General features: G+C 41.1%; 2 protein-coding genes across 6 annotated transcripts; one reads left to right on the top strand and one right to left on the bottom strand.

Annotated features, from left to right (window-relative positions):
* Positions 1-13,901: 13,901 nt before the first annotated feature.
* C2CD5 (C2 calcium dependent domain containing 5) lies at positions 13,902-156,967 on the bottom strand. 5 transcript variants are annotated; one of them, XM_084620513.1, is made up of 27 exons: positions 156,887-156,967; positions 156,459-156,561; positions 135,440-135,526; positions 133,454-133,625; positions 130,402-130,497; positions 128,918-129,073; positions 124,125-124,320; positions 121,241-121,392; positions 114,316-114,401; positions 98,029-98,137; positions 73,761-73,875; positions 69,817-70,005; positions 67,779-67,970; positions 56,913-57,099; positions 53,727-53,891; positions 50,968-51,108; positions 49,772-49,835; positions 42,974-43,035; positions 42,223-42,321; positions 41,696-41,785; positions 40,145-40,232; positions 38,762-38,848; positions 22,331-22,381; positions 21,234-21,335; positions 20,142-20,332; positions 16,705-16,851; positions 13,902-16,331 (listed from the first exon to the last, which is right to left on the bottom strand). In XM_084620513.1, the coding sequence occupies exons 2-27, from the start codon at positions 156,546-156,548 to the stop codon at positions 16,200-16,202; spliced, it is 3,246 nt and encodes a 1,081-aa protein (XP_084476639.1). In that variant the 5' UTR covers positions 156,549-156,561; positions 156,887-156,967; the 3' UTR covers positions 13,902-16,199. The 5 variants fall into 5 exon arrangements, with proteins under 5 accessions (XP_084476639.1, XP_084476643.1, XP_084476640.1 ...); XM_084620517.1 differs by lacking the exons at positions 121,241-121,392; positions 156,887-156,967 and adding an exon at positions 122,427-122,551 and having other exon boundaries at positions 69,910-70,005; positions 156,459-156,784; XM_084620514.1 differs by lacking the exon at positions 156,887-156,967 and having other exon boundaries at positions 13,903-16,331; positions 69,910-70,005; positions 156,459-156,782.
* Positions 156,968-192,329: 35,362 nt separating this feature from the next.
* On the top strand, positions 192,330-250,737 carry ETNK1 (ethanolamine kinase 1). The gene is made up of 8 exons (XM_084617204.1): positions 192,330-192,645; positions 223,965-224,224; positions 225,491-225,631; positions 226,201-226,343; positions 234,237-234,320; positions 238,800-238,960; positions 243,777-243,850; positions 244,910-250,737. The coding sequence occupies exons 1-8, from the start codon at positions 192,490-192,492 to the stop codon at positions 244,980-244,982; spliced, it is 1,092 nt and encodes a 363-aa protein (XP_084473330.1). The 5' UTR covers positions 192,330-192,489; the 3' UTR covers positions 244,983-250,737.
* Positions 250,738-288,358: the final 37,621 nt, after the last annotated feature.

The following is a 288,358-nucleotide window of genomic DNA, read 5'->3' on the forward strand; positions in this document are numbered from 1 at the left end:
TCGACCTGCTAACACATGTGAAAACTTAAAACTCTAGTGAAGACAAAGCAGTTTGAACACATGGTAAGAAAGCATCTTTTTCCTTGTGTGGACACATGGTAGGATGTCAAGATGCATTATGTGCTAGCTAGCACATTTCAAAGTCTACTGTACACAAGGCAAGGATATACTTTAACATGTGCTAAACTGGTCAAATAAAACCTAGGCTCCCACTCAGCCAGTTTAGTGCATGTTAAAGTATACCCTAACTTGTCTTCCCCAGACTTTGAAATGTGTCAGGCCTTGTCTAACGAAAGTTTATTATACACTATACCAGTGTGGTCAATTCAATTGTGACAGCCTGTACCCCTATGTTCACCCCCTTTACAAGACTATTTAGTACAAAGTATGCCTTGTGAGGTATCATTTGAAAACTCATAATTTACTAATTATTGTCCTAGTAAAATGTGTGACATTGAGTGTAAAGTTATAGGAGCCTACTGTATATTACTAAAGACATGTTCTGAGTCTGAGGAAGAGTCACAAACAAGTTCCCCAGAGGCAAAAGGTTACCTTACACCTCAGCCAGGTGTCAACAAAATCAAAAGGACTATCACCTGGTTACGTGGCCATTCTTTGGCAAGAAAGAGCAGATCAGCAAAAATCTACATCCTGACAAAGAAACAGCTGGGCATTCCTGTCCATACAGACTGTCTCCTGAACCTCAGCTGGAGATGATTCTCAAAGAAGAGAAAGGACTGTAAAAGGAGAGAGGAGACGCCCCAAATTATTCCTCCTTTCTCTCTACTCACAGCATCCACAACTGGAAAATAAAGGAAACAGCTCTGGACTGAAAAATTCAGCCAGTGAGACTGCTAAAACTTGTGGTGAGAGAGACCTTTGCTTTTAATTCACGCTAGTTTGTTAATTTGGGCATTATTTGCAATTTATTTTTATTCTCTTGTAACCAATTCTGACTTTTATGCCTCATTACTTTAATCACTTAAAACCTATCTTTCTGTAGTTAAAAAAACTTGCATTGTTTTATCTAGACCACTGTGTTTGGAAAGCTCCATTTGGGATGACAGGATTTGTGGATATCATTTTCTACTAAAACAATGGACTTTATAGGAGTTTGTATTGTCCAGGAGAGTTCTGGGCAGTGCGAGATGCACATTTCTGGGAGAAAGTCTGGGACTGGGAATTTGCTGGTGTTGCTCTGCGGTGTAATTCAGGAGGGGCTGGCTATAGCACTCATGCAGTGTAACTGAGAGTGATTTACCTGCTGGAAGTTGTGCGTGAGTGGCCCAGGAGTGGTTGCTCTCACAGCAAAGCTGTGAGAAAGACACTCCAGGTTGGAAAACTGAATGGAGACAGCTGTTCAACAATCCAGATTGTACCTTAGGTAATGTCACACCTGTACAACCACCCTAGGCTCTATGCAGTTGTTCATGTATAAATGCACTTTATACCGGTATAACTATTTCCATACAGAGAGGGGAAATAAGCTATATTGGTATAAGCACCTTTGTGCCAGTCTAACTGTATCCACATGAGGAGTTGTATCTGTATAACTATTTTGGAAAAAAGCCCACACCCCTAAACCAAAATAGTTATAACTGATACAAAAATCTCTATGTAGAGTAGGCCTTCGCTAGCACATAACATTAAATCCTAGCCTAGACAAAGCCTGAGCTGGTCAAATGAACCCAGCTAACACATACTGAAAGACAGCTTGTCTACACTAAGGTTTGAGCAGGTTTAAAACACGTTAGCTGACACTTTTTAATCTAGTGTGCACAGACACCGAGCATGCAGCACCAGCTCTTCCCTGGTGGCCCTATCCGTTTCTGCAGAACTCAAGCTTTCATTTTAAACTCTCATTTCTAGCCCTTAATATCATGAAGAAAACTTTCCACGTGTGATTCAATGCAGAGTCTGGAGAGAGAGTCACTCAGGCCATGCCTACATTACAAAATTATGCGGACCTAACCTATGTCAGCATACAGCCGCCACAGTTATTAAATTGCTTGTGTGCGTGCACACTTGACTGTTTGTGTCAACAGTGGGCATCCTCACCAGAAGCGCTTGTATCAATTGTATTGTCAGTGTGTGGGATTATGCAACAGTTCCTGAAGCCAATAATAGTCGATGTAAGCAAGCAATGCAGTGTCTACACTGACGCTGTGTCGACCTAATTACATCAGTTGTGACTCTACACCACGTGGGGAGGTGGTGTTACTAAATCGGCCTGCAGAGGCACTTACGTCAGCAGGAGCCAAATTTAAGTGAAGACACTTCCACAGCTAGGTTGATGCAAATCAGCTTACATCAATCTAACCCTGTAGCTTAGGCCTCAGCTGGCTAACTATATACCTGGTCTAACTCCATTGACTGGGATCAGTTTGGCCTTACAGCTCTTAGAGGCATGTGAATTGCCCTCATTTGTCTCAGTGGAGTATTAACCTTGAACCAAAGGGGTGACAATTTAAAGGAGAACTGCAAAGTTGCTTTTGTCCTTGACTGCTTCTTCCTTATGTGTAGAGACTGTATTCAAAGTTTTTAAAAGAGGTGGCTTTTTATTTGCTTGTTTATTTTGTTAGAAACATCAGGGGCTCACTTCCCTCTGGAAAACATTGGGAAGTTCTTTAGAGGACTGGAATATTATTTATTTGTATTCTGGTAGCACCTAGGAACCACAGTCATGAATAAACTACAACAGAGAACAAAAAGACAGCCCCTGCCCCTGTATGTTGCTGCAACCGGAGCTAGAGCACTCCTTGCCAACAAACAAGGAAGCTGAGAAAGCTCAACACCTTGCAGGATATTATCAGCACTTAGCAGGGGGGCAAGGTCTGTTTAATTTGCATTTTGGCAGCTCACTATGGAAGTGTTCTTTTTCCATATCTCACGGCCTAAACCATGTTATTTCTTCAGCATCTAGAAATACTGAGATGTGGACAGCTTTAAGCATGCAAAATAACATTATATAATGCTTTTCATCCTGAAATTAATAACTATTGTTACTAAATTAATTGTGATTTATCATGTTTGGATTATTTTAAAATAGCCCTGCTGTGTTAATGTTTGTCGTCCTTTTGTTAGCACATAATAGCATACACTAATTTTAAAGGGAAACTGCAGTAACTGGTCCTAATGCCTTAGGCCTTGTCTTGATGGCAAAAGGCAACATTAGCTGTGACTTGATGGGTCTTGAATCAGTCAAGCTAATACATTTGAAGCTACGGATCCTATCTTGGTTAAAACAAGGCCAGTTAACACAGCTTCAAACCCGGTAGCATATGCAGAAAGTATAACAGGCCGGGGAGGCTAAGCCTCCCCTGTGGTGCAGCCGCCGACCCTCTGCTTTTGAGAGCACGGACACGTGGGCTGTGGTGGTCCCGCCTGTGGTGTGCCCCAAGGCCCCTGCCACTTTCCCCCAGTGGCCCCACCCACGCTCCACCTCTCCCCGAGACCCCCACTGTGTCCCTCCTCTCGTCCCCCAAGCCCTCAACACTTGCTGAATCCCTCCCCTCCTTCACCCTCCCTCCCCCGAGGTACCCGCCACCCAGTATTCACTGAGTCCCTCTGTGGGAGGGTTACCCAAGACCAGACACCAGGCCAGCCTTATGTTCTATGCAGTCAGTGGGTTCGACTTTCCCTCCCTTCCAAGCCGCTGCAGGACTGGATCCCTCAGAGTGCAGCAGGCACCACCATGCTGTCCTCAGGGCCAGGGCCAGCTAAGCTGGGCGGCTGCTGAGCAACACAGACTGCAATGTCCAGGATCCCCCTGCCACCTCCACCTGGCCCAGAACCCTTTGGAGCGTTCCTGGTAAGCAGAAGTGGCAATTAGGGGTACATGGGGGAAGTGAATGCTCCTCCCCTGTTTTTGTACTTGCTCGAGTTCCATGATGGGTGGAGGAAGCACTCAGCTCAGGGGAGGGGAGGAGATCCCAAGCGGCAGGGGCCTCTGGGGTGGGAGGGTGGAGGAGAGGAGGGACTCAGCGAGTGGCTTGGGTCTCTGTAGTGGTGGGGTGGAGTAACTCAGTGAGCAGTGGGTGGAGTAACTCAGTGAGCAGCAGGTGGAGGGCCTTGGGGGAGCGGAGGTGGTGGTGTGGGGCGACTCAGTGAGCAGCAGGGGCCTTGGGTGAAGGGGGTAGAGGGATTCAGCAAGTGGCGGGCGAGGGGGCTTTGGGGGAGGAGGCCGAGTGTGGGCAGAATAGGGGCAAGTCCACAGGGCAGAGCCATGATCTGGGCACCAGGGGAGCTTCCAGCGCTCAGGCCAGCCTCCCCAAATGCCAGAGTCACCTGCTGCCCAGGCCTGGTAGCATGCCTCTAGACAGGGCTTTTAAATCAAGTTGTTCTAACTCAATTGAGCTACCACAACTGAAATATCCACCCACCCCACTGCCGCCTTTTGTTCAGCAAGACAGGGTTTGGTAGCAAAATGTACAGAGTAAATAAAATTAGTTTTAAGATATTTTTTTTAAATATAAATATCTGCCACTCTTTAACTCCTCTCCCTCCCCCCTCTCCCCACTCACTCCCAGCTGTGAATCTCTCAGGGCTCGTCTAGATGAGGATAAGGGATGAATGTTTAAAAACCCACTATAGGTTGGGCACGTTGTATTGTAACACACTTAGCTGGTAAAGTTAGCTAACATTTTAAAAATACATCTTTCATCTTTGTCTAGACCAACCCCGCAGCGAAAGCTGCCATTGTGCAGATACATCCTAGGAGTAGCCCCGTAAGGTCTGATCCTGAGAGATGCTGGGTCTGGCTCCTATAGAAGAGGATTTGGGAAATGCAAAACTCTTTCGAATACTGGACAAAAAAGGAATGTAGCATTTTTTGATGTTAAATTAAATCATTTCTTCCCATTAATCATTGGAGCTTACCTTTGAATAGCTGAAGATGTCATGCATTCACATGGAGTTTGCATTTTCTGCACAACAGCATGATGAGATACAGCTTCCCATGTGATTATTTTTAACCATTATACATACCTCCTAAACAGCCGTTCTAGCTATTTCAAAGAATTTACTTATTTTAAAATAACTTTCTACAGAAAGTTCCTCTCAAGTGCCCAGGCTAAACTATCTTCCATGCAAGCTCAATGGTCCACTCAAAAGGTTCTGATTGTAGGATCAGGACCATGGGCAAAACTTTTATTGGCTTCAATGGGGGAGCTTCCATGTGGGACCAAAGCATAGTTAGGGCGTGATTTTGATGGAATTGGCTTCTGACGATTTTACTGTTCTCTGCTTATAAATGTGGCAATTATACTGTATGCAAAATGAAATAATTTTAATGTGGCCTGTGTACGCTCATTTAATTCCACTCCTTAAAATTGTAGCTTATTCTTCAAACCAAAAGAAAAGGGGCGGGGGGATTCAGAGGTCAGTTTTTTGGCAGTAAACCATAGAACATTTTGACAGAACTAACTACAGAAAAATTAAAGAGACATTCAGGTAGTTATTTTTCACACTCCTGCTGTTTGGTATCAAATAAATCTGCAGCTAAACCACTGAAGCTATTAATTGTTCTACGCATCTTATGTCAGACTTCCTAAATGTCTGAGCAACTTCTTTAAAGGGTCTCAAACAAATTATTTCCTGTCAAAGGAATTTCTCTTAAGTATAAGCCAAGGAACATGAGAAGATTAGCTGTTTATGCTATATACCTTATAATTGTATGAAAAGGTAATGCCTTTACAGTTTGTTACATTAAATGCGACACTACTTGCTTTACGATGGCACTTTGAAATAGATGTAAAATCTTTTGAATATGCCCATTACTGATATCTGAGCACAGCTCTCCTATCTCCACATCCTCAGCTTATTAAAAACTTCTCCAATTGACTTGTAATTAACAGTTCTGAAAAGAACCAAATCTGAGGGCTGGTCTACATGAGAAAGCAGTACCAGTTTAACTTAAACAGTGTGAAAACCGATTATACAGTTGCAAAACCCTGGATAATTTACTGGTGTGAAAACCCTTCGATTTCAGAATGACTTACATTTATTTAGCTTAAGTCAATTCCATTCCATACTCACTTGAGCTAAATCCAAAGAAGCCACTCTTAAACCAAAATACAGCATCTACACAGGGTTTTGCACCAAATTAAATCAGTCTAAAAAGCCCATGCCTTTAGTTAAATCAGAGCAAGTTTGTTTCCAGACAAGGCCTTACACTTTAAAGAGTGCTGTGTTTCTATCCACCTAGAGTAAAATCAGATGTTTCCTGCTGAAAAGCTACAAGTACACCAAGCAGAACAGTTCTGAACAGAGAAATTACTATGTACCACACTTTAGAGAACTTGTCAGAAGCTTAGGCTAGAACTCAATAAGTATTCCGGGAGAAATACCCTCTCTCCGGTTAAAACAATGAGGAGTACTTGCGGCACCTTAGAGACTAACATATTTTTTTGGGCATAAGCTTTTGTGGGCTAAAACCCACTTCATCAGATGGATGGAGTGGAAAATACAGTAGGAAGATATATATACAGAGTACATGAGAAGATGCGTACATATGGTAATTTCAAGTGTACACACACACCTTGGTTGAGTAACGGGGATTGTAGACATTAGTGATGGAAAAGGCCCACTGACTATAGAGTCCACCCCACTCAAAGGACGTACCAGACACAGGTCAACACCCATTAACCAAACTCCAGAATGGCCAAAATTTGGTTATGGCACCTAGCAGGTGAACGGTAGTAGTTCAGGGCCAGGGCAAAGACAGCAAGCAGGGAGGCTGCAGCCCAGAACAGGACGCTGGTGGGTGGAGGAGGGTGCCAGCCAGGCAGGGAGCACAATGGAGTTTGGACAGGGGATGGGAGACAGGGGGAGGAAGAGTTGTGCTGTCTGTGAGCCAACTAAAGCTGCCAGCAGTTGTGCCTCCACTTGGCTTCACCAAGTCTCGAGTGCAGACCAGAGCTCCATTTCTTCAAAGCTTAGAAGTTTTTCAGTCTGACATAAAACTTAAGAGTTCTTCAGAGCAGAAGCTTCCCAGTTATCCAAAAATTTCAGATGTTCCCCAAGATCTCCAGATCAGGTTTTACTTTGATTAAAGTGATCCAACACTCGGTCTTAAAAATAAAACAAACCCACAAACACTGGCTTCCCAACCCAGACTTTAAGGGCATGTTCATATACACAGCAGTGACAACGCTACACATTTCTATTGGCCAAGATAACCATCTCGTGGCGACTGACAGGTTGATAGTAAACATTTACAAATAGACACATGAAAGCAGTTTGCATAATACAGACAAAGAATGTAAAGCCTTGGCTCACACACACTTACATAGCGTTCACTGATTTATGCATTCGACTCGAATCTCAGGTAACCTGTTAGCTTGGACACTAGAAGATCCATTTTTCATGCAGTGTACTAACCAGGAAGCTAGAATGACAGCAGGTACAATATCACAGACCATCCCACGCAGCAGACTTGGTACCATTTTTAGCACAGCCTCCTGTTGTACAGCTGTTTTGTTTTGAAATGTACAGTGCATACGAGGGAACGCATGCCTGGGCATTTCTATTATACCAGACAGAGTCTCTATAGACCTACTAGGTTTGGCAAAGAAGCCAGAATGGATTTGGAATAAAGGATTCAGAGTTTCAGAAATTGGGAAGTTCACATTTTCCTCTTGCAAGAGAGTGCCTGAAACACGACAACTGGTTACCCCTCATGTAAGTTACATGGAAGGAGGGGCTTGTGGTTAAGGCATTGGGATGGGATTCCGTTCCCGACTCTGTCACACACCCTTGTTTGACCCAGGGCCAATCAGAATTCTTGTGCTTCCATTCCCCATCTATAAAATGGAGATGATAATATTTCCTTTCTCCTTGCCTTTGTCTGTCTTATTTATTTACACTATAAGCTTTCTGCGGCAAGGACCGTCTCTTACTGTGTGGCTGTACAGCACCTAGCACAACAGAGCCCTGATCTCAGGCCCCCCACTGAGCGCTACTGTAGTACACTATTATTTGCCAATAAAATCGTTAGTGATTCAGACTAAAAAGCTTCCATGTATCACTGTTTAAGAACTGAAAGGAAACACCCTCTCCGTAGCCAACACAGTCACAGAACCATCACACACTTGGCATTTGCCTTTTTTATATTTGCATGTGTCTACCTTCTCCTTGCACTTGGATCTCTCATTAAGTTGCTAGATCTGCTATTTGTATGGTCCGATGCCCTACAGGCTGGTGAAATCAAGCCAGATCTAGAGAGGCTTAATGTTCTAGCATAGACCAAACAACAAGGGAATACATGCTTGGCCATAGCCAACTTCAACTCTAGAAGAATCAATAGATTACAGAACCACTAACCCAGGAACCTATCCTTGCAACAAAGCCCGTTGCCAACTGTGCCCACATATCTATTTAGGGGACACCATCACAGGGCCTAATAACATCAGCCACACTATCAGAGGCTCGTTCACCTGCACATCCACCAATATGATATATGCCATCATGTGCCTCTGCCATGTACATTGGTCAAACTGGACAGTCTCTACGTAAAAGAATAAATGGACACAAATCAGATGTCAAGAATTATAACATTCATAAACCAGTCGGAGAACACTTCAATCTCTCTGGTCATGCAATTACAGACATGAAAGTTGCTATATTACAACAAAAAAACTTCAAAACCAGACTCCAGCGAGAAACTGTTGAATTGGAATTCATTTGCAAATTGGATACAATTAACTTAGGCTTGAATAGAGACTGGGAGTGGCTAAATCATTGTGCAAGGTAACCTATTTCCCCTTGTTTTTTCCTACCCCCCCCCCCAGACGTTCTTGTTAAACCCTGGATTTGTGCTGGAAATGGCCCACCTTGATTATCATACACATTGTAAGGAGAGTGGTCACTTTAGATAAGCTATTACCAGCAGGAGAGTGGGTTTGTGTGTGGAGGGGGGTGAGAAAACCTGGATTTGTGCTTGAAATGGCCCAACTTGATTATCATACACATTGTAAGGAGAGTGATCACTTTAGATAAGCTATTACCAGCAGGAGAGTGGGGTGGGAGGAGGTATTTTTTCATGCTTTGTGTGTATATAAAAAGATCTGCTGTACTTTCCACAGTATGCATCTGATGAAGTGAGCTGTAGCTCACGAAAGCTTATGCTCAAATAAATTGGTTAGTCTCTAAGGTGCCACAAGTCCTCCTTTTCTTTTTGCGAATGTTTTGCTCTTCCATAGCATCCTTCATCTGTGCACAGTAAAATGTTTTCAAAAGTATAAAACTTCTCAAACACTTGCAGGGTAAGTAGTAAACCCACATGGGTATACTGAGGCAGAAAGGCAAGTTTTGGAGACAAAATCTGGTGGGACATTGTTCCAAGAATTAGAACAAGTTCCTGAAAGCCCAGGAATAGGGCAGGTTGGGACTTTGAGCTGGAGGAGTTTTCTACAGCTTGTCTTCTATCCTGATCATTAGGTTGGAGATGGGCAGTGGATATCATGGGAGCAGATGTCTGTGTAGACCTGCCCCTTGAGTCAACAAAAGCTTCAAGTTCCATTAGCTCCTATGTCCTCACCAGTCCTTAGGTGCGAAGAGTGGAGCAGAGCACGGATGTCAGAGAAGCAGACAGCTGACCTGAAATTCTATTTTAAAGTTGCATACTTCCCAATCCTACTGTGTTCTGCTCAATGTTTAAGCTAAGAGCAGGGGCCACTCTATATAATACTGCTCCCTGATCTGAGGAGCAGCTTTTGTGATTCAGTCACAAGTACAGCTACAATAACAATTTACTTATCAAAGTGTTGTGGGGGGGGGGGAATGGCTAAGTTTTCCTCATTAGTCAGATACCTGAATCCATGCTTGAGCACTTAAACAAGGGACCTGACTTTCAGATAGTCTGAGCTCATTGATGTGTTTGAACTTTCCAAGCTGCTGGTGGAAGTTTCCCTTTGAACATAATCTCTTCTTTATGGATCATTTCTGATACAAACTCAGGAAAGAAGAAGAAGAGAAGGAATATGCACAAATGCAATGAAGTTCTAGCATAAGCGTACTTACAGTTCATTCATTTGTTCCCTCTCTTTTGAGTCACTGCAACTATCCCTGCTTGTGAGTTTCTCCTGTTTTTGATTTGCATCCTTTGCTTTATCAGAAGAGCTCAGAAGGAGACAATACTGGCAGCTTGGCCCTTACCTCAGAGGTAACTCTTGAAATTTTTCCCCCTTCTTCTAGCAAAAAGGAGAACATTTGATTTAGTTAGTCGAGGATCCCCTCAGTTAAGCTAGAGCTGGCTTGCTAAGGGTAAAAGTAATAGCCTTCTTTTCAGGGTGATTCAGAAAGAGGACGAGTGGTAAAGAAAACTGCCAGTTCCTGGTACTGGGCAGAGACAAGCACAGCTGAGATTAACTCAAAGCTGCAAAGGTGGACAATCAGCAGTTATTGAGAAGCTAAAGGGACTGATCAGTATCAAGGCCAGGTTTACTATGCAGCATTTTAGACCTACATAACTTTTATGGTTAAGCTGGTTGCTTCTCTCTCTCTGAACTTTACTCTTTTGTGTCTTTAGCTTCTCCATTTACTCTGCAGCAATGCTTCTTTTACCTAAGCTAAAGATCCCTGTAGCACCCAAAAATACTATGGGGTTTGCTCATCAAGTGGGTTACTACCAGTACAATTGTAGTGTGAAAGCGGGGATAGGGACGTGCTGAAACTGTGGCATATAAGGGTGGCAGCTTGAAAGTGCTGCTTGACCCAGCCCATTGAGTACGGGGACATATAAGGGGGGTCAGCTTGAGAGTGCTGATTGACCCGGTCCACTCAGACTTGCTCTCTGTGTGTGTATTCATCTGATTCTGGGGCTGGAGGAACCCAGCCCTGGGGAACCTAGGTCCTGCAGGATAGCTCCATTGGGAGGGGACTTGCAGAAGGAAGGAGTAGAGCTCCATATGAACACACAAGTGACACAAGCAATAATTAACAGAATTACAGAACCCCTCCGCCCCCGAAGAGTAACTCTAATAAATGAGCATACTCCAAAGTAATAGGCACATCTGGAAACAGGACTTAATGATCCATCCAAGCTGTGGATGTGTTCCTGAGGGACTTTCAAGCCAGCAAACTCACCAATACTGCTAGGAACCTGATATATGGACTTTGAAGTCTTTGTATGTATGTGATTTTTTTTACCATTTAACATCTCTCTTCTTGTTCTTTTTTCTTTATAATAAACATTTAGTTTTAGACACTGAAGGATTAGCTGGTAGCATGGTGTTTTGGGTAAGATCCAAACCTATACTGACCTGGTAACGTGGCTGACCCTTTGGGGTCAGAAGAACATTTTGTACAGATGAGCAGAGATTTTTACATAACTTCTGACTGTACTGGACCTAGGTGCTGATTGGGAGTCAGAGAACTGGAATGCGTGATTTTTTTTTTTTTTTTTTTTTTTGCTTCTTGATAAACAGTGTGGGAGACCAGCAGCACCGTTGGTGACTGGTTAGGGAGTTTTCAGCATTACCTACCAGTATCTGCTCTCCCTTTTGCAGCCTGCCCTGACTTTGGCATTTCCAGTGCGGGCTGCCCCAGGCACACTGGATCACAGACACTATGGTCTCTAACCAATGATCTATATGTAAAAGGCTTCATCTGCCATTGATTAGATAGTCAGGAGATTGGTAATTTTTAACAGAAGTATTTTGTCATATAATAGCTCATTAGGATAGCCATTCTGATTTGGTGGGGCTCCCATGGGGACAGTTGAGATACCATCTTTCCACTTCAATTGAAGAAAATAATTTTCTTCTATTCTAAAATGTTCATACAACGTGAAACAGCTTTCTCTTCTTGAAATGATATAGTTGTTTCTTCTCATCTTGAAGTTTTCAGAGTAACATTTAGAGGATCCTACAACTGTAAAATGACTTTTTTAAACTGGTTGTGGATCAAGATTTAACCTTTTTCCAGTTTGTCTAGTATGATAAACTCATGCCTTGTTAGTTGCATAATTATAACGCTGAATAGCCTTGTTGAGAGCACTGCCTGGGCTATAATAGGGACTGGGATTTGGAAGTGTTTACATCTTCCTTGTGGCATGATTTGACCTCTAGAGTAGCAGCAGCCATACATATTACACCTTATAAAAATATCCAGCTAAATCATATTTCAAAATCTAAATATTCCAATCAATTGTACTCACATGGAGGAGCTAATTGGCATAAGTCAACTTCTGGTTCACTCACAGCCAATCAAGTGAGTAGAGGCCACTTTCATTTTTTTATCCGCTAGTTTTTAAAAACACACGTGGGAGCAGACTACCGAAACTGGCAAAATTCCCAAAGATTCTAATAGGAGTTTTGGCCTTGTAAGTATAACATCAGGCCTGTTTCTGTGATGTTCATAAAGGCAGTGTCTTGTTTTTTTCATTAATATGTTCTCATGCAATTCCTATACACTTGCATGCTGTACATACTAAAATACTGATATAAAAAATTGAATTACTGTGCTCCCTCAATACCACATGCCGTTTACAGCTGCAATAGGTGAGATACAGTATTCCTTCAACCTGGGTTATTATTCACATCAGTTTGGTTATAGGTTCTTTTAAGAAGTGTGGCCAAGACAAGCAGAAAACAGTTGATGGAAAGAGTTGGAAATGTGTTACAGGTCTTTTCTATTTTTTTTTCCTTTGGTTCTCCCATTCTAAGCCTTTATTTTTTTAGATACAAAACAGTTACCTGGGAGTAATATTTTCCCCAATCTGAAACATTTAGGCTGCCTCTCTATTTCTGCAGAGGCAATTCAGGTTTGATCAAGAGGCTCCAGAGCCTGGCCATGCCCATTCTGTCCATACTCTAGATGATTGTTTCCAAAGCTGTATTCAACACTGAAATCTTAACAGTGGATTAAATAGTAACATCTTATTCTACCCTATGGGACCCTAGAGCTTTCCCTGTAGAGATGGATGGACCAAGGAGTTTTGGAAGCTATTGGATTTATTCCTTCAGACTCCCTGATTGTCCAAGTTTGCGGAGTTTCAAGCACTTAAAAGAACTGAACCCCCTTGTAGAGGTGTCTCCTCCAGTGTCTTGGCAGGTCTGGGGCAGAGGCCTCAGGAAGCTTTCCAGATTCAGGGCCCCTTCCCTGGCAGAAAAATGGGGCCACAGGTTGGGAACATTGTGGGAGAGCTCCCCTTCTGTGGCTCCTCAGAGGTCCCTTCACAGATGGAGCACCTCTTGGCTGGAATCAGGGTGGGGTGGGGGAGAGGGACAAAGGAAATACATTTGGTGGGTGGTTCCATTTGTAAACATTATGCAGATGAAACACAGGAGTAAAGACTGCTTGGAGCTGCACCAAGATGGATTTAAAGAGAGGTGTGTGACTAGAAGATATGTAAATTTTATTTTATTTTTAATTCCAAGTTTTATTTAGTTTTTAAAATTACATCAGCTTTTAAAACAATATTTTCCACCACATTTGAAAGTTCCTGCTTGGCCACACATATGAATGGGTTCTACTTTTCAATCTTTTTGTCAGTGCTATATGGCTGTATTCATAACATAGGATAGTTGAGTACACCCAGGCTGTTCCAAATCCAAGATCCTTTGAAGTTAGTAGTTTTGTCATTGACTTCGAGGGCATCAGGATTTGCCCTGAAAAGTAACCAGGTGAGTTCCCTCTGTTGCAGCAGCATACAATGGATTCTCTAGACCAGTGATACTCTGACTGAGGCTTGTGAGCTGCAAGTGTCTCTTTAATGTGTCTCCTGTCACTCTTTGCAGCACATATTAAATCACTGTGAGATTTAATTATTACCCAGTCAGGGTGCTTTTACCATGTTATTAATCAATTGTAGTTGATAAAATAATACTTGGTCAGTCATTTTGCTGTGAAACTAATTTTATATATATATATATTATAAAAATATGAAACAATGAATTCACACTACTGTGGCTCTTTTGGGTAATGTTGATCACTAATTTGGCTCCTGAATCACTGAGGTCTGAGAATCACTGCTCCAGACATTAAGGACATGTCTACACTTGCCATTTAAAGCGGAAGAAGTCCCTTTTTTGTGCAAAAACCATGGGAGAGTCTACATGCCAATGACTTTTTGCAGTGAAACTCAGAAATTTCACTGCAAAAAGAAAACCACATCCACGAGAGGCATACAGCTCTTACTGGTGATGCTTTTGCAGTGATGTGCAAATGAAGACATGTTCTTCCTGTTTACACAGTTTTTAGCCTCCGGAGGATATCCCACAGTGCCTAGGTGACCACTCCAGCCAGAAGCTCTGCTCCTCTATTGCCAGGTAAACAGACATCCACCCGTCCCCCTGCAAAGCCCTGGGAACTTTAAAACTCCCCTTCTTGTTTTCTTAGCAAGAGCTCACTTGTCTGGCCAGGTGACAATGCCTGCTCCAGGGAGCAAGCGATCCCCTGCTTGGAGCAATGCTGAGCTACTGGAGTTTATCAGTGTTTGGGGAGAGGAGGCTGTGCAGGGACCCAGGATACCTCGCAATCGCGCACCCCCCCAAGACCCATCATCAAACTGGAGAGAGCTGCACTGTGGGATAACTGCCCTAGAGCGCTGCTCTCATGGCAATGGAAGTGCTGCTGATGTAAACACACTCTGACGCCTGAGGAATTAAGTGAGTACACAAACCAGTGCTTTATCTTCACGGGTTCCCTATCCCTGATGAAACTTACAGCACAAAAACTCTGCAAGTGTAGACATACCCTAAATAAGAGAAGCTTTATTGATCACTGCCACAGAATTTAACAAAATGTAATTAAGCTTGATGAACCAAATCCCCTTAAGGGCACCCAATTCAAAACCTTGTTAAAGAGATTACTAATCTCTACCCTTCTTTATATTTGAAGATGAGCTTGCCATGCCATTCCAAAAGCTTCAGTATGTAGCTATTATATGCTGACCTACAACGAACAAAAAAAATCCAGTGGTTTAATACAGAAATTTATTGTACAAAGAGGAATATGATTTTCATGCTCATATACAATGGGATATTTGGGTCTGACTACATAGAATATTTACATTCAAGTTTACACATTTATTCAAGTTCCATTTTAGATGTTGTCAACACACATTCCCACAAAATTGTCTTCAAATCTAAAGAGTCAGTCTTTATATTATTCTACCAAAGTCTTCAAAAGATTTGCTGGAAATGGATTGTTTCCTTTTCCTGCAGTACCCATCATCTCCCAATTATAGAATTTGAAAGGAAACCTGACTTGCAGAAGTTAATGTCCTTTAATTGTTCTTTTATCCAAGTTAGCCAGACATTTCCAGATAGCAAAATACAGAGGGCCTGATTCTGCCTCCATATATGCAGGTGACTGTCTCTCGGATTTTGTCTGTATCAATATTGCAAGATCATGCCCTAAAAAACTGGACTTCAGTAGTTTAAGACAATATTTTGCAGACTCTTTCAAAAAAAAAAAAAAAAATGATTGTACAAATGTTAATATGGAAATGAGCTTATAATATCTGAACCAGATATAATAATTTATTTTGTTTTACTATAGTTATGCTCACAATGCAGCAACAATATCGAACATTTAAAATAAAAAAATATGTTGTACAATAAAAATATGCACTTGTTCACAAACAGCTGAAAAACATTTTCGCACGCTGTTAAATTCAGACAGTCCTTTCTGGTGCTTTTTTCCTCTCAAAGTTCCATGAGCTAAAGCTCTTCACAGACTTAATTTCAGATTGATTGCTTATTTGGTAACATTTTTTTAAACCAATTCATGATCTCTTGCTCATTCAAAGGCAGCTGATTCCAGTTTCTTGATTATCTTCCAGTTTGTTTCTCAAATTAACTAAGAGTAAATTAACATGAACAAGCATTATCAGTCTCAGTTACTGTTTGAGTTATTTGTTCTGGCCCTCTCAAACAACTACATAAAGAAAAAACATAGGTAAGTTCCTGTTTTATTTCAGGAGCTCTATGGAATTCCTTTAGATCAATGCCTCATCTTCTGCCTAGATTTCACAGGGGCTAGTAATTTAAAAAAGGGAATTACAGGGTACTTGCCAATAAAATGCTGCCCTGGCTATTATGTAAAGTTGATGGACAAAGGTTAGCGATTGTCTCGGATTTAGCTGATTGTAATATTTTGGAGAATTATTGATTTTTGAAGAGGCAAAGCTATACATTCCCACACTGTGCAGAGATCTTTCTACTTTGGGGAGAGCCATTCCATGTCTTCTGGCTTCATGTCGTGACATCTCCTCCAGCACTGGCAGGTTGAGAGACTGCAGCAGATGGTTGCACTGGTATCATTTCTAATTCAGATTCACGTACAACTATCACTGCATCCCCACTGACATTTATTAGACACTGTGCCTGCAAGGAGAGAGAATTTTTAAATAGTTAAATATATCCTTTATGGAGTATATTTTCAATGAAAATCAATGAAATTCATTCACCTAGGTTCTTGCCATATCATTCTGATACGTTAACTCTAATTCTAAAATAAAAATTAAAAAAAAAACAAATCAAAAACTTCCTATTGGGTCAAATTATGCCCACTAGATCTCTTCCAAGTCCACATAACTATATAAAGAAAAAAAGACAGAGAGAGACAGACTTACTCCTCTTTGTAGTTATGTGGACTGATTAGAATAACCTCATCCTACATCGGTATTTTGCTATAAGATTGGTTACATCAGCGGGTTCTTTAATGGTCAGAGAAATTGTCATTTCAATCACAATTTACCTGATTTTTGTTTGGGTTCTCCATGAAAACACACTGTTTCATTATGTACGAGACAACTGCATTTCCCCCTAAAGCCGCAACGTGAGCCCTCACCATTGCAAACACTTCAGCAATGAAAGCATGGAGAAAGCCACTGACACCACCCTCCTAAAAAGAAAAAACAGACACAAGTGGATTTTATGTTACTGTCACAAAACAGCACTGGATATCTTACTTATGTTTCTCTCCTTTCAAATTATTCCCTTCCAATGAATGCTGATTGGTATATATTTTAGAGGAGCAACATCTTGTCCTGTAAAATTGTACTTCCCTGTAAAATATAAAGACTGAACTTGTTCTGAGAGTTATGCATCACCTGCTTATGGGTGAATGAGCATCTGCTGAAAAACAAATGAAGAAATCCTGCTACATGAGTAAACAAGAAAAGAATAAAGAGGTTATTTACCTGTAACTGCAATTCTTCAAAATCATCACTTGAATATACCCACACACTTAAGACACTCCTGCAGAGCCCACAATTTTGTTGGGACCCCCTAGAAAACTGGTTGTTTGGAATTGTGGGCACACTCTTCAGGGGACTGGATTTTTCAGATCTGAAACAATACGTGGAGCTGCAGGCAAGGCCAGCCTCTCAATTCTTTCCACTAACTCCAATTCCTGAAGAAACAGGAACTAAGAGGAGTCATGTGGATCTGTGTAATCATCTTAAAGAACTCCAGTTACAGCCCAGTTTTTGTCACAGTGGTGCAACGCCCGCTGATGACAGCCTGCTTTTTCCACAGTCTCTCCTGCATGTGGCAGAAGGAAAACCAGACATAGAAGCTGTGCTCTCTGTTCTACACCCTGGCTGAATGAGGTCCCTGAGCCAGAACAGTTGTGACAGAGCTTTCCTTCTGTTGACCCCAACAGGATTTCTCATATGCAGAGCATATTTTGAAAAACTTAAAGGTGGTTGTTTTTTTTTTGCTTGTTTATCTGCTGTGCCATGCCAACTAAACTGGGAGGAGGAGTGGAGAGGACACTGAAGTGTACTGCTCCACATATGGTTCCTGAAGGGAGAAGAGAGTCTCCACTAACAGCCACTTTGAAGGAAGTCAGAAAGGACTGAGGAAAGAAACTGAAGTCCGTAGTGCTTGAGCCAAAATAGCTGCAAAAGCTAGGAATGGAAGATGAAAGGCAGGAACACTGACTTCCCCTGTGTCTGCACCGCTGGCAGGCAGCAAAAGGGGCACAGCTAATCTTAGAAACCTGAATGACAAGTTTTGACCGTCCCAAGTTACTATAGACGAGTAAAGAGGCTAGGAGCCAGAAAACAGGAAATATATATGATGATTAATTGATAAAAGGCCAAAATTATTTTTATTGTTCCACAATATTTCCAGGCATACAGCCTAAAGAAAGTCAACTGCAGTGAGAAACCCAATATATGGACACCAGTTTATCATCTGCATAAGACATATCCTGTCAAAATCTAAATCTACACAGATTACTGCATCAGTGCAAAAAGATCAATAGAATAATGATCCCAGTAAGTAGGCATAATAATCTAACGATACAAAGAGAAAGGAAAAGATTTTGTTTATCTGCATGTAGACTGCAGTATCTAAAACACACAGGATAAGCCAGATGTATGGCACTCTTCACTTTTTGAAAATTTTGCAAACACCTCTGAAAAGGTTAAAGGGCCTTGGACTACTCAATATTTCATAAAGGAACTGCCAAACCATCATAATAAATAATAAACAGAAAATACTATTCATATGCTCAGAATAATTTCCAAGAGTGGATATAATTTGCAACCATTTTTAGATATTATGATTATCTAACTGTATTACATTCCATCCGAGGACAATGTTGTATTAGGCACTGTGCAAACAGAGTAAAAAAAGGATCCTTGTCCTAAAGAATACAGGTGGGGAAACTGAGGCACAGAGAAATTAAGACCCTAGGGTGACAGATTAAGTTACGTCATACATCACTTTGAAAAATAACATGTAGTTTTCAATTAAATTTTAAAGATATGTAAATTACAAGGCCATAATTTGCAAGATTTAAATGTGAAGTTTGGCTGTCCAAAGCTTCTACAGTAGGGGCGAGCAAACTTTTTGGCCTGAGGGCCGCATCGGGTTTCAGAAATTGTATGGAGAGCTGGTTAGAGGAGGCTGTGCCTCCCCAAATAGCCAGGCATGGCCCAGTCCCCGCCAGCCCCCCTGGCACTCCTGCCCCATACAACCCCCCCTGTTCTCTGATGCCCCCCCCGGCCGGGATCCCTGCCCCATCCAACCACCACTTCTCCCTGTACCCTGACTGCCCCCAGAACCCCTGCCCCTGACAGTCCCCCGCCACCCCATCCAACCCCCCCTCCTTCCTCACTGTCCCCCTGGGACCCCTGCTCCCATTCAACCCCCCGTTTCCTGCCCTCTGACCGCCCTGCCCCCTATCCACACCCCCGCCCCCCGACCACCACCCTCCCCTCTATCCACCCCCACCCCCCCTTACTGCACTGCCTGGAGCACCGGTGACTGGCAGCGCTGCAGCCGTGCCGCCCAGCTGGAGCCAGCCACGCAGCACAGAGGACTGGGTCAGGCCGGGCTCTGCAGCTGCGCTGCCCCAGGAGCTCGCAGCCCCGCCACCCAGAGCATTGCATCGGCTGTGCAGTGAGCTGAGGCTGCAGGGGAGGGGGAACAGCGGGGCAGGGGCCTGGCAGGAGGGTCCCGGGGGCCAGATGTGGCCCACAGGCCGTAGTTTCCTCACCTCTGTTCTATAGGATAGCACTAACAGTAAGCTGCTTCCACTGGTTATACACAGCGGCAGGCTTTTCAAACGTTTACGGCATTCCTGAACCAGCTCAGATGTATGTGGCTGGGAAGGCTTGGAATGCTGCTTGTTCAAATGGCCATATGTAATTTGTGAATCCTTGCATAAAAGACTGAATAAGGAACCCCAAAAGCCATACATGCTTTGAAAGCCTACCATTGATCTTTTCCTTTAACTAAAGATCAGTTTTTAGCATTTGAGCAAATCTCGGTTTTAGGGTCCAAAGGAGCTCCAATAGCCATTGAAATGAAAAGACATTTTTCCATTTGCTGGTTTTACTTTGTCTGGATGCTGTGCAGTGATTGGCATACACTAAAATGGCCACCAATGATAATGGACCCACTGACCATGTAATGCTATTTTACTGGCTACATGGGTGAGTAACACTTCTTCCTACCAATTTGAAGAATAAGCAAATGAAGCAGCCCTTTTTATAACGTGAGAGGAACAACAAATAAGTGGATCACCTTTATGTGACTCCCACTCGCTTAGCACACAGTGCCTAAGTTGTGAAAAGTCAGCTCTCTTCCTGTGCCATACAGTTAATTCAGACAGTAAACTCATTTAGCTTTGTTATTATCAATTCACAAAAAAGTGCAAAGTCCTAATATGCAGCTCACCTCACGTAAAGAAGTGGTTTCTCGAATAAAAAACATGTTGATTATCCCAAGATACTTGGTTATTTTTGCCCCAGGGATAAAAGAAAGAGGTGTCATCTTAACAACCGAGACAGTAGAATTGGTGCATGATGGAACAGAACGGTGACGCAAGTGTCCCTCAGCCAGTGGACTTGCTTTGTCAAGAGAAGCAGCTAAAAAAGGTGGAAAAGAAAAGAAAAGAAAGTAACTATTGAGTATGATCAGTGACTTGTTCTTAAAACAAAACAACTCTTCTTTATGGTTTCCAAATAGCTTGGTGATTATATTCAGCTGCCTGTGATGTTCAGCCATGTCATGAAAGAAAGGAAATTATCATGCAATGCATGCAAAAAGACAAAAAGCTGCAATGGAATTTATTTGGAAGAGTGGCATTCCTGCAAAAGAAAATATTGAGGCCAGCAGCTGCACATACAACAATCAGTTATCAGTGAAGGTAAAGGAAAAAAGGTGCCAACATTTTGAAATAAATATCTGCTGGAGGAACAAATTATTATAGGAAGAGTGTGAAAGTTATCATGTTTCCCCAGTGCAGCATTTTCCATTAACATATTCTTCATTGTCAACTTTCAGATAACCTTAATCTTGACTAATTTAAGTAAAACAGACAGATCTTCGACCAAAGAACTACTGAAGAATAACTCACAAATTGCTAATTTAGTGATAATTGGTTTGACTGTCACCTACATGATTGCTACCTGTTTCTCACAAATTTTTTTCCAAGTTTATACATACACCTACACCCACAAAGTGTATGCATATATGATATACAATTAACATGCCTATTTATAGCTATATACTTTATTGGTAACTGTTTTTTAGTAATCAACAACTTGAATAAAAAGATTGCATTCTGCATTTAAACTACTAACTCATAATTCCTAAATTAATTTATTTTGAAACAGTCACTAGAAAGCATCTGTAGTTTTTGCGCTTGGATATTTGTTCTGCTTTTGAATTGCAATGCCACTACTGGGTAGGAAACTCCACCCTCCACCACTGGGAAATCAGAGATATGTCTCAGATTATCATAAAGTGGTAGAAACATCCGCCTACTTGTCTTAATTGATCCACGCCTTATGGTCTGAGCTTTCAGTTTAATGAGCTCTATCCAGCTGTTGCATCTGTCTGCAAAGGAACTGTAATCAACTGACGTTGCTGAAAACACAGACAGAAAAACAAAAGAAAAAACAAAGAAAAAATGGATGACGTCTCTTGCCCACCTCAATGCTCCTTTTGATGAAGCAATTTTCTGTATCTGAGGAAGAATGAATATCCCTTTCACGTCTGTTTAAAGGAAAAGTTAAATGTACAGCCCTATCCTATATTGTCCAAAGCAATGTACTGATTACTGATGATGTCAAAGCTGTAAACCGACTGTGACTTCATCACTGGAAACGTGTAAATAAAATCATCACACCTTTTGCTAGCTTCTTCACCTTAAGTAACTAGTTTTAGTTTCTTAATGTTATTTTAGCTCTATTTAATCTCAATTTGTATTCCTATTCTTTTTTTCACAAGGAGCTGTTGACCATGAATTTAAAGTTCCTGGATGTAACTATCAATCACTTCTGCTGCCTTCAGCCTGAAAACATGGTTTGGGTTAGGGTAAAAGTCATGAGTTGGAACAACCTCTCAATTTTTAATGTGCAAGTATTTTCCTTTTGAAGCATTACTTTTCTCCCAAAAAGGCATTTTTACAATTAAAACCGAAGGGTTGTTTTTCTGCTATGACACTGTCTTGTTTTTAGGTTAGTACCCCTGAAACTGGTCTTGAGAACAGTTTGGCAAGCATCCAAGGACCTTTTAATAACCGATCTTTTGCACATTACTCTGTAAAAACAAAGGAATACAAATTAACATTAAAGTAAGCCAAAACGAATTAAATAACAAAACTTTTCTCTGAGGAACTACTTCTCTGGCAGATATAGTTATATGCAGGAAAGACTCTCTTAATTAGTGCAAATAATCTCAACTATCTCTTGTGATTTTTTTAAAAAACACATTCTGATATCAATAAGCCATAGCAGAGCATGCATTCCTAGGCAACCGGTAAACACTTCCTGGGTGAATGAAGACAAATGCAAAGTGTGGACCAGTGGCCCAGGAATGTCCACCCTGTTCTGGCTTATGGCTAAATTAAGTAAACTCACCTCTCTGTGCAGCTGGTATACCTGTCTGGGAACTTGCATTCTCCAGGACCTCTAGTAAGACAAAACGAATTCCACTCATGTAACATATGAACAACATTAACTGCACAGATATATTGTACAAAGGATCTTTTTTCTTCTATTAAAGATTTTAGAGATTAAACTGGCAGAAAAAAAGCTCTCTCTGGTGGTTTTAGGGTCTCATTACAAACATGAATTCAGTAAGTACTACATCTATGTGGATTTGATGAATGTACTCTTGTAGCATAGTACAATCAATCAATCAACTTCACCATTAAATTTAAAACACACACTATGATATGAAACTATACATACTCCTTGGCACTCAGAAGTACTTGGGTACCATTTAGAGCAACTTGCTAACAAAAAAAAAGACAAAAACGAGAGATTCTGCAGATGGGTAAACAAAATTATAAAAGTATTACAGTGTGATTTATGAAGAAAGATTAAGTGAACCTAATCTGTATAATTTAGATAAAAGATTACAGCGGAGGACTATAACAGACCATATATGCAATGAAGCAGATTAATGGTTAACCCAGTTGATTGGGTGCATAGAAATGCAGAGCATAGAGGATATGCATAAAGCAACTGTTACACAGAGGAGAGAGCAGTAAAAATGCAACACTCTAATCCAAATTAAGATATTTAAATTATATTTGACTGTGCTCCAAACTTTGTTACAATTGTTGACGGGAACCGGCTAAGGTTGTTCCAATACACAAACTATTATTTTAAAGGTTTTTACGTAATAATTATGGAATTTTTCATCTTCAGCTGCCTGAAACTGAGCAAGACTTCCAAGAGTTTTTTATGTTGGCTTTTATTAGAGCGGGCGGTGGGGGAGGATGGCATACCGCACTTCCTTTGGACTCAGTTGTGGCTTTGCTCCAAGCCCCAAGCTACGTGCAGCTCATAACTGCGCTATCCCTGAAGGAGGAGACAGAAATTGATGCTCAGAAACATAATGTGCCTTCCGGTTTCCCCCTGGCTCCTAGGAAATACTCTGAACCAGATCTATACTTGGCCCAGTATACTTTCCACAGAATGATGACAATAACACTCGCTGGTACTTTGGGGCAGAGTGCACTCATCACCCATACAGGTGAACAATACAGGCTGAGGTAAGTAACAGCTCTGTGAAAGCTGCTTCTTCCCATGCTGGTACCCATGATCTGGATAAACAGCTATAGCTACTGAGATGTCAAAATTATGAGTTATTGTTATTTAAGAAATGCCCATCAAGGTTTTTTAAACAAACAAACAAAAAAAACCCCACAAAAAAACAAACAAACAGAATTTCATGGGACAAAAAAAAAGACCCTAGTTTGAGGTTTTTTTTTTTTTTTTTTTGCAAAATTTCAAAGGCCTGCTGTAAACAACAGAGGTGTGAAATCTCCTCATAACAGGTCACAGAATTATTTTATAATGGAAAGTGTTGGAAAACCTAAAAATAAGGGTAATCAGTTCCTCCTAAAATGTTTTAAGTCAAGTTGTAGTTGAGTTATTAGTACATAAAATTCAGATGATTTATTTGGAGACAGTTTTAACTTCCATGAAACTCAAATAACTGAGCAATTTTCTTCATGTTTTGGGGAGGGAAAAAAGAAAAAAAGAAAAAAAAAAAGTCAGGCCAAGACGGATATTCCTTCCACACAAATAAAGCAAGAGGGCCATCTAAGGCCCCAATTTTAAAATTCATTGTATGTGAGCAGACTGCAGTGCCCATATAGAGTTCCACTGAAGTCAATGGGGGTTCACATGGGCACAGCAATACTCCCACACACAATGAACTGTGGAATCAGGGTGATGTAACCAGTGACCTCCAAGAAATTTAGTGCTATAATCAATTTTTACACCAAGCTGAGAGTGCTTTCTCTGCTTAGAAATGGGATCTGTTTGAGGAGGATCCTACCTTCTGTCAAATTATTCAAGCTTGATAAGAAATACTGGATAGGTTAATATTCTGGGCCCAAATCACCACTGTTATTCCCTCTGGGAAAGATCCAGTCATCGATGGCTCCCCAGTAGGTTTTAAAAGCCTTTGCACAACTTATTACTGCTTTATTCCAATCCCGTTTTATTCAATGAGTAATAACAATTATACTCAGAAAAATGGGATACATTCAAGCCATTTACATAGCTCTCAAAATTGTTTGGGGAAGGAATGCAACAAGCATAACCATAGGACTTTCTCTTCCTCTCCATAGGTTCATATACTTGTTCAATGTACTCCATTCTCCCTATCAAGATTATTTCTAGTACTTTCCAACAAATTCCCCAGGGATTTTATAAGGCATTCCTAATCATATACAAGAACAATCGTTAAACATGCCTGAGAAATGAGCAGCCTCAGAATACACTGTGTCTATCCCCAGGATGTGCTTTTTCCACATGGTTCACCTTTGCTGAATTTTCCTATAGACAATGTTGCTCTATGAAATATAGTCATGTCTGCTCTTTGTTTCTCTTTTTTTCCTTCTTATGATAGATGGCCTCTTTCACCTCTGAGATCAGACCATGTTTTCAGTAGCACACTATATAACAAGCTGTTATACACAGAGCCCTTCGTTTTCAGTTTTTATTTTATTTAATTTTTCACAGGAATTTATCGGTGTTTATCACTACAACAACAAAAACAGGTAAAAATCGATGCAAAAAACTATTAATACTTTCTATGGGTAAATGCCGGGGTTTATTTTGGTGGATGGAAGGACAGGGAAAAAGTATTCAGTAGGGAGTTCAATGTGGTTTGCTGCCAAACTAAAACAGAACTCAAAACACAATGCCACTTCTGAGTTTAAGAATATAATATATCTGTAATTCCCAAATAAACTTTTCACTTGAATATACAGTTTACTGTTGTAGACTTAGAACTGTTAGCCTATAAATATTTACATTTCATAATTGGGTCACACCATTTGCAGCGCATAACTCAACTTCATCCTTTTCTCCTGTTTTTTTGTTTTTAAACTTTCAAATACTTCCTTGTGTTCTGAAATGTATTCTGATACTGATTTTTGTTTTCTTCCCATTTTAGTGTTTTGGATCTTTAAACCGTTATCTGCTAGCAGCTTGACATGTGTATGTGGTGAGTGTGAGATTCATCAGTATGTTCAGATGTGTATGCACTTCAGAGTTTGTTTATTGTGTCTTTTGGACTAATACTTAGCCTTGCTTCAACAGGCAGCTTTGCATATACCCACAAACTAATGTATTATCGTAATACATATATCTCATGCAATGTATTGTATTTTCCAAACAAAACAAGTTATTTTTTATATATTTGAATGATATAAAAGTAGGGTGAAAATCAGAAAAAAATGAATACTTATTATAAAACCTGAGATTTTTTCGATAAAAATTGGTTTAAACTGAAAATGAAGGGGCTTAATTATACAGTACAGTAACTCCTCACTTAAAGTTGTCCCAGTTAATGTTGTTTCGTTGCAGATCAATTAGGGAATATGCTCATTTAAAGTTGCACAATGCTCCCTCATAACGTTGTTTGGCAGCCGCCTGCTTTGTCCACTGCTTACAGAAAGAGCAGCCTGTTGCAGCTAGCTGGTGGGGGCTTGGAACCAGGGTGGACCAGCAGCCCCCCATCAACATCCCGTTCCTCTAAGTTCCCTGTGCGAACCTGCCAGCAGTTCAGCTGTCCCTCCTGCCACTGCCATGTCCTGCTCCTGTCCTCTGCCTCGGAGCTGTTCCGGGGAGCCTCCTGGTGTGTGTGTGTGTGTGTGTGTGCGCGCGCTAATATCAGGGTGTCCCGCTCCCCCCTTACCCCATTTCCATAGAGCGGGGGGGGGACAGAACCTGCTGTCTCAACTTCCTGATCTGGGTCAGTGTACTTAAAGGGGCAATGCGTGTGTGTGTGTGTGTCTGTCTCTCTCGCTCTCCCTCACACACACACACACACACAGTGTGTGTGTCTGTCTGCCTGCCATGCTATCTCCCCTCCCTCCCTCCATTCGTGCTGCCTTGTAGAGTGTGAGGCTACATTAACAACATGTTAACCCTTGAGGGCTCAGCGGAGTGCTAGTTCATCATTTAGCAGTAAGGCATTGCCTGGAAAATATCCCACCTTCTGACTCCACCATCTCAACCAAGCTTCACAATCATCACCGCTGTGTACAGTATTAAATTGTTTGTTTAAAACTTATACCATGTGTACATCTATATAATATAGTCTTTTGTCTGGTGAAAAAAATTTCACTGGGAAACCCTCCCCCCCCACCCCTTTATATTAATTCTTATGGGGAAACTGAATTTGCTTAACATCATTTTGCTTAAAGTCGCTTTTTTCAGGAACATAACTACAACGTTAAGTGAGGAGTTACTGTACTTGTTTCTAGCCTAGGGAATTTCCTGCTCAGCCTTGAGGAATAAGAAGACACTACCAATAGAACACAAATATATTTAACTCAATCCTACCTGACTCTGGGGTCAAGCATTAAAGAGCTAGTACTTAATGGGAAAATGGCAGAAATCCAATACCTTCTGAACAGATATCATGTATCTGTCTCACTTTCTTCTACATTCGAGAGCACAAGAAGTATTCTGCTCAAATTATAGAAGACTTCATAAAACATTTTAGAAGAAAGGCTTGCTTAGCTGAACTCATCTACAAATGGCTCAACTTGAGAGACTATACTGAATTCAGCCTCCCACTTTTTGCTGATTTTTACAAGAAACTGTAACTCTCAGATGAGATACTGGAAACAAGTTACAGCCTTTCCCTCCTCCTTATATCTATCATTTACTTAATAAAAGTCTGAACTGTTAGTATTGCCCAACTCCCAAAGTTCAAATATCATGAACTAGGAGCCAAAGAGCCGTAATAGTTTAAAAATCCATGAGTTTTTTTTTGGCAGAGTGAAGCAAGGCCCTTCACTCAACTTGATGGCATTTGTCTGTCTGTCGGTCTATCGGTCTTGTCTGTAAGGCTGATTCCCATTGATATGAGAGGAAAATCAGGGCCACAGCTCAATATGCGGGTCTCTCTCATTGGGCGTACAGCTCAGCCTACCATAAGCAACAGAGTGTGCGACTCTGTACTTAAAAAATAATAAATTTGGGACTCTTTTTCTTTGCTTCCTAAGCTTTCAGGGTGCACTCAGGTCACAATTCCAAACTTTTCTCCACAATCATGAGGTCTAGGAACTTATTTATTTTTAAAAAAAAACCCAGAGATTCTCATGTAATCACAGGATTCCAGGAACTGGGCTTTAAGTAAAACCCATGAGATTCATGATTAAATCGAGAGGGTTGGTAACATGGCTACTATTAAGATGGGTGAAAGGCCCTGGATTAAGTAAATGCTGCAGAGGCTAACGCCCAGATCTTGCAAGGAAAACCATGTGGGCAGACTCTGTCAGCATGTGTGGAGAGTTCTAGTCCACCTATGTTGTCCTTGCACAATCAAGGTGTAGTTATCAAATCTATTGTACTTTCATCTGACAGTCTCGCTACAGTTTTACAGAAGTCATCCAGGTCTCTCCTATGAAAACCTGCATTTCCAGTCTGTTAAAAACCAGTCATAGTTGTAACAGATAGCACTTTTAAAATTTGATCATAGCTAAATGGATTATCACTGGTTCCTGGCTACTCAGAATGGCTAAAGGAAATAGCTAGCACAGCATCACATGGAGCCATGATAGCCTTGTCTACAAAAAAATTACTCACGGCTTGCTAGAGCTGTTAGCAGCGGTGCAGCTTAACTCGCACTGGAACAGAATTTAGTTACAAGTCTAGACCTGGACACATCATGTTTCCTTCTGAAAAGGACTTGAACACAATCTGTCCTTGCCTACGCTTGCAGTTAAACTGTGCTCCAACTTTGATTTAGCTGCACTTGTTACTGACACCCATTGTCAGCAATGGGTAATTTTCATAATGTAGGAAAGTCTTATCAGAACCAATCTGGAGCTAGTACAAAAAGTCAATCTTAAATAAATCAAATTATAAATAATATAATTTCTGGGACTACTAGGTCTGTGGATTATTTTTTTATTTACATTGATCATAACTTCTTTTCGCTCTTTCAAGTATAAGAACAATAACAGTAAAGTAACTTGAATTCATACTAATATACTGTTATATACTTATATAAATTGTGCTGGTTTTAAAACATCTGCTGTACCTTAACAGGACACTCACTCAACTTGACATTTTTTTAAAATTCTCTAATTTTAAGAAATTCACATTTCTGAACTATCACCCTTTAAATACTAGAATATATGTATTTTAAATCTATTTTTAAAGTTGTATAAAGATGCTCCTATTTCCCTGCTGATGTTCTGAAGAGTCTTTACAGCAAGGGAGAGTGGGTGCAACCAAGAGCCCCCTCTTGCCCTTCCATTCACATACCTGTCTGTTGGCCAGCATCTTCAGCAACAGCAACAAAGTACGACCTCCCAACTTCTAAACTACTCCAGGACCTGTACTGGAGACCCAATAAGTCAAGAACCTCTTCTTCCTTTAGTCTCCAAAGATCCGAGTAGAGAAGAGGGCTTCACAACCCCTTCCCTGGCTGCTGTTGCTCCCTAACCTGGTGCAGGGAAGAAAGAGGCTCAGCTGCTCCACTTCCATGCTCCCATTGCTATCAGCCACATTCAGGATTATAGGGGAGGAAGAACAGGGTGCCCAAACTCTGTTAGGGTTCCAGGGACTCCCACTGTCCACAGATTGCTGTTAACCACAGAATAATGTGACGGGTCTCTGGGAAAAGGCCTCACTCACTCTTCTGGACCCAAACTCTGCTGCTGTTGCAAGTAAACATCCTCTTGAAAGGCCTAGGGCATGTGCTCCCTGCCACAGAGCTGCATGAGAGTACTGCCATCAAACTAGTATGTGAGATAGGACGAACAACTGACCAACAAAACAATGAAATCAGCTATACAAAAAATGTCACCAAATGTACAATTTAAAAGTGAAAAAGAGAGAAACATTTTCTTTGCATTAACTTTTCAGTTATACTAATCTTGGGTTTTACTTTACCAATAGTAGACAAAAGTGTGCAGACAGAAATGTGACGTTCAAGTTGACTGTGTGCCCCTTTAATATGCTGTGGTGATGGTGGTAGTAACAACCTACTGAAGCCATAAAGTGTATTATGAAAGCTTTAAAATGAGATAATATATAAAAGTCTGCAGGCTATTATATGAATATGAGTCTTTGTAGACTTCTGTTGCAGGGATGATAAAAAAACTATTTTTTCATTAGTGGTTAATATACCAAAAGATTCTGTGCCAGTATGTTAAAGCTAATGATAATTTTACAGAATAGTAAGTAAAATATGGGGGATTATCATCAGAGTAGATAATTTACTTTTGAGATAATTATATAATTACATTGAGACCCTAGTGCCTATATGTAAACAATCAAAAGAGATTAGATAACTGTCTAGTTAAAAGATTCCAGAACAGTGTACTGTACAATATGACAAAATGTGAAGAACACTGAAAAAGGTTATTTGCTTACATAGGAATAGACTACCCTCTACTGGTCACTGGCTAGTATGCAAATAAAGTGTTCTAGTATTAATAGAGTGAAAAGATACTGAAGACTCACAAATACTATAGTGAGTTAACATTGAAATCCATACTGAAAGAAGGCTAGTTTGTGTAATAAAATAATGGAAACCAAGGAAGTGCCACATCAGGGATGCCATCATGCTTAATTTAATGGAAAATTAAGAGAGTCAGTTACCAAAAAATTGAATGTAATCTTTGGAGAATGGTCTCCTGCTGCCACAAATGACGAATGTTTCACCTCTCCCTTCATTGTGATTACAGTTGGGGAAAGAGGGTTGAAGTGGAAAAAAACAGAGGTCGAAATGGTTATGTCTGGGTTTTCAACCGTTCTTCCTGTATAACTGGCTAAACTGTTAAAACATTGATTCTCAAAGGCATGAGAGATCTATGACACTGACTGATGGACACCAGAATACTCGGAAGACTAAATAATACCCAGTGCCTTAGTAAAACAACAGAAGGTAACTTTGAAATATCCATCTGGAGCTTAAAATAAAGGGAAGCATCTCTGTTTTGCACAGAATTTGTATATGTATACCAGATTGTTCACAGAGTCACAGAAATGTAAGGGAGAAAGGGATCTCAAGAGGTTATTTAGTCCATCCTCCTACACTGAGGCAGGGTTTAGTATATCAGGACCATCCCTGATAGGTATGTGTCTAGCCTGTTCTTAAAAACGTCTATGACAGGAATTCCTCAACTTCTCCAGATAACCTGTTCCAATGCTTATCTATCTATCATGGGGGCTGGCCCTTAAGGGACGGGGGTGGTCAGGCACCCATCTTAACTGTGGACTCCAATAAGGAGAATGAGCAAACACAGATCCACCTGGGGAAGAGATAATTCTTTAACTAGCTGGGTGACAATTAACTAGTTAAAGAACATAGCCTTAGGAAGAGTTATGATGGCTCAGAAAGGAAGTTAGAGCTCAGAGAAATGCTTCTAAGCAGAGGGCTTCCCAGGGTGATGGAGCCTCACTAGGAAACCAGGGAAGAGTGCTACTTGCAGGAAAGGAAAAGGAAGACCTGTGAATGCCAAGCCCTAGCAAAACCTGGTCCCAGTGGCAGGACCTCAACAAGTAACAGTAAGAACTCCAGATCACAAAGGAATTATATGCTGCTCCAGAGAAGGGTTTCTGGGGTTTAAACTCTCCGGGTATCCTGAACTCAGATGAAGAACCATTCCTCAGCTGATAACAAGAGGCCCTGGGTCAAAAGGGCCCCACTTGCAAGAGCCTGGATGGAGGACACAGATGGACTTAAATTGGGTTGATTGACTAAGGCTAACTCTGCCCTTTCCCCCATCACCCTCTACCCCTCTACCCCCAGCTAAGATGCTGAGGTGGAGGCTTATTTGCAGAAACATGTTCCACCTTTCGATTAGATAAACTAGACCTCTGAAAGGGCACCATTCAATATACATATAAGTCTCACTGCATTTACAGAAAGCATGCTAAGGGGAACTGAGGCAGTGACAGAGACACTCCAAGGGTGCGTGCCTGGAAAAATCATGGAGCAGGCCCTCAAGAAATCAATTCTGAAGCACTTAGAGGAGAGGAAAGTGATCAGGAACAGTCAGCATGGATTCACCAAGGCAAGTCAAACCTGACTAGCCTAATTGCCTTCTATGATGAGATAACTGGCTCTGTGGATGAGGGGAAAGCAGTGGACGTGTTATTCCTTGACTTTAGCAAAGCTTTTGATATGGTCTCCCACAGTATTTTTGCCAGCAAGTTAAAGAAGTATGGGCTGGATGAATGGACTATAAGGTGGATAGAAAGCTGGCTAGATCATCGGACTCAATGGGTAGTGATCAATGGCTCCATGTCTAGTTGGCAGCCAGTATCAAGTGGAGTGCCCCAAAGGTCGGTGCTGTGGCTGGTTTTGTTCAATATCTTCATTAATGATCTGGTGGAGGGCGTGGATTGCACCCTCAGCAAGTTTGCAGATGACACTAAACTGGGAGGAGTGGTAGATATACTGGAGGGTAGGAGGGATACAGAGGGACCTAGCTAAATTAGAGGATTGGGCCAAAAGAAATCTGATGAGGTTCAACAAGGACAAGTGTAGAGTCCTGCACTTAGGACAGAAGAATCCCATGCACTGCTACAGACTAGGGACCGAGTGGCTAGGCAGCAGTTCTGCAGAAAAGGACCTATGGGTTACGGTGGATGAGAAGCTGAATATGAGTCAACAGTGTGCCCTTGTTGCCAAGAAGGCTAACGGCATTTTGGGCTGTATAAGTAGGGGTATTGCCAGCAGATCGAGGGACGTGATCATTCCCCTCTATTCGACATTGGTGAGGCCTCATCTGGAGTAGCGTGTCCAGTTTGGGGCCCCACGCTACAAGAAGGATGTGGAAAAATTGGAAAGAGTCCAGCGGAAGGCAACAAAAATGATATGAGCACTGGAGCACATGACTTATGAGGAGAGGCTAAGGGAACTGGGATTATTTCGTCTGCAGAAGAGACGAATGAGGGGGGATTTGATAGCTGCTTTCAACTACCTGAAAGGGGTTTCCAAAGAGAATAAATCTAGACTGTTCTCAGTAGTAGCAGATGACAGAATGAGGAGTAATGGTCTCAAGTTGCAGTGGGGGAGGTTTAGGTTGGATATAAGGAAAAACTTTTTCACTAGGAGGGTGGTGAAATGCGTTACCTAGAGAGGTGGTGGAATTTCCTTTCTTTGAGGTTTTTAAGGTCAGGCTTGACAAAGCCCTGGCTGGGATGATTTAGTTGGAGATTGGTCCTGCTTTGAGCAGGGGGTTGAACTAAATGACCTCCTGAGGTCCCTTCCGACCCTAATATTCTATGAGCACATTTTTCTTATAGTTAGAAATTTTTTCTTTATATCTAACCTGAATTTCTCTTACTGTAAACTTAGCCAATTACTTCTTTTCCTAACCTTGATGGATATGGAGAACAAGTGATCAACATCCTCTTTATATCAATCTTTCACATACTCGAAGACTGATGTCTCCTTCCTACCTTTTATCTTCTCTAGACTAAACATGCCCAGTTTTTCCAACCTTTCTTTTCACAGGCTATAATAAAAAAGTTAAACTGATCATAGCAGAAAAGAACAAAACAAAAAAAAACAAAAACCCACCAGAAGAGGATACTGTTCCAAACTGACTGTATTGACCTCTGGAAAAATCTGAACAATGGTGAAACTTCTTCTTTTATAGCATATGCGACATTATACAACAGGTAGAAGAGGGAGCTCTCTAACCATCCAAAATGAAATGTTCATAATAAACAGTGATCTCCTTCGTTTATTAAACTTATTTCATTCCAAAACAATTTGGGCCAGAATCTCAGCTACTACACATACTGAAGTAAATGGAACTGATTTACAGGAGCTGACAATCTGACCCTTTAATACACTTATACAGGAAACACTTCATCCATTGTTGAAATGCAACTACCTTTGAGGTAGAATGCAATAGCTGTTTAACAATGGAAAGCACCACTAAACAGCAGCATAATAGCCATTTGTCAGGGAACCTTAAGCCCTGGTCTACACTAGGAGTTGAGGTCGAAATTTAGCAGTGTTAAATCGATTTAACCCTGCACCCGTCCACACAATGAAGCCCTTTTTTTGACCTAAAGGGCTCTTAAAATCGATTTCTTTACTCCACCCCCGACAAGGGGATTAGCACTTAAATCGGTCTTGCTGGGTCGAATTTGGGGTACTGTGAACGCAATTAGATGGTATTGGCTCCGGGAGCTATCCCAGAGTGCTCCATTGTGACCGCTCTGGACAGTACTCTCAACTCAGATGCACTGGCCAGGTAGACAGGAAAAGGCCCGCAAACTTTTGAATTTCAATTTCCTGTTTGCATGGTCACCTGCAGCTTGCCACGTTGGCCAGAGCTCATCGGCAGAGGTGACCATGATGGAGTCCCAGAATCGCAAAAGAGCTCCAGCATGGACCGAACGGGAGGTACGGGATCTGATCGCTGTATGGGGAGAGGAATCCGTGCTATCAGAACTCTGTTCCAGTTTTCAAAATGCCAAAACATTTGTCAAAATCTCCCAGGGCATGAAGGACAGAGGCCATAACAGGGACCCGAAGCAGTGCTGCGTGAAACTTAAGGAGCTGAGGCAAGCCTACCAGAAAACTAGAGAAGCAAATGGCCGCTCCGGGTCAGAGCCTCAAACATGCTGCTTCTATGATGAGCTGCATGCCATTTTAGGGGGTTCAGTCACCACTACCATGTTGTTTGACTCCTTCAATGGAGATGGAGGCAACACAGAAGCAGGTTTTGGGGACAAGGAAGATGACGATGGTGAAGTTGTAGATAGCTCACAGCAAGCAAGCGGAGAAACCGGTTTTCCTGACAGCCAGGAACTGTTTCTCACCCTGGACCTGGAGCCAGTACCCCCCGAACCCACCCAAGGCTGCCACCCAGACCCGCCAGGCGGAGAAGGGATCTCTGGTGAGCGTACCTTTTAAAATACTATACATGGTTTAAAAGCAAGCATGTTTAAGGATTAATTTGCCCTGGCATTTTTGGCTCTCCTGGATGTACTCCCAAAGCCTTTGCAAAAGGTTTCTGGGGAGGGCAGCCTTATTCCGTCCACCATGGTAGGACACTTTACCACACCAGGCCAGTAGCACCTACTCAGGAATCACTGTAGAACAAAGCATTGCAGTGCATGTTTGCTGGCATTCAAACAACATCCGTTCTTTATCTCTCTGTGTTATCCTCAGGAGAGTGATATCATTCATGGTCACCTGGTTGAAATAGGGTGCTTTTCTTAAGGGGACATTCAGAGGTGCCTGTTCCTGCTGGGCTGTTTGCCTGTGGCTGAACAGAAATGTTCCCTGCTGTTAGCCACAGGGAGGGGTGAGGGGCTAGCCACGTGGTGGGTGGAGGCAATATGCGACCTTATAACGAAAGCACATGTGCTGTGTATGTAATGTTAACAGCAAGGTTTACCGTGAAAGAGTGTACCATAGTTCCATAAAATGTGTCTTTTTAAATACCACTGTCCCTTTTTTTTTTTTCTCCACCAGCTGCATGTGTTTCAATGATCACAGGATCTTCTCCTTCCCAGAGGCTAGTGAAGATTAGAAGGCGAAAAAACCGCACTCGTGATGAAATATTCTCTGAGCTCATGCTGTCCTCCCACACTGACAGAGCACAGACGAATGCGCAGAGGTACACAATGTCAGACTGCAGGAAAGCACAAAACGACCGGGAGGAGAGGTGGGCTGAGGAGAGTAAGTGGCGGGCTGAAGAAAGGGCTGAAGCTGAAAGGTGGCGGCAGCGTGATGAGAGGAGGCAGCATTCAATGCTGAGGGTGCTGGAGGATCAAACTAATGCGCTCCAGCATATGGCTGAGCTGCAGGAAAGGCAGCAGGAGCACAGCCCGCCGCTACAGCCCTTGTGTAACCAACCACCTTCCTCCCCAAGTTCCATAGCCTCCTCACCCAGACGCTCAAGAATGCGGTGGGGGGGCCTCCGGCCACCCAGCCACTCCACCCGAGAGGACTGCCCAAGCAACAAAAGGCTGGCATTCAATAAGTTTTAAACTTTTAAAGTGCTGTGTCACCTTGTCCTTCCCTCCTCCACCACCCCTCCCAGGCTACCTTGGCAGTTATCCCCCTCCCGGTGCTTCTCTCCTCCACCCCCCTCCCCCCAAGGCTACCTTGGCAGTTATCCCCCTATTTGCGTGATGAATTAATAAAGAATGCATGAATGTGAAGCAAGAATGACTTTATTGCCTCTGCAAGTGTCGATTGAAGGGAGGAGGGGAGGGTGCTTAGCTTACAGGGAAGTAGAGTGAACCAAGGGGCGGGGGGTTTCATCAAGGAGAAACAAACAGAACTTTCACACCGTAGCCTGGCCAGTCATGAAACTGGTCTTCAAAGCTTCTCTGATGCGCACCGCACCCTCCTGTGCTCTTCTAACCACCCTGGTGTCTGGCTGCGCGTAACCAGCAGCCAGGCGATTTGCCTCAACCTCCCACCCCACCATAAACGTCTTCCCCTTACTCTTACAGATATCGTGGAGCGCACAGCAAGCAGTAATAACAGTGGGAATATTGGTTTCGCTGAGATCTAAGCGAGTCAGTAAACTGCGCCAGCGCGCCTTTAAACGTCCAAATGCACATTCTACCACCATTCTGCACTTGCTCAGTCTGTAGTTGAACAGTTCCTGACTACTGTCCAGGCTGCCTGTGTACGGCTTCATGAGCCATGGCATTAAGGGGTAGGTTGGGTCCACAAGGATAACTATAGGCATTTCAACATCCCCAATGGTTATTTTCTGGTCTGAGAATAAAGTCCCTTCCTGCAGCTTTTGAAACAGACCAGAGTTCCTGAAGATGCGAGCGTCATGTACCTTTCCTGGCCATCCCATGTTGATGTTGGTGAAACGTCCCTTGTGATCCACCAGTGCTTGCAGCACCATTGAAAAGTACCCCTTGCGGTTTACATACTCGCCGGCTTGGTGCTCCGGTGCCAAGACAGGGATATGGGTTCCGTCTATGGCCCCACCACAGTTAGGGAATCCCATTGCAGCAAAGCCATCCACTATGACCAGCACATTTCCCAGGGTCACTACCCTTGATATCAGCAGAACTTTGATTGCGTTGGCTACTTGCATCACAGCAGCCCCCACAGTTGGTTTGCCCACTCCAAATTGATTCCCGACTGACCGGTAGCTGTCTGGTGTTGCAAGCTTCCACAGGGCTATTGCCACTCGCTTCTCAGCTGTGAGGGCTGCTCTCATCTTGGTATTCATGCGCTTCAGAGCAGGGGAAAGCAAGACACAAAGTTCCATGATAGTGCCCTTACGCATGCGAAAGTTTCACAGCCACTGGGACTCATCCCAGACCTGCAACACTATGCGGTCCCACTAGTCTATGCTTGTTTCCCGGGCCCAGAATCGGCATTCCACGGCATGAACCTGCTCCATTAGCACCATGATGCCTGCATTGCCAGGGCCCATGCTTTGAGAGAAGTCTGTGTCCATGTCCCCCTCACTCTCGTCACCACGCTGATGTCGCCTACTCGCCCGGTTTCGCTTTGCCAGGTCTGGTGCTGCATACACTGCTGGATAATGCGTGTGGTGTTTAATGTGCTCCTAATTTCCAAAGTGAGCTGAGCGGACTCCATACTTGCCGTGGTGTGGCGTCTGCACAGAAAAAAGGCGCGGAACGATTGTCTGCTGTTGCTCTGATGGAGGGAGGGGCGACTGACGACATGGCTTACAGGGTTGGCTTACAGGGAATTAAAATCAACAAAGGCGGTGGCTTTACATCAAGGAGAAACAAAAACAATTGTCACACAGAATGGCCCCCTCAAGGATTGAACTCAAAACCCTGGGTTTAGCAGGCCAATGCTCAACCCACTAAGCTATCCCTCCCTCTCGTATTTCAGGCAGGACTTCACGGAGGGAGGGAGGGGGGAGCAAATGAATACAAAACAAATCTGGCCTATTGCTTGTTTTGATCCACTCCATCTATCTTTTACATCTTTGGCTGGCAGCAGACGGTGCAGAAGGACTGCAAGCCATCCACATCTCTTGGCTGCTCGGCAGAAGATGGTACAATAGGACTGGTAGCCATCCTCATCTCCTGCCTGCCCGGCAAAAGATGGTACAATAGGACTGCTAGCCATCCATATTTCCTGCTTGCTCACCATAAGATGGTACAGTAGAACTGCCTGCAGGACTAAAGAGAATGACCTGGTCGAGTCACTCCTAATTTAGTCCCTGCACCCATGTCTGCCCAGGCGCTCCTGACCGAAGCGGCCAGGAGCACCTCGGCCATGATGATGATGGCTACCAGTCCTATTGTACCGTCTGCCGCCACAAGGCAATGGGTTGCTGCTGTTGTGTAGCAATGCAGTACCACTTCTGCCAGCACCCAGGAGACATACGGTGACAGTGAGCTGAGCGGGCTCCATGCTTGCCGTGGTATGGTGTCTGCACAGGTAACTCAGGAAAAAAGGCGCGAAATGATTGTCTGCCGTTGCTTTCACAGAGGGAGGGAGGGAAGGAGGGCCTGATGACATGTACCCAGAACCATCCGCGACAATGTTTTTTGCCCCATCAGGCATTGGGATCTCAACCCAGAATTCCAATGGGTAGCGGAGACTGCGGGAACTCTGGGATAGCTACCCACAGTGCAACACTCCGGAAGTCGACGCTAGCCTCGGTACTGTGGAAGCACTCTTCCGAGTTAATGCACTTAGAGCATTTTGTGTGGGGGAGACACACAATCAACTATATAAAAACGATTTCTAAAAACAGACGTCTATAAATTCGACCTAATTTCGTAGTGTAGACATAGCCTTAGTTTCCTTTCACTTACTCCCTCTTAAGTAACGAACACCCTTCCGTTAAAAAATTGTTCAAGGAAAATCGTAATCCATTTTTCTCAGCCCAACAGTCAAAGTTCACATGATAAAACATTCTTTGCCCAGAATAGACTGAGAGATACATTTTATTAACACTATTTGAATTTCTGAGTCTGGTATTGTGGGCAGTCATTTTACATGCGCTACTTGAAGAAACAAGGCAGCACAGGACAGGGCTACAGAAGTCCAATAAACTAAATGCTGCATAGGGACAAAGATTCCACTTATGATGATTTAAATACAATAAATGGAGCAGAAGATGGAAAATTCTTGTTAAGTAACAAGTGAGAGGACAAAGGAAGAGGAGAGAAGTGTGCTTACCAATCCTTCTTATCTAATGCTTGAGAAATCTGACTGAAGGGCAAAGCGTTTCATTATATCTGAGGTAGCACAGAATGTCAAAGCATGGTACATAGCTGCTTTCAAAAGAATACAAACCACCAGCAATGAGGGAGTGAGTGAGTGGAACACCGTACAGGATTATTTTTTCTTTTCATTTAACCAACCTTTAGCTGGTGAGAATGGTTGAGAAACAAGAGGATCAGAGCAAAGTTCCAGTGGAAATTGTAGCTGCTCTTCATTATCTGTAGAGGCTTCAACAAAGAAGAAATACACACATACATAAAACAGATATTTAACCAAAACCCCCAAATCTTGCCAATATAAGTAAGTTTTAATTTAGTAAGGACTGACTAGAACACATTTATTCAACATAAATACACAGTGATGGACTTTTGAGTGCAGATAAGCAATTAGACGTTTGCTAATAAATACAGCTGCAAAACTACTTGGACGGAATCTGAATTCCACTCAATAGGGCTTAACTTAAATAGGAATATTTCAGGAAAACCAACCCAACTGCTTTAGGTCTGCCTTAACTAAGTTAACTGTATCCAACAGTCGGTTTTTCTTATATTTTCCTATTAAATAAAATTCCTATTGATACCTGGTGGTTCTATCTATTTAGTGCTAGTGAAAGAAGCTGGATAGGCCTGGATGCTTAAGTTCACTATCCAAACAAGATAAATAACACAGAGGCAGAAGAAAGCCCCCTCAACCGGCCAGTTAATGACTTGAACGCTTGCAAACTCAGCTTCGAAAGGCCATTTCAAGAAGTGAGAAAAGAATTCAAACCTCCAAGCTCAGTCCATTTTTGCAGAGAGGATATCAATTGTGACCTGAACTCAACACTTCAGTGCCAGGAACCAGACTGAAATTATCAGTTTAATTCACATTGGTTATTGAACAGCCATAAAAAGGTAACTATTTTCAGTTACTGTTGAACTGATCTAGATTTAAACCAGTGAACTCGAGGTTCAGGGCTCTGTAGCCCCTTATCAACTTCCATCATTAATAGTTTAAATAAAGTCTACCTAAATTTCTTTAGAACATGCATTCTTCCTCAGTTTAGCATGGATGCTCTTTTAGCAAGCTCATACATAAATTGCATAAATCTTCTCCACTCCCTTCAGAATGTCTTACACTTCACTGAGTTCCAAAAAGTCAGTTAGCCTAGTTTTCTAAGTATTGTGAATAATGAATTTCCTAAAATCTTATGAAAAGATTCTGCAATTTATAAGAATAAGCACAAGTATTCTATGATAAATACGTCCTTTTTTCCAAAGCACAGTGGCAGCAGGAAAATGCATGTGTAGACCACTTATTCTTTAGAATCCATTAAAAAGTTTGTTTAAAAAACTGGAGCATGGAATAAGGTTAAGAATTTCTTTCATATAGTTTCAGGTCTGTTGACTAGAGAGAGTTCTCCAGTGAAGAAGCGTGTGGTTGAATTGATAAACTAAAATGATATCATCCACTACACATTAAACATCTTTCCTATACAAACAATTATCAAGAATTGATCATTTCACCTCCCTCAAAATTCTTACCCCTTTGCAATGTTTTTTCTGCAGGGACTTTACTGGTTTGTAAAGCCTGATTTTTGTCAAATGTTATTGCAACTGCTGTGACTGTGACCTGCAATCAAAAGATACAGTACATATTGTTACTATAAAATCTCTCTTGTACAATCTTCCAAAAGCTTTGCCAAAATTAACATTCTGCTATGGGGAAAATTTACATCATGCATGTTATTGGGAGTAGAAATAAGTTGTTTGTTTTTTCGCAGCACTTACATTTTTGTTAACTATATTCAAGGTACTGTTTTGTGACAAGAGATACCTATGAAATACCATAACCCATTAATGGCAATGTTCTATATAAATAACGTTTGAGACCCTTAATCGTAGTGTGAAAGTAGAATTAATTATATTGAAATTATAATTCATTAAAGAAATGCTGCTTGAAAGATTTGTTGAAATATAGTTGTCATGAAGAGAAACATTAAGGAGTGTGAGACAATGGGTCCTCAAACTAATTAACTTAGAGCTCCTACTGAGCTAGGAGATCGGTAAACGTTAGTATGCAAATAAGATATGTATGTATATTTGTCAGTTTCTGCTTCCTTTTGTCTCCTATGTTGGATTGGCTTTGGCTTGTCTGTATAAATGGGTTGGCTTGAGCTTTTTGTAGGAGGCTCACATATATCTGGGTGCATTGGCAAAGTGCTTTGCTAATAAACAGAGTTGTCTGACAAATTCAGTGAGTCTTGAATCTGACTTTGACAGTAGTAATTAGAAGCTAACAAAATGGCAGTCATTGCTGGAATGAAGAAACACAGCAGATGTTATATAAAACAACCTTCCATGGCAGAGATGGTCTAAGAGCTGATATTGGCTAGGATCTGTTGTCAAAAGAGCCACCTAACAATATTTGAGCCAAGTGTTTTTTTTTTAAAAAAAAGTGTGTGTGAACAAAACCAAAACATAATTAGGATTTTGTATTTTCATCAATTCTTTGCCTTTCATCAGAGGATTGCAAAGCATCTTATAAATATGAGTTGAGCCTCACGGTACTTTGTGAGGTAGGCAAGGAATATAAAGGAATTTTTCCCCAGCCACAGAAATGAAGCCACACTTTTGTTGCAAACAGAGGAGCTACTTAATAGCTTACGCCAACAAAACACACAATGTATTAAAAGTAAGTGAAGAAATAAACTGCATCCTCTTGAAACTGCAAGAAAAAATTAGGTAGTCAAAACAAAGTTACCAAATTTAGAATTTGTAAAGGATGGTGGATTAAGCAGCCATATTTTTATTGTATGTGCCATGGGGCACCTTTAAAGGCAACTAGTCAGGACCTTCCATTTCATATTTCATTGGAAAGATGGCATTCCATCAGCACAATAACATGCTGTGGTGCTGTTTCATATAATCAGAGGGAGAGCGTGAACAGCTGAATGAACACATCTTGTGGCACACAGTTCTTCCTTAAAGCTCCCTCAGCATACTAGTGACTCAATCTAATCTAGTTTATGTTGCAAGATCTAATGTAATCAGAAAACATGGTGGCATTAACAACAAATGAAAAAAATCAGTTACCTGAATTACTTCATCCTCTGGAAGAGCCACTGTAAAATTTACATGACAAAGGCAGCAGGGAATCATAGATCGTAGCTTAAAATACAGACTCTGTTGAATACAATACATTATTTGTGTTATTCTAAAAAAATGTTAATTCTATATTTGGTTTATTCTGGATTTCTTTTTTGCAGTAAAAATAATTACCCTATTATTTTCTCTTATTTAAGACTCAATTAGTGATTTCATTTGAGGTTTAAAGGTTTATGGTATGTTGTCTGCTCTGTGCAATAGCTTAATATTGTTATTTTTATAACATGCTGCATCAAAGATTTTATTCTGATTTGATGTGTCTCAGGAGCTATTAGCATCATATAGCCAGCATTTTAAATATTTGTAGAGCTGCTCAGGAACTAATTACATATGCAACCTAAAACAAGTCTATAATTTTGAAAGGTAAGCCTAAAAAATGTTGTTTGCAGTGTAACCTAAATTCCATGTTACCTCGAATTAAATAAATGCACACATCTGGAAACTAGAACTCTTACCTTAAGCAGATTCTCACAGAGATCATTAAAGTTCTTGTTAAGTGTTTGATTTGTCAGGTTAATGTTACTTAATCTGGATACTCTTACTGAGGTGAACATCTGAAGCAGAAACATAAAAGTGTATAGTTTTAATCTTCCTCAATTTTAAATCTATATGTTGCAATAGTGGGAACAGAGCAATCGATTAAAGACATTAATCAGCAGTAGTAGTCATGGTTAATAGAGAAAGAGGAAGAAACAGAAGTGAAAGTCTATGATCACACAAAGGGTGACTCTCTCAAAAATACAACTTTTTTTTTTTAAACATAAGCTTAAGTATTCAACCTCATCGGGGGCTTGAAAGCCAGCCCAGGTTCTTACCATGTCACTCTTCAACAGCAAACCAGGTTCTGCGGGCCAAATCATACCCATAGTTACACCCATGCAACCCCTTTACCTTGAAAGGAATTGCACAGGTACAACTAAGTTGATCTTCTAAAAGCTATTCTGTTGACTATGCACAATACAGCTCACACTTTCTTGGCTGAACTGATTCTGCAATGCAACAGGAGTAGAAAGCAATAAAAACTTATTTTTGTCACAACTCAGTTATATCTGTTTAAACAAACAGGAATGGATATGTTGAGTAAGGGGGTGTCATTTTTCATTTTTCAGAGTACAGCTACTCTCAAAAATCTATTGCAATGTCAACAGTATATTTGTATACAAGTTTGGTTTTAAAAGGTCTTTTTGTTTTTAAAAACAACTTTACCTGTATATCAGAAGTCCAGTTATTTATGCCAGGCATAATTTCTGTGTTACAACTGTAGAAGCCTGTTACAGAAAATATTCACAGAGTTATATAATGTGCTGTGCATGAAGTAGTGCAGAGTTTCCCAAAAGCTAAATTAACTTTCCACAGTACTTTTTTCAAATATTGCAATGCATAAACTTAAAAACATACAAGCAGTACTAAAGAAATATACCAGCTTTCTAAAAATAACGTATTTCATAATATAGACCAAAGTTTAAAAACCTACACAGCAGCAAAAATGTGAAGCATTAGTAAATAAATATTCTTAAAAGTATAAAGCTTCATTACCGTAATTTGTATATTAATCTTTTTTCATTTGCCAAAAAATGCCTCACAAAACAAGACAATCTCTGTGGTCACTTGATTTCTGATCTCAAAGTGACTATCCTTCAACAAAAAAAACTTCGAAAACAGACTCCAACGAGAGACTGCTGAATTGGAATTAATTTGCAAATTGGGTACAATTAATTTAGGCTTGAATAGAGACTGGGAGTGGTTGAGTCATTATACTAAGTAAAACTATTTCCCCTTGTTTATTCCTCCCCCCCACTGTTCCTCAGACGTTCTTGTTAACTCTTGGAAATGTGCTGGAAATGGCCCACCTTGATTATCACTTCAACAGGTTTTTTCTCCCCCCACCCCACTCTCCTGCTGGGAACAGTTCATCTTAAGTGATCACTCTCCTTACAATGTGCATTTTTTCGTGGTCTGTGTGTATATAAATCTCCTCACTGTATTTTCCACTTTATGCATCCGATGAAGTGAGCTGTAGCTCACGAAAGCTCATGCTCAAATAAATTGGTTAGTCTCTAAAGTGCCACAAGTACTCCTTTTCTTTAAACACTAGAATCACACTCAGTGCAGCAAAGATGCTCACGCTATGAGAGGCATGTGGGAACTGAGACCGACTGAGGGACCAGCAGATTCATGTCTCCCATCACACGCTCACTCTGGGCCATACGCTCATTGAGTGCAATGGTGGGTGGAATCGCCCGCACTATTTACAGGTATCTTGTTTTTTTTTGTCAAGTGCTTATAGTTGAATTTGTGTAAGTTAAATGCGCGTATGATGCGACTCACCTGTACTTAAAAGAAATTTAGAACAAGCCCTGCAACTGCATGTCAAAGTTCATACATGAGTGGATACTATGGATACCATGAATATAAGCAAGCTGGAAGGCATGATAAAAGACTACTATGTGTCACAACATGAAGATGACATTTCACATCTATGAAGAATAACTGCCATTCTTTTCTACAAAGATATTCTTGAAAGCTAAAAGGTGAGTATGTTGTAACTAGCTGTTTGCTATTAAAATGAAGTTTATAATGGAGCTGCAGCCCCGAATACTGAAGTTCCATGAGGAACAATGTATTTTTGGTTGCTGGATCCTATAGTAAGGAAATTGGTCTTAAAGAATTTTATTTTAAATATACATTTCTGTATTAACTATATTAATACACATGAAGAAAAAAAATTTGAACTAACCGAGATTGAGAGAAGAAGAAAAAAGAAAACCAACCGGAATTTTGGAAAACAAATAAGTGCTGCTTCAAAGAATAAAACGAAAATACAACTTTTTGGAAAAGAGACACTGAAACCAGAAAAAAACCCCAAAAAACCCCAAGCAAAAAAAAAGATAGTTTGCAATTGAGAATCAAAAGGTAGGAATAATTTTTTCCAAAGAAGAAACAATCACAACGTTGTAGTACAGAGGGGGGCAAACTACGACCCGTGGACCACATCCGGCCCGCAGGACCCTTCCCTCTGGCCCCGAGCTCCTGCCAGGGAACAGGGTCAGGACAGGCTTGCGAAGGAGCCAGCCCAATTCCTCAGCAGCGCGGTGAGCAACGCGGAGGCTAGCCCCTGGCCCCTCTCCTTCTGCTCCCCTCCTTTGCAGTTACAGTTCCCCCAGCACCTGGGCAGCATGGCTGCAGCTCTGGCTGGGCGGCATGGCTATAGCGCCACCAGACCTGGGGCTCCAGGGCGTTGCGGTCAGGGAGCAGGGGGAATTGGGGGTAGGAGGCAAGAAGCAGTGGGGCGGTCAAGGGGCCTGGGCCCTGCTGCTGGGGACAGGGGCAGAACAAGCCAGGGCCCCCCTCCACTCCCAGCATGCTTGGCCCCTGTCCCCAGCAGCCAAGCCCAAACAGGGAGCAAGCCCTGCCTGACTGCCAGGGAGAGCAGCAAAATGAGCAGAGGAAACACACAGGGAAAGGAATGAGCCTCCCTTATCCCCACCCCACAGGTAACATGGAGCGTGGAGAGCAAGGAGGGTTGGATAGGGGGGTGGTCAGGGGGTGGGGAGCAGGGGAGGTTGGATAGGGATGGGCGTCCTGGGGGATGGTCAGGGGCAGAGAGCCGGGGTGTTTGGATAGGATGTGGGAGTCCTGGGGGGCAGTCGGGAGGGTTGGATGGGGGTGGGGGACAGACCACGCCTCGCTGTTTGGGGAGGCATAGCCTTCCCCAGCCTTCTCTACCCGGCCCTCCATACAATTTCTGTACCCGATGGGGCCCTAGAACCAAAAAGTTTGCTCACCCCTTTTGTAGTAGGTAGCACATGTTTTAATAATGTATATATTGCACAAACAACGTTGCTAAATAATAGACGTATAGACCACTAACATCTCTCATATGAAGTTCTAGCATCAATTCTGCTGTTGTTGGCATCCTTTCGTCTGCGAGAGACAGTGGGAATTGCAGACTATGATTTAAGTCAGTCTCCAACCTTTTCACATACAAGATCATTTTTTGAATTTAAGTGCAACCCAGGATCTATCCCGCCCCTTCCCCAAAGCCCTGCCCACTCCATTCCCCGCCCTCACCCCCGCTCACTCTCTCCCACCCTCACTCACTTTCACCGGGCTGGGGCAGGGGGTTGGGGCCGATGGGTTCAGAGCGTGGAGGGGGCTTTGGGCTGAGCCTGGGGCAGGGGTGTAGGAGGGGAGAGGAGTACAAGCTCTGGGAGGGAGTTTGGGTGCAGGAGGGGGCTCAGGGCTGGGGCAGAGTGTTGGGGTGCTGGCCCTGGGAGAGAGCTCAGGGCTGGGGCAGGGGCTTGGGGTACAGGAGGGGGTATGGGGTGCTGGATCTGAGAGGGGGCTCAGGGTTGGGATGCGGGCTTCCACCAGGCAGCACTTACCTTGGGCAGTGGCGCAGCGGGGCTAAGGCAGGCTTCCTGCCTGCCCTGGCCCCACGCCGCTCCCGGAGGCGGCCAACATGCCCCTCTGGGAGGGGCACGTGGCTCTGCACGCTGCTCCTGCCTGCAAGTACCGCGCCCGCAGCTCCAATTGGCCACAGTTCCCCATTCCTGGCCAATGGGAGCTGCAGGGGCAGTGCCTGCAGGCAGAAGCAGCGTGCGGAGATCCCCGCCCCACCCCCAGGAGCATGCTGGCCGCTTCCAGCGGCGGCACACAGCCAGGGCAGGCAGGGAGCCTCTGCTTTAGCCCCGATGTGCTTTTAGCGGCCAGGAGATCACGATCAACTGGCAGAGGCTCCAAGATCGACCAGTTGATCGTGATCTACTGGTTGGTGACCACTGATGTAGATGGTTTGCAATGTCTCATGTGACTGAATAGTCCAATCCGAGATTTGCATGAGCTTTAGCAGTTATTGCAAGTGTATGTATCTTGTTTGGGAGCTGCTTGCTTCCTATGGGCTCTTTTCTCTTCAAGCTGTAGGAGCCAGCTCCTGTCATGGACTTTGATATCCTGATGTAGACGATGGCGCCACTTGTTACGATCATTTGTCAAGATTTCCCATTGGTCAGAATCAATTCCAAATTCCTTCATATCTCGCTTGTGTGTATCTTTATAGCGAAGCTTGGGGCGTCCTGTTGTTCTTGTTCCCCCTGATAGCTCCCCGTACAGCATGTCCCTGGGCATGCGTCCATCTTCAACCTACTCAGATGGCCCAGCCAGCGCAGTCGTCTTTGCATGAGCAGGGTTGTGACACTTCGTAAATTTGCCCTCCGAAAAACCTCTGCGTTGGTGACCTTATCCTGCCATTTGGTGTTGAGTATGAGGCGTAAACAACGTACGTGGAAACTATTTAACCTTTTCTCCTGATGAGCATAAGTTGTCCATGTTTCTTCACCATACATGAGAGTGCTGAGGACGCAAGCTTGGTACACGAGCATTTTGGTCTTGATGGTAAGCTTTCAGTTGTTCCATGCTCTTTTAGTTAGTCTGCTAAAGGTGGTGGCAGCCTTTCCAATGCAAACATTTAGTTCTTCATCCAGTGAGAGGCTGGTGGTCACTGCAGAACCTACACAGCTGAACTTTTGGACTACTTCTAGCTTGTTTGCATTTAAGATAATTGAAGGATCTTGTGGAACCCCCTGTCTGAATACAACTGTTTTCTTGTTGTTGATGGTGAAAGCAAGTGCCTGACAGGTACTTGAAAGGCAGTCCATAAGTTCTTGTAGTAGATCTTCATTGTGGGCTATGAGGGCATCAGCAAATAGAAGTTCCCTGATTAGCACCTTTTTGACTTTGGTTTTTGACTTAAGTCGGGACTGGTTGAAAGAATTTCCCATCTGATCTTGTGCGGAGATACGCTCCATCTTTCATGTCCTTAAACACATAGTGAAAGAGTACCGAGAAGCTTTCAAAAAAGAGTCTAGAGGCAAGAACACATCCTTGCTTCACTCTGCTTTTCATCTCAAAGCAGTCTGAAGTGGACCCATGAAACTGGACAGTTGCTCTCATGTTGTCGTGGAATGAACATAGAAGACTTAACAAGTTTGGTGGGCACCCTATCTTTTCTAGTATTGCAAACAGACCTGCTCTGCTGACCGTGTCAAATGTTTTGGTTAGGTCCACAAGGGCAAGGTACAATGTTCGGTTTTGCTCTCTGCACTTTTCTTGGAGTTGACGCAGAGAAAATATCATGTCTTTAGTTGATCTTCTAGCCCTGAATCCACACTGTGACTCAGGGTAGAACTGATTCGCCAGCTCTTGTAGGCACACTAAAATGACTTCTGTGAAAGCTTTTCCTGCTACACTTAGTAGCGAAATACCCCTGTAGTTGTTGCAGTCGCCCTTTTCGCCTTAATTTTTATATAAAGTGAGGATGTTTGCATCATGCATCTCTTGTGGTATCTCACCCTCTTTCCAGCATTTAAGTAGCACCTGATGAAGATATGGTAATAGGCTGTCTTTCCGGCACTTGAGGCCATCTTTTCCAGGAGCCTTGACACTTGACAGTAAATCAGTGGCCTTGCTTCGCTCTTCTACAGTGGGCTCCACATCTAGCTCTAGCAGGTGAGAATTGAAAACCTGCTACCGCTATGACCATAAGCAGTACAACCCGTACTGGTCAATTCCAAGCGCTGGGCAGTGGTTAATTAACTCAGAAACCTCAGGAAGTGCCAATGGCTTCTGGCTGATGAGTGCCTGAGAAGGGTAGTGGGGGAAATGCCTCCCCTTGATGGAGGAAATGCCATCAAAAGGTGGATAAGCAAACGACATCTACACAGGACAGACTGGGCCCTTCAGCTGTGGCCGACAACCAATCTTGAAGCGGAGCCCTGAAAGGCACGAAGATGGAAGATCTCTGCACTGGCAACTCCTTCAGCATAGCTGGTTCCAAAGGACTCCCGGCCTTCCTTTGGTCCAAACCAGTGAAGTCAAGAGGGGGCCGCTGACACACTGCCAAAGCAGCGCCTCCATATCAACTGCCCAGGCTATTGCAGCAACATCATATGAAGAGGACACTTCGTCTTTGCTGGCAACATGGACAAATACGGAAGGTGGCAGTTATGGGTTATAAGCTCTCACTTGATTGGCACAGAGAGGGTGCCACGGGTCACCTTCGACGGTGGGAGGAATCAATTCTGCTACACTGTCAATAATTCATTTTGTAGCATCTATTGATTTCTGAAAATCTAATACTCTTGTTCAGTGCTAAACTCTGATGTTTACAGATTCACAAGGACTTTAGCAAGTATTGAAGAAATTAGTACCCCTCCCACACAAACACACAGTTTGCTATTATTTATTACACTGCTGCTTTCTAGAGAAAATAAGCACAGTGGATTTGGATGAAAAACTTGATGTGGATGAAATAATTAAGAAACCCATGTCTTCTTGAACTGTCTCTCCTCAATAGAAATAAACAGTTTGGAAAGCTCCAGTGGAAGACAGGAGTAGATTTTCATATGGAGACGGGCGTGGAAATGAATGCTGCCACATTGAAAGAAAAAATACATTTGACAACACGTGAGATCCAACAAATAATACTGTTCAGTTTAAACAACATTCCTGGAATAAAAAACAATATCTAGTGGACAGTTCATATTATATGGCTAAAGTCACTGCAGCAATATATTGACTCAATACTTCTACTTTCAGTGAACCCTCTACCTACATTTCAGCCATCCAGAATATAACAATCTGCAGATACTGAATTACTAGTGCAAAAGACACAAGAATTTTGAAACTTTTCACTCTACAAGGAAATGACTACCATGTTGAATTTCCAGTTATGATACAAAAAGATGATCAGCACACAACAGTGTATTGGGAATCAATCTTCCTTGCCTCAGGTTACAATCAGCACATTCTCAAGAGAGACAAAGTATTTTTCCTCTGTGAGATTTGACCCACAATATTGCATTTCAAGGAATTTTTTTTTCCCAATTCTGACCTTGCATGAAATAAAACAATTCTCTATTATCCAGCATATTGTGAAAAAGACTGCCAGAAGTTTATACAACTATTAATTTTAACCACATAGCATGAGAATTTTGTTTACGCTACCTGGAGGTGGTGGAACATCTGTCAGTAAAGAATGTACATCTTCCATTGCATCTGTATCATCAATCTGAAACAAATAAAATACACTGGTACTGTCAAGATGACAAAAATACTACAACAAAGTTATTACTAGATACGAAAGTCGAGTGTTTTTTTTTAAATAGGTGAATTTATTTAGACGCCTAAATAAATGACTAATTTGGGAATTGCTGGGTACTTAGCACTTTTGAAAATCAGTTAACTTATATAGATTCCTAAATAAGGGCTTTAGCCCAAACTTAGACACCCAGTTTTGAAAAACCATACCGATGTTTTTAAATTTCATATTTACTTCTGAAAAAACTAGCTGGATCAATAAAGAGGCAAACTGAACAAAATACAAAACAACTAATCAAGATTTTTTTAAAATAAAAAACAATACTCTATTTCTTCAAGTTTTATTATAATTATCAACTGACCACCACTTTCAAGTTTAAAATTCAATAATTTTTGATTTAGCACTTTCAGGGAAACAAAATTTATTTTTACACTTCTCACAGTACTTCAAAGTATTTAATTCATTTAAATATATGCTCATTAACAAGCAATGTAGCTTCAGAATAAACAAGTACACTTCAAATATTAAGTTATAACATGCACCTCTTCACCTGACAGAGCACTCCAGAGTCCTTCTGTTTTCTGAAGGCCATTTAGTTTAATAAAATTTTAGACTCGAAAAATTCTAGCTCCTCAGACATAAAAAAAGACAATATAATAGGAGCCGCAAAGAATAAATAAATTGTATGAATAATCACAAAAATAATGGAATTTTCGGGATACAAACACTGAATGCTGAGGTGCTAGCATACAAGCTATTTAAGGCTTGGATCAGTGATGATGGCCTGTCTTTTATGTAGCTGAAAAAGAATCTCCCATTTGCTTTTTATTAGCATCTAGGTACTGCTTGACATAGATGACCAAGAGGAGGATATCTTTTAGGATGTGGTTCATAGGCACAGACTAGATGTGCTCAAGAACAACAGGAAAGAAGAACAGAGGGAGCTTCCAATTTCAATTAAGAGTTTCTATTGATACAAAAATTAATGAGCTGCTCTACAATTCAGGATACTTTGGAAATAATGAACAGGTCCTTTATCTATTTTCCACACATTTTTCAGGATGAAAAGTAGGAGCATGAGCATCATAGAAACGGATATTACCTCCAAGACAAAAGCATCCTTTTTCCCATGTGAAAGGTCCAATTCCATAACTTCATCAGAACTTTCTGACTGAGATCTTAGCAGCCTAGAACGCTGTCTTGGTTCTGGAAAGGGAGACCCTATGATTTCCTCAGGTATCTCCTGAAAATAGTATTACAATAAAATTCATATATGTACTCCATTTCTTAAAACTAATTTGAAAATTTAACAACTTGCCATAACATAGTTCTAAGACTCAGAACATTCTGAATATCATTCTACTTAGAAATAATTCTGTCGACAATATAAACCATATTTTCTGCTTTTAATTCCATCCTGTCCCTTTTATTTTAGAATTTTCTTTATCACAACTAGGGATATATGCATACAGGATTTATCTCCCTCATGTCAATCATTCCTGCTACTTATATCACAGACCAGGATTACTGCTTCTGGAAAGGAGTAAGAATTAGCTCCACAACAGCCAATTGTGGTGACTTAAAGAAAGTTGTATATACAAAAATTCTGGTTTTATACAACATCCCTTGGTAATGACAAACAGTGAAATAAACTCATTTTTCATTATACACATAGATAATGCACACAGTGACTGTAAGAAATATGTCAGATCTATTAATAACAATGATAGATGAACCGCTGAAGTCTAACTGTTTAAGACAAAAAACCTGTTCACGATGTACATTTTTTGTTCTTTTAATTTTTTGTCCCAGTCAGTTTCCCCTAAGCTTTAATAACAGATGTTGCATATTCTGCATCAAATTGAGAGAGGGGAATAAAATGTATCGACACTATCCCTATCAGTGATGAGTAATGTTAACCAGATCTGAAAGTAATTGCATCCATTCTACCTCAAGTTTTTGGATACATTAAGGATTATATGAGATGTACCATATCTACTTATTTCTGTATAAGAGGAAAGTTAAGAACAAAAAACTGCTAGGGAATCTTCCTGAAGACTCTCTCAGTTTACTAGGGAAGGTGAAGTGATTCTGGTCTATTGAAAAAAATTATGTAGGTTGTGTAATGCGGAGATCTTCCTGTAACCAAAGAGCCGAAGACTCCATGACACCTATTAGAGACCTCACTATGCCAATCTAATTAACCTAGAGGCCACTCAGGCCTGGTCTACACTGAAAAATTTAACACCCTGAGCACTGTAGTTAGGTCGACCTAGCCACCCGTGTAGATGCCGCAAGGCTGACGGAAGAACTCTTCCGTTGACCTAGTTACTGCCTCTCAGAGTGGCGGATTAACTACCTCTTCTGTAGATGCAGGAAGTGCCCATGCTGCAGTGCAGCAGCGGCACCACTGTAGTGCTTGTAGCATAAACAGCCTCAGTTACTAAGGAGAATGGGGTGCATTAAAAAACCATCAGACAGCGGTAAAGAGAAAACTTTGCATGGAGTATTTCGACCTGGAATAATTTTTTTTAATGGCAGCTACAAATCATAGAAAAATTGGATTTATATTGGAATTGTTGATACAGGCTTAGGGGCCCTATTTGACAGAAAGCAACTTCCATGTTTTCTGCCTCACAGTGGTCAACAACACCTCCAGCTACACAGCTGCAAAGATTATCTATTTCAAAAAAAGATTAATTTTCCTTCTTGGGAGTGGCTACCTACTGCTCATTCATGTGCACAAGAACACCACTCTTGCCAGAGTCTCAGCTTGGCTCTTGGGCAGGATGAGATCCTCTGTAACTGACAGCTAGCCATAGAAACAAGACATGTTAAGCCCCTTCACAGTCCAAAAATCTGGAATCTATTTCTGTATTGGGACCAGTGAATTCCTACGGTTCTAAGAAAGAGGGACAGTTACTGGCCAGCCTATAGGTCACCTTATATAAAAATACTTGGGTGGGGCAGAAGTCTCCCACAGTATTCTTCTCCAATGATGTAAATGGAAGGATCAAAGTGGAAAGAGAGTACGGTAGATGTTCCCAGTTTCCATACAACATTAGGGATATTTTTTCTTTATATGTATATTTTTTAAGTCTGCCAGGACTTGTCCCTTCCCTATTTTAGGGCTAGAGAAGAGCTAATCCTGCAGGAGGGCTGTAGGAATATCCAGGCAGTTACGGAATTGTATAGTGACAGAGATGGAAATCGTATTTATACTATTTTTTCTCCCCTTCAGCTACTCTTCAACTCCTAGCATGTAAGAATAGAGGATTTCAGGAGGCTCTCTGTGCAGACTAACCTCTCTCTCTATTAGGATGGTCTGCAGTGGAGCTAGGTTGTGAAGCATGGAAGGCTATGCATATTTGAGTCTAGACTGGACTCTTACCTATAGAACCATGGTATACCATATTAATTGCTTCCTGGTTATGAGGCTATAACTACAGCTGGAGCTAAAAACTCTAAGCCAAAGGATATGTTATTACCAAGTTAACAAGGAGTACATGCAGACTATTAGAGTGAAAGATGCTTTCTAACCTTCCACAGCTACACTCCAACTGGCTACTGCTCTCAGAAGTCCCTAATCCCTGAAATAATGAATCTGATTTGGGCAAATGAATGGGGAATTCTAAAGACATCAGCCATTCAGATCAGAGAGATTTACATATCTGCAATAAGGTGATTATATAAATCTCTGCTCTGATTGCCTCAGACAGAGTTCGGGGATTTTCATATTGATAAATAACCATGCACTCAAATCAAACCTCTTCAGTTATAGATCAGTAACCATTCTAGTTTAGTATGAACTGGATTTGACATAGAATGCTCCTTTTTGAGAGTTGTATAAACTTTACTTACAGGAGGGTTAATCTCATACAGCTCCTTGTTTTTTGCTATTGTATCATTTATTTTTTTTTGCATGTGAGAAATATGCTGTTCATAGGTGCCATCATTTGGAGTCTTCCCAGCAATCTGAATACCACCAGGGGGAGGTAAAGCTGTCAGATACACACCAGTGGCAGACTTCATTAAAAAAAAAAAAAAAGTCAGCAAGAAAACAAGAAAGATGTTCAAGAACAAAATATGCCCTCTAAAGTTTTATTTTCAATGTTTATTTTACTTCTACTGGTTTAAAATAGTTATAGTTTTCAATACTGCACAGGATTTTAATGTATTCACCAGTACAATTTGTATGTTTATGTCATGGCCTGCTACTGTAATAAATTAATCCATCTTTACTGTTTGTAGATTCAAAACAATACACCTTGCAGCATCTGAGGGAACTCTCCCTTATGGAAAATCTTGTTCCTTGATTCAAGAGCTCATCTTATATATGAACAGAAATCTCTACTCTTTTCTAAAGGTTTCATGTCCAAAAATTTGTGACTGGTAATCAATACAACAAAAAGTGTGCTAAATATTTATTTATTCAGTTTATCCTCAACTTTAATAGGAGTTACATTGATGTAGACCTTAGTATTAACTCATTTTGCATAAACAAGTTAGAAAATCAAAATTTCCCAGTATCAAGGACTTTAATTTGTCTTTACGGTCACAGATCAGTATATAAACTAGTCAGATTACTGAAGCATCTCTTTTGCTCATTATTCAAATGAAAAAACAGAAAATGAAAGGTTTTCTGGCTTATTTCATAAGAATTTCTACAGTGTGAAAGCCAGATAGATATTTACCAGAACCTTACAGGTTTTTTCAACAAACCAACTTAATAAAAAAAAGACTGAAATCACATCAGGACTAAGTTATTTCAACTGTTTTCTTAACAACATTCATATTTCTGACAAAGAACATCTGTCAAGACAGTAGTCTAAAAAAGGAAAACATGTTTCACCATACACATTTTCGCTTCTGAGGACAGGGAAAATGAGGTTCTCGCTTCACTACTATGGAGATTTGGAATGAATCTGAAGAGATAACCCGTAGGATCACCACATACACAGATAAAATCAGTTACTATGATCTTACCATTATCTCTTTCATCCTAAGTACACATTCAATCTGCTGAACATATCTGGGTATTGGATGCATTTGTATAATAAACTAGAATGTACACTGTTGAAGTTGCTGAAGCTGACACATGTGAGATACCCAGGCAAAGACAACTGGGACATGGTATCGCTGCCAATGCCCAAGGCATGCTCACAGAAACAAAGACTCCAGACTCAGAATCATTACAGTGTCATTAGTGCGATGCAGTGCCTACATCTACGTAACAGCTGAAGTAAGACAGAGAAACAAAAACATCAGGGAGTTCAGTAGGTCCTAACATACTCTTGACCCAGTGACGTGACTTATCAATGCCACTATCATCAGACATAGAATTAATGGAAGCTTTACACAGGCCAGGCCAGCAGTCGAAGACAGACAAGGATCAGAGGAGTCAAGGTTGAACCTCAACTCAGGCCTCAATCTGTGCTTCCTGGGAGACCACACAATTCAGTAAACTGCTGCTAACCACAAATGGAATTTTGCACCAACCGCACCAAGAACAGTGATGTCTAACCTTATAAAATGTTCTTCTAATTTCACAAAACCGTTGGTGTAAGTTTTGTATGATGGTAGAATTCTGGACAAATGGAGATATTTAAAAATTATAGTTTTATTAACAAGTGAGATGGTGGAAAGGAAGGAGACTGCCACCTTCTCACTGGCTCCAAACACCTTGATCCAAGATCAGACATGAGACATATCAGGCATCACTGTTCTTGAAAGAGTTGGTGCAAAATTCCATTGGTGCTTAGCAGCAGCTCAGCATATTGTTGGCTGGCCCACAAAGCACAGGTTGAGGCCTGAGTTGAGGTTCAACCTTGAATCCTCTGATCCTTGCCTGTTTTCGACTGCTGGCCTGGATAGCTTTGAGACTTCTATCAGCTGATATGTACTTAAAAAGGCTAGTGTTGGTGACGTCTCTTGGCACCCATTGGAGTTGGCTGACTCACACATTCAAAAACATGGCCTCTGAGGTCATCTGGGCCAACTTCTCATTGGAAGTGTTAATCAGGATGTAGACAGCTTGAGAGCCTCTACTCAGGGCCCATCTGTTCACTGAGATGTCTTGGCAGAGATAGAATAAAGCTTGGCTATCCCAACCCCACACATCACAGGCAGAGCAGAGATGCCAGTGGTGCAACATTTTATAATTAGGCCTGGAACACTTTCAACCTACTGATCATTACTTCTCTGCCATCAGAAAGCCAAAAAAAGGAGAGTATGGAATTAAAAACAAATACTATAAGGTATGTGTGTGCAGGGGATATTTATAAAATGTTAGTGAAAAATAAGAGAGTCTGGACAGCACAGTGGGTCTCCAAAATTCATTCTGGAATGTTTTTTTTTTTGTTTTTTTAAAAATCGTATTTTATTTTAAACTAAACAGAAAGCAGCATCAAATTCACTCTATGAAAAACAGTACATCATAAGTCCAGTTAAAAGGGTTGAGTATCTTGTAGAGTTAAGCTAATGCAACACCACAATGCAGCTCCTTTAGAGTTAATAGTTAGATGGAAAGTAATAGAGGCATTAGAGGCCATCAGTATTACAATCAGAGGCAACAGGCTGGAGTGTTGTGGGTTCCTCTTTTTTACTAGCTGATAACCAAAGACTTACAAATACTCAGTGAGGGCAAATCCCATCTACCATGAACATGGAATGCAGTTTAAGGAGTCAAAACAGATCTTGACAGTAACCATTAAAGGAATTTATGTTTTTTCTACAGCATATGCCAATTGAGACATTTTGGGGGAAGCCTCCTGTACTTATGATACTTTCATCTACTACTTCAGTTTCAAGAGAGTCCAATCTATTTTGTCTGGTATTCAAGGCAAGTCTGTTCTGATCTATCAACAAGAAGGTGGCAGTCTCCTTTCTTTCCATCATCTCACTTGTTATAACTATAATTTTTAAATATCTCCATTTGCCCAGAATTCCATCATCATACAAAACCGGCACAAACAGTTTTGTGAAATTAGAAGAACAGAATATAACAGAATGAAGAATTCTAATTTATGCATTCAAAGTAACACTTACTGCCAAGCCCATCAGCATATTTTCACCCACTGTAATCTGAATCCTCAGACCGAACAGAGCATTCATTCCCTTCAATTTAAGTTTATTCATTAGCTGTGTGTGTACTTCATATTCCATAAATGGCAACAGATTACTGATGGATGTTGCATTTGCTTCAGCTTGAGCTTTCTTTTTTAGGCGACATAACCTGTTGATGGAAATTGTCACATACATAGAATTAGACTGTTTTAAGATTGTAAGCACTTTTAATTTTTAACCACTGATAAACTGTGTAAGTGATCAAAAGGAAATGTGCAGGCTTTTTATATCTGACAAACCATTCAAAGTTATTTTCTGGAATTAATTCTTTAAAAAAAAAATTCCATATTCTTAACCGTCAGTCAGCACATCATCAAATTGACCTTTTTTGGCTTTTAACAAATATTTGCTGTACATCTTTACCCTTAATTTCAGTCATATTTTAATAGGAAAATACCTTTTTAAACTAAAAAATGGAAACCTTGAACAAAAGTAACTTATAAAGCATGCACTTTAAAAAATATTAAGAAATATCCCTTATTAAAACAAATTATAAAAACTGGAAAGCATGGCTTTTGTCAATTCTTTTAATGAAATCATGTTTACTTCTAGTAAGCAAAATATACATAAAAATGTACTCAGAAGGCAAGGAATATGCTTCACCCACTATGCCAGTGTTTTTCAACGCTTTTTTCATTTGCAGACTCCTAAAAAATTTCAAATGGCAGTGTGGACCCCTTTGGAAATCTTAAACAGTCTGTGGACCGCCCTGGGGTTCACAGACCAGGGGCTTAAACCACTGTTCTATGGTAAGGACAACCTTTCCCAGATCCCTTAGACATAGTCCGAAGAACCTGAGGGTTCTGTGGATCACAGAAAACCACTTCATTATACCTTTACAATTATTGGAGAGGTAAGGTCAGTGAAGCAATATCTTTTATAGGACCAACTTCCGCTGGTGAAAGAGACAAGTTTCTTTCTTCAGAGCTGAAGAAGAGCTCTGCATAGCTCAAATGCTTGTCTTTTTCACAATAGAAGTTAGTCCAGTAAAAGATATTACCTCACCCATGTTGTCTCCCTCATATCCTGGGACCAACACAGTTATAACTCCACTTTAAAAATATTGTACTAACACCTAATATAACTACATAACTGGAGAAGTGCTAACATGGTAATTCCAAAATACACTGAGATGAAGTTTGACTACATTATACAAATATTTTATACTGGAAGTTGGTTCTGAATCTGAAAAGCAACCAATTCTGAGACACTTCTTTGTTGAGCTTTGAAATCATAATTAACATTGCTGAGGTAACCAGAGATGCTAATCCAGAGCGGTAAAAGAAATATTATAATTCCCACTAACTGTACAGTCGCACTTGATACAGGTATTCAGGCTCACTTTGTCGCAGCAAATATTGAAGAAGGTGACACCCAGCATTCTTTACTACCTCTGAATGTCCTTTCAAATTGATGAGAACAGTCTTCTCCTTCTTGCGGACTTCCAACATATCAAAGAGTTTCTTTGATTTCTTCCTCACTATGGACAATTCAGTATGCAGGGCTCTGTCAGTGAAGAAATTACTTACCTATAACTGGAAGTTCTTCAAGATGTGTGGTCCCTATCTGTGTTCCACAGAGGATTATATGCATGTGCCATGCATCCAGAGCTAGAGATTTTAAAAGAGGTAGTTTCCGTTAGTCCATGTATGCACCCTGGCTCCACCTCATGGTTTCATCTGAGGTGATAAAGGGTGAGGAGGACTGACTGTCTCGCAGAAGTAATAGCTACTAGAAAGGCAATCTTCATGGAGAGGAGAGAGAGAGCGCATGAGGCTCAAAGGGTGATTTTGTTAACATTGTGAGGACAAGGTTGAGGTCCCATTGGGGAGCGATGGGCTGAACAGGAGGCCCTTCATAGGAAGGCCTTTCCAAAACCTGGTAGTCAAGGGGTGAGTAAAGGAATGTCCTTCAACCAGGGGGGCGGAAGGTACTGACAGCAGCCATGTGCACCCCGATGGAGTTGAGAGCAAGGCCAGATGTCTTTAGGGAGAGGATATAGTCCAAAAGAAGAGGAATGTCCACATCCTCAGGGGCAAGACCCTTCCGCTGGGCCCATGAGGTGAAATACTTCCATTTGGCCCTATAGGATCGCCTTGTGGACTCCTTTCCATTATTTGAGAGGATGCCTTGTACTGCAGATGAACATTCCCACTTTAATGAAGGTGCTCATCCAAAAAACAGGCTCTGAGGTGAAGAGTTTGGGAATCAGGATGCCCAATACATCCACCTTGTTGCATGAGGAGTTCCAGGAAAAGTGGCAGTGGAAGTGGGGAGCACGCTGACATGCTGAGAACCAGGGGAAACCAGAACTGGTAAGGCCAGAATGGGGCAATCAGAATGACCGTTGCTCTCTTCCATCTGATCTTGTGTAGGACTTGTGGCAGGGAGGAAAGGTGTAATTGAGCTATCTGACCAGCAAAGGATTAGTGTGTCACCCTGGGAAAGGGCACCAAGTCCCCCAGAGCAGCACAGGGTGCATCTGCTATTGACATAGGAGGCAAAGAGGTACCTGGCTGGAGTCTTCCAGCAGTCGAAAATGCTAGTGACCAGTGTCGCGGAGCTCCCATTCATGGTCAGTCATGAACTTTCTGCTGAGAGAGTCCACAATTACATTCTGAGTCCCAGGAAGGTATGCTGCTGCTAACAGGATCTTGTGGGTAAAGCCAGTCCCAAAGGTGAACTGCTTCTGCACAAAGCACAGGAAACCTTGTGCCCCATTTTCTGTTGATATAATAAATGGTGGTGGCATTATGAGGACAGGTTCTATCACTCCCCTTTGCAGCAGGGAGTCTACCTCTAGGGTGAAGATATGGTCATGAGAGTGGTCCCTGAAGCAAGGCCCGGGCAAGGGATGAGGATGAGGTTGCGTTTTGAACTCCATCATATAGCCATATCGAACGACATCCAGGATCCACTTGTCCGTTATCACACTTCAAGGTGGTAAAAAGAGTGATAGGTGCTCCCTGAAGGGAGTGAGTCGGGTGCAAGGCATGAGGCAGAGTGGTTGGCAGCTCTCTAATTGCACTCAAATACTGCTTCTGGGAAGACTGGGTATGAGATGCAGAAGGTTGTGCTGATGAACCTGAGGGGTGGGGTCGCTGGGTCTTCTGCTGTTTGCAAGGAAGCTCATAGGGCCACTAGAGGAAGAATTGGGGAACTCTAAATTGCTGCTTTGGAGCCAGGTAGAACTTGCACTTGGGTGCCAGTGTGTAGAAACTTAGTGATCGCACAGTGGCTCTGGAATCCTTGAGGGAATGAAGGGAGCCTTCTGGCTGAAGAGATAAGACTCATCGAAAGGAAGGTCCTCTATGATGGTCTGTACTTCCCTCGGGAAACCTGATGAATGCAGCCATAATTCCCTTTGCAAGATGATCCCTGTAGCCATCATACCCAAAGAAGCGTCCGATGCGTCCACCGCAGCCTGCAGTGTTGTCCTCGCAACCAGGTTCCCTCATCCAAGATAGCTGGGGAAGTTTGTCTGTGAAGTATGCCAATTTGCTATCGGTGAGGAAGATGTAGTTTGCAAATAGAGCCAGGTAATTTGAAATGCAAAACTGGCAGAGAAGAAAACCTTGTGACCCCCAAGGTCCAGGTGTTTGCCCTCTTTATCCACTGGGGTGGAACGTGAGTGTTGCTGATGGGCCCACTCCACTGCTGCCTGAATGACGAGAGAATTGGGTGGGGGGGGGAGGTGAGCGAAGAGAAAATCAGACCCCACTGGAGGCACATACTTCCTTTTCTCTGCCTCTTTGGGTGGGTGTGCAGGTAGCTGGAGTGTGCCAGACAGTCCGGGCTGTTTGAAGAATGGCATAATTGATTGGTAGGGCCACTCTGGCTGGTGCCGAGGCAGTAACATCTCAAGCAATTGGTGCAGCTTGTCTTGCACTTCCTCCAGTGGAATATGGAGGGAATCAACCACCCTACATAACAGTTCTTGGAATTGACGGTAGTCATCTGGGAGTGAGGAGGAAATTGAAGAACCGCTGTGTCCAGGGATAATGAGAGGAAGTGCTCCAGTTCTGGCGGAAGCATCTAAGTCGGACTAAGAGGTGCATACTCCAAAAGTTGTTTGGAATGCCTTCTCAATCAAGGATGGTTGAAGGGGCAAGAGTGGAGACTCCTCACAAGCGGGAACGTGGATACTGCAGCCACAACCCCCCAGTACAGCTATCCCAGTGGATGCTTTGGAGCATAGTACTAGTGACCCCAGTGCTGGGCAAAGAGAGAGTACTGCCACTGAGTTGGTAGGGCTGTGCGGTATTCACATCGGCAGTACGGGAGGGGCAGACCCTGAGCCCTGTCTGAGTTCTCCCACCCTGAGAAATCAGAGCTCAGTTCGAATGGCTGTGCCAGCAAAACCACAGGAGCCTCAGAGGAGTGGGCAGGAACACAGCCCGAAGGAGGCAAGTCTAAGGTTCGGGAGCGCACCCTCCAAAGACGCTACGGCATTTGAACACATGGAGATCTCACCTCAGCCAGCGCAAATAGTTCATGAGGCTCGGGGGCTGATTCGAGTTTCCCCAGTGTGAGCAGTAGGAGTTCCTCAGCTGGAACAGGAGCTCGGGACTGTCTTGGAACCAAAGATTCCCTTGACTTCAGCAGTACCAACCTGGAAGGAGTACGTGGCTCAGTGGATGGAAACGACATTCTGTGCAGCTTTTTATCGTGTTTGTGTGCCTTGGAATGCGTTGCTTCTCCATGATGGGAACTCTTAAAGCAGTATTCTTTTCGGACCTGGAGGAAGAATTACTGCCATATTTATGTACATGCTTCCTTGTCTCACGGCTAGGACCTGACAAGTGGTCCACAGCACTGGTACCAGCAGAACTGAACTGGGAGATGCAGCAGGAAGTGCATTTTTAGATTGCTCAGGCTGACGTACGGGGGGGTTCCCCCCACCTGGATCTGACAGTGGCCTCATGGCAACCTCCATGAGGTGCTTCTTGAGGTGGAGAGCCTGGCCTTCCCAGTTACGGGCTGGGAAAGAGAGGCAAATACTGGACCAAGATGAAATGTGGGCTTCCCCCAAGCAGTAAAGGCAGCGTTAGTGCTCATTGTTGACCGAGATTGAGAGAGGACACGAAGTGCATAATCCAGTACCCATGCATTGGTACTGGGGGCAGGTGGGCAACTGATGAAATGGCATCCCACAGTCCTTACAATCCTAAAACTACTACTACTACACTAAAAGCTACTACAAAAATAATAACTATGTACAGGAATAAAATTATTTTTTCTCAGTTTGTAGAAGTGCATCACAAGAGAGGAGAGAACAGAAGAGGCTTTGACTCAGACCATGCAGTGGTGAAAAGGAGCTAAGGGCACAGACGGTCCACCCTGCTCATTATCACCTTGGACGAAACCATGAGGCGGAGCATGGGCATGTACTCAGACCAACAGACATTACCACTTTCAAAATATCTGGCTCCGGATACATGGCACATACGTATAACCCTCAATGGAATACAACAGGGATCATCACTTGAAAAACCAGAACTTCCAGAACTAGCTACAGTCATCAAAAGGTTGCAATGACATTCCACTGACAAAGCAGAAAAGGACTGGCTTCTGTGCTACCTTGAAGCTTTTGATATTTTCAAATTCTTCTTCTTTTATCAGGATCTGACCAAATCTCTTGAGGGATAATCAGTAGAAGGGAAGTAGGTTTAGGAGGTGATGGTCTCCCCTTACAGATGCAGTATATATTGAAAAAACATCTCAGAGGAAGACACTTATGATGGCTGATGCCACATAGGCCAAACTACATAAAGGCTGAGAGGGGTAAGACTGCAGCGGCATCATAACAGAACTGCCACCAGAGAGAGGAGTCCAAAGTGAAAGACCGCATATTTAGGGTGATCTAGGGAACAAACATCCTAAGTCTTAGGTGAGTGAGAAAAGGATCATTTCATACCTAAGTCTGCATACCCAGGAATCAGAGGTCCACTAAGAAGAACCTAAAGATCCTGTTGTCCAATGCACTACTGGAAGGCACTCAACATTATGGTGATGAAGGTAATATAAGAACCTATACAGAATACGTCACATGAAACTGAGGCAAAGCCTTCCAACCCTTAGATCTGACTTCTGAAATGAAGGCATGAAGAATCAAAAGAGATTGCCTGCTTTGTCTGTTTAGATTGTAAACTCTTTAGGGCAGTGACTGCCACTTATTATGTGTGTCTATATAGCAGTCAGAGAACACTTCAGTCTCTCTGGTCACTCGATTTACAGACCTAAAAGTGGCAATATTACAACAAAAAAACTTCAAAAGCAGACTCTAACGAGAGACTGCTGAACTGGAATTAATTTGCAAACTGGACACCATTAAATTAGGCTTTACTAAAGACTGGGAGTGGATGTGTCATTACACAAAGTAAATCTATTTCCCCATGTTTATTTTTCCCCACTACTGTTCCTCACACGTTCTTGTCAACTGCTGGAAATGGCCCACCTTGATTATCACTACAAAAGGTTTTTTTCCCCCTCTCCTGCTGGTAATAGCTCACCTTACCTGATCACTCTTGTTACAGTGTGTATGGTAACACCCATTGTTTCATGTTCTCTGTGTATATAAAATCCTCCTACTGTATTTTCCACTGCATGCATCCGATGAAGTGAGCTGTAGTTCACAAAAGCTTATGCTCAAATAAATGTTAGTCTCTAAGGTGCCACAAGTACTCCTTTTCTTTTTTGCAACCAGTACAATGGGTCCCCAACCTGGCTTGAAATATCTAAGGACTACTGTAGTATCAATAAATTATTATTATGGTCTGCTTAGGCCAAAACATCCAAATTCTCTCAAAAGAATGTAGTCAGACTCAAGTAGCTCACAGAAGGAAGCTGCTGCAGCAGAGACAAACATGCTATCAATCATTAGAATTTCCACTCAAACTGACAGATTCCTCTACCTTTTATGGTACAATCAGCTCCATCCTACTAGCTTGATGACTGTGCTTAGATTCAAGATGTTTCTTAAAGGTGGAGCAGAAGAGAACCACATACTCCTCATAAGCCTGTCCCACCTGAAATTTCATGCCCTTTAGTTTTTCTCCTAACAGGTATTTTGTGGCTGCTTCAGTTTCAAGGTATGGAAAATTTCAGTGTCCATCAGCAGAACTTACAAGACTTGTTAATTAGTGAGAGTTTACATCTATTCAAGGTAAACTTGAAAGGGTTAATAAAAGGGAAAACTGAGCACCCCTTCAGAAAGTGTTCTTCTCCAAGGCATTGGAAGTCCCTGATGTACTTGTATACTTATGTTTAGAAAGAAATAGGAAAGGAAATCCCACCCCTCTGACCAGACTATTATCTGCCCCACTATCCCTGGCTGAATTTGGCTCCATCACACATGCTACAGCTCAAGAAGCCCTGGAATAATATTAGAGTCACAACCTGTGAAATGAATCCATGCCAGCACAACTATGCTCACTACTGATGGAAATTATCAATGCCTCCTTCAGAAAAGCACACTTAAATTTCTTGAAAAATGCAATAGTTCACACAGTCCTCATGAAGCCAACACTAAACCCTAAAGATCTCTCCACCTTCCTATTCCTGGTCAAAATAATTGAGAAAGTAGTAACCACCAAGCTTAAACCACATCTCATATGTGTCAACATCTTGGATGCTCCCCTGAGGAGGGTTCAGACCATGGTACAGAACAGAATCTGCTCTACTGTCACTAAAAGATGATCTCATAGCCATGGACACAGCTAAGACCTACATGCCCATACTGTTGGATCTCTCTGCCTTTCATTCAGTGGACCACAAAGTACTACTAGCATGTCTACATAACATAGCAGAAGTAGATGGTCCAGCACTACACTTGCTCCAATTGAGCCCACAAGGATCCATACTATCTCCTCTTCTCTTCAATATCTACATGAGACCACTAGAAGAGACAGTGAGATGCCATCATCAGGCTTAGAGTTGCCAACAATACGCTGATGACACTGAACTACGTATCTCATTCTCAATTGATTCTACCACCATTACTAAAAAGTTGTCAGCAAGTGTGTAAGAAATCAATTCTTGGATGAAAAGCAGCTGGTTCAAGCTGAATCCAGGAGAAACTGAAGCGCCGCTGGTCGGAAAGGGGAAATGCTTCCAAAAGCTGGTCCAAACACTGTCTCCAGCTTCCACTGAAGATGTCTAGTCTACGTTTCTCAATGTAGCATAAATACTCAGGGTCCCCTTTCACTCCTTGAAATGCTTGCATGACCAAGTAGTATCAGTTTCCAAAAATGCCAGCTTTCACTTCCAATTTGCCAGGAAGCTTCACCCCTTCCTCCTGAAGGAGGGCCTGACCACAGTAATCCATGCATTTTTCACTTCCAGGCTGGATTACTACAATTCACTATATCTAAAGCTGAATGTGAAGGCAATGTACAGGCTCCAGCTGGTACAGAATGCACCTGCCCATCTTACCCATGGTTCAGGCCACTATGACCTCTTCAAGCTTGTGCTCAAGTCCCTCCGTTGGCTTCCAGTTAGCTTCCGATGTCAGTTTAAGGCCTTATTCCTTATTTTCAAAACAATTACTAGACCAAGTCCCAGCTACATCAAAGACTGAATTTCAATCTATGAACCACCACAACAGCTCTGCTTTTCTGGGACAACACGGATCCCAAAGCCAAGGACGAAGCATGTGAGAGCTGAGGACAAAGTATTCTCTACTGAGCGGATCCAGCTCGGAGATCAGAAAAACCCAGAGTCTGACCATCTTTAGGAAAAAGTTTCAAAGACTTCCCCTTTAAGAAAGCCTTTCCACCACAAGTGATACAATTATAATACAATTCTCACTCCATGAAGTCCACCATGGACTTTTGTTATTGCAATTGATTTTATGTAGAAGGTGCTCAGATACAACAGTGATGGGCAGCCATATAAAAACTTAGATAAAATAGATATATTACCACCACATGATGCAAAATGTTGAATTTGAACTTAAATCAGAATTCCTTCTAGTCTGTCATAAAGATGATTAGCTTTGAACTCAACAGAAGTAGACAGGAATCTGCTTGGAAGCATGTAATAGCACTAATCTAAATTACTACTAGCTAGTGTGTCTCTCTCAAACACCTCCATCTTCCCCCTCACACACTAAAAACCTAAAGAGAAAGAAAAAAGGCAAACGATATCAGTCTTACACAGCAGTCTAAACTGAACAGTAGTTCTAAAACCTGTCTGTGGCAGCAGAAAAGGAACTGAAGGTAGTTGGAATCACAGAGCCTTACGTAGTCGTACACCAAATGCTCAGAGATGTAAAATAAGATATATGTGGTCATTATTTCTATATGGTTCTGAGACTTGCAACACTTAGGCAAACATTCGCCTCAAAAGAAGCATCTTCCATCTGACATTATGAAATTCATATACCCTAATGAATTAAACTTTACAGAAAATCAGAGATAGTAATGTATTTTTGTATTTCAGTTGAGGAAACTGAGGCACAGACAAGGTAAGTGACTTCTTCAAGATCACACAAGTTAAGGGAAGAGCCACCCATGTCATGACTCTCATTCCTGTTCTTTCGTCACATCCTCTACTTCTACTGACAGAAGCACACTAGGAGGAAGGCACAACATTATCAAATTATCACATAAATAAGCTAACCTCACTTTACAGCAACAATTACCTGGAGTAACAGGACTATAGGAGTTCCTCCTGGATCATCCTCACACCAACTCAGTAACTTTCCAGTGGTGCCCCTATTTGATTTATTATGGCTGAAGCTAACCGAATATGTCAAGGAATCTGCATTGGTGTATGTACGGTATATTCAGTAGTTAGAATGGCAAAACAATGAAAATTAAGTACTGTATAACTGAATAGGAAATTACAATATCATAACAAAATTAATATAAATCTAGGGACATTGAATCTGCCCTTCTCTCACATAATTTGTACTGCGCTATTACTGCATATGCGATTGTCTAAACAACACTGCTACATTTCTGGAAAGTAGTTTAGTACATCCGCCTGCGAAAGTTTTTACCAATATTAAGAACACGTGGAATCTTAAGTTTTAGTTACATCTTTTAGTACAATATCATAACCTATTTGCAAAGAACCACCCAAGATAATTAGTAATACTTTTAGGAACCTCTGACAAGAAATAATCATGGTATGATCTTGCATTCTCCAATATAATGGGGCTAAATGAAAAACGCTGTAGCAAAAATGTCTTTTCTGTTGCTATGTTTCACCTCAGTCATCATTTCAAAGGAGAATTTTGTTTTACATCTTAGTATGATTATGGGACCTCCATTCTGACCAAACCACCATAGAACCAGTCATGTGACCCACTCCACTGGGTCACTATTTTGAATTATTTTAACCTGAGCATATGAAGCATGTGCAACCTTAATTCTGCACTTGCAAGTATTTGCTCTCCATAGCCATGTGGGCTGAATACAATAATTTTAGTAGGTATTACAGCATAGCTGTTGGAACTAGGGGTACTGGGGCTGTAGCAACATCCCCTGGCTTGAAGTGGTTTCTATCATACATAGGATTTACAGTTTGGTTCAACAGCTCTCAGTATCCCCACTATACAAATTGTTCCAGCACCCCTGTCCTATACACTAGTGTAAGTAAAAAGCACAAAACTAAAGTTAATGACAGCACAACAGGAAAAAAACAAGTTCTCATTTAGCTGCCAGTTACTACACATAACTGAACATAAAATATAAAATTTGCTCTTTTGTTGAACTACAATAAGAGGAAAATTTCTAATGTTCTCCAGCACAGTAGTAAGAAAATAAATATTTTCACAGATACCTGGCTTGAATAAGACATCCTTTCCCAATAACCATCGCCTCTGCAGGCAGATCTATTGTTGTGAAAAGAACATCAGGAACCTTTTGCTTTCTGCAGTTGTAACAGTATGTGAGATGAGCAGGGAATGGCATGTTCAGTTCATCATATGGTATGTGGCAAAATCCACAACCTGGAGGTGAAGTTTCTTCTATCCTAAAAGTACATTTTGGAAAAGTATATTTAAAACATCTGTGCACTATCTTAACAAGAAATACTATGTTCATGTAGTATAAAACTGGCCTATACCATACAACTACATAAGCCACACATATGGAGTCAAATTCTGTTCTACTACATCTGTGCAACAGGTTAATAGGATTGCATCAATGTAACAGCAGAATTAGGTCACATGCTATTCTCTGAAACGATACATATAGTATCTGTGCAGCTAACAGTTATCCAGGGATCAAAAACCAACAGCATAAAATGGCCAGTGGTTATATTAGCCTAAGATATTATTGCAATAGCTTTAAGATCTAATTCTTGCTAGCTGCGTGTAATCTAGTATATCACACCTTTATAAAAGACTCTGCTGGGTAAATACGTACCAAATCTCTTACATGGACTATGTTTGAATAACGTATACAAAATTAAGCAGCAGAAATTAAATGTGCCAGTCATCCTACTGGAGAACAGTATAATACAGGTAGTCATTAAAAAGAAAGACCCATACAGAACTTCCCAAGCTACAACATTAAGAAAAACTCACTATTCACTTAACTGAAACAAAATATCTAGGCAGAATTGTTGCAAAAACACATGGAAGACTATAAACAATATAGTCTGAACAAATTATGATTTTGTAACATACTATGTAAGAGCCTCATTGTAAAATTTTGTCCTGCACAGTAATTTTTCTTCTCAAAGAACTCTGAGTAAAATTTTCAAAATAATTTAAGTGACTTAGGAACGTAAGTGCCATTGACTTTAAGAGAGATTTGGGCACTAAGGAGCCCAAGTCATTTTTGAAAATGAGACAGACTTTCTGTACATATTTCACATTTGGTTGCTTTAATGTCAGTCAGCTTTTATTATTGAAAATAAATGTGATTCTCCCTTTAAACAACACATTCAACAAGCTTATAAAATATATCATCAAAAACTGAATTTTTATTTTGTTTTAACATTAAAAACTTGACATTTCTTTCGATGTCAGCAGGGGAAGGAGAGGTTGAACAAGTGTATTAAAAGTTCTGTTGGGACAGAAAAAAAGCAAAGGAAGGGGGTTTTTTTTGTTTGTTTAAAGGGGTCAAAACTGCAGTTTCAAAGAACTGATCAACAAGTAGTATTTGCAGGGAAAAGTAATACTCAGTCTCTTCCGAATGAAATGAAAAAAGAAAAAGCTAAATATTGAGATAAAATTGTATCATTTTGCCATGATGCACTGTATCTTTTGGACTGACTAATCCCTAAGGATATATGATTATTATTGCAGTGAAGATACCGAAAAAGTCCTACTGACATGCAACAGTTTGCACATCTTGACTGCCTGCAAAATAATTATTTTGCAAGCCCCCCCAAAAAACACAAAGCTGACAGCCAAAAATTTGTGTTAGTTAGCCAATTCATTTTCTTTTCCATCAACCTTTATGATTTTGTTTATAATCTTCAGTTTAAACACGCATTTTTAAATGCTTGTCTTACTCACTTCTGTTTTACACTCAAAGCTATTTTATTTTCTATACAGTCATTGAACACAACAAAGACAATGGTCCACATACTACAGCCAAATCAAGATTTGGCTTATACAAATTATCATATGACTGTCACTTTTTTGTAGTGTGCTACAAAGGTAAGAAAGATACGTGAAGAGTGGCAAAGGAAAAGACTGAGTTATAATTCTGTGGTTAGTAGTCAAACATGTTACCTTATTCAGACTGTTAGAAATAAAAACAGAAAATCTAATTTGGTGCAGAGTTCCATTACTTCTGTTGTTGTTGTTAGTGAAAATCAGTAAAGTGGTTGGTCCCGCATCCTGCACTGTAACACTGTAACCTACCCTAATAGAGAAGAACTATCTTGGTTCTGAGGAAAAAAATCAACCTCTCCCTTCTCTGACCCTATGGAAAAGAAGCCAGGCTGCCATGACAACCTTTGTTCCAAACAGCCTTCCATGGTGCCATCCTGGAGAAACCTAGGGTTCAGTACAGCTGCTGTGCCAGACGCGGACAAAATACAGACCTCTTCACTATAAAAAGAAAAGAATTACAAAGAAGTGAATTCCTGATCTGGTGTTAAATATCTTTTTTTAAAAGCCATACATTTAAAAAGCTTGTTCAAAAGCCACAGTGAATTAAATATAACTGTTAACCTTAGTGGAATCATGGTACCAGTAATAACAATACCTAGCAAATTAACCAATTAATCCACACAAATAGTCTTTTGATGTATTACACCCATTTTAAATAGAGAGAAATGGATGCAGATAGATTAGAGACATGCCCAAAGCTACAAAGAGAATCAACGTAGGAGGTGGAATTTGAAAACAGGAATTCCTGGTTCCCACTTCTGTTCTCAGCCCACTAGATTACCCAGGAAATATAGATTTAAGAAAGTTTTTGGATTCTACAGATTAGAGTGCCTGGGAATGTTGCAGACAAGGTGTAGCTGTTTACCAAAGTTAAGGGTGGGAGCTGAGAACCCCCATCACCTGATATCATTCATTGTCAAAATGAAGTTACAAAGCAATACTGACAAGTTGCTTCTTGGTAACTCGGGATAAAAGACAGCAAAAAAAAAAAAAAAAAAAAAGTAAAATTTTAAAGTAAGAACAGTGTTAATCTAAGTGATATACTCTATTCTTGGTTTAAAAGTTAAACAGTTAAAGACCACACAACAGTTAATGTGTCTACAATTTTACACATGTTAGACAGTGAACCAAGCCTCTATGGGTAAACACTAAATCAAACCCATTATGCTGAAAAACAAAGAGATACCCTTTGTCCTTTCTTAGAATGAGAAATTTGTCTTATTTACCTGTAATTCTTCCTAATTTATTTTATTTACCTGTAATTCTTCCTCTTAACCCCCACCCCTCCAACACAGATACAGCATGTCTGGCAGGCCAATACTGTAAATACTCAAGTCCTTCCTGTTTAAGGCATGGAAACAGGTTGAAATGAAAATCAGCAGAGGACCCCTATCTAATTCTTCCACCATTAGTGAACAAGTATTATCAACTCAAAGTCCTACCAACGAAGTGTAAAATATACTATTAACTGATTTATGAATTTATGAATTTTATGAATTTATAAATTTATGAATAATATGTATTTATTCATACATTTTATTATGAATTATGTTAAGTATTAACAAAGAAAATATAATGGAACTGAACTACTCATATTATTTATCAGAAGACTAATCAAGATGAACAGATTTCCATTTTCACTACAAGCCCTACTTTACCACAGCATGGAGAATTTTACTCCCAAAGGCTGAATTTGAAGAAAAGGAAAGCTTGTGAAAGTTAAAGACGTTTGTTTCTTCAGCCAGCACACTAGTCCCCTTAGCATACAATGGGGCCACGGACCTGGTGGAAACTACCATGATGCTTTCAGATTGTCCATGTCTGCTCATCTTATATACTGCAGCAATGCTTGCATCCTGTTACCCATCTTGTGAAGGTGCTCTTTGGATGCCTTCTTCCTTTTGCAGCTTACCATTGTCACTGCAAATAGAGACTGATTTTCCATCTGGTTTTGTTCTTTAAGGGCAAAATCTTAAACATTGCTTATTCCTTCCGGCGGCTAGGATGGGATCAAATGGATGGTAGGATTACTTCTTGAGATCTATGCATCATCAGCAGGAAAGTCTAAGGACAGCTTCATCCATATAAATATACAATATAGTTCCTCTGTGGAGGGGATACTTAGTTCCAAGATCATCATAGCCAAGGCAACAGCTATTTGGAAGGTCAACTTAAGAGCCAGAACATAGAAAGATAGTTCAAATAGACCGTTGAGAAGAGTTTGTCAAACAATGCTGCAATGCTGCATCCATTAGACATGGATGAATAGGCAGGTTATAGAAGCACTGAGGCACATCTCAAAACCTACAAAAAGGATGTCAAAACATCACAAATATTTTGAGATTACTGGGGCTTGGGTCAGGCTTTAAAAAAAACAAAAACCAAAAAATACCTAACAGTAGAACTGTGGTGTTGACTTGAGTTGGGGGGAAAAAGAAAAACCCCAGCACAAGTGCTCAGCTAAAAGTGCTCTTTCCTGTGCGACTTTTAATGAAAATGTTCAAACTTAGTCTAGCATTGAAAAATTCTTGTCAACTATCTTTATTCTCTGACCTAGTAATTGAACTGAAGTGAAAATTCTGACCCTGATGTTTTGAGGAGGTGAAAGTTTTAATTCTAGTCAACCCAGGTTCATAATTATCCAATTGAAAACCTCCACTTTGAGACTCTATTCTCCCTTGGTTTCTTTTTAGCTTTGTCACTTAGCTCTTACGTTTAGGATCCCTTTTAAATGTACTTTTATTTAGAGGTTTGGTTCTGCCATACTGAATAGCACTTGAGCCATCTCCACGTGTGTTTTGCTCCTATTCCTTTTCGCCTGCCCAATGATACTGCTTTAACAATGTGTGGAATTACTAATATATTTGTCTTGGACTAGGAAGACCACTTGAAACTGAGCCAGACAAGAGAGTCCTTGGTGCTTGAATGTCTAAGGAACCTAGGTAGACCTCTCAGCCCATCAAGCTCACATGTATCTGGTAATTTTCCCACTGTGGTATTATGAAGGTGATGCCAATCATCAGCTGTTTCTGATTTCCCTTGGGAGAAGGTGGGTCTCTTCTCCTTGATCCTCTGTAACTGATTCCACTTGAATATCCTGGTATTTGGCTGATAGCAGGATTTCTGTTCAGGTTACTTTCTGGAACTGGAGTGGGATGTGACCTTCAGTGGACTAGGGAGGCTGGAAATAGATACAAGGGTTCCATATTGTTCTCCCCAATGTTGTGATAAATCACTTAAATACAGAAGGTAGGTGAGATATTCTTACCCTTCAAAGTGTGGGATAAGTCAGTACAGTTCTGGCTTCTAGCTGAGATGGCTGTATGTTGTTATATTTTCAAATAAATAGGGCTACTCTGTTTCTGTGTCCCTTGAATTCCAGATGGATGGAGACAGCCTAGCAAAGCTATTGGAGCCATAGCAGTTGAACCTAACTTTTCCCTATGGCTCAATCTCTGAGAGGCCCACCTGTCTTTGCCATTTTGGGGAATGTTAGACTTGTGGAATGAAGCCACTACTATGGCCAGATTAATGTCTTTGTCCAGGAAAGTGCTGCTACTGTATCACAGGAGTGGAAAAATGCAATCCCTCAAATTTTGGCCCAAAAGGCTACACACATTATTTTCTCTGTGAGGTACTGGAGGAGAAAAATCATGGTCAGTACATCCCAAAGAGAGATTCAGGACAGGAACACTCAGCCAGCAGTACTCTGGCTCTAGGAGGCAAGATTATCTGGCTCAATTTACAAGCAATGCCTAGAGAAAGACCCCCTGCTTCCATGCCTTAAAAGTGTGTTTTACTTCTGAACTATCAATCATTCCTTGACAATAAAGTATAACTATAAAACATATTTAAGTAAAATGTCCAGGCATTCTAGCAGATAAGATTTAGTGAACTTGAGAATTAGACAAGTTAATGTTAACTGTCAAAAGCAAATACGTAGATTTAAAGTCTAGCAGTAGCATGCTAAGGAATAGTTATGACAATGGCTACAGAATTAATTCTGAAAAACATGTGAAGACACAGCTGTTTATCCCAAGTTTGAAACCTAAGATGAAAGATATTTTAGTAAACTCTTCAAAGCTGGTATGCTACACACTATCGTCTGTCTTGCGCTCTCTATCCCCATTTTAAAGAAGATAGTACAGGATTATTTTCTATGGCATTTAGAAAATCAAATCATCATGATTTACCAAATGCTAGTTGATTCACTGTAGCCCACTACAGCATGACAACCCAATGCCTTGGCATGGGATTTTATCTCTTGTCTGATTTCCGCCCACCACGCATCTCGTGTCTCTGGTTCATCTGAAAGACAAAGTATAAATCAGTTCACTATTCTGCAGCACATCAATTGAAAGTAGTATGTGATTAAACTTTAAACCATCTATTAAGTGCTGTTTTAAAATTCTTAAATTTGTTGTAATAGGAGTTGCAACCTTGAATTTTTCCCCCTACCTATTTTGTCCTTTTCCCAATTAGCAAACAGTATTTCTTCTTCATGTTATTATTATTATTGAGCAATAACAAAACATTGGCCGTGTTCCATTTATTTCCTTGTTTCTCACCAGTGGAAATAGGATTTGTCAGATTAGCTGTCTTCTTGTTGCTGTCCCTGCAGCAGCAGAAACCAAAATGTTGTCGCCTCTGTTCCAAATTTTATTCACTCAAAGGTCACATTACTAACTTGCCAAGAGCCTGAGGGCTGCACAAAATTTGCATAAAGTGATGTAGATTTTACCTAATAAGTACCCTCATCTTTAATACAGAGCTGCAGCTTGTGAAAACAAATTATTGTGTTTTATCTTGCTGCAAGAAGATTTCTCTCTTTTGAACACATCTCCATATTAAAGAGTATGTCACAGGCCAACACAAAGCTTTGCGGTCCACATCTCACCTGCATTTTCAGTACCTCTGTGCTAAGGAAACTGGGTATGTTTTAAACTCTTATTTCTCAAAAACTATTTATTTAGAATCCAGATGTTATTAACCAGATTAATTTTACTAATTTATTCATTTATAATATGGTACGGTCAAAGAATTAAAAAAAAAGACCATCTACACTTCCTGAATACTTCTTATATTAGATAATCAACTGCAGTAATAAGTGTTACCAAAAAGCTTTTGAGTAACATTCATTTACTTTAAATAGCAAAACAATTACTTTTTAAACAAGACTCTAATCCTGCAAACCCTCTACATGTGGATCAATAGGAGTTCTGGTAGAGGTTCTGCAACATTGCTCCCTGTTCTTTCAAGACCTCATTGCTATGTCTGCAGCACCTATAACAAAAAGTCATTTAAATTTTTGATAAACAAAATATGATTAATAAATCACTAAATACACAGATGCTGCATAGGAATCTGCCTCCGTGGACCCTTCTGATTACAGAGTTCCACTGAAGTAAATGGAACTTTGCACAGGCACAAGCACTTGCCTATACAGATCTCTCTGCAGGATTAGGGCCCAAAATACCAGTTCCAAAATCTGTGCCATACTGGGATCTGGCCAGGTAAATGTTTTACTACAAGTGAAGCATGGTGAATATTTGCATATATGGTATGCAATACCCATACATCACATATTAGGCCCATGACTGGACTGAGATTCAACATAAACGCACAAAGTTAAAAAGGCAGCTGCTTGGAAATTTGTGAATTAAATCCAAAATACTATTGTGCAAAATGTATTTCTTTTAAAATACACTTCAGCTTTTGTTTTAGAATCAGACTTCTGCAGATCTAAAATAGAAACTAACAATTATTTCTTCTATAAAAAAAACTTTAAAGGATATTTCTGGGGGGGGGGGGAATACAGTGTATTTTGCTGAGGCTTACATCATGCTCTCCAATTATTCCTGACTTTTAACGCTTGTATCCATCACATTGTAACAACTCTGCAAGCTTCCTCAGAGAAAAGAAAAATGTTAAACAGCAAAAAATTAACTACAGGGAAATCTTATAGTGGAGTGAGTGAGTGTATGTATGTAAAATAAATATATATTATACACACACACACACAAATTTCATTCTTCATAGGAATTCACTACAGTCAGAACTGCAATTTACATGCTGAAGGAATTTGTTACTTTCACTGACAATGATATATCAAGTTTCATTACACCAAGTTTACTATGAGCGGGTTCCATTTTGTTTACTAATAAAAACCCACATACTCTTCTTAGTGTATTTCTCTTAGCAATCATAGAAGTGAATACACTGGTTATACACTTTCAGCGACATCAGTGTAAGCTTTTTATGCTCTCACTAGTGGGAATGTTATGTCATTATTAAAAGCTATTTTGACTGCAAGTTTGAACACAGAAAACCTGGATCGCACTGAGAAATTGCACTCAAACCCTCAATGAGGTCCCATGCTTTTCACCTGTCAGAAGCTGGGAACACTAGAGAGGTAGTCAGAGGTGAAAGTAAGCCGGTCCGGTCCGGTGTGCCGGCAAGAGCTGGTACAGTGCTGACCGTACCCGCTTCCCCAGGCTGGTGATTTAAAGGGCCTGGGGCTCCCAGCTCTCCGCCTGAGCCCTGCTGCCGAAGCCCTGGGGTAGCGTTGCCGGTACGGGACTCCGGCGGTGATTTAAAGGACATGGGGCTCCCAGCCGCCGCTACCACAGCAGAGCCCTGGACCCTTTAAATCGCTGCCCAAGCCCTGGGGCTCCCAGCCGCCTCCGCAGTGGGTAGCTCTGGCAGTGATTTAAAGGGCTCAGGGCTCCCAGATGCCGCTACCGTAGCTGGAACTCCGGACCCTTTAAATCTCTATTTAAACGGCCCAGGAATTTAACCGTCTCACCTCTTCCAGTTGAGGCCCTGTCCCCTTCCGTTTGAGGCCCTGCCCCACTGCTCAGGACTCCGGCGTAGCGGTAAGTCCTTTAAGTTAAGTTTACCCCTGGAGGTAGTTCTTTCAAACTCTAGGGAAAGTGCTACAAATGCCAGCCAAATGGGAGACAGTTAGAAAAGAAAAAGCAACAAACACATCCCTAACTCTCTCTGGCTTGAGGGATATTCCCAGTGATGCAAGTGCCAGAGGTAGTAAAAACCTCAGGCGGGACCCCTCTACCCAAACCCAATCAAGACAAGTAATAGAATTATTAATGTGTATGTCTATTACATAACTAAGTTTACTAATGTTGTAGTTACTTGACTGAGTGTATGTATGTAAAATAAATATATATTACACAAGTCAACAGCCCAGTGCAACCAAAGCACCTACATTAGCTACTCACTATACTTCCTGATCAGTTAGAGTGGGCAACAGGTATTTAGCTAGACTCATTTGATGAAACAGTCCTCCAATATATTATGACTTTGCAAGAGAAACATTTGCAAAAAAGGCGGGGGGGGGGGGGGGCGGGAAGGGGCGCCTAGAATCTCATGATCCTAGTATGTTCCTTTTTTCAGCTGTGCATAAAGAGTTTGATACAAAAGGCTCTACTAGAATGCTGATCAATTTCCCTCTGCAACCTTAAGTATGGAAAGTGTTACATTTTGGCAGCTACTGCTGCTGCTTACTCTCAAACAAAAAAAGAGCAAAAAAAAGGGGGGGTGTGTGGAAACAGAAAGTATTGAACAGTCAGGAGAAAAAAACAAACAGGGAAAGAAAAAGGTGAGAGAAGAAAGAGCAATACAAATGCAACCAGTAAGGTGACACAAACAAGGATGGGGTGGGAGTAAAACCATAAGAGAAGGAAGTGGACAAAGAGAAACAGAAAAAGCAGAAATAATGACGGGTCCCCACATTGGAACCACATATCATTTTCCCCCACGGAGATTTTGGACATGTGGATTACGAAGTTTAGGAGTGAGCTTCCTAAAGGATTACAAGGCAATTTTTCAACTCACTTCACCTTAAAATACTGTATATTATATGGGAGGAGGATGCAGTCCCAGCACCCGAGAAACTCACAGCTATTTTTTTAGCTGTGGGGTGCTCAGACAACATTTTACCCTTATTTTTTCCCCGGATTCTGGTCAACATGTCAGGAATAGTGAGATGTAAAGTAAAAGCACTATAATCCACAGTAATATAATAGGCCTGATCCCACTCCCGCTAAAGTCAAAGCTTTTTTCCCCATTACAGACAACGGGAAACAGGCCCAGGCCCAATACCATTGATAAAAGTCAACCTATTGCCATTGCACAAGATTAAAAAGAATTCCCACAGGAGCCATGTTTGTCAACAAGTGCATATGAATGAAGAGATCTTTTTGTATCATTTAAATGTAGGGCTATTTTTTTTTCAAAATATGGTAAGATAATGTGAACCAAGATAATTTATATATTTGTAAATATATAAAACACTGTGTATTAACATTTAGTATACACAAACTTACCTTTGCATATTAAAATACAAAACGGTTTTATACAATTAAAGTCAGACACCATGACATTGGAATAGTAATTGATACAAAACACTGAATGCAGTGCAATGTGTAGGCATTCATATTTTTTGGACAAATATATTCACCACAAGCAGCCTTTTATTTTGACACATGAGCCACACAATTCCACATGAGGATGCCATTGTAGCATTTACAAGTTTAGTAAAGCTAAGGATTTACATAAACATTAAAGGAGTTAGGGGAAGCAGGATGGCATGTGTCCAGTACACTCCAAAAGGGTGTCTGTTTTGTTTTTGGCTAAAGCAAAAGCTTAAAGAACTAAGGGTTCGCAAAGCAGATTCAGCAGACAGTAGCCAGAAACGGTGGATTTTTTGGCGCATGCTTGGATCAGGTGACAGTACAGACTGAAAACTATGGCAGCTCACTGAAATGGTTACAGAAAGTAATGGCCCTGAATTCTAGGTGAAAGCAAAGGCAAGCATACATAGCACTCCATCACAAGCTTTTCTAGCAAATCTATTAAATAGTTTAGCAAGGGTTTTCTAAAACTTTAATCAAAAGGTTTGCAAAAAATTCTATTGCTCTTAACTGCCCTTTATTGTAAACCAGATATTGTCAATATTTAATTATTAAAGAACACATTTCTATTAATGTTTCAACATCAGCATGATGCCTATATCTACGTGGAAGCACAAGCATATTGTTTCTAGAGCTGAAAGATCTGAAAAAATGATGTAAATGGGAAGGTATTCTTCATAGAGACAGTGCAAACTAAATCCTGCTCCAACTGAAAAGTCTAAAACTTACTGTTTGTTTAACAGTTTTGGAAAGTAAAAACAAATGCATCACAACTGTGTTATAAAGTTATTTTGAGCCCCAAATGTTCTTTCCAATCAGTTCCAACTGCAGTCAATTTAGCTTTTGGTTCTTTACTTTAGAATGCAAGTTTGATCTCTGTTAGTTTGTATACAGACACAGGACAAAATCCTGTCGCCACCTCCCTGGATGGAGAGCCCTAGACAGAGCAGAACTGTATAGTTCTACTGTTCTGGGTGGCAAGGGGGAGTATATTTCCAGAGCCCAGACTCCTGTGGTCTTCCCTCCATGGGACCCGCATTTCTTTCCAGGGGTTAAATTAGACCAGCTCTCAGAGGCTTAGTGAGCCAGTACTATTTTCTGGGAGCTGCCATCTTGCACTGGAGAATTTAAACTTTTTAAAGAAAATTAAGTCTGTAAATCCTTAAATTGCAAACTTAGCCATCAAAATATCAACTGAATGTAAATTGATGCAGAGATGTCTAGGCAGAATCTGCAGACAAGCTTAAATAATAGCTCTATGAAGTATCAACTGCTGCAGTTAATTTCAACTGTGTATTAACACTGAAGTCTAATAATGAAAATTTAGAATGTCAGCATTAAGAAAGGAGAAGAACAATCCTATTATGAAGGATTTTCACAAATCTACTGAGAGTGGCATTTCTTGCTGATGTCTCAAAAGAGTGGAGCTTGGAAGAGTAATTATATCTTTCAAAATCAATCTCTGGATCTTTCATTATGCAGATCCATCACCATATACCTTGTGGGGCAGGGATTCAGTAGCAGTGAGGGCTACTGTAACCTCAAAATTCTAGGGGTGGACAGAGTGGCTCTCTTCTGCACTGTAACTTGAACTCCCTTGCCCCCACCTCTCAGAACTTCTTTCTGCCAAATGCTTCTAATCAGGCTTGAGAGTGAAGAGTAGAGGTGTGGGGGAAGAGATCCTACCTCTAGAGTATGGTGCAGATAAAAGCATGATCACTCCTTTTTCCACTGATGGTAGCAGTTAGCTTATCTGCTGCTCTGGTACAGGAGAAGATTTCCAGTACAATGCAATAGTGTATTTTGCAGTGTGCATTTTTGGGAAACAGACCTCTGTTTTGTTTACAGGAACTCTCCTCTGGTCTCCAGCCCAAGAACAGATCTTAGGATCTTTTCTGACCCTTAGTGACCCTATGCACAACTAAGACTTTCTACTGTGATTCTAAAATCTTTTGATTACTAGACACTCACCATATGTAAAAAGGGCCCAACTCCTCCACATACACACACTCCCAAATTGGCCCTACCCATATACACTGACAGACAGAGGGTACCTTGAACTGAACCTACCGTAGAATGAGAGGAATCTAAACTTTCTAGACAGATTTTCTAATCCATCTCTGGTTTGAAAATCTCAGTCCATCACTAAAATTAAGATGTGGGGATAAAAACATTGCTTCTGATGATAAAATTACTTTATCCGGTTTCTGTAACTGATAAACCCAAACCACCTAGAATACACTAAAATAGCAAAACCAGTGTAAGCATACCAGCAAATGAAAAAGCTAAGAAAACGTAAAATGTTCATTTTCAAAGCTTACACAATAGACAAAATATTCAGCGCTCAACTAATGGTTTTGTGGTAGTGCTCTGCATTGCCATATGAGATCAAGCTGGATTCCCAGCCCTTCACTCCTCAAGCCACAAGTGCTACTAAGGCAAGAAATTCAACTCTCTTTCAGGAGGAATTTTGCAGAACAGCAACCTCTTCAACCAATTAAGAAGCAGCATTAAGAATATCAGATAACAGTCCACTCAAGACATCGTAGGCTAAAATTCGGATGGATGCAACACTTCTCTACAGTAGAGGGTGTGAAAACAATGAAAAAAAGCTAGAGGGGAAGAATATTCAAGGGTCTACACACAGATACAGTAGTCGTCTAAAACAGGAAGGAGCAAACATAGTGCACCACCCCAAACACACACAACACACTGCTGAATTACATTATTACATTCTAGACTTCTTGAATATCCATAACACACTACTTCTCTGTAGGTGCAAATGTCCTACATTTGTAAACTGGTCAGAAGACAAACAGGAATTGTTAAAAATAATTATGGATAAAATGCACCCTAGGCATCTTCTCTGCTGGTTTTGACCTCACAGATCACCATGTTATACCAATGGCCTGCAACAACTGAAGCAAGAGGGAAGAAAGCTACAATACCAATGGTGGAAATCCCATCTTGAATTGGATTGACTGCAACAAACATTTAAAAATTTTATGCTGTGATGGTCACGGAGAAACTATCCTTTGCATACACAAGGTGTTTGAAAAATCCTGTGTTATTGGTGGTAGGCAGTTTAGTTAATGGCCTACAGCTGATTAGAATACCTTCCACAGCAATTAAGTTTCTTCTCATTTTGCCAATGAAATCAGAACTTTCTATATCTACAGCAGAGTACATGCTGGAAGGAACAAACACCAATTTTTCTCCAGCTGAGTTTTCACCCAGGTTTATTCACAGTAATAAACAGGAAGTGTTGGAAACACTTTGGCCATCAAATTGTGCTTGAAGCCCATGTCCTGAACTGGGTCCATTGATAGAATTTGTCAATATTCCATGAGGAGGGTAGGCTGGCTGCTTCCTATACTCAAGAAACTATTGCTTGACACAAAAAAGTTGGCCAACTATTGGCCTGTATCAATGCTGGCATTTTTGGTTGAGAGGTTAAGATTATTCGAAGTCCTGCAGTGAGCCAACTCTCACAGTGCCCAGTTGCCTCACATCTCCTTGACTCTTGTTAATCTGGTTACGGTACAGACACAGTTCTTGCACCACTGGGAGGTGGTGATCTTCTGGTGATGGTTGAACATCAGGTATGTATCATACCTGGAGGTCCTGCAGGGTTCCAACTTGTCACCCATTCTATTTTAACATGTGCCTGAGACTATTGGGAGGTTTAGTGAAGAGGCACTGATCACAGCATCTTCAGTATGATACAGCTTTCTCTCGCCAACTCCAGTGACCTAGCAGGAACAATCAATTGTACTGCTCAGTGTCCAAGGGAGGCTGAAGTGTGAATGAAGGCCAGCTGGCTGAGATTCAATCCACATAAGACTGTGGTGATTTTAATTGGTGAGGAGAAGCAACTAGAAAAGGATGGCAGGGATAATTTCCTTTGATTATGTCTGCCTTCTGTTGAGCAGGTTCACAATATAGGGGTCAGCTTAGAGTCCCAGTTGCTACTTGAAAGTCAGGCAGCTGCTACAGCCAAGTCAACTTTTCTCCTCCTACGGATGATTAAGAGGTTGCATTTGTTTCTTCCAGATGCAGACCTTTCCATCCCTGCCATCTCAAGTTTAGATTACTGCAATAGCTTTATATGGGGCTAAATCATCCAGAAACTGCAGCAGGTCCAGAATTCACTGGCTCACTTACTGGTATTAAACAGGTTGCCTTTTTGTGAACACATTAAACCTGTATTCTGATCTGCACCAGCTGCCTGTTGGTCTCAAGTTTGATGTTAAGATCGTGGTATGAACCCATAAAACCCTAAAGTGGCCTACAACCAGGCCCTGCAATGATTAATGTACATGCTTCGGTTTTTGCTCTGTGAATAGTCCCATTGACTTCAATGGGGATACTCACAGTGTATTACGTTGCGTGAAAGCCTTTAAAGGATGGGGACTAAGATACCACCTCTTGCCCTGCAATGCCCTGCCATAATTGCATCAGGGAAGATGCCTGCGATGAAACTCCACTGGTAGGACAGAGAGGGATGGATGGCAGGGCATTTTCCATTAGGACCCCAAACCTTTCGAACTTGCTTTCCCTGTTGGTCTGTAAAAGCCCAAGCTTGTTAGCCTTTGGGTGTGCTGCAAGGCCTATGTTTTCTCTCACAATTATAAGGAGAGAAGTGATATATAGGTCTGGGCAGCAGCGGTGTGAAAGTCTGATGAAGATTTTGTGAGGAAGTTAATTATTTTTGTTATATTTATGTTGTCGCAAGGTTAATTTATTTGATCTTGAGGTAACTGAAGTATGTGTATTTTTAAAAGACTGCGAAGGACACCCAGAGAACTGTGTGGGTGCTCATTTACAGTAGAATAATACAAATATAAATAAGCCAGTAAGTTAAATTAGCATTCCTTGAAGTTAGAGATGGTGAATTCTTACTTCACCATCCTCCTATTTCTTTTAGGGGCTGCTGAACGAGAAGGAGATCATCTTCTATCCCTTGTCTGTATTACAATCCCTCTCCCTCTGCTATTTTTTACTACTTAACTTTGTAAATTGTTTTGGGATTCATTCTGTAAGAAAGATGATATACAAAATAAAGCTGTGTTGAATTAAATTAAATGGGCATAGATACTACTTACTGAAATAGAATCACATTTCCTTTCAATTATTCATATTTTTTCATCTTACTGATCTCTCAAATGGATAACTGACACTCATAGGAAGTAAGTAATCGTTAGAACCAAAACCAAACTCAGAACAAGGGCTGCACTTGTGAAACTTTGGAACATGCATACAGGAGTAGAGCAAGTATTTTAAGAGTGGTAACCACCTACATGAAGAAGTTGGAGGCTTCAAAACAATAGTTCTGAAATTTAATTGGTATATAGTGATTTAGTCCTAAAAGCTAGAGTATTAGTAACTCTTCCGAAACAAATCGGGAAAATCCTCTATGCTATGCCTTAGGTGAATCAGAGCTAAACCCTTTTCACATAAATCAGACTTCATTTATGAATATCTGATAGACAGCTTGTGTTTAAAATAAAGCACCCAAGCTATTTAACATATTATTCAAAATAATTATCCCCCATCCTCAACTGAAACATTTCAGTCCCTGGGGAGAGAGTACATCACCCACATTTAAATCTTAAATCCTATTCAGTGCCTAGATACCAGAGTAACGGGTTCTTTTACAAATGTGACAGATTAGTTAGATAAAAAAGTGTTTAGATTAGGGGCCTAGTAGTTCTTACTGACAGGACTCTTTAATTCTAATTCCAGTTCTGTTACAGGTTTGCTCTGTGAGTTTCAGCAAATCACTTCTTTGTGCTTCAGTTTGCCCTAAAACAAAATACTACCTTACAAAGATGTTGATGGTCTTACTAAATGTTTGAAATGTGCTTTAAAAACCCTTGAGTGGAAGGAATTATAAAAATTCAAGTAATAGTATAAAGGACAACATTGAACACCTCATTTTTGTTTAGTATGTCCCAAACTATTCAGGCAAACAGAACATCAGAAAGTTCTTTATAACATGTAGTACTGTATTAAAGAGAAACAGTATGCATAACTGAAAGTGCACCTACCTAATATATTTATTCCCAGACAAAAAACATTAACATAGAATTTGTTGAGTGTAAGTAACACTAATCTTTGGGTAAACTACATTCTAGGGATGTTGTAATTATTCCGAAAACCAGCTATTATAAACCTAGAAAATTCAGAATTAAGGTTAAGGGCAATATCATGTTTACAATTATGATCAAGGTATTTTTAGTATTTGTGGCCCCAGATCCGCTAAAAGTGTTTTTTAAAGACACAGATTTTATATATATATATTTACTCTCAGGACATAACTACAGGGCAGTTAATGTTGTTTGAATGACTTAAGTGTGCATTTTTTATCTTAACATGTTCTGATTCCTTTAATTTTAGGTTTCTAATGTTTTGCTTTGGACATATTACAATGTCCCTATAATGTATTTTACCCTTAAATTACTGATACAAGATTTTTGTCAAGAATTTCCTACATTTTTAAAAAAATTATTAAAAATTCCAGTACAAAAATTACACAAGAAACCCAAAGAGAATGCTCTCATGCAATATTTCTAATGTTCTGAAGACAAGTAGTATCACCCTTACATTTTTGTTTGTTTGTTGTTGTTTTAAATTTTAAGGGCAAATTCACTAACACAGTGACTCAACCTTTCCAGACTACTGTTCCCCTTTCAGGAGTCTGATTTGTCGTCCATACCCCAAGTTTCATCTCACTTAAAAACTACTTGTTTATAAAAATCAGACATAAAAATACAGAAGTGTCACAGCTCACTGTTACTGAAAAATTGCTTACTTTCTCATGTTTACCATATAATTATAAAATAAATCAACGGAAATATAAATATTGTACTTACATTTCAGTGTATAGTAGATAGAGCAGTATAAGCAAGTCATTGTCTGTATGAAATTTTAATCTGTACTGACTTCTCTAGTTTTTTTATGTAGCCTGTTGTAAAACTAGGCAAATATTTAGATAAGTTGATGTACCCGTGAAACATCTCTGAGTACACCCAGGGGAACACATACTCCGGGTTGAGAACCACCGCACTAGTACACCAATGCAGTGCAAAGCAGCCAGAACCCACAAGCCATTTAAGATGGGCTTACTTTTGCTTTACATTACCAGAGTAGCACAAAGTAGTCAAACCAGTGGTGAATCTGGTCTTGAAATTCACATACAGGTTTACAGAACTGTGTTAGTGACACTGGTGCTATATGAAGATGGGGCAGGGAAAGCTCAGTTTCTTGAGTCCCATGCTTTACAGGAAGCTTCTGTGCTCTTAGTTCAGTTCCCTCAGCAGTATTGTCTCAAACACAGAGCAACTCCAGCAGCAGTGTCACAGAGAGCTTTTTAAGCAAAATATCCATGTTAATATGCATGGAATCTTCAGAGAACAGTGACAGGTAGGCCAAGTAAATCTATCCATTAAGAACTCCTGACACATGTGGCCAGTATTTCTCATACCACTGAGTCATTACAGCAAATGAATTGCTATAAGCAAATTGGGTGTAGAGGAAGCGTGATAATTAGCTCAGTTACCGCTGATGACACAATGGCCCCAATTAAGTCACCTTAGCTGTTGAACTGACCCTGTCTATATCCTACATAATCATAGTAATTAGATACAACCATCATTAATAACTTAGTTGAATTATAAGCTAATTTCTTCAAATACAATTCATACACAAAAAAGTTTGAGAGTCTGTATTATTCAATTGTTATTCTCATTTAGGACTAACAAAAGACTGACAGGTTTCAGAGTAACAGCCGTGTTAGTCTGTATTCGCAAAAAGAAAAGGAGTATTTGTGGCACCTTAGAGACTAACCAATTTATTTGAGCATGAGCTTTCGTGAGCTACAGCTCACTTCATCGGATGCATACCGTGGAAACTGCAGAAGACATTATATACATACAGAGACCATGAAACAATACCTCCTCCCACCCCACTGTCCTGCTGGTAATAGCTTATCTAAAGTGATCATCAAGTTGGGCCATTTCCAGCACAAATCCAGGTTTTCTCACCCCCCCCCTCACCCCCATACACACACAAACTCACTCTCCTGCTGGTAATAGCTCATCCAAAGTGACCACTCTCCCTAAAATGTGCTTGGTAATCAAGGTGGGCCATTTCCAGCACAAATGCAGGCTCTCTCACCCCCCCACCCCCAGGGAACACACACACACACAAACTCACTCTCCTGCTGGCAATAGCTCATCCAAACTGACCACTCTCCAAGTTTAAATCCAAGTTTAACCAGAACGTCTGGGGGGGGGAACAAGGGGAAATAGGCTACCTTGCATGACGACTTAGCCACTCCCAGTCTCTATTTAAGCCTAAATTAATAGTATCCAATTTGCAAATGAATTCCAATTCAGCAGTTTCTCTCTGGAGTCTGGATTTGAAGTTTTTTTGTTGTAAGATAGCGACCTTCATGTCTGTGATTGCGTGACCAGAGAGATTGAAGTGTTCTCCGACTGGTTTATGAATGTGATAAATCAGATGTCAAGAATTATAACACGAAATTATGGTCACACAATCACAGACATGAAGGTCGCTATCTTACAATAAAAAAACTTCAAATCCAGACTCCAGAGAGAAACTGCTGAATTGGAATTCATTTGCAAATTGGATACTATTAATTTAGGCTTAAATAGAGACTGGGAGTGGCTAAGTCATTATGCAAGGTAGCCTATTTCCCCTTGTTTTTTCCTACCCCCCCCCCCCTGAAGTTCTGGTTAAACTTGGATTTAAACTTGGAGAGTGGTCAGTTTGGATGAGCTATTGCCAGCAGGAGAGTGAGTTTGTGTGTGTGTGTGTGTGTGTTCCCCGGGGGTGGAGGGGTGAGAAAGCCTGGATTTGTGCTGGAAATGGCCCACCTTGATTACCATGCACATTGCAGGGAGAGTGGTCACTTTGGATAAGCTATTACCAGCAGGAGAGTGAGTTTGTGTGTGGGGTTTTTGGAGGGGGGTGAGGAGGTGAGAGAACCTGGATTTGTGCAGGAAATGGCCCACCTTGATTATCATACACATTGTGAAGAGAGTGGTCACTTTGGATGGGCTATTACCAGCAGGAGAGTGAGTTTGTGTGGGGGGGGTGGGGGCGGAGGGTGAGAAAACTGGATTTGTGCTGGAAATGGCCCAACTTGATGATCACTTTAGATAAGCTATTACCAGCAGGACAGTGGGGTGGGAGGAGGTATTGTTTCATGGTCTCTGTATGTATATAATGTCTTCTGCAGTTTCCACGGTATGCATCCGATGAAGTGAGCTGTAGCTCACGAAAGCTCATGCTCAAATAAATTGGTTAGTCTCTAAGGTGCCACAAATACTCCTTTTCTTTTTGAAAAGACTGACAGATGCCTAATTTCTTAAGGACCTAATTTAATCAATTTTAACTCAAACTAATTAATCTATTTACTTGTAAATTCCCAGAAAATTCATTCTGTATTGAAGGAGTAAGTGCTGTATACTTGCGGAGGATACAATATATTTTTCATACAAAACAAAGAAGTTGATTCTCTGTGTTAAGTGTAAACAGGACTCATCTTAAGCGATCAGCATCTCCGTAATTTCTGCACTGTCTAATAGGTATTTGTCTTCTTGTAAACAAGGCTGAGTTTAACAGCAGGCAAGTATGAAATATGGAGCTATAGGTCTATTAAGGGGTTCTAGAACTTATCATGGAGATTGCAAGTACCATAACCTAAAATAAAATTATAACCCTTCAATTCAAAAATGGGCCTCTGGGTTCATCCCTGATTAGGCTGCCTAATGCCTGACTCTCTCTCCAGCCTGAAACTCCAAAATGGTTTCTATTACTGTCTTACCCTAACTCCATATTCTAATAGCTCCCCCTGCACGTGCTCCTTGCATGCCACTTAAGCAGTTTTTGACCAGATGCTTAGATACCTAAGTGATAGACACCTTCTAAATACTTAAAATAGGTGGTGGTTTTCACTGGTCATTGGTGTGACATCACAGCTGTGAACTAACATACATTAACTTTAGAATTCTAAGCAGAATGTTGCAAATACCAAGGGGAAGATGACAGTTTGACTGCTGGCACTGAAAAAAAGACTGCCTCTAAGGTTCAACAGTTCATACATCAGCAACACACTACAAATCACAAAAGATGTTCTACCTTGGCATTATACAACCAGGAATCACCTGGACAGAATGAAGTTTGATTTAGTCTGTTTGGAAGTCATAAGTAATAAAAACAAATTCAAAGGGACAGTTCTCCATCAGCTGGCAACAGTTCAAGTAAATAATCTGTTTACATTGCCAGCTCTAACACAGGCAAGCAGTCTGCTAGTAAAATAATCCTACTTTATCTACATACTGGGGGTCTGACAGTAACCAGCATTAACTAGAATAAGCCAGTTACTGTTATCTATTTTAAAATAATCTAGCCCCCAGTAAACCCAGCAATGCAGACATGAATAGACAGTCTTCTAATTTAGAGTTCAAGGAGACTGCTACAGGGTGTGATTGCAGCAGTACTGAGGATAAAGATCCTCACCAAGATAAACAAGTAACAATTTTAAAAAGAGCATTGAAAGTATGTTTCATATATATATGCACTTTTAAAATTTGACTTTCTGCTGATTAGAATAGCCCTTGCAGTTTTAAGGCAGAAATGTTACAATATTTTATTATTTGTAGCAATGAATGTCAAAAATGGTAATGATAATTGAATGACCAATATGTAATTTTTAAACGTTTACATTTGCAAACTTCAAAAAGCCAAAAAACACTTGTTCTCAGTGGACCAGGTCCAAATTAAGTGCCAGACTGAAATATTAAGCTCTTTTTCATTTTTTCCAGACTTTCAGTTAGTAACTTGAAACTTTTGAAGGCCCCACACCTCTGCATCAAGATCCTCTAGCACAGGGGGGCCCAGATAATCTTCATCCAAGAATATTAAAGGAACTGGCACATGAAACTGCAAGCCCATTAGCAAAAAATTTTAATGAATCTGTGAACTCGGGGTTGTACCGTCTGACTGGAGAATTGCTAACATAGTCCCTATTTTTAAGAAAGGGAAAAAAAAGCGATCCAGGTAACTACAGGCCTGTTAGTTTGACATCTGTAGTATGCAAGGACTTGGAAAAATTTTTGAAGGAGAACATAGTTAAGGACATTGAGATCAATGGTATTTGGGACAAAATACAACATGGTTTTACAAAAGATCATGTCAAACCAACCTGATCTCCTTCTTTGAGAAGGTAACAGGTTTTTTGACAAAGGAAATGCAGTGGATCTAATTTACTTCTATTTCAGCAAGGCATTTGATACGGTTCCACATGGGGAATTATTAGCTAAATTGGAAAAGATGGGGATCAATACGAAAACTGAAAGGTGGATAAGGAACTGGTTAAAGGGGAGACTACAATGGGTCACCCTGAAAGGTGAACTGTCAGGCTGGAAGGAGGTTACTAGTGGAGTTCCTCAGGGATTAGTTTTTAGGACCAATCTTATTTAATCTTTTTATTACTGACCTTGGCACAAAAAGCGGAACTGCGCTAATAAAGTTTGCGGATGACACAAAGCTGGGAGGTATTGCCAATACAGACAAGGACCAGGATATCATACAGAAAGATCTGGATGACCTTGTAAACTGGAGTAATATCAATAGGATGAAATTTAATAGTTAAAAGTGCAAGGTCATGCATTTAGGGATTAATAAGAATTTTTGTTATAAACTGGAGACGCATCACTTGGAAGTAACAGAGGAGGAGAAGGACCTCACAGGATGACTATTAGCCGCCAATGTGATATGGCCATGAAAAAAGCTAATGCGGTCTTGGGATGCATCAGGCAAGGTATTTCCAGTAGAGATAAGGAGGTGTTAGTACCATTATACAAGGCATTGGTGAGACCTCATCTGGAATATTGTGTGCAGTTCTGGTCTCCCATGTTTAAGAAAGATTAATTCAAACTGGAACAGGCACAGAGAAGGGCTATTAGGATGATCCAAGGAATGGAAAACCTGTCTTATGAAAGGAGACTCAAAGAGCTTGCTTGTTGAGCCTAACCAAAAGAAGGCTGAGAGGAGATATATGATTCTCTCTATAAATATATCAGATGGATAAATACCATGGAGGGTGAAGAATTATTTAAGCTCAGTACCAATGTGGACACAGGAACAAATGGATATAAACTCGCCATCAGGAAGTTTAGACTTGAAATTAGATGAGGGTTTCCAACCATCAGAGGAGTGAAGTTCTGGAACAGCCTTCCAAAGGAAGCAGTGGGGGCAAAAGACATATCTGGCTTCAAGAATAAGCTTGATAAGTTTATGGAAGGGATGTGATATGATGGGATAGCCTAATTTTGGCAATTAGCTGATCTTCGACTATTAGCGGTAGCTATGCCCAATGACCTGTGATGGGATAGGATCTGAGTTACTAGAGAGAATTCTTTTCTGGGTGTCTGGCTGGTGAGTCTTGCCCATGTGGCTCAGGGTTTAGCTGATCGCCATATTTGGAGTCAGGAAGGAATTTTCCTCCAGGGCAGATTGGCAGAGGCCATGGGGGGTTTTCGCCTTCCTCTGCAGCGTGGGGCACGGGTCACTTGCTGGAGGATTCTCTGTACTTGAAGTCTTTAAACCACGATTTGAGGATTTCAATAGCTCAGACATAGGTTAGGGGTTTGTTACAGGAGTGGGTTGCTAAGATTCCGTGGCCTGTGTTGTGCAGGATCAGACTAGATGATCATAATGGTCCCTTCTGACCTTAAAGTCTATGAGCACAAATCTCCACAATGAAGTCAGTGGGACTCTAGAGGGGCATAGGAGTAGTGGATCCCGGTATAATATCAGGGACAAAGTTTGCAACTGTTGCTTTGGAGCAAACTAGTTGTTGAAGAAAAATACCTAATTTATCATATACCTATTGCTTTATCATCCAGGCACAATGAATAGTATAATTTAAAAACACCTTCAAATGACAGCATTACCTTAAAATAGAGCTATCTCTGTTAGAAGATAAAGCCCGTCTTCTACTCTCCATATTATTTAAGTGTATTTAGTATATAAACAGTATAGCAAAACCAACTACATACAAGCTCTGTCTAAAAGATTAAACAAACCCAGATAAGTGCACACCTTAAAAATGAACACTGACCAAGTATTTCAATATCTAATAAACCAGAGACCCACAAAAATGTAGGTCTGGAAGGGACCTCAATACGTCCTTTAATCCAGTCCTCTGCAGTGAGGCAGGATTAAATATTATAGATCATCCCCGACAGGCATTTGTTTAACCTATTCTTAAAAACCTCCAATGATGGACATTCCACAACCTCCTAAGGTAATTTGTTCCAGTGCTTAACTATCCTTTCAATTAGGAAGTTTTTCCTAATGTCCAACCTAAATCTTCCACTCTGCAATTTAAGACTATTACTTCTTGTCCTGTCCTCAGTGGATAAGGAGAACAATTTATCACCCTCCTCCTCAAAACTTTTTACATACTTGAAGACTGTTATGTCTACCTTCCATCTTCTCTTCTCCAGATTAAACAAACCCAATTATTTTTTCTATTTTTCATCATAGGTCATTTTTCTACACCTTTTTTCATTTTTGTTATTCTCCTCCGGACTTTCCCCGATTTGTCCACATCTTTCCCAAAGTGTGGTCCTCAGAACTCCAGTTTAGGCCCTATCAGTGCTGAGTAAAGTACAATAATTATTTCTGATGTCTTGCTTCCAATACTCCTGCTAATGCACCCCAGAACAATGTTTGATTTTTTTGCAACAAGATTACATTGTTAATTCATATTTAGTTTGTGATACACTATAACCTTCTGATCTTTTTCTGCAGTACTCCTTCCTAGGCAATCATTTCCCATTTTGTATTTGTGCAGTTGATTATTTCTTCCTAAGTGTAGTCCTATGCATTTGTCCTTATTGAATTTCATCCTATTTATTTCAGACCATTTCTCCAGTTTGTCAAGATCATTTTGAATTGTAATCCTGTCCTCCAAAGAGCCTGCAACACTGTCCGGCTTGGTATCATCTGCAAACTTTATAAGCATACTCTCTATGCTATTATCCAAATCATTTATGAAGATATTGAATACAACTAGTCCCTGGACAGATCCCTGTGGGACCTCACTTGATATATACTCTTTCAGCTTGACTGTGAATCACTGATAACTATTGAGTATGGTTTTCCAACCATAAATTCACCCACCCTATTGTAGGTTTATCTAGGCTATATTTCCTTAGTTTGCTTATAAGGTCACAAGAGACAGGATCAAAAGCCTTACTAAAGTCAAGATATCTCTCGTCTACCCCTTCCCCCCATCAGCAGGCCTTGTTATCGTGTTGGTTTGAAATAACAAATGGCTTTGGGGCAGGAATTAGAAACATGCTATCCTAAAACTATTTTATGAAGACTATGCATAGAATTGCAAACACAAAGGGACTCAACTTCTCCTACTGACACCAATGCAGAATAGGAACTCTAAAAGTCTTATATAGAAAGAATGCTATACACAGTAGTCAGCAAGAAAGAGGCAACTTACAGCAGCACACAGTTACAGAAATAAGATGGATTTGTTCACAAGGATATGTTACCTCTACATTTCCTATGCATGCTTAAGTTCCTGATGCTCTTACACATTATGTTCACAAAGCCTCCAAAATCACAGCTGTTGGTGCCACAGTATGCTCTTGTATAAAAAAGGCAAGGACCCCTACTCTAAACGTCCAAATCTAATGCCCAGTGAAGTTTATGGAAGCATTTCCATTGACTTCAATGGGAGTTGTATCAAGCCCTAAGCGAGTATATATTAACAAGCTTTTGCAGTTCTTTAAAAACACTGAATAAAGTACTACTGCATAAAGTCAGAGTTACATTGTATAGTGGAGTCAACCACAATTCTATTCAACAGAAAAGGAATACAAGCCTGAATAGCTGCAGTATCCCTAGAAAAATTAAGGGTAGGACATAAACATTTTAAGATAAATCTGGAGTGGAATTATAAATTTTTGTTTTAAAAGAAAATACAGATGAAGCAGGAAAACAGCAGATAGAAAAACAAGTGGAAGGAAAATCTGTTATGTTGAATAGATTGGAAAAATTATTCAAGGATTGTTAATGTTTACAGAGTCATTTCTGTAATGCTGCCAAGGTCAATCAGACCTTGGGTTATCTGCCATCTCAGTTCTAGTTGCATAAATAAACCACCTGTGGGTAGTCTTAACTACACATTTAGCTACACTTTCCTGAAAGTTTTCTAAGTTTTATATTCAATGATTTCTGCTGGGCCCATTCTAGTTCTTTTCTAATTGCCCTTTTGAGGCTTGCACATATTTCCACCTTTGCCCCATCATCCTCTATCATCTTAGGTCTGATCCAAAACCCAATGAAGTCAATGAGGGAATTCTCATGGACTTCAGTAGGCTTTGATCAGGGCCCATATTTCCAAACCTAAAGAGTCCGTGTGTATGAATAGTGATGTTATGCAATAATGGGTAAGCAGTGATCTGCCACTTTTCCATTTAATTATGCAAACACAAACTGTGATCTTTGTCATAGTGGTGCAATTACACTGACTTAACAGAGTTTTGTTGGTGTACTGAAAAGAGAATTTGGCTCCCAAAGAATTTATGCAATGCTTTAATTTAAGGAGAGTTTTAAAATTAGTGTACTTAGCTCCTAACAGAATCACTTTAAGCAGAGATTAAAACTAAATAAACTGTCTCTTTTTAAGTCACTGTTTACTGAATTATAAATCTTGAATCTAAACATACAATGAAAAGAAAGAAAGGACTAACATCTGCCAGATAATCTAGCCACTGAGTCAAAAGTATCTGTAAGGAAAGTAATGAAGATTTCCAAAGTAAGAAATAATCTCATTAATTTCAGGGTAAATCTGATGTACAAATAAACATTGAAACAACATTGTCATTAGCCATAAAAATGAAAGGGAGATTCAACCCTCCAAACTATGTCTGTAGAAAATTATCATTTTTATTAAATATTATAAAAAGGTTAAAACCCACAAATTTTACTAACTAATTTTGGAGAGCTGAAGGTCAATTTAGATGTAGAAAGGATTCTTATCACTCACTCCAGTCACATAACCCTCTGACAGCTGCCTTAACTCTGAATAGTCACACCACCACACACAAATGTATCAGCTCAAATCAGAGATTTTAAAGAAAAAGGCTACAAGTGCTCACACTTAAAATCTTGCTGTTTCTACATGTTCTGATGTTTGACAGCTATGAACATGTTATGCCATTTTCTGTTGTACTGAATTTTTCATTGTCATCTTTGAACACCAGATGGCAACATGAAATGCAGTTCATATGTACACTATAATTAAGTTTGATTTCTGTGAAAGAAAACCCTCTGTTTATATGTTTAGTTACTGTATCTATGGGATCAAATCCCAGTCAAGCCAATCCCCCATCACCTCAAATACAAAACTAGACTTATGGAGGATTTTCAAACATCAAAAATAAGTTTATACAGAGGTATTTTGGGGCTAGAAAGATAAGAAAAAAATAGGGGATACCCTAACACTATTTTCTCCTTTGTCTTTCAGGTCACTGGAGTTAAGGAGATTCTGTTGGAGCAGTTCCCTGACGAGGAAGATGAAATGGGTGTTAAAGCGTGTTAACAAACAAATGAAAACAAAACAAAAATGTGAATATTAAAACTATATATAATTTAGTACATGGAAAGTGGTCTCTAATTAACAACTTCCTTTCACTTGATGATGACTCTTCTCTCTTCTCATTCAGTTTGGCCTCAGTACTGCCTTTGACATGATGGATCAACTCAGCCCACTGGATCTACACAAGTGTCTTAGATTCCGTCCTGTCATAGTTCTGCTCCTACAGTACCTAACTGTTTTTCTTCCATTATCTGGTGGTGCTTCCTCTACTGTACCAAGTTCTTCCTCTTCTTCTATGGAGCTCCTCAAAGTGGATTCATTAATTTGGAAATATTACAGGTCCACTGACATCTACAGGCAAGACTGTACTATTTATGCATAGCCCATAATAAGGAATGGACTGCAGCTGCACTGCCCTAAGCATAGCAACAGGAGATAAAATGTTTCCCTCAAGCTCCCAGATGCTCAGAGGCTCCTTGCTCACCACTACATCTTTTTATGTGGCCCATTCTAAAACCACAGCAGCTGGCAAGCTCTGCTGGCCAGTGTGTGAGATTGAAAAGCCATGGCTTTGCCTTCTCCAGGGCATCTTGTACCTCTAGAAGAATAGGAAAGGAGTAGTCCCTACACTTCCCCCAGCACAGGGACTGGTATTCTACCTGGCCCTTATGAAGGCCTCTCTTCCTCCCAATATGCACCCACATATGGACCTGGCAGAATCTGGGCCCACGGTTACAAAAGAATAAGACTTTTGCCTTTGAATTTTTAATAAATCAAAACCAAACAATTACCATCAGGAATGTCAGCTTGACATGTTTACAAAACAAGACTTATGAGCCAACACACACTGGACTGCTCCCCTACCCTTTACTTTCTAAGTAGTAAGTTTGTCCTCAAAGTCTCTTCTTTTAGATCTCTTTTGTGCAAACATATTCATCCAATATCTGAAGTCTTTGGAAGAAGTACTGGAACAGGCTAGAAGTAGTTGTGTAGACAAGAATCCATCCCCTTCCCCAAAAAAACGTTGTTTATGATTTGATTTCAACTGTGACATTAAATTGAAAGCCACTAAAATCAACTGAACAACAACTTTTCAGGTTGATATTAAATAATTCTAGCAGTACTATTTTACAATAAAATATTGTTTTGCATTTTGATAATGTATGGAAAACCTTTTTAAAAGAATATTATGACAATTAGACATTGATTTATTTGGTGGCTAAACAGATTTAAATTTGAAATATTAACCTAATTAATGATCCAAAACATTTCTAAGAACTTCACTGAGCTGCCATAATTTCTGTCAGCATATGTAGTACTGAATGACTAATAAAATACCTGAATTGAAACTATTCCAGTCTAGCAGTTTGTATGATCTTGTGTTACCCATAATTCCGACAAAGGCTGAGTTCAAAACAGCAAATTAGTAGATCAGTTATAGGAGCAGAATAGTGAAAAAAACCACTACCAACAAGAACACAATTGACAACACCACTCCACAGGAACTGGAAAGACACAGACAGCAGAGTTAATAAGAGGTTGAAATAGAAAGGGAAGAAAGTAAGGAGCATGCTACAGCACTCGGCATGATCAAGTGTACAGTATATAGCAATTACCAGATTTTTTTTCCCCAAACAACCGTTTTAAATGTTCTTTCCTTTTCTACATTTTCCTGTTTATTTACTTGGCAGCTTATGTGTTTCCTTTGTGAGGAATTGAGTCAAATTATTATTTGACTCAAAAGCTGGTTAAGATAGTTCCCATACCAGTTATTGGGGTTTCCAAATTGTTTCTCTCTCTCTGGCATAATACTGAATTTGACGGATCGTAAATCCTACATTCACTTGTCAGAAGCAATCAAAGTTCTTCAACAGATGCTGTTAGAGACATTTTCGTGTGCAAACAGAAACTATTTAATCAGCATATGCATCTACCATCAGTTTTGCTCCTGCTTTCAGGCAGTCTGTTATCAAATGTTAGTCAGTAAAAAAGAAATGTGCATAGTGCAAGACGTTATTTCAGAAAATATCAGAATATAGTTGATATCTCTCCCATTCCTTCTAAGAATGCTTTTTGCTCTGATGCAGGCTTATAAGTAACACACACAAGTTTTTATAAAAAGAGAACACTGATACTTTATTACACTGTAAAATAATCAAGGATTTATCAGTATCCCGTTTAAGGTAAGTATGTAAAGCCCCAAGCTAACTGCAAGTCACGGGAGTTGAGGCCATACATAAATAGAGTATATTTATCCTATAATGCATTAAGATATTTCTTTTCATCTTCTAACTATTGCATACATAGGAATAAAACAAAACCTTAGAAGATTACAGGAAGGGAAAAGAAAATGTGTGTATTTAGTCACTTCAAAAAAACCCTCAAAAAATAGTTTTCTTTCATTTAGGTCACTCAAGGATTTTGTTTCACATTCTGTTACATTTTATTGAGTCTTAAACCAATAACTTGAAGTTATCTAGACCCATTTGCAGAAATCATAGATAGTGTGGGAAGTCAAGACAGGGAAAAGATTGAATAAAAAAAGAAAAAAAAGACTGATGCTTGAAAAAGATGCATTTGCAAAAATTTTAAAAGCTAATTACTCCTGGCTAGTGAATGCAAAACCACAGTAGATGTTATTTTTCTTTAATCTGCCTCTGTTTCAGGGGCACTGACCAACTCAAATCTTTTATTTTTAGGCATTTTTCCATTTGATTCAGCGAATAATACCAAGATGAAATACTAACGGTCAAGAGCTACTTAACTCTGACGAAAGAATTAGAGCTTGCAGAATGCATTAGGCGTTGGAGTTTCCAAGGAAAAATTATCTACAGAAAATTACTTTAAGGTTTTTACTTCTTGCAAAATAAAAAGTTGTTTCTATTTATATCACTTAAGAGTCAAAAACACAGGATGAGCTAAACTGTGTGGCCAATCCTTAAAGATTTGAAAAACTGCTGGAAATTAAATAAAGTATAAAGTTAACATGAAGGATTTCATCTGCTTTCATGGCTTCCAAATAAAAAGTTTCATTTCAGAATTGCATCAAAGTTAACACTAAACCTTGGCCAAAAATTAACCCACAGCTTCATAATCCAAAGGCATTAATTCTGGTTCTACATTATTAGGTTCATAGTCCCTTACTGCTTCATTACACCAAAAACATTAAGAAATAATTGCTGAAGAGTTTCTCACTAAAAATCTTTTTCCTGCACAATTAATATTTTTCAAATTCTCATTCTTATCTGGAAAACTACAATGTTGTTTTAGTATATTTTTTTAATAAAAAAAACAATACAAAACAAAAACACCCACAGAAATGCAAGGTCACAATGAGACATGACTGAAAAAAGATTTCTTTAGTTAACATACCAGGATTGTGGATGCGGTCCAAAAGCTTCACAGAGCGTGCACTGACAACACCACCAACATGGACAAGGAAGCCAGGCGGAAAGGCCGTCAAGGTAAAAAAGGGAAATTCCTGTTAGGATTAAAAATATAAACAGCAGGTGACCCTCTGTAAAACACTGCAGTCTGCCAATCAACATGCAGTAATTTATTATGCTCCTTGAAATATAGGCAAAGCATTAACACTAGGCAAAACACTTATTTTAAGCTTATTATGCACTGTATCACTTGTATGACATTCAAGTATCCAGCACAATGTGGTATCAGCAAAAGTATTCTAAGCCTTAAAATTACTTTTCCCCCATAGATTTGCATTCGGATATGGATATTAATTAACAACCCAAATCTTACTAAAATGTTGACTTTACAAAGCCTATATTAGCTTTTTTTCTTTAAAGGTACAGTAAAAGAATGAAATAAAAATGTTATTTATTTTCTGAAGTGATGAGGCTTAATATTTAACTTACTTATGCCTCTGCACTTTTTAATGCTGGCTGCTACAACTGAGGGTAGTTTGGTATCCAAATTTTGAGTGGAACTGATTTTTGCTCCTGCAAGCACGAAGAGCACATTATTAGATAAAGTGCATCTAATATAAATGCCAGCAAAGATTGGTCTGACAGCACCAATGGCTCTAGATAAAACAAAAATTATTCACGTCTTTAGAATAAAAGTGTTAAAGATTTTGAAGTACAGTTATTAGACCATTCTTTATTAGATTAAGAAATGGTCACTATCACCAATCATTCTAAATTCTTTTCCTTAGACCCATTTTTTTTTTTTACTATCTGTAGCAAAAATGAGAAAGCAATACTCCTCTATGTCCAGACCACCTAGTCAAGACAGCCTCTGTGAGAAACAAGGCTGAGGGCTCGACATAGCTTTTCTCAATGTATGTGCAGTAAAATAAATTCCTCACATTCAAATGAGATTGGGCCCAAGATGGACAGATTTAATTTTATAAATTATAGACATACATACATACTGAAATATAGCATACTTATGAGGGAAAGAAGGTGGGTTTCCATCTGCCAATTCTAGGCGCAAAAAGGCAAGAAAATAAATGATTCATGCAACAATGGTTATTTTATATAGTTTGTATGGATTAAGTGTAAAAAAATAATATTATAATTTTATATGAGATTCCCCTTTTCACACATTTTAAAGCGACTGCCTAAATTAAGCATTCCACTCAGATTCTAGTCAACTGACAAAGTGCATCTTAAACAGAGACTATCAAATCTCCTGAGGCAATGAGTGGCATAAAAAAAACACAAAAAAACCCTTTTGTCCAACAGAAGCTAAATGTAAACTTTAAACCCCAATACCCAAGAACTTCTATAATCCTTATTTTATAATGACAGATCCATAGGTTTCAGGGAGTGTAAGGCTTTCCTTTTATTTCAATGGGCTTCCAATCAGTTCCTTTAAAGATTAAGATTCAAACCCTGGAGTCACCCTAGGGTATTGCTGAAGACCAAAAATATTGCATTTCTGTTGTATGGAGGCATTAGAAAGCAGAGAGATTACAAAGAGTGACTCTACAGCTATATACAGCTACTTGTAGACAAATCAGAGGACTGGTCAGGGTACAGACAGTGGGTTTGGAACCTGCCAGGATCCAGTGGATTACAATAGTTTGTGGAGGGAGGAGCCAGGCAGCCACTACTACAACACAGTGTGTGCAGATACTTCAAGGGGGAAGATTCCAGGCCATCAAAATCTTTCTAGTGCCCTCACAAATCTCTTTCACTCTGGCTTTACACAAGGATTGGAATGTGAACCTTTGAGAAGTATATTGATATTTATTTTCTTCCATATAATTCCATATCAATCTATATAATATTATCTCTTCATAACTTTATGTTGATAATTGACAGAGTTTTGCTCAGTTAAACTTTACTGGTTTTAAAATCTAATGATGCTAGATAACTAAACTGGCAGAAGAGTTTTTCTATTGAGGAATGGACATGGCATTTTAAAACATTTCTATTTTATATGCATTTTAAACAGTTTTTTAATTAAATATAGGCCATACTATGTTTAGGTTATATTAATACAGTATACTATAAACACCAAAAGAGATTATTCTTATCCACCACTGAAAAACAAGCAGACCTCAATTATTATGCTTTTATCCATCTGGAAATGTATAAATTACTTCTGTCTTTTTTTACTCCTTTTGATAAAGTTATTTATTAAAGTAATTTTTAGTTTATTTACAGTCTCCTGACATTTCTTCTGCAGGGATAATCCATAACAACATATGATTAAAACAAACTGTAAATCCACTAGTCACTTGTAAATTTAAAAAGAAAAAAACAGGAATATTTTTAGTCAATGTATGTTATTTATGACCCCAGATCATCAGGATACCTAAGCATGTGCTGAAGGGTCTACTCAGGTGCTGCAAATTCTGTATGTGCTTAGGTATCCTGCTGAACTGAGAACTATATCCTGTCAGATTAATTCTAGACACCTAAACAAACCTATGTAACTGTATCCAGGAACCCGCAGTATTCTCAAGTGCTCTTATTTTGCTAAGAGTGATGTTAGATGTTATTTTGCTAAGAGTGATGAACACTGAGGAAGTTTCATCTCATTTGTGAGGTAAACAACTTGGAGTGCCCCTTGCCGATTGTTTTATCCATACCACATACTGTATCATCCCCAACTGTATGTATTAGTTTGTATAATACTGCAAAATTTTGAATGTATATTTTTCACTGTACAACCCGGTCAAATATGGATCTCATAGTAACCACTGTTTTATAATATTTCAGTAGTTCTTTCCTCTTCACACACAGGCTGAGGGTGGTGGAGGTGAGCCGGGGCAAGCAGCGGTTCCCCTGCGCCCCCCCTCCTTCCCCCAGGGTTATCTGCTGCAGCGCAGGCAGCTGTCCTCGCACCCCCCGCCCCAGCTCACTTCCACCTCCCTAGGTCTGAGTGCGAAGCCACCGCCTACTTCTCAACCCGCCCCGGCTTTCCGTGCAAACAGCTGATTCGCGGGAAGCCTGGGGTGGGAGGTGGAGAAGCAGAGAGGGGCGGCGCGTTCAGGGGAGGAAATGGAGTGGAGGTGAGCTAGGGCTGGGGTGGGGCAGGGATCTGCCGGTGAGGGCTCTGCATCCACCAAATTATTCCCTTGAGTGCTCCAGGGCTGGAGCACCTAAGGCGCCACTTTTGGCCAGCTAAATTTAGAAGCCCTTTTAGAACCGGTTGTCCCTCGCGGAACAACCAGTTCTAAAAGGGCTTCTAAATTTAACAACCGGTTCTAGCGAACCAGTGGGAACCAGCTCCAGCTCACCACTGGCTGTGGTAGCACAGGTAGCAGTAAATCTGCCTGAAACCAGCAGGCATGAATTTTGCACAAAACAGCATAGATACTGGACGAATACTGGCACTGGTTGAAAGTAATACCTGCATCTAGACAGTTACTTTAAAACTGCCACTCCTGGTCAATTTGATGAGCTTGCAATAAGCTCTTCATTCATATTTATGTATCATATACTACTTCTACAATGTCTATAAATGTAAGAGTGTGTGTTTCTAATAATTTAAGTGTGTATGTGTAAGTACTGTGACAGACCCAGACCAGTCAGGTGCAGGCGTCTGGTTGAAGGCAAATATACTGGCCACTGGATGAATAGTTTTCTGTTCCCTGAGTGACCAGAGCAGGGGCTGATCTAGAGCAATCAGGAACTTGCTAGAACCAATTAAGACAGGCAAACTAATTAAGACACCTGGAGCCAATGAAGAACCTACTAGAATCAGTTATGGCAGGCAGACTAATCAGGACACTTGGTTCAAAAAGGACCTCCATCAGTTAGTGGGTGGTGCACAAGGAGTGAGAAGGCTTGCTACTGGAGGACTGAGCAGTACAAGTGTTATCAGGCTTCAGGAGGAAGGTCCTGTGGTGAGGATAAAGAAGGTATTGGGGAGGCCATGGGGAAGTAGCCCAGGGAGTTGTAGCTGTCACGCAGCTGATACAGGAGACGTTGTAGACAGCTGCTATCCACAGGGCCCTGGACTGGAACCCGGTGTAGAGTGGGCCCAGGTTCACCCCCACCCCCGCTCCCTATCGGAGACAGGAGGGGAACTCCCTATCTGAGACAGGAGGAGTTGACCTGGTCTGAGAGACACACCAGAGGGGAAGATCTGATTTGGAAAGGGATCTGGCCTGTCTCCGACCCAGTAGGTGGGACAACAGAGATTGTGGAGATTGTTCTCCATTTTCCCCATGCTGGCCAGCGATGATGTTAGCTAAGTGAACGGCAGGTTTGAGCCTCTAGCAAAAGCAGCCAAACTGAGGGCTGCTGTGAACCTCTGAGACGAACAAATCTGCCAGAAAACGCAGGACCCACCAAGGCAGAGGAGGAACTTTGGCACAGTACACAAACAGAAAATACTGAAAATACACTAGGATGACAGTTCTCTAACTGTGCTCCATGGAGACCATCTTATTTGAAAATGAAGCAGTGGTGATAGAGGGTTCAGAGAAGTGATCCACAGAATGAAAAAGTTGCAGAACCATGGCACTGGTCTGAGCTATAATCATTAGGATTGCACAAGTGTAACTGAGAGCAGCATTTAGCTCCCTTTGTTAAAAATGTGGGCTTAATCCTGCACCATTAAAGTCATCTGGAGTTTGTCCACTGAGAAGGATGGCAAGAGGGTCAAGTCTTATATACAAATAGATACAGACACTTGTACAAAAATATGTAAAAAGTATATATATTTGTATATAAATATCTACACAGAGCTGTGTTACAGTTGCAATTACTGTGAATATACATCCTGTCACTAAAAAAAATAAAAATTAATGTGTATATTGAGAGGATAATACAAGACAGCTGTATATTTTCACAGGAGAATTACTATCAAGATTATCCCTAAATCAAATTCTTTGTTGTTTTGAAGTTAAGGTTACTTGAGTAAAAAACCCAACAATATGATCCCTAAAAAACAACTGTCATAAATATAAAGGGAAGGGTAAACCCCTTTAAAATCCCTCCTGGCCAGAGGAAAACTCCTCTCACCTGTAAAGAGTTAAGAAGCTAAAGGTAACCTCGCTGGCACCTGACCAAAATGACCAATGAGGAGACAAGATACTTTCAAAAGCTGGGAGGAGGGAGAGAAAAAAAGGGTCTGTCTTTATGCTGCCTTTGCCGGGGATAGACCAGAAATGGAGACTTAGAACTTTTAGTAAGTAATCTAGCTAGGTATGTGTTAGATTATGATTTCTTTAAATGGCTGAGAAAAGAATTGTGCTGAATAGAATAACTATTTCTGTCTGTGTATCTTTTTGTAACTTAAGATTTTGCCTAGAGGGGTTCTCTATGTTTTGAATCGAATTACCCTGTAAGGTATCCACCATCCTGATTTTACAGAGGGGATTTCTTTAATTCTATTTCTATTAAAAGTATTCTTGTAAGAAAACTGAATGCTTTTTCATTGTTCTCAGATCCAAGGGTTTGGGTCTGTGGTCACCTATGCAAATTGGTGAGGCTTTTTATCCAACATTTCCCAGGAAAGGGGGGGGTGCAAGTGTTGGGAGGATTGTTCAGTGTTCTTAAGATCCAAGGCTCTGGGTCTGTAGTCACCTAGGCAAACTGGTGAGGCTTTTTACCAAACCTTGTCCAGGAAGTGGGGTGCAAGGTTTTGGGAAGTATTTTGGGGGGGGAAAGACGTTTCCAAACAGCTCTTCCCCAGTAACCAGTATTTGTTTGGTGGTGGTAGCGGCCAATCCAAGGACAAAGGGTGGAATATTTTGTACCTTGGGGAAGTTTTTGACCTAAGCTGGTAAAGATAAGCTTAGGAGGTTTTCATGTAGGTCCCCACATCTGTACCCTAGCGTTCAGAGTGGGGGAGGAACCTTGACAAACACAAATTAGGGTTCCCATATATCCGGGTTTTCCCAGACATGACCTCTTTTTTGGCCCGCTGATCTCCATCTGAGCAGATTTTTGAAGTAAGAGGAAATGTCCTGGATTTTTCTTTGCGGACCAAATGTTGCAGCTCAGAAAAAGCAGTCTCTGCACCCCAATTGGTCCTTTCCCTTTATCCGCAGTTGCCAGTTCCTGTTCACCCTGCCAGATAAGCGGAGCCGCAAAGAGCCTCTTGACTGGGCCATACTCAGGGCTGGGGTTACAGGACTAGGCCCCAGCTCCCCATCCTGGGGAAGAGAAGAGGCCCACAGGGAGGCACTGACTGACACGCTGGCACCATGTCCCAGGCCTGAACCAGCCACCATGCCACCGAGATAGGGAGCACAACACTGACCCCCACCTCGAGTGTGAGGCCACAGATACCCACTCTGGATACCCCTTCCCAGTACAAACACCCCTCCAGAACCCCCACAAAATCCCTTCCCAGTACAACCCCCAATACATCTCCAGTACCCCCCAACTGTACCCTTCCTCCAGCAGCGCCTTCTCCCTCTGCCCCCCAGCAGTGTCCTCTATTTGGGAACTTGAAATATGATTACCCTAGTCCAGATAAAGGAACCTTCTTTAAAATACCCTAATACTGAGACAGCATATTAACTAAATTGCACGAAGAGACTCTACTTTTCCACAAGAGACTTTTCTGCACTTCCAACATATAAAGAAACAATGTACGTAGCAAATTTACTGAGACACATTTTTCTAAACGCAATACATTAATGCCATCTTAAGCAACAATCTTATACAAATGTAGGACAATTTATAAGCTCCTGAAATCCTTTCAGCTACAACTTTCCCTCTCTACCTGCCCCTGGTAATTTTTTGATGCTGCAGAAAGATGGGAAATGTGTAGCTAAAGGCATCTCAAACCCAAGGCTCTTGGCAGTAGAATACTATCACAGTTACGATACTCAACTAGTATTCCACATGCTCTGCTCTATCCCTAAAGGTATAACCTTATATAACCCCTTTTTATTAGGACTGTCGATTAATCGCAGTTAACTCACACGATTAACTCAAAAAAATTTATCATGATTAATCGCCGTTTTAGTCTCACTGTTAAACAATAGAATACTGACTGAAATTTATTAAATATTTTGGATGTTTTTCTACATTTTAAAATATGTTGACTTCAACTACAACATAGAATACAATGTATACAGTGCTCACTTATTTTTTATTACAAATATTTGCACTGTAAAAATGATCAAATAAATAGTATTTTTCAATTCACCTCATACAAGTACTGTAGTGCAATCTCTTTATTGTGAAAATGCAACTTACAAATGAAGATTTTTTTTTGGTTACATAACTGCACTCAAAAACAAAACAGTGTAAAACTTTAGTGCCTACAAGTCCACTCAGTCCGCCATTCCAGAGTACATGCTTCCATGCTGATAATGCATTAATTAAATTGGTGACTAAACTCCTTGGGGGAGAATTTTATGCCTCCTGCTCTGTTTTATCCACATTCTGCCATACATTTCACGTTATGGCAGTCTTAGATGATGACCCAGCACATGTTGTTCATTTTAAGAATACTTTCACTGTAGATCTGACAAAACGCAAGAAGGTACCAATGTGAGATTCCTCAGGATAGATATAGCACTTGACCCAAGGTTTAAGAATCTGAAGTGCCGTCCAAAATCTGAGAGGGACAAGAAGTGGAGAATGCTTTCAGATGTCTTAAAAGAGCAACATTCTGATGCAGAAACTACAGAACCCGAACCACCAAAAAAGAAAATCAATCTATGTCCTCTGGAATAGTGGTTGAAGCACGAAGGGACATATGAATCTTTAGCGCATCTGGCACATAAATATATTGTGATGCTGGCCACGACAGTGCCATGCGAATGCCTGTTCTCACTTTCAGATGACACTATAAACAAAAAGCGAGCAGCATTATCTCCTGCAAAGGTAAACAAACTTTTTTGTCTGAGCAATTGGCTGAACAAGAAGTAGGACTGAGTGGACTTGTAGGCTCATTGTTTTGTTTTTGAATCCAGGTTTTTTTGTACATAATTCTACATTTGTAAGTTCAACTTTCATGATAAAGAGATTGTACTACAGTACTTGTAATGGGGGAATTGAAAAATACTATTTTTGTTTTTTTACAGTACAAATATTTGTAATATACAGTGAGCACTGTACATTTTGTATTCTGTGTTGTAATTGAAATCAATATATTTGAAAATGTAGAAAACATCTAAAAATATTTAAATGGTATTCTATTATTGTTTAACAGCATGATTAATAGCGATTCATTTTTTAAATCACTTGACAGCCCTACTTTTTATAACATGATTCTTCTTCTTTAAGTATTATAAAACTATGTTATTAAAACAGTATATATAATCAAATAAACTCTCACACTGAAACGCTACAGGTGCCTGGCATTTTCTTGATATTTTAAAAATCTGTTTTTTCAGACACTTTTTTTATTGAAATGATAGATCTACAGACAAAGAGTATCACAGATGCTAGCACAAACAAGGGCACACAGGGAAAAACTTTAAGTGTTTATTTTCAAACTGAAGCCTTACAAGCAAAAACTATGTACTTGTATTAAAATATAAATGAAAATTGTAAGTGAAATGTACAATCATGCCAAATATTAGTGAAGCAGAAGTATGTTGGTTTGCTAAATGTTCTTGAAATTAAAACAAAAAATATCAAAACCCCACATCAACAAGATCACAAAGAAATCTGGCAAAACCTTGCAAAAAAGAAAACACGATTTTAAAATGATTGTTCAAAATTAGAGAAGTCCTCAATATAAGAAAAAAAGAGCTCGAAAAAGAAGGTCACACAATATTTTGAAACATACCCGCCTTCGACAGAACCTATGAGGAGATCCTTCCTTAGCAATAGACAACAAAATATGAAAAGACAATCATCCACTACTCATATAAGTAGCTATTCATTAAAAAAAGTATATTTCACAACAATTTCTGTTTTTGACTGGATATACATTTGACTTCAAGTATGTAATTCAGCTAAATCAAAGCCCTTATTAAATGAATAGTGGTCTCCATTCTCCATTCCTCATGAGATCTTCTGAATCGTGACCTTGTCTATGTTAGATCTTACTTTTTTTTAATACAACTTACATTGCTCAGGGGTGTGAATAATCCACACCCCTGAGCAACATAAATTATACTGACATAAGCGCCAGTGTAGACAATGTTACAGCTACCATATCTGATGGGAAGTGGAATAATTAAGCTGATGAGAAAGCTCTCTCCCTTTGGCTTAGAGCGTCTTTACCACAGCTGCGCCACTGTAGCGCTTCTAGTGTAGATGTAGCCAGTGTTAAATTATAAAATATGTTTTGAAAATTGCAATATAATACATGGGATAATATAAAATAGATTTATTTATATATAGATAAATAAATCTAACAGTTAAATACACACACCTGGGTTTTTTTACCATGCATTTCTACAATTTTCAGAGTTAAAAAAAACCAACAACATTGACTGACCTTCCGTAACTGTTGTTCTTCAAGATGTGTTGCTCATGTCCATTCCAATGTAGGTGTGTACTTGCCCCGAGCACCGCCACCAGAAAGCTTTTCCCTCAGTGATATCCATCAAGTCAGCTCTGGTGCGCCCTGGACTTGTGCATTCACAGCACTGGTATAAAGGGTCCCACTGAGCTGTAGGTCTCTCAGTTCCTTCTTTCTGGCTAACTCTGACAGAGGGGTAGGTGCAGGAGTTTTGGAATGGACATGAGCAACACATCTCAAAGAGCAATAGTTATGGAAGGTTAGTAATCCCTTTTTCTTCTTTGAGTGCTTGCTCATGTTCATTCCAATATAGGTGACTCCCAAGCAGTTGTGCAAATGAGGGTTCAGAGTTTACTGGCATGCTGATTATAGTACTACTCCGCCAAATGCAGCATCATCTCTAGCCTGTTGGGTGATGGCGTAGTGAGACACAAAAGTGTGAACTGACAACCACGTTACTGCTCTACAAGTGTCATGGATGGGAACTTGTGCCATGAATGCTTCCGATGATGCTTTGACTCTTGTGGAATGTGCCATCTGGGCAGGTATCTTTGCCAGGTCACTGCACGTGCGGATACAGGAAGTGACCTATGATGAAATTCTTTGGGCTGAGACTGGCTTTCATCCTGTCTGCAATGGCCACGAATAGTTGAGTGGATTTCCAACATGATTTAGTCCTTTCTATGAATAAGGCTAATGCACGTCTGATGTCCAGAGAGTGGAGCCTCTGTTCACACGTGGTTTCGGATAGAAGACCAGTAGGAAGATATCCTGGTTACTATGGAATTGTGAAACCACCTTTGGAAAAAAAGCCAGATGTGGATGCAATTGGACCTTGTCCTTGAAGGATACCGTGTAAGGTGGTTCTGAAATGAGGGCTCGAATCCCCGAGACCCTTTTGGCAGAAGTAATGGCTACCAAGAAGGTCACCTTCTAGGAAAGGTAGCGCAGAGAGCACATTGCCAGCAGCTCATATGGGGATCCTGTCAGTCTTGACAATTCCAGGTTGAGACCCCAGGGAGGGACTATTTGCTGTACCCGGGGGTATAATCTCTCCAGGCCCTTAAAAAAAATAGACTACAGATGGAGTTTGAGAACACAGAACAGCCATTCGGCCATGGGTAAAAAGCCAAGATTGCGGCCAAATGGACCCTAGTAGATGACACAGTTAGTCCTCGTTTCAGGTGGAGTAAGTAATCTAGAATAAATGATAGTGCTGATTGCATAGGTGAGACACCCTTCTGCATATACCAGATCGAGAACCTTTTCCACTTTGCCAGGTAAGTAGCTTTAGTGGACGGTTTTCTGTTCCCTAGAAGTACCTCACAAACCGGCCCGAGCATGCTAGCTCTGCGGGGTTCAGCCATGAAGCTTCTAGGCCAAGAGACGGAGGGACTCGAGATTCGGGTGAAGCAGGCAGCCATGGTCCTGGAAGATTAGGGCAGGAAACAGAGGTAAACAGATTGGTGTTTCCACTGAAAGGTCTAGGAGCGTGATAAACCAATGCTGGTGGGGCTAGGCAGGGGCTATCAGGATGACTCCCGCTTTGCCCCTTCTAATCCTCATCAAGGCCTTGTGTATGAGAGGAATGGGAGGAAATGTGTAGAAGAGATGACCCGTCCAAGGGAGGAGGAAGCATCTTTTGAGAGACCTGGAGCTGTGACTCAGTAAGGAGTAGAACTGGACACATTTCCTGTTGTGTTTAGTCACAAACAGCTCTATCTGGGGAGTTCCCCACTTCTGGAAAGCAGCTTTCACAACACCTGGGTGAATGGATCATATGTGGTGGTTGGAGAAGTATCTACTAAGGTGATCTGCTAGCTCATTCTGTGATTCTGGCAGATCAGAGGCCCCAATGGGGATTGAGTGGGCTATGAAGAAGTGTTTCCTGGCACAGGTGAAAGGAGTATGCTCCTCTTTGCCTGTTGATATAAAACATTGCTGTTGTGTTGTCTGTGAGAACTGACACACACTTGCCCGCCACATGGGGCTGGAATGCCTGGCAGGCCAGGCAAACTGCCCTGAGCTCCCTGACATTGATGTGTAGCACGAGCTCTTCCGGAGACTAGAGGCCCGGAGTTCTGAGGGATCCCAAGTGAGCGCCCCAGCCCGATGCTGAACTATTTGTGACGAGAGACACTGATAATTGGGGTCTTGAAAATGGGACTTCTGCACATGCTGCCAGCAGGTCTACCCACCAATGGAGGGAGGCAATCACGAATGAAGGAACTGCAATGACTGTATCTAAATGGTGTCAGCTCAGTGAATATACAGATGACAGCCATGCCTGGAGAGATCTGAGCCAAAGTCTCGCGTGCTGCATCACATAGGTGCATGATGCCATGTGGCCCAGGAGCTTCAAGCAGATTCTGGCTGTGGTGATGGGGAGATTTCTAAGACTCTCTGTAAGCATCCCTATTGCTTACCATCGTGCTTCCGGGAGGAAGGTTCTGGCTTGGACCGACTTGAGAACCGCCCCAATAAACTCTATGCTTTGAACTGGGAGAGAGTAGACTTCTGCACATTTATTAGCAGACCTAAGTCCTGGAATGTTGACTGTATTAACTTTACATTGGGCTCCACTTGGATCTTGGTATGAACCTGTGACCAGCCAGTCATCATGGAAAGGGTAGACCTGGACACCTTGTCTCCTCAGGAAAGCTGCAACAACTGCCATGCACTTGGTGAACACCCAAGGTATGCCTGACAGGCCAAATGGGAGGACCGCAACTGGTAGTGCATGTGATTCTCAATGAACTTGAAGAAACTTCTGTGTCTCTGAAAGACTGAGATATGAAAGTAAGTGTCCTTCAAATCAAGGGTAGTGTACCAGTCCCCTGGATCCAGAGAGGGGATGATGCAAGCCAAAGAGACCCTGTGGAACTTTAGCTTCTTCATGAATATGTTGAGTTTTCACAGGTCCAGAATTGGTCCGAGACTGCCCCTGACATTTAGAATTAGGAAATAAGGGGTCAGGGATTCTACTTCCGTTAACTCTGATGGAACCTCTTCCACGGCTCCCACCCTTAGGAGCAACTGCACCTCCTTGGGCTAGAAGTTGCTTGTGAGAAGGCTCCCTGAAGAGGGACGGGGGGCGGGAGGGAGCACACAACTGAACTGAAGAGTGTATTCCACTGCTATCGTGCGTAGCACCCAGCACTCTGCCCATATGCTCAGGGTTTAGCTGATGGCCATATTTGGGGTTGGGAAGGAATTTTCCTCCAGGGCAGATTGGAAGAGGCCCTGCAGGTTTTTCGCCTTCCTCTGTAGCATGGGGCATGGGTCACTTGTTGGAGGATTCTCTGCTCCTTGAAGTCTTTAAACCACGATTTGAGAACTTCAATAGCTCAGACATAGGCGAGAGGTTTTTTGCAGGAATGGGTGGATGAGATTCTGTGGCCTGCGTTGTGCAGGAGGTCAGACTAGATGATCATAATGGTCTCTTCTGACCTTAATATCTATGAATCTGAGGCAATACAGGCCCATGCCTGACAAAAATGGGATAAACAGTCCACAAAAACTGGGGAAGTTGGATTCAAGTTCTGTCCTGATATGTCTTCCCCGTGCATCCCATCAAAAGGTCTGCTTAGACCCCCCAGACTGTCTGCAGGAGGCAGGCGCAGGACAGGATTGCGGCAGAGGTCTACTCCTAAAGCCCCTGCTTTTCCTCCTATTGTGATCTTGCCAGGCAGGTGGCGGGAAGAATCAACTGGCCAGCTGAGGCTTATAATGTTTCCTTGAGGGTGCCAGTGTATAAAGCCTTCGGGACGTCAGGGTGGACCTTGAGGCCTTTAGGCTGTGCACCTTGGAATCTGTCTGCTCAGAAAAGTGATGTACCCTCAAAAGGAAGGTCCTGCAATGTCTGTTGAGCCCCATAAGGTGGGCCGAAGGATTGAAGCCAAGAGCTTCTATGCACTGCCACTGCTGAGGCCATGGATCGGGCTGCAGAGTCCGCTGCATCCACAGCTGCCTGCAGGGTCATCTTTGCCATAGATTTGCCTTCCTCCACAACAGCTGCAAATTTTCACCTGACAGTAACTACTTAAATTTCAGCATTGAGTCCCAGAAGTTAAAATCATACCTGCTCAGGAGCGCTTGCTTATTTGTGGTCCTGAGCTGGAGGCTACCTGTTGAATAGACCTTTCTGCTGAAGAGATCTAATTTTTTTGGTGTCCTTGGCCTTGGGGGTTGACCCCTGCTGACTGTCATTTCTGCTCACTGGCTGCTGAAACAACCAAAGAGCCCAGTGGTGGGTGTGTATAAAGAAATTCATACCCATTATCCGGGACAAAGTATTTCTTTTAAGTTTTCTTTGCTGCCGGCTGAGGGTGATGAGGGGATGCTGTGGTCCGCCACAATGCCTTGATGGGTCCCTAATAGCATCGTTCAGGGGCAATGCCACTCATGAAGGGCCTATTGGTACTAGAATATCTACCAGGGCATGGGAGGATTCCCTGATCTCCTCTACTTGGATCCTCAGGTTTTGAGCCACTCTTTTGAGGAGCTCCTGATGAGTCTTGTAGTCTACCTGGGAGGGCACTATGTCTTCTCCCACGAGAGCCTCATTTGGAAAGGAGGACGACGTCTGTACAGATAGAGGACACTGTTCTTCACCCTCGGCACCAGATGTGTCTCGCAGTGCTGGGTCTTGATATTCAGCACCTGGATTTTGCTCAAAGTGGAAAAGTACAGGCACTCTTGACTGACGCCACGGTGTATGACCTTCTGGAATGTGACCCTTGCATCAGAGAGAAAGCCAAGGGGGTTCCAGAAAGGACACTGTCCGAGCATCTGCCACTGTCCCCGTGGCAAGCTGTGGGTAGGAATCCTTGACTCGGGTCTATGGCCGGACAATGCCGGCTGTAGTGACAGCCAGCTCCTGAGAGAAACATATGACTCCGCCTCCGAGTCTGTCTCTGAAGATTCCCTTCCCAGAGACCAAGGTGGAATGGTGCCAACCAGGGCCGGGAAGGAGGTGACTGGTGCTGGACCATCATGGCCAGATTCCCTTTTGAAAGCACCTGAGACCTCTGTTCTGCAGAGGTCCTCCCCACTAGTGCCACCATTGACCGTTCCCATATGGCTGGGGATGGCAGTAGCAATAGAGAGAGTAAATCTCTTGCTGCCGCAAATGACTCTGGCGTTGACAATACTGCCAGGGCAGTGGAACTCTGGTGGCTCTCTTGCGGTGGAGAGTCCATCAGTGCAAGACTCAATGGTACCCATTCTAGGGCCGGAGTCAATGGCACCACAAGGATTGCTGGAGCCGCAGAGTGGCCTGATGTGGGTCACACCGTACTAGTATGTCTCTGCCCCACCAACCTCAGGGTTGGGGAACGACCTCTATCAGTCTTTTTCTGCTTCTTTCCTGGCACCGGTGATGGAGAGTAGTGCTGAGGTTCCCCTGACAAACCACTTTTCTTCAGCACTCGGGATGATGGATGGTGCCATGTCTCCCACGAAGAAGAAGGAGTGTCTTTCTTCAGTGCAAGTGATGAGTCTCCTGCAGAGTAGAGGGGGTGCTCTTACTGAGGCTGAAGTACTTGGTGCTGAGTCTGAGTGACCCAGCTCCAAGAGAGGTCGTAGTGCTGCTTTCAGGAGGATAAATCTGAGCCTGATGTCTATCTTTTTTGGTGTGGGGCCTGAAGCCTTTGCAGATCTTACAGCACTCCCATACATGAGCTTTCCCCAGGCACTTAAGGCAGCTGGAATGGGGGTCATTCACAAGTATAGGCTTGTGGCAACAAGCACAAGGCTTAAACCTCAGAGACCGAGGCATGCCCTGGTGCTGGGAAGGGATTAACTCCACTGAGTCGGGTTCTGTTAACCTAATCATTTATCTAAAAACTGAAATTTAACTACTAAGAATAAAGATAACAATTTACAATGAGGTTAGAAAGTCCACTGAAGGAGTACTTCCAGAGTGCAAGGACAAGCCAATTCCAGCAACCATCGCGGGCGGTAAGAAGGAAATGAGGGGACTTCTGGTTGGCGGGACCCTTTATAAAAGCGCTATGAGCATGTGACTCCAGGGGGCACCAGAGCCAACCCGATGGATACCACTGAGGAACAACTTTCCGGAGGCGGCGCTTGGGGAAACCACATACCTACATTGGCATGGACCTGAGCGAACACTCGAAGAAGAAACATAAATTTAATTGAATGCACAGTGCTGCCGAACACTGTAGAAGGTTATTTTTAATCTAATACTCCTTAATAGTGATTTTAATGGCAATGCTTTATAGTTTGGGATTATAAAAGATAACCAAAATATAAAACCCATTCATATAATACAGTATGGGTTAAGTCATGCTACCACTTCCGTTTTTATCTATAAATTCAGTAAGCCTCCTCTTCAGCATCTTTAAATCTGGCCAATATTTCTGAATAAATCAACTTTGTCTTTTGCCAAAATTCAATTAAGTATAAAGCTATTACAGCAATAAAATGACAGCTGCATCAATAATTATGCATTTAAACAAACACTCAATTCTCTTTTATCACTGTGTCTTATAACAATAACTACAGCATTTCATTATTAGGAAGATTAGAATTATTTGTTTCAGTTTTTTCATGTTGTTTCTGTAATATATTTAATATTACAATCACTATAATTTGTCTATAAAAAGGGGCTAGTAAACAATATGTTTAACAGGTTTATTAAGTTTGGCGGGTACAAAATAAGAAAAATATTTACAAAATAATTCTGTCAAAAGGAAATATTTACCTTTATTAAAAGTTAAATTTCCACTAGGATTATATTAGAAATATAAGTATAAAATATGATCATGTATTCCTTACCCTTTGCTCCAGAGCTGTCTGTGTCTGCTGTCTTAATAGAGCTTTAAATGGTCCCCCTTCTTTTCCAGCACTCCCACTGCCCATTCCTAAAGAATATCAGCACATAAATAACATCCAGAGAAAGAAGTTACAGACTGTATTTATTAGTCACACATTTTTTTAAAAACTATATTTCAAAGTATAGTTAGAAGTTTCTGAAAGTTTATTTTTTTACCAGTCAGGTACATTGAAGACTAAGGATCTTACCACATTTATACTATATTTCCCTTTAGTGCCAATGTAAAGGGGCATTAGGGTGAACATAAATTGCACTTTAAGTCCCTTTATACAGTCAGAGTGGTGTACAGGTCCTTAGTGTAAATGAGAATAAGGCCGTAGAGTATTGAACTTGCAGCTTTTAGTTCTACAGTATGGCTTGATCTTTTCCCCATGGATGTAAGGGTATTTTTGCTATCAATTTCAATAGGCACAGTATCAGATCCGTAATCCTTATTTTCACAAGCACTCGGGTTACAGTCAAAGTTTCAATTTACATCAGTGAGTACTGCAGGATCAGTCCTAATTCAAAAGTGCTAAACTAGAAGTAATCCTACTAGTGCAATTTTCCAAGATGTCTGCTATAAAGCCAATTATGGACTCTGTGTCCAGGAATTATTTACAGTAGCAGTTAAAAAAGATTCCATGTCCTAAGGTTCATACAGTTTCAGAGTATCTCAATCATTTTTCCTCATGAGTTGGGGCTCAAAGCTCCAGTTTCCACATGTACACCACTCCCACTGAAGTCACTATAAGATCTGGCCCAAAGAGAAAACTGTAAGGGCAAGCATATAACAAATGTGCATCTTTTAATTTAACTTTTAACTCTGAAAAAAATACTGTAACTTAGAATTGAAGGACAGTCTAATTTAACATTTATGTAGAGTACATTCACTCATCTGAATCATTCAGATCAGCCATGGACTACTGCTGAGCATTCTAAACTGCCAAATTTATCTGTGATTTGCTTGCTAAAAGACATTTGTTGCTTCACAGTTACTAAATCCAGGAAGAAAACATATACCAAGGCTGTGTTTTTCCTAAAATGATCACAATTTTGGTGCATCAGATTTACCTAGTGGCATTTCATACCTAAGAACATACTTCACTGATATTTCTTATAGTCAGATCTGCCTACATGCCTCAGAGCTAAATCGATAGTTATTTGGTTTCAGTGTAACAGCAGTTATACCCTTCAATACTCTCAAAGATATTAGTGAAAACACTAAGAAAAATGAAGGATGAAACTAAAAATAAGCATCAAAAACAAGATGAATGAAGTTATGATTAAAGGGAATATTTTTAAAGTTACCTTAACTGCTATTTTAAAACAGACAATACATTGCTACTTTCCCTGTCCCTTTTCTTCTGCTAAAAAATCCAGTAACAATAAAGAAGGAAAGATATTTTTCCATGTAAATGTGTGAGGGCTTTTTGTTTTAAACAAACTCAGGGACTGTTGCTGTTGGCACTTCGTGTACTCACTCATTTCAAAATTGACAAATGCTATCATAATGCCTAAAATGTTATTTATATACAGGAAATGAAATATTTTTAGCTGTTCTTGGATAAGGAAACAAAGATTAGCATCTGTATAGTCCCATAAACAAAATTAAGTTATTTTATGTTATTTTATGTTATTTTGCAGTAGACCTAAATAGCCTTTTCAAGGGACTATACAATACTAAAAACAGACTGACATGAAATGAAGAATATTTACTGAGATGAAACACATTCTTAAAAAAAAAAACACACAAAATAATCAAAACACTATCTGTAGAAAAGAAACAGTGATTTCTAGTATTTAATTTAACAGGACAATCTAGTGATCTCTGTCAACGAAACATAAAAAGGAGAAAGTACAAATACAAAGTTTATGTACAGTCAGAATGAAACAAAACAATTTAAACAGTACAATAAACTAATATGGTTGCTAGCCACATGATGGTCAGATTTCAACAGAAGAATATGAATGAGTTGGTAAGGAAGATGGAGTGCTTGTTCCATCTAAAATACAGGAACATTATTAGAATGAAGAGAATGAAAAGAATATCAGTATTCAGTAGTTGTCTAATGGTAGCAAGTCCAATTACCAATATTTAGTGGAGACTTTTTTGGAAAAGGAAAGAATATAAAAGTATATATAAAATATTATATATAAAATATATATATATATCTTCAATATAAAAGTAGGCTATTTGTTTTAAATATTGATAAATTTAAGGAAGAGGCTCTACAAATTATTGCAAGCCTCCAGGGGGAAAAAATTATCCTGTAATAGTCATGTAGCCAGCAGTTTTCAGAGACTATTTTAGCAAAAAGTTATAGAAGGCTAGGCATTAAATGCCCCCTAACTGATTAACAACAACATTCCATTTATTTCTTAAAAGGCAATTTAAAAAAGATGATTATAGATTGATCCTACCAGAAGCAGCCAGAAGCAGCTCTTCAGTGAAAGAAACACTTTTCCTCAGAACAAATGGGCTGACATGGCTAGAGTGAAGAGGGTTAAGGCTAGACCCCGGGAGGAGGAGACAGGACTTGTTAAGATGTGGGGAACCACAAGACAGAGTAGGGGAGCTAGGAAACAGGAAAATCCTAGGCCCCTGTGGGGAAGGTGCTGTGGAGGAAAGTAGTAGAGAGAAAAGATGTAGATTCAGAAGATGACTAAAGAAATAGGAGGAGGAAAGCAAAATGAAGCAAAAACAAAACAGACGTTTTTTTCAAATGAACAGATATATACTGCTAACATGAAAAAGCTATTACCAGCATACAAAGAAATGAAATGACAATATAGCAACAGTGTGGAGTAGAAGCACGTTATCAAAAATCTGAGTATTAACTTTGTTTTAAAATGTATTTAGTTTTATTAAAGAGCCAAAGTAATTGAATATTTATTTCAAATTTCAATTAAATTTTACACAAAGATTTAAAGTGAATACTTCTTAATAAAATCTATTCAAAACAGCCTTCCAACATGCCTAAGGAAAACTGATATTGTAACAAGTTCTCTTCTCCAAAAGTGAATTTAAGTTGACCATTATCCAGAAACCTAAACATTTAATTTTTAAAGTCTTAAATCTTATAATGGTGTGTGTGTGTATATACATATTTATTTCCCACATAAAAGAGGAGTGCCCATCTTCTCAATTTCCTCCACATGTATATTAATTCTTCTTTCTCTCCTACCCCAAACTTATTAAAATATATAATACATGTTACATATGTAATATGTAACTACTTTAGCCAGATACTTCTCTTAGTTTACAATTACATGAAAAGTAGCACTACTCACAGCAGGAAGTCTCCAATTCCAAATCAGAATTAACTTTCTCAGTGCATTTTGAAACTCCTCCTCTCACCTTTTACTACAGAGAATTTGACACAGCCCATTCTACTCTGTATCATCACATTCTACTTTATAAAATAAATGGTGGTAATAATCTTTCTTCCAACAGTTCCAACCCAGAAGACTAATAAGCAAATCCAAGTTTCTCTCTCTCTCTTTATATCATGGTATAAATACCTAAAATTGTGGTATATATGTTTCTTATGAAAGTTAAACAAAGTCTTAATTTGAAGTCAACATATTGACATTGCTTCCTCAGTCATACTCTATTCCTCTTCCTTCCTCAGACAGCTTAAAAAAAAAAATCCCAATTTTCCCTTCTTCAGATGGCTTGAGTAGTTTACACCTTGAATTTCAGATCTTTTTATATTTGCCAAACCATGAATCAGATCGTCATATACTAGAATAAAGAGCTTTGACACTATGATACCCTCTACTAAGCAAAACACCCCAAAAAAATCGAGACAAGTCCAAACATAACTTTACTAAAATAATCTGTAAGAACAGTTTTCATTAAATAAAACTAGAGCCATATCATCACAGCCATACTACACTTACTTCACTAAAGAGGGATCAAACTTATTTTATAAGGCAGTAAAAGAAAAACTAAACCAAGTTAGTCTAAGTCTCAATTTGTTTTTTTAAAAAAAAATAGTATCCTTTATAGGGACAAAGCTTTAATCAGAGGTGGTTGAGCCAAGAATCCTGTAACAGTTTGTGTCCTAAGTATGGGTTGTATTGAGTTGTTAATTTAGATTATAGAACCTTGAGAAAATGCTAGTGCCATCCGTGAAAACAGTGCTATCTTTTTTATTTTAAAATACCACAAACATGTTTGGTAAAGTCTGTTTAGAACTGCCACCTGCACGAAGAAAATATTTAACATAATTTATATCATTCAATAGTATTCCCTCTCTGTTGAAGACGAATTCTTATCAAAATTAAGGATATTTAAAGATCTAACTATAAAGTGACTATTATGCTTTCCTCCCAGAACAACTACAGTTGAAGAGTCACAAGTCAAGGTGAAACGTGACTCTTAAACATATTATATATTATGTTGTTAAGTGATTACTTTTTCAAAATTCTATGTGTGCGTATAATTTTTAGACATAACAAGCAAGCCTTCTCATTGAGACACATTTTGGCAACAGAGAGTTGAACATATTGCCAAAAGATAGCAGCTACATGATACTGCAAATAAAAGAATGACTGGGGTCACCAAATTAAATTAATAAGCAGCAGGTTTAAAACAAACAAAAAGAAGTATTTTTTCACGCAACGCACAGTCAGTCTGTGGAACTCTTTGCCAGAGGATGTTATGAAGGCCAACAGTTCTTCAAAAAAGAACTAGATAAGTTCATGGAGGATAGGTCCATCAATGGTTATTAGCCAGGATGGGCAGGGATGGTGTCCCTAGCCTCTGTTTGCCAGAAGCTGGGAATGGGCGACATGGGATGCATCACTTGACGATTACCTATTCTGTTCATTCCCTCTGGGGCACCTGGCATTGGCCACTATTGCCAGACAGGATACTGGGCTAGATGGACCTTTGGTCTGACCCAGTATGGCCATTCTTACGACTGTTATTAGCTTAAATTTAAAAACAAAAAACTGAAGCTGATGAAGATGGCAGAGCTTCCTTAACGTACTAGAAAATTCCTCACCACAAAGGCCCCTATCTCGCAATCTGATCCACACAGATGCACTCTTATGTCCACATAGAGCCCACTGTTTTCAATGGGGCTCTGTGTAGGTGCAAACAGTCCATCCATCCAGATCATGTTGCAGGATCAGAATCTAATGTAGCTACTGCAGAAATGTCTCAATTTCACTGCAGACTACTATCACCCTCCTGTGTCTTTGGCATGTCTACTAAGGCCATGTCTACACTACCCGCCGGATCGGTGGGTCATGATCGATCTATCGGGGATCAATTTATCGCGTCTAGTGTAGACGCGATAAATAGATCCCCAATCGCTCTGCTATCGACTCCGGAACTCCACCAGAGCGAGAGGCGGGAGCGGAGTCGACGGGGGAGCGGCGGCCGTTGATCCCGCGCTGCGAGGATGCGAAGTGATTCTAAGTCGATCTAAGATACATCGACTTCAGCTACGCCATTCTCATAGCTGAAGTTGCGTATCTTAGATCGATCCCCCTCGCAGTGTAGACCAACCCTAAGATGGCCACCTATCCTGGAACTTAATCAGATAACACGTATGTTTTCCAATAATCATCAGGAATTTAATAATACAAATGTATGAATTTGTGGGGTGGTGTCACTTAAAAATAAATATTGGCCTGTTTGTTTTTTAAAAACACTTGCTCTCAGTTTCTTTAAAAACATAAATGCTCAGCATAGGTTGTCCATAAGACATAATCACTATTTTTACATAAAAGATAAAGAAAAGGCCAAAAAGGTAACCCCCTCCCCCCCCCCAAAAAAAAAGAAGAGGGAGAATTACAATTTGATAGTTTATTTTAGGCTTTTGGATTGAGTTTGCAAAATTTACTCTTGAGAATCTACAACCTATTTCCATGTGTAAATTTTGAATCTGAAGTACTCCTGAGACACCGGTCAAGTACAATAACTGAGTCAAAAAATGTAACATACCTTAAAACTGTCATGATTAGGGAGATGGGAACGTTCTCAGATTCAAATACTACTTTTAAACATCATATTTAGAACCAACATTTAAAACAGCAACCACGCTTTTATACATGGGCCGATAGTATTTTTGTTCTGTTGTAGCAGAGCAAAACAATTAAAGGAGAAGAGTTCAAAACTCCCAGGACTGTACTGAAATAACGACTGATACAGAGAAGGAAGTAAACAAGGCAGAGCCACGTTTCTTGTGCTCCATAAGAAATTGAGGGGGTGGAGGGAGGAATCAGCATTCAATTAAATTGTGAAAAGCCAGTTGAGAAAAATATTTAAGCTTTTAAAAATGTGTTCAATAGCCTTTAAAACTATTTTTAAAAAATTACACGACAGCATATACTTGATTTACCACAGCCACTTCCATAACCCTGAAGAAGTTCAGTAGACACCAGCAATTGCATTTCTAGAATCAATTTGCAAACAGACAAGTGGAATCTACACAAAAATATGGATGCATTTTCAGCAGAGAAGACTAGGCTTAGAAAAATCACATATTAGTAAGACTTGATCACTCATTTCCCCCATCATATTATGGTGAAAATGTACCCCCATAATTTACCATCTGAAGTGGAGGAAATTAAAGGAAAAAGACAATTCCTTAGGACTCTCTTTATAACATTTTGAGATGCTTCTAAATGGCTATACTATAAAAGCTACTCTTAAACTGCCTATATGGTATGGTTATAACGCTTTGGAAAACAAAGTACAGTAAATCAGCGCACTACAAAATGTTTTCATTCTTTAATTGCATTATTTGAAATATCCAATTTCCACATCATTTTGATAACTTACATGCCAAAAAGGAAAGAGGGTTTGAATGAAAAGATAAAACAAATACAAATTAACAAAAAAAATAAGAGTGGGTGGAAGCGCCTTACCAGTTTTGGGTGTCAAACTCAAATCTGTGTCAGAAGAAGAGGACTGTCGACTGTAGGACTTGGAAGGTGAAAAGGAATAGGTTTGGTTTTTCAGAGGGGTGGAGGGTCCTGATGAATGAGTATTGGGATTGGGATCTTCATTGAAAGGAATCCTGCCAGAAGAAGGTGGAAACATATTCAGTAATCCTGTGCCAAAGGACCTGGCTGACAGCAGCATGATCCGAACACCAGGATGGGGTTGGGGAAGGGCCAGCAGTTATTCCTTAAGTGTGTTGCTGGGGATGAGGCCAAAGGCAAAGAAATGATGTTTACTCACTCAGCATTCTACAGATAGATGCTGATTATCGGCACTGGAACAGTTAAGCCAAATAAAAGGCATGAAATGTCAGACCAAGAAAAAAAAAAAAAGTATATATGCAAAAGAAAACAAAACTCAAAATACATGGCTTTAAACAAAATTGTTCAACTACACAATGCTTGCTGAGTTAGATTATTAAAAAAAAATGATCTCAAACTATATTTGTGTGTGTGTGTATATACACACACACACGTATATTTATGTATACACACACATATTTTAAGAAAAAAATGTTTCCTTATCCTATAGCATCAGCAGTGTGCCCACAGCTAAAAACAAAGCAAAGAGAAAAACCTTAAGGAATACAACTGTATTGACAAACATGTCAGTTATGTGCAGATTGCCTTACCTGTTCTCCAGTACTGTCTTTTCCACAAAGCGACACAAACCCTTCCTAACGCTTTAAAAATTGAGGTAACATTTGAATTACACTTGAAAGCAATTTGAAGCCCAATCATGGTTTCCTATTATGACTAGTAAGAAAGACTTGTAAACTGTACCTGGTGGATGTTACTAAACTCAGATGTAGGATTTTTGGGGGGTTGTTTTTTTTTTTTAAAGGTAATCTCAAGTTGTTCAAGGAAATGAAAAGTATAGCTCTGTGGAAGAGACTTTGAGGGAACACACACTCTTCCAAGTAACTATTGAGTTTGTTTCAGCAGCTGAACACAGCAGTAATTCTCCACTGACAGCAGAAGGACTCCCAGTGAGAAAAAGAGGGAGAAAAGACGGGTGGTACCTGCCTACACTGCCTGCCTGCCTGCACTTTGCGACCACTGTGCCTGTGGCCTGCCTCTCCCCAGCTCCTGAGTCTGAGTAGTCTCGTACCAGTGTAGATGAGAGTGGGAACAGACAGAGAGAAGTTCTGGGTAAGTCGTGAGCCAGAAGCAGTGTGAATTGGGCTGTTGTGAGTCGAGCGGCATCCATGGCTTGGCGGATGAACCAGCGGAGACCTGAGAGAATTTGCAGCCAAAGTGGAAGAAAAGAAAACAATACATACAACAGATTGCAAAGTTATGTTAAAAATGATTTCAGGGAGTGCTAGTTAGCGGAGATCTCTTATTCTTTAAGCAGACTCTAAGAGTTATAATTCCTAGCATGCAAGAGTCAAAACAAAATCAAAAAGAGCAGGGGAATAGCGAAGTATTAACTTGTTAATATATTATTGAATCTTTGGCATTAAAGGCTAAGGTTAATAAAGATAATAACAAGACGTGAGTAGAACCTGCTGGTCTTGAAACCCACTCACACTTCTGGGCAGGACCACATAGATTGATTAAAACAACCTTATCAAAATACAGCATGCAAGTTGCTAAACAACCTTGCATATACACGGGTTAAGATAATGTTTTTTGTCGTTTGTTCAAGATTGAATGCTACAAATATATGGGTGATGTTTAAATTGCTAGCTACTGCAGCCAGTGTGTAGTTTTTTAATTGCTTGTGGTTTTTATGTTGTTAATATGCCCAGAAGCTCTGTGGTAATGGTTGCATGTTTCACAAGTCAATACAAATTAAATTAATAATTCTAAATAAGACCAATAACTGGACTCCACTGCTGGGGAAGTTGTACAGTGGTATTGCTGCTGCCTTATACAAAGTGCTCTGATTGCATTATGATAATTATAAGACTACAATAATCTTAGTTATTGTATCATTAAAAGAAAATGACCTAATTCAAACAATATATATCTGGACATGTTACACAGAAGTATAGTTTTTTGTACTCTATTTTTCGTCTAGTAATTGTGTAAAATATACACAAGATGCCATAACAAATAAATTGATGTAATCACAGTGGAAACTGAGGACTGTAAATGCTTCCACCCTCAGAATAATATGACACTGGAATTTTCCTAATTTTATTTCATTTGTTCCTATTAAAAATTTGAATTCAAACTGTGTTGTGTTGATTTAGCCAAAGTGAACAACTGGATTTAGCCAAAGTGAACAATAGGCCACACTCCTCATCATGAAACCTTTTTCAGTCAGTGTACAATATAGCCTAATTTCCTTTGCTTACAAAGAAAAACAAAAGACTAAAATGATTAAAAGACTTCAAGGATGTCCTTTTATCTCCTGAGCCACTCAACTATCTGAACTCAAATATACTTCTCTTTTCTTACATGAATGCACAGCAAAGACACTCAAAGTGCTAAAAATAGAAATCCCTTAAGAAATGCATAGTATTGTGAAAGATCCCCATGAACAAAAACTAGGTTATTTGCACGTGCAAACTATTTACCAGCTAGAGGTTGGCGGATCACAACACAGGAATGTGCAATGCTATGACTGCACAAATGCAAGAGTTATGGAATTAATAGAAAAACATCTCTCTTGCCAAGATTTACTGCTGCATCATCTAATGTCTATCTTCTCAAAATTGCACAACATAAACCAAGTTACAGACAAGAAAAAACAGTAAAGGAGAAGTAAATGCTGGGAAAACACACTGGATATGTAAAACTGAATGAATATGAAAAGAAATGAAATTCACTCCATTACAATCTATTAACTCATACTTACTCCTTCATTTCTTTAGATGGGGAATTACATGCAGGTAAGAATGCTGTGTTACTTATTTTATCCAAGGTACAGACTGTTCCTATGGCTCGTACTACTAGTCCAGATTCTCCCTCCAAATCAAAACACTGCAAGTAACCAACAACTGCATTCCCTCTCATTTCAAGTACCTTCAAGCCAATCTTCCTTTGAAGTTCACCTACAAAAAATAAACACAAGTTAACTGACATCTCACTTAGATATAGGGCAAATATGTTAAAGAGGATGTTTCTTATTCTCTTCTGTGGATCTGACCTTCTTCATTTTTGTAATAATTTCAGGATAGGTAAACTGGCTAATAGAGAACATCCCACATGATTATACCTAAACATAGCCACAACGTTCTCCTGCAAATTGAAGACTCTTAGTTCTGTGATCTTATTAGTAGTACATCTGGACCATTTACATTTAGAGCCTTCTAGAAAATGGGCAAGAGTAGAAACTGAAAACAGAGACTGTAAAATTATTTGACATTTCTTTTTTATTTTTTTCCCCCCAGTCAACTCTAGCTGCACTACTACTACCAAAAAGAAAAAAAGAAGAGGCCTGAGGAGGGTTTTTTTTGTTTGGCTGTTTTTTTAAGTGTTCATTAGGACCTTCATTTCTCTTTTGTGGGAAGGGATATGAGCAAGGCATCACAAGAGTTGGGTGTACTGGAGTTACTAGCTGCTCTGTAATACTGCAAATAATCCAGATATAGCTATGAAATGCATTGAGGCCTCAAACTTCCTTGAAATTCAGACAAATAAATGCATGGATAGACATCTTTAATTTCCTTTTTTCTTTTGCAAACTTCCAAAACATATAAAAGCATATATCAACCTAATGTCATGGTTTTTATTCCTTTTCAATTTCTACCTTAATGTACTTATATCATATACATGGACGCCACATTATGCAAAACATATTCTGACTATTTTTCTACTGTTCCTTTGGTATTAAAATGAAAAATCTTTACTGTACACAAGTCAAGAAACGGAGTTGAGTTTGCTGTAGGAACCTGAATTTGGCCATTTTGCAAGATTGCATTACAATAGCATTTCTCAGATGACCACACTATGCTGAAAACTGACATAATTAGCAAATAATATAGAACAATGGAAGAAAATTGTACATTTTTGCTTCCTTCACTAAGGTTGTAAATAAATTGAATTATGCAGTGTCAATATTTTTCCTGCACTTTTCTCTATAACTATAGGCGCACATGTTCTAATTTCTACTACCGCAGACATGGTATCTGATCAAATTGGTTGTAAGTGCATTTACCACTACGAAAAAAATGCAGGGAACATTTATCATCAATTGACTTTTTACATAAATAAAATTGCATCCCTAAGGTAATTTACATATTTATATTTATTAATAGTCTCAATCCAGTTCTTCATATGCAGGAATCAGCCTCACAAAACACACTACTACAATTGCTACCCTTTATTGCTACCTACATAGCAGAGATGCCAGGATCAAATGGGTATGGAGAGTGAATCTTCTAAAGTGATTTATCCCACTAGAAAAAAGAAAAGGAGTACTTGTGGCACCTTAGAGACTAACAAATTTATTAGAGCATAAGCTTTCGTGACTACAGCTCACTTCATCGGATGCATACAGTGGAAAATATAGTGGGGAGATATGTATGCATCCGATGAAGTGAGCTGTAGCTCACAAAAGCTTATGCTCTAATAAATTTGTTAGTCTCTAAGGTGCCACAAGTACTCCTTTTCTTTTTACGCATACAGACTAACACGGCTGCTACTCTGAAACTTGTCCCACTAGGGTCAGGGTTAAGCCATGAAGAAGAAGGCAATTCCTATACTGTAGTTGTTCTGTGGATATACTGACTACTTCAATCTCCAAGACTATCTGCCAAACAAAAAATGAAAGAAAAAATTTAAAGGAAAAAATGTAATCTAGGTATTAGTATTTAGTGGCTAGTATATCATTGTTTTATTTAAATTTCTCTCTCAATATGGTTAAGAGTACAATAAAAGTCTGTTAAATTTGAGATTACATCAGAATTTTAAGTTCATCACACATTTAATGCTTCAGAAAATGTACAAAAAACGTGTCTTTTATAAAACAAGCTACCTGCTATACAGTTAATAACATCTGATACTGATGGCACTACGGAACATTATGCATTACAGAATGCTACTATTATGGGCTGTTTTACACCACAGCCATGGCAAAGACCACCACTAAGCAAACAGTTTCGTCCTATGCTTTCACACCTCATTAGCGACATTTGAGAAGGACTTTCACTTGGTTGGGCAATCCAAAATGACCTTTGAAATTCCAACAATGTTAATAGTAGTTTTATGACGTAAATGGTCATCCCAGAGGAAATGAACTGAAATCATCAAACCAGCTCTAATCAGAAACTGGACATGAGCCATATCCTAACAGGTGAAAGACTGATTTATTCGCATATTCACTCACAACGTAGTTTAAATTTTAAAAAAGCAAATAGGACACATATGCAATTACAATTTGACCAACACTGACTAGATCCCCACTAAGTGCCTTTTCTATTCTAATGCTGCACACACTGCCTCTTTATATGTATCAATCACATCTACAAAAAACACTGCGCAGACATATATTAGTCTTATCGCAATATTATTTTTCTGATAGCTCAAAATGTGCTGTGCCCCTCACAAAACAAGTGAAGACATCACCCCTGTCCTGAAGAGAGTAAAATCTAAATTTAACATGACATAATAAGTGGCAAACAGAAAAATGAGGAGGCAAGACAAGGGTGACAGTAATTTAAAACAGCTATTTACCTAATAATAACAACCGTGGTTCTTAGAGATGTTGTTGTCTGTGATATCCCAGGTTGGAGAAGGCTCTCTCACTGGTGGGTAGGTGTGCAGAAACCCAGTCAGAAGTTCAAAACCGTGGTGTTGGGGGGAAAATGCTGAGCATGACTGTACAAGAGGGTGGTATGCCAAGACTTTTGCAAGGTGAACTTTGATGGTACCGAATGAGAGTCCAGAGTTTATTAAATGCAGAATATAATCCAAGATTGTTGGTGGTTAGGTCTTCAATAGGTGCCCCAACTGCCATCTCATCCATCTGTTATTTTTTTTTGTAGAAGCGAGGTGGTGAAGGACATTCTTAGGGTCTAGCCACTTGTTCAGTGCTGATAAGATGAGAGCTGGGACCACAACTCGCATGCTCATTTGACGTCTTGCAGGGTGAGATACTGACTTCAGCCAGCCTTGTAAGGAATGTCGGTTAAGTCTGACTAGTGCGATCATGTACAAGCAAGTTGATGTGTGGCCCAGAAGTCTGAGGCAATTTCTTACTGTAGTTGGATTTGATTTGATTATGGTGATCATCATCATCTAAAGGAGAGAGAAATCTATCCTTGGGAAAATATGCCTTCCATGAGTTGGCAGCAATTACAGCCTGTATAAAGTCTAAAATCTTTATTTTTCTTGTCTTCAATCCAAACTAAAAATCTCAGTCTGTCTCTCTGATATCTCCTCATAGATGTCTAATCAGCAGCTCAAGCTCAACATAACTGAAACAAAGCTCTTCATCTTCTGCCCCAAACCCTCCCCCCATCTACTTTTTCAACCACCATGGATATCATCACTTTGCCTGTCACTCACATCCATAACCTGGAAGTAGATGCCAAAGGGACTTGAATGACAGGAATGAGGACATCTCCTGGATTTCCCAAAAGGAGATCTCCAATGTTTCCAATGGTCCCAAAGTGGTATATTGGTAAAATTGGCTGACGTTGGATTGACCCGGCTATTGCCATGTTGGAGATGGATGCGCTGGAACTTTAAAATGACTCTGATCAGCAGAGATATCCTGTGTGATGTGAGGGGAAAAAGCTCCTTACCGGATGGAGGAGAAAGGACATGTCCCAGCAACAGAGATGAAGAATGGACATCATTGAGAGGCAGTGCCAACCTTTGAGGTCAGAAATATGCACAAGTGCCAAGCGTGGAGAAGTTGGTGCTGACAGCGGTGCCAGGGATGTGGTTAACTTCTCCAACCTAGAATCAGGAAGTACGCTAGGGATTCCATTGATAGTACCAATGTCAATGTTGTTACCAACATTTGCTGGTTATTGGCATTTTCAGGCATGGGTGTTGAATTTGGCCTATATATGCTGCTTCGGTACCAAACCAGAAAACTAGCAGGCATCACTTTCCCCTGTTTGGTGAGCGGGCTTAGTACTTTGTTCTCCTTATGGGAAGAAAGGAATCGTAAGCCATGATTTTTCCACAATGGTCAAACCCCCCTTGCCAGGAGAAGAAGGTACCAAACTTTGGTGCCATGGTGGTAGCCAATACCAAGATGGTCTTCGATGCTGGGTCTTTGATAGTGTCAAGGATCTTCTGTCAATAACGACCTTGGGAGGTGCGTGCCAGTTGATAGGGCACAGGCTGACACAGGCTCAGCAGAGTCAGATCTTCTAGGAATAGGATCCTCTCTCTTTGGGTCTTCAGTTCCCCTCATGGATTGTTCAAGGAGGTATAGCTTTGAACAGGTGTTCCTGGGACTTCCTTTTCCTCACTGAGAATGACCAACAAACTGAGCAATAGTCTGGCACATGGCTCCCACCAATGCAGAACTGAGAGTGGGCATGGCCATCGGTGACTGTCCCTGATAGAAGTAAATATATTACAACTAAAATAAAAATTAAATATACACATCCTCTCCCTTAATAATTAATAACTATAGACTTTAAAAAATAGCAGCAAATCAATATTATGGTTGAACTTATTTATTAATACCTGACATTAGTGAAATAAGTCTTTGTCTAGCCTCATTTGATGCCCTTGGTGTACGGATTCGGTCTATCCATTGGTATTCAGGGTCTTCATTAACGACCAGCTCTTCCACAAATCCATGAATTACTACAGCTCTATAACACTTTGGAATAGATGTGGCTGTTGAAAAGATACATAAATATGTAATATACAAGTCTAGAAACGAAGTATTTAAAGAGTATTTAAAAAGTTCTTAAAAAAAAAAATATGCCTAGATAGACATCTGAGTGATTCTCTTCACAACAGATTTTAGGGCATACTAAACAGTTTTACTAAGAATCTTACTGGTGCCTGCTGGAATTACTGCCTGAAGTTGTACCCTTGTTTCAACATATACATTCATAAAGCTCTTTCACTAGTACAGATTTTACATAAAATATGCACACAAAGTAACATTACATGCACATATTCACAAACAGGCTTTGCTGCGAATGTAAAGTAACCAGAAAAAAATATCAGATGAATAAATGAATTTGAGATACTTTAAAGCAGTTGCTTAAAAAAAGAAATGGTCTGCTGCAGATGTTCTTATATAACCAAACAATAATGCAATTCAGAATTCAAATTGGACCTTTTGTTTTGCTACTGGCTTTAGTGTGATCTGGACTGGGCCTTGAAGGAGAGTTGAGGAATGGAGAAAGGGAACAGAAACTAGAAGAATAGAAAAGCAGCCTTGAAAAGAATGACACACACCTGTAGCTGCTCAAAACTCTATTTTTCATTAGTTCTAGTATACCACATAGACTTGTACCAAGGACTATCTGGGCCTTAAAATGCGTCTTGGGATTTCACAGGACTATTAGGCCCCAAATCAGTAAAACACTTAAGGCCTGTGCTCAGCTCACATTGGCTTAAGCTTTGCTGAACTGGGGCTTTATACAATAAATCAAATAAGGGCTCTGATCCAAAGATCATTGCAGATAATGAGTCTTCCACGCTCTCTTGATTTCAGCAGGATTTGGATCAAGCCATAAATCAGTTTGTTCATACATAAATGACCTGGAACTGGGCTAGTCAAAATCTGCTATAGTTCATTCTATCAGAAAAGAAACATTTTAACAATTATGAAGATAAGAGGATGATGAAAACTACATCTTTTCACTGCTTCACTGCAAATACAGCATGATTCTTGTCACTACTGTGAATAAACACTTTATTGAAGAAAAACAACATCTTTTTCTGAGTGATGGAAGGAAAACAATGCACTTTGCATTTCCTCTCCTCAAGAAATGTTACCTCCAAAGAAGATACAAATAACAGAGCACAAGTCTCCATTAACAACGATTAATCCATACTATTGTCTTAGTATGGGTAGAAGAGACACTTATTTTAATTTGGGAATCTTTAATTTCTCAGCTGTCCAATATTTTATATTCATAAATTAAAAAATAACTAAAAAAACCATTGCCACACAAGAGAACAATATAATGATTTATTTATTTACTCACTGCAAAAAAACTTGACTCCGCAGGATGACTGCCTAAAACGGTTTAAATCATTGAAGAGGTCTACTTTCACTACCACATTGATCTCCCCACGGATACCTGTCCATAAAAAAGGTGTGGTCGGTGAAATTTATATCAGAAAGAAGATACAGAAAGAATTAAATCTTCTCAACTATTTAATTTTTTTTACATTTTAATTATTTGTGTTAAAGCTAGGTATACTCCATAACGAATATCATCAATATATTTTTTCTTCAAAGAACTTGAAGCTAAATATTTCTGTTACAATATTTTCAGACCCCATATTAGAATTTTCCTCTCAAAAAAGGTCTCAAGACCATAACAGAATTACTCTCCGCAGTCCATTCTCGTTAAGGTATCCAGTATTCATTTCAGATTTATAATACCAACTCACAATGGTGTACTGAAAATTAGTTAATGTTTTTGCAACACTTGAACAAGAGAAGAACTTCATAACCAAGAGGTATTATTTTGGCAATTCGTTTTTCAAACAAAGCTTAATTTTTTAGCCATAATTTAAATTTTTTAATAAAGCTACATTTCTTCAGTGTACAACCATCAGCTTTGATTTCTTTTCTCTTCGTACCTACAGTGCCTACTCCACCATCTTCAGCTGTTCCTCATTCTTATTACTTTTTCTTGACTAACAAAATAATTTTGTGCAATACCACTTCACATCACTATAGCTGTTCATGTGCTGAAGACATCACAGTACAAAAAAAGTGAATAAAAACACTAGATGTAAATGACGGAATGGGACCTTCTTGATATCGGGCGTCCTGACCCAATTCTCTCAGAAGTCACTATGTCTACACTGGTACAGACAGAATGCCCAATTCAGTACAATAGCATCTTCATATATTTTTCTTCACATATTCACAATGACCACAAATCCAGAGATCAATTTGAACTCCATTAAATTTTCACTGTTATAATCTAACTCAGCCTTTGGTTTATTTTCCAAAGTAAAGTCAGTGATATACTGCATATTAGACTTTTACATCAGTAATCTCCAAAACTAGTTCTTTTCATGTAACAAATGTTTGGAGGAGAACAATAATTAGCTGTAAATTGACAATCATGTAAAACTTTTTAATGTAGTAAAAAAAAAACTCTACCGTCTATGCTTACATTCTGTTCCTAGAGTGGAATCCTGAAATCAATGGCAAAATTCCTATTAACTTCAATTTCATCCCAATTCTAAAATATTTTGAACAGATACATGTAGGACTAGAAAGACACTTTTTCTAGGGAAAAGGGAATTTCATCCTGTACTTTCTGTTGAAAATTTGTCACTTCCTCTCCCTTCATCCCAAATAAAGCTTGTCCAAACATACCAGAAGGAACACACAACAGATAGCCTTCTTAAAAATACATGTTTTCAGCAACAGCATGGTAATTGCAAAGGTACTGGTTTTGAGTTTTTTTGTTTGTTTATTTAAAAGATTTAACTACCTTGGTTTGAAAGCATTTAAAGCATTGTCTGTCAATTTTTTCACTTTTCTGAAATTTCATGAAGGACATTCTGCCAGATGCTATCCTCCAATAATAAATTCCTGTGACATAATTTGAGATCTCTCAACTGTACTGTATAATTGTTATTGCAATAAAAAAAAGAAAAGTATCCTACAATGTACCATATATACTCGCTCATAAACCAAATATTTTTGGTAAAAAATGACGTATCAAAGAGCAGGGGTCAGCTTATAAACGGGTCTACACCAAAATTTGATGATTTTAAACTCTATGAAATCATTGAATTGAATATTAATACACTGTCATTTTGTTTACCTGGACCGTCTGCAGGCATGGAGCTCCTCATTCCCTGTGGCTGCGGTTTGCCATTCCCAGCCAATGGGCAGAGACGGCTCTAGGTTTTCTGCCACGCCAAGCAAAGGTTTTGGCTGCCCCCCCCCCTTTTTTTCGCATTCCCCCAGCCCCGCCCCATTCCAACCCCTTCCCCGGCTGGCCTCCTCCCACGGGTGCGCTGCACTTCCCCTCCTACAACTGTTTCACGCGGCAAGCCTGGGAGGGAGTGGGGAGAAGCGGAGTGCTCAGGGGAACAGATGGAGTGGAGGTGAGCTAGCACAGGGAGGGCCGCAGGAAATAACCCTGGGGGGGGGCCCAGAAGAACCACTCCCCACCCCAACTCACCTCCATTCCACCGCCACCTCCTCCCGCGAGCGTGCCGCCGCTCTGCTTCTCCCCCCTACCTCCCAGGCTCGCCACGCGAAACAGCTGTTTCGCAGCAAGCCTCGGAGGGATGGAGGGAAGGAGGTGGGGAGAAGGGAAGCAGTGGCGGCACACTCAAGGGAGCAGGCAGAGGTGAAGCGGAGGTGAGCTAGGGCGGGGGGGCAAAGCGGGGAGTTGCCATTGGGTGCAGAGCACCCACGAAGTCAGTGCCTATAATGGCCGGTGCCGGCATGCCACCCCTGGAAATGTGCTGCCCCAAGCACGTGCTTGCTTTGCTGGTGCCTAGAGCCGGCCCTGCCAATGGGAGCTGCGGGAAGTGGTGCTACTCCTCGCAGCTCCCATTGGCTGGGAACTGCAAACCACGGCCACTGGGAGCTGAGGGGCTCCGTGCCTGCGAACGCTCCAGGTGAACAAAACGTCCCAACCTGCCAGCGGCTTACCCTGATGGGCCAGGAGCTGAAGTTTGCCAACCCCTGAAATATAGGGTCGGCTTACAAAAGGGTCATACAGTTTTAACCATTTTTACTTATCCATCTTGGGGGGAGGAGGGGGGTCGGCTTATAAACAAACAGGCTTTTATATATATATATACACATGGTATATATGATATACTGAGTATATACGGTAATTTTTCATTGGTTTTAAACAACATATTTACTTACCAGACTGTAAAGACTTAATAGGAGCTGTGTTTCAAATTATGTCAAAAGGAGCAGCACTTCAGGCAGCAATGCTAGGGTATTACAAACTTGCTGAAGACATCCTTAAAAAGAATATATTCCACCTTTCAAAGAAACTATGTCTAAAACAATTTTCTTTTTAAAAAGTCAGTAAGGCTTACCATGTATGGTATCATAAATTGGAAACCATCCTGAGATCACTGTAGCTGCCTCACTATAGAGCAAAGGATCAATATCAATGTACACTTTGCCAATGGCGTCATTAGCACTGTAGGTGTCATGATCTAGAACTGTGATCTGCAGGGGCTCATCTTGGAGGTCTTCATCATCTACCTAGAAACACATGTTAACATAAAACTTCAGTATATAATCAATACAAGGAAACTCTGCAGGAAAACGAAAGAATGAGAGTTTAGTTATATACAATAATATGTTTACACATAAAATTTGTAACTATTGTGACTTGTATACAAACAATACACTCATGGATTCTTCTCTCCCCAAAGTGACCATATTACTAAAGGACATCAGAGCCACAGGAAGGCAAGGCATGAATCACACACACTTTTAAAACTACCATTTAATCGTTTTTTATTCATGGTCTCCACACACACTCCCTTTACTCCAAAAAATTATTTTTGACAGGAAGCATCAAAAACATAAATAAGAACTCTCATCCCTTCAACTACAACAGCTGTACTACACACCATGATAAACACGTGTACTGATGTTCTGATTTTACCAAACATTTTTGAACTGGTTAGTGGTAAATAAATAAAGGCTTTCTATGCATCCTACAGAAAAACTCAGTAAGCTGGACATAAAACTTTACTAATGTCTAAAGTAGTTATTGTTATTCGACTATTTGAAATGTGGAATCCTGCTATCATTTTTTCAATGCTGTTCTTTTGCATTTCTCTCCCGAATACACTTTCCCGTGCAAAAAGACAGAATTTAGAAACTTCTGCTATACAGAAAAAGTTTTCATTCCACTAAGCTTAGCCAATTGTTTCACACACCCTCAAAGAGGCAAATCCCCAAAATCAAAGTATAAAAGTGAAAGCTGAATTAAAGAATGTTTCCACTTCACATTACTACATCTTAGCAATCACCATGGAAAGCACTATTTGATCCCACTAATTTATATTTGTCTTAAATATTTATAACATTACCAACTACTCTCTCACTATATGCAAGTACAATACAGAGGCATTTATGTCGTGTTCTCTTCGAATGACATTCCCCAACACTACTTAACACGTAAGTATGTAGCAGGGTAAGCCACCCATTTTTTAAACAGTTAAATAGCATTGGCTATGCCAGTCAAGTGTAATCATATTTTCTCCTTTTATTTTGGCATTACTGAAATAACAAGAATGCAACACAAGTGATTTATTCAGAGCAGAACGTCAAAAGCCAACTATGATGCTGCTGTATTCAGCTTCAAGTAAACTGGTACAGTTCTGCGAGCTGATGAAGACTTACTGAAAAGCACTGAGTGCTCATAGCAACTTTTGAAGATAATGAGAGTTGACGGTGCTTGATAAATAGTAGGGGAAATATAGTGCTTTTTGCAATCAGGCCCCAACATTACGTTTTATAATTTTGTAACTTTTTAAAATGTGATGCCTGATAAAGAAATAATACAGAAGACAGAAAATTGCCTGCTTCTTTCACGATATATAACATTAGTAAATCTAACATATTCCAAAAGCAAACTCACTTTTCATATTCAAATTAAAATCTTCCTGTTTCTTGCATTTTTATTAACTATGTGGGTACTTGAAAGAAGCCTATTTAATTAGCATCTTACAATTTGTTTTCCTATTTCAGCTTCACCCATTTCTAGAACTACCGTATCAACTGCATAATGCTTGGTTCAACTGGTAAAAACCCATGTAGCCAATCCTGCAAAACTGTATTTACACAACAACTCTCAATGAAGTCAGTGGGATAGTTCCTGCAAGTGATACTACCTTTCGAAGTGTTTGCAGGAGAGGTTTCTATATTACCAACTATTTTTACAATACCTTGACTCCCAAATGCACACATTTTATTTTGAGACCAGAATTATTTGACTAAAACTTTCTAAATCAAATATCCATACAAATATATATACACAGATGACATTTTATAAAAATACTTACCTCAAATTTAAACCATTCTGAGTTCCACTGAGGATTGAGGGATTTGGGGTACACATCTGTCTTAAATGTGGTATTTCCAAATTTTACCTAAAAATACAAGCAAACATTCAATGACAAATAAAATAATATAATTTATTAGTACTTAGTCATTTATTTCCGAGTATACTGCTAGTTAGCTACTGTCACAGATCCACAGGATCAAGCTATATCCCAGCTTTTAAACAGTCTCTTGGAGGAATCCCTTTAGTGTGTCAGAGCCCCAAGGCACCTCACTCTTTCTTCACAGTAGGCTATGCAGCCTCACTGCCTCTGATACTGAGCCTTTGGGCTCCTGCGCTACTGCTTCACAGCATGAGCTCTTCCAGATAGTCCAGTTTAGACAGACTCCTGGTTAAAAACCTGAATGCTCTTCAAGGACTAATGCACCTCTGGAAGTATTCACAATGGCACCACACAGCATTTCTAAAAACAGAGGAGGCTTTGTTACTCAACTGGAACACAACACTGGAAGTCCTTATGTTAGCACAGAGAAACAAAGGTTAAAAACATGGTGCATCTTCCCAAGCCAGAGCCATCCACCAGCCAAACTGTAGAGCAGGGGTGGCCAAACCGTGGCTCGCAAGCCACATGTAGCTCTTTTACTATTAAAGTGCAGCTTGCGGAGCTCCCCCTGTAACCCTCCCCCCATTCTCCATCTACCAGACTGGCGGGGGAAACTCAGGATCTCTGCCTTGCAGTGGGGTGGTGGGGTAGCGGCTTCTGCCCAGTGGGGAGGGGGTTCTCGGGGGTTCTGCCCAGCGGGGTGCACCTGCCAGGGTTCGAGGCTTCAGCAGGTGTGGGGCTGAAACTCCGAGCCCTGGAAGGTGTGCCCCAGCTCTCAAACTTCTGAAGATTACCACACGTTGCTCGAAGGGTCAGTAAATTTGGCCACCCCTGCTGTAGAGGATTCCGTCTTAGGCTCTTTTTCTCTCTGACTCTGTAGTTAGTCTCAGGTGACACCAGCCAGGTTCTCCCAGAAGCCAGCCCTTTACCCCCTGCCAAATTCTTTGCTCCTGAGTTGGGGTCTCTGCTCAGCGGAGGGAACCTCTTCCATCCTCTAGGTCATTGGTTGGTAGCTGTGAATGTACTGGTCACTGGAGCTTTCCATTGTCTCTTCTGAATTTTGCATTGATAAGGATCACTTTCAGCAGGTCTCAGCCAATTCCTTAAATCAGTGGTTCTCAACCAGAGTACGTGTGCCCCTGGGGGTATGCAGGAGTCTTCTGGGGGGGTATATTAACTCATCTACATATTTGCCTACTTTTACAACAGGCTACATAAAAAGCACTAGCGAAGTCAGCACAAACGAAAATTTCATATGACTTGTTTATACTGCTCTATATACTATACACTGAACTGTAAGTACAATATTTATATAAAAAGAAAAGGAGTACTTGTGACACCTTAGAGACTAACAAATTTATTTGAGTATAAGCTTTCGTGAGCTACAGCTCACTTCATTGGACTACTGAATGCATCCGATGAAGTGAGCTGTAGCTCACGAAAGCTTATACTCAAATAAATTTGTTAGTCTCTAAGGTGCCACAAGTACTCCTTTTCTTTTTGCGAATACAGACTAACACGGCTGCTACTCTGAAATTTGTCAATATTTATATAGCAATTGATTTTATAATTATATGGTTAAAATTAGAAAGTAAGCAATTTTTCATTAATAGTGTGCTGTGACACTTGAATTTTTATGTCTGATTTTGTAAGCAAGTAGTTTTCAAGTGAGGTGAAACTTGGGGGTACACAAGGCCAATCAGACTCCTGAAAGTGGTACAGTCATCTTGAAAGATTGAGAACCACTGCCTTAAATGACTCCTTCACTGTGGCCCAGAGAGCAAGGCAACACCTACACCTCATTTCCTGTGCTGCCCCACAGCAGAATTAACCCTTCTCCCCACCTCCTCTCCTCCCCCCCACCCCCCTCCGATAGGAATGCAAAGTAAAGAGGGAACTGGGGTACACATAGGTGTCAAAAAAGATTATGAAAAATCCCCACTTCATCACATCTATATTAAATCTAAGCAAAGTGTATGCAATTTGTTTCAGATATATACTTCAGAATCACAGAATCTTTTTCCAGCTTCATGATTCAATTAACATGGATCACTAAGTGACTTGTTTACTTACTCCAATGGTCACACTTCTAATAAATTTCTCTCTGTCTCTACTATAACAGCTGATGTTTCTTTTCTCCTCTCCCACTCTATGTGTTCTCTTCATGATCACTTTATAATTCAATTTAAGCTACCACTCAAACCAGACAGCTGGTCCCTTGAAAGAAATCAGACTCAGAATTCATGTTCCAGTCCATGTGCACCCTATTTTGGTGTAATGAGGGCAGGGCTTCCCCAGGGAGAGATAAATGAGAGACAAAGCCAAGGTAACAGAGAGTTCAGAATCCAGATAATAAAGATATCAGAAGAACAGAGCTGCAAGAAAGAAATGCCCCAGACAGAGGAAGCAGTAAGAGTTCCCTAGTGAGCAGTGGAGCCAGATAAGGCTAGTGAAAGCAGAAGGCAATTAGAGGATCATCTACAAATTCCCCCAAACCACAGAGCCAAGGCTCGAGAGGGCTGAAGGCTATGAGGAACAGAGGGAGATGCCTGCTGACTCTCTGAGCCCGAGAACTGAAGTTGGAGGGGCAGAGAGGACTCAAGTCTGGGGAATGATGGAACTAGGTCCATGGTTTTTAGCTCAAAGCACGTTTGTGTCAACACATCAGCACAGTGCCAGCTGGCTGTATACCTCACAGGGCCTTCACCATCATGGCGGAGGCCACCTTACCCGCCACCTGTGGACTACGCAGGGCCACATGCTGCCACGAGCTGCACAAGCAGCCTGGCACCAGAGGTGGTGGTGGTGGCTGCTGCTGCGCTGCCTCCTTCCCTCCACTTAGGATTGCCACCTTTTCCACAGATCAAAAACCCAGACATCAGCGCTTGTCAAATGGCATCTGGACAGACAAGACGAAACCTGGACTGTCCGGGTGAAAACTGGATGGGTGGCAACCCTTCACTGGCCATAACCAGGGTGGATAAAAATCAAAGATTTTTTTTAAATCAAAAAAATTTGATTTTTTAATTTAAATCAGACTTTTTTGATAAAATGTTTTTGAGGAATTAAACTAAAGATAGGAACTAAAGATAGTTTTAATTAAGATACATTATAGCTCAAAGATATCTTAGGGATTATACATTCTAATTCTCTAGTATGAGACAATATATTCATGTAATGTTTAAGAAAAGTTTTATAAATGAGTTCCAAGAGTTCATGGATTAGGGACACAATTTTATGAGGTTCCAGGGGTTTCTGTATAGATTATTTAGGTTAATCTTTCTATCTACCCAATGGGGCTCAGTCTAGAACAGTGGTTCTCAAATTCGGGGCCAAACCTGCGGTCGCGGCACATAAACAAAAAGGCCCAGCCCGCCAGGGGCTTTCCCTGAACAAGCGACGCCACTAGTTTGAGAACCACTGCTCTAAAAGATACCATCAGAGATACTTAGTTTTGCAGTTCTCAAAGTGTGGATTTGTGTCTCCAAAGTTAATATGCTTGTTAACAGCAAAAATGTTTTAAATAAATAAATACATACATACACAGATGTGAGAAATAACAGACCTTATCACAGAATCATAGAATATCAGGGTTGGAAGGGACCCCAGAAGGTCATCTAGTCCAACCCCCTGCTCAAAGCAGGACCAATTCCCAGTTAAATCATCCCAGCCAGGGCTTTGTCAAGCCTGACCTTAAAAACCTCTAAGGAAGGAGATTCTACCACCTCCCTAGGTAACGCATTCCAGTGTTTCACCACCCTCTTAGTGAAAAAGTTTTTCCTAATATCCAATCTAAACCTCCCCCACTGCAACTTGAGACCATTACTCCTCGTTCTGTCATCTGCTACCATTGAGAACAGTCTAGAGCCATCCTCTTTGGAACCCCCTTTCAGGTAGCTGAAAGCAGCTATCAAATCCCCCCTCATTCTTCTCTTCTGCAGGCTAAACAATCCCAGCTCCCTCAGCCTCTCCTCATAACTCATGTGTTCCAGTCCCCTAATCATTTTTGTTGCCCTTCACTGGACTCTCTCCAATTTATCCACATCCTTCTTGTAGTGTGGGGCCCAAAACTGGACACAGTACTCCAGATGAGGCCTCACCAATGTCGAATAGAGGGGAACGATCACGTCCCTCGATCTGCTCGCTATGCCCCTACTTATACATCCCAAAATGCCATTGGCCTTCTTGGCAACAAGGGCACACTGCTGACTCATATCCAGCTTCTCGTCCACTGTCACCCCTAGGTCCTTTTCCGCAGAACTGCTGCCTAGCCATTCGGTCCCTAGTCTGTAGCTGTGCATTGGGTTCTTCCGTCCTAAGTGCAGGACCCTGCACTTATCCTTATTGAACCTCATCAGATTCCTTTTGGCCCAATCTTCCAATTGGTCTAGGTCCTTCTGTATCCTATCCCTCCCCTCCAGCGTATCTACCACTCCTCCCAGTTTAGTATCATCCGCAAATTTGCTGAGAGTGCAATCCACACCATCCTCCAGATCATTTATGAAGATATTGAATAAAACCGGCCCCAGGACCGACCCTTGGGGCACTCCACTTGATACCGGCTGCCAACTAGACATGGAGCCATTGATCACTACCCGTTGAGCCCGACAATCTAGCCAGCTTTCTACCCACCTTATAGTGCATTCATCCAGCCCATACTTCCTTAACTTGCTGACAAGAATACTGTGGGAGACCGTGTCAAAAGCTTTGCTAAAGTCAAGAAACAATACATCCACTGCTTTCCCTTCATCCACAGAACCAGTAATCTCATCATAAAAGGCGATTAGATTAGTCAGGCATGACCTTCCCTTGGTGAATCCATGCTGGCTGTTCCTGATCACTTTCCTCTCATGCAAGTGCTTCAGGATTGATTCTTTGAGGACCTGCTCCATGATTTTTCCAGGGACTGAGGTGAGGCTGACTGGCCTGTAGTTCCCAGGATCTTCCTTCTTCCCTTTTTTAAAGATTGGCACTACATTAGCCTTTTTCCAGTCATCCGGGACTTCCCCGGTTCGCCACGAGTTTTCAAAGATAATGGCCAGTGGCTCTGCAATCACAGCCGCCAATTCCTTCAGCACTCTCGGATGCAACTCGTCCGGCCCCATGGACTTGTGCACGTCCAGCTTTTCTAAATAGTCCCTAACCGCCTCTATCTCCACAGAGGGCTGGCCATCTCTTCCGCATTTTGTGATGCCCAGCACAGCAGTCTGGGAGCTGACCTTGTTAGTGAAAACAGAGGCAAAAAAAGCATTGAGTACATTAGCTTTTTCCACATCCTCTGTCACTAGGTTGCCTCCCTCATTCAGTAAGGGGCCCACACATTCCTTGGCTTTCTTCTTGTTGCCAACATACCTGAAGAAACCCTTCTTGTTACTCTTGACATCTCTGGCTAGCTGCAGCTCCAGGTGCGATTTGGCCCTCCTGATAACATTCCTACATGCCCGAGCAATATTTTTATACTCTTCCCTGGTCATATGTCCAACCTTCCACTTCCTGTAAGCTTCTTTTTTATGTTTAAGATCCGCTAGGATTTCACCATTAAGCCAAGCTGGTCGCCTGCCATATTTACTATTCTTTCGACTCATCGGGATGGTTTGTCCCTGTAACCTCAACAGGGATTCCTTGAAATACAGCCAGCTCTCCTGGACTCCTTTCCCCTTCAAGTTAGTCCCCCAGGGGATCCTGGCCATCCGTTCCCTGAGGGAGTCGAAGTCTGCTTTCCTGAAGTCCAGGGTCCGTATCCTGCTGCTTACCTTTCTTCCCTGCATCAGGATCCTGAACTCAACCAACTCATGGTCACTGCCTCCCAGATTCCCATCCACTTTTGCTTCCCCCACTAATTCTACCCGGTTTGTGAGCAGCAGGTCAAGAAAAGCGCCCCCCCTAGTTGGCTCCTCTAGCACTTGCGCCAGGAAATTGTCCCCTACGCTTTCCAAAAACTTCCTGGATTGTCTATGCACCGCTGTATTGCTCTCCCAGCAGATATCAGGAAAATTAAAGTCACCCATGAGAATCAGGGCATGCGATCTAGTAGCTTCCGTGAGCTGCCGGAAGAAAGCCTCATCCACCTGGTCCGGTGGTCTTAACCCTATTGTCCCTCTGCAAATTTGTGTACACAAGAGTCAATCCCTTACCTCTCTCTAAAAAGACAGGCATGTGTGCAAAATGCAAACAGTGCAACAAAGAAATGCAAGGCCTGATTGCCCGAATGAAACAACATCATGAGAAGTGTTCCTTCTCAGGAGGAAGCTGCGTTGAAGATGATGAAAGGAATATGTCTGAACATACAGGATCTTCAGGTTAGTAAACTTTTTTATTTCATACTTCTTTCTTACAAACTTCCTGTCTTCCTTCTAAACTATTCTTGAATTCTCATGTTTGAGCAAAAAATACAATTATTACTCTATGGTAATATCATTTTAGATGCAGTTGTGATAAAAAAATAAATAGCTGAAATAGGCAGATCTTCCTTTTACAATTTCACCTTTAAAGCAGTACAGCGTGTCAGTGAATGCAATGAGTAATACTAAATGAGCAGTATGGTAATAATAATTAAATAACTGCATTGATTTATTTTGTTTAGGAGAATCCATCCTCAGAATACAGGATTCTGAAGATTATCCACCTTCAAGATCACCATCATTTTCTATAGTTTCAGAGTTATCTGCCAATGATAGTGTTTCAGTCACATCATGTATGTCACATAGCCACAGTTTATAACCTGGAGCAAAAATAAAAAAAAATCTCCATCATCCAGGAACAACCATAGATAAGTTTGTGATAAGAACCAGCAGATTACACTGGAAAAGAGACACTTGATGAAAAAAATGCCCCGTTTGTTTATGCAACAAACTCTCCTTTCCCTATGATTGAGAACCCACACTTAATTAACATGGCTCGGTCATTAAAACCAGGATACAGTTCACCCAACAGAGCAGATGTCACCGGCAAATTGCTGGATAAAGTGTATGAAAGAGAAATTGAGCTGTGAGCAAAAGGTCTAGAGGGTGAAATTGTTAACCTGAGTCTTGATGAATGGAGCAATGTTCACAAAGATCTTGTTGGATGTGCTTGTGTGACAACAGAAGAGGGGAATGTCTTCCCTACAGAAACAATTGATACATCAGGAAATGCACACACAGCAGAATACTTACAAGAAGTAGCAGTAAAAGCTACAACAGACTGAAAAAAAATTAAAATGGGTCTAGTACGCAGCCAGGTCACAGACAATGCTGCAAATGTATCGAGGATGAGAAAAAATTTAGAAGAGAGTCCCAAACTAACAACTTACGGTTGCAGTGCTCATTTGATGCACCTCCTAGCCAAAGACTTCAGTGTTCCAGAAATATAAGACTAATGTTGTTGAAATTGCAAAATACTTCCGTAACAACCACTTTGCAGCAGCTGCTCTGAAAAAAGTGGGAGCAACCAAGCTAACTCTCCCACAAGACATGCGATGGAACTCAGTAGTGGACTGTTTTGAGCACCGTATCAAGAACTGGCCTAATCTGATGACAGTTTGTGAACAAAATCATGAAAAAATAGATGGCCCTGACCCAGCCAATGTTCTCAACATTGGGCTTCAGAGAAATGTTGAACACATGCCGAGTACCCTGAAGCCTATTTCTGTAGCCCTGAACAAAATGCAGGGAAATAGCTCTTTTATTGCTGACCCTGTTGAAATTTGGAAGGAACTGAGTAAGATCTTAAAAAGAGAAATACGCAATGACAGAGTTAAATTACAAGCATTAAAAAAACGAATGGGACAAGCACTATCTCCAGCTCATTTTCTTGCAAATATTCAATACTCGATACCAGGGTCAAATCTTAACTGCTAAAGAAGAGGAGTTGGCTAGGACATGGACATCCAGCATAATGCCAACTATAATAAACTTCAAAGCTAAGGGTGAACCATTCAAGAAATACATGTTTGCTGATGATGTTTTAAAGAAAGTCACACCAGTGAACTGGTGGAAGTCACTTAAGCACTTGGATTCAGAGATTGTTGAAGTGATAATCTCACTTTTAACAGCAGTAGCTTCTTCTGCTGTTGTAGGGAGAATATTTTCTTCCTTTGGACTAATTCATTCCAAATTGAGAAATCATTTGGGACCTGAAAAAGCAGAAAAGCTTGTTTTTCTTTTCTAGATTATAAACAAACAGGAAAATGAAGGTGAAGACGACTGAGTTAGCTGCAGAAGCCAATATTTTAAGTTTCTCATGTTGACCTGGCTGACATAGTCGATTTAATATTTGTTGTTTTTTTTAAATATTTCATTTAACTCTTTGAGTTAAGAACAATTTTAACAAAAACAAACCTGATTTTAAAAAACTTGAATGTTTAATGAAATTCAAAAATTCTTATGCTTGTTTTGTTAAAATATTATGTTTGCTGTTGAAGAAAAAAATTAAGAATACATAACATTGTTGTTTTAGTTAAATAAAACAATTTAAATGTCTGTCTGGTGATGTTCTCTTCCTAATACAGCATGGCAAGAAAATCCTCCAAATATTAATGATTAACCTGTTGAATTGGAGATATTTATAAAGTCATTGGGAGGTGAACTATCTGCTTCAATTACCTTTGGTAAAAGAAATAACCAAACAATCATTCATTTTCTGATACAGCTGTAAAACTAATCTGAAAAGTTTTCAAAATAAATCACTTTAAAAACGTAGGTTCCATTGGTATAAGGTGCACACTATACATCTATCTCTATACATGAAGAATATGTATTAAGGTTGTAACAACCAACAAGAATGCACTTTTATGTAGAAATGCATGATTAAATCGAGTTTTCCTGACTAGTGATTTAAATCAAATCCACCCTGATGCTGACTGTAAATATACTGTCTCCATAGATCTATGCTCAAAAATAATTAGAAGTGATTACTCTGTAACTGTACTCCAGATATAATTGCAATCCAACACAAAAGTCACAGCAGTAAGAGACATTATAACTCTTTTTTCAGCGGGCATTCACCTGTCCATAATATTAATTATTCCAAAAAGCTGGGACAAAGGGCACTTATGGATACGTGGATGCAATATATTTGTAAAATACCTATCACTGGAATGTAAATTAATATTCTCCATCCTTCTATTGATTATTGGAGTTTCAGTTTACTAACACTGTGGTTTAAAGCTAGAGTGCCAATTTTTTTCAGGAGTTTATAATTCAGCTGTTTTAAGTCACACTGAACTGAAACTTGGAATATTATTTGTCATATTGGTTATTTTGTTATTCCAAACAGCTGTATTTAATTCTGTTAAGTATATTTTGTTATTTTTAAATAATATCTGCTCTTGTGATTTTAGTCACCATTTTTTCCACTGGCAACTGCCATATCTACCTCCCTGCTCATGGCTTCTTCCCATGAGTTCACTCTGACATTTCTTCCTAGATGCCCACCCACTCAAATTAAACATGACAAAGAAAAAATCCAACTCCCGCAAAGCCCTTACCCCACTCCTTTCTCCATTACAGCAGATAATTACGCCATCCTTGCTATATTGAAAAGCAACCACCTCAATGCCATCTTCAACTCCTTTCTCTCCTTCTTTTCAAGGCTATTCCTAATTCTTCATTTCTTCTTTTATGAATTCTCCAAATTCTATCTCTACTGCCAAAACCATCATTCAATGTTTTGGTAATCTCCTATTCCTTAGTTCAGACGTTCTCACACTGCGGTCCGTGGACCACCACTGCTCTGTGAGCTCCATTCAGGTGGTCCGTGGATAGCTCCCTCTAAGGTGCGCACCTGGGTGGCCACACACAAGAGAATGAAGGGCCAACCACATAATTAGTGGAGCCGCGCAGGCATGGCTCCACTAATTAGGTGCCTGGACCCTGGAGAAGACGCACATGTAAGGTGAGGTGGTGGCCTTGGAGGGATTAGGGGGTAGATGGGAGGAGGCAGTGGGGTAAGAAGAGGGGGTGGGGGAAATTTGGGATGTGCGGAGCTGAGGCAGTAAGAGAAAGAGGCAACTTTCCCCAACTCCAGAGCTGCGGCTGCCAGTGAGAGACGGCCCTCCTTCCCAGCCTCAGCTCTGTAGCCTGCTGTGGCGGGGGAGAGACCCCACTCTCTCCTTCACAGCCCTAGCTCAGGGGCTGCTGCGGCGGGGGAGAAAGGGCACATCCATCACATTAGAAAGATAAGACTACGGATATTAAAATATGAGTTGTGTGCTTTTATTTGTAGAACAAAAAAAGTTTATTATTAAGGGTTTTTTTATATAGAGCTTTTATCCAAAGCGCTTTACAATAGTTAGCTAACGGTACAAACGACATTTGGAAAGATCATTAAGTGGTCCACCGGGACCCTCAGAGATTTTCAAGTGGTCCGCAAAAAAAAAGTTTGAGAACCACTACCCTAGTTTACATGACTCTCATTTGACACCTCCCTGTCTATTCAATAGGCCACTGCTAAAATCATCTTCCTCTTCCACTACTCTGTTGTCACTCACAATTCAGTCCTTCAATGGTTTTGCAATGCTGTCTACATCTAATTCAAACTGCTCATCTTCACCATGAAAACTCTAAACAGCTCTTTCTATATCTCTGTGTGAAACATTTGTATGAAAACCAAAAAAAGTGTAGCATATTGCTATTACATTTTCTATATGGCAACTCAAAACAAATTTCGTTTAGTAGTTTAGTACAGTAGATTATAGATAGTACAGTAAATAAATGCAGTATTGCAACATTGGGTTTTGTTCCCACAATCAGCTCTGTAGAGACAAACCCATATGCCTATCAATGGGGCTTCACCAGGCCTGTGGTGCGGGGTTGTGGGGGGTGTACAAGCTCATCTGCTGAAGAAAACATGGCAAACAGCCACAGATAAAAGTCTTTACAAGCTCTGATTGCAAAATCTAAGTAATTTTTAAAGTGAGCACAAAGAATAGCAATGGCTCCAAGTTTTTCGCTTTATTAATTCAAATCCCCAGAGAAATTAAAAGCAAAAGACTACCATCAACTGTACACTGGCATCACAAAACCAAGCACTAAAGCATAACATTATTAAAAAGAAAACTAAAGGCTTTCAGCACCGTTAATAAGTTGGCTAAGTTCAATATATGTAGTATTTTTTATTCCTGCCTTCCTAGTTGAAAACGAAGTTCAATGAAATTATTGTTACTGGGGAATATAATAAAAAAATATAAGCCTCTCCACTAAGTGAAACAGAAACCACAACAACTTTGTTAAAGGAACACTAATGTAAATTTGTCCCAATATTTGGCAAAAACAGGCTTGTATAAAACCAACAATAATGTTTCACAAACTGTTTTTTTAAACTCCAATAGAATAGTTGTTTATAAATTAATCACACTCATGCAGTGTTTGAAACCCAAACATTGCAGCACTAAGAACTAAAAAGTGAAACTGACAAACTATAAAAGTGAAGACAATGTCACCCATCTCAAAGAGTTAAACAATGTAATTGAACAAGTACATAAAGACCATTGTGATAAAGTAAACAAGATTTTATTTTTTTTCCTTCAGTATTAATTTAAAGCCCTTATTCAACAGGATACTAAAGCAAGTGCCTAACTTTAAGCACTTTTTAAGCACCATATTTAATCAGGACTTACGGCCCAAAGATTGTAAAGAGATCCATGAAGATAAACTTCTAAGTCAATGGAGCTCACTTCTGGCACCAGGGTCGTCCCATCTAGATCTTATTCTGAGATCAGGCCTCAATTCCATTAGGTGTTCATGTACTAGCCATGATTTTTATGTTGAAAGTGTCTTTTTAGGCTTTGAAATGTCTGGATTCTGAGTTTTAGGCTTTTGGCATTTAATTATAAAAAATTATTTATCTCAGAAATGTTTAATCATACGAGAGAAGAATCATGTTATTCATACTAAAGAAATTTTTCATTGTTGGAGCATGAAACTAATTTTCCTTGTCTTTATAGGTATCATTTTTCACAAAAAGTAAATACTCGTCACTTACAAAAGAACAATTAAAAAGTGTACAGTTGAAGTTAAGTGTTCTCTTATTTTTTCCCCTCACTAAAAATGAAATTATTTTATATTTCCAAATATATTTCCAGCATTAAAATGCAGTTCTACTCTGAAGTGCCTCTGTAGAATTGGCATGTTCTTACTCCATTAATCTGCTCTGTATGCATATTTGGAGTGACAATGGGTTAAAACATGTTTTTACCACTCCTTTCTCTTGTGTGCATGGTAGAACCAAAATAGGTATTGGATAGTGAATCGGATTCAGTTCTGGCTTATGTATCAACAGAATTGTTCATTAAGTTCCAATCCAGAATCTTTATGATGGAATTGCATAAGTAAGGCTGCAAGTCTGTCACGGAGCTCGCAGAAGTCATGGATTCCGTGACTTTCAGCAACCTTCTTGACTTCCACAGCTGTAGCGGCCAGTGTGGCTGACCCCAGAACCAGCCACTCAGGTGGTCCCAGGAGCGACTCTGGGACCAGCCACTTGGTCAAGCAGCATTCCCAGGGGTGGCTGTCAAGGTTCCTCCCCCACTCTGAACTCTAGGGTACAGATGTGGGGACCTGCATGAAAAGCCTCCTAAGCTTATCTTTACCAGCTTAGGTCAAAACTTCCCCAAGGTACAAAATATTACCCCCGTTATCCTTGGAATGGCCGCTACCACCACCAAACTAATACTGGTTACTGGGGAAGAGCTGTTTGGACGCGTCCTTCCCCCCAAAATACTTCCCAAAACCTTGCACCCCACTTCCTGGACAAGGTTTGGTAAAAAGTCTCACCAATTTGCCTAGGTGACGACAGACCCAGACCCTTGGATCTTAAGCACAATGAACAATCCTCCCAACACTTGCACCCCCCCTTTCCTGGGAAATGTTGGATAAAAAGCCTCACCAATTTGCATAGGTGACCACAAACCCAAACCCTTGGATCTGAGAACAATGAAAAAGCATTCAGTGTTTTACAAGAAGACTTTTAATAAAAAATAGAAGTAAATAGAAATAAAGAAATCCCCCCTGTAAAATCAGGATGGTATATATCTTACAGGGTAATTAGATTCAAAAACATAGAGAACCCCTCTAGGCAAAACCTTAAGTTACAAAAAAGATACACAGACAGAAATAGTTATTCTATTCAGCACAATTCTTTTCTCAGCCATTTAAAGAAATCATAATCTAACACATACCTAGCTAGATTACTTACTAAAAGTTCTAAGACTCCATTCCTGTTCTGTCCCCGGCCAAGACGACTACAGACAGACACACAAACCCTTTGTTTCTCTCCCTCCTCCCAGCTTTTGAAAGTATCTTGTCTCCTCATTGGTCATTTTGGTCAGGTGCCAGCGAGGTTACCTTTAGCTTCTTAACCCTTTACAGGTGAGAGGAGCTTTCCCCTGGCCAGGAGGGATTTCAAAGGGGTTTACCCTTCCCTTTATATTTATGACACGCCCCCCAAATCTCAGCTAGGGTGAAACACTGGCTGGGATTTCTTCCTGGAGCTCTAGGAAAACAGAGTTAATAAGACACATGCATCTCTAAATATACTACCAAGTACATAAAGACTAACAATATTTTCCACATCTCAAGGACGATTTTAACCAGTTGATTCTGGGAAACTTTCACGGGAGAGTGCATCAGCCACTTTGTTAGAAGCTCCTGAGATGTGTTGGATGTCGAAATCAAAATCTTGGAGAGCTAAACTCCACCGAAGAAGTTTTTTGTTAGTTTCTTTGACAGTGTGAAGCCACTTTAGTGCAGCATGGTCGGTTTGCAGGTGGAAACGCCGTCCCCAAACATATGGGCGTAGCTTTTCCAGAGCGTAGACAATGGCATAACATTCTTTTTCAGTGACTGACCAGTTGCTTTCCCTCTCAGACAGTTTTTTGCTGAGAAACACTACAGGGTGGAATTCTTGATCAGGTCCTTTCTGCATTAAAACTGCTCCCACACCACGCTCGGATGCATCTGTGGTTACTAGGAACGGTTTGTCAAAGTCTGGGGCCCTTAGTACAGGGTCAGACATGAGTGTCGCTTTAAGCTTGTTAAAGGCCTTCTGACACTTTCCGGTCCACTGAACAGCATTTGGCTGTTTCTTTTTGGTTAGGTCTGTCAGTGGGGCAGCGATTTGGCTGTAGTGCGGTACAAATCGTCTGTAATAACCGGCCAAGCCTAAGAAGGATTGAACCTGTTTCCTTGACTTTGGGACAGGCCACTTTTGGATAGCATCCACTTTGGCCTGTAGGGGGCTGATAGTTCCTTGACCCACCTGGTGTCCAAGGTAAGTCACTCTGTTTAGGCCTATTTGACACTTCTTAGCCTTAACAGTTAGTCCTGCCTCCCTTATGCGCTCAAGGACTTTTTGTAGATGTTCCAGGTGGTCTGCCCAGGAATCCGAAAATATGGCCACATCGTCAAGGTAGGCGACTGCATATTCTCCTAATCCCGCTAGGAGACCATCTACAAGTCTTTGGAAAGTGGCGGGTGCATTTCGCAGCCCGAAAGGGAGTACATTAAATTCATACAGCCTGAGATGTGTGATGAAGGCTGACCTTTCCTTGGCAGATTCATCTAGCGGTACCTGCCAGTACCCCTTGGTTAAGTCCAAGGTAGAGATGAACTGGGCCCTTCCCAGTTTCTCTAATAGTTCATCTGTGCGTGGCATGGGATAGTTGTCTGGGCGAGTTACAGCATTTAGCTTACGGTAGTCCACGCAAAAACGTATTTCCCCATCTGGTTTGGGAACTAGAACCACTGGAGATGCCCATGCACTTTCAGAGGGGCGGATTACACCCATCTGTAACATATCCTGGATCTCCCGTTCTATAGCAGTTTTAGCTTGAGGAGACACCCGGTAAGGTTGGACCCTAATTGGGTGAGCATTACCTGTGTCAATGGAGTGGTATGCCCGTTCAGTCAGTCCTGGGGTGGCTGAGAACGTTGGCGCGTAGCTAGTGCACAGCTCCTGGATCTGCTGTCGCTGCATACGCCCAAGGGTCATGGAGAGGTTCACCTCTTCCACACCACCAGCACATTTCCCTTCGTAGTAGACACCTTCAGGCCACTCAGCGTCGTCTCCTCCCTGGGCTGTAAACTGACAAACCTTTAATTCTCTGGAATAAAGGGGCTTTAGAGAATTAATATGATACACCTTAGGCTTTCGGTTGGAGGTGGGGAATGCTATGAGATAATTAACAGCTCCCAGGCGCTCCTGGACCACGAATGGCCCTTCCCACGATGCTTCCATTTTATGGGCCTGGAGCGCCTTTAAGACCATGACCTGGTCTCCTACTTTGAAGGAACGCTCTCTGGCATGTTTATCATACCAGGCTTTTTGCTCTTTTTGAGCATCCTGTAAGTTTTCTCTAGCAAGGGCTAAAGAGGTTCGGAGGGTGTTTTGTAGGTTGGTTACAAAGTCCAGAATGTTAGTTCCTGGAGAAGGTGTAAATCCCTCCCATTGCTGCTTCACCAACTGCAATGGCCCCTTAACCTCACGGCCATATACAAGTTCAAATGGGGAAAACCCTAAACTGGGATGTGGTACAGCTCTGTAGGCAAAGAGCAACTGCTGCAATACTAGGTCCCAATCATTGGAGTGCTCATTTACGAATTTACGTATCATGGCCCCCAAAGTTCCATTAAACTTCTCCACCATGCCATTTGTTTGATGATGGTAAGGAGTGGCAACCAAGTGATTTACCCCATGAGCTTCCCAAAGGTTTTTCATAGTTCCTGCCAGGAAATTAGTCCCTGCATCTGTGAGGATGTCGGAGGGCCAACCTACCCTGGCAAAAATGTCTGCTAGTGCCTGGCACACACTTTTAGCCCTGGTGTTGCTTAGAGCTACTGCTTCCGGCCATCGGGTGGCAAAATCCATGAAAGTCAGTATGTACTGCTTTCCTCTGGGTGTCTTTTTCGGAAAAGGACCCAGAATATCCACAGCTACTTGCTGAAATGGAACTTTAATGATGGGGAGTGGCTGGAGAGGAGCTTTGACCTGGTCTTGGGGTTTTCCCACTCTTTGGCACACCTCACAAGACTGGACATAGGTAGAAACATCCTTGCCCATTCCCTCCCAGTGGAATGACCCCCCCAAACGGTCTTTGGTCCTGTTCACCCCAGCATGGCCACTAGGGTGATCATGGGCTAAGCTCAAGAGCTTGGCCCGGTATTTAGTTGGAACTACCAACTGTCTCTGAGGATGCCAGTCTTCCTGGTGTCCCCCAGAAAGAGTTTCCTTGTATAAAAGTCCTCTTTCTACAACAAACCTGGATCGATTAGAAGAGCTGAGAGGCGGTGGGTTGCTCCGTGCCGCCGTCCAAGCTCTCTGGAGGCTTTCATCTGCTTCCTGTTCGGTCTGGAACTGTTCCCTTGATGCTGGAGACATCAGTTCCTCATGGGATTGTGGACCTAGGCTTGGTCCCTCTGGAAGCGATATAGGGGATGGAGCTGTTTCTGTTGACTGTGAACCGCTCTCCGCTGGTGCACTATGTTGGGATTCAGGCTCCGGCTGAGCCTCTTGTGTAGGGTTATCGGCTGCTGCCAGTTCAGGTTCGGTGGGGCCCTCTGGTGTTGAGGTTGCAAGTACTGGATTCAGTTCTGACACGGGGTCTGGTGTTGGTTGTTCGGCTGGTTCCGGTTCTGGGACTGGTTCCGTCTGGGTCTCTGGGACTGGATCCACTACTGCTGTTGCAGACATTGGCCTGGGGTCCAGGTCCATCACCTCTGACTGGGTCCTGATAGAAGTTTCCGGAACAGAGCTAGGCCTCACGGCTTGTTTAGCCTGGTTGCGGGTGACCATTCCCACCCTCTTGGCCTGCTTCACATGATTGGCCAAGTCTTCCCCCAACAGCATGGGGATGGGATAATCATCATAGACTGCAAAAGTCCACATTCCTGACCAGCCCTTGTACTGGACAGGCAACTTGGCTGTAGGCAAATTGAAAGAGTTGGACTTGAAGGGTTGAATCGTCACTTGGATCTCTGGGTTGATTAAATTGGGGTCCACTAAGGAAGCATGGATAGCTGACACTTGTGCTCCGGTGTCCCTCCACGCGGTGACCTTCTTCCCGCCCACACTCACAGTTTCCCTCCGCTCCAAGGGTATCTGGGAGGTATCTGGGCCTGTGGACCTCTGGTGTGATTCCGGTGCAATGAACTGTAACCTGTTGGGGTTCTTGGGGCAGTTGGCCTTTACATGCCCCAGCTCGTTACATTTAAAACATCGTCCAGCTGACGGGTCACCGGGGCGAGGTGGGTTGCTGGAGAACGGGGTGGTGGGACGATAAGGGGTCTGGAGGGTTCTTTGGGAGGTAGGTGGGGCTTTGGGCGGCCCCCGGTAATAGGGTGTGGTCTGGGGTGGTCCCTTCTGGTCTCCGCTCCAACTGCGACCAGTTTTCTTCTTCTCTGCCACCTCCACCCATCTGGCTCCAATCTCTCCTGCCTCAATTACAGTTTTGGGTTTCCCATCTAGGATGTATCTTTCTATTTCCTCAGGAACACCCTCTAAGAATTGTTCCATTTGCATTAGGAAGGGCAAATTTACTGGAGATTCAACACTTGCTCCTGATATCCAGGCATCCCAATGTTTTACAATGTGGTAGGCATGTCGGGTAAATGACATGTCTGGTTTCCACCTTAGGGCTCTGAACCTCCGACGAGACTGCTCGGGTGTTATCCCCATTCTGACTCTCGCCTTGGATTTAAACAGTTCATACTTGTTCATGTGTTCTTTAGGCATTTCAGCTGCCACCTCAGCTAAGGGTCCACTGAGCTGCGGCCTCAGCTCTACCATGTATTGGTCAGTAGAGATGTTGTACCCAAGGCAGGCCCTTTCGAAGTTTTCTAAGAAGGCCTCAGTATCATCACCTGCCTTGTAGGTGGGGAACTTTCTGGGATGGGAAGTGGTACCTGGAGAAGGATTGCTAGGGTTTGTTGGTATATTTTGCTGGGCCTTTATCCTCTCCATCTCCTCCACATGCTTCCTCTCTTTTTCCTTCTCCTCCTCCTTCAGCCGCATGAGTTCTATCTGTCTTTCATGTTCCCTTTGTTTTTCCTCAGCCTGAAATTTGGCTAATTCCAGCTGTAGTCGAGCTGAGGATTTGGCCATTCTAACCTCTCTGTTTTTAACTAACTTTACACCCGAGGTTTAGAAATAAACAAACAAAACTTGGCTGTAAAATTTTGCTGTGCTGGAATAGAATACCTATTCTCTGATAGTGATTGTCAGCCTACAGAAAAAGACAATTCCCTTGTCTCTGCTCTGGGCTCAAATTAAAGCAAAAAACCTCCAACTACTTGGGAAACTGCTTACCCAGCCCAAAGAAAAAAAAAATTTCTTTTCAAACCTGTGCTCCTTGTAAAACAAAAAAAAAAAATCAAAATCCTAAAAAAAAACCCTGCCACTTTTGTCTCCAGGCAAATGGGTAGAGCACACACCCCCTATTTACTTTTAGGAAGAAAAGAAAAAAAAAAAACCTCTGGGTTGGAAGACTGTGAATTTCCCTGCAGGAGTTAAGTACCCTGCCTCCAGGCAAGAAAACCTGCAATTCACAAGATAATCCCCTTTTGTCTCTGCTTGGCCACAAAGCAGAGAGAAACCAAGCTGCTTTCAGTTTCAAAGCTGCCTTCTGGACTTCCTAAAATTTCCTTTTTAAAATCTGTATTTCTAGTTCAAAAAATCTCAACTGGATCTCAAAATGATTTCAGGTTAATCCCACCACTGTGCCACCATGTCAAGGTTCCTCCCCCACTCTGAACTCTAGGGTACAGATGTGGGGACCTGCATGAAAAGCCTCCTAAGCTTATCTTTACCAGCTTAGGTCAAAACTTCCCCAAGGTACAAAATATTACCCCCGTTATCCTTGGAATGGCCGCTACCACCACCAAACTAATACTGGTTACTGGGGAAGAGCTGTTTGGACGCGTCCTTCCCCCCAAAATACTTCCCAAAACCTTGCACCCCACTTCCTGGACAAGGTTTGGTAAAAAGTCTCACCAATTTGCCTAGGTGACGACAGACCCAGACCCTTGGATCTTAAGCACAATGAACAATCCTCCCAACACTTGCACCCCCCCTTTCCTGGGAAATGTTGGATAAAAAGCCTCACCAATTTGCATAGGTGACCACAAACCCAAACCCTTGGATCTGAGAACAATGAAAAAGCATTCAGTGTTTTACAAGAAGACTTTTAATAAAAAATAGAAGTAAATAGAAATAAAGAAATCCCCCCTGTAAAATCAGGATGGTATATATCTTACAGGGTAATTAGATTCAAAAACATAGAGAACCCCTCTAGGCAAAACCTTAAGTTACAAAAAAGATACACAGACAGAAATAGTTATTCTATTCAGCACAATTCTTTTCTCAGCCATTTAAAGAAATCATAATCTAACACATACCTAGCTAGATTACAGAGTAGCAGCCGTGTTAGTCTGTATTTGCAAAAAGAAAAGGAGGACTTGTGGCACCTTAGAGACTAACCAATTTATTAGAGCATAAGCTTTCGTGAGCTACAGCTCACTTCCTCAGATGCATATCGTGGAAACTGCAGCATCTGAGGAAGTGAGCTGTAGCTCACGAAAGCTTATGCTCTAATAAATTGGTTAGTCTCTAAGGTGCCACAAGTCCTCCTTTTCTTCTAGCTAGATTACTTACTAAAAGTTCTAAGACTCCATTCCTGTTCTGTCCCCGGCCAAGACGACTACAGACAGACACACAAACCCTTTGTTTCTCTCCCTCCTCCCAGCTTTTGAAAGTATCTTGTCTCCTCATTGGTCATTTTGGTCAGGTGCCAGCGAGGTTACCTTTAGCTTCTTAACCCTTTACAGGTGAGAGGAGCTTTCCCCTGGCCAGGAGGGATTTCAAAGGGGTTTACCCTTCCCTTTATATTTATGACAGTGGCCAAGCAGCATTCCCAGGGGCGGCCCTGGAGACAGATGGAACAGCAGCAATCCGGGGCGGCCTGAGCAGGGGCTGGTGGGCGGCCCAGGGGGCAGCCACAGACTGTTGGAGAGCGGTCCCCGAGGGATTTGGAGGAGCGGGCAGCTGGAGACAGTCAGCCCCCGCCACCAGAGCAGGGGCCAGCCATCGGTTCCCGGGGCCCCCCCAGAGCAGTGGCAACCTAGGAGCAGCTAAAATTTAGTCAGGCAAATTTATAGTACAAGTCATAGACAGGTCACAAGCCATGAATTTTTGTTTATTGCCCGTGACCTGTCAAGGACTTTTACTAAAAATACCCACAACTAAATCTTAGAGTTGACAAGGCTGACAGTTATAAGAACAAATCCTCTTACTAACCTAGAAACTGCTGAGAAGACAAGTGGCCTAGAACCCTACAAACCCATTTTTACAGCCTCTGTTCAGATCAGTACCACATTAAAGCCAAAATATTAGGCAGAGATGCCAGTCCATTTCCTCTGGTCCAAGGCCATCCTGAATTTATCAGCCACATCCTGCAAGCCGAACTTGCACATTTTTTAAACAGGCAACAAAAAACTTTCAGGACTCACAAAATCATCACATCTTTTGGTGACACGGGGATATCACATCACAACATCCATGTGGGGTGATACACAGACTGCATGACAACAAAACACTATGGCCCACTGGGGCACCAACAGACTGAGCTGGAGCATCACCAGTTGGTGACACACTAAGGCAGCACTGCTGCCACCAGGGTGACACAGCGATGGGCTGGGCGGGGGCTGCAACAGCCACGCTTTAGCAGGGGGGTGCCCCATCCTCAGCGAGGAACACCGAGGTGTGACCATGCTGGGAGGCAGCATGGGGGCAGGCGAAGCCGGCAGCAGGTGCTTGGAGACCTCCAGCTGCACAGGCCACGCGGGAGCACCTGGCAGCTCGGCCCAGGCGCGTGGGCTCGGGGTGGGAGGCACGAGGCACAACCCCCAGAGATCAACAGCAACCCGCCGCCCCTGCCCTTCCCCCACACCTCCACGAAGGCATCAGTCAGGTCACTGGCCCGGTCCATTACTGGCAAATGGCGTCCGGCCACGATCTTGACCTTCAGCTTCCCCGGCATCTTCCTGCCCCAGCTGCAAGGAGAAAACAACAACAGCAGCGTGTTTGTGTCCCAAGGTACGATAAGGGTGCGACGTGCGCATGCGCGAAGCTGAGCAACGGTCCTCACTCCCCTCCACTCGGAGAGCACATGCGCAATAGCCCTTGAAGTGGGGGGACAGTCGCAGTCCCACGCGCATGCGCTAACATTCTATGCAGCCCAATTGGGAGGAAAAGTCGTCTTCCCGGCGCATGCGCCGGCGGTGCTGGGTGATACTAAAAGAGAACCTGCTAATCGTGCACAACGGTTATCGAAGGTTACTTCTTCGCACCGTTGTGTCATGCCGAGGCACCGCTCACCTTCGCCTCCTCCGGGCGTGCTCTACAGAAAGGAATAGCAGGAGGACCGCTCCTCCTCTAAACCAAAATGGCGGCCGCCCTGCGTAGGGACTTATTTAGCCCTGGCTAGAAGACGACGGTGTCGAGTACCGAATCGTCGATAGGCCATGAGCCAGGCTCGGGTAGAAAGGCAATGTGCCTGAACGCCGCATCATCGATTCAACATCGCAGGGCTCTCAGCCTCCCGGCCACTGGCGCGAGCCGGCGCGGAGGGTGGGCTGCGGCAAGGCAAAGTGAAGGGTGGGGCGGGTCCGGAGGGACGTTTCAGTATCTGCTCCCCAGGGCCCCCGCTTGTGCACTCTTCCCAGAGCACCTAGACAGGGAGCGAGGGGCTCCAGCTGCTGGTGTCCCTAAGCCCGCCCCCTCCCCACGGCTCATGACACAGGTAGCAAAAGAGCCTCGCTGCCCACGCGGCCCACAAAGTGCCAGGCCGTGAGAGGTATCTCTGCTCACGGGTGCCACAGAAGTAAACGCCAGAAGATCCAGTCAGTTTTTATCCAGCTGTGATGTTCCCGTGGTGGTATCGGGACCAGTGATCTGCTAGGTCACGCCAATCCTTGAGTCTGGGAGCCAGCCTTACCCTGCTCTTGCTGTGAGAACCCCCCCACTCCTGGGCTGTTCACGCACAGCCTCTGGCATGTAAGCTGCTCCCAGCTACACGGGTGGGCACTTTTGGTCAGCTGCTGCTTGGATTATGCAAGCAAATGACACTAGCCAGTATCTCCGGTCCCAGACACAATCCCAGGAACCTCTGTCTTGCAATGTCCAGTTACGCCAGCTGGACGCTGCTAGCTTATGTGAGTTTATCAATTTAACAAAGAAATTGATATGTACCAGGCTTATTATCCCAAGGGGAGTCTCTGACACGATTCAAACCAAACTCACTGCTTCAGGTAGAATAAACACATATATTAACTACAAAAGATAGATTTTAAGTGATTATAAATCAAAGCACAACAAGTCAGATTTGGTCAAATGAAATAAAAGCAAAACACATTCTAAGCTGATCTTAACACTTTCAGTGTCCTTACAAATGCTTCTCACAGGCTGGCTGGTTGCCCATCAGCCGGCCTCTCCCCTTTGATCAGCGCTTCAGTCGCTTGGTGGTGGTGTCTGTAGATGGAGGTGGAAGAGAGAGACAGTATGGCAAACATCTCTCCCTTTTATCGTGTTCTTTCTTCCCCGTTGGCTTTGCCCCACCCCCTTCACGGTCAGCTGAGCATTACCACAGTCCCAAACTGACCAAGGGAAGGGGGGTGACTCACTGGAGAGTCCAACAGATCCTTTGTTGCTGCCTAGGCCAGTGTCCTTTATTCCTGTGCGGCTGGGCTGGGTTTGTCCCATACATGCCCTGATGAGGTGTGAACTGCCCCTCTGTTCCTGGACAGTTTTGCCTGGGCTTGTTTTAAACCATGAGGACACATTTCCAGCCTCATAACTATATACATGAAATTACAACCTATAACATTACTATAACATTACTACTATATAACAACAATGCTCAGTGCATCATGAGCCTTCCGAAGACACCCAACATGACAAACTTTGCATTGGATACCACACAATCATAAGGATGAACATGGGGGTACAGGGTGTTCCCCTGAGGTACATAATGTCACACACTCCTCCCAGATTCTATGGTGGCATCAGTGGAGAACAATGAAGCTGCTCCTACTTCACCAAAAAAATCCAGAGTATGATGCATGTGGGTGTAGGAGCACAGCAGCAAACACGTCTTGCACCGAGGCTTGAGTTTTCTGGTTGAGTAGGGGCAGCACATGTGCACTCTATTTAGAGGGAACATCTAGAGGCTTGGCTTGGGGCAAAAAAAATGCTGAGGGCCAGCAGGGTCTAGGAACAGCATATGTGTCTGAGGTGCTTTTAAGCAGGGAGGCATCTGGTTCTGTAGTTTGCCGTGGAATTAGAGCAACCTAATGTCTCTCTTTAGCTGGTAGATTCTTTGGGTTTGGGGTTAACAAAAAAAGTATGAGTCAGCTGCCAAAAACATGTTTTTGGGGTGCTGTTACACTGGTTTGCAATGGGGTTTGGACTTTGTGTACTAAGAACTGCTGTATCTTATTCCAGATATAAGTTAAAGGAATGTAGTTAAAATTGGCAAGCTCCATTAGAGTCCAGGTACCAGATGTCAAACGTGAATATTTTTCTAAAACATATTCTCTAGGAATTGCTTTTTTACACTGGAGGTAAACTAGATGATCACAATGGTCCCTTATCACCTTGAAATCTATAAATGTATATGGTTTTCCTGTTCTTGGACCAGGATACATCAGAGTCCATATTTCAATGAAGTAGGAGCAGCTATACTTGTTTTCTATTTAGATTGTACAGTTTGGGGCAAAAAATATTGCAAAGTTCCAAATGCTGGACTGTGTGTTTTGTGATGTTCCTAGAATCACAGGACTGGAAGGGACCTCAAGAGGTCTTCTAGTCCAGCCACTGGACTAAGTATTATCTAGACCATCCCTGTCAGGTGTTTGTCTAACCTGTTCTTAAAAATCTCCAATGACAGAGCTCTCCTGGATTCATTGGGGTTCAAGGTTTAGGTGAGGGGTTATTTCTGTACAATAAGAGCAGCTATACTTGATCTCTATTTTGATGGAATTTATAAAGAGAAACTAAATATGGTGTTATAGGCAGAGTGGCTGTGACCAGAGGGGACATCCTGCAACTGTCTGGGATGAGGCAGGATGAATTGAGTCTGGTCTATAATGATATAGAATGGGCTGGACTTAGTCCAGTACCCCATCCCATTCCACCGAGGCTGAGTCTGGATCTTAAAGGAACAGTGGTAGGAAAGAGCCATGGATATAGGCATGGAAGCATGGCTGTACATTGAAGCACTTGCATCTTAATCTGCCCACTAATAGCACTAGAGTTGACAGCAGAGAAAGTATGACCACAGCACATTCTCTGTTGCCCTTGGGCAGTTTACAGATACAGGCTTTTTTGACCATTAATAATTATGATCCAGTATAGAACCAGAACTCCACCCTCATCTTCCTTGCCCAATAGCCACCTTCAATACAGTCAACCATGCTGTGCTTTTTGAAATTCTGTTTTCCCTTGTGTTCTCTGAGAACACTACCCTTGCCACCATGGATGTCATCTCCCTATATACAAATGTCCCTCACAATGATAGCATTGCTGCCTGCCTCAAATTGCTACTAGACAATGGACAACAGTCAGATATCCACCTCAAACACACCACTAAACTCGTGCCTTTCATCCTCACCTATAACAACTTTACATTTAACAATAAACACTGTATGCAGACCAGGCGAACAGCCATGGTACTGGGATGGCCCACCAATATGCCAACCTCTTCATGAGCCACCTTGAGGAAGAATTTCTGGAAAAGTTCACCACAAAACCAATGATATCTGATGAAAGTATGATTGATGTATTTCCTATGGACAGATGGCCAAAACTCCCTTAGATTTCCACCACAACTTCAACCACCACCGCCCATTCATCAGACTCTGAAGAACACTCCCCCACCAGCATCAACTTCCTAGACAAAACAATCAGCTTTGGCATCTTTATGGACAACTATATTACAAGAAGCCCATGGATCACCACACGTACCTCCACAAATGCAGTAACCATCCCAGACACACCAAGAAATTTGTTATCTACAGCCCAGGCATTCAGATACCACAGTACATGCTCCGAGGAGAAAGTCCATGATATGCACCTTTACACACTTAAAACCGCCTTTACTAAACACAGATGCTCTACCAGAGAAGTAGATTGCACCATGGAATGGGCCACCCAAATTCCCTGAGAGAACCTGCTTTAGTGTAGGGAGAGAGAAATCTCCAACCTAATACCCCTAGTTGTTGCCTACCATCCCACACTAATACCCATATAGGGTATCATTAAACAATTACAACCTATACTCAATGGGGACCACATTCTGAAAGAAATCTTTCCCAAACCCCCTCTTCCAGCCTTTAAACAACCTTGCCAAGCCTATCATCATAAGCAAGCCCTCTACAGATCAGGACAACTTATAGTGGCACCAGACTCCGCCAAAGCAGCAGATGCAAAACCTCAAGACATATGTCCACTGCTATGATGATCAGTATTCTCCACAACACATCTTTCAAGATCCATGGGTCCTAGAAGTTGCCATCACAACATGTGGTGTACCTCATCCAGTGCACTAAATGCCCTAATCACTACTATATGGGCAAAACAAGATAATCAGTATACTGTCAAATGACTTCACATAGAAAAATGATAAAGACAAACACCATATCACCTGCGCGTGGACATTTTTGCACAAAACAATCACTCCATATTGGACCTCTCAGTCCTCATCCTCAAAGGAAACCTGCACAACACCTTAATAAGATGAGCCCGATAACTTTGCTAGACATTAAAAATCACAGACTTTGAAGACACTGGTTTTATGACTCGTTACAACAATCTAACCCCCTAACTTTCCTTTGTCCTATGATGGCAGAGGTATTAACTGCCCACTTCACCTTGAATGACTCTTACAGTTAACTCCTTATGCTAAACAATCTGTTCCACATTGAAAAAAGAAACGGAGGACTTGATGCACCCGATGAAGTGAGCTGTAGCTCATGAAAGCTTATGCTCAAATAAATTTGTTTGTCTCTAAGGTGCCACAAGTCCTTCTTTTTTTTTTGCGGATACAGACTAACACGGCTGCTACTCTGAAACCTGTTCCACCTTGTGAGACTGAGTACCTTTTCCAGACATGAAGAAGAGCTCTGTGTAAGCTCAAAAGCTTGTCTCTTTCACCAACAGAAGTTGGTCCAATACAAGATATTACCTCACCCACCTTGTCGTTCTAAAATTTATTGAGGTTTTTAATCTCATGATTTTTGAACGTTTAGGATTGGCAGTACTGTATGTCTATGGATTTTTTTAAAAAAAGTTATTTATGGGATGCTCCAGATTTCTTAAACAGAACCAAAAGCAATGTAGATCAATAAATAACAGAGCCAGAAATGGGAATTGTTTCTTTTTGTATAAAATTTTCTCTCTCATTTTCAAAATTCAGAGTTTCTTATATCACATAATGCAGTCTTAAATGTACAGAACACTTTTTATCCCAAAAAGATCCCAAAGCACTTTATATATATTGTTGTAAAATACCACTGCTGTGCAACTATGTGGGAAGTGTAAATGCCAGCCTGGGTAGACATACATGTTCTAGCTCCACTCAAGCTACCATGCTAAATATAGTATGGTGGTGGCAGCTTGGGCTAGTCACCTGACTACATCCCCAGGTGGTTGGATGGAATTGCACTTGAGCAGCTAGCATGAGCCACTACCTATGCTGCCACAGCTACGCTGCTATTTTTAGTGCACTAGCTCTGCTTCAGCTAGCGTGTATATGTCTGTGTGTGCTGGAATTTACACCTCCCAGCTGCTGTATAGACATACCCACTGTCTCTGAAGTGTCCGAGGTCACACAGTGAAGAAATGGCAGAGCTAGGAATAGAATCCACATCCCCGAATCCCTAGTCTGGTGTTTCATGCTGCCTAGGCATAGTAACTCTCCTGCATCATCAATTTAAGAATTCTTGTAAACCCTTAAACTCAATCACTGACCATCAGGATATGCTAAACCAAGAAGTTAAGTCATACATACTTATTGTCACAGCATGTATATTTTCTGTATAATTATATGACACAGTTGATTTTTATAATTACTGCCCTTATGCAACATATGACCTATGGTATTTAAAAGAAGTTAAATCAATAAGGTTTGTGGAAATTAAATAGTTTTATAAAAATTATGCTAAAATACCCTAAAATTTAATTTAAAAATTCTGCAGAAAGATATTATTTTTCTATCATCTAGAATTTACTTGAAAGTTATATCCCTGCAAAAAAAATTCTACAGGAAAGCTTAACATTTCTATAGGAAGGCTGATCTCTACTAAATGATAAGACATTTCCCTACGGACTATTGGCCCTGTTGTCAATTCCCTGTCTATTTTGTTTTGTGTTTCTTTCAATAAACGACCAATTCATATTTGGGCAAGCAATTTCTAAACCATTAACCAAACAAGCTCTCAGTGATTTTTATTAGTTTTTTTATAGATCAGGAAATAGCTGGAGAAAGTACCACCCAAAGGAATTAGTTTGCACCATAAGGGTATGTCTTGCCAAACAAAACAAAAAATGTGTTTCAATCATGTTGGCTCCCTTGAGTTAAAATGCCCTCTTAATTCTCTTTAAAATACAAACTGAAGTGTTTTGAAGCTTTATTAACGGGTCATGTTGTAGCCAAGGTTACCCCCAGTCTATAACATGGCTTCAAATGTGTAAAGCTGCATCTGAATAAGTGGTAAGAGGGCTTTTCAGTCATGTCACCTTAAGCTAACAGAAGTGATAAACATTCTTTTCACTCATCAAGAAAAGACCTAAGACTTTCAAAGCAGATATCTTGCCAATATTTGTCTAAAATAAGTTTTTACTCATGGAGGAATTCTGTGCCAAAAAAATTAAAATTCTGCACATAATATTTTAAAATTCTGCATATTTTATTTGTCAAAATAACACAATCACACCAGTTTCAATTATTTTGGTAATTTATTTCAAAATACTCTGTCAGCAACTATGTCTATAACAATACATAAAACAAAAAAGGATTCAGGAAATGTTTTTTGACAGATAGCCTTACTACGCATATTAATACAGAACTCTGAGTAATAGTTCATTTAAACTACAATACAGAAACATATTTCCTGCACCCCTCAGGAACAGTGCAAAGGCTTGGGAGCTGCAGCGGTAACAGAGGAGCTCAGGTAGAGGGAAGTAATTGTTGGGAAGGATCCTGGGAGTGAACCAGGAAGGTTGTTGGCTGCGGGTGGGAGAAGTATCATTCTGACTGATATGTATACTTTCAATATGTGACCTATCCAGAAAATCCTATGTCCACTGGGTCTGTACACACACACATTGTTTCTGTCCTTGTGCCCTCATTCAAGAATTTAGAAGGGGGCACAGCCCTAACCACTACTTAGTGCTCATTCTTTCTCCATCTATTTGATATGATATGTTGTGGAAACACTAAATCATCTTTATTAGATCAGAAAACACGTGGTGAAATCCTGCCTTATTGATACTGGTGGGAGTTTTGCCATTGACTTCAGTGTGGCCAGGATTTCTCCCTTGAGGTTTCTGATCTGTAACAAAGAAGCTCAATTAGCTTCAACAGAAGGTTAAGAGATGGTGTGATCACAGTCTAATACTTACCTGGACAGAAGATTTTTCTTAGAATAGGATTCATTCATATAGCTGACAAAGACATAACAAGTTCCAATGGGTAGAAGTTCAGGCTAGACAAATTCAAAATGGAAATAAGGTACACATTTTTAATAGTGGTTTACCTCTGGAACAAGCTACAGACAGTGTGGTAAATTCTCGTTACTTGCAATATTTAAATCAAGACTGGATTTCTTTCCAAGAAATATGCTGTAATTCAATCACATTATTTTATAGCACTGTATATAGAAAGGTGGTTACCCTTCCCCTTATATTTATGACAGTTCCCAAATCAGAAGCTTTACTTTATTGAAGAATAGAATACATAATGACTTCACAATTTACCTTAAAGTTTCTGGAGATCTCAGAAATCCCCAAAAGTTTAATACTGAACCAATGATACAACAGATAAAGGCAGATCTAGATAGTTGAGCAAATATCCCTATAATACTTATGAGATGAGCTGCTCTAATAAAAATAAATGCTTTTCTTTGGCTTTTAAATCTATAGAAATATTTATTTGGTATACTACATCAATTAAAACTCTCACTGACTTCTTGTGGAAAAATAGAAAACCTTCTGTTTAGGGAAGAAACAAGGAGGCCTCTCACTTTTCCAGATAGACAATTGTATTTCTGGTCATCTCATGTGGAATATTTTACTAAATGGATAACAAATGTGATCAGTTTTTCACCCAAACAGAACAATAGTATACTAAAAATTCTATCTTGACAATTTGTCCTGCATGTAAGTCCTGATCTGTGGTCCACTGAAGTCAATGGGAATCTGCTGACTTCAGCAGGCTTTGAGTCAGGCTCACATGATATTGATGATTATTTCCTGTCCTCGTAGAGCACAATCCATAGCCCATTGAAGTAATGGAAAGACTTCAGTAGGTTTTGGATTAGGCCCACACAACGCAATTTACAAAGATGGAGAGCCATAAAATAAAAATATTATGTTTCGTGGCTATCCACTCTATTTAATTCCAATTTCCCTGTAGGAATGGGGGCCAAAGAATTGTGATTTTAAAAAAAATATTCAGTAACATGGAAATGTATATTCTTAGCTATTGCAAAATATTATATATATACCAACCCACCCACACACCAAATAATTGGACCACAAAAGCTCCACCATTATAAAATAAGCAGATTGCCTTAGTAAATCAATATTTACTTATGGCACAACATACGCTATTTTAGATAACACAGAAACGTTTGAAGATAAGTAGACTTCAGATTTTGAAAAACAAAACATTTGATTTCTATCTTCCCTTTCATATTGAAACTGAATAGGAGTTGAGCTAGTTCTGTAGTCTTATGTCTATGTATGAGGCAAACAACAATATTGTATGTACTTAATATTTTGCTTTTCACTGTATTTACGAATAACTGAATTAGAGCATTGATACAAATAAGAAGGCTGGAGAGAGGATTTATTTTCTCAACAGGGGAGACTAGTTCAGAATTCTCTACATGCACAGGCACGCACAGTTTAACAAGGACATTACGAGCAATACATTAATAATAGCCATTATACAGCGCTTCACATTTCCAAAGCTCTCAGTAATTAACACTTATATTAATAATTATATCATATGTAACTATGTTAATAGTAATTATGTCCAAATACATTCTAATTAGTTGTTTGGTGATCTTTTAACATTGTTGCCCTTGCAACTTCTCAGGACTAATGTCTAGAAATTAACCCTTTTATGGGTATTACAATACATCAAACTAAAACAACTATTCTACATTTCCTAGGTTTTTCTTTACTGTCTTTAGCATTGTTGGTACTTTATGCTTACTTTTTCTGCACTATCGCAATTTCAATCAAAAATTAATGCCTCCTTCTCCCTTCCCCCAAAAAGAGAAAATTGTGCGGGGGAGGGTGGGTGGTATTACTAGCCCTGAAGTTTTACATTTTTAAAGTGTTGTCAGGGTCAAAGATGATGATACCCCAGCTTCAAAACAATGTAGTGCTTGTGGAAAGTGGACAGCCCTTGTTCATCCAGCTCACAGGTATAGCATGGGCAGCAAGAGTGAAAACTTACTCCCCCTCTCCCACGCCAACCACTCCTGTTTTTTTCAGAGGGAGGTTATTTTCAGTAGAGTGGCTGTACATACAGTTTTATCTGTAGAGTAGTCTGCATAATCCTTAACAGGTTATGCAGGTTATTTCTTAGAGTATTAAAGAGATTTAGCTGGCTCATAAGCTAAACAATAAGGCTCTGTATTCTAAAACTTACAATGAATGCTATTCTTAAGATCCATTATATTGGGCTTCTTGTATTCCTCTGGAATAGCCAAGATGAGTCAAACTATTATGTTTTAAAAAGCATTCATCAAGGAAACTCAGTGAGGTTTCACTTTCAGCCATCAGACATTACTCCCTGGTTTGTAATGCCTTGTCTCCAGCCAGTCATAACTTTTCAGGGTATCTCATGTAGGCTTGTGTCTACACTAGAATCTTCAATTGTGTTTGACAGCAGATTATACATGTTCCGCATCCTGCCCCCCCTCAATTAATGTTAAATGTGTGTGTCCTGCTGCTGCAGAAATGATCAACAAAGCTCAACACTTATTTTAACCAAGCATTGTTACATCATACCATGAAAACACCAGTTGGGGAAGATAGCAAGAAGAACTGTGTTTGACACCCCTCTGGAGCAGTGCTTTTAAAAGCCTGCCCCAGAAGCTTTGTTTGGGGGAGCAAGCAAATGAGAAAAATTGGCCACTTCATCACAAATCCCTGGTGGAATAGAGGGAGGGTGATGTCCTCTTGCAGATGCTCCCAGGAAGAAGAAAGGGCAGGGAGGGACGGATGTATGATGCCATTTGTGTCAGGTTGGCTAGAGAGCAACGTAGCTGCTGCTGCTGGACACAGCAGGTTGTGAATCGGAACTCTACACTAGGGAGCTGACCCAGGAGGCATCCTGGGCATGTGAGTGAGGTGCAGCTGGAGCCCAAAGAGGAAGGGATGTCCCTGACCCATGACTGATGCTGGCACTGGGACTCTTAGTTGCTGATCAAGGTGACTCCAGTTGATAAAGCTGATAACAGTATAGTGATTTCTGGGTGAACTCCTGCCTCCTCAAAGGGGATAGGAGACGTCTGTATGCTTAGGCAAGGGGTGGGAGTTTGAAACCCACTACCCAGCAGACCCACTAGCTCTTTTTACTGCAGAAAATTCTAGGGTAGACACAGCTTTAGATATATCACATACATGGTGGAAAAGAGAGGAGGATATGGATGATCTTCATAGAATCATAGATTTTAAAGGTCAGAAGGGACCATTATGATCGTCTAGTCTGACCTCCTGCACAACACAGGCCACAGAATCTCACCCACCAACTCCTGTAACAAACCCCTAACTTATGTCTGAGCTATTGAAGTCCTCAAATCATGGTTTAAAGACTTCAAGGTGCAGAGAATCCTCCAGCAAGTGACCCGTGCCCCACACTGCAGAGGAAGGCGAAAAACTCCCATGGCCTCTGCCAATCTGCCCTGGAGGAAAATTCCTTCCCGACCCCAAATATGGCGATCAGCTAAACCCTGAGCATGTGGGCAAGACTCACCAGCCAGACACCCAGGAAAGAATTCTCTGTAGTAACTCAGATCCCACCCCATCTAACATCCCCATCACAGGTCATTGGGCATATCTACCACTAATAGTCAAAGATCAATTAATTGCCAAAATTAGGCTATCCCATCATATCATCTCCTCCATAAACTTATCAAGCTTAGTCTTGAAGCCAGATATGTCTTTTGCCCCCACTGCTTCCCTTGGAAGGCTATTCCAGAACTTCACTCCTCTGATGGTTAGAAACCTTCGTCTAATTTCTTGTTGGCACAGTTCAGCTATTGTGAATTAATCTAGCCTGCCATCCTGACTACTAGCTACCCAATGCTTCAGACTCTTATTGTAAACACTTCTTGGCATTTATGTAATGCTTACTTAACTGCAAACTATTGTACAGTAGAAACCTTGTTACTGGGCAGATTAAGGCAGAATCCTTGGTCTCACTGTTCCTTCCTGGGGCCTGGATAACATCCATGCTTGTCTGCCCCTGTTTAGTCTTAATTCATCCCTGGAACAGTTATGTTCACTGATACACATGACCCTGATAACAGAAATTTATGGAGCACTTTGAAATACGAGCACAGTGTCCCCCAAGCTGCTTTCAAAATATGAAAAATGCTCATTCATCAGTCCTGATCTTTCCTTCCTTTGCTTTTCTGTACAGGAAAATTATGGGCTTGATCTTGGACTATCTAACCATTTGACAGTGGTGTTGGTAGACACTTACTTTGATTTTATTCGCAAACACAATTAAGTAGGACTGCTTCAAAAACCTAAACAGAAATATAATATTATTATTTCATTTAATACCTCTCTAAGGTGATGACTGAGCATTACTGAAGTGGCCTACAAAAATCATACAAAATATTGAAACCAAAACTAAAGGTGAATAGGCTACCAGCCAGGACCAAAGGATCAAGCAGATGGACAAATCCAGGATGATTACCTGATAGCTTCTACTAACCTGAAAGACAATTCCTAATTAATGCATAAAATACAAAGAAAGATTACCAAGTTAAAAAAAAAAAAAAAGAATGGAAAAAAGGATGGAACCCCAAGGTGGTCAAGGGAAGGACCTTTGTGTGTGCCCTTAAGAGTCAATTTAAAAAACATCCTTCAGTAGAGATATCCCAAAATCTAATGACTGTAGGAGAATGGTAAAGTTTCTACTGGGTTAAAAAAGGAAGTAGTTTGTTTTAGAGTCCGTAACTCATCAATATGAAAGTATCATGGCCAGGGCCGTCCTTACCCATACACAAAGTACACAGCTGCGTAGGGCACCAGGAAATTTGTGGCATCAAATTTCCTGGTGCCCTGCACAGCTGTGTGCTGCTCCAGTCCCTGCCCCACCTCTTCCCTATTACCCCCGCCCCTGCTCCGCCCCAGCTCCGTATCTTCCCAACCCTGCTCTGCCCCAGCCCCGCCCCCACTCTACCCCTTCCCAAAAGCCCCTGCCCTGCTCCACCCTCGCCCTGCCTCTTCCTGCCCCTGAGGACTGCAGCAGGGCCGGGCCTGCACTCACCAGCGGCAGGAAGTAGAGCGACCCAGCCCCAGCCGTGCCGCCGGTGAGTGCTGGGGGGCGGTTTCCCCCTGCCCCACAAGCCAGCCCTCCTCCCCCCCTCCCCCCCCCGTGGAGGCCTGGGGCCAGCCCGCCCCCAAGCGGAGGCCTGGGGCCCCACACACACTCCTATGGGGGCGGGGGCTGCATAGGGCCCCAGAATAACTAGGGATGGCCCTGATCATGGCTATGAAGCTTCAGAAACTGTCTGATTCTCATAGACTTGCATGAGATTGTTTTCTCTCATAACATTTTTTTACATTAAATGTAAAGAATGGAAGCTAAGGTTAAAACACTAAATCTGTCTAAAAGCTAAAGGGCAGGAAACTAAGAGCTAAGGCTGATGTGCCATTCTTAATTCTTTTACTTTGGGACTGAGATTCTCCCAACATGATGTCTGCTGCTAGAAATACATGCAGTTGAGATCAATGGCCACAAAAGCATTAACTCTCTTATTTGTGCCTAGGTGTTGTATCTTCTTTCCAGGTACTTAGATGACCTCCATCACCATGATAACTGGCAACTCCTCAAGTATTTCCTTTGGGAAAGGAAGTATTATTATTACCATACTACAGCTGAGGAATGGAGGCACAGAGAGATTAAGTGACTTGCCTAAGGTAACACAAAAATTCTGTGGCAGAGCCAGGTATTGAATCCTGACTCTCAGTCAAGCACCTGAACCACAGATCATCCTTCATCCTTTGTCTGTCACCTTCCATTTCCAGTGATTTTCCCTTTGAGACCAGGATGATTTCTAAATACCACATGAGCTTCAATGCCTAGCTCAGCAGGGTAAACTAAGAACAGAGTTTCAGCCTTAACTCAGATGTTTCTGTTTTTGTGGATTTGGAACAGAATGTATATTGTTTTACCCTTGATATTTTGTGTGTGTGTGAAAAGGGCATGACAGCATTGATTTACAAGTTTAAAAGGGCATGAATTTTTGCAGATAACATCCTAAACATCTTTCTTGTGGTATCTCCTATGTTAAGGGTCCCAGATAAGGAAAACACAATATTCAGTCAAGGACTTGTTTTGTTTTGTTAAATAAGCCTTTTTGAAATATTATTACAACTTTACTATTTGTGGATTAAAAAGGAGTAGTTATATAGCATGTGATACATTATCATTAATCTGTGGCCACTAACTAATATGAACTTTTTTTGGAACTAATTTGTGGGCTTCACCATTGTCACTATGCACACACAACTTCATACACACATTAGCTATTTCATTATAATATATACTGATGTGTCTTCATCTTTATTGCAGCTGACCCAGAAGCTGTTCCTGACGTCCCAAACCAATATTTGAGAGAGACTGGAGTATGGATGAAAGATAGTTGGCTGAAGCTCAAGCCATATAAAAAAGTGAAGTGATACTAGCAGGTTGGGGGAACCAATGGGAAGGTATGGTGATGACAATTACTTCACCTGTCATGGGGGTGTGTGCCTGCTATTTGTAATTTATTTTCATAATCTGGGATTGGGTTGCATGATCAAAGAACAGCAGTGTCCAGGAATATTTTTTACCATCTGTGCTTGGCAAGAAGATGGCGACTGTTTTGTTAAAATGCAGACCTTGTAATTATAACCTATTCCCTTTGTATCTCAGGACTGACTTGCTGTAATGCACTATACATAGGGCTACATTCTAAATTCATCTGGAAGTTTAAGATGGTGAAATATTCAGGTGTCCCACAATTAACAAATTGGTGCTTTCTGAGTAGAGCATATACCAGCACTGGCTGCCCATTGGTTTCTGGAATGAATTTAACGTATCGATTTTAATCTATAGCGATCTAAGTGATTTGGTGCCTTCCTACTTGAGAGACCACCTCTCTCTTATTCCCTACTGCTACAGTTGCAATTAGCAGGGGCACTAGATTTAAGAGAGAGGAGGCTGGCTAATGTTCTCTGCTTCCCTTGGATTAGAATAGATTTACACGGATGTATTTGAATAACTGCACCATACAGAACATTTTATCCTTAATAGGTATCAAATAAACCTGTGACGGGGTAAGGCAGGGAAGAGGTATCATGTTTCTTGTAATTTAATCATGCCTGCAGACCTTTCGGAAGATGTTATGAGCTGGATAAAACCTTGTAAATTAAGTTAAAATCCCACTGAGATTGATAAATGTGAATTCACCCTTCAATTAACTTACTTAAGCATAAGCCCCTTCCTAAGGCAAAAGGTGGGTGTGAACCTGCCCAGAAGCTTTTGGCTGAGTATTGTTTTGGGTAGGGGGTCAAGCGAGAAGACACAGAAACTGAAGACAGACAAAAACAGAGAAGGAGAGGCAAAGGCACCAAAAAAAAAGTGGGGGGGGGGTAGGGGGGAGAGGGGCAAAAAAGCATCAATAGCCTGTGAGCACAGCGTGACCCGAGAGAGAACTTTTGGGTCTGTTGGCTAAAGAGGCTTGGCAGCTAAACTAAGAAACGGCTTCTTTTGTTCTTGGCTCCTTCTGTAATCAGAGACACAATACTTTGTACATTCTTTGTAAATAAAGCTGCATCAAAGACATACGTGTCACCTATTTCTACTCCCATCTGGAACATCTCCAGAGTCTGTAATTCAAGTACTGTAGCTGCTCAGGTCAAAAAGAGGCAACAATATTGAATACAATTATTCAAATTGTGACTGGATACACTGTTCCAGTCTTCCTTCTACTAGCTGTGCTTTGATGAAAGATTGGGGGTGGGTATGAAGATGTAACTGGTCATGATGAGAGACATTAAAGACAAATATTTGTGACTTTAGCTGTTCAGTCAGGGCGAGGTCAAGCCTTTAAGGTACAGCACATAGGAAGGGGCAATCTGAAGCTGCACACTGCTTCAGAGGAATCAGCTAAAGAGGCATTTGTCTCAAGGAAGCAGCACAGTTCTAGGAGCTCACTAATGTGCTGGAGAAAAGCTATACCCAATATGGGGTGCAACTTAATCCCTACACTTCATTGGTCTTTTTCTTTGGGCCAATGTGAAGAGTGGAGTCATGTCCTTGCTTCCTCCTTGCTCTCTTTGGGGAGCCCTGTACCCATAGGGAAGTAGGGAGGGAGCAGTCCTTATGCTTCCCAGAGAGTAGGAACTGCAATTCTTCCCAACCCTTAAACAGGCTGTGCGAGGGCAATAGAAGGTTCCTTGGGCCCTCGCCATCCAAAGCACACTAGCATAGGGGCCAGAAGGAATCTACCCTCAGTAATTACTAGGGATTAAATTAATATGGATAGACACAGCTACAAAGCATGTCTGGATTAAGCAGGTATAGGCCTATTGCTAAAATATCTGAATTACACTATTGTGCTGAAGAAAATGGTAGATACAGGATGATATGATAACTGAAGTGAATGTTCAAACTGGTAAGACAAAGGGAGACAAGGAGATTTCTAGCTTCAATTCTCAGCTGTGCAACTAAATAGGTAATGACCAAATCTGTTGGCCTTCTCTTTTACGTTGTGTTGTTTTTGTGGATTTCTCCTCTGTGTGTGGTATCTGTGCAAAAAATCAGTTTAATTTATCAAAAATTAAGCTAAATTATAATGTTTGGGAAAAAAGACGACTGCCGCCAGCCTAAATCTTCACCCAAAATTCAACCAAAACCAAACCCTTGAGGTGTCTGACTTATTATTTATTTAAGTGTTTACTTGTCCCCTATACAATTCTCATTTTCAATGAAAGCTGCAAGTGGAAATACTCGCATATTATTAAAGGGTCTTTTTATTATTATTTCATAATAAGCAAGGAGAGGATAGTACTGGTAACCTTGCAAGAAAGAGTGATAAGATATCCAGCCCAGACAAGTTCAGATAAAGTTCAAATGCTTGATTAACTTTTGGATTCCTGTCCAAAACAAATTCTCAGTATATCTGAGGTTTATACATCACTAATCTAAGTGACCAAATGGCTCTCACTTTAAATTCTACGATCAGCCTGCTGTTAGATTAATCCATTTTAGATTTACACAGTATAACCAAACAGCAGAACTTTGCCTTTCATTATATTTTCATTAAGTCAATTGAATTACTCTAGATTTAGAGTGGTGAAAGAGTGGAATCTTTCCCCTTATCAGTATCAAATTCAAATGAAAAATCTGTTACTATACTGAATTTTTCCAATACACATTTCATTCACAGGAAATGAAGAAAGGAACAGATACCACAGAGAGAGACGACCAAAAAAAAAAAAAAGGTGAGGAAATGAGATGCTAGATGTTTCCTCTTTTCAAAATACTATTGTACTTAAGAGCCAAAACTTAAATGTAAACCAAAGGGAGTTTGGGATTAATAAAATTTCCAGGATTGACCCTTTACACAGGATCTTTCATCCAAGGATTCCAAAGTTCTAAAAAATGGATTCTCGTGTTACCCTTGCAAGGAAGTAAGCATTATGCCTCTTTTACAGAGGGAGAAATGGTGGTAGGGGGTGGTTAAGTGATTTGCCCAAGGTCCCCACTGTAAGTGAATGGCAGAATCAGGAAATAATGTCTATAACTCTTGACTGTGCCTCTTGCTCTGACCACAATATTTCAGTACTTCCATTTTCAAGATGTGCTGTATCTTTAAGGCAAGAGGAAAGAATGACTGAATATAATTTCACCTCTTTTGACTCATGTGGTTAATCAATATTCAGGGTGTTGTGGGATGTTTCTGTTAGGAGAAGTTAATCATAGAATATCAGGGTTGGAAGGGACCTCAGGAGGTCATCTAGTCCAACCCCCTGCTCAAAGCAGGACCAATCCCCAATTTTTGCCCCACATCCCTAAATGGCCCCACTCAAGGCTTGAACTCACAACCCTGGGTTTAGCAGGCCAATGCTCAAACCACTGAGCTATCCCTCCCCCAAGATGATTGAGTCAGGTGTTTATTTGATGCAATCCTGTTTATTTACAGAGAATGTACACAAAGTCCTACAGCAGGAGGCAGTTTCTTTACTGATATTTCCAAATTCACAGTTAAAACATACTCCATTTCCTGTAGGGGAAAGAGCAATTAGGGATACAGAATTCCTCAAGGTCACAGTAATACAGCTAGGCACCATCCTAGTGCCCCCTTATGGCTAGAGGTCACTCTACAGCATCCTGTCTATGTTTTCCTCCTCTTCCGGCCCCTTTAAGAACTCACAGCCTATAGGGAGTTCAAACAAATCCCACCTGAGTTCACTCTGGCCCTCTAGGCCTCAACCCCGATTCAGTGTTTTTCTGCTGATCAACCCAAAAACAACATAAACACAAACTCACACACTCTCTCCCCTGCTTGAACAGAGCTCTCCTGCTTCTTCCCTAGTAACTCAGGAGCCTTCTTATTCCCTGCAATTTCTACAGACATCTCCACTATCTCCTGGATTCCCCCCCTTCCCTACACCTTTCTGCTCTTTTATATGAGGATCACCTGATTCAACCCAGGTGTGGTTGATTCAGTAACCAGGGCTGACTTAGCCCCAGCCCCTCAGGCCCACAAGCAAGCCACCCAGTAATCATCACATATAGGGATCACGGTTAAATTTTTTAAGGTATATGTGACTTTTATCCAGACAAAGATATATAACAACTTTAACAATGAAATAGCAAAAGATTATGCAGAAATGTGATTATGAAAAGGAAGCATAGAAAGTGAAAGCTAATATGTACCACATGTAGTATCACCTAAAACAACTGGAATAGAGTACACAATGACACTCAGAACTAAATAACTCCCTGATGATCAGGATTTCCCCAGTGGGCACATGAACGGCTGGCAAGCTCATTAGGGAAGATACTGAAAGTATCAGTCTCAGAAGAACTGTCTCTCTCTGGTCTACAAAAGGGAGATTGGAATCATGTGTTCTGAATACATAATGTGGAAATAGATTCTAATTCTCACACTGCACTATAGAAAAATCAGCTTGCGCTAAAATTATATGCGTGTGTGTGTGTATGTATGTATACATAAATGTTTTAGTAGTTAATTTGAGTATACATAATGCTCTCACAATTACGTCTTTGTGTGCTTCCACTAGAATTCAATCGTTTATACTGATTTACACCAGCATAATTTAGCGAATTTGGCCTTAGACAATTTCAGAATGGTAGTTTTCCTTTAACCGAGCCATTTTCTCTGAGGTTTATTACATATGTTATTTTAGGACAGGTCTACACTTAAAATGCTACAGCAGCACAGCTGTACTGGTGTTAATCCACCTCTGTGAGAGGTGTTAGCTATGTTGATCAGAGAAGCCCTCCCGTCAACATAGTGCTGTCTACACCAGGGGTTAGGCTGGTAGAAATGCTTTGCTCACAGGTGTGGATTTTTCATACCACGAGTGATGTAGTTATATCAACGTAAATTGTAGTGTAGACCTGGCCTTACACATAGTGTTAAAATTCTGCATTAGACTGTTATCCATCCTGTCCTCTTCACTGTTCCATGGTTATGGCCGGGGGAAATTGATTTAAATCACTAGTCAGGAAGACTCGATTTAATCATGCATTTCTACATAAAAGTGCATTCTTCTTGGTTGTTATAACCTTAATACATATTCTTCACAACTCAGAGATGGATGTAGGTTTCATTTTCAGAAGGTACACGCTATAAGTTTTTAAGTGATTTATTTTGAAAACTTTTCAGATTAGTTTTACAGCTATATCAGAAAATGAATGATTGTTTGGTTATTTCTTTTACCAGATCTAATGAAGCAGATATTTATGAAGTCATTGGGAGGTGAACTATCTCCAATTCAACAGGTTAATCATTAATATTTGGAGGATTTTCTTGCCATGCTGTATTAGGAAGAGATCACCAGACAGACATTTAAATTGTTTTATTTAACTAAAACAACAATGTTATGTATTCTTAATTTTTTTCTTCAACAACAAACATATAATATTTTAACAAAACAAGCATAAGAATTTTTGAATTTCATTAAACATTCAAGTTTTTTAAAATCAGGTTTGTTTTTGTTAAAATTGTTCTTAACTCAAAGAGTTAAATGAAATATTTAAAAAAACAACAAATATTAAATCAACTATGTCAGCCAGGTCAACATGAGAAACTTAAAATATTGGCTTCTGCAGCTAACTCAGTCGTCTTCACCTTCATTTTCCTGTTTGTTCATAATCTAGAAAAGAAAAACAAGCTTTCCTGCTTTTTCAGGTCCCAAATGATTTCTCAATTTGGAATGAATTAGTCCAAAGGAAGAAAATATTCTCCCTACAACAGCAGAAGAAGCTACTGCTGTTAAAAGTGAGATTATCACTTCAACGATCTCTGAATCCAAGTGCTTAAGTGACTTCCACCAGTTCACTGGTGTGACTTTCTTTAAAACATCATCAGCAAACATATATTTCTTGAATGGTTCACCCTTACCTTTGAAGTTTATTATAGTTGGCATTATGGAGGGATGGTTGCTGGATGTCCATGTCCTAGCCAACTCCTCTTCTTCAGCAGTTAAGATTTTACTGGTATCGACTATTGAATATTTGCAAGAAAATGAGCTGGAGATAGTGCTTGTCCCATTCGTTTTTTTAATGCTTGTAATTTAACTCTGTCATTGCATATTTCTCTTTTTAAGATCTCACTCAGTTCCTTCCAAATTTCAACAGGGTCAGCAATAAAAGAGCTATTTTCCTGCATTTTGTTCAGGGCTACAGAAATAGGCTTCAGGGTACTCGGCATGTGTTCAACATTTCTCTGAAGCCCAATGTTGAGAACATTGGCTGGGTCAGGGCCATCTATTTTTTCATGATTTTGTTCACAAACTGTCATCAGATTAGGCTAGTTCTTAATATAGTGCTCAAAACAGTCCACTACTGAGTTCCATCGCATGTCTTGTGGGAGAGTTAGCTTGGTTGCTCCCACTTTTTTCAGAACAGCTGCTGCAAAGTGGTTGTTACGGAAGTATTTTGCAATTTCAACAACATTAGTCTTTATTTCTGGAACACTGAAGTCTTTGGCTAGGAGGTGCATCAATTGAGCACTGCAACCGTGAGTTGTTAGTTTGGGACTCTCTTCTAAATTTTTTCTCATCCTCGATACATTTGCTGCATTGTCTGTGACCTGGCTGCGTACTAGACATTTTAATTTTTTTTCACAGTTTGTTGTAGCTTTTACTGCTACTTCTTGTAAATATTCTGCTGTGTGTGCATTTCCTGATGTATCAATTGTTTCTGTAAGGAAGACATTCCCCTCTTCTGTTGTCACACAAGCACATCCAACAGGATCATTGTGGACATTGCTCCACCCATCAAGACTCAAGTTAACAATTTCACCCTCTAGACCTTTTGCACACAGCTCAATTTCTCTTTCATACACTTTATCCAGCAATTTGCCGGTGACATCTGCTCTGTTGGGTGAACTGTATCCTGTTTTTAATGACCGAACCATGTTAATTAAGTGTGGGTTCTCAATCATCCAGAAAGGAGAGTTTGTTGCATAAACAAACCGGGCATTTTTTTTATCAATTACCTCTTTTTGTAATCTGCTGGTTCTTATTACAAACTTATCTATGGTTGTTCTTGGATGATGGAGATTTTTTTTTCTTTTTGCTACAGGTAATAAACTGTGGCTATGTGACATACATGATGTGACTGAAACACTATCATTGGCAGATAACTCTGAAACTATAGAAAATGATGGTGATCTTGAAGGTGGATAGTCTTCAGAATCCTGTATGTTGAGGATGGGTTCTCCTAAACAAAATAAGTCAATGCAGTTATTTAATTATTATTACCACACTGCTCATTTAGTATTACTCATTGCATTCACTGACACGCTGTACTGCTTTAAAGGTAAAATTGTAAAAGGAAGATCTGCCTATTTCAGCTATTTATTTTTTTATCACAACTGCATCTAAAATGATATTACCATAGAGTAACAACTATATTTTTTGCTCAAACATAAGAATTCAAGAATAGTTTAGAAGGAAGACAGGAAGTTTGTAAGAAAGAAGTATGAAATAAAAAAAGTTTACCAACCTGGAGATCTTGCATGTTCAGACATGTTCCTTTCATCATCTTCAACGCAGCTTCCTCCTGAGAAGGAACACTTCTCATGATGTTGTTTCATTCGTGCAACGAGGCCTTGCATTTCTCTGTTGCACTGTTTGCATTTTGCACACATGCCTGTCTTACCCAGCGGTAGAGAAACTTTATTAAAATATTCCCAAACTGGGTCTCTTTTACGGCCTGCTGCCATGATAGGTTTTCCCTTCTAGTGAGAGAATGGTGTGGTAGATCTCAAATCAATGAAGGCTAGACTCAAAAAGACCTCAAGACTTCTCGAATATGCTGCCCAAACAGTTTCAATTTTGTTTCTACTGCCTGTCTCTCCCTTCTCACATTTATCACCAGACTTCTTCTCCTTGTCCTGATCTATTCCACCCCCAACAATCTTCTATTCATTGAACTTTTTGAAAAGTTGCACTTTTAGAGAGAGGTAAGGGATTGACTCTGTGTACACAAATTTGCAGAGGGACAATAGGGTTAAGGTCTGTTATTTCTCACCTCTATGTATTATTTATTTATTTTAAAAGATTTTCGCTGTTAATAAGCATGTTATATCTGGAGACACAAATCCACAGTTTGAGAACTGCAAAACTAAGGATCTCTGATGGTATCTTCTAGACTAGTGGTTCTCAAACTAGGGGCGCTGCTTGTTCAGGGAAAGCCCCTGGCGGGTTGAGCCGGTTTGTTTACCTGCCGTGTCCGCAGGTCTGGCCCCGAGTTTGAGAACCACTGTTCTAGACTGAGCCCCATTGGGTAGATAGAAAGATTAACCTAAATAATCTATACAGAAACCCCTGGAACCTCATAAAATAGGGTCCCTAATCCATGAACTCTTGGGACTCATTTATAAAACTTTTCTTAAACATTACATGAATATATTGTCTCATGCTAGAGAATTAGAATTTATAATCCCTATTCCATGATGAAATATCTTTGAGCTATAATGTATATTAATTAAAACTATCTTTAGATAAAATGCTTTCTGAGGAAAAAACCTACCAAAAATCTAATTTAAAAAAATATTGATTTTTTATCCACCCTGGTTATGGCCGATGAAGGGTTGCCACCCATCCAGTTTTCATCTGGACAGTCCAGGTGCCATTGACAAGCGCTGATGTCTGGGGTTTTTGATCTGTGGAAAAGGTGGCAATCCTAAGTGAAGGGAAGGAGGTAGCACAGCAGCAGCCGCCACCACCACCTCTGGGGCCAGGCTGCTTGTGCAGCTCATGGCGGCACATGGCCCTGCGCAGCCCACAGGTGGCTGGTAAGGTGGCCTCGGCCATGATGGTGAAGACTCTGTGAGGTACACAACCAGCTGGCACTGTGCACTGATGTGTTGACACAAACATGCTTTGAGCTAAAAACCATGGACCTAGTTCATCTCTCATGTATACCAGTGTAAATCAGGGGTAATACCATTAGAGTTACACTAGTTTCCCTGGATTTTTTTTATTTTGTATTTAAATACAGGATCTGTCTTAGTTGTACAGGATCTGTCTTAGTTCCCTACACCTTCAGAATAGGTCTGCATTTGCCTGTAGCCAGGCTGGGGGGTAAGCCTTTTTTGAGCAAGGAGCTTACTTCAGGAAGCCAGAATAAAGTAACATTCCATGACTGACAATATACAAAGATGGATTGGTTGCTGTGAAATTAACAAAAGTTTTGGGGGTCTTCTAAGGTTTCCACTAAGGAGACTAAAATACAAAATCCATCACATTTATTCACTTGTTACCAGCAATGTTCATGACCAGATGCTTCAAAAGAAAGTGAAAAACCTATAATGAACCTAAGCAGATGTGCACTGTTGCACCTAATATATAATTGCGAGAAAAAATTCCCACCTGATTTCTGTGGAGATTAGTTTATGTCCTGAAAGAATGAGATTTAATTATCCTTATCTTGGCAGGTGCTGTGTACAGTAACTGCAGATGTTATTATTAGCCATAAAACTATCCAGCCACAGAATTTAACTAACCACCTGGGGCAGTGTGTTCCCCAGGCCTATGAGAGGTGAAAAATGTTTTCCTTTCATTTATTCTAAGTTTACTGGACATTAGTTTTACTAGAGTGAATTCTTTTTTCTCCCATTAAAAGATCCAAAAGCAGTGATGTCTTGTCAAACTAGCCTTCATGCCCGTCAGACAGAAACAAGGTACAGTTTTTGCATTCTCTCCTCCAAAAAACTAGTGCAATAAATATCAAAAGCTTGGAAAAGTGACAGCATTTCAGCCAAAGAAGCAGCAAGATGCAGTTTGTGAACCCATTGAGAGACAGGGAGGCTACTTCAGTAAAACAATCAACATTAATTCCTATTAAAGGGGTTAATTTAGCTACAAAGAGAAATGAATTAGGCTCTTAAAACCTAATCCAGCAAAGCACTTAGGTAGAAACATCATTGTAAGCAGGTAGGTAGTCCCATTGAAATCAGTGTACTGCAGCTTTTAAAATCCACAAGGTCAAATTCTGCTCTCATTTGCACAGATGCAACTCATTTTGGGGGTATATTTATGTATTTGGGAGCAGAATTTAACCCACTGTGCTCCAAATCCTGCTGACCTTACTCAGGCCAAATTCCCATTGACTTCATGGAGAGTTTTGCCTTAGAGAGGACTGAAGGATGAGATGTGCTATATGACTTTCTGTGGGTATGCCTACATTACAAATGCTATCGTTGCTCAGCTGCAGCGCTATAGCATAGACATTTACTACGGTGATTGAAGTGGTTTTTCCATCACCATAATAAATCCACCTCTTGAAGAGGCGGCAGTTAGGTCAACAGACTAATTCTTGTGTCAACCCAGCTACATCTACAGTGGGGGTTAAGACACCCTAACTGTGTTGTACAGTGCCTGAAATTTTTCTGAGCCCTGAGCGATGCAGTTAGGTCAACTCAAGTTTTAGGTGTAGACCAGGTCTAGGGCTTCAGTTCAGGAAAGCATTTAAAAATATGCTTAAGTCCATCCCTGTTCAGAAGCCCATGTTTAACTTTAAAGATGGACTAAAGTACTTTGCTCAGTAGGGATGCTTTCTTGAACTGGGGACCTAAATGCTTACTGTAGAAAATTCAGAGAGCAATATGCCCTACAAAAAGTACACACCGCTACCCTTTATGATGCAGAATATCTTGACACATATAATGCTAGCTCATTAATATAGTAATCAATTTCTGCATTTTTACAGTGCTTTAAAAAGAAGGATGCATATTATTTTGTAGCTTCAAAATGATAGTTTAAATGAAAAGGCGTTGGCTACATTTAATCCTTTTTTCTGTAGATCTGGTTTTGGAGCTCCTTGTTTTATAACAGAAAAGGTTGCAATGGTGTGTATGTTTCACCCACTTATGATACGGCCTAGTGTTCCCCAACCATGAATGCAGAGACTTAGGGCTTGGCTACACTTGCAAGTTAGAGTGCATTAAATCAGCCCCGGGCGCCCTAACTCCTGAGGTGTCCACCCTGGCAAGGTATTTAGAGCGCCTGGACTCTGCAGCTGGAGTGCTCCTGGTAATCCACCTCCAAGAGAAGCATAAAGCTTGCTGCGCCCCGGCTGAAATGCCTGGGTGTCAGTGTGGACGACGTGTTGCATTACAGCGCTGTGATTGACCTCCGGAAATGTCCCATAATCCCCTGAAGTCAAGTGGCCACTCTTGTCATTGTTTTGAACTCAGCTGCAGATATCCCCTTTCAAAGCTCCGTTTCTGACAGCTGGTTGCTTATCTGCTCCGGGACAAAGCAAACCATTACTGTTGAATGCTGCTGCTGTGAGTGTGTGTGTAAGAGAGAGAGAAGGGGACGAGGGGGGCCTGCTGCTGTCTGAACTTACAAGACAGCATGCTGACGCACTCTCTGCCACCCAAAACACAGTGTCTCTATTCCCACATACACACAACACACTCCCTGTCACACTCCAGCCGCTTGCACACTGGTAAGCTACCACAATGCACTGCTCTTTGTGACATTGCAAGAGCTGTTAATGTGGCCATGCCAGTGCGCTTGTGCAGCTGACAGTGTAAACACACTGTGGTGTTTTCCCTGCTGCCGTCTCCAAAGGCTGGTTTAACTCCCAACACTCTACATCTGCAAGCGTAGCCAAGCCCTTAGGGTGTATCTACACTGCCCAGGGACTCCTGAATGCTTGCAAGTGAGGAAGAAATAGGTGTAAAGGTGACTGGGGCGGTTAAAATTGTAAGTTCCTAAAACCTGGCAGTAGATAAGGTTTGAGATGGAGGCACAAGCTTACCATTTTGTGTATCTTAAAAAGGACCTCTAGACAGCATGGAACCTGGCTTTTACAGCTGCTGCTGATGGCTAGCAGAAGGGTTACACAACTGCTAGACTTAATTAAAGGGACTAATAGAAAAAAATTTAATATTTATTTATTTATCATTACTTTTTCATGTAAGCCATTGCTGTAGTTACCACAGGGATTATTTATGAAGAAGAATGGGAGGAGAAGTGATCCTCAAGACATTCTATTCAAGTGTGGACCACACTAAGAAGTTCTGGGAACCACTCACACAGACTATTTACTGCATCACAATATTTACTTATAACTGGCATTCTAAATATCTACATTATGAACCTGGATACTTTGTTTTCTCTAGCTGTCTTTTCAGCTTTTCCTTATCAAAACCCAAATAAATAGTGTGTTTAGCAGTTAGAACAGACAATTGGGAGTCAAGACTGGACAAAGTTGTTTTTATAAAGCATCCCTCAGGAAAATATCATTGGGTCCAGTGCAGCAAAACAATATACAAAATGAGCAAATAAACAATTAAATTTAGTAGCAAAGAGGTTGTTCTTTACAAGTATGTGAAAGATGGATGTCAACTAGAAATGGGATATAAATGGGGAGAGTAGCAGAAAGCTTGTTCCACAGATGAGGGGATTAAATGCGGGGAGAGGGGGCACAAACCTCTCACAGTCTCAGGGTTGTACTAATCACTGAGTTCCCATCAGATTCAGAACTTAGTGGATGGTTGTGAATATAGGGGAAAATAAGATCTCCCAAACAGGATGGAGCTACTCCCTTAAAGGCCTTAGAAGTTAAAATCAGAATTTCAAAATCAAATCAAAACTTAGAAGGGAATGAGTGTAAGGATTGCAGATTTGAATATGTTGGAACTGTAATGTGCCTGTTAACAGACTTGCTGCTGTGCTCTGGATGAATAGCAGTCTAGACAGACTATAGACGGGCAAACATTTAAAGAAGTGCAAAAAGCCAGTATGTGAGAGGGAATAAATGGCACTGCTCTCTTCTCAATTCTCCTGCTTTCTGGAGACGAGGCAGGAACAAATGTTATTCCCCACCCATATGCTAAATGGTTCAAGACTCAGCATAAACAACTGGATTTTGCAGCTCAACCAGCTTCACCTGTCCATAATGGAAGTGTACTTCAGGTTTCCATATAATGAAACAAGGAGGGATCATGTAAATGCATAGCAGACAACATAATACAGATCCCTGAGGAACCCCACTATGGAAAGAAGCAGGTTCTAAATCATGCAAGCCTAGTGAAACTATTGCCAAGCAATTAGCCAAATAAATTTGGCTAATGCCTGCTCAAGGTCATGCACAAAACTCTAAGTCATTTTTTGTAACGATCAAAAGGTCCTTTCTGTTAAATGCTGAGTGGTCCAGAGACAGCACGAGTCATAATTAAATGGAATCATTAGCCATTAGCTTGTAGTTCTGTACTTTCAACAAGTCTCCATCCTGTGGGCTCTCTGCAAGTCTGACTGAAAATCATCGTAATTAAACAGGGGCAGGAGTTGTATAGTATGTACAGTACCCAGCACAAAGGAGCCCCAGTTGTAGAATATACATTTTTACCATAACATAACAACAACTGGAGAGGCAACATAGTTCAGTGAATAGGGCACTAGCACAGGAGTCAGGAAACGTGGGTTCTATATTTGGCTCTGCCACTAGCCTGCTATGTAACCTTAAGCCAGTCACTTCACCTCTCTGTGCCTCTATTTTCCCTCCTATCTATCGTATGGCTAATTTATACAGATTGTATTAAATAGCCTTTTAGAGCACTTTTTTTTTTAAATAAAAAAAAGCTTAGTACCTTGATGAAGAGGAGATAGATCATTGCTACTAAAGTAGGTTTTATTTACCAAAATGAAAGAAGAAAGTAAAAGTTCTTCTTTGAGTGATTGCACATGTGTATTCCACTCTTGGTGTGCACACGCCTATGCACAGTTGCCAGAATTTTTTTCTGTCAACGGTATCCGTCAGGATGGCTCAAGTACCCTCCGCTGCTGCACGCCGCTAGCATCAATATAAAAGGCCCAGCTGACCCTGAACCCCCTGCCCCTTCTCTGAAAAGCAGGAGAAGTGAGAAGAGAGCAGCCCACCTGTGACAGTCGCTGGAACTGCTCTTCTTGCATTTGCAAGTTCTCTCAGTGGAGTGTGTTCTTTTTTATTGTATATAATTAGTATTTAGTTAGATTTTTTTTTGAAGCCAACTCATGGTTTTGGCTGACTCCCAGTCCTTGGTCACCGGGCTTCAAGCCCTGCATTTCCTTCAGTGAAGTCATGATGACCGTGAGCAATCCATACTCAAGTTGCTTGATGTGCGTCAGGGAAGCTCATATTGGAGAGTTTTACCAAATTTCTAAGGACTTTTAAGCCTTGCATAGAGAGACCGTGAAGCCAGACTAAAGTTTCTACTCATGGAGGCAGGCTTGAGACTTCCATCTGAGCCAGGTCGGTCAAAATCATCACAGAGTGACTCAGCATGGATCAGGAGCACACCTCCTATTGTACCTGAGTTCCGACACAGCTCACCATCTCCAGTGCCTAAAAAGAGGCATAAGAAGCAGACTGCCAAAATGGGGAGATGCCCAGCACTGAACTTTGCTAGGCATAGGGATAAGAGTAGAGTGTGGCCTAAGCCCAAGTACGCCTCTGCTTTGGTGCTGCAGAAGATGGCACCATTGCCCAGATGCCATCAAGTCCAGAGCCAGAAGGAGCTCCCTCCACATTGGAAGCACCACACCATACCAACACCACCTTGGTACCGGTCACACTGGAGATGTTTTCAGGTGCCAGGGACTTCCTGACCCTGTTGGTGCTGGTATCCCCGGCAATGCAAGAGTTGACACTATTGGTACTGGCAGACATTGGAGAACCTGCAAGATCACTACAATGCTTGGTACCAGGCCAGCCTCATGTACCTCTGACAGCTCGCCATTCAGTACCCTCAGAGGGGAAACCTGCAATGTTCGCTTCTCTGTGGGCTTCTCTACCTCCACACCAGTCACTGGTATCATCTGGAACTGCAACTCTGGTCAGCTTATTGAGAGATGTTGTCTTCCAAATCCAAGGTCGGGTCCTACATTTTCCATCCTCAGAGCTGCTCTTGCTACCCCTCCTCCAAATGTTTCCAGCCTTCCATGGATCCTATCACAGGAGTACCATTGAGTGGTTAGCCAAGTGGTCATGAGGTTCAGGGGAGAAGAGCATGCCTGTCCAGTGGCCTTTTTGGAATCCGTGGGGCTTTCCCACAATTTCTAGGTCATATTCCTGGTACTCCTATTCGGTCACCTCAGAAAGGCATGCAAGCACCTACCCACCAGGCAGCACCCTTTCCTGAATCCAGTACCGCGCCTGGTACTGTACTCCAAGAGCCTGCTCAACAGGACTCTGCAGAAAGGAACAGCATCCGCAGGCAGTGCTAGCCTTCTCTTCCTCCTCCCCTGATGATGCAGTCTTGGGGCGGGGGGCATATTGCCTCCTTGGGGCGGGGGGCATATTGCCTCCCCCAGATGACTATACGGTGCACCAGGAATTGTTAAAGAGGGTTGCTTTAAGTCTCAGCATACAGGTGGAGGAAGTAAAAGGATCCTCTTACCGCTTGATCAATATTTTAGCCAGTGCAGGTCCTTCCCGAGTGGCTCTGACTCTAAATGAGGCCATTATGGACCCAGTTAAGGGACTGTGTCAGACACCTGCATCTCTTTTCCCAACTTCAAAGAGGACTGAGTGCAAGATTTATGTACCCTCCCAGGTTATGAGTTTCTTTACTCCCATCCCCTACCCCCAGTGGTAACTGCTGCCAATGAGAGAGAAAGGCAGGACATCAGGTGCAACCCCAAAATCAAAAGACTCAAAAGAAATTAAACTTGTTTGGTAGGAAAGTTTATTCTACTGCGGAAGCAGTTCAGCTGAATACCGGTACGGTACAAAAACTTGACATAAAAAGAGGAATATAAGGCTGGCCAGGACAGAGCATCACAAATGTCTAGCAAAAGTTCCTCACCCTGCTCAGGAAATTGGTGGGCACAAAGCTAACGGGGCAAAGCTTAGAGTTACAAGTATCAGCCCCACAGGTTTTGTTAGATCTGGGCAGCTGAGCAACAAAAATGGGAGTTTGGATATTGAGTGTGTAATAGGATCTGTGAAATGCTTAGGGGAAATTGAGACTGGCTCAATGTAACAGTTATTGGATCAACTATGCTAAAAAGGTTGGGAAATAGGGGATCCAAAACTGAACCATTTAATTGGTCTCAAATCCTATTGGCACTTACTAGGCTACTACAAAACTAAATCATAAAAGTGCAAAGAGTTCAAGGTCTTACTCTGCTGTCATATGTATCTTTTGTAAAATGTACCTGCATGAGTTGTAATCCACAACCTTTGGGCAATTTACACAAGAAAAGGGACTCTGCCATTAAAGAAATGTGATCCTGCAGCATCCATCTTGGAGACATGTATAGCCAGACAAGACGTAATATTTATAAAACAACATATTTTAAGTTAGTATTTAACAAGATCAAAATTTGATCAAAAAGAACAATCAAAGTGATCATAAAGCTATAATATCCCTGTGCATCTAGAATCCCAGCTGGTAAATCAATATGGATGCTAGGATATTAGGCCCTTTAGAAATCAATATAATAAGTGTAGGAGTTGAGTAAGAGAATTAAATGTTAGTACAGAGATGAGAGTTGGCTTGACACAGTCAACAGATGCTGAATAATCAATAAAGATTATATGTTCTTAAAAGAGAGGTTGCCTTGTGGCTAAAGTACTGCACTGGGAGTCAAAGACCACAGTTCTATTCCAGTTGTACCACTGACTTGCTGTGTGACCTACTGACAAGTTAGGGTCAGGGTCACCTTTGTGTGACTCAGTTTCCACAACTGTAAAATTAGGACAATACTTCTCTACCCATAACCGACAGAAATGTTGTGGGGCTTAATTAGTTAGTGTATGTGAAGAATTTTGAGTTCCTCTGATGTGCAAACTATTATTATAATTAATTGGGGCTAGAAAGGTTAAACTCACTTACCATCTACAATCGAATCTTGTGTATTGGGCCATCTTTAAAGCAATTTCTTCCTTATCGGATGCTGGAAAACAGCCAGGAGAACTGAGTCTGGGAGGCTAAAACCAGTTCTGGGCCTGCTTTAAAAACAAAAAGACAAAATAAATTAAAAAAAACCACCCAGATGTTTATTGCTGGGGGTCATGTAACCTAAACGCAGGAAAGGTAAAGAGCAGTGGGAGGGAGCAGAATGCATAAGTGCTTACATAGGTTCTTTCTGAATAGTTGGAGAGGGAGGGAAGGAGAGTGACAAAGTGATGACCAGAAGCCAGTCACGTGGTACCATACATGCCAGTGTCGCTGCTTAGATGGGACAGACTTTATATTTTAGAAAAAATATTAATCTTCTTCTCCCTCTGCCCCTCCAAGAAAAACTCCTCTAAGCTAGTGAAGTTCAGTGGATGCCATTACTTTTTTCCTCAGATGTCTTTATTTATAGATTTCACAGGTTGGAGAGTATAGTAGTGGCCATTGGGATTAGGCTAAAAACCAAAAGAAATTGCCCTTGGAAGCTTTAAGACAGATGCCCCAGTTTTGTGGGAAATGTTTCCTGTAAATTGATGTGGACATGCAGAGAATATATACACACAGCACACAAAAGATGGGTTTTTAAGGGCCAAGCCACAACTTTTGTTTCACGGCTTTAACACTGAGGAGTACCCCAAACACTCCCAAGCAAAAATCAGGTAGTGTAGGAGGACATGGCTTTATGCTTATATATAAACTTCTTAGTTCTTTCATCTATATACAACCTAGAAAACAAGGGATCAGCTAGTAAATATTTAACAAGAGGAAGCTCAATTCCCCTACCTCCCAAACAAATTGAGCCCTCATGCTGTCTTCCACAGTATCCCTTCAGTTTAAAATATCCTCACAATCAGCTTTGGAGAAGTCAGTGAGACTTTGCAAAGTCAATGAGACTACTCATAATCAACAACTGAATTTGGGGCTATTTATGATAGCAAGCACCAGGCCCAGAGTTTGCAGGACCAGACCCCTGATTTAGAATGAACCCTCTTGTTGAAATTAACAACTTGTATAAGCAAGCTGGCGCGTTCAGCCTTTGACATTTGCTCTCTATATGGGAATGTCATGCTGCTCTTGAGCCCCGCAACAACTTTTATTTTGTCACCTTACCAATCTGCTTGAGCAGAGGAAGAGGGTAATGTACTGCATGCATGTGAACAAGTGCTAGGACTTCATGCAACCATCTTTTCCAGATGAGACTTCGTGTGTGTGAATGATGAGATTTTTCAAACATATTTAAAGCTGTTCTGATGTCATTTAGAAGAAAAAGTTTTTCTTAGAGCATAAATTTAAAGCCAGTTTTGAGTTTAGAAAATAGATATAAAGAAAAAGAGGAGAAACTGAAGAGAAATGATGGGGAGGAATAATGGAGAAAATGGGGAAATGAAAAAAACAGAAGAAGAGCAGGAAACATTTTTCAAAAAAATCAAGGCATGAGTGGATGTATTTAGAAGTAACCAAAAGGGCAGGCCAGAAATTGACCGCATTTCTAACAGTAATCAAACTATGACATTTTGATATGGATTATCAGTTACTCAAACTTCGGAAGTGTTAGGATTTAGGATTTTGATTCAGGCCCATGTCTATCTAGTTACTACCACTGCAACCCTGAAAAGATCTCAATGTATGATCAAGACTTTATGGAAAATAAAAGGAGTACTTGTGGCACCTTAGAGACTAACCAATTTATTTGAGCATAAGCTTTCGTGAGCTACAGCTCACTTCATCGGATGCATACTGTGGAAAGTACACAAGATCTTTTTATACACACAAAGCATGAAAAAATGGGTGTTTACCACTACAAAAGGTTTTCTCTCCCCCACCCCACTCTCCTGCTGGTTAGATGAGCTATTACCAGCAGGAGAGTGGGGTGGGGAAGAGAAAACCTTTTGTAGTGGTAAACACCCATTTTTTCATGCTTTGTGTGTATAAAAAGATCTTCTATACTTTCCACAGTATGCATCCGATGAAGTGAGCTGTAGCTCATGAAAGCTTATGCTCAAATAAATTGGTTAGTCTCTAAGGTGCCACAAGTACTCCTTTTCTTTTTGCGAATACAGACTAACACGGCTGTTACTCTGAAACCTGTCATTATGGAAAATAGGCAATTATGCGGAATAAGACGTTTACACAAATAACATTAAATCACACACACTGAGTTTTCCGTTAAAACACAGCAGATGCCCATTTAGTTTATATGATGTTTTATAGAGACAAATATATATTCCTTGCCCTAGAGTGCTTACAATATAAACACAATACAAAACTCTAGAGAAAAGTAAGAACAAAACTTCAGGTGAAGGGAGATTACAAAGTTTATTGATGAGAAGAAAAGAGGCAAGATTTAAGAAGAGGATTTAAAAGAGGACGGAGAAATCACGTATTGGTTGACAAGGAGGCTGTTCCAGGTTTAGGGTCCAGCATAATTAAAAGCATGTACCTTGAGTCTGTCAATGGGGGCTGTACTAGCCTGTGTTTGTATACTGCCTAGCACAACAGGGCCCTATTCTTGTTGACCCTTAGTCACTGCTGTAATAAACATGCTTTATAATGAAATTGTGAACTTTTTCAAGTAGCTTCAGCCAGCCTACAGCAAGGACAGCCTAGGGTGTAATCAAGGAGGCCATGCCTCACCCTAGGGCTGGGTATTTATACAGGATCAGGAAGCTGAGCAAGACAGAAGGGAGTAGAACCTATGTAGGCTGCAGTGGGTGGTGGTTTCTCTTTGGCTTCAGAGTAGCCTAACTAGACTCAGAGACATTGTTTTGTGAATTTTAGGTAATGGGAGGGTCCAGAGGTGAGGACCTTCTGAACTGTGTGTTGTAATTGTTCCTTTCCTGAAATTTTATTAAAATAGGACATGCTATGTTGTTAGTATATGTTGGCTTCTCTTTGCCCTGGCCTGTTAAAGTGAACCTACTGCTACCTCAATTAGGGAAAATTGCCTTGGGCTGCAAGATGGTGCATTGCGATAGTCCATGCCTTTACAATAGTAACAAGAACTGGAAAACTGATCAATTTTTATGTATGTTTCTCTATATCATTAATTTTGATAATGTTTATGCGGACTGCTGTTTATGGTGAACCTTACGGGATAATATCAGAGTCAGCTGGAAAACAGGATTACCGGTTCCAAAAGCATATTTTTTCTAACTTGGGAAAGACTCAAGTTGTGGTAGAGAGTCTGGCTTTGAAAATGTGCACTCCAACCCCTAAAGGCATGGAATGAACTCAAATTGACTTGTAAACCAAGGTTCACATTGCATAACTCCTCCATGTTACTTAAGGAAAGGTAGGGTGATTATTAGGCGGATGTTTAAATCTGGGTAGATTCTCTGGAAGAGGCTTTTAGGGTTGGCTAAGGCCCAGATCCTCAAAAGTATTTATGCTCCTAACTTCCACTGAAACCAATGGAAGCTAGGAGCCTACAAACTGATGAGGATCTAGACCTCAGTCTGTAAATGCTATTGCACATAGTTACAGTTGAAACTACAGAAAGAGGAAAGAGTGAGGGGAGAAAAGTTGGTTAGGAAAATAACAAATGTTCAGGGAAAAATAAAGTTTGAAAAATGGCACACACGTTAGAGGCAAAAATGAACACAATGCAAAAGGACAACAGCTAAGTAAACTAAGGTGTCAGACGTCCTTCCTTTAACCACAAGTTTACCTTTGCTCCACACAGATATGGTGGTCTCATTTCTGTTGTAAATTACCTCACATTAAGCATAGCTGAACTAAGAGGTGAAAGGCAAGGTGACTTATACCTTAGGGTTAATCTTTTGCATTAGATTTTTCCATAAGATAATGAACTGCTTTCATTAATCATTTCCTTGGATGCTTCATATGGATATAGGCAGGTAAAAAGAGGGATGTTACCTAGGTGGTTTATTCATTAAAAAACAACACAAAATTTTTCCCTGGGGGCAGCAGAGAGTAAACCCAGCCAGAAAGTTAAGGGAGAGGGAAAAGAGAAATGCAGCTGGGGAGGGAGGGTACAGAGAAAGAGATGCAGCCAGGGGGGTTGGGGGGTGAGGAGGGAGTGGGGAAGAAAAGATGCAGCCAGGGAGATGGGTAGAGGAGAAGAATGGGGGAGTGGGGAGCGAGAATGGGGGGGGAAGATGCAGTCAGGGAGGAGTGGGGAAGGAAAGATGCAGTCAGGGAGATTTGGGGGAGGGAGGGGGAGAAGGGGAGGGAGAAGATGCAGCCAGGGAGATTGGGGGAGGGGGAGGGAGTGGGGAAGGAAAGAGGCAGCCAGGGAGATGGGGGGAGGGGGAGGGAGTGGGGAAGGGAAGAGGCAGCCAGGGAGATGGGGGGAGGGAGATGGGGAAGGGAAGAGGCAGCCAGGGAGATTGGGGGAGGGGGAGGGAGTGGGGGAGGGAAGAGGCAGCCAGGGAGATGGGGGGAGGGAGATGGGGAAGGGAAGAGGCAGCCAGGGAGATTGGGGGAGGGGGAGGGAGTGGGGGAGGGAAGAGGCAGCCAGGGAGATGGGGGGGGAGCCGCCGGACGCAGCAGCAGCAGCCGGGCGATGGCTCTGGGCGGCAGTGTCAGGCGGGGAGCGCTGCGTGCGGCCCGGGCGGGGCAGGAGGGGGCCGCTGCAGCCCAGGGAGCCGACCCCGCCCACCACTTTCCCAGGCTGCCCCGCGCCGTAGACGGAGCTGGGGGAGGTGGAGCCGCAGCCGCTGTAGCGGGACCAAAGTGGAAATTTCCCCCACCAGCAGCAGCAGCCGCCGCAGCCGCCCCAGGGGCAGGTTTCGCCGCCCAGAGAGTCACGAGACGCCGCCGCCGCCGCCGGACCCAGCGCCGCCCGCCATGGCCAACTACATCCACGTGCCGCCCGGCTCCCCCGAGGTGCCCAAGCTGGACATCGCCCTGAGCGACGTGGATGGGCCCGGCTGCCGCGACGGAGCCCTGCAGCTGCTGCGTCGCCTGCGGCCCCACTGGAGCCCCGAGGATGTGACGCTGCAGGTAGCGGCCGGGGGGCCCGGCCCCAGGCTGGGCGGCCATTGGGGGGCGCGGGGAATCCCCCCCCACCGGGCCTGGGGCTGAGTCCCGTTTGCCAGGGAGCCCGGCCGTGTGGGTGCAGCGCTGACCCCTTCCCGGCCCCTCCCCACCCGTTCCTGGCGCCCCAGCTTCTCCCTCCCCATTAGCCCCCAGCTTCTCCCCCTCAGAATCAGCCCCAGCCCCCCCCCGATCCTCCCCTTAAATTAGCCCCCAGCTCCTCCCCCCACAAACAGTCCGCCCGACCAGCTCCGATCCTCCCCAGCCCCCCCGATCGCCGCCCCCATAGGACCATTTCCTGGCAGAGGGGTTTTTTTTTCCCCCTGCTTTCTCCCCCTTAGACCGTCTTCCGGGCGTCGCGTTTAAAAGGCCCATCCGGTGTGCGTGGCTCGGTCCCTGGTGCGTGCGGGGCTTTAATAAAGGAGGGGCCCTGCGGGGAAAGGCCCCGGCCTGCAACGCTTGTTCTGTGCAAAGCCTCGTATCGTGGGGGCGTGGGTGAGCGAGTGCCGGCTCCGCGGGGCCCCGCAGCGTGGGCAAGGAGGAGGCCGCTTATCAGCCAGGGCCCAAGACCCCCTCCTCCGTCGCTGAGCCGCAGGCAGGATGTAGCGAACGCCACCATTTGCCAACTCTTGTCTCCCTTCACAGGCTTTCAGTTTCAGTACACTTCAGAATAAACTGCAGGTTGGACTGATACTGAAAGGTTTCTGTGTGTTGCCTCAATACTGGTTATCTCACCCTTTTGATAAGTGGATGGGTATGGTCCCTATTTGATGTAATTAAAACTCGGTTACTAATTGAGCCTACTAGCCTCTTTCCTAATTCTGGTTTCAAAAAATTCATTTTTTGCCTGTTGAGTTAGTTAGATGGCCTTTGCTCGTAGGTATGACAAATCATTTGTCTGCGGCCAGCTAATCTTACTGAAGCTTACGCTTCTAGAATATACTTAATCTAGCCTCAGGAGTTTACTGGAAATTTGTTTTAACTCTCTCTGCCTCTGTGGTTGCTAATTGCAGCCTGAATATATTACAGCATTTATAATACACATTTTCAAATCGTAGTTTCCAAATGTTGTTAATGTGTGGAAATTGTCTCCATTTTAGTGACACTCTCCAAGAAAACCAGATGCAAGAATAAATCTCAGTAAAAGCTGACTGCTCTGTAGCAATGGATCTTAATTCAACTGAAATAATTGTAAATTACTCAAGAAGGGAATAAATTTGGTAAACATGCATTATATCAGATAGTATCAATGGTAAATTTAAGATCAATGTATAACAGATATACTTGTTGAAAATAACTATAGTGGAGGTGCAGGCAATATCAAAGTTAGTTTTTGCTTAAAGAACAGTTAGTTAATAGTTACAGTGGTTCTTCTAGGTTATTGCTTCCTGGGATAAATGCACTCACAACAACATGGCATGCTTATTCCAGGAGTGGAGATCCGCATGGGCAATTTTAAAAGATTTAAAAAACCCTTTCCGTTTCATTAAATCCTTGTGCAGTGCAACATGTTTTGGTCAGTTGTGCAAGAAACAACTCTCAGGTTTTTAAGAATGGAAGAGAAAATTGTTACAGTTCCTTATTTTGCTTTCGTTATTTTTGGGTTGAATTTTAAGAAAAATATTCTGTTGAGGATATTTTTGTTCTTGCCAACGATCATCATCGTAGCTTGTTGCTCCAAAACTTCAGCCAAGACATGATGGTATCACTTATTTCAAACACTTATCTTCAGGAGTACAGGATGTTGACGGGGCAGTGCGTCAGGCAATGTTCAAGTGTTTGCCAAGGCTGTCCACGTTCACATTTGGGGCCATTCCTCAGCTTCCAGTTGGTCATATTGTGACCAGTCTTTGCCACCCCAGCTCTCTCTCAGTTTAGAGTACACCAGTATGTTCGTACAATGTCAGTGCCTGGGGGAAGGTGGGGGAGTTCTAAAGGAACCAAGTTCTCCAAGATAATCAATATTCCCCTTCAGTTTGTTACGCTGTAACTTTCCACAGTGGTATTTTGGGGTAAGAGGTTTTCAGAGGCAAAGATCTTTCTGGATTTCAGCCTCTTGGGTGGTAGAATGTGTCCATACAGTGGATGTCTTAGATCATGCACTTGTTTTTGTCTCTCCTTTTTACTGAAGGCATCCCACCTCACTGATGGTGCTGCAGTCCCCTCGAGGCAGCATAGCAACTGTGTGGGAGTCAGTTTCAAAGTCCCTGTGATGATCCTACAGGATCCATTGAGTTCAGTATCAATTTTGTATGTATGGCTGGAGCATGAGCATACTGGGGCACAGTACTCTGCAGTTGAGTAACACAGGGTGAGACTGGTTGCTCAGACTTTTTGGGGGTCAGCTCCTCTTTTTTTTATTAGCTAGTTTTTTGCAGTACACAACTCACTTTCTCCTTTAGCTTCTTGATGCTCTTTGAGTGTCAGCATTCAGTCTGATGTGACCCCAAGGTACACCAGATACTCATAGTGCTCAAGGATTGTTCCATCCCATGATATCTGAAGTTTTTGCATGGCCTGAGGGTTTTTCATGTGAAAGGTGCACACTTGGGGCTTGCTAAGATTGGCATTCAGGAACCATGTGTGATAATATTTTCCAAGTACACTCAGAGAGCCAATTAGAATGCGCTCAGTGTCCTCAAATCTTTCTGATTGCTTGATGATACAGAGATCTGCATAAATGAATCTTCGCATGTTGAGAGAATTCTGTGTAAACATTAAACAGCAAGGCTGATAGAACCATGGGGCAATCCATTCCGGTGAGCAGGCTGTTGACTTTTTTGACCACCCACCTCAACCAAAAAAGTCCATCCTCAAGCAGGGAAGAGATGACCTGGACCATCTTGCTGTTTCTCAGAGTTCTTGCCAATTTCAGTAGTTATGCACCATGGTTCACAGTTTCATCAGCAGCTGACAGATAAACAAGAATCTAAACCATTTTAGATGTATTGAGCTAGGTTTGACAGGTTTCAGAGTAACAGCCGTGTCAGTCTGTATTCACAAAAAGAAATATATAAATTTATAAATTGGTTAGTCTCTAAGGTGCCACAAGTACTCCTTTTCTTTTTGAGCTAGGTTTGCAACTTTGCCATAGCATGAATATCCTAGGGAAAAGCCAGCTTGGGCATCAGTCAGCTACCTTTCCACTATTGGTGCTATTCTACCCATTATAATTCTCTCATATGGCTTGTAGGTTGAGCAATATATGGATGTTGGGTGGTAGCTCTTTGCAGAGTTAAGGTTTTTATGTGATTTAAGTAGTGCAGCCACTTGTCTGCTCCACAGCCTGGGTATCTGCATTGTCTCCATGCAAGAATTAAAGAAGACAAGCAGCCACTTCTATATTCCTGTGCCAAAGTAATAATAATTAGACACACCATCAAGTCCAGTTGCTTTTCCACATTTCAGTTTCATGTATTTGTTTTCTTGCACAGGAGAACAAGTATATGAAACTGAAACCTTATTGCTTAAGGGCTGACCCTTTTTCTTGGTAACATTTTAGTGCTGTTTATAGCAGTGGAACATCGCATTCATAATTCTGGCTCTGTTCCAAGATGTGAGTTCACAAAATGAAACCCCCTGAAGACTGATGCTTGGTTCTTTTGAGGATGGACATACTATAACTAAAATAATAAATATATATTTAGACAACTAGAAAAATTGCTCTAGGAAACTAATGGAAATTATTTTTCAACCAAGTAGAAAAGTCTTGGTCTTAAAAATAGGTATGCAGATTTTGTCATTTTGTTCTTCAGTGCCTTTGAGCAACTGAAGAACTTTATTCATACTGAGATTCCTTCAGTCACCATTTTCTTTTGCTGTCTAGTATATTTTTAAAATGTTGCACACAAGTAACAGTAGAAGCGAGAATGCGCATACAAACTTCCGCTTCAAAGATCAGTGCAGTGGGGTGCTAGAGCAAAACAGATTTTGAGAGAAAAGTCTGCAGTAGCTTTCCTGGGACACAAGAGAGAGAAGGACCCACATCTAGCAAAGAAATAAAAGCTGGAGATATATATTCAGTGGAATAGAGATTTGACTAGTCTGAAATGTAGTAGGGCTGTGACAGAGGAGCCTAGGAACTTGCTGAGGTGTGGACCGAACTAGTCAGTAGTGTGAGTTTCCTCATAATTGAACTCTACATCTAGCCACCTTTGCTCTTTATATTCATACAGTCAGCATAGTGTGTTGGAAGGTTAAAAAGTCCAAAGTTTAACTTAGTAAATTTACTAAATTTTACTTGCAAGAACATAATGTGAAGTGGGCAAAACCATTCCAAGTTACTTAGTGTGTCTTCCAGTTGCCTTGCGTTTTAGAATAGTCTGCTGCTTAAACATTCCATCATTTTAAGATTTGTAATAAGTTGTATTTTTAAATAGTATATTTAAGTGTGTCCATTTAAAATTATTTTTTCTAAATAGAATTGTTAGCTTAACATTTGGGCAAAGGAGGAAAATTCTTTAACCCAGTAGTTCTCAAACTTTTGTACTAGTGACCCCTTTCACACAGCTAGCCTCCGAGTGCAATCCCCCCTTATAAATTAAAAACACTTCAAAAAATATTTAACACTGTTATAAATGCTGGAGGTGAAGTGGGGTTTGGTGTGGAGGCTGACAGCACACAAATCACCCTTCCCCCCTGTAATAACCTCATGACCCCCAATTTGAAAACCACTGCTTAACCATTTGTATGCTTTTACTGTAATGCTTCAGAATGATTGCTTAATTTTATCAGAAAGCCTAGTGATCAGTATTGCATAATACAGAATTGGTTCCGAAATAAGAAATAAGCAATACAGAATGATTATTTCGTGTCCCTATCCACACACAGGGAAGAATTCCAAAGTAAATGATCAAACTGCCTCTTTCTGCCAGCAGTTGTGTGGAAAGACAAAATCCTCTTCTACCTAAAGATTTTTCTTCGTGTAGTTGTTGTTTAAATCTGACAAGAAGAGTGGCACCTGGGAAAAAGCTAGGAGCAGTATAGAACTGTTTCTGTTTTTACCTCCAAATGCTTAAGAATGCTGTTCGTCTTCCTTCATTGGCCTTGGTTACAATAATCCAAAGCAATGTCATTAAAATGTATGCTGCTTGAGCCAAATTCTCTTCTGTTCTACTGGTCTAACAGCAGATTTTGGTCTTCCTTGTTTCATTCAGAAGTTGGCTGCAATCAGTATTAAGAATGAAACTATAGACTGTTTTCTAAAAGCTGATAATTTGATAATGACTTCATAAGGAAACTTTGAAGTTTCACTTGTCTGGTATTAACTTTTCACCTCCTAGACTTTGTGCATTGTGGTCATGTGTGAGTGAGTGAATCTTGCCACTTTCCTTTAAGTTCTTGAACGTCTTCAGCTGTTTGGTCACTCCCTTATTAGTAATGAGAAAACCTTTGTCACTGGTTTTGGTGGCCTATGTAATGATGGTAATCTCATCTGCTTTCCAGGTGTCCCACCACAAGTGGAATCCTTGTTACCAATCTTGACAAGAGACCAAGGATAGAATAGGTACAGGAGACTGATCGACCTCCTTAGCTCAGGATGGATCATGGGTCTATTCCAATATGGAAATTCCACTTGCTCTTCTGACAAATGCCAACTCAAAATCCCCATAATGCACCTTGTCAAAGACCTGTGCCATAAGTATTGGATTGTTTCATAACAGGGATGCCTTAGATGATTTAATTGATTATTTTACCTTTGTTACCACCACTCAGTTTAACATTCTGGGGTAGAGGGTAGCTCCCCCTGTATCTGTCCACCATTTCTCTATTTCAGTGCAGTGTCCCCCATGTCTCCAGCATAGGGTGGAGAGGATGTCAATGAAAGCCTCTTATCTTCTGTATCCTCTAACAGCAAGCATTAATTAATGTAAACCAAAATGATGGATTTATTTACACATTTTTTTTTGTTTAGATTTACATGATACCTGATACACTTATCTAAGGCCCTAAGCACTTGTATCATGAAGTCATCAGCACTTTCCTCTAGATCTTCTTGAAAGCACCTGTCTTAGATCTCTTCCAGATTTTAGGGATCTGCCACTTACTTCGTAGAGCTACCCTTTCCCCCCCTACCCCATGTTTGATTACTTGTATTCATCAGTATCTTGCTTTTTTAAGCTTGACAGTATGCACAAGAATGTAATTCTTGTATTGAAGGTACCAAGTACAACCACCTAAGCCAGGACTGTGCTAGTAAGATTCCTATTTTGTTGTTGAAATAACTTTTTAATTTCTATTTTATACCCCATACCACCTGGACTCCTATTCCTCCTTGTTCTCTTCCCTCGCCCATGGGCTTGATTGTCTTTCTTGATTTGGGCCACTACTTCCTTTCCTTGATTGTCTTCATCTGTGTTCCTTTTCTGTTCTGGAGCTTTCCTGGTGCATGTTATGGTTATTGTCTGGCTTCAGATTTTAAGTGTTTTGCTTGTGGCTAAACTATTTTGAACTTTCTTCTATTAAAGAGGCTTATTCTGAAGTTTAAAAAGTAGAATGGGGACAGCATAGTGTGTGTGTGTGTGTGTGTATATGTATATATTAGGGCTGTCGATTAATCAGTTAACTCACAATTAACTCAAAAATTGGGATTTTTTTAATCACACTGTTAAACAATAGAATACCAATTGAAATTTATTAAATATTTTTGATGTTTTTCTACATTTTCATATATATTTTATTCTGTGTTGTAATTGAAATCGAAGTGTATATTTTTATTACAAATATTTGCACTGTAAAAATGAACAAAAGAAATAGTATTTTTCAATTCACCTCATACAAGTACTGTAGTGCAATATTTGTTGTGAAAGTGCAATTTACAACCGTAGATTTTTGTTTTGTTACATAACTGCATTCCAAAAAACAAATTAATGTAAAACTTCAGCGCCTACAAGTCCACTCAGTCCTACTTCTCGTTCAGCCAGTCACAAAGACAGTTAAGTTTGTTTACATTTACAGGAGATAATGCTGCCCTCTTCTTATTTACAGTGTCGCCAGAAAGTGACAACACGCATTTATATTGTGCGTTTGTAGCCAGCATTGTAAGGTATTTACGTGCCAGATATGCTAAACATTCTTATGCCCATTCATGCTTCGGTCACCATTCCAGAGGACATGCTTCCATGCTGATGACGCCTGTTAAAAAAAATGTGCTAATTAAATTTGTGACTGAACACCTTGGGGGAGAATTGTATATCCCCTGCTTTGTTTTACCCATTTCTGCCATATATTCCATGTTCTAGCAGTCTCGGATGATGACCCAGCACATGTTCATTTTAAGAACACTTTCGCTGAAGTTTTGACAAAACAGAAAGAATATATCAATGTGAGATTTCTAAAGATAGCTACAGCACTCAAGCCAAGATTTAACAATCTGAAGTGCCTTCCAAAATCTGAGGGATGAGGTGTGGAGCATGCTTTCAGAAGTCTTGAAAGAGCAACACTCCAATGTGGAAACTACAGAACCCAAACCACCAAAAAGAAAATCAGCCTTCCGCTGGTGGCATCTTACTCAGATAATGAAAATGAACATGTCGTTCCGCACTGCTTTTGATTGTTATTGAGCAGAACCCATCATCACATGGATGCATGTCCTCTAGAATGGTGGTTGAAGCATGAAGGGACATATGAATAAATAGCATCTGGCACATAAATATCTTGCGATACCAGCTCCAACCGTGCCATGAGAACGCCTGTTCTCACTTTCAGGTGATGTTCTAAACAAGAAGTGGGCTGCATTATCTCCTGCAAAGGTAAACAAACTTGTTTGTCTTAGCAATTGGCTGAACAAGAAGTAGGACTTAATGGACTTGTCGGCACTGAAGTTTTACCTTGTTTTGTTTTTGAGTGCAGTTTTTTGTACATAATTCTGCATCTGTAAGTTCAACTTTCATAATAAAGAGATTGCACTACAGTACTTGTATTAGGTGAATTGAAAAATACTATTTTGTTTTTTACAGTGCAAATACTTGTAATTAATTAAAAAATAAAGTGAGCACTGTACACTTTGTATTCTGTTGTAATTGAAATCAATATATCTGAAAATGTAGAAAACATCTAAAAATATTTAAATAAATGGAATTCTGTGATTGTTTAACAGTGTGATTAATCACGATTAATTTTTTTAATTGTTTGGCAGCCCGTATATAGAGTAAAAAAAAATTAAAGGCTTTTTAATTTTAATTTTTCATTAGTGTATATCAATGAAATACTAAAACGTTTTAAACAGCTTGCAATATGATATTAAGTATGTTTTGTCTTGATTGTTGGTAATATTTTTGGTCTTGTCCCTTGCAGTGCATTTGAAGATCTGCTGATGTCTCCTGGGAAATCTAAACTCTAAATAGCAACATTTCTACTAATGCATCATATTTCCCATTTTATTACTATTAAGAACATTTTTATGAGAACAAATTATTGTAGGCTAAGTGTTCATCAGTGTGTCCATCACCTGAAGTCATAATCAGGGATCCTATTTTTTTGTGATTTAACACACACACACACACCAATTTGTCTTATAAAGCATAAAAATCCATGTTTTTCCACACTTAAAATGAAACGCTGAGTTTCGGTTTCCTTAGTCACAATATATATACTGATATCAGTTGAACACAATGTTTTATTGATATATTTACAATTTTAAGCAAGTTCAAAGTCTGCCAGTGCCATCAATCATTATAATAAAATTAATAGAATGATCCAGACCCAGTACATTGTTTTTTGTTGTTGTCGATGGCCATGCTGTTGTAGCCTCCTTGTTTTCGTTAGTTTTCATTCAGTTTAGTGCTTTCCATGTGTTCTACAGTTGTCTGCCTTCAAACATAGTCTACAGAACAGCATATTACCATCAACATGAAATTTGACCGCACCAAACTCAGTGACATGGTCTTTAGGGGTGATTTTAAAAAAATATTATTCCTTTTATCTTTTTTACAGTGCAAATGTTTGTAATAAAAATAATATAAAGTGAGCACTGTACACGTATTCTGTGTTGTAATTGAAATCAATATATATGAAAACTTAGAAAAACATCAAAATATTTATATAAATTTAAATTATTCTGTTGTTTAATAGTGCAATTAATTGTGACTATTTTTTAATCTAGTTAATTTGTTTTGCGTTGCTCGCATGCATTAACTGAGATTATTGGCAGCCCTAATGTTTTTATTTTTTCACAAAAAATAAAAACCAAAGATTTTCTGTAAAAACACAAATGCCATGTTTTTTCCACGGCAGACTTATTTCTAGAATCCCTAGTCAGAATCCTCTTCTTGGCAGCACAGTTAGTTGCTGTGGAGGAATTTGATATTGCTTAAAGAAGGACTGTGACTTGCTTCAGGAACTTAAATATCACAGTGATGGCTGCCTTCAAATACTTTTGATAAAGATGACTGAAGAAAAATGGAGAAGAAAATAGAAAACATGTCAATCATCTCTAAATAGAATGTTTTTTCATGAAGCACTGGTGACAGAAGGTGTGCTCTAAATGACACACCCATGGTAGCATCTTGTTTATGCAACAAATGATCTCTTTCAGGCTGAGTTGGCATATACGTTCTGATCAGCTGACAATGCTTGAATACCTTAATTAAAAAAACTGCATAATATGACCAGATGGAGCAGCAACTGTACACATGCCCTGTAGTCTCAGTGAAGTAAACAGCCATATCAGGATGTACATTCCTAGACCATTACTGTGTACCTTGGGTGTATTATATTTTACAAGGACTTTGGCCCTGTGCACTGATGGTTCACTCACACATGGCTTAGTATTATAAAAATTACAAAACATGGTTTGTTGCACTGTAGCTTAAATTCACAAGTTTTTTTTTTTTTTTTTACATTACTGTATCAGGAAAAATAAGTTCTAGAAACATTGACACCTTCATATTTTTAGTTTTTTTTTTTTTTTTTTTTTTTGAGCTGTGCTTTAATGTTAATCTATGCCTTATATAAGGAGAGGATCTAGAACGGGGTGGGCAAACTTTTTTGCTCAAGGGCCAGATCTTGGTATGGAAATTGTATGGCTGGCCATGAATACTCATGAAATTGGGGGTGGGGGTGCGGGTGAGGGCTCCGGCTGGGGGTGCAGGCTGTGGAGTGGGGCCAGAAACGAGTTCAGAGTTAGGTGTGGGGTGGGGCTGGGGATGAGGGGTTGGGGATGCTCTGGGCTGGACCAACGGGTTCAGAGGGCAGGAGGGGGATCAGGGCTGAGGCAGGGGGTTCTGGCACGGGAGGGGGTTGGATGCAGGCTCCTGGCAGCGCTTACCTCAAGCAGTTCCCAGAAGCAGCAGCATGTCCCGTCTCCAGCCCCTACCCGGGGGGGAACATGCCTCTGCTTCTGGGAGCTGCACAGAGCCATGGCACACATGAAGCAGGGCAAGTCCCAGATCCCACTCCCTGGCGAGAACTGTTGCCAGGGATAAAGGAAAGAAAAGGAAATAACCGCATGGAATTGAGGAGCATGAAGAGTAGCTAAAAATGATTTTTCACTAATCTGGTTTAGGAAACTGATTCTTCTAAAAGAAGAAGGTTGTTTAAAAGGATCAGAGTTCTTTCATTTCATTGTTGGGTTTGAACGTTTTAGGTTTGGGCTTTGAGCAAGGTGGTATAGTCTGCATCAAAGGACTCTAGCCCATTCCTACCACAGAAATAAAAATAAATGTTATAAAGGGCTAAACTAACTTTTAAACAAATTAAAAGAAAACAGTCTTAAAATTAAGCTTTCGTGAGCTACAGCTCACTTCATCGGATGCATGAAGTGGAGAGCTTCATGCATCCGATGAAGTGAGCTATAGCTCACGAAAGCTTATGCTCAAATAAATTGGTTAGTCTCTCAGGTGCCACAAGTACTCCTTTTCTTTTTGCGAATACAGACTAACATGGCTGCTACTCTGAAACCAGTCTTAAAATTGAAGAAATTTTCCCTGTTGATTAGGTTCCAGCCATACATTCACTGTTCTGACAGCAAAAAGGCCTGAAGAGCCTTTTGAAGTGTGGTTTTGGGTGATACTGGTCAAATGTTATATTCTAATATGAAGTAAATTGGTGGTCTTAATCAAATTTCTATTATGTAAGCATCCACATGGCAAAAACTTCCAGTTGTTATTGGACCTTTGTTTGGCAGCCTGAAGAGGGACAAAGATTGAAATAACTACCCTTTCATCCTTAGGAGTGTGGTCCTTCTAGACAAAGACTGAGCAATTCTTGTGGGGTGAGATTGGGGAAAAGAACAAATAACATGCCCTAGGAACACACTAGATATGGTTCCTAATCCTGGTTCAGTCACTGTTGATGTCTATGATAGCTTTTTTTTTTTAATTAAATAAATCCCCCCTCCACCCTATTTTGGCAAATCCACCTTATAGAAACCTTAGACAACTGAGCTAGTTTTTGCTACAAGCAGAAAACTGTCTAAATTTAATAGAGGAATGTAACAGGGTGCACCTCCACTCCTGGCTTCTTGCAATGCAGAAACTTCACAGACTCCACTTGTTGTACATTCACAGTGCCATTTAGTTGAGTTCCCTCCACCAACACCACTACAAACAGTCTCCATACATCAGACTGTTTCCCATATCTTTTTGTGCATTTAGTCATCTTTTCAGTACCAGAGAGGAGCAGAAGTCTCTCTTCCCTGAATTCTCTGAGACTGGGCTTACCTAGCCCTGTTCCTCTCTCCCCTTGCATTTCCTTCTTGTGTCTCTATCCTTCTGGGCTGATGGGCTAATTGACTCTTTATTTCACCCAGCCTGCCATCCTGATTATCTAATTACTTCAGTCATCTTATTTGTGGGAGAACTAATTGGTGTCCAAGTGATCTGAGTGCAGGCTCACCTGTTCACTCACTGCACGTTGTCACAAGGCAATAGTGGTGGTTTGCAGGTCTGTGCTTTAAAAAAAACCCACAAAAACATGCAGATGTAAGTCAGTTTGGAAGAGGGTTAAGTATTTCAGTTTAAGCAGTGGGATAAACCTATATACAAGACAATTTGTATATGAACTCGTATCAGTTTCTGCCAGAAAAAAAGATAATTACACTGGTGCAACTTTCCATTGTAGACAAAGTATTGATTGCTGCATTATCAAATGTCCTGACCCAAATGAGTGGTGGTAGTTGCAGTGACATGTTAGTGCAGGAAATTTAGTAGGCCTAGAATTTGGGAGTGCTGCAAGAACTGTTTTCAGATAACTAACGTTGAACATTGGAGGTTGTTTGACAGGATCCCATACTTACACTTAAATGGACTACTCCATTTACCCTCTCCTAGCTGCTTCTCTCTTTACCCTTTCTGGAGGATGAGTGGTGGTTTTGCCAGAGGGAGTGAAGGACATGAAGTAGGTATTTCAAAATCAATAGGGCACTAACTTTAAAATTACACTTTTATCTGAAAAAAGAAAAGGAGGACTTGTGGCACCTTAGAGACTAACAAATTTATTTGAGCATAAGCTTTCGTGAGCTACAGCTCACTTCATTGGATGCATTCAGTGGAAAATACATTATCGGAAATGTTCTACGTACTATTATGTATGAATGAGAAATGCTTGTTTAAATTGTGGTTTTGATAACTTTGTGTAGTCATTTTCTTTTCTGTTTGTACAAGTCTTTTCATATAGTAACTGGAGAGAGATCTTTAATAAAAAATTTTAAAAAATTGAAACCAAAAATACTAACAGGAGGACTTTGGGACAAGTCAGTCAATATATCCACTACACATGGTCTCAAACATACCTTCTGTTCTGTGTACAACTTGAATGATTTTTGACCCATATGTTAAAGCTTGTACACTTGAATGCTGGAATTCTGCCTTCTTCATTTTGCTATACTTCAGTACGGGAGGATCTTGTAATAATTTCAGAATAGTAAAAATGTTTCCAATTGATGTTCCGAAAATGGAAAGAATGTGAAAACATGGTTATAGACTTTGTATGTAAAACTGTTATGTTTTATCTCAATACAGAATAATAGTTAATATAATGTATGGTTAGTATCATTAATATGGTTCCCCTGATTAAAAAGGTTAAATTTTAACTGAAGACAATATTGATTTACAAATTAAGCATACCATTTGTTGTTTGGTGCTTTATTCTTAATGAATTACATTGGATGTGAGGGGAGAGGAGGAAGTGGTACTTCAGTCAATCTCTACCCATAATCCCAATGTTTCTGTTCAATTGCTCAGCAGTGCAGCTGTTAAACCTAAAAATTGTTTAAATGTTAAAAGTTAAAGATAGAGGGGAATATTTTCAAAATGGCCTAAGGGTTGGATCCAAAAATAGACTTAAGTACCTAACTGCCACTTTAGGCCTCTAAGTCCAACATTTAGATGCCAGTGAGGTCCACAAACCCATGCTCAACTGCTGCCTTACCCTGGAGGTGCCTAAATTCTCCAGGTGACAAAGCTTCCATTGGTGGGCATGCACAAAACCATTTAAGTCTTGACACTGCCGAACTGCTTAGCATCCTAGCTCAGGTCTAAGATGGGCAAGATCGTCAAACAAAGCATTCCTCTGCATATCTCACTTGTGGGGCCTTCACACAAAGGACAGCTAGGGGTGACGAGATTAGAATTTTCTGTGTGGGTGCGGCTGGGAAGGAGGGGTCTCGTCTCAGCATACTCATCATCCCAGTGGTTAGGGCACTTACTTGGGATGTGGGAGACCTGTTTTCAGATTCCCACTCTGCTTTGGTTTGGAGCATGGACTTGAGTTTGTGTCTCCCATATCCCAGATGAGTGCTCTAACCTCCAGGTTATTGGGTATTCTGATGTTCGTCTCTCTGGCTCTTCTTCTTCCGCTATTCATTGGACCAAAGAGAGGGAGCATGTGTGACTCTATATCCTGGTTGTTAGGTAGTCACCCAGGTTGTAGGAGACTCAAGTTTATATTCTCGCTCCAAATCTGGCATAGTGGGGATTTGAAAACAGGTCTCCTGCATTCCGAGTGAGTGTCTTGACCATTGGGTTAGTGGCTATACTCGGGTGGAGGTCTGTTCTTTTTCTGAGATAGGCACCCGAGCAGAGATAAGTGCCTTACTCCAGCCTGGAATTAGGTGCTTTATGGCTTTTTCAGGGGTGGGGCGTAGGCCCCACCCTTCTCAGAATTTCCTAGTCACTAGCTTACGTGGGTCCTCATTCAGCATGCCGGCTTCCATGAATCCCGTTCTTAGGCACCATACTCTCCCCATGCATTGTATAGGGAACCTGAGCACCTACCCCAGGGCTGAAAATTCCACTGGGTGGCAAGGCATCTGAAAATTAGGCGTTACGATGCTTAGCATTGCACCTAAGCACCTTTGTGGTTCTAACCCTGAGTGGTTTAAGCTCATAAATCCCAACTTTACCCATAGTCAACTTGAAGAGTAGGTCTAGAAGGGTTATGTGATCTGGATTTACCCAAGAGTAAAATAATAAGAAGGGAGTTAAAGTCAAATTAGTGTCTGAATAGAAACATGAAAACAAAAGCTAGAGAAGAACCTTAATCTAAGAGTTTTTCTTCATGCACCACAGAATGTGCAATATAGATAAAGGATGCAGGGATTAATAGGAACTGGTTCAATTTTCTGTATAATCAAGAAGAAATTAGGATTCCTCTAAATGTCTCAAATTTTAATTTATTTATGTTGCTTTGAAATATGCAATATTGGAAATATAAGCTAAAAATCAATTGAATGAAAATGATACACTGTATACTTTTAGTATGCTGAGCGCATGATTCTGCTCCCTCCTGAAGTCAATATGAATGTTATCATTGGGAGCAGGGTGTAGGCGCTATGTTGTTTGCCATTAATTTTATGTAATTTTGTGCAATCGTGTATAGGCCTGGACATTGGTTCACACATATTTTCATCTTTTGGAGTCTGCAGCCAGCCAGTTATTTCCTCCTATGTCACCTACAGTCCTCTAAAGTTGGCATCAGAATATGGCCCAGAAGGGCTGACAATTTTTCCACTGGGGATCTCCCTAGTGCTTCTAAATTCATTTTCTGTGTTTTGGGGTTTACAACCCAGAAGCATGCAAAAACTAGTCCTTTCAGTGACCGCTAAAAACAGACTTCACTGTATATTGAAAGTTAAGATTGTTTTCAGTTAAATAAAATACTGCTGTCAGTGGAGTAGAGTTTGTTTCTATGGCTTGTACTGAAATTCCTTGATTTTGTGCTTGTAAAATCTCAACTTTAATAGTTCAGTAATAGGGTTTCCACATTTAGCACCTTGGAGTGTAGTGTAAGTGCCTGGCAGATTTGATATCAGTTATGACCTGTCAGCTTGTAGAAATATTTGAACTTGACACTTTTTTTTTTTTTTTTTTTGGTTCTGCTTGGTTCATTAAGTTTAGTGCTATATTAATGCTACAGGTAAGGCTGAGGTGACACTTCTAAAACATAATTTTTTGGGTTGCTTATAACTGTTGTGTATAATATCCTCTGGAGGGGGATGATCCAAATTTAAAGTCATCATTTTCATCTGATTTAACTCCTTGTTTGGTCCCCATTACCATAATATCTAAGAGCCTCAAATCTTTTGTATATTTATTCACAAACCACCTTTCTGAATTAGGGAAGTTATCCCCATTTTACAGATAGGGAGCTGAGGCTTAGAGAAACTGACTCACCCAGAAGCAGGGAAATGAGCCAGGTCACCAGAGTCGCACCGTAACCTGGACCATCCTTTCTCTCTTATTTAGGAGAAGATTCTTAAGAATCAAAATCAGACACCATCTTATTTACAGATATCATGATTATGTAGTAAGATTGCTTCTGGCATAAACAAAAGAACCTGCTCATCCATCTGTCTGACCCCTTCATGTTTAGTCAACAGCAGCATTTGCAATTGATTATGTTCTGCTAGCAGCTGAGTTGTGAATGTAATCGTTGATGGACCACGGGAATAGGTGTGGACTGAAACACAGTACTATATTTAAAAAACGTATTGTGAATTAATTCCTTCTGAAAGCTGCTCTGTCAACAAAAGTCTGGAGATTTAAATTTTCTAAAAATATGTTTAGCATGGACAGCAGTAATGCGAGCTTCCCTGCATTACTCTGCCCATATGCTGTAGTCGTGATCTGGAGGGACCAGTTCTAGAACAAGTAGGACATAGATTGAATTAATTGACCAGTTATGTAACAAAAAAAATCTACATTTGTAGGTTGCACTTTCATGATAAAGAGATTGTGCTACAGTACTTGTATGAGGTGAATTGAAAAATACTGTTTTTTATCATTTTTACAATGCAAATATTTGTAATAAAAATAATATAAAGTGAGCACTGTACACTTTGTATTCTGTGTTGTAATTGAAATGAATATATTTGAAAATGTAGGGAAAAAAATCCAAAGTGCAATTAATCACGATTACTTTTTTTGAGTTAATCACGTGAGTTAACTGCAATTAAATCAGCAGCTCTACTTCGAACGCTTTTTCCCACCACATTTCTTGTGTGGTATCTTGAGCCTGCTTGTTACTATTTCCAAAAACAGTCAAAATTTATCTTGGCTTGGCCTTCAGCTGAAATTTTTAATTATTTCTCATATTGAATAAAATACTTTCAGGGATCCAGAATCTTCCTGCCAAACTATCTGCTACAGGCATCAGAATTGCATTTCATCAACTTTGTCATCTACATCAGCTTTCCTATTTCAGAATATACTTCTGGAACTTCCTTCCTGGTATTCAGGACGTTCTGTGAAGTCTTTCAACCTCATCCCACACTAGGCCATGTGTTGTCTTGATCACTCTGCATTGCTATGTAGGCCTCTGTTCCTTACATGTCTCTCCTTAGTCAGAGTCTGGTCTCTTCATTTTTGATGCCCATATCATGCTTTTCTTTGCCATGGAATTCTTTTTCCTCATTGCACCTCATTTTTAAAATGTCTCGTTTGCTTACAAATGACAGTTTTCCTTATACTATATTAGGGACACCATGATTAAAGAAAGAAACTTGTATATAAAATGCATTTTGTCTACATGCACTTTAATTTTTGTGTGTACTAGTTTTGCAGCCTTTAAATTTTGACTTTCATTTCATGATACAAAATAGAAAGTATTATTCAGATGGACAAGAAAATGACCTCTAAAACTGTCAAATGAGCTCATGAGGAATGCTTTTTAAATCTAAAAGATTCCTGGTTGCAAATAATTACTTACAGCAGCATGTTACAAATAGATGCTAATAAGGACCTTGAGTGGAATATCTAAATTATCAGGTCGTAAGATCTAATTTCCTTGATGAACATAGTTTCCATTAACATTAATGAGACTTGCACTGCGGGGCGGGAATACACAGTAGGTATGAAATAATCCATGAGAAAACTATATAGCAGTTCAGAAGATTAAGGAGAGCAATATGAAGACACTGCGGCTCTTCAGCCACCTTTGTGGTTGGTCTGTCTGTCTTAATGTTAACACAGACTGTTTCCTCATGTATTGTAGAACCTTTAGGACATTCATAAACATGCCTTTTTTAATATAGTTAAAATAGCATTATGTAATGTAATTTTTGGAATAAATCAGTAGACTTAGTAGTGTTTCTGCTAATGCATACTTAAAATCTGCTGCCATGTTTTCATTCTAATTTATCCTTAATTTGCTTTTATCGGTAACATAAACAGAATGTATGCTGTTGTGTGTCACAGTTGATATCTAACTACTACAGTGTTTTGTTACCTCTTCTGATGTCCTCATGAGCTTGACCCGTGAACTTAATGCATACTGTGTGAAATGAGAAAAGCCTCATTTAAAGATCACTTTTTATAAAATGTAGAGGTAGCAGAAGTTCCAGTGATTTGGAGAAAGGGTGGCCAACCTATGGCTCCGGAGCCACATGCGGCTCTTCAGAGGTTAATATGAGGCTCCTTGCATAGGCGCAGACTCCGGGGCTGGAGATAGAGATTCCAACTTTCCAATGTGCCGCGGGGTGCTCACTGCTCAACTCCCTGCTCTGCCCCAGGCCCTGCCCCCGCTCCATCCCTTCCGCCAAGGCACCTGCCCCTTCCCCTTCCCCGAGCCTGCCATGCCCTCACTCCTCCCCCACAGAGCCTCCTGCGCATGCGAAACAGCAGTTTGCGGCAGGTGGGAGGCACTGGGGAACCTGAAGGGGGCTGCTGACATATTACTGTGGCTCTTTGGCAATGTACATTGGTAAATTCTGGCTCCTTCTCAAGCTCAGTTTGACCACCCCTGATTTGGAGGATGATCTAGCTGTGTTCTGTGCAAAAATATAATGGGGTTCCTTTTACGGTGCATTGATTTAAATAATCAGTTTTCATCAACTTTTCCATTTATACTTCAGTTAGGATGTAAAGAAAGGTGCATTCTCATTGGTTGATAAAACCATTAAAATATGTTGATTTACAACTAAATAGAGCCTTTACACTGGATTTGTACATCTTTTTGTTACATGGGGAGGTACAACCTTATTATCTATATATATTTAAACAATTGTATAGATTAATATTTTCAGATTATTATTAATTATACCTTTTAGTATGTTAGAAAATTGTGAATGATCTATTGCTCATTTACTGGATAATTAGCAACAGCATATACAACTTAATTTTATTAAACAAAACAAGCCCTTAATGTGATATATGACCAGTTGTGCCATATTAATATAGCTTGACCTCAAAAGTTAAATGTTTTCCTTCTGATTCTTTCTTTATATAGAACACACAAAGTTTTGGATAGAGGCTTGTGGATTCAGCATATTTATTTTTTATATATATGTTTTAAGAGATTATAATAAGTTTAGGCCTTACCATAGTTTGTATTTAAATTCAGATATAATTTTAAACAGGTTTATTTTTTAAAAGAAATTTTTTTTCATTTATTTTATTTTTTATCAACCCTGATCTCTTTTTCTTCCACACACTTTCTGGTACGGGGAGAGAGAGGCTTCAGTAGGGTCTTATCCATCTCAGTGCACCAGAACAGTGTTTCTCTGTCTATTCTTTCTCTGATGTCCATTACCCTGCCAGTGCAGGATTACAGTAGACTTTCAGTGTTCGGTGGTTTTCCAGTCTGGTTGTAAACATCTCATGCTGTGATGGGTTGGATCACAGAAACCCCCTGGGGGGTTGCCACCTGATGTGCCGAGAATACTTCTGCTCCTGCTTTCCTGCCCTGTCAGCTTAGGACTTCAGTGCCCTGCCTGGTTTGAGCCAGACCCGCTAGCCTGCTGCAAATCCAGACCTGGGTCTGAACCACATCCCCTAACAGCTGCAGGCTTAATTGAAAGCAGCTTAGGAAGTGTCCTGCCTTTAGCACTCAGATGCCCCACTCCCAATGGGGTCCAAACCCTAAATAAATCCGTTTTACCCTGTATACGCTTTATAAGCGATTTTATTAAATACAGAAAGTAGGATTTAAGTGGTTCCAAGTAGTAACAGACAGAACAAAAAGAAAAAGAGTACTTGTGGCACCTGAGAGGCTAAAGTGAGCCTGATGAATCGGATCGGATGAAGTGAGCTGTAGCTCACGAAAGCTTATGCTCAAATAAATTTGTTACTCTCTAAGGTGCCACAAGTACTCCTTTTCTTTTTGCGGATACAGACTAATACGGCTGCTACGCTGAAACCAGACAGAACAAAGTGAATTACCAAGCAAAATAAAATAAAACACGCAAGTCTGTGTCTAGTACGGTAATAAAACTGAATACAGATAAAATCCTCACCCCATAAGCATCTTTTTATAGACTCTAATAAATTGGTTAGTCTCTAAGGTGCCACAAGTCCTCCTTTTCTTTTTGCGAATACAGACTAACACGGCTGTTACTCTGAAACCTGTTTTTATAGACTAATCTCCTTCTAGTCTGGGTCCAACAATCACTCAGACCCCCTGTAGTTATTGTCCTTTGTTCCAGTTTCTTTCAGGCAGGGCTTTGGAGCAGAGCCTGCGGAGCAGCTCCAGAGCAGTGGAGCTGCAGGTTTTTGCCTGGAGCTGGAGCAGAGCCTGAGCACAGCTCCAGTGTCCTTTTTTCAGGTATCCTTGTGGGTGGAGAGGCTCCCTCTTTACCCAATTGAAGACAAAATTGAGGGCTCTCCCAGGGGTTTAAATAGACTTTCTCTTGTGGGTGGAGACACCCCCTCTTCTCTCCTATGCAAAGTCCATCTACAAAATGGAGTTTTGGAGTTACCTGGGCAAGTCACATGTCCATGCATGACTGAGTTCCTTACCAGCCAAGCCACATTCCTGGGAAAGCCCAGATGTGGATTGCCCTCTCCAAGTTCATTGTTGGCTTAAGGGCTTCTTGACTGGGCACTTACTGAGGATAAAGAAAAGGAGTACCACCCCCCCCAGATGTTCTGGTTTAACTTGGATTTAAACTTGGAGGGTGGTCAGTTTGGATGAGCTATTACCAGCAGGAGAGTGAGTTTGTGTGTGTATGGGGGTGGGGGGGATGTGAGAGAACCTGGATTTGTGCTGGAAATGGCCCACCTTAATTATGCACATTGTAGGGAGAATGGTCACTTCGGATGAGCTATTACCAGCAGGTTAGTGAGTTTGTGTGTGTGGTTTTTGGGAGGGGGGTGAGGGGGTGAGAGAACCTGGATTTGTGCAGGAAATGGCCCAACTTTATTATCATGCACATTGTGTAAAGAGTTGTCACTTTGGATGGGCTATCACCAGCAGGAGAGTGAATTTGTGTGGGGGGGGTGGAGGGTGAGAGAACCTGGATTTGTGCTGGAAATGGCCCACCTGATGATCACTTTAGATAAGCTATTACCAGCAGGACAGTGGGGTGGGAGGAGGTATTGTTTCATATTCTCTGTGTATAAATAAAGTCTGCTGCAGTTTCCACGGTATGCATCCGATGAAGTGAGCTGTAGCTCACGAAAGCTCATGCTCAAATAAATTGGTTAGTCTCTAAGGTGCCACAAGTACTCCTTTTCTTTTTGCAATTTATTTGAGCATGTTTGAGGATAGATAGTCTTTTCTCAGGAAGCTGACCAACTGCTTCACTAAAAGCTATTCAGAATCAAACATGTATGCAGCCAGTATTCATAACTTTGAATACAAAAATGATACATGCATACAAATAGGATTAATAGATTCAGTAGATCATAACCTTTACAGAGATATTTGTTACATGGCAATGTAGCATAAAACACATTCTAGTTATACATAAGTATATTTCCATAAAGTCTTATGGGGGGCACTGTCACACATGCCATCTAGGTGAGAATCTTGTCAATGATCTAGCATATCTCACTGCCACAGTTTCCCTGATATTCAGCCCAAATGTCACTCTTGTTTCCATCCTGTTCTTAATTTACGCCAAAAAATTAAAAATTATGCGCAGAATATTTTAAAATTCTTCAGATTTTATTTGTCAATACATAAATATGGCTCCAGCATGGCAGTGGGGAGCACAGGCCACTGGCTGCATTGATGTGGGAGATCACCCTGAAGCCCGCACCTCCCCCAGCACAGGGACTTGGTAGTGAGGCTGCACCCGACCCTGACACAGTGCAAGGGCTGGACCTTAGCCAGAAATACCCCAGGACCCCGCCCCTCTTCACCAGGTGTGGGTTGACAGGCTCAGCCCAGCAGGATCCAAGTATGAAGGGGCTTAGTGTGGAAAGATCCAGGTGTGGGGTGAGAGGTTTCTGTGTGTGGCAATCTGGGTGCAGGCAGCTTAGTAGGAGATCGGGATGCACAGGGGCACGTTGTGGGGGTTCTAGATCTGGATCTGAATGCACAGAGCAATGGGACTCTGCAGGGGATCCAGGTGAAGGTGATTGGGACTCAGTGGGGGCGGGGGAGGGGGGTTGGGTGTGGAGAGATGGGGCTTGGCCGGGGGGGTCTGGGTGCTGGAGGAGTGCAGCTTGATGAGGTGGGGGTCCAGGTGGAGCTGGTTGGGGATCAGTGGGTTGGGGGACTCAGCAGAGAAGTCCAGGTGTAGGCGGGTAGGGCTTCTCAGGGTGAGGGTTCGATGGGCCTGCTTAAAAGGGGGGCCCCAGCTGCTACTAAGGGGATGCCGGATGCCAGGCTCCCGCTTCCCCTCCCACAATTCGCCTATCCTCTTTTCTTTCCCATCCCCTTCCCCCCATTTCCACATTCGCCTCCCCCTGCCCTATTCCACGCCTCCTTCTTCCCCTCACTCTCGCATTTCCCCCACCCCCCCTTACCCAGTCCCACCACAGGCATTCACTGTTGCACAGAAAACAGGAAGGCTCCTGGCACACAGAAGGGAAGTACAACTGGCACGAGGAACCAGGAGGTGGTGTTCAGCTGCAGAGTCAGCGGAGTCCTGACGCAGCCTCCTTCAGCTAGGCCGCTCTGCACGTGCCTCACCTCTGTTTGGGGGGGAGCGATCCCCCCAAAAAACTGCACCCATGCTCATCCCTGTCCCACGTTTCTTCCCCCCTCTTCTCCCAGTGCGGCTTCCCTGCCATTTTCTGCAAGGAAGTACAGGGATTCTGCAGAGGGGGGCCGTTTTCTGTGAGCGCATAGTCACAGAAGTTCCCCTGGAGTATTATTTAAACCACCTTAAGTAATTCCTCCTCTTCTGTGTTTATACCCTTCAAATAATTGTAGTTTGTTGTGTCCAGACTTGGACATTACTTAGCCTCACTATATATGAATTTGTATCTTCCTACTTCAGCTTCAGTAAGCCTTTCAGAACTCCTTTTAATTTGTCTAGCCTCATAATAATGAAGTGTTCAGAATTGAATCCTGTATTTCAGATGTGGTCACAACACACTATTGCCTTGCTTGAAGCCAAATATCACATCTATAACTTTCCTCTTTTATTTCTGATTTGTTTTGGGGGGAAACAACTTGTCGGAAGAAGTATTCTCTCTAAATTCATGCTTATTCTCAAGGTTCTATTATGCTTTAAAGATTAAGATTTTCTTTTTAATATTTGCTCCGTTTCTTTACTAGGGATATTTTACTAGTCAGTCAGAAATTCGCAGGATTAGTCTCTTTTTTTTTTTCTTTTTTCTTTTTTTTTAAAGAATGGTCCTCTGTTTTTGCTTTCTTATTGAAAATTAGGAATATTCTGCAGCTCTTCAAAAAACAGTTGTTAAATTACATTCAGGGGTTTGTGGGGTTTGGTTTTTGTTCTTTTTTTAAGTTGAAGATCTTTGAGAAAGTCCATTGTGAAGGAAGGCATGTTGGCTGCCTGTTGTTCTACGTGTCCTTCCAGAGGAATTGTGTTCTCTTTCTTAACAGGAGTGTCTTTAGAATCCCCCAGCCTTATGTCACACTGGATTTAAAAAAAAGTTTTGAATATTAAATATGGTGGAAGCAAGCCAATTGATGGAGTGGAATAATGGTTTTGTGGCAAAGGATTGGACTGGGATTTGGAGATCTGGGTAGTATTCAGAGCTCCCTGGTATAGCCTTTAGTACAGGGGTGGGCAGACTGCAGCCTGCAGGCTGCATCTGGCCTGTCAGGGCTTTGGATCTGGCCTGTGGGATTCCCAGCCCCACGCCGCTCCTGGAAGCGGCTGGCACTGCGGCCCTTGCGAGGGGACAGAGGGCTCCGTGCACTGCCCTCGCGTGCAGGCACTGCCCCCCCCCACAGCGCCCAATGGCCTGGAATGGGGAACTGCGGCCATTGGGCGCTTCGGGGGAGGTACCCACAGGTGAGGGCAGTGCACGGACTGCGGGGACATGGTGTGGGCCGCTTCCCGGCACGGCGCAGGGCCAGGGCAGGCAGGGAGCCTGCCTTAGCCCTGCTGCGTGCCTCTGCTACCCTGGAAACACTCCAGGTATGTGGCGCAGGGCCAGAGCCCGCACCCCTCCTGCACCCCGCACCCAAACTCCCTGCCCTGAGACCCCTGTCGCACCCCTCCTGCACCCCAGCCACCTGCTCTGAGCCCCCTCCTGCACACCAACCCAGTGCCCTGAACTCCCTGCCACACCCCACATCCCTCCTGCATCCCAACCCCCTGCCCTGAGCCCCCTTCTGTACCCTGCACCACCTCCTGCACCCCAACCCCTTGCCCTGAGCCCCTTCCTGCACACCACACTCCCTCCCACACCCTGACCCCCTACCCCACACCTACATTCATGGCCCTGCATACAATTTTCCCACCCAGATGTGGCCCTCAGGCCAAAAAGGTTTTCCACTTCTTGTTTAGTAGATGTTTTAGATATTTTTATACCTACTCGTCATCTGTAAAATTGGATAATACTTCCTTTTTCAGTCTTGTCTGTTGAGATTGGAAGCCCAAGATGAAAATAATGCATATCTGCTCTACCTGAAGAGACTGCCACTAAATCATCAGTCCTACCTGTGACTCTTAACTACAGTTCTGATTTATGCTATTGGATTTGCCAGGGGCAGGAAGAAGAAGAGGGATTGGAGGAAGAAAGACTATTTAGAAGTTGAAAATGGCAAATCCCAAAGGGATGTGGCCTCCTTGCAGATCAAGTGCCACCTGGGTCAATCTCTGGCTACGTCCTTAAGGTGGACAGTCTGGATATTTTCAGTTTGTCCATCACTGGCAATCTTACTGTGCCACCGCATCCTTTGGTGCCCACATTATTGCCAGTAGTGTAGTGCCATTCCTTGGTGTCAACAAATTCTGAAGTATTTATCTTCCATTCTAATATGTCCTTACTAAGAAAGCCGTCAAACCAAACTAATACTGATAGACGCAATTGCTAGGTTTGGCTTTCAGTATCCTTATTTCTGATCTTGTCCTGCCCCATAACATGGAGCAGCTTATGAAGATGGTGAGAGTCAAAAACATCAATCCAGTATTCTTCAGCCTTCCTCAGCACTCATATTTCACTTTTGTACAACAGCACTTGTATACATGTGCATCTATAGATCTGCAGCTTTGTGATAAACTTGCTGTCACAGCATCCCCACAGATGCTACTGAAACATGACTGTGGCTGCTGTTATACAGACAACCACATCTTTAGAGCATCTTCCAGTACTGTCTGCGATACTGCTCTCATTATTCGAAAGTGCTGCCATGTAATTTGGTAGTTACAGTATGTCTGTAGTAATAAGAAAATGAGTTAAAAGAGAACAATCTAGGCTATGGCTCCTCTTTCCCTGTTCCAGCAAACATTGTATCTCACCCTTAATTATACCTTTTATTGTAGGGTGGGAGTTCATCTTCAGTATACGGAACTAAACAGGCTGCATTTTTAAAATTTTTGTTGTGAAACAGCAAACTAATCTGAAGTGGTTTATGTAATATCACTTATAAGAGAGGGAATTAAAAAAAGACAAATTTAATTAACCATCAAGATGTACATTAGAGTAATCATGTGATCTCATTATTGTAACTGTTCTCCTTCCTCTCCCCTTCCTCCATTTTTGTCCGTTTATAACCCTTTTGTTGTGTTCTGAATTTAGATAGTCCCTGACCTGGAAAACACAACAGTCTCTTAACTTTAGAGACAACATATGTTTCTCTGCTTTTTTTAATTTATCTTTTAAAAGGTACAGAGGTCCAGACTTTAAAGGAATCTAGATGTTGCAACACTGAGCATTGCAATGCCTGACTGACTTAGGTGCCTAAGTCACTTTTGAAAATAAAACTTTGTCTCCTACATCTGTTGGGCATTGCAATGCTGAACAGAGCAACTTCTAAGTCCCTTTAAAAATCTGGGTCAGAATTCCCAACTCTGCTAGATCTGTGGTTGCACAAAGGCCTTTGTAATTGGAAAATTTAGATTTGCCCTTCCTATTGATTTTTGTTTCTAGGGCTGTAAAGCGATTAAAAAAATTAATCCTGCGATTAAAAATATTTTGGATGTTTTCTATATTTTCAAATATTGATTTCAGTTACAACACAGAATACAACATGTACAGTGCTCGCGTTATATTTATTTTTTATTACAAGTATTTGCACTGTTAAAAAAACAAAAGAAATAGTATTTTTCAGTTCACCTCGTACAAGCACTGTAGTGCAGTCTCTTTGTCGTGAAAGTACAACTTACAAATGTAGATTTTTTTTTTTGGTCACATAACTGCACTCAAAAACAAAACAATGTAAAACTTCAGAGTCTACAAGTCCACTCAGTTCTACTTCTTGTTCAGCCAATCGCTAAGACAAACAAGTTTGTTTACATTTGCAGGAGATAATGCAGCCCTCTTCTTGTTTACAATGTCACCTGAAAGTGAGAAGAGGCGTTCTCATGGCACTGTTGTAGCCAGCGTCACAAGACATTTATGTGCCAGATGTGCTAAAGATTCATATGTCCCTTCATGCTTCAAGCACCATTCAAGTGGACATGCATCCATGCTGATGACGGGTTCTTCTTGATAACAATCCAAACCAGTGCAGACTGACACATGTTCATTTTCATTATCTGATTCAGATGCCACCAACAGAAGGTTGATTTTCTTTTTGCGTGGTTTAGGTTCTGTAGTTTCTGCATTGAAGTGTTGCTCTTTTACGACTTTTGAAAACATACTCCGCACCACGTCCCTCTCAGATTATAGAAGACACTTCAGATTCTTAAACTTTGGGTTGAGTGCTGTAGGTATCTTTAGAAATCTCACATTGATACCTTTTCGTTTGGTCAGAACTGCAGTGAAAGTGTTCTTAAAATGAACATCATGTGCTGGGTCATCATCCAAGACTGCTATAACATGAAATATATGCAGAATGCGGGTAAAACTGAGCAGGGAACGTACCCCCAAGGAGTTCAGTCACAAATTTAATTAACGCATTATTTTTTTAACAAGCATCATCAGCATGGAAGCATGTCCTCTGGAATGGTGGCCAAAGCGTGAAGGGGCATACGGATGTTTCGCACATCTGGCACATAAATGTCTTGTGACGCTGGCTACAACAGTGCCATGAGAACGCCTGTTCTCACTTTCAGGTGACATTGTAAACAAGAAGCGGGCTGCATTATCTCCTGCAAATGTAAACAAACTTGTTTGTCTTAGTGATTGGCTGAACAAGAAGTAGGACTGAGTGGACTTGTAGACTCTGAAGGTTTACATGGTTTTGTTTTTGAGTGAAGTTATGTGACCAAAAAAAAATCTACATTTGTAAGTTGCACTTTCACGACAAAGAGATTGCAATACAGTACTTGTATGAGGTGAATTGAAAAATACTATTTCTTTTGTTTATCATTTTTACTGTGCAAATATTTATAATAAAAATAATGTACACTTTGATTTCAGTTACAACACAGAATACAATCTATATGAAAATGTAGAAAAACATCAAAAATATTTAATAAATTTCAATTGGTATTCTATTGTTTAACAGTGGATTAATCACAATTTATTTTTTTGAGTTAATCGCATGAGTTAACTGCGATTAATTGACTGCTCTAATTTTTTCCACTTAAAAAATTGTACGAGAATCCAGCCTCTAAGGCATATTGCTATAGCATACAAGGGGTGGGTCTGCCTTTAGTTATTCTGAAACGATGCTCAGAATTAAGTAAAGCTGTTCATTTTGAAAGCTGTAAAGTCTTCAACTAACACTTTATTGTAGTGTTCTGGAGATACTGTATCAACGTTTGAGAGGACCCTTGCATTATAAAGTGTTATTTCTCCAAGCACTTGGAACATCTTGAGAAAATTACTCATTGGGCTGAAACTTTCGTGCTTGGCAGGGCTCCAAGTGTACATACCAACATGCACATGTGGCGCACCACAGGTGTGCAAGAAAGCAGTATGAAGACAGAGGAATGCAGCTGCATTCCTCTGTGTGAATGTGGGAGCCAATATGAGTCTCACCACTAAAACGAAAAGGAGTACTTGTGGCACCTTAGAGACTAACCAATTTATTTGAGCATAAGCTTTCGTGAGCTACAGCTCACTTCATCGGCTTTTTTTAGTGGAAAATTGTAAGAAGACTGTCAATTACTGTTTTAAAATTAATGTCAGCTGTTACTGGTAACACCTAAACTCTTAGTTTTGATTAGCGTACGTCACTTGTGCTGGCTCTTTATTCTTCTTTGCACTTTGCTCATCTTAGAAAATGAAATAGCTTAGTAGTCGGTTTCCTCGTAACTTACGCATTTGCACAATGGTGTAAAAGGTGGCTTGCAAAAACTACAGGGGAATTCAGACAAATGTGTTTTCAGTTTAAAAATTCATGAAAACCTTTCTATCAATGCTTATTGTAGCAAGTTTAACTAAGGTAAAATGGACTTTTTTAGGGGGTGGGGGTAACTGAAGACATAAATGTAATGGCATAAACAGCAATACAAAATTCTCTATACATACATATTATGGCTTCTGTGGGCCCATGGCTTCAAATTTCTTGCCTCTCTTTTTCATTTAAAATTGCAGTGACCTTGCACTAAGTTGTTCTGTATTCTTGATAACATCTTGTTTCCAATCGCTTCTCCATTTGTTGTGCAGATTTTTTCCTAAAACTAGGCCTGTCACCTGAGAATTTAAGTTTTACTTTTCAAACACAGTTCTTACATTTCCCTGAGAAGTTGGATCTAATGAATTGAACCTTACTTATAAAGTTAGTCGTTACAAATTTCAACAAAACATCTTGCCAGAATTTGCTGATTTGTCAGACAAAGCATTCCATGTAACCCTGTTGATTTTGGTGAAAGTCCACTGGAAATCTGTCTGCCTGGTTTTCAGCCAGCTCGCCCACCCAACTTCCACCGGGTGCACTACTTCAGAGCCAGGGCAGCTTGCTGAGCAGACTACCCTGGCAATGGGGCTCCCAATAGACCTGAACAGAAAACTGTAATTCTTTTTTCATGGAGAATTCTGAAAATTTTTGGTGGTTCTTAAAGTGCTTATCAATGTATATTCCACTGTTGGTACACATTTACCCCAAGCACTTGTTTATTGTTTGTCATCCATGTCAGTTGAGGTCGCACCTATGTCTTGAGTGTCCTCATCCATCCCATTTTGACCCTCTAGTTGCATATTCTCTATTCTGTCTATTGATCAAAACAGCCTTTAGTAGCAATAATATCTGCTAGGAGGGTGTCAAGTTCCTCCCCCACTCTGAACTCTAGGGTACAGATGTGGGGACCTGCATGAAAACCTCCTAAGCTTACTTTCACTAGCTTAGGTTAAAACTTCTCCAAGGTACAAATTAATTTTATCCTTTGTCCCTGGATCTCCACTGCCACCACCAAACTCTAACTGGGTTTACTGGGAAAAGTAGTTTGGACATGTCTTTCCCCCCAAAATCCTCCCAACCCTTGCACCCCACTTCCTGGGAAAGGTTTGGTAAAAATCCTCACCAATTTGCATAGGTGACCACAGACCCAAACCCTTGGATCTGAGAACAATGAAAAAACATTCAGTTTTCTTACAAGAAGACTTTTAATAGAAATAGAAGTAAAGGAATCACCTCTGTAAAATCAGGATGGTAGATACCTTACAGGGTAATTCGATTCAAAACATAGAGAATCCCTCTAGGCAAAACCTTAAGTTACAAAAAAGACACACAGACAGAAATAGTCATTCTATTCCACACAGTTCTTTTCTCAGCCATTTAAAGAAATCATAATCTAACACATACCTAGCTAGATTACTTACTAAAAGTTCTAAGACTCCATTCCTGGTCTATCCCCGGCAAAAGCAGCATACTGACAGACACAGACCCTTTGTTTCTCTCCCTTCTCCCAGCTTTTGAAAGTATCTTGTCTCCTCATTGGTCATTTTGGTCAGGTGCCAGCGAGGTTACCTTTAGCTTCTTAACCCTTTACAGGTGAGAGGATTTTTCCTCTGGCCAGGAGGGATTTTAAAGGGGTTTACCCTTCCCTTTATATTTATGACAGAGGGTGAGGAAGATACAAGCACTCTCGGTAGGACCTCCACGCACAGAATTTCATAAAGACAGGATGACCTTGATATCTCACCCAAAGTTCTTGCTAGATGTAGCCCCTGACCTCTGTCACAGTCAGGTAATACTTATGCCTGTTTTCTTTCCCAAGCCACATTCCAGCAAAAGGGAGCTAAGCATCACATTTTCTATGTACTTTGGGCACCTGCCTTCTACTTTGACAGGACCTGAGCCATTTTTGATTTCCTCTAGATAGGATAAAAAATCAGGCACAAAGACTTTATTAGATTTCTACCTACATTAAATATGGCCATGATTTAACCAACAAAGACCCTCCGTTGAGTGTTACTGCGCATTCAACAGGAGTTCAAGCAGCTTCTGAAGCTCTTTGATGGGTGTTCCAGTACTGGAGATGTAGGACAGGTACTTGCGATTCAGTATGTATGTTCACCGAACATCACTGCATAATAGCAGCATTGAGCTCTGATGCTCACTCCTGCATGGCTGTCTCTCGGTCATTGTTCAGGTCGACTCCTATCACCCACCACTTGTGATCTAGGTTGCTGCTTGAGTTAACAGCAGCGGAATATAATGTGGACAAGCACTTGAATGAATGGTTGTCCCTATGTATTTTGTGACCTGCCCTCCTTCCCTGCTAATCAAATCCTAAAACACAAGCATTCTGCATTGGTTGGGGCCATCCCTCAGGTAGGAGGCTTAAGGACACTGAAGGCACAGGTCGGACCCAACAGAGACATTGCTGACCAAAACAATCTGAACTGGGGTACATGCACACCAAATGTGGAATGTATACGGACAACCCCTTACAGTAACTGCGGTCCTTTTAGATGTAAAAAGAAAAGGAGTACTTGTGGCACCTTAGAGACTAACCAATTTATCATGCTCAGATAAATTGGTTAGTCTCTAAGGTGCCACAAGTACTCCTTTTCTTTTTGCGAATACAGACTAACACGGCTGTTACTCTGAAACCTTTTAGATGTACGTAACAGGGCTTTTTTGTCCTGACATAGAACAAAACCAAATTTTGAAATCTTAAAATCCTCCTCAAAATGGAATTACTGTTCTCTGCCTAGCTCTGTTTATTTGTTTGTTTGAAAAACTCCAATAAAATGTCTGAAATCCTGTTTTGTTGAGGGGGAGGATCGTGTTGCTGAACAGATCTCAAAGCAGTTGCCTATCTGAAAACTCATATTACAGACCTACTTTGATGTATGTAGCATTTCTTAGTTCTAGTGTCTTTCTCCTCTCTCTCTCCTTATGGCTTGTTAGTCAGAAAATATCTTGAAATGCCCTTTTAAAACGAAATATGCATCTTTCCAGAGTACTTAGTTTTCCACATCTGTGTTTTTTAAAGATTGTTTAAAATGTACAGACTAGCAAATATCTTTGTTATAACAGTTGTTTCTGTTCAACCTGAGTCAATAATTCATTTAAAAAATCCACAGGGATTAAGGGTGATCCATTAAGTAGAAAAACTTCCACCCGTCTTTCCCATTTTTCTGAAGCACATACAAATGGGCAAATATAGAATCATTGATTGGTTACGTATTATTTTTATATTACAGCTGTTCACAGATGGAATCACCAACAAGCTTATTGGTTGCTATGTGGGTGATGCAATGGATGATGTGGTTTTAGTTAGAATCTATGGAAACAAGACCGAGTTGTTAGTAGATCGAGATGAGGAAGTGAAAAGTTTCCGGGTGTTGCAGGCCCATGGCTGTGCGCCACAACTCTACTGTACTTTCAGTAATGGTCTGTGCTACGAGTTCATGCAGGGAGAAGCACTGGATCCAGAGCACGTCTGCAACCCAGATATATTCAGGTAAACATCTTCAAAACTATTTAAAACTCTAGAGTGCATTTTGGGAAACAAATGTCTAGCGCCGTACCACATTCATGGCCATGAAAAACGTGTCACGAACGGTGAAATCTGGTCTCCCACCATGAAATCTGGTCTTGTGTGCTTTTACCCTATGCTATACAGATTTCACGGGGGAGACCAGCATTTCTCAAATTGGGGGTCCTGACCCAAAAGGGAGTTGTAGGGGGGGCCACAAGGTTATTTTAGAGAGGTCACGGTATTGCCACCCTTACTTCTGCACTGCCTTCAGAGCTGGGTGCCCGGAGAGCGGTGGCTGTTGGTCTGGGCACCCAGCTCTGAAGATAGCGCCCTGCCAACAGCAGTGCAGAAATAAGGATGGCAATACCATACCATGCCACCTTTACTTCTGCATTGCACTGGTGATGGCGGCTCTGCCTTCAGAGCTGGGCTCCTGGCCAGCAGTTGCCGCTTTCCAGCTGCTCAGCTCTGAAAGCCGAACCGCCACCAACAGTAGCACAGAAGTAAGGGTAGCAGTACCGCAACCCCCCTCACCCCCTTACAATAACCTTGTGACCCTCCCACAATTCCTTTTTGGGTCAGGATCCCTACAATTACAACACCATGCAATTTCAGATTTAAATAGCTGAAATCCATTACATTTATGATTTTTAAAATCCTGTGACCGTGAATTTGGTCGGGCCCTACCTATGCATAGGAAAGTTGTCAATGTGGAGCATGCTGTTGGTAACCATACACAGAAGAACTTACGGAGGTGACTTACTGTGTACACATTTTATTATCCAAATTCTCTTCTGTGCAACAAGCTAGTGTTCTCCCTCCATGTAGCCATGATAGCTCACTGTTTCCCCTCCAGTTTGGAAGGATCAGACTTGGGTCTTGTAGGTAGTCTGCTCCCTCCTCCCCCAGCAGGGCACCATTTTAGGAGTAAGGAAGTGCAGATGAGCTTTTTCTGCCAGTGCTTAACTCTTTCTAGCCATCTCCCTTGTCTCCCACATGCCCTTGCTCCTCTCAGTTATAAAGCATATATGTTTTGGGGAAACAAACTTTTTGAAGGAAATTGTGTGACCTGTATACTCCCTGATGAAATTTTAAATTTCAAGTAAAAGGTCACCAATAAGACAAATATAAAAAATGGGATTTAAATGTCAAAAAGCAATAATTAACTACCAAATGCTTTTTGGCAATCTGCTTGTAACCAGTTCAAAAGAAAGAATGTAGTAGTACAGTAACCTTTATGTCTTACAGACTCATAGCCAGGCAGCTTGCTAAAATCCATGCTATTCATGCACACAATGGATGGATCCCCAAATCTAACTTGTGGCTGAAGATGGGGAAATATTTCTCACTCATACCTACAGAATTTACAGATGAGGAAGTAAATAAACGGTAAGTGTTTACTTCTTTAATAACTTATTTAATTGTCTCAGTTTTCGTCACATACCTTATATTAACCAGCTGGGAGGAAAACATAACCGGCGTTTTTTTAGACACCCCATTCCCCCAACTCCATATCAATTTCCTTGTAAATGCTACTAAGAAGCAGAATAAAGTGATGGGTTTGCCCATCCTTTCTAATTTTTTGGCCACATTCTTCCTCCAAATCTGCTCTTTCTTTTCCACTTGAAAAGTGTATGCATTACTAGTCTTGTGTTCTCCTCCCACAACTAGGACTATAGTATCGTATTGTCAGAGAGTCAGGTTGTTCTTAAAGCAGTCACCTTTGGAAAAGTAATAGGAATTCTTGCCTTCCTTCGATCTTTTGTTGCCGTGACTTCACTACAAGAGTGAGCAGTGAAATCTGCACTAAGATGGCTCACTCAATTATCTGTTGAAATAATGGGAATACAGCAAATAACCGATCAAGTGCACTAATGTATAAATTTCTATATATAATGCCTTTATTATTAACACTATGCTCAGAAAAGAAACTTTTAAATTTTTTTGAACCCCAAAAGGTTCTTAAGTGATGTTCCAAGTCCTCAAATCCTTCAGGAAGAGATGGCCTGGATGAAGGAGAGACTGTCAAATCTAGGATCCCCAGTGGTGCTTTGCCACAATGACCTGTTGTGTAAGAATATTATCTACAACGAGAAACAAGGTAGGTATTGAACACAGCAGTAAGTAGTGTTTCATTCCATACCTGTGTTGTATTTCTATTCTGTGGCAGTTGTCTTAGGGTGGGTGTAGAATTATAATTCAAATTCATTTAATCACTGATGATTTTTTACTAATGGTAGTAAGTAAAGTAAATTTGCTGCTTGAAATCAAAGTTCAATGTAATGGTAGCAGTATTTTTATAAATATATGAACTGTCTTAGCAGCTATAACCATAATTTTAATTCTGAAATGTTTAATTTTAATTCTGAAATGTTTTTAGCATGTGGAGAAAAATCTTTATATTCTTATTTTCACTGTAATGATTTAGTCTGTAAAAGTAGATTTCAAAGATCAAATTGTCTTTTTGTCTTTGTAATTTAATAGAAATCTCATATACATTTAGAAAAGGTTGTCAGTCATTCAACAACCTTAGGAGATAATGTCTCCAGGTTACGTTGTATTATCGATATATTATTCTGATTTGTCAGATACATTGGTGCCAAAGAGGAGTTCCCAGGGTGTAGTATCATAATGATACTTATGCTACTTTCAGTGGCTCAGTTTATATCCTGAATATGAGGTACATAGGCATCTTAATGTTGAAGATATTTTTGTAAATTTTATTTTTTAATTCAGAGGTAGGCAGTAGGCTTATCTTGGAAATGGCAAATCAAATCTTTGTTCATTATTTTCAGATGTTGTAAATATTTGAACTCTTGAAAGGAATCCTTGTATTTAAAAACAAAACAAAACCAAAAAGCTAGCACTATCAAAAGTTCTCATAGAAAATCTTAATTCCTTTTAAGGTTTGGTGGTTTAGTGGTTTGAGGTTCGGTTACTAAATGATACATTCAACAGGCAAACATGGTGAACCAACAGTAAATTTGGGACATTGAAAACAGGGATATTATGGTGCAGAAAAATGCTTTATCGAGACTAGTACCTCAATTTTCCACATCCCCCTCCCAAATCCCCAGATGTCTGTGAACTGAACTGAAAGTAACAAGTTAATTTTGTAGAAGCATGTTGGTGGTTGTAGGGAAGCTTACAATTGAGATAGTGAAGACTTTCTCTTTATTGAGAAGTATTTAATTTCAGATTTGTCTGAGTAATTTAATATTATCTTGTAATTTATCACTTGAATGACAATTAGCTTACCACTAAAGCCAACATATTTGTTTGAAGTCATTAAAATGAATGTGAACAGCATTTAAGGTGTTCTCTATCAGACATTCAGCAGTAATTGAGGCCTCACGTCTTAGTTTATGTGCCTTACAACTTGCATACAATTTGATACAAAACAAATATTGAAGTTGCTTCTGATTTGAAAAGTGGCTGTGTACATCATTTCTACATCAACTGTGCTCCTTCGACATGTACAAATAAAAAGAGCTCTTTTAGCTGCAATCCATAGATATGCAACCTCTCTTCTGAGTTAAGTCTTTCCTTCTTGCACATAAATACTTGTGCTATATGTTCTGCAGGCCAGAGTAGCCATCAATGACACCTTTGCAGCACCATCGCTTTCCAGTTTATGCTCTTGCATGCCCATGCAGTTCTATTAATTTTAATGGGTTTGCACAGTTCTAACTATTGAGTAGGAGTTAGTAAGCAATTCTGTTGATGTTTTTGAAAGGGGAAAAAACTTCAGTTGTTGACTCTGCAGTACTACTAGGAATTAAAAAGGGGATAAAAAATTATTTTTGTCACTAAAGTCAACAGATCTTGTTCTGAATACACAGATCAGACCTACTGAGAAAGGATGCTATTTTTAGTCACTTTTCATAATAGAACCATGTTTTAGCGTAAAGTTCTTAAACAAAAACAATAATTCAGTTAAATGTTCACTATCACGGTTGATAAGCTTGACATTCCCACTTTGAAAACAAATGCTATATGCTTCTCTTTTTTATAAACAGAGTGGAGGAAAAAAACAATGCCAGCAGTGCATCACTTATGAGCAAACCTACAATAACCAGTGTGTGAGTGTTTAGTGTTTGGGGACAAGGTGGGGCGGAGGGAGGAATCTGAATGTAAAGCACTTAGGCTTAGAGCTGGTTGTAAATAATTGAATGGGAAACGATTTGAAAGTATATGCCATAGCAAGACTGTGTCCATTAAAGCTTACATGCTTGAATATTGCAGCACATCATGTACGTTGTTGTAAGAACTCTGCAATACCGAGATACAACAGGTACTATTCTTATAGTAACCAAACCTCAATGCCATCTGAAAAATGAGTTTTTGTATATTGTGAAAGCTGTGTATTTTGTACTGTACACTTTTTTACAGTGCAAAACTTTATAAACCCATGTTACATAGTACAGTCTTAGAAGGAGGAACTTCATCTTTATTTTTGAAGTGGAAACTCAGCTTTAACTTTAACTGCAAATAAACATGAATCATATCAAGTATGTTCAGCCAATTCAAGATCCTTTAAAAAAAATACTCTTAAAAAATTAAGTATCAGCTTCCAATTAATTCTTCTTTGAAGCTGCTTTAATAAGAGCACAAAGAACAATCTTAAAGATGCAGTTCACTTTCTGGAGTTGTTACTGGCCTAAATATAGGAAGCTAGCTAAAAGTTCTGATTATGCAGCAGTGTTCGTATCTGTTCTTTCAATCTTGCCTTGATCTGCTCTCTAAAGAGGCTGGGTCTTAACCAGCACAAACAGAATCCATAATTCACCATTGGTGTTTGTAGCACTTTCATCAGCATGTTGTCTAGTCATGCTTAGGCCAAGTGTAATCAACATACGGTTTAAAAAACCACAGGTAGTCAGTTTACACTAGTGCTCTCAGAGTAGACTGGCCCACCATTGTTTATCCCAGAGACAGGTAAACTTTTTGGACTGAGAACTGCATCGGCTTTCCAAAATTTTATGGAGGCCTGGTTAGGGGAGGCTGTGCCTCCCCAAACAGCCAAGCGTGGCCCGGCCCCCACCCCATATCCAAACCCCTCCTGCTTCTCACCCACGTGATGGTCCCCCAGGGACTCCTGCCCCATCCAACCCCCCCCGTTCCCTGACGACCCCCCCCAGGATTCCTTCCCCATCCACCCTCCTGTGCTCCCTGTCCTCTGGTTGCCCCACCACCACCGCATCCAACCCCACTCTCCTTCCTGACTGCCCCCCTGGGAACTCTGCCCTCATTCAACAGCAGGGGAGGGGCTGGGGGCTAGCTTCCCAGGCCAGGACCTCCGGGGCCGGGCAGGAGGGCCCCGTGGGCCGAATGTGGTCCACAGGTCATAGTTTGCCCACCTCTGGTTTATCCCAACTTTTTAACTCCACTCTGTCAAAGACTATACTTAATTTCCAGTTTACACAGAGTTTTAAAACTTGCTAGACATTAAAAAAAGATTGACATATATACATACAGAAAAAACATACTTTGTCACCGATGGCTTTAAGAATTCTTAAACCTGAACATCTAACCCTCTTTCCAAAGAGAGACTGAAATAAATGTGGAACTCTAGCATGGTTAAATGGAGTGCATCACTCATTTGATGGATTGAATTTGTTCACACTGTGGCTCAGAGAAATTTGCCTCTTGCTGCTTTGTTAACGTCTGCTTTAATCGCTCCGGATATGAAAATTTTCAATAGTGATACCTTACATAACAGATTTATAATTGCCTAGAAGACTTGTTTTCTGAAAGAAATAGCTCACAGTTTCACTTCATTTCTTGCCCTTGAATAGATCTTGATGTGTGATCTATGGTTTTAAATTTAAGTAACTGACAGTTGGAAGGCATTTATTTATAGCCCTTTTGTCCTGATGCTCTTGCCTTTTTTTTTTTTTTTTTGTAATAAAATTTGAGCAGGAGTTTCCAAAGTCTCTTCTGGACTCTCCCAGTATGCTCAGATACCTTATTACTAATGCTTGTCTGCATCAGATTTCTTTCCAACACTTCTAGAATATCTTCAGTTACTCCTCACTTTTCTTAATCGTGGCAAATATTTTTTTAAAATACCTTAACATTAGGCACCTACATAAGCGGCTTGACTTTTGAAAAGTGCTGACCACTTAACAGATTCCATTGATGGTTGTTATTCAGCACTTCTAGAAATCAGGTCACTGTAACTAGGTGCCCGAGTTAAGTGTTCTACTTAAAAAAAACCAAAACCACTTTGGGTGAACATATTTTAGTGTGTGTCCCGGAGATGGTATCTGTTCTGTGGTGCTGGTTTTGTAGTGACGCTCTCATCACAACAAGGTGATACACCCTGCTACATTCAGCTTTGTTTAGTTCAGGCTTTCTCAAACCTTTTCGTTGTACCGCTCGCTCTTAGTAAAGAGATTATCTCGCAGGCCACTTCCGTTCACATTTACTATCACAAGTCATCTCTTCTCCTGTTCATGATTACACAATATTCATACAGCAGTGGCTTATAACAGGGGAGTAGAAAAGTTTGTTGAACTATCTATAGTGCAATAAAGAGCTGCTAGAAAAAGGAGCGTCATCATTTCTTGACTGTCAGCTCTTTGAAGACTGTCAGCAAATCCCCTGTGAATCACCCAACCTCTGATTTCAGTTAATAAAACCAATTTTATATGCATGAAACAGAAAATGACATGCACATTGCAGATCATACATTCATTTTTATATGAACAGTGAAATAGTGTGTAGCCTGATTCAATACATCTAATTGCCTTTCGGATATAGAGTGTTGGAGATTTTGAGAGTTTAACTACTGTATGCTTCAATTTGAAATATCTTCTATCTGGATGAACTCCACAGTGGACAATAGTACACAATTAGGGTATAACACTTTAATAGGTTGTACAATCCACAAGTGTACTTCATGTATTGGATTTCTGTTTTAGGGAGAAGTTTTTAGTAATAGTCAGCATTGCCCTAGCTGTTCCTACTGAAGACAACGGGAGTAGACTTAGACATTTTACAAATCCCAATCTAAAAGACTTATACACTGCTAGTAGCTCAGAGTTCATCATACTGGAAACTAGTTGCTCCTCTGGATGAATTCATCTTTACTAATTCTTAGAGTATATTCCTATAATTTTAAACATAAATTAATCTAAAGAGTACAATGATAACATAATACAAGTCAGTTCACTTTCTCTTTATCACCTGCCTTATTTTAGAGCAAAATGTTATAATAAAAATTAATGAAGTGATTCTGTCTGTCCATACTTTCTTGACACAGAATTGAAGGGAACTGTGCATCTTTAACCTTAATATTTGTTGAAAAAATTAAATTTAAGGTTGAGTTCCACTGTAGAATGGGTCTGAAAAAGGAGAGCAGTAAAATGCAGAACTTTTCTTTTTAAAGTTTTGTGTCATTTCAAATGTGAGTGTGCCAAATTTTCTTCATCTGCTACAGATTAGGTATGCCATTGTTGCTGCCATGTGGCGGCGTGCACCGTGCTACTTAAACGCACTGACTGGAGGTTTATCGCATCAATTGTTCACGTGCACCTCCCCCAAAGGAGAGCACAGAGCCTGGTAACAGCCTCATCTGTATCTTGTTAGCTTCATATTCTTATTTTATAAACCGTTAACTATAACTGGCAATAACATTTTTAAATAAAGGCTAGCTATAATCAAAATAATGGCACTGCAGTCTGAGATAAAATTTGAATTAAAAACACTTTTTAAAGTATGTCTTAAGTTGATATTTCGCAAGCAGGCTTTTTACCTGCCATTTTTTTCTGCTTTATATGCAAAATCCTGAATACAAGAGAGTTTAAATGATTGGAATTTGTACGGGCTAGTTCAATCATATGACAAAACAAATATTAACCAGGGTTGGGCTGTGCATTTTTATTGGTTTATATTTAACAGATGAGCTTTAGAGGTTGTATGTGCTTAAATCTACAGCACTATTAAGGAACCAGCAAGAAACATGTTATTTATTTCATGGACTTGTCACCCTGAAAACTCCAATTAAGCTGTGACTTTGCTATGAGATCTTGGACTGCAGCCCTTGTAAAATCAATTTCCAGTGCTTTCAATAGTTTTAACAGCTTTTAAGTCATGAGAACTTCTTATCATGCACTGCTGGCTGGGTGTTCTCTGTGAAGGGTGCTCTGCTTTAGTCACTTCCCTGGGTTGGTCTGACTGAGAACATACTTGTTAACCTTCCAGGCAGGTTGCAAAGCCCACTTCTCCTTCTCCCTTCCCCCCCACCCCCGGTGGAGGGAAGCATGAGGTGAGGGTTGGGGGGCTGGTAAATATTTAAGTAGTCTTCTTATATTTATTGTCTGTTAATTTTATGGGATAGATGCCTAGGCTATAGGATGGGTGTTTATTGACACATTTTACACAATTGAATAAATAAATATGTGGCATGGGTGGCAACATGTGTAATGGCACTGACTGAAATCTTAAATACTTGCTGCTGCATGCTGTTTCTAAAAAAAGACTACCAAAGTACTCTGTGCAGAAGGTAACTGGAGGAATGCATGCTCATGGACACTTCTTATAACACATTTTAACTTGTCCAGTTTTAAACTCCTTCAGTCTTTTAAGAAAGTATCAGCTGCAATGTAGTTGGGTTAAAATATTTCCCCATATCTCCTAAAAGGTTATAATTCAGATCAAACTTAAAATATTTTTCTGATTTAAGATTAGTGTTAAATTTGCTCAAGGATTCAACTTTTAGTTTTGGCTTCAAGAGAGAATAGTCAACATTAGTAATTGTAAGATTATTTGCTTCATTATTATGGCTTAATATGGATTAAAATCATTACTTCAGAGTCTCTGAAATTTGTAGTACAACCATTTAGCAAGGGTAAACTTGTAGAAAGACAACACAACTAGATAGATACGGAGGAACAATCAGGCAGCTTGGAAGGAGTTTAATAGTTACAACATATTTCAAGAGTATAGTTTAATTGAATGACCATTAGTAGTTATTAAAGCTCAATATGGAGAAATACAAAATTGAAATCTGAACACGTTTGAGGTGGGTACTATTGAGTAGTCAGAAATATATACCACCTGCACTCAGACAATTATAGTAGTTGATAGTGTGTTTTTTTCTGAGACTGCAAGAGCAGTAGCAATCCTGTCTAGCTTATATTAAAACCTGACTTCCAGGTGTCCGTGTGACTATTGCCGTGGGGTGGATTTTCCAGAGGAGACTCAAAGGCTGTACTGTCTGGACGTGATGCACTTCCCATAACTGCCCTCCCCGTTGGCCAGCTAAACTTGTTGTAAAAAGCCATTAAGCAGAAAGGGAGCATTTGGGGTAGCACTGCTGCTTTTGTCCACGCGTACTTTATGCCGTAAGGCGTCTGTTACTTAATATCTGCAGGCACTTTGGTTTTGAGATGGGTATTCAAACATGGCATGCCATTGCTTGAAATAACACTGAATTCATAACGCCATCATCAAAACCAGAAGATTGCTGAATAATTGGGGAAACGCTGTCTTGCGAAAGATGACTGTGTGTGCGCTACATGTATTCTGTAGTCAGGTTGCACTACTTGTTTGTCAAGAAAGTAGTTGGGATTACTTAGACCCCTATAACTCTGCTCGCTAAAAAGTAATGGACAAGTAATCTGTATTTGTAGCTACTGTTAAAACGAAAGGAGTCTTTTTATATAGTATTTCTCATTAGAACGGAATCTGAGTTTCTCAGGTAACTGATGCCCTCTTGTGGTAGAAATGGGAACCTGCAATAGCTATTTTGATTCTAAATTACATAGTAAAATACTGAAGCAAGCTGTTGATCAGATTGTATATCTTCTGTCAAGTGAAGCTCATGCCATAAAATTCACAGCCTTACCCTGGAGTGTCTCAAGAGTGCATGCAAATGGGCACAAACAGTGAGACTGAAATGTTGGCAGATGTCTAGGGACAGCATTGAATTAGGGCATTGGTTTGTTTGTTATGGATTCTTACGTTTTCATGTTTGTGTCTCATATAGGTGATGTACAATTCATTGATTATGAGTACTCGGGATACAACTACCTGGCTTATGATATTGGAAATCATTTCAATGAGTTTGCAGGTAAGAAATGAATTGCCCATTTAAAAGTTAATTGGTAATAAAACAATGAATCTTTTTGTTCTTTTATATAGTGCCTTTCATCAGAGGATCGCAAAACTGTGACCCTAATAAACCCCTCAGTGCCAACTGGCAAAGGCTTCACTGTTCTGTAATAGCAACTCCCATAGGCCTGTCAAACTCACTACACGCAACACATTGTTTTTATAGCATTTATCCCTAAGTATTGTCACATAAAGATCTCAAATGAAAGTCAGGATCTTGCTGGTCACATATTGTGTGAAATGTATGTACTGATACGTCTGTATACTGAAAATATGCTCTTATAGTTTATACCAAGGTGTTACTCCCCAGGAGACATGAGAAACTGATTTCTTACCAGACCTTAGATGTTTATCCATCTGTCCTTTGAAATGTAAATTGAGTATTGTCTTATTCACAATCACCAGTCTGAGCTAAATGCATATGGAGGCTTGTGAGATTTAAGAAAAATAGAGGAACAGCATGGGGAAAAGAGCTTTGTCTAGGGGCACACTTTAAAGGTTTATTGGAGTATAACGGGGGTCAGGGACAGAACCCTGTTATCCTGTACTTGAGGAATTAATCAGGCAGAGCAGTTATGTTAGTGAAAACAGGATCCCAATTTGTCCTGATTGGAAATGCTGCAAGATAGCTTTTGGGTGAGATAAGATTGCTTTTAGACAGATGGTTAGCCTATTAAAGTTAAGTTTAGTCTAGTAAGAAGCGTGTTATACTTTGTTTTATGTGTAACCATTTCTGTTTCCACTTGTTATCCTTATCTCTTAAATTTTAGTCTTTGATAATATATTTATGATGGTTTCACTATGCCTATATCTCAGTTCTGTGATTTTATAAAGAATCTGATCCTGAGTTGTACCAGTCAACCTGTGTGTACACTGATCCTTTGGGGATATCTTAGTTGGTAATTTCTGTGAGTGTTCTGTGATAAGGGCTGGATACTACAGAGGGACTCTTTCAGTGGAGCTTGGGAGCTGGGGTACACCTTTGGTAACCTGCAAGGCAAAGTAAGGGCTGGCATAGCCTGAGGAAATATTTTGGGTTCCTAACAGAGTGGTGAGGTCAGGGAGCACAAGCAAATCTTGTTCTCACTGGTGGCAAGGAGATAAGAAGGTGACTCTCAGTCCTGGGCACCCTAGGAAAGTGTCACAAAAATGTATTACAGTCACTAATGAATTCAATTTAAAATCTCTTTGGGGTGGGCTAGTTATGTCCCTACTTTGCAGTTGTGGGAACTTAGGCTATGTCTATGCTGGCAATTGAACAGCAAAAACTTTTGTCTTTCAGAGGTGATTCCCCCCCCCCCCAAAGACAAAAGTTTTGCCGCGACAAGTGCCAGTGTGAACAGTGCATTGTTGGCAGGAGCGCTTTCCTGCCTACAACGCAAACGCCTCTCGTTGGGGATAGAAGTTTTTTGTCGTCAGGAGAGCCGACAAACAGTGGCTACAATGCAATGACTTTTAGTGTCATGGCTGTGGCGACAAAGCCATGTTACTAATAGTTGTGTAGTATAGACAGAGCCTAAGATGTGGGAAGGCTGTGACTTTGCCAGGGTCATGCAAGGAGTGTGGCAGAGTCAAAAATAGACCTACAACTTCCAACTTCCTGACCTCTGCCTTAACTGAGAGATCATCCTTTCTCTGTGGTATTAAAAACAATATCATAGGGGCACTGATGCTCCTTCCCTCCCAGTGCAGATAAGGTGTGGAAAATTCACAGTGGCATTCATATATAATAACCTCTACCACCAAATGCAGTCTTGTGATTCCTTGCACAACTTGCAGTTGAGACTTGGCTTTGACTTGATTTTTGACAAACTGAAAAGAGCAGAACAAGAATCAAGGCTGATGTGCAGATTTGTGTTTGATAGGGAGAAGTTAAGGTTTAGGAACATAGGAAAGACTATACTTGCTCAAAAAGTGGCTTATCTAGTCAAGTCTTGAATGTCCCTCTACTCTTCTCTTGGAGAGTTTAAATAGGAGTGCCTGACATACCTTACCTGCATGCTATTTACTTTGGGAATGGGGTTACAGTGGAAATTCCACTATCATGATGATTACAGTACAGCAATGTAAATACAGTACAAGTTTAAATAATCTTGATCTCAGGGTGGATTTGATTTAAATCAAATTGATTTAAATCATGATTTAAATCACTAGTCAGAAGAACTCGATTTAATCATGGTTTTCTACAGAAAAGTGCATTGTTTTTGGTTGTTATAACCTTAATACATATTCTTCACAGCTCAAAGATGGATGTAGGTTTCATTTTTAGAAGGTACACACTATACATTTTTAAACAGTGATTTATTTTGAAAACTTTTCAGGTGAGTTTTACAGTGATATCAGAAAATGAATGATTGTTTGGTTATTTCGTTTACCAATGGTAATTGAAGCAGATATTTATGAAGTCATTGGGAGGTGAACTATCTCAAATTCAACAGGTTAATCATTAATATTTGGAGGATTTTCTTGCCAGGCTGTATTAGGAGGAGAACATCACCAGACAGACATTTAAATTGTTTTATTTAATTAAAATAACAACTTTAAGTATTCTGGATTTTTTTCTTCAACAGCAAACATATCATATTTTAACAAAACAATTGTCCCTTGCATCTCACATTTATCTCCAGACTTCTTCTCCTTGTCCAGATCTATTCCTCCCCCAACAATCTTCTATTCACTGGACTTTTTGAAACTTTGCACTTTTAGAGAGCGGTAAGGTATTGACTCTGTGTACACAAATTTGCAGAGGGACAATAGAGTTGAGGTCTTTTATTTCTCATCTCTATATATTATTTATTTATTTAAAACATTTTTGCTGTTAACAAGCATGTTACCTCTGAAGACACAAATCCACAGCTTGAGAACTGCAAAACTAAGCATCTCTGATAGTATCTTCTAGACTGAGCACTGAGCCCCATTGGGTAGATAGATTATTTAGGTTAGTCTTTCTATACAGAAGTCTGTGGAACCCCATAAAATTGGGTCTCTAATCCATGAACTATTGGAACTCATTTACAAAACTTTTCTTAAACATTACATGAATATATTGTCTCATACTAGAGAATTAGAATTTATAATCCGTATTCCATGATGAGATATCTTTGAGCTATAATGTATCTTAATTAAAACCACCTTTAAATAGGTATTTGTTCCAAAAGCATTTTATAAAAGAAAATCAGATTTTTTTAATATTTATTTATTTATTTATTTAAATCATTGATTTTTTATCCACCTTGCTTGATCTATTTGTCATAGTGTTTTCCACGTTGCGTGCTTCTAAAGTGGTCATGGTAATTAACTTTCAAAATTCTTAATTCCTTGATGACAATGTAGCTTACTCTTTGGAACCTGTTTGTACAATTTGTTTTGTTGCACATTTTATACAAATTGTCCCCCAAACACTTTAGAGTTAATCTTGCCCTCTGTTGTTTTTGAAGTGGTATAGACAAGATTTCAAGTGATGAGGTGCTGTAAGGAGACATTTTTAACACATGGTAGAAAATGAAGAGAACCATTTTCTACCACCAGTGAGTAAATATTGCAAAGGGCTAATGCTGGGTGAGCAGAGATTGACAAAGGTCAGGAACTTTACAGGAACAAATCCAAGGAGGGCTTTAAAAAGGTTTGAACTGAATCCTGAAATGGAAGAGGGTTGTGTTGTCATTCCTATATACAGAAGATTATATTTTTATCACATGCAGAATGCAAATTCCAGAGATTGGACTTGATAAGGGGACTTAATCAAGGGGACAGAGGAAGTTGTGGTATACAAGGCAAAATTGTAGGCTTTGATAGAGGCAGATTTATGATATGCAGAGAGGAAAACTTGGATCAAGGATGATGACAAGGGTTAGACAATGGAGTCAAACGAAACTTCACAGTTCTAAAGAGTGGGAAGGAAAGGGAATAGGGTTGTGGTTGAGTGGGTTCCTTTTGTGTAAGGAATACACTTCTTTCTGAAACATTAGCTTAGTTTGTGATGAAATATAAGTATACCTGAATGTCTCATGTTTTGTAACAAGGATTCAGATTGCATGCAAATCTATTTTCTTCTTTCACTAGAACGTACAGCCGTCTTTGAATTTCCCTGGGAAAAAAATTCATAATACAGATGCTTTCTTTTCACGGGACTTTCCCCATAAAATTGTACCTTGCTGATGTTCAGATTTTACCAGACCACAGATATACATGTATGCTAGCAATGGTCAAATATTTAAGCACAGAATCTTTCATAATGTTAGTGTCCTCTTTTGTTTTTTTTTTATTTGGGTTTGAGGGGTATGCATTGATATGAGTATCTGAATCTGTTCATATTTAATTTGCATATGGTACACATTTGCAAAGTTTCTTAAAAGTATAGGTCATTTATAAATGTGAAGTCAAACATCTGACTTACAAATAAATGTTAATTCTTTTTGTTTGTTTTTTGTTTTTGAAGGCGTGAGTGAGGTAGACTACAGCCTTTATCCGGATAGAGAATTACAAGAGCAGTGGCTGAGATCTTACCTTGAGGCCTACAAGGAATATAAAGGTTTCGGTACAGATGTTACTGAGAAAGAGGTAGAAGTACTGTATGTGCAAGTCAATCAATTTGCATTGGTAAGTTTCTCAAGATTATTAATATATATACAGCACCCCGGTATGCTTACTGCTTTCCAGCCAAATAAAACTGAGTTCCCTGTTCCAAGGAACTTGCAGTCTTAAATTATGCAATACCTGCCAGAAATCTTTAATATGATATTTTTTGAAGTGTCAGCTTTTCTTAATATTCTGATGGAAACCATTATGCAATGAATATTGTTCAATTTCTGTTTGTTTATGTGTTAGTCTAACTCAGTGTAGATCTTTGGAAAGTGAATGGACTCACTGCTAGGCCTTTACTATCTGGATACCTTTAGTGGCTTTATTCCATAGGGCAGGGCCTTTCTGACAAAGTAAAGCCAACTAGAATCCATCATCTAGAAGCAACACGTTTAAGTTCACTGCAGATTTTCCTTCCACTCCTCTGTTTAACCCTCTTCTGTGGAGGAGCAACTGTTGTTCATAGGATATAGCTTCCCTCAAGCAATAGTGTAAGTAAAGTCAATTTGACTGAAAGATTTCTCAGTCTGAAAGAAGAACCTAAGTCATGGAGGGATCTTTCATATTGGCCAATAAAGGTGGGCTGGCACCTAGTCCTCCTGGCTTTGGTAGTAAGGAATAGATGTCAGAATTTGAACTGACCCAATATGTAGTGAAATGAGCCTTATCCTAGATTATTTTTAATTGGAGAACCAAAGAATCTGAGTAATAGAATATTGAACCCTGTAACATGTATCTGGAGCAGTAAGTGTGTCCCTTCCGTAGAAATTTTCTAAATAGCACTATGGTTTAGCTTGATAGTTTTGTGGATCAACACAAGGTGACTGACTTCAGTCAACATCAGTTTTGGATTTTCTATAAGTTTAGCACTCTGATTTGTAAATGTTGAGTTGAGGAAAGTTAATGTGGCTTTGCCTTAAGAGTTTGATGTTGATATTTTTGTTTGTTTGGTAGCATAAGTGTATGTATATAGGACTTGACAGTAAATAAAATTTATCAAAGACCAAAATTCTGTGTTTGAAAAATAAAAGTAACACTAAAGTTCTTTGCATCAAACATACTTTGAAGACTGTAGGTAGGACACTCATGTCTTGATGTACAGCAAGAAGCTGAATGTTGGGCTCTCTGGTCCTAGATGCTCGTCCCTCCTTCCTCTCCTTTCACTGATTTGCCTCTGAAAAGCTGTCTCTGCTATCACAGTGCTGGAACATTGCTTAGAACTGACTTCCCAACTCCACTTCTTAAAGTTCTAAATTATCTCTGGGCTAATGTAAGAATTGTCCAGGCTTGTTCATGCTCTGTATAGGAGATCACAGCATGAGGTGTCATGGCAGCAGTGCCTCTTAGCCTGCGTTTACTTAGGCTAAAATAAAGTCTTTACGAGTGTAGCTGTAATGCCTGGTATGCCAGGGGATGTGCAACTCTGGGCAGCTAGTATGGCCTTATGATTCCAGTACTCTCTCTGACTTTTTGGCCCATATACATCTGACTAATCTATCCATGGCTTCTCCAATTTTCTGGCAAAGGCTGGTAGTTACAGTGAGGAATTTTGGTTGGCTTTCCAAGAGGATAATCCACTAGAAGAGTCTTTATTAGAAAATACTGCTCATTTGTTGTTAGCGCTGTTAGTACCAGCTCTGGTAATTATATTCAGCTGTCCCATCTACTTAAATGAGTAAAGCTAGATTTGCAGCTATATAAGTCTTTTCCAGACTATATAGCATTGTTCTTTGAGTGCTTGCTCATATTAATTCCAATTAGGTGCACACCACGTGCACAATCGTCGGAAGATTTTTACCCAGCAACACTCGGTGGGTTGGCTGAGGTACCCCCTGGAGTGGCGCCTTCATGGCACCGGATATCTGCCTCAGCCGACCCAGTGCCCCCTCAGTTTCTTCTGTGACAGTCGTTGGAACTGTGGAGTGCAGCATAGCTGATCTCCACTCTCCCTAGCTTTCCCTCTTAGTACCACTCTGTCTTCCTGAAGTGGGGCTTTCCCCTGGTAGACCTATCCGCCTCTCGTGAGAATCCGAAATGCCAAGTGTTCTGCTCTCTACAAGGACGCTCTCCAGGTTCCCTGTCAGACACGTTCCTCATACAGTGGAAGGATCACCTGTGCTACGCCTTCCCTCCATTCCTGCTCGTCCACAGGGTCCTGCTCAAGCTGCACAGGGACAGAACCCGTCTGATTTTGGTCGCCCCAGCGTGGCCCAGGCAGCACTGGTATACCACTCTCTTAGAGCTATCGGTGGACACTCCCATTCCACTCCCACTGTGGCCAGACCTGATCACTCAGGACCACGGACGACTCTGTCATCCCGAGCTGCAATCTCTCCACCTCACAGCGTGGATGTTGCATAGCTAACTCAATCTGAGCTGTCCTGCTCTCGCTTAGTACAGCAGGTCCTTTTGGGTAGCAGGAGGCCCTCTACCACGTCCACGTACTTAGCCAAGTGGAAGTGTTTTTCCTGCTCGTGTGCTCAGAGTCTGACAGCCCCTCTACAGGTGTCAGTACCTATCAAGAGCGTGGCAATATCATCCATCAGAGTGCACCTGGCAGCTATTTTGGCTTTCCACCTGGGCGAAAACGGGCGTTCAGTCTTCTCCAATCCCATGGTCAGCAGATTTCTCAAGGGGTTGGAGCGCCTGTTGCCACAAATTCGACAACCGGTCCCTATGCGGGATCTTAACCTGGTCCTCCCCAAACTCATGGCTGCCCCGTTCGAGCCAATGGCCACCTGCTCACTCCTGTACCTTTCCTGGAAGACAGCCTTCCTCGTAGCTATTACTTCGGCGAGGCGTGTGTCTGAGCTCAGGGCACTCACATCGGAATCGCCGTATACGGTGTTCCATAAGGACAAGGTACAGCTGCGACCCCACCCGGCCTTCCTCCCTAAGGTGGTGTCTGCCTTCCATCTCAATCAGGACGTCTTCCTCCCCATCTTCTACCCAAAGCTGCACACCTCTTGACGGGAACAACAGCTGCACTCCCTGGACATTCGCAGGGCCCTTGCCTTCTATGTCGAGCGAACAAAACCTTTCAGGAAAACATTGCAGCTCTTAGTTGCTGTTGCAGACCGGATGAAGGGCCTTCTGATCTCCTCCCAGCGCATTTCGTCCTGGATCACATCATGCATCTGTGCGTGCTATGACTTGGCTGGTGTCCCAACTACGCACCTTACCGGCCACGCCATGCGGGCTCAGGCTTCATCGTCTGCTTTCCTGGCACACGTATCCATACAGAAGATATGTAGGGCAGCGACTTGGTCATCGGTGCATACCTTCACCACCCACTATGCGATAATTCAGCAGTCCAGGGGTGATGCTGCATTTGGTTCACCGGTCCTTCACTCCGCCACCTCTCATTCCGACCCCACCGCCTAGGTAAGGCTTGGGAGTCACCTAACTGGAATCGATATGAGCAAGCACTCGAAGAAGAAAAGATGGTTACTCACCTTTGTAACTGTTCTTCAAGATGTTTTGCTCCTATCCATTCCAAACCCGCCCTCCTTCCCCTCTGTCGGAGTAGCCGGCAAGAAGGAACTGAGGGGGTGCTGGGTCGGCTGGGGCATATATCCGGTGCCATGAAGGCACCACTCCAGGAGGCGCCTCAGCCAACCCACCGAGTGTTGCTGGGGTAAAAATCTTGCGACGATCGTGCACGCGGCACGCACACACCTATTTGGAATGGATATGAGCAACGCATCTCGAAGAACAACAGTTACAAAGGTGAGTAACCGTCTTTTTCAAGAGCTCTAATCTTTTTTTCATATTAATGCGGGGGGAGTTTTTGGTTATTGAACAGCTTAAGACCGATCTGTAGACCACACATGTTGTACAAATACTGTAAAATTTAAAAAAAAGGGTTCCTTTAATGTTGACTAGACGTCATTAATGTGTGGGGTCACGTAGAAAAAACAGGAACTAGAATTAATGAGTATTAGTGTAAAACGCCAAACTGCTACCATTAGACAAATAGATCAGAACTGCATTAGTGAGATGTTAACATGCCTGTGCTTTGAGATTTTCAGATGTGCACTCACACTGTACAGCTTTAGTGAAGGAACTTAAGTACAATACTTGGATTATGTGGATGCTTCAGGAAACAATTTAGGTCATTATTGTAAGCTTTTATTTACAGAACATAAATAGAGGTATGAAGTATCACTTGCAACATGGGTGGCCCAGAAATCATATGCATCTTTCACAAGGGGATTGTGAAGCTGATGGCCACAACGCACAAGTTTCAAAGTTTATTAAAACACATTAGCAACTGTATAATTCATGTAATCCATAGCTTCAGTCTGACATTGAACATATGCTTACAAACTGCTTATCTAAACTTTAACAGGAAGTGGGGTCAGAACAGATTTGAAACTTATGGAAATGCTGAGTTTTAAGTGGTTAGTCCCATTAGCAGCACTGGAAAGTGAGGCGTACTGGTGCCAAGTAGTATCTAATATCTGAAACACAATCAAACAAGTATGTAGATTTGTAGTGGTTATACATTGCTGCAATTCTCTTTATCAAACCGAAGCATAGGTCATTTATTAACGCTATTGAACAAGACCCTTTCTAGAAAGTGATTCCCATGTCATGGTGTATTTTCTACACATTTAATTGACAGCATTCGGGTTTATAACACTTGCTGGTATCTGGTGTCAGAAAACTTACATTTTAGAACAAAATCTTTAATTCTAAAATAACATTTTTGGCTTTTTTTTTTTTTTTTAGAATAGTCCTTCAGACAAGCCATTTTGCTCATTCCTTTGAACATATACTTGCTTTACAGAACATTAAGCTAATAATCTTTCACCAATTATTTTCTCTTTAGGCCTCTCATTTCTTTTGGGGATTGTGGGCTCTGATTCAAGCCAAATATTCCACCATTGACTTTGATTTTCTAGGGTAAGTGATTGTGCTATCTATAAATAACTAATCTATTTCCTCCATTGAAATCCTGACTTTCAGAACTACACTAGGTCTGAGTGAACTGATCCTGTTTTGTTGTTAACATGCTCAAGCAGGATGCTCCAGAGATGACCGTACACAATTATTTTTATAGTGAGATTCTATCAAGACGACGGGTAATGTCAGTTCATCCATAAAAGTCTGGATCGATTGATTTGATTTTGCTTTTTGTGGGGGGAAATTCAACTCTGTATTTTATATTTAAAAAAAAAAATTATTGTGCTCCAGTAAATAGTGTCTTCCATGCAGGTATTATCCAAGCACTTGACAATTATTAAGCCACACAAACATGTGTTTGGTAGGTGGCATTTGCATGGGAGAAGTAGAGGCACAGAGGTAAATGGCTTGCTCTTGGTCATACGCTGTGTTTATGGAAGAGCTCGGATTTAAGAACCAGGAGATCTGTTCCTATTAAAAAATAAAATAAAAATTTCTTCCTTCCAAATAGCAAGGGACATTTAGTCTAATAAATTCTAAATATTTTTGCTTTTTAGTGTCCTTTTTTGAGATACTAGCTGATGTTATTGTGGGGTTTCATCAAAAGAAAAATGTTTAAAATTGTCAAATGAATGCCCCTGGCAGTGTGAAGAAAAAATCCTATTAAGTTTATTATGACAAGATTGTGCATCTTTTTGGAAATTTTGCTGTAGCAGTTAAGATGCTAGTTTAGTTCATACTTAAGTTACTAATCTGAGTCAGCTTGTGACTAAGCTGATGAAATACTATGTTGAGATCATACTTTGTTCACTTGAATTTGATATTGAAACTCACTGGACTCGTGAATCAGTCATAAGATTCTCAAATGTAAAAGACACTGGATAGTAACCAGTAGATGGCACAATAAACCAAACAAAAGCATCATGATACTGCACAAAAGCATGTTGCTGCTGTGAAATTTTACAATAAGATTTCAAGATTCTTGCCATAAACATGATCAGACTCCTAAGGAATTCTCAGCTCTTTGTAACTTTTGTTTCAATTCTATCCTTTTAATAGGTACGCAATTGTTCGTTTTAACCAGTATTTCAAAATGAAGCCAGAGGTCACAGCATTAAAGCTTCCCGAGTAACGAAGAACTTCAGTGATCCTCAAGTGGATAAGCGATCCTTAGAATCCTTTTTGAGAACAGATACTGAAAAAGCTAAACATTTTGTTTAATTTCTGTAATGTTCACTTGGTTGTTTTGCTTTACAAATGATGCCTCTAAACAAGTCTTAATGTTAAATCTAATAAGAAGAGCATACCTACTGTTGATAGAGAATGGATTAGAAACTTGCTAAATCTTTAAGGCTGTAGAGATGGCAATTTAATCCTTACTTAAGTAATTTAACATATGTTGTATGTGATTTATTTATTATGAGTTTAACATGATTCCATTGCTGCTTTCATCAATTTCTGTAAAGGTTGAGTGCAGGCAATGAAACTGTTCCAAAGGATTTGTTTTTTCACAACTTATTTTATTAAAGTGACATTAACTTATATAAAGACTGTACATGGTCAGTAGAGAATCTTAATCTTTAACTGTATACAAAAAAACCCAAACCGTGAATAGTGGTAATTTTACTCTTGAAATGCCAATCACTGGTACTGAGTAATTGAGGGAAGGAAAATGAGGATAAAAGCAATTTTCTACATCACAGTACTTTGCATTTTATAACAAGGCCTATCTACTTATTAGGGTTAAATATCAGCATTTTGACTTTCCTTCTGCTACTATTACATAAAAGAAATCTGACGGCTTTATGGCCACCAGATTATTTAGGAATGTGTATAGTATATGACAGGAAATGTACCAACCTTAACTTGTATGGGAGAGTTTCTTGTTTGTTAAATTTTTCCATTTATTTTAAAGACCACTATTCCAAAATCTCAAGAAATTCCTTATGGAAGGGAGTAAATCTTCAATTTTTTTTTTAACTCTTCTATGTTCTGAACTATATATATATTACTGCAACAGGGTAGAGTATTGAGTTTAAAACAGTGAACATGAAAAATCCTGTTGCTCTTGGAAGCAAAACAATACCACTTCAGTTAAAGGATACATAGATTTTTAAACCTTTTTTCCTTCTTTCCTCATCTTTCCAGCTTGGATTCTTGTCTTTAAATACTTAGGTCCAGTAGTTATAGATTCTGTTACATTTTCTGGCTTTCTTCCTGTACTGATAGCAAAAATATTAGTAGCCCAAAGTCTCAGGTTCAAAGAATGTTCTTGAAATGTGTGAGATTTGAACAGTGGCGCTTTGATCATCCTCAGTGTTTTTTAAAAAAGCTATTATACCAAGAATGGTTTGAAGTACAAAATGTGAATTGAAAAGAAAATGTTTACTTTGTGACTGTATGTTGAGAGAGGTTGGGGATGATGCTTTAAATCTTGAAAATTGCTGTCGTTGAGCAGTCAATCAATTCTGATGATTACTCTGAAAAAACTTTGCACTTTGGTCACTGAAGTGCCCACATGTACAAAGTCTGCATGTATGCACATACAGTATGTGCAAAGACACACTCACCTTAGGAGTAGATTTTATGGGGAGCCTGCTGCAGACTCGGCAAGGATATCTATTCACAGTTGCTCTATAGCATATTGTCAAATGCAGATGGGCTTTACAAAAGCATAGCTTGTTTCAGGATGCTTAAAGCAATGACATGGATGAAAATCTTTCACCTTATACACCATTTTAAATGGTGGTCTGTTATTTTACAAAAGCAAGCTTTATTTCTTAAAACTAGTTTGTATTTATCCCCTGGTGGTTCCAAATGTGGATTTCTTACAATCAGATTCTTAAAATTTTAATATAAATGGATAAACTTTTCATAAAAAAAACTTTGAAAGTGGGTAAGTCTTATTTAGCACCTTACTAAAGTAGTTTATTAAATTGGACAGATTCTCTTCATAGTCTAAATAAAACTGACCAACTGAAATTGCATGTCCTTCTGTAGCATTATCAAGGATTTTGCTAGAGCTCATGAAAGTGACAGACAGTGAACAACTTTTTAATCTTTGTACCTGAAAAGTTCTCTCCTTGCTAAGAGGAATATTCTTCCACACTTACCCACATTAAGTAGTACCTTGGTCCATAAGTTGTCCCTTTAATTTCGGCAAGACATCTCTTGGAGTAAGGTGCTACTTAGTGTGAGTACCAGTGTTGGATCCTGAAAAAACCTATTTCAAGATTAAAAACAACAACAACCCCTTTCCTGATAAAGTGACAACTTCATTTCTGGCGTTGGTAACACATACATATTTGAGAGTGAGAATGTGGGAGTTAGCTTTCACTTTTAACCTGGTAAATTGGAACACTGACCAGATCCCCCTTTCTAACTATCCCAAAGAGAACTGTTTTAAAATATATACAGCAGTGTCTGTTTATTCTGAAGTACAGTCCAGCTCTTGAATTAGAATTAGTCTAATTAGTCTAGAATTAGTCCTAATTCTTTTCAAACTCTTTGGCTACTCAAGGGTAGTGTCCCATACTCTCTGATGAGAGAACCACAAGGTCCAAAGAAGCCCTAGTAATTTGACCCAGAGAAAACAGCTGAGTGAAAGCTTCCGGAGTAAAGTGCTGGCTGAAAGAGGCTTGTTAACTCCATGAGCAAAGAAACAGCTGTTGTTTGATTCCTACTGTGGGAAGCTGGACTTTACAAAGAATGTACAAACAGGATGGCATCAAAGAAATACCTGATTACATCATCACTCTCGCCTCCTAATGGAAACAGCCTGCTAGAACTTGAAAATTGGCTAACCATTCAGGCCAAAAGAGGGTCACACTGCAGATCACTCTTTCTGCAAGGGGGAGAGGGCAGAGCTAGGATGTCTCCTTTGCAGTTTATAAATCCCATTGTCTCCCTGCCCTAGTAGCTCTTCCTATGCTGGTACTGTTTCAGTTTGGAATTGTACTGTAATTTTTTAAAGGAGGTGTTTGTTTATACAGTGCAGGTAACAATCTCTGCAGGGGAATAGGTTACTCCTTTAGAACATAAGCTTTTTGTGACTGGATGTCAGCCTCAGTCATGCTGAGCTGCCAAATTCTACGGAACTCCTTTCACAGACCTCAAAAACACTTTGAGGCAAAGATATTATAAATACAATAATCTTTGCCTGAGCCATTTTTAGGAAGCACGAGACTTATCACAGAGTTATAACAGGAGACTTTGCAGTATAGTAGAGACCTGCATTTTCATGTTGCGTATTAAAATCCATTTTAGAAAACATGGCTGTGCAGTGGCTTCCATTTAAGACCAGCATATGCAACAAACTTCAAATTCTTAGATCAGGTTGTTCGTGAAAGATGTTATTAGGAAGTAGTTACTTTTTCCAAAATGAAATGCCAGTCACCTGGAGTCTCATACCTCAACAGTTTTATCCAGAACTGCTCAGAATTTCCTCTCCTATAGAGGGTATTCTGCAAACATGTTCACGTGGGAACTTGGGATGGCACTGCAGGGTTCAAACTTGGGTTTGTCACTGCAGATACCATACCACCTGAACATGGGTGAACTAGTGATGCCTCAAAATAAGGAACTCCCATTTCGTTAAAATTCATTTCCTCATTCTTAGTAATTTGAGGCTACTTAAAAAGAAGGAAAATGTCTCAGAGCTCTAGAAACATCCATCCTGGCTTTGTGTTGCCAAGAAGATACTCTGTTGCCTTTCTGTTTAGCTAAAGGCTTGAATGCCAAACTTAATAACTTTTACTGTATAGTTAAACCTATATTGTAAATATAAAGAAGGTTGTTAGCAATGGCATTCATGCATGTGCAGCATCAGTCAATAGACCATAGTGGCCTGGTTGCTTTTGTAAAGCAGAATTGTGTGAATTTTTTTCTTCTGACACATTTCTACAATCAGACCAGGTTAATCCATGCCTGATTTAATAAGACACTTAAGCATCAAAGCTTTTTAAATAATAACCAGTGTCATGTAATTTTAAACTCATTCATGTAGCGTTCTTCTGCATTTGAAAAAGGAATTGTCAAACTGACTCACATTAACCCGGTCTGACTGGATATGTATATACAACAGTGTAAATAACCATTTGTAAATTAATGTGAATTGTACCGTATCTTGCATTTATGGACTTGTGTATTGCATTGTACTCTCTCCTATTTTGTAGAAATTTTGATGTAAAGAAAAAATCCAACTTTGTGTGCGCTGACTTTTTTGTTAAATTGACCATATTCAAGGAATCTGTGTTGTGAGATAATCACATACATTACCTTTAATTGAGCATATTTATGTTTCATGTTAATAAGGTATCCATTATAGTCTACTGCTGCCGTTGTCTGCTTTCCATGTGTTTTTATGTTCCTTTGCTTTTGGGGATAAATGAATAGTAATACGCTTAGGTGGGGGGAAGAGCTATTCTAGTAACAGGGCAAATTAAAAATGCTAATTAGTGGTAAATTTATTGTCTTTCAACATAGGGAAACTTAAATCTGATACTCACATCTCAAATGTTGTCATACATCACGTGTCATTGGCAGCTAGTAATATCTGCTGAACACACGTGGAAGTTTTAAGTACACTTCTTTAAGTCGTATTGTTGTTCCTGTGGTGACAGAAGTTTGTTAAGGGAACACATAGACAAATTCCTAAGTTAGAAGTTTCCCGTGTACATGAGCTGTGTAATGACAGGAGGATTAATTACTGTTGTGCAGCTGTGTATGGTATAATAAAAGGCCAAATAATTAATATACTTCTGGTTATCAGTTTCCAGAATGCTACAGTAGCTAAGGTACCAACTAACTAGTAGCCCACTCATATTTATGGAAACTGGTGTCCACTGGGTACATTCTTCCACCAAATCCTTTCCAAGCCTGGATAGGTAAAGTAGAGGACTAGTACACCACTTCCTCTCTCAGTGTAAAAGCTGCCTTCCCTGGACTTGTAGTAAAATTTAAACCGTTTATTGATGTCTTGCATGTGAGTTGAACAAAAGCAATAGTTTGAAGCAGACTTGGTATCGCTTTTAATAAAATAATCAACTGTTGATGCCAGTATTTCAACTTTGAAGGGAAGTTATGGCAACCTACAGGTATCTTCGTGCCCTTTGAGTGCTTACTGTAATATATTAACTGAATTCCCTTGGACATTAATTCCTTTTTTCTTGATGCAGTATACTTTCGCTGTTTGGAAGCCAGAACTATTCCCATCAAACTTAGCCTATTCAAATAGTTAATGGCCACTGTATCCACCATACAAGAAATAAAGACTTCGTATCATAATCAGTTCCTGGTTTAGGAAGTCCCCTGGAGATTAGGGAATTAACCTCAGAAGTGAAGCGTTAAGTTTTGTACACCAGCTGAACATCTTGTTACATACAGTAACTTCCGTCTACCTTATTTTTAAAGGAAGTTCTTTAGCTATCTACAGTGAAAACAGAAGAGCTTTGAGCCTCTTGCCACTGCTGTTTGTAATAGATTTGCTGGAAAACGTTGGTACACAAAATATGGAGGGTAGGAGTATTCAAATATTTTGGTTGTCAAGTTCACAAACAGCTCTTGGTGCAAGTCTATCTAATGGAAATATACCAGACAAAAGACACACACGCTCTGAAAAGGTATATATGTTAATATTGCCTAGGATCTCCAATGGCGCTGTTTGATGGTAATTAGATCCCAAAGGCCTAAGTGTCAAAAGATCAATATTGGAGGGGAAGGGAATAAATCCAATTAAAGCACATGTTTAGATTTATGGTTTTTGACCTCCTTATACTTAGGCAGTTTACTGACTGGATCAGATTATAAAGAAAAGGGAGCTCATTCCAGCATGATGAAGCCTGGATTTCTTTAAAAAGGCAGTTAGTTGGTGGTTAAGAAAAGTTAAAGTATACCCTTATTTCCTTCCCACCAAAAGGTTTTTTGTTTGTTTGTTTTGTTTTGTTAAATAGACATAGTCACGAAATACAACAGCAATTTCCTGATAAAACCTTCGTTCTTTGTACCAGTTGGAATGCAATTCCTTTTGTTGCGGGGGGAGGGCTTGTTTTGAAGGCTATCGGGAGGGTTGGCTGCATCCTAACTGGCTGTGAATTTGAGTTGGCTGGTTCTTCAGTGGGTTTTAATGTTTTGTATTTTGATTACTATGTTCTTAGAGGCCCTTTGAAAAGGCTCCTCTGAAAAAATGTTCAAGTACTAAACTGGTAAAGGTAGCACCTAGTCCTACGCCATTTGTCACACCGTGCAGGATGTAATTACAGTTGCTGAACAGTAAGAGTTGGATCCTATTTCCAGAGATTCTAGTGCTGATGTGCATGATCATAGCTGATTTTTTTTTATACATTTGCTACTGTGGATTGAAGGCTCTTTGCTATTTGTTGGTTATGAGGGAGATGACAAAAGGCTGACCATGTTCTTGTGCCATGTAGGTGTGTCTTTTGCTAACTGAACCGCTCGAGTGAGGGGGGCTCTCCGAGGTGGTAGAACCGCACAAGTCCGGAGGGTACATGACTAACTTTGTGGCCTACAGACCTCTGGAATGGAAAAGAAAATGCGTAAATTGCTTTCACGTGCCAGTTGTGTGGTGCTGCTCTAGTGATGTGATGAGACCCTGGAAATTTCATTGTCTGACTTCAAGTGGCTTTACCAAATGAGCTGTTTGTGTAGTTTGTCAGTTTCCTAATTACCGTAGCAGAGGGAATCTTCTAAAACTGTATTGTACTGTATTTGTCTGTGCACAATTGGCTAGTTTGCATAATATGAAATATTTGATTCTTTAAAATGCTGAATAGTCTGGAAGATACTCTTCCTTCAGATGCTTTAATGATCGCTGCTTCATTCACTGTCGAGAAAAGTTGATTGAAACGGTCCTGTAGTGTCAGAGGAATGGTCTGAGCACAGGACTGAGAGCCATGAATACCAGCTAATTCAGGAATTGATACTGATTCCCTCTGTGGCCTTTGAAAGCTGTTTAGCTTTTCTGCCTCAGTGTCCTCAACTTGTAGAAGTGGAGAATAATTTACATGTCTCCCATGGATGTTGTGAGCATTAACTTAATGTTTGCAAACTGATAGGAGTTGTAGCTTCATGTAATGCCCCTGACCATTTTTGTTTTAAAATCACTTATCCTTATATGTATATATATTTTTTCACATAACTGGGGAGAAATGCACACAAACCACAATGTGAAAGTGACTTATAGGGGGAAACAGTGTAAATTGCCAAACACAATGTTATCAAATGCACAAAATAAACTGGAAAACAAAAATTCTAATCTTTGTTATAATTTTAGCTGTTTACTTCTCCTGATCGTAGCTATGAAATCTTCAGTCAGAAGTGTGTGGAGGTTTTTTTATTTGTTGTTGTTGCAGTGACCCTTCTTTCATTTGTGTATCTCAGATACAGTCTGTGGTAGTGTAACGCAGTGTTGTATATAAGAGCTTTGATTAGTCTCAGCATTGAGAATGTATCAGTATCTTAAACAAATATAACTTGAAGTAGATTTGTTGGTTCACAAATTTGTATTAGCCAGCTATCCAAAGCCCTGTAACACTTGTAAAGATAGGACTATGGGATAATAGGAATACTTTCCAATGTCATACCATTGTTCCACAACATTTTTTCATTGTTTTCTCATTTTTATGTTAAGTCATATGTCCTGTGAATAAAATGGTCCCAATCTTTAAAAAATCATTTCTATGTCATAGAGTTAACATATGTTCTGTTTATTCATCAGCTTTCACTGGAATGAACAGTTTCTTTTGAACGAAACATTGGAGCTATGTTATAATAAAGGCCTTCTACCATTGATTAAATGAAGGAATGTATCTTTCAAAGATTTATATTGTGTAAATAATTTAAAACTGGTTGTAACAATAAAGCTGGTTTCTAACTGCATTATTAGCATATATTTTGATTTTGTTTCTCATTTGAGCTACCGCATGCTGCTGTCTTTAACTATTGTCGAGGCTACATATTTCTATTATAAACACCCATTTCCAGGTGTTCATGACTCATCTGGAAATAAAAATTCCCTGGGGCTGGTACTTGGCTTACAAAAATTATAAGCCTATTAACATTTCTATTTTACAAATTAAACATTGCTAGGGCCATTAACCAGTACATGTTTTAAAAGGGGGAGGGAGTAGAGAAGGTATGACTCCCACTGTGCTAATAGCAGTCAAGCAAATGACTAGTGCACATACAATAGTTAACTACCTTCCAAGAAACATGCTGTGGATTTTACTATGCATATTTAGGGCTGGATTATCACAAAAGAAATCAGACCAGTGTGACATTAAGGAGGGATCCCCTTTGATATCTGTAGGGATTATTGCCCAAACGGATGACACAATCTTGGCCCTTTGTGTTCCGAGGCTCTAATAGCAGTTGACGTGTTAAAATGCAGCTTGACAGCATCTTACTCGAGAGGTATCCCCTCCCACACCAAATAACACCCTGCCATTGTTCCATCCTAAAAAGGGGGCATGATTTTGTTAGTTGTGGCCAAATTAGTTATATCAAACTGTCTGCAATGAGCATATGGGGTTGGGGGGGAATATTCCTTGAGCCAAATTCTGCTCTGTGTTGTGCATGCAATGCCAACTGCTGTCAATGGGAGATATATTTAGAATAAGATTGAAGAGGGCAACATCCCCCCCCCCCCCCGATTACATGCATATACATTTGAAATAATGTCTGACCCTTCCTATATATAGGGGGAGATAGAAAAAACATGAATGCAAATACAAAGTCCAGTATTTGAGCCTTGTGCAGTGACCTTACAATGGACACTAAACTTAATTTAAATGTATATTTTGTTGTATTCTTTTTGCCCTTCATCTGCTCTCAAAGAGAACATGAACTGCCAGAATATTTCTTTGAACTAGGAGAGTAGCGCTAGTATGTTCACACTAGCGAATGCTACAGTTTCAATTGTACCCGTTGAACAATGGGCTTAACATGCAGAGAGAATTTTTCCACATACTGAAACTCACTTTGCAAATCAGTGACAGAAATACAATAAAGGAGTGCTGCCTAACTGTTCTCCTCTGACAATGAATTTTCCCTCCTCTTTTACAATAATTAACAACGCTCTTGGTAATAAATACTCACAGCTGATCATCTAAAACCATTTAAGTCTGTTGGCTTCACTTGGGCCTTTATTGACCTGAACAAACCATTTGCTACCTCCAGTTCTTTGCTGCAGATGTAGTGATATTGCAGTTACCGAGTTTGATATTGCAGTTACGATATTGCAGTTGCACTATGTAGCTAGTGGGTAACTTTTATAAACTCTGAACATTTTATTGGAAATAGTATAAACTATTTAGTTTAGTTTATTGTGTTGAATAAACTTAAGTGCTTGAGTTAAATCTACACATGAAAGGGCTGATATTTTTTCTCTCTTCTGAAATCCTCATGGTTTTCTGTAATCATAGAATATCATGGTTGGAAGGGACCTCAGGAGGTCATCTAGTCCAACCCCCTGCTCAAAGCAGGACCAATCTCCAATTTTTGCCCCAGATCCCCAAATGGCCCCCCCTCAAGGACTGAACTCACATCCCTGGGTTTAGCAGGCCAATGCTCAAACCACTGAGCTATCCCTCCCCCCTGACCTTCAGTTGTGCCTTGTCTTCTATTGACTTTCATGATTTTACTAAAAGGGAGTTATTGCTGTGGATCAGAGGAAGCTTTGAAAATCTGCTAGAATGAGGGCCCACTTCTGCAGAGCAGGCTTTCCCCAAACTAGTCTTGCCTTAAGTGCACAGAAAATGCAGGAGCTCTTAATGAGCCAAAAGTTGTGGGTGGTACCTTGAGAAAGGTACAGTGTGAGGGCAGTTCAGCTGCTGTGACCTGCGTGATAAAGGGATCTGAATAGGGCATAATGTCAAAAGATTTCTGCAACTAAAGATTTTCCTTGAGAGGATGATGCTTGGTTTTTTGTTCTGTTTTTGAGGGAGAAAGCAGAGGGACATAGTCTATTTAAATTTTGAATATAAAATCTAGTATATTGACAAAACGTTTGTGCAGCTATGGCAAAAAATAAAAATAAAAAAAACCTAATTTGCTATTTGGCAGAACTGCTCCCTAATTGTATTCAGAGCCATCTATTTGAGTGACAAATAAGCTGACGTACTGTTTAACTCCTGTTAGCACAGCAGGATCAGTGCAGCTACGGCAGAGTGAGTTGGAATCTGTTTGGTTTGTGCATCGGCAGACTTATTAACTAAGATTTCATTTCAGAATCAATATCTATTACTGTGGATGAAGTAGGGACTCTTAAAACATTCCCACGGCTTGGCTTTGTAGCACTGGCATTTAGGGAGAGAAATCTTTTAGTTGTAAACTGGCACTGAGGCAGTAAGCATGGACCCCATTTTCCATGCAGCTCTTTTATAGATCTTTTGGATGAGACCATAATCATCTATATCCTTCCTGCTGTGTATGAACAATGGAACTCTTAATAAAAGAAAGGGATTACACCTAAGTTTTTTACTGGGATTTCTCCTCCTTGGCTCCTGAGTCTGTTGCATTCTCCATCTGCCTGCCCTTTGTCCCAGCAGAAGCTTTCTCTGGTGCTATGCAAATAAAAATTCTTGTCTGTTTTTGAATACTTTGGGATGAAAATTGCTACACACTTATTTTTTCACAAAGCGCTCAAATGTTAGGCCATCCCCCCATAATATTTAAGCACTTGAAACAGGGCTGGAGAAGGACATAGTTATCTCCCACTCTAAATAGTTTGGTTTCTAACAAGCCCTTATTTTAAACCAGCTATTTTTTGTAAAAGCCTTATTTCTCCTTGCCATGGAAGCTGATGGCATTTCAGAGAGCAAACTCCAGCACTAACCCACAGGTGGCAATGGAGCTGCAGTTAGTGTGTCTCGTTGGTCCAGTTGCTTTCCAACCCAGCGTATTTTTGCAATACAGCATGTTCTACATTGAGTTAACAGGAAAAGGTATTCTTTTATCTCTCAACAAGTTGCTGCCAAGATCTGTAATTGCCTTGCTCTTAATGTTGCGTAACTGTTAGCAAGACTCAAGCCAAGCATTAATGAATTTCACCAGAACTTCATTTTTAATGAGCCTCATTAATCGTTAGTCATGCATGCTGCAACCTACACTTTTCTAAAGTGAGGGTTTGCCAATTGTGCTACACTATAAAAACAGCAGCATATTCCCCCTCCCCCCCGCCCAAATATTCTCTCAATAAAACAACAAAAAAGGCTATGTAGAGAGGGAAACAAACCAGTTACTTGACCTTTTAAATACTTGAGATTCTCTTCTGAAAGTTGGCCTGATGCCTCAGCTTTCTAGCAGCTGCTGCCCTGCTTTCCCTTTGGGCTGTATCTATAGTACAGTTGAGTGAGCTGGTCTGCAATAAAGCTGGGCCTAATAACACACTGTTTAGGGTTGCTGCAAGGCAGGGTTTTGGTTCAGCCAATCAGAGAGGAGCCATTCCGCTCGCCTGACCTCCAACACGAGCCTTCATGCGTTTTTAGAACTGCACCTTTTTCAGGTTCTCAAATGGTTGAATAACTTTATTTTTGTAAATCATCTTTGCATTTCTGGGTTCTGAAGCTGGGGGTGTCAAAACACAGAAGGGCTGTTCTCCAGACCACACCCTAGTCCATTCAGAAAAGCCTCCCTGCCCATAAATGATTATCGGTAACAGATCATCTGAGGTTCACCCCTAACTACCCTGTAACCTACTAAAAGTTAGTGTGTCGATTTGAATGTGTTAACTTTGTGATGTGGGTTTGACTGTCAGTGCTACTTGAGGAACTTCTAGAACAAAAGCCTTGCTCTCCCATGATGTACATGGGATTTGGCATGATACATCAAATCAGTGATATCCTCTCAAATAGTGGCTGGTACCCACGATTTCAGAAAGTTAAAACAAACAAAACTAACCATAATTAACCTATCTAACTACAGTGCTGCACAGCGAGGGAAAAAAATCCTTCCATCATTACTTTCTGCAGTTTCAATGCTGAATCAAGAGATTTTATTCCCTTCATTTTTGCCTTTGTAACTACAAATGTTGGTCAACTGGTTTAGCTGCTGGCTTATGGAAGGCAGATGTAGAAGATGAGAGCTTGCCTTCCGATCCTGGGCAGCAACATCCCCACAGGAATGGGGTGAAGAAAAGGAAGGATAAATCTTTGGTGAGGCATGGAGATGCTGCTCTCTAAGGAGGAAAGAAGACCTAAGGAGAGCGTAGTGAGAAAAGAGTAGATGGAAATGAAAGAGAAGAGAAAATTGCACAAAGATTAAAAGAATGAGTCAGAGAAAAAAAGGGTAGGGGAAAATTAATAAATGAACTATTTTATTTATTTAACATTACTTAATTTCATGGTTCCCTGGCTTACATTCTCAAAGATGACTAATGATTTTGGGTACCCTGCTGTTTGGGTGCTCAACTCAAGATGCTTTGATGTTCAGGAAGTGCTGAGAACCCACGGAATATTAATGTGTCTCAAATTGGGCACCCAAAAACAGTAGCCACTTGGGAAGATGTGGTCCCTTTATTTCTAAATTTTGGGGACAGAGAATCCTCTTGATTTTGGCACTTGTTACACTCACAGTTCTGGCTACCCAGGATTCTGTAGTTTAGGTTATTTTGTCATTTTTCCTTCACATTCTTAAAATTCTCACTGGAACATGCCTCAAAACTTCTGCAGGATAACCCCAGGTTTAGTGATAGAACTGCCCATTAAATAAAAACCAAACACTGGTATTTATGCTCTGCAATAAAAGAGGAGTGTGAGCCTGAAGATTTCCATTCAACCTTGTCAACTGGGCATTACTTATTTAAAATGAGTCAGTTATGTTTGGAGGAGATGGGGAAAGGCAAGAAACACACAACTGCAAGGGCCACCTTAAAATTTTGAAGGCAAACCAAGAGTACTTGGGGCAAGGCCCATCAAAATCAGTAGGAGGCATACCACTGACTTCAGTGGATTATGGATGAGAATAGTCTAGAGACTTCAATGAGGTGCTGGTTAATGCACATTCGGTTTTAGTGGGACAGTAAATATTCCCTGTCACTGCCTATTCCATGTCACTGAGTCCTTGAAGAGGGAGAAGGGAGCTGGGGGAGGAGGCTGAGTAATTCAGATTAAAAGAAAAATAAATGAAATGCATCACTAAATTGATGAGATCAAGGCCAGTGTGATCGTTTGTCATGTCAGGTTTTCTGTAAGGAGTGTCTTACAGCAGCCTGATTTATGGCTACTTCACTTTAAAAATCATATGCCTGTGTTAGGAGGTTGCAAATTGAAAAGTAGTTTAAGTGCCAGAAATATGCAATATGTTAAATTTTACTTGAGTGATTTCATTTCAGCTCTCAGTAGGGAAATATTCATACATTTTTTCTTGACGTTGCCAGACTGAATGGGGATATTTTTGTTGACTCACACACACCTTTGCACTGTTAACAGATATGTATGCCAGGTTGCCTGCATTAATAGCTGGCATACACATTTGTTTGCTCAGACAGGCAGAGCAGGGACATGAACGTGGCCTCCACTCCCAGAGGAATGCCCTATCCTACCAGACTATTGAGGTTCTCTGGAATGTTTCTCTTTTTGTTTTTCAGGTTCTCAGTTTTGTTCTGCATCAGAATGAAACCAATTTTGAAACCTTGACTTTTTTTTTTTTTTTTTTTGCAAATAGAGCTGTTTTTATCTGGCCAGCCCTACCCAGATGTTCTGAGTCCCACTCCAGTGTCCTAACCACAAGCATTTATACTAATAATAATTTCTGCTGAAAGTCGTGAAGCTTTCAGGATTCATGGACAGTTAGATGAATATTTGCTGATTGTCCTCCTAGCCCATTTTGCAACAGCATCACGCTGGTTGCTCATGTTCAGTTGTTGGACCGCTATGACCCTTTAATCCCTTTTAGAGTCACTGCTGTCCAGGATACAGTCCCTCATTCTGTCGATATTGCCTGCATTCTTTGTTCCTACATGTACGTCCCAGCATGTGAGTGTGTTACAACACATTTTGTTTGAGTGGGCTCACTTGCCAAGCAATCCAGATAATTTTGTATGACTGGCTTGCCCTCATAATTACTTACCACTCTGCCAATGTTGGTGTCATCTTTCAAATTTTATTAGCAGTGATTTTATATTTACATCCAGCTCACTGGTAAAAATTCTGTACGGCATCAGGCCTTGAACCGATAACTCTATAATCACCTCCATTTGATGATGATTCCCTGTCCACAAGTACTTCTGAGATTTGTTATGTAGCCAGTTCTGAAGGAGAGCCAGCCAAAAAAATGTTGACTGAACCCTTTTCTGTTGAAAAATGCAGCTTAGCTAACTTTGAAATGTTTTGCAAGGATGTGTTGATTGTTATAATGATAATAAAATCATTATCATAAAGAAATTAAAATTAAGGGCCTCATCTTCAGCTGATGTTAATCAGCAGCGCCCCAGTGAAATGGATGGAGATATGCTGATTTACACCACCTGAGAATCTGACTCCAAAACTTTGCTGCCACCATTTTGGCCTTTATTGAGGCACTCAGGTACCAGGGTTAGTGCCTAAGAATCTGAATGGAATTGGATAGAAGAAGCAAAGATATGGATCTGCATTGGTCAGACGGCAGGTTGGCTGTATAGATAAGACCATATAATGCTCTGTTCCAAGCAGCACATCCGAACCGTGTCAGTGATTTAAAAACAGGGCTTCAGCCATAATGCTCTATTTTCTTGCATTTTCTGGCTGAAGTCTAGTTTCTTTATTTCAATCAATCTCTCTTCTCCCCGCCCTTGTGCAGGGTGGTTTAATATCTGCACATGCACAAGCAAATAATGCCATTGTTCAGTCAGCATAAGAGGGTGTCATTCCAAATCCATCACTGCGCAGCTGGTGCTGGCAGTCTTCCTACATGTGGTCAGCATTAAAGGCCCCACAGCCTTCTCTTTTCCTACTCGTGTAGAACAGTTCCAGTAACCACTAGCAAATCAAGCTAAACCGACCACCTAGAATTATTGATTTTCCACATTAAGGCCCCACTGCTGTAGTGAAATAAGGGTGCAGTAGGAGATGGAATTCAATACCTACCTACAAAAGAAATAACTCCTGTTTTAACATGACTGGGTAGAGTTAGGAATAAACTAGAGTTTTCAGCTGCATGGAGCAGTTGGAAGCATCTGTCTAATGACCAAAGATATGCATTAGAGCAGGGGTGGGCTTTGGAGGCGGCCCACAGGATTGCCCTCCGTGGTGCCGCAAGCCCCGTGCCACTCTCAGAAGTGGCTGGCACCACATCCCTGGGGCCCCACGCAGGGGGGCAGAGGGCTCCGTGCCTTGCCCTTGCCTCCAGGCACCGCCCCCTGCAGCTCCCATTGGCCAGAAACCAGGAACCGCGGCCAATGGGAGCTTTGGGGCAGGTACCTGGAGGCATGGCAAGGGCAGCGCACGGAGCCCTGTGCCCCCCCACCTTCCCCTAGGGCTGTGCAGGGATGTGGTGCCAGCCGCTTCCCGGAGCAGCACGGCGTGGGGCCAGAGCAGGCTGGCAGGGAGGCTGCCCTGGCCCTGGTGCACGCTGCTGCCACCCCGGAGCCGCTTTAGGTAAGCGGTGCTGGGCTGGAGCCCGAACCCCTCCTGCACCCTGCCCCCCAAATCTCTGCCCTAAGCCCCCTGCCTGCACACACACCCCTCCTGCACCTCAACGCCCTGCCCTGAGCCCCGTGCCTCTCCCGCACCTGAGCCCCCTGCTGCACCCTGCACCCCAACTACCTGCCCTGAGACCCCTGTCGCACCCCACCCTCCTGCTCTGAGCTCCCTCCCGCAGTCCGCACCCCTTCTGCACTCCTGCCCTGAGCCCCCTTCCCTGAGCCCCCTCATATACCCTGCACTCCTCCTCTGCCCCAATCCCTTGCCCTGAGCCTGTTCCTGGACACTGCACCCCCTCCCACACCCTGCACTTCCTCCTGCACCCCAACCCCCTGCCCCGGCCCTGCATACAATTTCCCCACCCAGATGTGGCCCTCGGCCCAAAAAGTTTGCCCACCCCTGCATTAAAGAAAGCATCGCTGTATAGTGCTGTAGCTGATGCCGGTTTGCTTTGCTGGCTTAGTGTCCCAAATCTGCTTAGGGGAAAGTCATTTTGCTCCTACCAACAGTTAGTGTTTGTGTACCACAGTTCGAGCCACACCAACAGAGGCAGTCAATAGCTTTTTTGTCAACATGGAAATTCCTGTGGGAAATGTCTTTTTTCAACTCCATTTTTAATTTTTTTTTAAAAGCACAACTCCTCACAAAAAGGAAAATGTTGTGGTTTTTATCAACCAAAAACTGAACACCAAAAACGTTGTGCTTTTTGGCTGAAATGTTTTGATCTGCAGATGCCAAAATCTTTTTGATTTTTGACACCCTCCCCCCATCCTTCCAAAAGAAAAGAACATAGAAGAACATTTTGCTTGGTTTTTGGTCAACATTTTCCATGCTGCTCCACAGCCAAAGAGTGGGAAGGAAAACAGGCCAATCCGGTGCATAGTTACAGCAACTCTGGACAAGCCAGAGAGTAGCCTGTGGAGCCTGGCCCAGGATCTATGATCAAGTGGACATGGAGTCAGGTGTTGCGGTAGACTCCTGAATTTATTTAGTGTGTTAGGCTATTTCCCACTAATGCTTCTACTCTATAAGAAAGTAGTTTTCAGTTCCCTGGAAGCATCGATCATCCGTTCACAATAAAGGGCCAGTAGTACTCTTCTCCATGACTGAGTGAACAGCAGTAGCAAAGATGTATCAGGAGATCATCTGTGGTGTCACATCGAGTGGGATTCCTCCCTGGACCCTGAGCGGTCCTTCAACTTGTTGCTGCCTGTTGTTTCCTGTCTGACAATGGGGTAGCGGTCAAGCAGAGATGTAATAGCTTGGTTTAATCTGTCCCAGCTCTCCAGGCAGTCTTAACAATAATGGCATCTTGTTAAAGGTCTGGCAGAGCTATGTGCATTACAAGCCAGAGGCTGGTATATGAGTCAAGCAGCCACCTATACACAAGTGGCCAAATTCAACTCGGTGCAGCTAAGGTAGACGAAATGCAAAACTGGAGCTCAAATTCTTATTGTAAAACAGCCAGCTGTTTTACAATAGCTAAGAGAGAGCTAGTTGAATTTTAATTGTTCTTCCGTATCAGCAACAGAATTTTGACTGAGCTCCACTCTACTACACCTGTGAAAACCCACTGAAGCAAGTTTTTCATGATGGAGGACCTAATTTTTTTCCTACAAAACTTTAATTACTGATGCATGAAAAGGATGCTTTGTTTTTAAATCATCACGCTGTCTGACAAAACACATAGGCCCAGATCTCCTAAAATCAGTGAACGTTAAGAAACGAAATACTTTGTGGATCTGCACCTTAGTGCTCAGGCTGAGTTTGCCAGGATAGAAGTTTGAAAAATAAATCTTTGTATACTTGTGAACTCAGCATGTTTGATATGAAAATCAGTAAAACACAATAAAAGTGCAGCCCCATAATACTACATGTAACTACAAAAAGAAAAGGAGGACTTGTGGCACCTTAGAGACTAACAAATTTATTTGAGCATAAGCTTTCGTGAGCTACAGCTCACTTCATCAGATGCATGCAGTGGAAAATACAGTGGGGAGATTTTATATACACAGAGAACATGAAACAATGGGTGTTTCCATACAAACTGTAACCAGAGTGATCAGGTAAAGTGAGCTATTACCAGCAGGAGAGCGGGGGCGGGGGAACCTTTTGTAGTTATAATCAAGGTGGGCCATTTCCAGCAGTTGACAAGAACAGTAGGGGGGAAAATAAACAAGGGGAAATAGTTTTACTTTGTGTAATGACCCATCCACTCCCAGTCTCTATTCAAGCCTAAGTTAATTGTATCCAGTTTGCAAATTAATTCCAATTCAGCAGTCTCTCGTCGGAATCTGTTTTTGAAGTTTTTTTGTTGAAGAATTGCCACTTTTAGGTCTGTAATCGAGTGACCAAAGAGATTAAAGTGTTCTCTGACTGGTTTTTGAATGGTATAATTCTTGACGTCTGATTTGTGTCCATTTATTCTTTTATGTAGAGACTGTCCAGTTTGGCCAATGTACATGGCAGATGGGCATTGCTGGCAGTTGATGGCATATATCACATTGGTAGATGTGCAGGTGAACAAGCCTCTGATAGTGTGGCTGATGTGATTAGGCCCTATGATGGTGTCCCCTGAATGGATATGTGGACACAGTTGGCAATGAGCTTTGTTGCAAGAATAGGTTCCTGGGTTAGTGTTTTTGTTGTGTGGTGTGTGGTTGCTGGTGAGTATTTGCTTCAGGTTGGGGAGCTGTCCTTAAGCAAGGACTGGCCTGTCTCCCAAGATCTGTGAGAGTGATGGGTCATCCTTCAGACTAACACGGCTGCTACGCTGAAACCTACATGTAACTAGTTGCTTTTCAGAGTAGACTTTGAGTTCCAAAGTGAAAAAACTATATAAGCCCTTTGTAGGGAGCTAACTATTGACACCTGTTGGTGAAAAGGGAGAAGAGCAGCCCAGAGCTGCTTTAAGACTTCAGGCGGACAGGTGCTCCATAGGGAGGGAGCTCTCTTCTGGCATCTGTTGGTGAGCAAGGGGAAATGACTGAATGGATCAAGCCTCATTTACATTTCAGTTCTGTCACAGTTTGGGTGCATTTGGTTAAAATTCAGCAAAGTTTTGAGTTTGGAGGCAAGGAAATGCTATTATCTCTATTGGAAAATGAAAAGACAGAACTACACCAATTGTACCTGGGTTCACCCTGACTGAGACCATAGTTCAGGCTTTGTTGGGTAAAGGAGCCTGGACAGTGCTAAAGAGAGACTTCTGTGTTTTACTAGGAGTGACTTTGTGGTAGTAAGGACTTTGTTAAGGGTTATAAACCCCACTGTACTCTGTTCAAAGATGCAGTACAGAGGCAGTTTCCAAACAGTGAGTGGTACTAAGGTGGCCTGGGCTGAAATTGCAGAGATCAGCAGCCTAGTCGAGGAACGCTAGTGTAGGCTTCCCTAACAATCAATCAAAGCTGAAATCACATCAGCTGGGTTAGGTCCTGGAGCAGCCCAAGCAAGTCTTCCCTTAGGGGCTGGAGACTGATCTGCCAGAGTTCTTGAACTCCACCCACCCTGGACAACAAACTGTGAGTGGGGAACCTGGGGAGGAGGAAAGTGTCTAGAATGTATTAACCAGTTACAGCTGTAAGAGGAGGATGGAGACTATCATTAAGACACCCTGTGGGGTGGGAGTCTTATTTATTAGGTATTGTTAATTTACTAATTGCTGGCTTTCCCAAGTTTATTCTACTTTCCCCACTTCGCCCACCTCCCTAATAAAGTTCTCTTTCTTTTAAACCCTCTGGACTTAACGCTTGCAAGTGGGGAAGTATTGCCTCTCAAGGGCACTCAGGGTGGTTTATATATAGTTTGCCCAGTTTCTGGATGCAGGCTGCTGTTGCTTAAGTTTTCAGAAGAACCCTTAGAGAATTGAACCCAGACCGTCTTGCTGCTGACGGGTTACACCTATATGTGTTAAAATGTCCACATCAGATATAGTATGACATGTGAATACAATGTAATAGCTATATTATACAGATGAGAAGGATTAGCTTTCATAACCCCCCAAATCCTCTTCTGATTGGCTATTTCCTGACTCTTTGGTGTCTGGCTATCGTCCTGTACAGAAAGTGCAGTGTTTATCTGGTTTCTAGTCAATCAGGGTCTTTAAGTTTTGGGGTGATAGTTCCTGGCTCCTGTGGCCTGTCAGAAATAGCCCCTGTCCAAACTTATCCAGCCCTCACTTAGCTTAACTGCAAACTCCTCCTTAAGAGGAGAATTTCTCAGGAAGCTAAAGGGGCACTTCCTGCCCCCCAGAATACTTCCTGTTTGAATTGTCTCCATTGAGCCACAACCCAACACAGGAAAAGAAGAAATGATAGAGAATAAAACTTCAGGCAAATATAAAATAAACACGGAAAGTGTAACCAACAGGACAAATTTGAAAGGCCAGTACAGAATGTGTGTGTCTTCACCATTCAATGCTTTGTTATTAGTTATATAATGTGGATAAACTCATATAAAATAATGCCAGCAAGTTAAAAAAGTATGGATTGGATGAACGGACTATAAGGTGGATAGAAAGCTGGCTAGATTGTCGGGCTCCACGGGTAGTGATCAAGGGCTCCATGTCTAGTTGGCAGCCGATATCAAGCGGAGTGCTCCAGGAGTCAGGCTAGGGGCCGGTTTTGTTCAACATCTTTATTAATGATCTGGATGATGGGATTAATTGCACCCTCAGCAAGTTTGCAGATGACACTAAACTGGGGGGAGAGGTAGATATGACAGAGGGTAGGGATAGGGTCCACAATGACCTAGACAAATTGGAGGATTGAGCCAAAAGCAATCTGATGAGGTTCAACAAGGACAAGTGCAGAGTTCTACGCTTAGGAGGGAAGAATCCCATGCACCGCTACAGGCTGGGGACCAGCTAAACAGCAGTTCTGCAGAAAAGGACCTGGGGATTACAGTGGACGAGAAGCTGGATATAAGTCAGCAGTGTGCCCTTGTTGCCAAGAAGGCCAATGGCATATTGGGCTATATTAATAGGAGCATTGCCAGCAGATCAAGGGAAGTGATCATTCCCCTCTAAGCGGCACCGGTGAGGCCACACCTGGAGTATTGCGTCCAGTTTTGGTCCCCCCACTACAGAAGGGATGTGGACAAATTGGAGGGAGTCCAGCGGAGGGCAATGAAAATGATTAGGGGGCTGGGGCACATGGCTTAAGAGGAGAGGCTCAGGGAACTGGGGTTATTTAGTCTGCAGAAGAGAAGAGTGAGGGGGAATTTGATAGCAGCCTTCAATTACCTGAAGGGGGGTTCCAAAGAGGATGGAGCTAGGCTGTTCTCAGTGATGGCAGATGATAGAACAAGAAGCAATGGTCTCAAGTTGCAGTGGGGCAGGTCTAGGTTGGATATTAGGAAACACTATTTCCCTAGGAGGGTGGTGAAGCACTGGAATGGGTTACCTAGGGAGGTGGTGGAATCTCTATCCTTAGAGGTTTTTAAGGCCTCGCTTGACAAAGCCTTGGCTGGGATGATTTAGTTGGTGTTGGTCCTGCTTTGAGCAGGGGATTGGACTAGATGATCTTCTGAGGTCTCTTCCAATCCTAATGTTCTATGATTCTATTATTCTCATACTCTTTATGACTTGGGAAGGGTATGAAGGGGAGACAGACAGGTTTGGTGCTTTGGTCTAGATACTGTGTAGGACTATTTGAGAAAACAATGATTGCTATTGGGGGATAGGAGAGAGAGAAAGTTGGAGGCTGTTTGGATTTTTAGCCAGTAGGGCTGGGTCAAAATTTTTCCATCAAAACTGTCATTCTGTGGAAATTGGTTTTCTGAAAAGTGCTTTCTGTGAAAAAAAGTTTTCTGTTTTTTGTTTTTGAAAAACATCTGAAATATTTGGGCCAAAACCAGAAACACTTTGGTTTGAGGGCTGAATTTAAATTATCTGGAAAATTTAGATAAAAAGGTGGATTTTGTTGTTGGTGTTTTGTATTTTCATTGATATTTTCCATAAAACCTCCTCTATTTTTTTAAGTTTCAGTGGGTGCAGAGTCAGTTGCAGACCTGGGGCCTATGTGTAGTATTTTTAGCACAATTTCTCCTGCTGCCCTTTAGGCTCGAAGTCCTGCCCCAGGAAACAAAAACTGGGGATGAATAGTATGAAGTTAAACAGAAGTACTGCCAAACACTTGCTGTGGGTGCCAGGAGGCTTAATGTAAAAAACAGTATTTTTAAATGTCCATGACAGATGGAAGCTACCAAATAGGAGGACATTTTCTCTTTAATTAATCTAGGAATGTTGTTGGCTCTGCAGTTGTCTAAGATAGGATCACAGGACTGGGAGCTATAATCAAGAAACTTCAAAAGAAGAAAAATATTTCTTTTTAAAAAATGTAGAGTAAAAGTGCAGTTCGAAACCTGTGGGTCGTGATAGCTTTGTGCGGTATTTTAGAGAGAGCTGGTTGGATCTGCTTTACTTAAGGTTGAAAACCAGTTTCCAATATATAAACATACACCCTTTTTGATGCCCATAACTTTCTGACATATTCACCTGTTGGGCTATATTTTTTCCATGCTTGATCTGTGCCCAAAGATGATTGCTTTTTAAAACTCTCCAAAGAAAAATGAGTTGTTATTTGATACAGAAAGAAAACATTACTGAAAGAATGGATAATTCTGTTCATTTGAAAGGAACAACAAAATTTCCCCTCACCTCTGAGCAAATTTTTCTGGAGGTAAATTATTCATCTTCCCTCATTGCTTGTGTTTGTACTTCATCCTCTTGCTTGTTTAGGTGAGGCTTCTACTTTGATTAATCTACAAAAAGGAGGGTGTTCTAAGCAAACAGAAGCCTATGGAAGGCTGCTCTTCCTCTTGTTTCAGTAAAGTGTAGTTCTGAATCTCCGTCTTTGGGCTTAGTTTACTTTGAATTTATTTTTAAAATGTACTTTTTACTTTGCTTTCTATTATCCAGAGATCCCTTTTTATCTGCATTCTGTAAATGCTTGAGCAGTGAATAGTAAGGCTATGATATATCAATTCTCACCTTATTTACTTGTTTGTATGTTGTATCCCCATTCCATACCCTTCATCTGTTTGTGTCTTTAGATTGTAAACGTTCACAGCAAGGACTGTCTTTCTTAAGTTTGTGCAACATCCAGCACCATGGGAGGACCATCCTGATTGGGGCCTTTGGTGCTACCATAATATAAATATTTGTTATCACTGTTACTACTTCCGTGTCCCAACATCAGTGAGAATGAAGATTTTATGTGTGTGGCATTGTAATACAGTGGCCTAGTGTGTGAGATTATGTATCCCTCTAGGGGCTCGGCCCAGTGGCTATACAAACAACTATAGTCTCACAGGTACAGGAATTCTCCTTTAGCTCGCATGACAGCAGAAGAATACAGTCCCATTATCAGTTATGTAAGCCCCATCTCAATGGCTTTGGTTCAGTCTAGGAGGTTACTTGTAGTGGCCTCATTCACTATAAAGATGTCAAACACACTCATTGCCTGTTCTGTTAATATGGACTTTGAATTGAATTTATTCTTCCCCGTGGGCTATGGAGCACTACCCTGGACTGCTCCAGTTTAGAGTTAGGGATTATCTCCTTAGAATTCACTTTGCAAATCAGTTATTTCTGACCCTAAATCTAATTTAAATTTGATCACATTAATGTGACTCTTGAAATTAATTATCCAAGCCTGTTCATTAAAGCTGGTTGGAAATTTTCTACCATAATTTTTTTTTTCCTAATGGAAAGTGCAGTTTCCACAAAATGTATGTTTCAATTTTGCTGAAAATTTGATTTTCTATTTAGAAAATGGAAACAAAATATATTGTTTTCAAGTCATTTCAGTCCAAATCTAAATATTTTGTTTTGTGTAGCTGACCTGAAGTGTTTTGTTTCAAATCAATTCAGCAAAGCATCAAAGTGCATTTCCCTATCAGCACATTGACTCATAGGTGTTACAGTTCAGGGCCCAAGTCTCTCTTGTGGGACAGACTCCCTGGAGAATACATCTTCTGAAATGCAACACAGAATCCCTTCTGACCAAACTGGTGCATCATGGGTGTCACATGACTCTGGGTTCATCATGAAATGCAATCGGGCCAGGGAGTTTACCCCAAAGGGGAGAATGGGGTCATCAGACTCATGAATTTCCACACCCATGAGGCTATGCACCCACAATAGGGAAATGAAATTTAATGTTGCTCAGGCTTGAAATGAAGTGTTTTGGATCAGTTCAACAAACGAAACCAAAACATTTTGATTTCAGGAATGTCAGAGTTTTGTCTTTGGGATTTATGGGGCCCTACGCAATATTATTAAACTGGTGCCCCTATGCCTGACTTGGGGCCCAGCCACAACACCCACCCACGGAACCCCAGAAGAACACCCACACCCCCTTGCTGACACACTCCAAGCTTTGTATGCAGCAGATGCTGCGGTAGCCTAGGCTCGCAGCCGGGGGGACGGGAGTGGGGGACGGGACGAGGCAGCAAAGGATACCGAGCTGCCCGGCCTGCCTCACGATGGAGGACAGTCACAGTTCCCCGCAGAGACCCCCGGACCCTCTCCCTCATGCAGAATGCACTGTCCTGGTGCATTCGGCTCTGTGAATACGGCCCCTGCCTAAGGAGACTGCAGTGTGTGCTAATTAAAACCATAATTAAGGCCGAAAATCAACTAGCATAAAATTCTGTGTGCTCCCAACTCCAACGATACTTAACCCAACAAGTCCGTAGCATACAAAAAAATGTGCTCCATAAAATCTGGCCCCCAAAAATTCATCCCCACTCTAAAATCCCCCCAAAACAATGGCCTTTTTGCCATTTCTAAAGGCTTACTAATTAAAAGTGCACAGGCCTAGCCTGCTCCTTCTCGGCCTTCAGTCCCATAAAAAAAGTGTGGGCCCCAGCCATAAAAATTCAACCAGGTCTCTGAAAGGGCTGCCTTTAAAACTGGGTGGTCCATCGCGATGTGTGGGAGGTGGCTCCCCCAAATAACATGGCTAAATGGTATGTGCTAACTGCACTCCCAAGCTATCAGCACATATAAATTGCAAAAGGCAACACCTGGCAGCTCCGGCCTATGGAGCCCCCCGAAATGGTGTGTACAAAAAAGGCAATGCCAGGCTGCTTTTATAAGGTGGGTCAACACATCTGTTGGGAAGGGGAGGCATCGAAATATGCCCCCACCGCAACACGTCTGTTTACCAATACCTCGATGTGTGTTTAAAAAACCACCAACCCCAGGGTGCCTTTTAATTTGCTGTTAAAATCAGAAACGCAAAATTTTTCAGCGCATTGCCCCGCCGTTCTGCAACAAACTGTTAATGTTTCTAACTATGTTGTGTTTCATTTTTCATGAATAACACACAATGTGTTTTTCCCACTGGCGCACACCTAAAAGTGGCTTTCTGTGTTCCAAACTAATGCTTCCTCCTTCACGGTGTTACAGCACACCTTTAACCAAAAACAAGCTGTATTTGCCACCGCCCCTCGGGTGGGGCATCTATGCCAATGGGGGGACATGTTATGCTATGCAACTAATAAAACCTAAAGTCATTATCGTATATGCAATTATTCCTGCCCTGCTATATTGCTGTTTATGTAAAAGGCCAACAGTAACCCTTGATACCGTACCAGAGGGGGATTAAAAACCTAAGTGGTGACCCCTCCCAATAAAATGTTGATTCGGGGTCAAGGGGGGGACTGTCACATCCCAAGGGCCCCCTCCCTCAGCGAGTTCCCGGGGAGGAAAAATCAACATTGTATGTGGCTAATATGGTTGCAAGCATTGCAAAGTATGTTGGGAAGGGTAAAAGGTGTGAGTGAGGAGTAAAAGTTTCCTTTGTAGGTTACAAGAGGCCGAGAAGGGGGGAAGAAGAAGAAAAGAGCTGAGAATGAGTTAACTCAACTCTGGAGCTAGCTCAGGGCGAAGATAAGACGCTGGCCCCAGCCCAAGGACGCTGCTCACAGCGGAGACATGGCTGACAGCCGAGAAAGACAGGGGCTTGAATGTGCCCAAGCAGCCACGAGAAAGAAAAATCCAAATCCAGACCTGCAAGGCAGTGAGGCCAGCAAAGAAGAAAACAAGGTCTAACACTGCAGAGACTGAAAATTGAGAATCTTTTGCTTCAATCTATAGTGTCGAAATGTTTTCTTTGCTCGTCCCTATAACATGCTTTCACTATTTTCTGAACATAGACATTAACTGTAATTCCTTTGAATGTTTCTTGTTTAAAAATCCAAACAGTTAGACAAACTCCTATGTATTCTGCCTCACTGATATCAAGCTCCCAATGCTACTTCTGTTCAGGTAGGACTCTTATAAAGGCTTCCATGCTTTGTCCCTTTAGGAAAAGCATGATTCATACTAGAAATGAACTGTTCATAATTCTGCTAGAAGAATGTTACAGCATAGTTATTCTGTTGTCCTCCCTAAGCAATGGCAAATGTTTTACAAATATCTTCAGCTTCACTGTGTTGTGGGCCAACCCTCAGCCTGGGCTCAGCTATAGTCTCTCTGATTTTCTTGCCCCTGTGTCCCCTCAGGAGCCCCTTACTCCTGGGCCATCTTTCTGTTCCCAGCAGGAGTTCAGCTCACTCCTGGGTCCAATCACTTCTAGTCCCTGGCTGTGGTCCCCAAGTCCTGCCACAAGCTGGGTGGGAGCAGCCCTCCAGAGCCCCTCATCCATATCAGGGTGGTAGTGTCACTCTATCCCCATACAAGGGAGCAGAAAAGGAAAGGCTAGCTATTGCCTCAGGCTGGGCTCCTCTTGCTGCTCCTCCTGGGAGATCCCCCCCCCCCCCCCGTGTGGCAAGTTTCACCTTTTTAAGCTCCCTTTCTCCAGATATTCCTAACTGGTGCTGTCTGAGCACAGGAATGCTTGTCAGCCTTTCTATCCATGGGGTAGGGGTGAGTCCCCTCACGTACCATCCACCTAAAGACCATCCACCTCAAGACAGAGCATGTTTCTTGCTTGAGCATCTCTGCAATCCCAATCTCCTTGGGGGGTGGGGGAGAGGACTGCATTTGTATGTTCTTTCCATGCTCGTTGCTGCACCCAGACTCTAGTGGGCTAGGGTGCTAGATACCAGTACATAATCTGGAGATTTGAGTCCTTCATAGAATGTAGCCACCACAAGGGCATGTAGTTTGTGACTAGGGAAATGGGACTATGCAACAGGAAATACCGGAGAGAGTCCACTGCCCACTTGATAGCCAAAGCTTCCTTCTCAATAATAGAATATGCTGTCCCCTTGGGGAGCAACTTTCTGATTAAATAGAGGATAGGCTGCTCTTTGCACTCAAAGTCCTGTGAGATCGCTGCTTGGCCAATGTGCGAGGCTTCCATATAAAGAATGAACTCCTGGGAGAAGTCCAGGTTGGCAAGGACTGGTGCCTGGCCCAGCCCCATCTTTGGGGTATTAAACTCTTCATTGTGCTGGTGGTCCCACCAATCATTTTTCGTATCTTTGCCTTTTAGTAGATTGATCATGGCTTCCCTGACCAATGTGAAGTTGGGGATGAACCAGTGATAATATCCTGCCAGGCCCAGGAAGTGGCATATCGGTCTTCTGGTTCAACATGTAGGGCAGGAGTTTAATACATGGACTTTAACATCAGTTTCATGAAGCCTCCTCCTACCCAATACCCTAAATAAGTCACTTCTGTCATGGCCAACTTAGACTTGGCCGGGTTAGCTGTTAGGCTGGCCTCCTGTAGGGATGTCAGTACCACTGTTAGGTGACACAGACAGTCTTTCCACATGTGGCTATATCATCAAGGTACGCTGCAGCACATTGCTGGTGGGGTCTGAGGAGTCAATTCATCAGGTGCTAGAAAGTTGCTGCTGTTAGCTGCAGGCTGAACCATGGCGTGGTTTTACAACGGAAATGGCCAAAGGGGTCAAGAACGTGGTTTTCTACTGGGAGGATGGAGACAGAGAGATCTTTTGTAAGGTCAGTCATGCTGAGGTATTGCACGGGACCTAACAGCTCATCCATCCTTGGCATTGTATAAGCATCAAACTTCGGGATGGAATTGACCTTACGAAAGTTGAGGCAAAAATCAGACTGTGCAGTCCGCCATGGGGACCAGGACCCCAGATGCGGTTCTTTTTTGAGAAAATGCTCAACTTCTGAAGATGCTCCTATAGTCCAATAATGTATTGGCTTGAATCCAGCATGTTTGTATCTTGCTTCTCCCAACCTTCTTACAATGCATCCAACATTCCCTGGGGCTGGTATCCATAGAGAAAGTTAAAGGAAAGAATGCAGTAGAGGCTTGGGTTTCACCTTTTGCATGGCAAATAGCAGCAGTGGGATGAGTTGATCCTAGCGCCTAGGTTCAGTCCTGACAAACCACGTCAACATTTCTTTCAATGTCTTGTTAAATGTTTCTACGAGGCTGTACATTTGCGGATAACCAGTGTTATCAGGCCCTTGATATTAAGGAGCAAGCATAGCTCATACATTGTCTGCGAGATGAAGTTGGAGACTTGATCAGTCAGTATTTGCAGCAGGAACTCTACCAGGGCAAAGAGTCTCATAAGCTCAGGAGCATTCTCTGCCATCTTAGCTGAATGCAAGGGGCTGGCTTCAGGTAGTGAGCAGTGTAGTCCACCACTATAAGTATATGGTGGTTTCCCAAGGAGCTCTTTTCTAAAGGCCCCACCAAGTGTATCCTTATTATCTCAAATGGGGTTTCCACTAATTGTATTGGGACCATGAAGGCCTCAGGACATTCTTAGCTGCCACATACTGACACTCAGGACGGAAAGAGCAATAGCCCCTAACCTCATGGTGCACACTCAGTCAAAAAAAGTGAGCCAATACCTGCTCTGCAGTCTTCTCATGCCCCCGGTGTGGTGGTACAATGATTAAAAGAGCTTTGCTGAAGGTGGTTTCACCCAGTAGAGTGCTCTAGGGCCCAAGTCCCAGAGTTGGTCCTAGCAGAGCTATCTGTACTCATACTGCCAGCAAAGGGCCAGGAGTGGGTGCTAAGGCATCCTCCTAAGTCATTGTTGGAAATGGGGCAGCTGGTGGAGAATGTTCTCATAGCTGATAGGTCACTAGAAATGGGGCATGCGTGGCCTCTGCCCACTCACCAACTAGGGCCACTGATGGCACCATCTGCCTTTCAGCACACGCTGACCCAGGGCGCGATGGAAAACTTGTAGAAATCCCACTCCAGCAACCTGAGCTACCCACAGGGAGAGGCAAAGACCTCACCAACTCATGGGGCTGAGCTCAGGTGAGATATCACCCAGATAAACACCCAGTGATGTAAACAACTGGGCTGGCATCCTTGAGCTCAGACACAGGTTCCCCCTCATAATTGAAACGTGCTCCTGCCAGGAAGGAGCCTGCAGGAGTTCACTAACCTGCTACTCCCGTGGGCAACAGGGGCACATGAGGGAAGAGTGGCCAATGGCAGAATGCAAATACACAGAGGGATGCTCAGCCAAGGAGAGGGCCCCTAGGAGGACTCCCCAAGGTTGACAATCCCAGTTTGAGCCCAAGGGAAAGTAGTACTGGGGCTTTTAGATTCGGTGTGTAGCCAAATGGTGATACAAGCCACCCTAGCAGGTAAGATAATCACCCTGGAGGAAAATGTTTGCTTGCAGCATATACACGTAGATGACTGGAACTGACAGTTGGGACTCACACTGACTCAATTACAGTAGCACTAGTAGACAAAGTACTGTACCTGATGATAATGGACCAAGATTGGCCCTCCTTTTGGCAAATCAATAAACTGAACACTACGACAGCTGAGCCCTGTGACAGGCCCCGCCTGTGGACACCATAGACCTAGCAGGCCAGAGGGACTCCATGAGGGACATTCCAGTGACCAGGGCTGGCCAGAGAGATGCAGGAATGGCTGGTCACTGTGGTGGACCTCGAGGCCCTACTGAAGGGAGGGGAACTTCATACAAAAGCAGCATGGAAGTCTGAGCATGCCTATGAACAAGTGACATTCATGAATGGGAAGGCAGCAGACTCCCCAGTGCCGGGGATGGTACCCCCACTTCGTGCTGGAGAAAGAGAAGCAGTATCATGTTGACATAACCCACAGTTGGGTGTAATAAGAACTCATCTACTGGTACCCCACAATCCTGCTGGCACATGGTATTTCCTCCGTGGGGCATTCCCCTTAGGGTACATCTCAGTTATAAAGTGCTGCCAGTGTGTCTAGCTGCTGATATCCAGGTAATCTAGAATAGTGGTCTTCACTCAGATGTAATCTCTAGCCTGCTTGGATCAAGATTATAGAAGACCATCTGGGCCTGGTCCATGAGGTACGGAGCTAAAAACTAATGCCCAGTGCTCCGGAGGCCATTGAGAGGCCAGTGATACACTCTCAAAGGTGGTGAGGAATGCCTCCAGAATGTCACAATCTTAGTTAATTTCACTGGCAGGGATGGCAAGTTCCTCCTGGTATATGGGACCCTATGGGATCTCCCTGGGCAGAGGCCAGAGGTCTTAACTGCTGCAGAAAGCCTCTTTAGAGTTCTTGCTGCTGGTACATACTCTCCTTTAGCAGATGTTGCTACTGCACTAATCGGGACTGCTGCTGGGAGGTCCACAGCTACAACATCTGCTGCTGGGATTGCTGTTGCTGATTGGCCTGCTGCTATTACCACTCTGCCATCCACTTACGCCAGTGCTCGTGGACTATCTCAGGGGAAGTCCCTTCTCAATGGACTGGAGCAGAATTTGTTTCTGTCTCAGGACCTTGTGTCAGACATAGGGCTTCATGCCTGCATTCTTCACCAATTGTCGTGAGCCAGCCTTTTATGGATGTTCTTGTCCAGCTTAAGTGAAGTTCAGTCCTGGATGACCTGAATCTTTGTAAAAATGAGGCTACGCTAAAACTGACTTGCCATTGCTGAGACCCTTGAAGATCTCTTTACTTTGCTTATTATCTATTCAGGCTGATTTGACTGTTCCCTTGACTTAAGTTAAACATTCAGGGACTATCTTGCCCTTCATCCTTGGTGGAATCCCCATTAATGTCAATGGGATCAAGGGCAGTAGGCTGTAGATCAGATTTACAGCAGTAGGCTGCAGTGTTACCATGGACTTCTCTCTCTCTTTTGATCATCACATTAAGTCCATAGATAACACCTCCTTGTCTTGCCTATGGAATATGTCCAGAATTCAGTAAATGCTTTCCTCAATTTATGCAGTGACTGTAACCATGGCCTCCTTAAGCCTCTGGGCCCTAGATCATAATATATACTAGTGTCATGCTGTATGTTGTGTTCTTTCTGAAAAAAATCTTGCTTAGGCTCTGATTTGGCACTGCTGCTAGAATGTTAAAGTGATGAGCGCTGTATAAGTATCATATAGAATAGACATGACTTAGTATGTCACTATAGTTTTGAGGGCAGTGGATTGGTTTCTTGTCCAAGGGTATGTCTCTGCTGCAGTCACTGGGTGTGACTGCAACATGCATGAACCTGTCTGAGCTAGTTTGAATCGAGCTAGTTTGGGTAGTGAAGAAGTGAATTTGCAGCAGTATGGACTTCTGCATAAGCTGTGCAAACCCACCTGGAATCCTGGCTGATTGCTCAAGTGGCTAGCTCATGCTGCCATGGTTTCACTGCATCAGTACTCAAACTAGTTAGACTAAAGCTAGCTCAGGTATGTCTATTTCAATCACAATGAATACTGAATGATTTTAGAGTTGTTTTAATGGTGTATAAAGTATTGCAGAATCTGCTAGCCATGTATCAGAGGTGCCTTATGAACTTAGGTTTTGTAAGAGAGCAAATGAAGGTGATCTCAAACAGGGGTTAAAAACATCTCTGGAGAATCTGCTTTAAACTGTTGCACACCCTGTACTGTTTATTAAACAATCAGGAGTTAAGGCATAGCACCTTTATCAGCTTCATAAAGACTCAGATAAGAAGGCAGGCTGCTTTTCATGTTGGGAAAGAGATTGTTTCCATCTCACTGACTCAGCCATCAGACCTCTTCCCAGGGATATGGCTGCTTCTATTGATTTCGATTGTAAAATGATTTTTAAACAATTTTTTTACTCTAGAATTTTGAAAATATGTGGAGTTTTGTTTTATTATGTCATTGTACTGTATTTGGGGACAGTTTTATAGTATTCATCTATTGATCATAAATCTTTTGTTGAAAGGGCTCAGCATAAGCTTCTCTGGTAAATCAAAAGCCTGTAATAAAAGTAATCCTGGTCAAACTACCACCAAAGTAGGATAATTGCAATAACCACACAGAGTTGGTGGGCGTATAGTATGAACGTTATCATCTATAGTAATACAGCCTTTCATAATATCTTTACTATAACAATGTCCCATCAAACAATAAGCATTACATTTTAATTAATATTTATTATTTTAATTGTGATTGCACCAAGGAGTTTCAGTCATGAACTAGGACCCCACTGTGCTAGGTGCTGCACAAACAGTACAAAAAGACACTCCTTGCCCAAAGAGCAATGTCAAAGTATGACAGTTAGGTGCTGACCACACAGCAAAAAAGCCCTTGTTCCTGGAATGGTTTAATATCTGCCCTTGAAAACCTTTGTGATTTTTTGCCTTTATGCAATGACTTTTGTAGCCGAGGCAAAAGCTATCAAAGATAGGTGCTGAGAACAGCTAGTTTGTAACAAATATATGTATGCAGCCTACCCTTTGCTAACAAAACTATATAGGATCTAAAATAGTTTTCAAATGAGGATCTTGAAAACTATTACCAAGTCAAGGGATTTTTTTAGGACAGATGTGACCATGGGGAAGGCAATTGTTAATATCTATAGGTCCTGCATTGCATATTGCTTTAATTCGACCTGTAAGCATAGCATTCTGTGCAACAGGAATCAGGATTACATGTAAGCAAAAGCTAATAGACACCTTCAACCAGCCTAAGATCAAATCTACCCTTCATAAACCGACCATTATCTTTGCACCAGTGGCACTCAATCTCTAACAACCTAAAGGAGCCACATTGTCATTAAATGGAGTCACACAGTAACTGCAGCTATTTGCAACACATGAACGTGTGGAACCAAGTCCAACATGTTGTAAAGTAATGGTTAATACATTTATTTAGACACTTTCTGGGTTGAAGCAACCTGCTTACAGCTTCAGTAGTCAAGCTGACATTTTCACTCACCACTGTTGGCTACTGGTACAAACATGGATTTAAATTTATCCCGAACGTGTGGCCATGTCTCTGTCTGTGTAAATATGCATGTGTTTGGTCTTTCCTGTACGGTGGCTTTCACGCTGCGTTGAGGATATTGAATGGTGTCTTGGGCAAACGTGACAAAGAGGCATGTTCAGGGGTAGGAAGTGACATAGGCCATTCAGGAGCCTCGAGTAGACTATCTCCTTTGCATGAGTGCAGGGATCTGTTTACTGTATTATTTGAGCAGCTGTAGAGCTAGTTGAATAATGCCAGAAAAATTGTTAAGTACTATATTTGATAAGACCATTATTTGAGGAAGAGAATTTGACCTGCTCTGCTACAGACAATATCTTAATCAATTAACACATGACAAAAAATACAAGACACAACCCTGCATTTGTGGTCAGGTCATAATACTATATAAGCACCAGGTAAAGGAGCCTGAGATAAGTCTAAAGAGTTCTTGAGTGGAATATGGTAAATTAAGAATATAAGAACATAAGAACGGCCATAGTGGGTCAGACCAAAGGTCCATCAAGCCCAGTATCCTGTCCTCTGACAGTGGTCAATGGCAGGTGTGCCAAAGGGAATGAACAGATAGGTTATCATCAAGTGATTCATGCCCTGTCACCCAATCCCAGCTTCTGGCAAACAGAGGCTAGGACACCATTCCTGCCCATCCTGGCTAATAGGCCCATCAATGGCTATCTTCCATGAATCCATCTAGCTCCCTTTTGAACTCAGTTATAGTATTGGCCTTCACAACATCCTCTGGCAAGGAGTTCCAGCGTTTGACTGCGCGTTGCATGAAAAAATACTTTCTTGTGTTTGTTTTAAACCAGCTACCTATTAATTTCATTTGGTGGCCCCTTGTTCTTGTATTATGAGAAGGAGTAAATAACACTTCCTTATTTACTTTCTCTATACCACTCATGATTTTATAGACCTCTATCATATCCCCCCTTAGTTGCCTCTTTTCTAAGCTGAGAAGTCCCAGTCTGTCATAAATATAAAGGGAAGGGTAAACACCTTTAAATCCCTCCTGGCCAGAGGAAAAACCCTTTCACCTGTAAAGGGTTAAGAAGCTAAGACAACCTCGATGGCACCTGACCAAAATGACCAATGAGGAGACAAGATACTTTCAAAGCTGGAGGGGTGGAGGGTGGGGACAAAGGATTCTCTCTGTCTGCGTGTTTTTTTTGCCAGGACCAGAGCAGGAATGCAGGTCAGAACTCCTGTAAAGGGTTAATAAGCAATCTAGTTAGATATGCATTAGATTCTGTTTTGTTTAAATGGCTGATAAAATAAGCTGTGCTGAATGGAATTTTGTGGCTTTTTGTAACTTAAGGTTTTGCCTAGACGGATTCTCTTTGTTTTGAATCTGATTACCCTGTAAGGTATTTACCATCCTGATTTTACAGAGGTGATTCTTTTACTTTTTCTTCTATTAAAATTCTTCTTTTGAGAACCTGATTGCTTTTTCATTGTTCCTAAGATCCAAGGGTTTGGGTGTGTGTTCACCTATGCAAATTGGTGAGGATTTTTATCAAGCCTTCCCCAGGAAAGGGGGTGTAAAGCTTGGAGGGATTTGGGGGGGGGGGAAACGTTTCCAAGTGGGCTCTTTCCCTGTTATATTTGTTAGACGCTTGGTGGTGGCAGCAATAACGTCCAGGGACAAAAGGTAAAATAGTTTGTACCTTGGGGAAGTTTTAACCTAAGCTGGTAAAAATAAGCTTAGGGGTTTTTTTCATGAGGTCCACACATCTGTACTCTAGAGTTCAGAGTGGGGAAGGAACACTGACACAGTCTTATTAATCTCTCCTCATACGGAAGCCGTTCTATACCCCTAATCATTTTTGTTGCCTTTTTTTGAACCTTTTCCAGTTCCAATATATCTTTTTTGAGAAGGGGTGACCACATCTGCATACAGTATTCAAGGGCATACATGGATTTATATAGAGGCAATATGATATTTTCTGTCTTATTATCTATCCCTTTCTTGATGATTCCCAATATTTTGTTCACTTTTTTGACTGCTGCTGCACATTGAGTGGATGATTCCAGAGAACTATCCACAATGACTCCAAGATCTCTTTCTTGAGTGGTAACAGCTAATTTAGACCCCATCGTTGTATATGTATAGTTAGGATTATATTTTCCAATGTGCATTACTTTGCATTTATCAACATTAAATTTCATCTGCCATTTTGTTGCCCAATCACCCAATTTTGTGAGATCCTTTTGTAGCTCTTGGCAGTCCACCTGGGACTTAACTATCTTGAGTAGTTTTGTATCATCTGCAAATGTTGCCACCTCACCGTTTACCCCTTTTTCCAGATCATTTATGAATATGTTAAATAGGACTGGGTCCAGTACAGATCCCTGGGGAACACTGCTATTTACCTCTCTCCATTCTGAAAACTGACCATTTATTCCTATGCTTTGTTTCCTATCTTTTAACCAGTTACCAATCTATGAGCGAACCATCCCTCTTATCCCATGACTGCTTATTTTGTTTAAGAGCCTTTGGTAAGGGACCTTGTCAAAGGCTTTCTGGAAATCTAAATACACTATATCCACTGGATCTCCTTTGTCCGCATGCTTGTTGACCCCCTCAAAGAATTCTAGTAGATTGGTGAGGCATGATTTCCCTTTACAAAAAACATGTTGACTATTTTCCAACAAATTATGTTCATCTATGTGTCTGACAATTTTGTTCTTACGATAGTTTCAACCAATTTGCCTGATAATGAAGTAAGGCTTACTGACCTGTAGTTGCCAGGATCACCTCTGGAGCCCTTTTTAAAAATTGGCATCACATTAGCTATCCTCCAGTCATTTGGTACAGCAGCTGATTTAAATAATAGGTTACAGATGACAGTTAGTAGTCCTGCAATTTCACATTTGAGTTCCTTCAGAACTCTTGGGTGAATACCATCAGGTCCTGGAGACTTATTACTGTTTAGTTTATCAATTTGTTCCAAAACCTCCTCTAATGACACCTCAATTTGGGACAGTTCCTCAGATCTGTCACCCAAAAAGAATGGCTTAGGTTTCGGAATCTCCCTCACATCCTCAACAGTGAAGACTGATGCAAAGAATTCATTTAGTTTCTCCTCAATGACCTTATTGTTTCTGAGTGCTCCTTTAGCATCTCGATTGTCCAGTGGCCCCACTGGTTGTTTAGCCAGCTTTCTGCTTCTGATGTATTTAAATTTTTTTTTGCTATTATTTTTGGAGTCTTTGGCTAGCTGTTCTTCAAATTCTTTTTGGTCTTTCTAATTATATTTTTACACTTCATTTGCCAAAGTTTATGCTGGCAAAGAATGCCTTATTAGGATCCAAATCTGCTCACTTTGAAATCAAGAGGTCCATGGAGAGTACACTTTAGCATGGTTATTCTCAGCCTCTGTTGGACAGCTCTGGGACATGCAGGCTCATTCTTATTTACATTAAGGCGCCTTTACACCACTTTGGCAATGTAGATAGGCCTCAAAATGAATGTAAATTTACTCCTACTTTAAGGCCCTTTTACCCTGCCAGAGTGGTGTAAAGGAGCTTTAAAGTGTAAATGAGAATTAGATCCTCAGTGTCCTTCATTAATATAGTGACTACAGTGCCCACCCAGAGCCAAAATACCAGTAAAGCCACAACTAAAAGTAATTGGAGGCAACCTTATATAACAGTGGCTCCTAACTACTCATTTATTTATCACTCCAATATTGGAGGCTTTCGTGACCTAGTGCTCTAGGACCTTGTCCACGTGATGAACATGAGGAGATGTAATTCACTGCCAGTGTCACTCTTCTCAGGGTATCAATGATGGAGATTGCAGTATACGCAGAGATCAAACAGGTTTACCATTGTATGACCCAGGGTTAAGTGACACAGCAGTAAACACTGATCCTCTGTACAAAACCAGATCGCACTGGGAGCTGCACCAGTAGTGAATTAGAAACCCTAATGTTGCCACTGTAAACGCAGCCCAGGTTCCCTGCTCTCATTAAGCTCTCTGCTAAGCCCAAGGGTTCTGCCATTGCCCACCTCCCATTCAGTTAAGGGGACAGTGTAACTGAGAACGGAGCTTCGGTGTGAGATTAGGTTAGGAGCAGCCCCTGCTCTGTTGCAGGTAAGAATGCACACAGTTCCATGGGGGATGGCAAACAATGTCAAAGTCAAATTCTTATCCTTGCCACCTGAGAGCTGCCCAGCCGCTTCCCCCAGGCGTTTTATACCCCATCCTGACATCTTGGTGTGATCTGCAAATAATGTGAATGTGCCGGTATTGCCCTGTGTCTCGAAGGTGAAAAGCCCCTGAACATCCCGGAGCTACGCAAAGTGCCAGGTCTTTGAGATTACATTTCATCGGCCTGCACACTAAAGCAGAAGGGAGAAAGCAGCAGGAGGCTCAGATATGTCAAGCAACAAGCAACGTCAGAATATCATTAAGCGGAAGAGATAAAAATAGGGTTTCTAGCAATCTAGCAAGCGGAAATATCAACCAGCTGGGAGAGGAGGGGGAGAAAGCGATGTTACCCCCAGCCTCAGTAAGACTTTCTATAAAATCACTGAGGAACTGCAGTGGGGGAGACCACTAATGCGTCTCCTTGCATCTCAGTCCGGGACTGTAGCTCTTGCTGAGTCAGGGGCCCCCTTCCTGTTCATTGCTCACTCTGCAATAGTCTTTTTTCTGGCAACTTGACTCTCCAGCCAGGTCATCATTAGGCCACCCGTTCTGGGGTTCTGAAATCCAGTGGGATCCCTGTCCCAATGCCAACTCCAGATTGTGTTCAGTCCCAGCTGGGGACTGTACGCCACTAAACCAGTGTCTGGAAGGGGAATCCAGGCCTGCTTGCTATGCTGGGTTCCAGCCCAGGGATCCTATAACCAGCAATCCAGGTCCTCACTCCTCATCCCTGTTGCTGTTTCCCTGGGCTCCTTCCTAACCAAGCCTCCCTATCTTCTCTTTCCAGGTTCTGTGTTTGCCACGAGAGCCTACTCTACTCCCCATGGCTATTTCACCCCTCCTAGCCTAGTGTCAGACTCCTTCCTCCAGGGCAAGATTTCAGTGTTATGCTCCCCCTGGGCTTCCTCCTTGTTCCTGATGGGGCTGAGTGCAGGTTTTTTCCTTGAAATCCTTCCCCAGCAGGGCCTCACTCTTCAGTAACCCTGGCCCTCCTTCTCTCAAGTGATGTCAGGTGACCTAATTGGAATCTCACGCCCCCATTAATGCTGTCATGGTTGGTGTGAGGTGCACACCCCATCTCAGTATCAGAAAACCAAAGAAGCAGAAGTGAGAAGACAAAGGCATAAAATATTTGATGGCACCCTAGGTCACTAAGGGGACATAGAGTCACAAATTGGATGGGGATGATTAAATTTTGAATTACCTCCCTCTCTGGGATTACCATCAGAGTGTGGACATGGAGCAGGGAAAGCCTGATTTATCTATGGCAAAAGTGTGACACAGAGACTCCCTTGTTCTTTGCAAATAACTCTCAATTCAGATTTGACAAACTCACTACATCAAACACAGGTTTTCCAGGATAGTTATCCATAAATAGTAACATGTAAGGTGCATACAAAAAGCTTACAGTTTGTCTACATTCATAAGCATTGTCAGATGTGTGTACAGATAATATTTAAGGAATATATATTGAAAGTTTGCTTGGAGTAGAAATTAGTTGCCAGGAGGTAATGTATCTCAGTGATGACCCATTCAAGAAAGAGGGAATTGTCACCCCTCCCATATCAGCTGGTGACATAGTGCAAGTACATGTTGTCTACTCTTGCCACATCCCAGAATACGCAATGGAAAACCACCAAAGACAATTGCAAGTGCTCAAAACCACTTGGAGGTGAAAAGCAGCATTATAGCTTGCGGGAGATCCCCCCAGCTATGAATAAAGACAAAAGACTGTTTCAGTCTAACAGAATGTAGGGAAAGGCCCTCTGTATCCATTCACTGAGGAAAGTGCTTATGGAGCAGGGGGCTCTCCCGAATGTTTGGATCCTGGTTCTTGTGAAACCAGCCAGCTCTGTAACAGACTGAAGGGGGGGGGGGGGACTTAACAGTAGTTACCTTTCCTATATAATAAAGTAAGTGTAGACCCAGGTTCATGTTTTATGACTTTGTTGTGAGCTTTAACCAGTTGTTTCCATCACTTTCTCTCATTTCTAGCTACATCTTTATTCTTTCTTAAATAAGCCTAATTTTGTTTTATTAAAAGTGCTGCATGGTACAGGGAGCAGTAGTTTCAGATAAAACTGGCAAATTGGAGTACACTGCACTTTTGGGTGCAGAGGATCTGGAATTTCAGTGAGTAACCAGTGTCAGTGGCTGGATACCAGAGGGGAACCATTCATTGGGGATTGGGGTGCACCTATTGTTAACTTGCAAAGCAAAATGATGGCTCTCAGGGCACAGAGAAGAGTGCATGTGTAGTTGAAAGACTGGCAGTGTCAGGAAGCCAGTACCTAGCTACCACACAAAAAATTCCCTCCTGCTGGCAGCAGGGGGTAACAAGGTTACTCACATTAATGTGTGCCCAGAGACCATGGCAAAAAGCATTCACTATTTGTGATGGCAAGATTGGGTTCTGGCATACTGAGCTAGATGAACCATCCAGCCACCTGACAACCTTTTGCAGGTATCTTTGGGTAAGAACGGCAATGGGCATCAGCTCAGCCTCAGAGGTGTTCCATTGTAAACTGAACCAGGCACTAGAGGGACTCCCATGCAGCAAGACTGAAGCTGAGGACATTCTTATTTCAGAAGGAGATGTCAAGAAAGAAGCCATCCAGGACCATGATATCAAGCTGTGACAACACCTAAACCAGAGCTGTGAGCAGAATATTAGGCTGAATGCAGACAAGCTGAAGCAGAGGCAAACTGAGTTCCCCTGTATTGGACATTCCTATATGTTAACTTTTGAGGGACTCCAGCCAGACCCTAACCAAGTGAGAGACATGTAGGAAATGCTCAGACCAAAGGATGTGACTGGAGTCCAACAATTTATAGAGATGTTCAACTGTCTTTCTAGATTCTGTTCACACCTGTCAGAAGCCTGTGGACCCTTGAATGATACAACAGTGATGCAATGAGAATGGTCAGAGACCCAAGAACAGGCTTTCGAAAGAGTAAAGGAAGTCACAAGCGAGGCGCCAGTCCTAAAGTATTGTAACCCTGCAGAGCAGTTAGAGCTACAGTGTGATGCCTCAGAAGGAAGCCAAAGAGCAGCACTGATGCAAAGCCAGCAGCCCATATTGTTTGTTAGTAGGGCCTTGACAGACACAGAGAGGGGATATGCTCATATAGAAAAGGAGCTCCTGTCTGTGTTCTTTGAAATGGAACAGTTTCATCATTTCACCTTTGGGCACAAGGTGGATGTGCATTCTGATCACAAGCCACTGGAAAGTTTTTTCGAAGAAGCCACAGAGGAGTGCATCAAAGTGACTACCATGCCAGATATTGAGACTCCAGTGCTATGAGTTGAGGATAGAGTACTGGCCAGGAAAGTCACTACTGGTGCCAGATAATCTGAGTGTGGCATACCTTCACAGATGGTTCTGTGAAACAGGAGAAAGTCTATCAACATGCTACAGTACATTTGCTGAAGGCTCCAAGCAATCCAACGAAGGACAGGGATAGGCAGAGAAACAATGCATACTTTAGGGATAGCCAGATCAAACAAGTGCCACAGTTGGTTACCCCTACTACCAGGTAAGCAATGAGTTGTATGTACAAGATGGAATTTTGCTTAAAAGAGGACTGAGCTGAGGACCCAGCAGATTTAAGAGCTGATGTCACTAGATGGATCCACACTTCATACCTAGGTATAGAGGCATCCCTGAGGCAAGCTATGGAATATATCTACTGGCCAGGCATGAATACTCAGTTGAGAGGGAACCCATCTCACAGGGAACAATGTGAGATGTGCAAGCATATAGTAGTTGACAAGAGATGGAGACCCTACAGTCTCATGAAATCCCAACCTGACCCTGAGAAAAGGTCCTGGTCATAATGGATTACTGCTCCAGTTTGTGGCGGATGGACTCTTTGGAAGACACTCTGGCAAAAAGGGTGAGCAAGAAACTGAAGGCACATTTTGCAAAGTCTGGTATACCTGAAATGCTATGCTCAAATAATGGGCCAAAGTACACTGCAACAGACTTCATAGATTCCAAGGCCAGAAGGGACCATTGTGATGATCTAGTCTGATCTCCAGTATAGCACAAGCCATAGAACTTCCCCACAATAATTCCTCGAGCAGATCTTGTAAAAAAACATTCAATCTTGTTTTAAAAATGGTCAGTGATGGAGAACTTACCATTAGAAAATTATTCCAATAGTTTAATTACTTGCACTGTTAAAAATTCCAGTCTGAATTTATCTAGCTTCAACTTCCACTGGATCATGTTATACTTTTCTCTGATAGGTTGAAGAGCACATTATTAGATATTTGCTCCCCATGTAGGTATTTATAGATTAATCAAATCACCCCCATAACCAGCTAAATAGATTGAGTTCCTAGTGAGTCAATCACTATAAGGCAGGTTTTCTAATCCTTTAATCATTCTTATGGCTCTTCTCTGAATCCCCTCCAATTTTTCAACATTCTTCTTGAATTGTGGACATCAGAACTGGACACAGTATTCGAGCAGCAGTCACACTAGGGACAAATGCAGAGGTAAAACAATCTCTCTACTCCTACTCAAGATTCCCTGTTTATGTATCCAGTGATCACATTAGCCCTTTTGGCCACAGTGTTGTACTGGGAGCTTATGTTCAGCTGATTATCCACCACAACAAAATTCAGAGTTAGAATTCAAATATCTCAGCACCAAATGGGAATCTGAACACAAGATATCTTTCCCTGGGTACCCACAAAGCAAGAGGAACAAAGCAGAGTTGGCAGTAAAGACAGCCCAGGGATTGATGGCAAAGGCAAAACAGAGGAAGGGATTCCTACCTGGCAGCGTTAGACTATCAAAATTCACCATCCTAGGGACTGGATAGTAGCCCAGCACAGAGACTGATGGGACAGAGAACCAAGACTGCCTCCTATGAGAGGTTGCCTGCTGCAGTTCAGTAGACAGTTGACACACCTGGACACACAGGGACAAAGCCAGGAGTGTAGGAAAGTCAGAGAAAAAAAAAGAGGTATCTGAGCAATACAGACAACCAACATGAGGCTACCCTACAGAAGGAAAGCAGCAACAGGGTGGAAACAAGTCCCCCTCTAACAGCAATAACAAACATTAAACAAGTGAATGGTTGGAAGACTAGCACACTTGAAGGAACATGAGGCCTAACAGGGTGCAATGGGATGGCAGTAAAGGCCACGTCCCTATAATGGGGCATATACTAGTAACTTCTGACCCCAGCAAGTCAGCAAATACTTGCACAAAAGGCACAACAACAACAAATTGTTAGAAGGAAAGCTGCATGGAACATGAAGGGAGGACCATAGGTTTCAGGAGGGAAGTTAGTCTTTGTGTGCACATGGCTAGAATGCTAGCTGAAGGTCAGCATCTTTGCAAATCGTTCTGTTAATAAAGAACCAGTTCCGTTTTACAACCATGGGGTCCTCTCATGATATTGCCTAGCACATGAAACAAGCACACAGTTGGTTAATTTGAACAGGGTTTCTCCATATAGGCCCCGATTCTGCAAACACTCGCTTAACTGTATTACCACGATTAGTCCCATTGATGGGTAGTTTCAGGGTAGTAAAGTTAAGCCTATGTGTAAGTGTTTTTCAGGGCCAATCAGGGCCATAGGGCCAAACCTGAAAAACCCATGCTCGTGTGAGTACTCTCATAGACTTCAGTGGAGTTACTTTTATGTTTAAAGACTTGCTGACATGAGTATTCACAGAATAAAGCCCATAGCTGTTGAGCCAAATTCTGACCTGAGTTACAGCTGTTAGACCAGGATTTGAACTATAAGCTTTATAGAAACAAATCTTAAGACTAATAAATGCTGTGTATTTAATACAGTGGGACCACAAAGGGAATATCTGATAGTTAAGTGCTTTGATTATAAAAATAATTTTTTCCACTGAAATTGTGACTAAGTAATATGAAATAATATCTTTAGTCATGATGTGAGCTGCTGAAATGAGCAAAAAAGGGATGCACTGAAATGAACAGAAGGGCCGAGTTCCGAATCTTCATGATATATTGGGTTATATTCTGAACCACCTCTGCACAGCTGACTAATAATAAGTCTGCTTTATACTAGTGAAGCTGTATAGCTGTGTGCGTGGAAAGGTGCTTTGATTAAATCAGCATTGCTTAAGAGAATCAATATGAAAATATCCAACATTAATTTTCCAGCCACTATGACTGAAAATTACAGCAGGCGGAGAGAACTTCTTGCAGATGGGCAAACCCTATGACTCCTTCAGTAATCCCCCACTTAAAAGCTATCAATTTAGAGCTGTCCTGTGTATTGCCCTGTGAATTGAGCAAGCCTTTTCAGCCTTTAATTAAGGGTGACAAACTCTTTGAACATCACAGCATTCATCTGTTCATGTGTGGAAAGCCTGGCGTAACAAAAGAATTTAATCAAACTACAAGCCTAATAAAGACTACATTGCCTGAACTAAATGATGTTATTGCTGCAGCAGCTCATAGTTGTACATTTAAAAAATTGGGTCAGAGTGTTCATTCATCTTGATTAGCAATGCCAACCTAATTACGTTTGGAGGAACCAGTAATTAGCTGGAGTCTCACCTCATTA

Source organism: Lepidochelys olivacea (genome assembly GCF_965140295.1).
Source record: "Lepidochelys olivacea isolate rLepOli2 genome assembly, chromosome: 1".
In the NCBI taxonomy this organism is placed as follows: Eukaryota; Metazoa; Chordata; order Testudines; family Cheloniidae; genus Lepidochelys; species Lepidochelys olivacea.

Excerpts from the sequence above, each read along its gene's own strand:
- C2CD5 (XM_084620513.1), bottom strand. The coding sequence starts at position 156,548 with ATGCCGGGGAAGCTGAAGGTCAAGATCGTGGCCGGACGCCATTTGCCA. Across the intron at positions 130,498-133,453 it reads AATTTATGATACCATACATG|GTATCCGTGGGGAGATCAAT; the intron begins GTAAGCCTTACT and ends TTTTATGGACAG. Across the intron at positions 49,836-50,967 it reads AGGATGCTTTTGTCTTGGAG|ATTGATGATACAGATGCAAT; the intron begins GTAATATCCGTT and ends TATTTGTTTCAG.
- ETNK1 (XM_084617204.1), top strand. The coding sequence starts at position 192,490 with ATGGCCAACTACATCCACGTGCCGCCCGGCTCCCCCGAGGTGCCCAAG. Across the intron at positions 225,632-226,200 it reads GATGAGGAAGTAAATAAACG|GTTCTTAAGTGATGTTCCAA; the intron begins GTAAGTGTTTAC and ends GAACCCCAAAAG. Across the intron at positions 238,961-243,776 it reads AAGTCAATCAATTTGCATTG|GCCTCTCATTTCTTTTGGGG; the intron begins GTAAGTTTCTCA and ends TTTTCTCTTTAG.